This window comes from Coenobita brevimanus, chromosome 90 (genome assembly GCF_032717465.1).
Source record: "Coenobita brevimanus isolate Jiangsu-jjx chromosome 90, ASM3271746v2, whole genome shotgun sequence".
In the NCBI taxonomy this organism is placed as follows: Eukaryota; Metazoa; Arthropoda; class Malacostraca; order Decapoda; family Coenobitidae; genus Coenobita; species Coenobita brevimanus.
In genome coordinates this window covers 27,557,696-27,846,053 of record NC_137043.1, presented here as the reverse complement: position 1 = coordinate 27,846,053, position 288,358 = coordinate 27,557,696, and the positions used below count along the sequence as shown (strand labels likewise).

At 42.2% G+C, this 288,358-nt stretch overlaps 2 protein-coding genes and 1 pseudogene across 2 annotated transcripts in view; all 3 read left to right on the top strand.

Moving 5' to 3' along the window:
* Positions 1-73,786: 73,786 nt before the first annotated feature.
* Abp1 (Actin binding protein 1) lies at positions 73,787-209,765 on the top strand. The gene is made up of 12 exons (XM_080281657.1): positions 73,787-73,918; positions 91,117-91,172; positions 92,448-92,560; positions 105,757-105,969; positions 122,403-122,567; positions 137,226-137,429; positions 148,545-148,699; positions 158,059-158,186; positions 159,241-159,350; positions 164,707-164,928; positions 198,307-198,373; positions 209,413-209,765. The coding sequence occupies exons 1-12, from the start codon at positions 73,836-73,838 to the stop codon at positions 209,562-209,564; spliced, it is 1,668 nt and encodes a 555-aa protein (XP_080137783.1). The 5' UTR covers positions 73,787-73,835; the 3' UTR covers positions 209,565-209,765.
* LOC145411747 (5S ribosomal RNA) lies at positions 195,418-195,536 on the top strand (annotated as a pseudogene).
* A 75,454-nt stretch (positions 209,766-285,219) lies between the features above and the next one.
* Positions 285,220-288,358, top strand: part of P32 (complement C1q binding protein P32) — a 25,881-nt gene continuing 22,742 nt past the window's right edge. Inside the window, exon 1 of the mRNA XM_080281597.1 lies at positions 285,220-285,502. Coding sequence (XP_080137723.1) covers positions 285,307-285,502 — 196 coding nt within the window. The 5' untranslated portion in view covers positions 285,220-285,306. The remainder of the gene's footprint in view (positions 285,503-288,358) is intronic.

Here is a 288,358-nt window from a genome sequence, read left to right as displayed (position 1 = left end):
TCATGTGCTTCAACAGTGACGTGAAAAACTGGACGCCTTCCCCTTCTTCTTTCGCTGCCCACTTCCTTCGCTCTCCTTTTCTCTCACGCTTCCTTACTCCCACCTTTCTTTCCTTCCTTTTCCGTTTTTTGCCTCATGTTTGTTGTGTCCACCCGGGCCTACTGCTGTAACTCGGATTTGTATTACAGGAAGGACAACGGGGGAATAGCCAATGATTTTTTCTTGTCCCTCGTTCCTCCTGCAATAACACATCTCAGTTGCGACAGGGAAGTTCGTAGGTGTGTCTGTGAATTTGGACTCCTGGTTATCATTGTCTCAGGTAATGTTCTCTTCATCCTGTCTGATATCAACCCCTTAAACCCGAGGATGACTTTCTGTGGCCCGTCTTCTCGTCGGTTAAGGAGGCTGCGTAACACTTCTTCCTAAGCGATTTATATAGCTTACGAAACCTTACTATCCTCTTCTGTGTTATGTAAATCAGTCTAATGCGCCATGCTTTACAAAAATAACTTCTAAAGGATATTAACCAACCGTACCCCAAAATAAACCTGTTAGGAAGAGGTAGTACTGAGGAGACTTATTAATGGCGACAGCACGAATCTATATCTTACTGAAGCTACCACCAGATTTTTCTTCAGTATCAGGAAGGGCGTTTGAAAATTCAGGTTATGTCTAATTCCTCCAGTTCGAAGTCAATCCATCCATCCATCAACCCATCCATCATGCCATCCTTTACTGCCTCGTCAAGAAAGCAGATCCCGAAGCGAGGTTCCTTCCGCTAAATAAAATCGTTTGGAGACAGAAAAGTTACAATATTTCTTTCATCTCTTCATGACCTCTCTCTCTCTCTCTCTCTCTCTCTCTCTCTCTCTCCAAAGTATAACATTGTGTAGTGACGTTATATAAAAGCATAGAAAGAAATGTTTCGAAAATTGCAGGTAGCGCTTCTCTGGTGAAAGCACCTATTTTTAATGAAGCATTTATGTGATGAAGTATTAACTTTGTGGAAGCACTAACTTAAAGGAAGCATTTACCTGAAGGGAGAATTTTACTTCGTGTAGAATTTAACTGATGGAAGTATTTGTTAGGAAGTTTTGTTGGGCAGACACATTTATTAGAGGACGCACTGATCTGGAAGCGTTTGTGATGGAAGTGTTTAAGTCGTGGAACTTTTAGTGGTGAAAGTGGTTATACGGTGGACGTACGTAGGCTATGTGGGAGCACTGATAGGGAGGCATTTATGTTTACGAAGCATTTATGTGATGGAAACATTTACGTGGTGGAAGCATTTATGTGGTGGAAGTATATGTGGTGATTGTGGTTATGTGGTGGAAGTGTATGTGGTAGAAGTGTATGTGGCGGAAGTGATGATGTGGTGGAAGCATTTATGTGTTGGAGGCAATCACTGGCAAGAAAGGTAAAGTTCTCCCGTAAAGAGCAAGGTCTAATAAATATAAAGCACACTAGGGCAGTAAAACAGACAGGTGTGTGTTGCTGTGTGTGTTTGTGTTGCTGTGTGTTTGCCTTGCTGTGTGTTTGTCTTGCTATGTTTGTGTTACTGTGTTTGTGTTGCTGTGTGTCTGTGTTGCTGTGTTTGTCTTGCTGTGTGTGTTTGTGTTGGTGTGGGTTTGTGTGGCTGTGTGACAAGCCCCTAATTACGGCTAAAGGCCTGCCACTCCCTAAGGTATCGTTAGCTTTGGAGTGTGACTAAGTTAGGATACCGTAGTGACTTGAAATATACTGAACTGCTCGGCTGCACACACACACACACACACACACACACACACACACACACACACACACACACACCGTGCCTCTCCTCTTTACTTTTTTTTTCTCACTTACTACTCATGCATTAAGAGTTGCAATCTCTCTCCCTCTCTCTCTCTCTCTCTCTCTCTCTCAAGAAGGGCACGGAGAAGATTGTGTACAAGCTTTCCATGTCTCTTGTTCCACCTACATATCAAAATCTGGGTTACGAGAGGGAATTAGCGTAAGTTTGTGAATCCGGACTCAGAGCCAGTCAAAGCTCTGCCACAGCGACTAGAACACTACAGCGTAATTTAGCCTTGTGCACGGGGGTGGAAGAAAGCCTCTATATGTTTGCCAGTCATTTCTTGGACCATCTGTGATTATTAGATGCAATTAATCTGCACGCGAAATTACAGAGTGTAGTCAGCAACGATACAGAAAGGTTAGCCATGTTCCATCATCATCACAAGCTTCAGTAATAAATAAATAAATAAGAAGGTTTGACAGGTTCTAACATTTTCAAAAGCTTCAGAAATTTAAAGAAAAAAAAAAACTTTCATCTTCACAAGTTTCAAAAGTAAAAAAAAAAAAAAAGGGGGGAGAGACACGTTCTACTATCAAAAGCTTAAAAAAAAAAAAAAAAAAAAGGCAAACATTCTATAATCATCACAGGCTTTAAAGAAAAAGTCAGACATGCCCCATCATCACAAGCTTCAAAAACTATTATTGTCAAAAACTGCATACTTGATCATACACTCGCTCTCTCACTTTGATGATGTTCTTAGAGTGTGCTGAGTGTGACCCTACCACAACTTAGAGTAGCTGTGTGCTTAGAGTAGCTGTGTGCTCGCTTAGTTCATTCATTCATTTATTCATGTTCCCATTTATTTATTCATTCATTCACTCAATCAACTGTTCATTCATTCATCGCAGCAATTTACTCACTTACACACTCATTCATTCATTCATTCATTCACTCATTTATATTCATGGATTCATACCTGCCTCATTCCTCTTCCTTCCTTGCTCCGTCCGTCTCCATTGTTCGGGGAAAGACAGGCTAACTAAAGCAAACTGAGAGAGAGAGAGAGAGGGGGGGGGGGAGACACACAGACACAGACAAAGAAAGAGACACAAAGACTGAGACACTAAGACAGACTCAGATACAAAAACACAGGCACAGACAGAAAGACAGACACACACACACACACAAACACACACAAAGGCAGAAAGACAGACACAAAGACAGACAGACAGACACAAAGACAAACAGACACACAGACAGAGAGGAAAGGAAATAAAGGGGACAGACAGTGAAGTGGGGAAGGAATTTGAGAAAGTTAAGCAATTATGAAAAGGGGAAACAGAAGAAAGCACAGGTAGGGAGAGAGGGAAAGGGGAGGGAGAAAAAAGACAGGAAAGTAGGAGGACGAGGAAGAAGATGGAAAAGGAGGAGGAAAAGAAGGAAGAAGAGGAAGGGGGAAGAGTTGGAGGAAGAGAAGGAGGAACAGGAGTGAGAAGAATGGAAATGTGGGCTGAAGGCAAGTGACAAAATGAACAAAGAAAATAAATGAGGGAGAAGGAGGAGGAGGAGGAGAGGAAGAAGATGATGATGATGACGATGATGATGATGATGATGATGATGATGATGATGACGATGATGATGATGATGATGAGGAGGAGGAGGAGAAGGAGAAGGAGAAGGAAAATCTGAGAGAGGAAAGGGAGGTTATAGGAAACAAATCAGTATTACTAAAAGGAATAAAAAGACAAAAGAGAGGAGAGAGTGGGAATAACAACAATGAAAATATTTACAGGAACAGAATAATACAGCCTGGAAGGGATATTTACTCTCTCATGGCCGGAATAACTCTAGTATTCTATTCCAGCTAAAGCCAAACGATTATATTTATCTGTGAGTGAGCCTGGAAAACATAAAAGTTAAATATATATATTATATAAAACTGTACAGAAAAGAAAAACTGGAGAAGAAAAGGGGAAGGAAGGAAGGAAGGAAGGATGGAGGGAGGGAGGGAGGGAGGGAGGGAAGGAAGGAAGGAAGGAAGGAAGGAAGGAAGGAAGGAAGGATGGAGGGAGGGAAGGAAGAAAGGAAGGAAGGAAGGAAGGAAAGAGAAGGAAATTAAAAGCAGGGAAACAGGACGAGCAGGAAGGGAAGGAGAAACGGAAAACCAAAACAGAAAAAAACGAGAGAGAGAGAGAGAGAGAGAGAGAGAGAATGGAAAAATAAGGAACTAGCCTAATGAAATGAGACAAACAAGAAACAAGGAAGGGAGGAAGTAACGCAGGAAATACAGAACATTAGGGAGGAAGAAGCGAAAGAATGGTAAAGAGAGAAAACAGAAAATGAGAAAGGATAAAGGAAAGAAAATTAAAGACAATGGCGAGAAAATCAGAAAAGTGATTCAAGGATGTAACAAAAGAAAATCCTTAAGAGATGAAAAAAAACAAGACCTAGAAGACACAGTAGAAAATATAAGGTAAGGGAATGAAAATATGGAGGGGTAAGAACTAATAAAGAACTGAGCACAATGAAAAAAGGAAGGAAGGGAGAGTAAGACATAAAGGGAGGCAGACGGGCTGGGAGGGAGGGAGACGGGGAAAGAGGGAAGGTGGAAAGGGAGGGAAGGAGGTAGGGAGATTGGGTAAAACGGCGGTGAAAAATGAGGAGCTGGAGGGAAACTCAATCAATCATGGTCTTTGTGGGCCTGATATCCCGTGTCCAGCCTTTGTCCTCACTATCCTCACTATCCCCACTATTCTCACTATCACGGTGTGTGTGGTGGTGATATCCGGCACCCACTCTTTGTCCTCACTATCATCATTTTCATGGTCTGTATGGGTCTGATATTACCTGCCCAACTACTGTCCTCGGTATCCTCACAAATTCTTATCACTATGGTTTTTATTATATCCTGTGTCCAGCCTTGCTCCTCATTGTCGTGGTATTTATGAGCATAATCTTCCATGTACAGGCTTTGGCCTTACTAACCTCACTATCATGGTCTTTGTGGTGGCGATATCCCCTGGCCAGCCTTTGTCCTCACTACCACTGCATCTCTTCCACCCGAGTGTGATTATTTGCCCTGCCGGTCAAAGCACGCTTCCGTGCTGTACAGGGTGGAGTGTGTATTGGTGATATTATATTCTTTTCCAGTAAACATAAGTTACGATATCAGTATGAGTTAGTTTTCTATAAACAAATTTTTTCAAACGCTTTTATTCGTACATCAGGCACAGCAACGCATGACTTTACACACCTGATGAAGGCGACAGTGTACCTCTTTTTGACTTATGACCTGATACTATTACCGCACGTGCGTGCAAGGACAAGATGTGCGATCATAGTTTTTAGTGGGAAGGCCAATTTGGTCACTTGAACACTTCAAAACATTAACAGTGTGATGTCAAGATGGAGGGAATCGGATATTTAATATGACTAGTTTGCCATAGGTGGTCACCGATTCCTTATACCCACCTCTCACCTGACAGCTTCAGCACCTGCAAGATTTCAGGGCTTCCCTGTCATTTCTCTTCCCATATGGCTTCTCCTGCGCTGGGCTGGACGCTGTCCCGCGACTGAGAGTATCTCAGCTATGTGTGACGGCCCAGTAGCTGCGTCGCTTTTGCAGCAGGAACCCGATGTCTTTGCCCAGGAAGCCTTTAGTTTAGAGGTTTATCTGTTGTTACCTCATGAGCACGTCGTGCCCCATCACTCTGCCACTCGTGATTTGCTACATCCACCTTTCTTCTTTGAGTTCAGCTCTCTGACAAGAGCTCTTGGTTCAAAATCCTCTTGATCATTTCCACAATTCTTAGCCATTCTTCACTATTCGTGCTGACTGGAATGATCTCTTCCATTTGTACTTATTCTGTAGGAGAAGAAAATGTAAAATAGGCCAAGGACTGCCTGTATGGCAAGAACAACATCCACTGGGAAACAAAATCAAGCACGAGATTATTAAGGTCAAACATACAAACTAAACACCGGTAGTTAAGGAAGAGGTGCTACGGAGCCTCCTGCGCCACATGGAATACGGCTTTTCGACAGAGGAAAGGGAGTCTGTGGAAGCATACACACACAAGGGCCAAATCAGACAGCAAACTGGTCGATATCAAGTTTAGTATTCCATGTCCATGATGCAGGTAAGTACTATGCATGTTACCTTAAAAATTTTTCTCATATAATCCATGTAATTTATCTATCTGTATCTATCTATCTATTTGTATCCATCCGTATGTCTATCTTTGTCATTCTATTTAACTGTCTATCCATGTATCTACAGCCAATCGCCTTAATCCCGAAGGGGATGACCACAAACAAATCGCCTTCACGTCGCCCTGTCTTCCTCCGTCAGGCTGCCCACCCTCCAAATCATCGTGGCTTTCACAAAGGACTCTCAGAAACTAGACTCGCTTATTCCTTTCCTTTTTTAAGCTTAACTACTAGAATCCAAAGCCCAGCCATCATCTAGCAGCAACATTATCCCAGCCTCTAATTTTAACAGGAGAAATAAGAGCAATAGATGTTCCTGGCAAAGAATCACCCGGTCACCAGCAGGAAGTAATCAGACTTTGGTGGAAAAAAAAGTCTCTCTCTCTCTCCCTCTCTCTCTCTCTCTCTCTCTCTCTCTCTCTCTCTCTCTCTCTCTCTTCTGTTCTCCCCATGATTTATTGTTTTTCACCACCATCCCCCCATCACCATCATCCCTCCATCACCACCTTCCTTCCATCACCACCATCCCTCCATCACCACCATCCCTCCTTCACCACTATCCCACAATCATCACCACCATCCCTCATCCCAATCATCACCACCACCATCCCACAATCATTACAAATATCCCTCCTTCACCACCATTCCTCCTCCATCACCACCACCCCTCCATCGTCATCACCATCACCACCATCCCATCACCACTACCATCCCTTCATCTCTACCATCCCTCCATAACCACAATCCCTCCAATACCCCCACCACCACCATCCCTCCATCACCACCACCACCATCCCTCCATCACCACCACTACCATCATCCCTCCATCACCATCACCCCCATCCCTATCACTATTACCACCATCACTGTCCTCCCTTCACCGTCTCCATCACCATCATCATTACCACCATCACCATCACCACCATCCCTCCATCTCCACCATCATCACCATTCCTCCAGCACCATCACCAACATCACTATCCTTCCTTCACCGCTTCTATCACCATCACCATCACCATTCTTCCTTCACCGTTTCTATCACCATCATCACTATTCTTCCTTCACCGTTTCTATCATCATCACCACCACCACCACCACCACCACCATCCTCCTCCCCTCACTTCCCTCTCCGACCACTCAGAGTCCTCTCACCTTTCTCCCCTCACACCACAAGTTTCCTCTAATATTTCCACTTCCATTCTAATTTTCACTCCCTTTTTCCAAACACTTTTTACCTCTTTTTTTTTTTCGAATTACCTCTCTCTTTTTTCCAAACACTTTTTCCCCTCTTTTTCCGAAGTCTTTCACCTCTTTTTCCGAACACATTTTCAGCTCTTTTTCCGAACACTTTTTTTATCCTTTTTTTTCCCTCTCTCTCTCTCTCTTTTCCGAACACATCCCCTCCCTTTTCCTCGAACACTTTTTCACCTATTTCTGAATAATCCCGCCTCTTTTTCCTTTCCCGCTCATTTTACCGAACATTTTTTCATCTCTATCAGAACGCTTGCATCTCTTTTTTTTCGAATGTTTCCCCCACCCCTCTTCTCGAACGCATTATACAAAACACTCTTCCTCCTCTTTTTCCGAACACTTTCCCTTCCCTATTACCAATCTTTTTTTTTTTTCCTTTTTCCCCCATTTCTTTCCCTATATTGATCGTGGGGGATAAAACCGGGATGGTAATTTCCCTAGGGAGGTTTGTATTTTTTCATTCCCCGTTTTCTTTCTTTTTTTACAGGGGGTATTGCTGTAATGGTCAGTTCTGGGGGTTTGGGAATCAACAGGTAAATTGAGAGAGAGGGAGAGAGAGAGAGAGAGAGAAAGAGAGAGAGAGGAGGGGGGGGAAGGAAACATAGGAAAACATAAACAAACATAATTATGACTTATTTAAATAAAGAGATGGATAAGTGGAGTGATAAACATACATATACAGTACAGTGGCTGATACAAAGACAAATAATAAAGACACTATTTTTTTTTTTCTAATGATGCTTAGTAATAGATTTTGAAACCTACGTGATTTATGCCCGTACTCTTTCCAACTGAAGGTGCTAAAATCATGTTAAATCGCGCTAAAAAGAACAGGATGTAGAATGCATTACAAACTGCTAGGGAAGTGTTACTGCTTCCTAACCCGTGAGAAATTGGTCCTCGTTTCAATTAGTCAGGGTTTATCAAGCAGCCCTATTTGCTTTTGTAGTTCTAGAACTTTCTTTCGTGTAGAGCCAGGCGATTTTGTTCAGTCGAGCCAGTCATAGAAGCCTGAGAATGTTACTAGAACCAATACCTCTCTCATCGTCGGAACAACTCAAGTATTCTAAGCCAATTAAAGCCAAACGATTTTGTTCTGGTGAGAGTGAAGCATAGTTACCTGCCAGTGTTAATGCTGTCATCATTAAACCCACTCAGCATCAAGAAAACTCAAAATATTCAATTCCAGCCAACGCCACCCGATTCAGTCCCGTCGTGAGCGAGTCAAAGGAGCCCAAGTAACTATCGGAGTGTTGGTAGTGTAGCTGATTACCAAGTTCAGTGTAAGTTGGTGTTCGGTGTGTTTGTGTGGGTGGCAGTGAAGCTCGGGAGACGCAACTGTCGGTTCTGAGACAGCTTAACCTTTTGGACAGCTTAACCTTTTGAACAGCTTAACCTTTTGGACAGCTTTACCGTTTGGACAGCTTTATCTTTAGGACTGCGTCACCTTCTGGACAGCTTTGCCTTTTGGACAGCTTAACCTTTTGGACAGCTTTACCTTTTGGACAGCTTTACCTTTAGGACAGCGTCACCTGGACAGCTTAACCGTTTGGACAGCTTAACCTTTTGGACAGCTTTACCTTTAGGACAACTTAACCTTCCGGAGAGCTTTGCCTTTTGGACAGCTTAACCTTTTGGACAGCTTAACCTTTTGGACAGCTTAACTTTTTGGACAGCTTTACCGTTTGGACAGCTTAACCTTTTTGGACATCTTAACCTTTTTGGACAGCTTAACCTTTTTGGACAGCTTAACCGTTTCGACAGCTTAACTTTTTGGACAGCTTAACCTTTTGGACAGCTTTACCTTTAGGACAACTTAACCTTCCGGAGAGCTTTGCCTTTTGGACAGCTTAACCTTTTGGACAGCTTAACCTTTTGGACAGCTTAACCTTTTGGACAGCTTTACCGTTTGGACAGCTTAACCTTTTGGACAGCTTAACCGTTTCGACAGCTTAACTTTTTGGACAGCTTAACCTTTTGGACAGCTTTAACGTTTGGACTGCTTAACCTTTTGGACAGCTTTACCTTTTGGACAGCTTTTCCTTTTGGACAGCTTTACTTTCTGGACAGCTTTTTTGACAGCTTAACGGTTAGGACAGCTTAACTTTTTCGACAGCTTCACCTTTTGGACAGCTTAATCGCTTGGACAGCTTTACCTTTTGGCTGCGGTGACCTTCCCTGACCTGAATCAAATCGACCGCCATAGTTTAAGTAAAATACAAAAATTTTTATCCTCGGTCGAACGTTAATTAGGATGATTTTTTACTTTTGTTTTTCCCTTTCAGTTTCCCTCGAGAATAATATACTTCCATGACAATTTCGAAATTATACTGAGGGTAGCCAGTTCGAAGCCCAAGTGTTCAATATCGTGTTTTAGGAGAGAAAAACGACAAAAGACCTATTGGTTGTGTTGAGCACTGACGGTAATGTTTGTTACGTGCGCTATACATATTCACAGCACTACCAGAACCCAGCCATCCTCTCTCTCTCTCTCTCTCTCTCTCTCTGTGCGCGTGCATAGCTGTACCCCGCAATGCAGAGAAACACTAATACTCGTGCTTATGCAGATGACTCATATTTACATAAACGTCTGTCACCACACTCCCCCACTCTGCTAGCTGCCCACTTTACCATCAAACCACCACCATCTTCTGACCCACACTTTCAATCACACTCTTAAATACGTCACAAACATCATTACCACACGCAAAACCACAGACTATCAAACATACAGCCTCACCAAATTCGCCACAGCACATTTGCCACAATCAAACCACCACCACACCGACACCACATCCTAAAACAGACCTTCAAAGACTCACAGACTGACTCAAACTTTCCTACCACATTCACAACCACAGACCACCACATTCACAACCACAGACCACCACAATCACAACCACAGACCACCACATTCACCACCACAGACCACCACATTCACAACCACAGACTACCACATTCACAACTACAGACCACCACATTCACAACCAAAGACCGCCACATCCACAACCACAGATCACCACATTCACAACCACAGACCACCACATTCACAACCACAGACCACCACATCCACAACCACAGATCACCACAGCACATCCGCCATCATCATACCACCACCACACCACCGCCACCACCACACCACCACCTCCTTTACCACAGACCTTTATCACCCTTGCAAATGGACTCAGACAGCCTTACTACGTTCACGTCCACATTCACTGCTACGGGGGAAGGGGGAGTGGGAGGGTTTGAGCAAATGATGACAGAAGTAATTATCGAAAGGGAAGCGAATTCGATCCCCATTTAAGCAGGAAACACGTTTATGACTCAAATTTCGTTTAAGCACACTTTATTGGTCTACAGGACCCAGAGGCAGGTCACAAAAATATCCCCTTAACACCATTACGTCAGTCCTGAGTAAAGCGCGTCCACACCAAATCCTGCTGGTGCGGGTACTTCCAGGCGGGAGTTTTGTATCGCTGTTGTAGCTGTGGGCGAGAATTCATATTGGTTGTATTGATGAAAAACTCCCGCCCGCACCAGCAAGAATCTGGTGTGGACGTGACCTCAGACAGCACTAGCATGTGTGCGATATGGACGGTGAAGTAATTAAATAAAAAGTGAGTGGCATGAAGGAAAACTGTTAGGCCCTAGGGAACGGACCATCTAGTCTAGTGTATGACCAATGTATAGCCAGAATCGAACATAACATAAAAATTGCCAAAATCGCCACATCAAGACTACCACCGTACCATCATCAAAATTAAACGCCCTATCACCCTAACAGTTAAGAGCCACGCACCACAATATTTGCTGCCACATTTTTTTACTTCATACAATTATTACACCAATAGCTCTTCACACACATCCTCAGTCACTCTCACGATGAACTCTCAGGCACTCTCAAAATGGGCTCTCAAGCGCTCCCACAATGAACGCTGTCACTCTCACAACTGACTCCCAGGCACTCACAATGGACTCTTAATCACTCGGATCGGACTCTGTCACTCACGATGGAATCAATCACTCACACGGTGGACTCAGTCACTCTCATAATGAACCCATTCTCACAGTGGACTCAAGAGGATTCCCAATCATTCTCGTAATTGAATTTACCACAGAGGACATGCTACTTATGTTGGACTCTCAATCACTCTCAACAGACTCAATCACTCATGAACAGACTCTCAATCACTATACTCCGTCATCCTTACAATGGACTCTACATCACCCCCGCAAATGGAGTCACCCTCACAAACAGCCTCACCACACTCAGAGTCACGGTAATTCATGCCGTCACCGTCGCCAAATCATCACCATTCTCAGATCTCGTATATTTCCACAACGACCCCGCGTCACTTCACCGTAATGTTACATATTTCACATCACGCCTGTTACATATTTCAGATCACGCCAAGGAGCTCTTTAGACATTCGTGGCTACACAAGTGAATTCCTCTATTTATAATGTAAAATCTCAATCTGTTAACTATGATTATGTCTTTTTTATGACTATCACCTCCTGTCGATTTTACTTAATTTTGGTCAAGCTTTTCTCAGTTCTAGGGCTTAAGGATATCCCCCCATTAAACTCCTATACCAATAAAAACTGTCACCTGAAACTTAATAAATCTTCAGGAGTCAACAAGAATGAAAAGAAAGTCTTCTTCTGGCTGAAAGTTAAATGGACTGTGTGTGTGTGTGTGTGTGTGTGTGTGTGTGTGTGTGTGTGTGTGTGTGTGTGTGTGTGTGTGTGTGTGTGTGGGTGTGGGTGCGGGCGTGCTAAGAATTACATTTTATTACAACACAGACTCTTCCTCCTCATTACGGAAATTGCATCTTCTTACAACTGAATGCTCGCGGCTACCGTACTGTGTTAATTTATGCTCACAACGTTACAAACAAGCTGTGACATGGTAAAATATTCTAGCACGCAGGAGGACTGGTGGGCATCAGAGAAAGGGTTATCAAATCAAAAGCTCGTTCGTTGACCAGGTGACTGTGTCGTGCCAGTTTAAGCTTAAGACGGCATAACTGTCAGCCGGAACAACAGTCAGTCGGCGTAACAATCAGCCGGCAAAAGTCAGCCTACATTAACAGTCAGCCAGCTTTTTTTTTTTTTTTTTTTTTTTTATGCGAGGAAGAAGGAACCAAAGGCCATGAGCCCGCAGTAACAGTTCCCTCCAAGAGAAAAACAAAATACAATAGAGAGCCAAATTCAAGATCCGATCATTTTGAGATGCCTGGACACACTGCGTTTGAAAAACTGGAGATCATAGGCTGCAGGAAATACAGACAGAGGGAGACAGTTCCAGAGTTGACCTGTTGCATAAATGAAAGACTGGGAGTAACGGTTAACTCTTGCATTAGAGAGTTGGACAGAAAAGGGATGAGAATTTGCTGCCACACAGGTGCTACGCGCCCGTCGTAGAGGTGGAGGAATGCAAGCAGACAGTTCAGAGGAGCAGTGACCATTAAAGTAGCGATAGAAAAGAGATAAAGATGCAACAGTGCGGCGAAGAGACAGAGGTTGAAGGGAGTCAGTAAGTGGAGGAGAGTTAATGAGACGAAAAGCCTTTGACTCCACGCTATTGAGAAGAGCTGTGTGTGGGGAGCCTCCCCGCACATGAGAGTTGTACTCCACACATGGGCGGATAAAACCCCTGTATAGAGTCAACAATTGTGCAGGGGTAAAGAAAGAGTGGAGTCGGCTTAAAAGTTAGCCGACGTACCCGTGAAAATAAGTCTAGATGACGTGTAATATTCCTGCATCTTAATTAGAAAACAATCAGACCAGTCTCTTTAAAAACATTCCTATTCTATCTGATCAATTTAGATAATTTCAGATCTGTTCATAACTAATTAGGTCAATCAAAGAGTTTGCAAGCCATTTTAAGTTCATCCAGGCCCTCAACATCTATTCCTGATTACTCACAGGTTGATTCAGGTGAAGTCAGGGTCGTTCGGAGCTATTTCAGAGACATTCAGGGCCTAGTCCTTTTAGATCCAGTTAGGTTTATTCAGGTCCAGTCATGCTCTCAGGCTCATCAATGCCACTTCAGATCTAGTCATGACCTTTATTTCCGCCATTTCAGATTAATCCACGTCCAGTATTAAACCCATTCTAGCTGTTTAGGTCCATTTCACGTCAGTCAGGTATGCAGGGTCAACTCAGGGGCTATTCAATCTGTCAGATCCATTCAGGGCCTACACACACGCTCAATGTCCAGTCAAATCAGGTCACATCTAAGTTAATTCAGGTCTAGGTCCAGTCGGATTCATTTAGGGAACTTCTGGTTCCTTCAGGCAACTTCAGATCCATTCAGGTATCTTCAGATTCATTCAGTCCCATTCACAGCTACTCAGGTAAACTTAAATCCCTGGTGTCATTCTCCTTATTTCAGCAGCACTATTCAAATCCAAGTAGACAAGTTTAGGCCAATTTAAGTCAGCTTAGATCCTTCAGGTCTTTTCCTTTTCATATAATCATTCAGGTTCATCAGACTGATTCACGCTGATAGAGATTGATTAAGGTCATGACGATGATGTGTGTCTCAAATATCAGCCCTGTTGGTGCCATGGTTTTCCTGATAACTATGATAATTAAGATTGTTCTAGTCCTTTCAGCTCCCTTCAGATTCATCAGATCGATTCAATGTAATTCATAAAAAAAAAACCGTGCCTACAACCAGGCTTACCACTCCATGGTTTGGTCTGGATGGAATGGACGTGAAGAATGTGCGAGACGGAGAGGAATGGCGGTAGGTGGTGGGGTAGAGTGAAACAAAATACACCCTGTGAAAGTGAGTACTGTTCAAGGTGAGAACGAGCTTTCTCTTACAAGTTCAGTGTGGAAGGAGCAAAAAATGGATGAGATGGGTGGAGAAGAGTGGGCAGAACTGGCTGGGACGGTAGTGTGAATGAAGGACAATGGGCAAACAGGCTGAGATGGAGGTGTGGATGGAGAAGAATGGACAGCACAGGCTGGAAGAGTAGCATTGTTGAAGCAGAGTGTACAGTACAAAATGGGATGCTTTCAAGTCGATCCGACTCCAATATTAATCCGTCCCCAGTCACTTCGTCCCTACTAACCTGTAACCTAATTTAACAACCTAACATTCCAACTTAGCCTAACTCAAGCTAACCTAACCTAACTTAACCAGCTTTAACCTAGTGTAACCTAACTGAACAACTTGGAGACCGATGAGACAGAATTGGTAATAGTTGGATGCTGTATGTTTCGCGGTTTTAGTGAGGGTGTAAATCAAAGCCTGCTCTAGGAGCACGAAGCAACAAGGTGAAAAGCGCAAGCACGTGTCACTCCCATATACTGTATGTAGTTCAATATTTACAAACTTTCCTGTGCTTATGTTGTGTGTAGACTAAGACCGCGTGTTAATATTTTTGTCTTCACAAATACAGTTACGATAAACTTCACAACCAAACTGTACTGAATATGAAAGTGAAAACATACGAAAAACAAAATATCCTATACCGATAAACTATGAAGAGTTTTTTTTTTATTTAATCCTGCAAAATTGGGCAAACTCTTTAAAACCGACCCTGGAGTCTCACGAGGCGGTGAAAAAATAAGAATAATAATATTCCTCTCATGGTTGGAACAACTCAAATATTCAGTTCTACCTAAAGTCAGACGATTTTATTCAGCTGAGTGAGTCATAGGAGCCTGTGCCAATGCTGTTACCATTAACCCTCCCATGAATGGTGCAGCTCTAGTATTCCATTCAGAGCAAAACAATTTTCACCTGAGAGTCAGTCAAAGGAGCCCGAGATGTGTTAAGAAATATGGCGAGTGAAGAACGCTAAAATTGTTCCTAACTACCTGAAACGCAGACAGGAGCTCAAACTCAAGAATACAACTTTTTAAAGGCCATTTTATCGTGGCACTGGATATATGCCTTACAATAATCTAATTATAAGTACACTATGAACAATGGAGACATGCAATAGAGTCCTTGTCCACAACCGCTTGAATTGCCTTACCTATTTTCCCATGGCTAGTCTGTCTCGCTTCCTTTAAGTAACCATGTACAATCGGGATAAACAGTCACCCAATGTTTCACGTCTTCTCAGAGTCCCTGCTGGATAATATTTTTAAGATGGGAGCTCGGTATGTTTCTTGCGCCACAACAGACTGATAATTTTTATTGATACTCGTACAATGCGTCAGGAAAGGTAACCACCACGTTTTTGTCGTCCAAGCTGACGGACTGGATTCAATGCCATCTTCAGTGAAATCATGCTGCGCAGTTTTTGTCGGCCAAAGTGATACGAAGCCGGCCCAAGCATTTGTCATGGAAGCCAACACCGTCTTCGTATCTCACCCAAGCGTGACCGGGAGCAGTCTTCGTGCAGCTTGGGGAGTGAGAATGGCCAGCAAGGACACGTATTTGATAAATATCATGAAATTAGCACGATGTAAATAAAATTTGGGTGCACATGGCTAATATTAACGACATACAAAGATACAGCGCCAGTTCAGCAAAAATATGGGCTACGTGTAAATTGCATATTCAACAGATGATCTTCTTCGGCGAACCCCTCTGTTTACATTGCGATCGGCAAGTGTAGTTTTTCGGTTCTAAGTAGCCTGAACTGTTTTTGCGGACAGAAAGTCACAGAAATCAAGTGCCCCAAGATGCACTTCGAATCCACGCTCCAGCTTGGACGACAAAAACGCGGCTTAGGACAAGCCCGCAGTACGAAGGAGACGTAAAAGACTAGGAACCTCTTCTGATATCCATTTCAAACATTTTTGCATCCCCAAAACATCGAAAACTACCACACTCTACTGTATTGTGCAGCGCTTTTCAGAAATTTAGTCTAATTTCAGCTAATCTGACAAAGTGAAACGAAAGTTCTCATCTCCCAAAAAAGCTCTGCTTGTTACTGCAGTGTACACTGACAAAAATGTGGCTAAAAATGCATCATCTTACCTACCTGTTGCCTTGTTGAGTTGTTGATGAGTCTCTGTAAATAAATCAGGTGAGGAAAGGCTGAGCCTGGCCCAGCGTAAGGTGGCTGAAAGTCGGCACTGATTAAGTAACGTGAAACTCTCCCACATGGTTTTACCCAGCCACCTAGCTGTCTCTCGTCCCCGACGATGTTGTTTTGTGCATGTTCTCAGCTAGAGTTGCCAATTACTATTTTAAATCAAAGTTCCTTTAAAATTACAGCCTTAATTTGTCAACCCATATGATCAAAGAAGAAAATTATAGAAATAGCTGGGATGGTTCTAATTATTAATGTAAAGACATTTTACTATTTTATACAGTGCATGGGTACCTCTGCTTTGGAAGCTGATTCGCGAGTCCACTGCGTAGTTGCCTAGTCACCAATTTCTCAGATTTAATGCGTTCCAATAACATGAGGTCTAGACAGGGTGGCTACATCCTCAACCTCAAGTAGGACAATGCACTGAAGCGATTTGCCCGAACCCAATGTGAAAGATTATAACGTAGCTATACTCGCATAGTGCTTAAGCAGCATCCTGTGAGGGGTGGCCTAGGCAACAGGAACTCTGCTCGGCAAACGTATCCTTCCTCCAAGTTGACCCACAACATTCTATCCACTTTTCACAATTTTTGAGCTTATCTCCTTCAGTTTACTGTTAATCTTTCTCTTCTTTTCCCCACCTCCTCACTTCCATGCACCCTTCAGAGTATTCAGATCAATTTTATTTCAGATAACTCACTTCAGAAAGTGATTTTATTGTAAGTTATAAAATTTGTCTCTTATTTACGTTCAGTCGTTGAGCTGGAAATTTGATTTTATTCCTGAACTGATTAATTGAAGAACTGATTCCAGACCTGCCATTAATTTGCAGTGTCACAGAATCGGGGGTGTCAATCTAATATGATCTAGTCAAAAGCCCAAAAGGAGGGCAAACAGGCGTCCTTCCAATGGTTGCCATGGACTAAGGACAGGGAGATCAAAATTCGGACCGCTCCGCCACCCTAGTTATAGATTACCAACAGTAACCATAAAACCTCATTAATCATACGAAATTATTAGCAAACTACTGACACTACATTAATTTGCAAAGTACTGACAGTTCAATAATCTGCTAAGAAAGGCGCAATAGCATTTAATTTTATGAGGCCATTAACGAACCAACCAATCACAATTCAATGCCTTTTTCCGTGGTCTTAGAAAACGCTGGAGATTTGTACCATCAGTCAGTGCCACAACATGTGCACTAACAACACTGACAATATTTACAAGGGGTACGCTTTTTTCTAATGGACACAGGACTTCTCAGATAACTGCAAAGTCATCATACCACCTTCACTGACCACAGGGCAAACTAGGATGACTACTTCCATGACCTAAAAAAGGAAGACGAGGGAAAATTTTGTAACACCATATATATATATATATATATATATATATATATATATATATATATATATGGAGCCTCTGTGGTACAATGGTAGGGTGTGCGTTTCGTACACGGGTGAACCAGGGTTCGCGCCCCGCCAGGGTAATAAAACTTTGGGAGTGTTCACCCGGCCACGTACTGCATTGGCGGACAAAAGGGGTGCTGTGGTTGAACCAGTGTCGCTTACTATAAAGTATGCTTGCACCCAGTTGGCTTGCGCGGGCCGATTACACTTGGTTCACAGACTACACACACATCCAAAGCCACTCCAACACTACAATTACACCTACAAGCACTTCTCACCCTACTGTACATGCAATCTCTACTAGACAGCCTAAGCCACTTGGTAGAGATACATTGGCTGTATCGTCCCGACTTCGGTCGGGATAGGCCGGTCCTGCAGTGGATACTCAAACGGCTGATTATGATGATATATATATATATATATATGATATATATATGATATATATATATATATATATATATATATATATATACCATTTCCAAAGCAAGCTTCTTGCATGGCGCCTTATCCTGTAAGGTGCTGCCTCGACAAAAGATCTTACAGGTATTTTCTGTTCTTGCTTAGAAACGACCTCTCGTCGCAGGGTACACCACAACCTTACTTATCTCTCATACCTGGTCTTTCCACTTCGTTCAGTCATCCTCCCCCTCTCCCATCTACCTTACCCTCATAATTATATTCTTTTCGTGAATCTTTCACTTATATACAGGTGAGGGATCATCCTGATTCTAATTCACTCACTTTAAGAAGAGGCTTTTACTTGATATCCTAAGGATGATCTATTATTTTACAAATATTCTGTGACCGACTCACTTTAGGTAGATGTCTATTTGCGATTACTTCTGCCCTATCCAGATCATCTGTGACTCTACATTAGAAAACCAGTGGACTGTCCACTTGTACTGTAGGCTATATTTTTGGTGTGCTTGGGCCAATAAGACACAAGATCAGCAAAATCATAATATCTGGGGTGACAAGGTGACAACTGAGTATTTTGTATTAGAGACCGCAAAAGGAGGACAAATGACCGTTCGGACAGTGGTTGCGCTAGACGGAAGACAGTGAGCTAAGATGCCAGACTAAGATTCGTATATTCTTGCCCTCCCAGACGATTTTATTCGGATCCAGGGTGATATGGAACGGAAGGGGGTTAGATGTATTCTTCTTTAGCCTCTTTGCTATGAGTGATCCTTCTTCCTTCTCCTCCTGCTCCCAATATTACTACTATACCATTACTATTGCAGCTACTACTACTACTACAACTATTACTACTACTGCTGCTGCTGCTGCTGCTGTACTACCACTACTCCTCTTCTTCTTCCTCCTCGTCTTTTCTTCTTCTTCCTCCTCCTCGTCCCCTCCTCTCCTCCTTCTCCTCCTCCTCATCCTCATCCTCATCCTCATCCCCATCATCTTCCTCTCCGTCCCCTCCCTCTCCCCCTTCTCCTCTTCCTTTTCGTTTTAGTTAAGTGGGTCTAATTTCTGACGTGCTTTATGTACAGTTTGCATCAAAAGGCTTGTCGCCTCTCCTGTTCTCTCCATAGACCTTGAAAGAAAGTGTGGTGAACCCTCAGCAATTGACACTGGTGACACTGACCAACAAAAGCCATGAGTGCCAGTTGCTATGGTTTCGGCCACACTGATTCTCGACATCCATGGAGAGAAAAGCAAGAACGGTGACAGAACTTTTGATGGCAACTGTACATTAATGCACTTTATATGTACTATGTAGTGATTGTTTTGGTGATGGTAATATAGACTAGAAAACGCTGAAACTATGTGGCTGTTAGTTTTCTGTGTGCCAAGTTATAAGGGAGAAAAGTTTAGGAGGGATAACTAAAGTGTATATAAGCCACTATTTTTACTCCGATTCTGTATTGTTACCTCAGACATTATCAGTATAAACGCAGTTCCATAATTTCAATAATCAATAGAAGGGTTATTTTGACTGTCACTGACTGGCTTAACTTATTAGATTCATTTTCTGCAGTACCATCACCCTGTGTCTAGGACTCTAGGCCCTCTAGGGAGTAGTCCGACTCTGGTCCGTACCACTAAGGTCTCCTCGTAGTATTAGTTTCACCCAGTTAGGAACATTGTCCAGCATTGTCCATAAGGCTTGGTTGTTGGTACACGAGGATCAGAGGTTGGTTATATGCAGAAGAATATTCGGTCCTCCGTCGACTACCGTGTCAACAACACACCTAAGTATCTTTCTGCAAACAATCAGCTAGGTTTCTCTTAGCGTTCAGTACACTGTTTATTAGCCTGTGCATTTATGCACAACATTCTTATGCACAACTTTCTTTCCTGACACATGTCATTCAGTCGACGTCCATTGTTCGTGCCACACCAAAGTGACCCATTACGCCTTTAACAGGAGCGGTAGCAACTCGCACCTTCAAATCAACCATCACATGCAGCACAGTTCGTCTTCTGTCCATATACTCTGTCAATCGACACAACTAACATTACACAATACATGTACAAACACGAGCACCATCATTATGGAATACTGAGCATGTGTTGCAATGTAAAAATATTCAAAAATGGTTCTCATATCAAAGAAATGCCAGCAACTGCAAGATCAGGCCTTGATGCTCGTGAAGTTTATGAAGTGCCTACGGGACTACGCTCATTTTACTCTAACCTGGCCTAAAACTACTGTCTCTCTATCTTAAATGCAGATCGTAATGACAGATAAATACTCGAATATGGAGCTAGTCACGTAAAAGTGATATGGAAAGGAAGTTCAAAAACAACACTCTTTTCTGCCACTGACCTACGTGAAATAGCTGACAAGAAAAGAAAATCCGGTCATGTTAAGGTGATAGAACCGAAATGTTAAGTATAGAGCCTGGAGTCTCCAGTGCTCTGTAACTCGGCCATATCGCCACTGCACTCAGACGTTCAGCCTCTAGTTTCTGGATGTGTCTCTGGGTGACAGGAGTGAAGATTGCTTTCTTGGATGTTGATATGGGAAGAAAAATGTATACATATTTTTTACTTCAACACGTCAGGTGCTGGAGAGGGACGCCTTCTTACGGCAGCAGTGATCTAACAGGTGCCTTGTTATAAAAATGTCCCTCAATTAGTTCTGTGAATGGAGGGTGGTGGACAGGCAGGAGAAGGGCAACTGCGATCCATTGGGTTTACGTTGTAGAAGAGCTTTGTGCCACAACAACGACAACCATAAAATCGCCTGGAGATGGCAAGAGTGAAATAAAAGAATATGTTATCTAATGGAAGAGGTTATAATCGGCATGGTTTGCATCGCTAAAAGTAGCAGAAGTGTATGTAATCTCATCGTTGAATCTTCTCGTATTATATTCCACCTAACGTCAGTCCAGTTTATTCGGCTGTGGGTAAATCATAGGAACCTGAAAATCTACACGCTGACACCATTAACCCTTTCATAGTCGGCACAACTCTAGTATTCATTTCCAATCATTGTCAAACGATTTTATTCAGCTGAGAACGAGTCATAGCAGTCAGAGTATAATATGCAAAACCAACCGCCAAGGAAGAGGCGTTAACAAATCTCATAAGCTAACGGGAACACAGCCCCATACGATGCTACTCATAAGTCAAAGTTCACTTGCATCCACATAATGTAACTGTTTTCGTTTCTTTCTCTCTTTCTCTCTTTCATTCATTTTCTTGCTTGCATTTTAATTGTCTAGCTTTATAGGACATTATCATTTCTCACCTCACTTTGTTATATCTTTAATTCATGATTTAGCCTACTTTCCGGTATGATAAATAATTATGTTGTTATTGGCTAAGCTTTGTTGATTCCAATCCTTAACGCAAATACGGTGAAAATTCAAATAGAACAGCACACACACACACACACACACACACACACACACACACACACACACACACACACACACACACACACACACACACAGGTCCTCAGCTTATCACACACCATTCTGATAAACTCTTCCTACAACATAATTACCAGGCCACAGGAAATGATTAAACATTTTATCACTTTCTCTTTTAATTGCCCTTCCCTTCCTAATGTGTCAGCTTTCACTTCCGTCCTTGCTCCATCATCACACTAACCCTTTGCTTCCTCACTTCATTCCTAACTCAGCGCTGATTAGATTTTCTTCTTTTTTCACTCAGCCCTCTGTCTGTAGTGAATCTTTAGTCTCCTTGTTTGTATGAAGTATGGAATGAATGTATGTACGCCGTAATTTTACAAGGAGGTAGTGGCTGAGTCAGTAGAAAGGTTGTTTGCTAAGTCAATGGACACAGGTTCGAGTCGTGACAGGGAATAGTTTAAGGATTTGGTATTCGTTAAAAGCAGACTTTACTGACCTACCTTAAGACCTGCCAACATGTAGCAAAAACATCCCCGCTCATGCCAATACGCCAGTAGTAGATGAAACAGCCCTAGCATGCATTCGAAAGGGACGATGGGTGTTAGCGCCGAAGTGGTGGCATGTGAAGGTGTGTGGTATGTAGGAGGACTGCCCGGCCTAAGGGAACGGGCTGTTACGTATATACTGTGTAATAATTATTTTATATAGTCAGCTATGATGTAAGAGAACGGCTCAAATGGCCAGTTCGTCATCATCGTCATCATCATCATCATCGTCACACAAAAAGAAACACCTACCGGTAAACTCCTCTCTCGTGAAGCGATGGGCAGGATCCAGGAATGGAAAACGAAAAGCACAGAAGTAGGAAAACGGTGCAAGTGCGCCTAGTAAACACCATGGTTCGGATATCTGTTCACCCCTCATTCAAGCATTCGAAACTCTGCAATATTAATATTAATAATGGCAATACTACTACTACTACTACTACTGCTAATAATAGTAATAACAATAATAATAATAATAATAATAATATCCTGACTGTAATATCGCAACCAAACTTTATTATCATTGTTCCTCTTACGATGCCTGTGTGGTAGATCTGTTCAATGACTAATAAGTTAACTCTTGCATGGATCGAATTACTCTCAGCCGTTCTCTTCCAGCTGACGACAGACGATTTTAGTTTGCTGAGAGTGAATCATAGCAACCTGAGGGTTTATATTGTCACCATTAACCCCCTTATGGTCGGAATAACTCTAGCATCTCGTTCCAGCTAACGCCAGACGATTTTATTCAGCTGTGCCTGAGTTATAAGAGCCTGAGAGTAGTAAAGAAGTGCAACCTTTGTCATGTGCAGTTCTAAACATATATTCATTCACTCAGCTCTAGCCTTTGTCATTTGTTGTTCCTCAAGTTTCATTCCTTGCTCTCTCACGCATTCACTCATCATGCCTATTCGTCTTCTTTGTTAGCCCCCCTCCACGTCTTATCCTACCCTCGACCTCCCGTTTTACTGCTCATTTAACCACCCATATCCATTCTCTCTTCGTAACCATGCCTACCAAACAATAGAATTCCTTGATCCACATATATCAGGTACCTCACTGACTCTTATCCTTTCCAATCTACGCATCTCTCACATTATTTTAACATGACGAAGATCCATACCTCCATTTAACTCAACTGATGGCAGGTGTAGTCAGATTGGAGGATTGATTTGCCTAGTAACCAAGGAGGCTAATTCCTTCCTCTTACCTAAGGGCCCTGTTGCGTCATAGGAGGCTTCGTAGTACATCTTCATCAATGATTTATTTAACATATTACACCTTAACATTATATTGCATGTTATTTATGTCGCAATAAAATCGGGATAGTTGGCATCAGTGACATACAATCGGTGCAATGTGCTTATTAAATCGCTAAGGAGGAAGTGCTACGGAGTCTCCAAAGCAGCTCCGAATACAGCCCCAAGTATCATCTAACCTCACCCAATCACAGCTTAATATTCACGGTGTGGGAGTGACTGAGTGCCCTCAGGTGAAGACAGACGGACTCTACATCCTCAACAGTGCCATTTCCGCCACTCACACTCTTGACATTTCGTATTCATGCCACACCATTGTCTCTCACCCGCACAATAATTTGCTTAATAATATTCTCTCACAATGTCGTCTTTCAACTTCTATACCTCTTTCTTTCTTTCTTTCTTTTAAAGCAAGGCCTTCATAGCATCCAATTGTCTTCTTTGAGGTAGTTTTGTATCTTGAAGTACAAACCACAAAACAAACCATGCCCTGATAAAAAGTGTGGGACTTCCTAATAATGCAAAGAGGCACTGTAACTGAATTTGATATGTACAGTGATCGTAAGAGAAAAATGCTTCTTTCTGTAGGAAAAGAAAAGCATCTTACCACGAATGTTATACCAAAGTGTTGTGTAACGCTGAAGATTAGAGAAGAAAGAAAAGCAATAAAGAGGTAAAAATATAGCACAGAAATTAGCTGAGAATCATCATCATCATCATCATCATCATCATCATCATCTTCATCCCGCCATTTTTCTTCTTCTTACACAACTCTGGGTTGAGCCTGTGTCCAAGAAGCAAGAAAAAAAAAAAAAAGAGGGGGAGAATTTATGATACTGTAGAGGGGAAACTGATCAAAAGAGTTTTATTTTCTTTGTTGCATCCATATTTTCTACATTTTTTTTTTAACAATTTTTAACGTATTTCAATCGATTTTGAGAATTATTTTTTCACAAATGACTCCTTCCCCTACAAGGATGTGAAGTCAAATCTGTCCATTTTTCTATCTACCTATAGTCAGACGCCTCAATCCCGTAAGGGATGGCCACAAACAAATCGCCTTCTTGTCGCCCTGTCCCCCGCCATTTCACTGCCCATCCCCCAGCTCACACACACCCTCTCTCATATACTTCTCCTCTCCATCCGTCCATCTCATCCTCTGTCTCCTCCTCCCTCTGCCCCCCTTAACATCTCACTCACACAAGTTCTCCTCGTTCGTCTCTCGCTCTCCATCCTCTTCACATGGCCAAACCACTTCAGTGTATTTCTCCTAACGCTATTACAACCACATCCACACCACAACCCTCCTTCATTTTCTCATTTGTCAGTCTGTCTCCCATTGTAACTCCACATGCTCCTTTCAGGTATCTCATTTCCACTGCTCTCGCTCTTAACTTCTGTCCTCCCAATTAACAAGATCCAAACTTTGCTTCCATATGTTAGAGTTGGTATCACAATACTATCATGCAGAGACTTTTATACTTCCATGCTCACCTCCCTATTTCTTATCGCTGCTTCTAAAGAACCAGCAACCTTTCTTCCCTGTTGTTGCCTTTCAAGCATTTCATCCTCCAAACTTCTATCCTTACTCATCGCGCTACTCAAGTACTTAAATGCACTCACATTTTCCATTTCCTCATCATCCAACCACACTGTACATTCAGTGACTTCATATCTCTCGAAGACCACAACTTTACTCTTCCCTACCTCCGCCTTTAGATTCCTTTTCTTACACACTCTTTCAGTCTCATTCGCCAAGCCTTTTTGTCTTCACTTAATACAGTAACATATGCAAACAAAAGAACAGGAAGTTTCCAACCGCTGCCCTCACTCATCAGGGCCGCGTCAACATCCCCTGCCGTACCTTGTATCTCTTCTATAGCCCCATCCATATATAGATGAACAACCATGGAGACATGACACATCCCTGTTTCAATCCAACATAAAGATAGAAAAATTCAGTCATTTCTCCATCCACATGCACTACAGCCTTAGCACTCTCATACATACTCTTCACGGCATTCAACAGCTTCCCATTTACTCCATAATTATATTCTTAATATTTTCCACATTCCTTGTCTATCCACTCAGTCTTATGATTTCTGCAAATCCATGAGGGCCACATACAACTTTTCTAGAAAAGAATAAAAATCAACAAAATCGATCGAAATACATCGCTTGAAGTCAGATGCGGATTAAATTCCAAATCGATCGAAATACGGGAAAAACCTACCCGAATCGAACCTAACCTACCCTGACTAACCTATCATAACCAAATTAAACCTAAGCTTGTCCTAATTGGGGGGCTTCGCCCTCCCAGGCCTACTAGGTGTCATTTACCAACCCAAACTTAACCTAACCATGAAAGCTGTTCAAACCTTAAAAGGCAGCTTATCTTAGGGAGAATGTGTAGTTTAGACCTCTTCAGCCACCTCGGCACCGCTGGGGATGGGAGCTATCGCAGGGCGAAGGTCGCGTGTTACGATCGGAGAAATTACAAACGGGACTATATTGAAACCTCCATCACGAAGTTTTGCGAGGGATATGCCATAGAGAAGACCCCTCGCTCCCCTAAATTGGGGTTATAATGTCATAGAACACACTGAAATAACTGATGGACGTGGGTGCAACGAAGGAAAATTAAACTTCAACAGCTAAATGGGCCTCACACTCAATCACCCGGAGTTCAGTTCCCGAGAATCCTGACCACCTCACAGACATAATCATCTACACATATGCGCTTCATATTACCAATCAGACTGAGTCAGTCCCACAACAATCAAGTAAAAAATAAAGAGTTCAACCTTTGTCATAGATAAAATATACCTGATCGCCGTCAGAAAAAATACGAGTGGGATTTATAAAGTGTGTAATTTCGGAATACAATAAGACGTCAAAGTGTAGTACAGACATACATTAGAGTCACCATGCTGGAGGTGGACGACAGCGTGCCGTGTTAGTCCACCAATTCTCCGCCGAGACGGGGCGGGGTGGGGCGAGGTTGTATAGGGCAGCACACAGCTCACACCACGGGGCAGGCCAAACCACCCTCCAGAGCCGTCTCCATAGCAGATAGCGGGCATAGTGGGCGGGGTGATTAGCAAGGTGAAGCAAGTGGGCAGCCAGGGAAGCAGCTGAAGTAAAGTCTTCTGCGTTTATGTACGATCCTTGAGGCAAAATCTCACTATAGTTCCCACCACCATAGACAACAGGTACCATCCCGAATTCCAGCGCCCGCCACAGCTTCTCCGTTACATAGTCCTCACACAAGGTGTTTTCAAGGGCTAGGTAGAAGAGGTGAGAAGAGGCCAGCCAGGTGTAGCAGTGGATGTCCATGTGGTTTCGTCCGCATTTCTCCACCCCGCAGCGCCCTACGGTGGTGATGGGGAGGAACTGGGAGAGGCGGGACACTAATTCTTCGCGTCGGGACTCCGTGGGGCAGTTGCTGGCCATCCACGCTGCCATTTTTGGACGAGTAGCCAGCTGGATCTCCTCCTGCGTTAGTCCCATAAATGTCCCGTCCCACTTACCTTTCCATACTTCATTATCTGTATCATCACCTGACTGATTCTCTGTTTTACCCCATGTCTGGTTCTGTGTCTTGATCCTCGTTTGATTCACCTTCATTTTCCACATCTGATTCTCTGTTTTCCCCCACGTTTGATTCACTGTCTTGGCCTGTGTCTGATGCTCTGTTATGTCCAACGCCTGATTCTCTGTCTTGTTCCACGAATGTTTCTTTATCCCTCTCCACGTCTCATTTTTTCTCTCGTTTCCTGTTCTGTTATTTGTCTTGTCACGTATCGTTGTCCACACCCCATATTTCAACTGGACATCTGTTTCACTCTCATTCCACTTATCAATGAATGTTTTGTTCCCTGTTTCAGTCTCACTTCTCCTTCCACCGATTGTTTCTTTCCCTGTGTGAATCTCAGTCCACTTTTCGCCGAGGGTATCATTCCCTGTTTCAGTCACATTCCACCTTCCACCGAGAGTTTCTTTCATTGTTTCGGTCTCATTCCTCCTTTTACTGAGCGTTTCGTTCCCTGTTTCACTCTCACTCTGCCTTCTACCGAGTGTTTCGTTCCTCGCCCACACCCACGCATCCCGAGGGAGCGTATGTGTATAAAGTGGCTTCGAAAGTGGATGTCTCTTTGCTCTTTCCTCCCTCAGCCACTTATCCCTCTTCCTCCCATCCGACCCTCTCAGCATGTCATCATAGTGAATCAAAAGTCGTGTGTAGTGGTCATGTGTGTGTGTGGATGTGTTCAGTGTAAGTGTAGGCATGACCGGGCAGCTGGGACGGGTAGTGTGAGGGACCAGGAAGCCGTTGACGACGGGGATGTGGTTGCGACGGTGGTAGGACATGGTTAGGTTGAACTCTATGCCCGTTGCCGCCCACGCCTCAGCCCCAACCCTGCTGATGGGGGGCGCCTGTAAGAGTGAATAGACACTGAAAAACTTAGTTATTATAGTAATTGATAGTCACGTGGCATTATTATACATCTCATAATTATAATACAGGATACCGGTAATTCACAAGGCTGTTTCCACGCTTATGGGAAATAAAATAGGCCTACATACCGCATGTAGAAGCAGATATGATTCACCCAGTGTAAGTACCATGATCATGAAAATCAACGATATAGATTTAGGAAATACATTAAAAAATGAAATGTCTGGTTTGTTTGCCTGTGACGTGCATCAGAAAAATTCATAGGTATGAATAATCTGTCAATAGATATCACCCATTCCACTGGGTAGTCTGTTGATAGTTCTCCAACTATTTTAAATTCCTATTCCTACTTCTAAATCCTATTCACCCAGGATATTAATGAAAAGTAGAGTTAGGATGGTGCTAGTAATAAATATTGAAAGCTGTACCCCTCCCCCCTAAAAATAAATAATCAAATAAATAAAAAGGGGCAGAGAGTTACAGAGTTCTCAGGTTTGCCTTCTGTGCCTGCCCAGAGTCCAGTAAATCTATGCAAACTCTTTTGGCTGGGTGGAGTGTGAGAAGTGTGACTCTCAAACGTAAGAGGATCGAGATAGTGAAACGTGATGGTGTTGTGGGGAGCGAAGATGAGAGGCAGTGAAGTGGATGGCTGGGCAGGTGTGATATGCATAAGATCAAGTGTTAGCTCGCAGGAAAAAGGGAGTTGGTTTGTTGACGGGTAATGAATGTAGGCGGGGATGAGTGATTATGAACGTATTAATGGGTGTGCTAATAAAGTGGCGGCAGGATTGCAAAGAATAAGACGATGTGTGACTGCCTGTGTGGTTCATAACACTATATCCATTTCTGGTTTGGCCTGAAGTTGTCATCTCTCCACCTTGAATACTGAGTTGTAGCAATAGATCAACACAAGAATGTGATGCTAGTAACGAAAAGGTGCTATGGAAGGGATGTAGGAGTTGTAGCACTGTCTTTTTCTGTCACTCAGCTACATGAAATAATATGCAAAACGACACAAATCTGGTCCAGGTTAATGATAAGTGGACTAAAGGCACACTGAATGATGGCTCTGCTTTTCTACTTTCTTTTTCTTTGTGAATCCTGTGCTTCATTCCATCTCTTACTTTTTTTTTTTTTTTTTAATGTGAGGAAGAAGGAACCAAAGGCTAGAAGCCCGCAAGACTGTTCCCTCCAAGAAAAAGTAAAAACAAAATAACAGAGCCAAATTCAAGATCCTTTCATGTTGAGATGCTTGGACACAATGCGCTTAAAAGACTGGAGGTCATAGACAGCAGGACATACGGACGTTTCCAGAGTTGGGATATAGGACTGGGATGATGATGATGTGATCATTCACACCTTGCACGTTCCATACGTCTATGAATTTATAGGCGTATACACAAGGTTATATAGCTGATAAAAGCGCCAGTGGCATATACAAAGCAGATGTGGGTGTTGGTGCCAGTAGCGCTCCGTCAGGATGCCTTCAAGCGCCGTTATCTCGGGAGGTGTGGCCATGGCTGTAGCAGTAAAACCCACACCGGGGACGAGATTGTCGGTGTCTGCCACATCAGAGATACCCGCAACAAAGGCCAGGCCATAACATCCGTCGCTGTTGTGGGGTTACTTGGCGCTTGATGCGCTATCACATATTCAAAAGAGTACAAATGAGTACAAAATAAAAGCAAACAGCAAGTACTTACTGTTCCTTTCGAGGCTGTTTGTTATAGGGTAGAATACGAGTACTTAACGCCATCATTCTGACTTAAAGAAACGGAGAGAAAAGCAACTTTCTGTACATGAACCAAAAGAGAACACAAATCTGCCCAACAGCTTCACCGAGTAATCACGTTGGTTTAGCTCCTTGACACTGGTGACGTATTTTCTATCATACTCTTGTTATTTCCAAACAACTGATTCATCCTAGAAGATACATTTCGAACTGAAGGGGTTTAGCCTTTATTGTCCTGAATCCGATTATGTATTTTAATGTTTATTCTTACTATTTCCAGACGATATTATTCAGGTCAGGGAGACTTTCGAGCCTGAGAGGTTATATCTAGCATTCACTAACTCCCTCACTGTAAGCTGTCTCTCCAAAGCTGAATAAAGTCGTGTTGTCATTGGACTGAAGAGCCTAACCTTTCCATTAGAAGGGGTTCTGCCAAAGCTGAATCAAATCGCCTGGTGGTAGTTTGTTTAAAAAGAAAGCGGTATTAAAGGGTTTAACAGGCATCTCCCAGGTCGTGTTAGCGGCGCAGATCACGAACTTTAGTTAACCCTTTGAATTTCCTTGTGTTGTTTAATGATTATGTTGAGTGGAGTGTGGATGTGGACATTTGCGCAGACTTTCGTGCATTCTAGCGTGGTTTCCTACAACGCTCACATTCAACAGCATCCTCATCTTGCAAAATACACATACTCTTACTTTCTTTGTAAACTCGTGTGTTGAATATGTATAACCCCACGTTCTACTACAAATACAGTATATTCTGAAGCCCCATTATAGCATAAATATTCTCTCACGTCGCAAACTAAGTATGGTCGCACGTTCACGACATAATTTACATAAGAGTTCCACGATGCTCATAAACTGGGAGAGAGAACACTATTTTCGAAGAGAATGGAATGCCAGGTAATATTTATCATTCCCCCTGAAGAAAGAGCTATTGTTCGGCTACCTCAAATTGTCGGAGATTATTGTTATTTTACTAGCTGCTTTGTGTAACTTACCGGCAGTATAAGATAATACCATGGCTCCACATCCCCTCAGCAACCCTCTATCGTGACTATTGCCGTATTATAGTATTTTTCTCTTGTTGAAGCTCATCGGCAGGTTAAGACAGTATATCTGCCCTACATCCTTTTCATAGCGCTTCATCGTGACTAGCACCATATTCTAGTTTTTATCTTTTGTTATAGTTCACTTGCAGATTAAGATGCTCTTCGTCCCTTCCACAGCATTTCCACGTGAGTAGCACCGTGTTTAATATCATCTCTTTTAACAGCTCAGCATTCTAGACGGCGACGTGGCAATTTAAGCCATTTTAAGAGGACAGAGTATAGCTCAAGTATTATCAAATTCGCAAGCTCATATTTATCATATTTATGCCAAATTTCGGTTTGTCTGACCTCTGTCCATCTGCCATTTAACCCTTCCACCGTAATGACATATTTCTTAATTTAGTCCTTTCACCTTCAGACGATTTTATCCAGCTTCGGGGAGGCTTTTATAACTGTAGGGGTTAGGTACAACCTTCATCAAACCCCCTATCTCGAGTAATCTTTCCTGAGTTGACTAAAAATCATTGGGAGGCAGCGAGAACAAAACGGAAATAGACTTCATGTGGGTGAAAGAGTTACATGTTTTCACTTCGACCTTTACTTTGTGCTAGAAAGATGTGGAGCAATTAAAGCGTTTGATGGTTCACGTGTGCGGCATCGAGAAATGGGCGTCATCTCGTCTCCTCCTTTCCTCTCGCCACTTTCTCTTTTGGTGAATAGAAGCACTGTAAAAGAATAATCTGTCTCTTGCGCTCTATTATCTTGTGGTTGGAGAATGGTCTAGTTTGCTCTGCTAGGGGCGAGGATAATTTGTCTGCATTATGAAACTGATTATCGGTCATGCAACCTATATTGTAGGGGGAAAAAAAGCACGAAAGAGGCTATAGGAAGAAGATTATGCACGGTAGACACAGGTAAAGCCGCCTGTCCTCACAACACACGATATTTGGATGACCTTATATACGGATGACCCTGAGCGTTATGACAGGTGCAAAACCTAGTAAGGGTAGTTTTCAGGTTTATTTCAAAGGTCACACAAGCAGAGATAATAAAGTACAATATGTAGTAATCCTGACGGCCTTGAAACATGAAAGACCAGAGAAACTAGTGCAAAGCAGTGATATAATATTTCCTTTCAGGTTCTGCTTATGAAAGTAGTATAAAAAGTTAACATATTCGAAGAAGCAAAGTCTTCCATGACATTATAATAAACTGTCTGGCCGTGGAAGTAGAGAGTAACGGTTGTGTAATCGGTGGCACACCTAGCCTGTAACCGAGAGGTCCCCAGGTCGATTCCTGGATCAACCACTAGATCTGGGCAGGGTCACATTAACCCAGCCTGTTTGTACGAAGAGCTAAAAACAAGAACTGTGGACTCATAAGCCAGAGGTTAGCTATCATGGTCTGTGTAAGAGTTTGCTGTGTGTGTGTGTGTGTGTGTGTGTGTGTGTGTGTGTGTGTGTGTGTATGTTTCATTTTATTTTATTTATTTATGTATTTATTTATTTTTTTGTTACGCCGTGAAAGTAAAGCACATGAACCCGGTGTGTCCGTGGCAACTGCTGTCTCTTCCTCATTCTGATTATTTTTACATCTCTACGGAGTAGGAAAGGTAGAATATTACTGTAGGATAGAGGAAGAAGATGAAAAATTAATTTCCAGAAAACGCATTTTCTGACAACCAGGACCGTGAGGGAGCGCCTCGGAAAACGAAATTTTGCCGAGTGGTAAACTTCCACCAGAGCCACCTTTTAGGCATGGCAGGACCCCAGGGAGCCGCCTCCAACCGGGTCTCTTCTGCTGTGGAGTAGGGTTGCATAGTTCTAATGTACAGTACTTATTCTCTATACAGCGTTTGACGTGCAGAGGAAGTGAGGAAGAAGAAGGCTTAGATTAATGGCTATAGAGTACACGAGTAATTATCCCATATGGTTGCGTCTTCTCTAGCATTTACTCTAGCTAACTCAAGACGACTTTATCCATCTAATTGTGAGTACAGGAACCTGAGAGTGTTAATACCATCACCATGAACCTCTCATGGTTGGCCAACTCTAGTAATCTATTGCAGCTAATGCCAGATGATATTATTCAGCTGAGAGTGAGTCATAGGACATTGATAGTGTCACGGCACATAATCAGTTTTCTCAGAGTCCCACCTCTTCTCTTATTCTCCAATCTGCACATATAGTCTGTTTACATCCAGGTCCTTATTTGTACTGCTACATGAACAGGGAAAAGGTGGGAAAAAAATGTCTAAGGTGCACTTGATCAAGAAATTATCTTTAACCAGGTCACTAAAGTTTCACAATGAGCGTTGTTGTTCGTTTTTTTTTTTTTTTGTTCTAAATCAAAACTTACTTATTACGCTCTATATAGTTATTTTTTTAAGTTGTATTAATTAGACCCGCAGGCACGCACATTAATGAAAAGTTGCTGGAGGTCATTTTCAAGGGTTTCGTCGACTATTTCAGAATATAAAGAAGGAAATGTTTCTTTTTTTTTTTTTTTTTTTTTTTTTTTTTTCTGACGGTACAGCCCAGGACAGTCGTAGAGTAAGTGACTCATACATCAAGGGAGGATTCACGAACAGACTTACGATCGTTTACTTGTCATAATTGTGTGTGTGTGTGTGTGTGTGTGTGTGTGTGTGTGTGTGTGTGTGTGTGTGTGTGTATGTGTGTATGTGTGCGTGCGCGCGTGTACATGAGATACTTTTATTTTAACGATTTTCTTTTTTTTTTTTGCTGAGGGAGTAGGAAGAAATAAGACGTATGAAAGTACACTGTACTACTTTTTCCTGAAATAAAAATCACAGTTACCAGAGAGCACCGACTGTGAGCTTATTATACTGTTTTTACTCTAACTTGCCCCAGATTTTCGACCTTTTGCAGCTTATTTCACGTAGCTCAGTGTCACAAAAAAAAAAAAAAAAAAAAAAACTACGGCTTCACAGGCTTTCGACAACACTTCTTCGTGACTAGCATCATATTTTAATGTTAATCTATTGATTCAACTCAGCATTCTAGATGGAGATATGGCAGTTTTAGGTTAAGTTAAAGTAAAAAGAGTACAGTATATCTGGCCCCATGGTTCGTATTTTTCGTTGGCTCATAATACAGTATGTAGACTACGTGACGGCAGAAGAACACTGAACAAATTATAACACATCCTGTAGTTGTTCCAAGAATCTGTAACGAATACTTTTATTACAAGATGGTAGAAGCCTGTCACGATATCCTTTATAATTTAAGGAAACGTGGTGCTTGTCTTTTCCTACTGTTAACTATACCGGAAGAAGTTATTTTACGGCAAAGAGCTATAGGCCTACTTACTCTCTTCTATATAGTCCTCATTCTTGGACGAAATCTGTTTTTCTCCTTGCCCTTGTTTATCTAGTGGAAGGCCAACAATTGACCTCTTGCGAGTTTCTGGCTACAAGGAAGTTCAAAATAGCGACACTGTTACTTGTTTTTAGTATTAGCGTAAATCAAGCTGTAAACAAATGAATGTTGTGTGAAAGTAGCTTGACGTAATACCAAGTACTGAAATGTTATGGTTCGATTTCGACTTAAATGAGGAAAATAATTAGCAATTTCTCACTGTGAAAAGATGGACGGTCTTCAGTGCTGTACTTTCTTCAGTTACGGCTAAATAGAAGCATAACATTGTTCAACAAGCTGCCTACTTGGTATTACGTCCGAGCTGTTTTCACACGATATCTTTCTATTTCAAACGCGATTTGTGCTAATGCTACGAAAATCGTCTGAGTCGATATTTTGAGCTTCTTTATAGTCCAAAACTCGCAAGTGCTCTGTTGGGAACTCGGGTTCAACATCGACTAATGCAAATCATGCTCTAGGGGAATATCTGGACTTAACATAAACTGACCCTTAACCTTAACGACCCTTGTGCAATCACTATAAACACTGATCCTAAGCTTTCCTCGTTTTTCTTTTCATACACTTGGGATTTTGATTTTTTTTTAGGCGCTCCATCCAGATGTGGCCCATAAGGGTTTAGCTCCGAGAGGGGGTAGGAGTTGTATTTTTTTTTATTATTATTATTCCCACAGTGCCACTCGCGGAAGTGCGACTGGTCACTCTCACCTTAAATGTCCCCAGCGCTCCCAAGGCTGCAATAAAGAACTGGATGATAGATATAGATTAATCCAATAGATAGCTTGATATCTGTTTCTTCCATGAATTCCTTAACCCTTCCTTTCATCCTTCCCCTTCCCCCTCTCCTCTCTCATCGACTCACTTTCAGTACCCTCTTCCATTTCTTCCCTCCTTTCCCTCTACCTTCCCTCTTTCCTCTTCCTTCTCTCCTCTATTTTTTTTTTCTCTCCCTCCCTCATTCCTTCACCTCAGTTTTTCCCTGTTCTACCTCCCCCCTTCCTGTTTCGTTTCAGTGTCACCATCTGCTTTCTCTTAGCACCTCTTCCCTCACTTTTATCTCTTTCCTCATTTTTTCTCTTTTCCGTCTTCTTCTCGCCTATTTTCCCGCTCCTCGTTCCTCTTCACTCTTTTCTCCTTCCATAGTCACCCTCTTTCCCTCCCTCTCACCATGTTTTTTCCCCCCTTCCTCCTCCCCTCTCTCCTTCCCTCTCCTCTCTAATTCTCCCTTTTTCCCTTCCATAACTACCCTTCCTATAAACATCTCTACCCTATTTCCCTTCTCTCCTTCTCTCCCCCTCCTGTATACCTTTCTCCCCACCTCTATTCTCTTCTCTCCTCCCATTCTCTTTTTTTCCTTCCCCCTCCCTCTACCTCCTTTTCCTCTTACTTTCCTCTCCTTCCACCTCTCAATCCCCTACTTCCTTCCTTACTTTCCCATCCTTCCCCCTCCCCTCTGCCTCCTACTTCTCCCCCACTTTCTCACTCTTCTCCCCCTCACCCACCTCCAGCTCGAGCCATATCCAGTGCTGACGCTGTGTGCGGGGTGGGAGGGGCCTCAGCAGAAGGTCTAGACTGAAGAACAGCACCGCGTCAGCACTAGCAGCATCAGCACCACTCACACTAGGGCCCCACTTGTACACACAGCTGGTTGGAGTTAAATCATCATCATCATCATCATCATCATCATTATCACCAAGTTTATATAACCCTCTTTCCCAATTACATGCGTCGGAAGGACCAGAAACAGGAAGAGTAAAGTAGAAAAGTAGGAAAAGTATCAGCAGAGTGTCCAATAGAAATGACCTACACCCATCCACCCATCATCGTCATCTGCGTTATCGTCACTGTCACTGTTCCTAGCGCCATCCTTTTCGTCATTAATAAAGTTTTAATAATATGTCATCTAACGGAACTGGGCAAAACTGTAAAAGGGTTCAGTCTTATTCACACGCCTCTTTTTGCACATTTCTGCCAGGTAATTTTATCGGTTGTTAATTTCCTTCGTTTAATTCCTTGACGCTGGTCGACGTACTTTTCAGCTTATTCTCGTTGCTACTAGACGATTTCATACGGCTTAGGAAAGGCCTCTCGTACTGAAAGGGATTATTAATGCTAAGTCTAACCCCTCCAGTTTGAGAAGTTTATCCTGCGCTGAGGAAAATCGTCAGGAAATTTCCAGAAGAATTTTAAAAACATTTCTGGTGTCTGTAAGTTAATTTTTACATAAAGTTTCTTACGCGTTACTCGCCATACCATATTATCTTCTCGGTCTCTGTCAGGTCGCTGTTTAGTTTCAGATTTATCGTTTTCACCATTCTATCCGTTCTTTCCACATGTCCCTGTTGTTTAAGACCCGGGGAAGCTTCGTGACACCTTTCCCTTAGCGATTTATTTTGCCTATGACGCCTGAATATTCTTTTGTACGTTATTTATAATGTTTGTTATTGACTTAGTGTATGTCAATAAAATGCAGGAGGGATATGAGAGTTTATTGTCGCAAAATTAAACACTTTAGAGGCGGTGTTACGAAATCTTCAAAGTCAAGAAAAATACAGCGCCTAAGCACACACTTTTTTCCAGTGATCCGCCGACTTTCATACTACTCACTTTCACGTAGACCTATATCACAGTACGAATTTTATATGGTGTTAGAGTGGGACGCCTTCATGCACCATGTACCCGGGCTGCTCAACTATCCACTTATACAAACTTCTTTCAGCTACAATCTCCGAAAGGATGATGGTGGACTGCAGGAGAAAGGTACCTTAGGCCTGCAGTCCACTGGGTTTACGTTTTAAGTGAGCCTAGGATAGCAGCAGCTACTACTACTACTAATATTACTACTGCTGCTGCTGCCAAAATTGCTACTGCTGCTGCTGCTAATCTTATCTAGTCTGCGAAATCCACATACATCTTTCAACATATCACTGTAATTTTGTCTTTTGGTCTGACACACTCATGCCACTCCAGTATCTTGATCCATGATAACACTTGCACACTCTTATCGTCGCTGTCATTAATATATCACTGTCATCATCTTCATCATCACAGTGCCACCACGACCTGCATCAACATCATAAACATCATCACAGATCTGACACAATGTACAGTTACAGACATATGAGTAAGCCCTCCATATATTTTAGTGGACACATCCTCAGTTGGAATGACGGCCTTGCATATATTTGATTCCTAAAAGGTGACTGGTGGTTTTTCGATCATGCAATGTCATCAAGGAGTATATGCTGATCACCTGCCCTTAACTGCACTGGACTAGACTAGCCTGGGGACCCTACACCTCAAAGGGGTTAATAATGTGATTAGCTGCTACTGTTATCGTTATATTTTACTTCACATTTAAGGCATGTTTGTTTCATTCCTTCCTGACGCATCATATCAAAGAGAATCATCCGTGGGCAAAAAAGAAAGAAAAAACATACAAAGCCTCTCACACCTTAGGAATATTAGCCAACAGAGTGCAATTAAGATTTAGTGAATTACCTGGATAATCATTGACTTTAGCCGTACTTTTACCATGCTTTTAGTGAGCATTTTCTAGATAAGATTTTTATCATATGCACTGCGTGACTAGCTATCACTTTTATCACTACATTACCAGCAGCCTCGCTCACCAACCTTGTCCATCATTTTCCTTTCCTCTACCTCTTACCCTTCCCTACCCATGACCTCCCCCTGGTCCTCATTTTCCCCTTCCATTCACTTACCCTCCCTGCCAACTACTCGTCTCTTTTCTACCTATCAAGTATTTCATCTCTCCTCATATCTAGAGTTTTCCCTCCTACTCTCTTCCCCTCTCTTCCCCTTGCCGTATCACACACCGAACCCTACATACCCCATACTCAATTCCTACTTATACTACTGAAATTCTTGTCCTACACCTCCTCATCCCACCCCTTCTCTCTGTCCCAGAACCTCCTCTGTCCCTGTCCTTTGCCTTACCTATCCCTACCTCTCAGAGTCCCCCCCCCCTTCTCCACCGCCCCCTCCCTTATCTTATCTTACACGCCCTTAGCCCCCCCCTTCCCCTCCCCTGCCTTTCTTTTCACTCCTAGCTCTCCCCTACCCCAACATTATCAGAGAACTTTTCCTTCCTCATTCCCTCCTTTATCTCTCTCACTCTCCTCTCTTTCCCTCACTACCTACTTCTGATATTTTTTCCTCCTAACCCTTGCCCGTCCTTGCCACACTCACCCTCAATATCTCATCACCTCCTACCACTCCCTGTCTCTGAGTATTAACCCCCTCCCCCCTTACCCCTTTTCCCCTTTCCTCTACCCCCATTTCTAGTATTATTCATCTCCCTCTTCCCTCTCCCTCCTTCCTTCCTATCCTTCTCCCCTAACCTCTCTCTCCCCTACTCTCCTAACCCTCCCTTTCTCACTCACCGCCCCTCCCCTATACGCCTGTCTCTTCCCCTTTCCACCAGTTCCCTTCGCTCCCTGTCTTCCCTACCCCTGCCCTCCCTCTCTCGTACTCCCTTCCCTTCCCCACCTTTACCCTTCACCTCTATCCCCCATTCCTCTTCCCCACCCCTACCCTTTCCGTCTATCCCACATTCCCCTTCCCCACCCCTACCCTCTCCCTCTATCCCCCTTTCCCTACCCCGCCCCTACCCTCTACCTTTATCCCACACTCCCCTTCCCTACCCCTCCCCACTCCCTTTATCCCCTTAGCACTTGTCTCTCCCCTTCCTACCCTCCCTGCATCCCTCTCCCCCTCCCTCCATCCCCCTTCTCACCTCCAAACCGGGCATCCTTGGTCCTTGAAGTTGCCCCTCCCACTCACTATGCCCCGCCACGCCCCCCACTGGTGCCAGAAGGGGGTCCAGATCACGATGAGACGGGGGTCATCGCTCCCCCTCTGGAACTCGCCCTCACACACATCACTATGGGTTGTGGTGGGGGCTGGAAGGACAGAAGGAGGTAGGCTAGGTTTGGCTAGGTTAGTTTAGATTAGGTTAGATTCGGCTAAGTTGGAGCATGTATGGTTAGACTAGAGTTCATTAGATTAGGTTTGCTTAGGTTAGGCTAATTCTCTCTCTCTCTCTCTCTCTCTCTCTCTCTCTCTCTCTCTCTCTCTCAGATCATTATTACAGTATCACACTCATTCCACGTCAACTTGCCTAAGAATTGTCATCTCTCCATCTTGAACGCTGAGCTGCAACAAGTTATCAACACTAGAATATAATGCTAGTCGCGAAGAAGTGCTAAGGAAAGGAGGTAGAACCGCAGTATTGTCTTCTTCTGCCACTGAGCTACGGGAAATAAACTGCAATAAGACGAAAACACGGCCAAGTTAAGATGAACAGACTATAGGATTAATTGTAGTGTTAATATTTGTAGTCAACTTTGCGCCATTGCCACTCTCTTGTCTACGGAAATGGCTGATAAGATAATGATGTTATCTAAATGGTTTACTTTAATGGCGGTGTAATTGTTAATTGATATAAGCATGATGGTTAGATAGAGAGAGAGAGAGAGACATAGACAGATGGAAAGATAGATAGGTAGATAGATAGATGGATATAGGTAGATAGATAAATAGATAAACAGACGCAGACAGATACATACAGATAGATAGATATACATACATACATACACACGGTATATACATAAAACAGACATCATGCTTTAGTTGTAAGCTAGATTGCCGCTCCCAAGGCCCACTTGTCCACCCACGTGCTAACGGAAAACGCACGCACACACACACACACACACACACACACACACACACACACACACACACACACACACACCAAGCAACAATAATGATAACAGGCGTAAGACGGTGATGAGACAGAAAATGTGCCAAGTTAATCGTAGTACAGTTCACAGCAGCAGGATACGCGTCATTCTATACGAGGGAAACACAGAATGAAGCGGGAAAACTATTAACCATTATTTATTTACCCTCTCTAATATCACTGTCTTTTTTATTATTTATTTCTTGCTGCTACCAGACTATTCTCGTTCCATTTAGGAGAGCCCCATAGTAGTGAAGGTGTTAATGGAGGCTGTATCTAACCCCTTTCACCTCAAAAAATCAATTCTAAACAACATACACGTTTTTGGAAATAGCAAAGGCAAACTAGAAAAAAAACTGATACAAGAGGTTAACCACAAAAAAATGAATCAATAATGCAATTTGGCATTTTAGTTTTACGTGTTTTGCTGAAGCTGAGCCGACCTGCAGTAATATGTTGATGTAATAAGTAGTGAGGCTCTTTATTTTGCTGGTATTTTTTGTAGTAGTAGTAGTAATAGTAATAGTAGTAGTAGTAATAACTCATTCACTACGAGAACGTCCTTTATTTTATCCGTACCATCCCCAGACTAGAGTTACGCAGCTCCCCCTCATTCAATCCTGGGCCTGGATCCACAAACAAAATTATGGCCAAATTTCTTTCGTAACTGTAATTTGTTTTGACAGGAAAGACAAAGCGAGTGGTGAATCCTCCCTTGTCCCTTGTTCATTTTAAATAATATAATTTTATAGACAGAGAAACATATGCATAGGTAAATACATAGATAGATAGATATAGGTGTATAGATATGGATAGATAGACAGATATAGACAGATGGATACAGATAGATAGATAGATTGACAAACAGATATTGGCAGGGATATTAGTTGTGCGAGGAAAATTATCATGAGGTATTCTAATTTCACAGGAATGACAAGGAAAATAAAATGACAGAATCACCCATTACCTCTTGTTCCTTCTCTAAAAAGATTCCTAAGTTACGACGGGGAATTGATCATAAGTTTGCTTGTGTAACTGGGTTCTGTATAAGTGCCTGCCATGGGATGCCTGATGGAATTTACTAAAGGCCAGGGTCACACTCTGCTTGGCGTCTGTTTGTGCCAGTATTTACCCTCCCACTGCAAGTCCGTCTTGAGCTGAATAAAATCGTAACCATACCTCCCTGACATCACCAAAAATATGAAAAATCGTAACTAAATCACACTGATGTCACTAAAAATATGAAAAATCGTAACTAAATCACACTGACATCACTAAAAATACGAAGCTAGAAAACCCACATCGGCAAAGCCCTACAAAGATTTAAAAAGGCAAAATTTCACAGTCTTCATGAGGGTTTAGGTTCCACTTGTGAGGGTGACACCGAAACTGCTTGGACTTTATGAAACTTTTGCTTTATAATCTTTTTAGACCCTTATCATGGTGGGTTTTCTGCATCTGAATAAAATAATATGGCAGTAACAAGGCGTCATGGCACGGAAGGGTTAGTATGTGTAACTGGATATTGTGGTCAATAAATACTTACTTATTGTGTGTGTGTGTGTGTGTGTGTGTGTGTGTGTGTGTGTGTGTGTGTGTGTGTGTGTGTGTGTGTGTGTGTGTGTGTGTGTGTGTGTGTGTGTGTGTGTGTGTGTGTGTGTGTGTGTGTGTGTGTGTGTGTGTGTGCAAAAACAGGATACACGATGATAATAATAATGTCAGACATGACTGTGCGTGCATGTGTGTGTGTGTGTGTGTGTGTGTGTGTGTGTGTGTGTGTGAAGGTAGGTAATCAGCGTTAAACATGCACCAGAGATGGGGTACGCTACAGTCTGTATTCACAAACACTCTTCAGCTGAAGTTGTGTATAATATTGCCTGTTTTCAAGCTTATATTCACTCACACACCTACCAAACACTTCACAACCAAACTAGAGTGAACAGGAAACTGATAAATAAGACAATGCAAATTATTCCTGACTCTGATTAACTACCACGGAAATTTGTTTATCGTTATAAAAAAAAAGTCAAGATTCTTTGTATACACTCTTTCATCCTTCCCTCTCCCCCACTCCTCCCTTCTCCTCCCCCCACTCTCCTCCTCCCCCCCTCTTATCCACTCCTCCCCTCACCCCTACTTGCATACAAGCACTTGGCGTTGATTAAAAACGTGTATTTATTATGTTATGCGAGACTGAATTGTACCTTACCACTTCCTTACTGGTACGTGGGAAAATTTCAGGATGATGATGATGACTCATTTACTGGCACACTTACCCCAAACCATCGCCTTCTCAGCATCGTACAAAGTAAGTGGTAGCAGTGTTAGTAGTAGTGTTGATGATGAAGAGGATGATGAGGATGCATCCTGTCGTCTTCTTAACATCCAAAAAAATACTGATAACTGTGAATATAGCACTAAACAGTATCAATAGTTCTGTGTGATGATCACGCGGAAGGGCAAGGACTCGTCCACACGTGTGCTGGAACAAGTGCTGGCAGCATGTAAACTACACAGTAATGAACAAGCTGCAAACATGCCCGGGACATTATTTCCAGTCTTTCAAACGCAGTGTGTCTAGGCACCTAGAAATGAATGGATCTTGAATTTGGCTCCCTGTTGTCTTTTTTTTTTTTTTCCTTGGAGGGAGCAGCTTACAGGCCCCTGGCCTTTGGCTCCCTCTTCCTTGCATTTTTTTTTTTTTTTTTTTTTTGGAGGGAGCAGTTTACAGGCCCCTGGCCTTTGGCTCCTTCTTCCTTTCATTAAAAAAATAAAAAATCACGTTATCAACATCACGATAAAGGTTCAACTGCCTCTATGGACACTCTTATCGCATCACCTCTGCTGCCAGTAAATTCGAAGGCTGCACTGAAACATGTTTGCATACATCTGTCCAAATCCAAACATGTTGCCAGCTGTGTTGTAAGCACATTTTCGAGGACGTGTGGACGCTACCTAACGCTTTACATTGGGGTATGGAGCTTCACTTTAACCTGGCCCAGATTATCGTCCTTTTGTAGCTTTTATCACGCAATTCAGTGGCAGAAAAAGTAATGCTACGGCACTATGTCCTTCCTAAAGCACTTTTCATACAACTCAGCATTCAAGACGAAAAGACGGCAATTTTAAACCAGCTTAAAGTATTAAGAGCATAATCGGGTGTTGCTGCTGTGCTGTCACCTTTAATCGTAGTATCGTCCTCTCAGAATGGTAAAATAGTAGTAATAATAATAATAATAATAATAGCAGAAGCAACAACAATAGCAGTCTAGTATGACTGTGTTTAGTGTGGCGTGTGATCCAGAGTGTTTTATGGTCACATACAATCATACTATCGTTATCTTATCATCGTAAAAAGTAACAGTGGCTGCGGAAGCAGCGTTATGAGCAGTCTAGCCAGGTAAAATTTAAGTTAGTGAGGTTGGATGAGTGAGATGTAACCAAAAAAAGTGCTGTCCCACTTATTCTTATCATCATTTTGTCAACACTGTAAAAGGCAACAGTAACTGTGGCTATCAGGAACCGAATGTATATACTTTCTTGAGCTGAAGTTAGGTATAAAGTAGTTTGTCAATACTTTTATCATAACTTATGCTTCTCCCAAACACTTCACAACCAAATCATAATTAATAAAAACATGAAAAATACAGCAAGGGAAAATTATTGATGGTATAAAAACTAATATGGAGACTTGTTTATCGTCCAGTCTGGCAGGGATCCTTGAAGAATACGAGCCTATAGCAATCTGGGGTATGATTCTCGAACAATTTTGCGATTGCTTCCCTGTCATAATTTACATTTGTTTTTGCATGATGAACAAGGACAAGAAACTGTACCGTTTTCCATATCCACTGTTCTGCTTGCTGAGGAAAAAGTCTTAGTTACGAGAGAACGTTTAACTGCTGTTCCAAAGTGCTCTCCAACATCAGCAACAATATAAGTTCGCGTTGCTCTCATTAACCTGGTGTTTGATGACGCAGACAAATTTTGTCGCTTATCAGAACTCTCGATGTCTTGCTTATAAATGTAAATGTGGCAAGTTTGAGTTGAGCAATTATTAAACATTTGGAAAAGTTGCTTACTGGGAAGATACAACAGTTTTGGCCCGACATGGACCCTCTTCAGGTATGGAGAAAGATGGAACATAGGCTTGTGTATGTACAGACGTGCAGGAAGGAGGAGGTGGGTGAGAGAGAGAGATGGTGAGGATGAAGTGGCGTGAGCAACACAAACGTCGCCTCGTTAGAGTGATTAAACCTGTACTACTTTAGTCCTTGAAAATGTTACGCTGTCATGCCTCCCATGTAATCGTCAATATTTTCCCCTGTTTCCCATCTCGGTTTACCCTCATCGTGCATGTATGAATTAGTCTTGTAAATGGAAGACTATCCTTGTTAAATAAACATGAGGGATGGGGAACGTATGATACTGAGAGACGGTAATGTATTAAATCTTTTCACTCCGATGACGTATTTTTCATTTTCATAATTTTAATGACTTTCGTTCAGCTTTTGGGAAACTTTTTTTAATTCACGGGACTAGATAAATATTTCATTAACTCCTTCCTTACTCCGACGTTTAAAAAAAAAGGACGTCCTCTGTCCGGTGGGGTGATTGTTGGTGTGATTCTCCTTAGTTTTTGCTGATTTGTTCGGCTACTTTTAAACTATTATTATTATTATTATTATTATTATTATAATAATAATAATAATAATTATTATTATTATTATTATTATTATTATTATTATCATCATCATCATCGTCATCATCATTATTGTTATTGCTTTGTTGTTGTAATTACTTAGTTCCTGGCTTCCTTTTCCTTATCCTCGGTTTCCTTTCTAGTTTATCAATACTCATCATTTCCCGCCAATTTTTGAACGGAAGTTACTGTCTGCCGCTGATTGTCATTTACACGGAACTGATGCTGTGCGGAAATCTACCTGACGCCATGATACCGGGATTAATATTAGCTTTGTATTTATTTATTTATTGGTTTATTTATTATTAGGAAAGGTGAGGAAAGGATCAAAGGTGAGATGCTTGACAACAATTACGATCGATGCTCTGTCGTAACGTAAGATTTGTTTTTTGCGGGAGGAAAGAGAGAGAGAGAGAGGGGGGGGGGAATTTTGACCTTCTCTGTTTCTTTCCCTCTTTGCAAAGTATACTAACCTGCTATTTTTTTTTTTCTCTCGTAAGTAGAGCCTCTCCTCTGACCTTCCCCCTGTTCTATTCTGCTCTCTCTTCTACCATCTCCTGCCATCTCCTCTCCTCTCCTCTCCACTCTCTTTTCGTCTCCCCTCCTCTCCTGTCCTCTCCTCTCCCCTCCTTTCCTCTCCTCTCCTATCCTCTCCTTTTTCCCCTCCTTTCCTCTCCTCTCCTATCCTCTCCTTTTTCCCCTCCTGTCCTCTCTTGTATTCTCCTTTCCTTTCCTCTCCTCCTACACCTCTCCACTCCTCTTCCCTCCTCTCCTCCTACACGGTTATAAAGACACTTAAGAAGCTTTCAAAAGGTCACACTTGCGATCTCTCTCTCTCTCTCTCTCTCACACACACACACACACACACACACACACACACACACACACACACAAGGGTAGCGTGCACAAAGCCTAGGTTAGTTACATTAATTAATTCAGGTATGCTGCTGCCATAGAGATCTGAGTCATTCACTTGATGATGATGATGATGGTCGTGGTGGTGGTGGTGGTGCTGGTGGGGAGAGGGGTTGGCGATGATGATGATGATGATGATGATGATTTACTATGATGATTGTGTTAGTACTGACAATAATTATGTTAGCAATAATAATGATGATGATGATAAGTTATTTCTGATTGCGATGATGATGATGGAAGTAATGAGGATAATTACGTATGCACTGATAATGATGATGATGATGATTGTGGGGGTGTACAGAGGGTTTGAGGGGCCTTGTGTTGTCTGTTATGGTGCCGAGATGCATTCTGTTTGGCGCAATATTTACGACCCCTTTTTTATCAGCTTCTCTTAGCAACTTTTCCATAGCGATTTTATTTTCCATATTACATCTTATTTTTCTTCTGTATGCTGTTATGTTTTCTTTATACGGAACATGGATTGCATAAATAACACACGTATAATAATGTACCAGATGTAAAATAAACTTACCGTAAGAAAATAGTCTCTCTTAACATCTTTTCTCCTGCGCTTTATGTTAGATGTTAAACAGATGAAGATGTTCGCACTGACTGATAGAAGCGATGGAGCGGATGAAGATGTGTCGACAGCATGATACATAAACATCCTGTTCTTGATATTATTGTCTCAGGGTCGTACTATGAGTGGCTTTGATGATCTCACAACACCTCTTCCCTAGTGATTCATTTTGCACATTTCGTCTCAGTATCCTCTTTTATGTTACTCCTGTGAACTATGGTGACATTAAAACTTTACGAGTAGCATACAAGAGAGTGCTAATGTTTGATGTGCAAAATGAATCGCCAAGAAAAAGTGCTAGAAGCCTCCTAAACCTCCTAGAATATTGCCCTTAGTGTGTTATTGATGCTGTGGTGATCGATAGGTACGTGTTAGTAACCTGAACAAATATTTATTGTTACCGATATTTATTCTTACCTGTGACATTGACTTTGGTTGTAGTCAGGTGTGCAGTGAAGTGGGTAGAAGTGTGTGAGTTGTGGTGTGGAGTGGTGGTGTGTGGAGTGGTGGTGTGTGGAGTGGTGTGGTGTGATGTGTAATGTGGATTGGTGTGTGAAATAGTGTGGTAAGAGGCAGCGTTGGTTGACGTGGTGTGCTGTGATATGCGCGAAGTGTGGTGTGAAGTGTCGTGTGAAGTAGCGAGTGTAGCATTAAGTGACGTGGAGTAGCTAAGAGTAATGTGGTGTGAGGACTTGTAGTGTGGAGTGGTGTGGTTAAAAGTAGTGTGGTGTGAAGTGGTGTACTGTGGAGGATTGTGATGTGAAATGGTACGGCGTGAAGTGTGGTGGTGTAATTTGTGGTGTGAATTAGTGTGATGTGAAGAGGCGTAGTATGGAGAAGTTTGGTGTGATGTAGCGTGGTGTGAAGTAGTGTAGAGAGGAGTGGCCTGGGGGAGTGGGGAGGGAGGGGGAAGGGCTACATGACGGTAGAGGAGGAAGCACGTGATCCAAGATAAGAGGAAGAGGAAGAGGAGGGTGGAGGCACTTCTCTTCCTCCCTCCACCCTTATCTCCCTCTCTCTCCGCCACTCCACCTCTCACCCTCACCCTCTCACTCCATTCGCCCCCTCTTCTTCCCTCCTGTCTTTCTAATCCTCTCATCTCGTCTCCTTTCTTCCTTATTCCTCTTCTTCCATCTCTTCTCTCCTCTTCATCATTCCTCTTCTCCCATCTTACTCTTCTTAATCATTCCTCTCTTTGCATCTCATTCTTCTTCATTCCTGCAACACAAAAGGATCAGTATTAGCCTTTATCTACTCTGATGTCACTTCTGTTTACTTTCTACTACCGTATGTATAGACGATTTTACTCAGCTTAGGGAAACTTTTCGAACTGGAGGCTAGAAGTGGTCATTTTTAAACTCTCTCTTCGCTACTAAATGCTATTCCAAACGTGCCTGAAAATATAAGAAGGAAGCGTGATAAAAATCAGAAATAGGTCATTGTAGTGAAGTAATCAACCCAGCATCAGTAACGATACACTTAAAATCCCTAACACCTTTTCCTGAGCTTTTTACTTTGCGTATTACACCTTATTGTTCTCTTCTGTGTGACATAAATCCTTCAATTATTGATGTACACTGCATAAATAGCGTACAAAAGGATACTGACCACCCATATCCAAGAATAAATCGCTTAAGGAAGGGGTGTTAGAAAGCTTCCTTCAGTGGCGAGAATCCAGACCTAAGACAACGAACGAAGGCTGACGTTGCTGTAGCAAGGGTCGCTTTTGTTCCTTAGTCAGTGGCAGTGACTAGTATGGTAGCAGTTGTATCAGTTGAACTACTACTGATACTACTGCAACAACTACTATTACTACTATTACTACTGCTACTGCTACTACTACTACTACTACTACTACTGCTACTATTACTAACACTACTACTACTACTACTACTACTACAGCCCCTATTACTACTATTATTACTACTACTACAACTGATGATGATGATGATGGTGATGATGATGATCCTGCTTCTTCTACGGCTGCTGTCGCCACCACCGCCACCACCTCACCACCACCACCATTACTACTGCTACTACTGTTATTACTACTACTACTACTACTACTATTACTACTACTACTACTACTAATTTCTGTAATAATATCAGCAATAATTACTGTAGTGGAAAAAATCCATTTGAATGTAATATAAAAATGCACCTGAGCATTACAATACCAGTATTTAAAACGTAGCCTCTCTCTCTCTCTCTCTCTCTCTCTCTCTCTCTCTCTCTCTCTCTCTCTCAAACAAACGAGCCAGACAATGTGCTGATGACGTAATGAGTGTTTTTATCCTGATGGCTTCCTCTGTCTTGAGTTGTTTTTTTTTGTTTATTTGTTTTGCTACCTTGTTAACCGAGCTTAATTGCGGCTGCAGCTCTCTCTCTCTCTCTCTCTCTCTCAGCTAACGCCAGACGATTTAATTCAGCTAAAATGATGTATGGGAGCTTGAGAGTGCTGATTTTAACCCTCTTATTATTGAAACAACTTCATATTCTATTCCAGCTAAAGCCAAGCAATTTAATCCAGCTAAGAATGCATATTATAGGACAATGAGAGTCTTAATATTGGTACCATTAACCCTTACATGGTCGGAGCAAGTTTATTATTTTTTTCCCAGCTCAGAAGACGCAAGTTTTTATTTTATTTTATTTTATTAAGTATTCGAACCTGAGAGTGTTAATATTAGTGACCTTTTACTCTCTTCATTATTTCCTACTTACTGTATATAGCGTCGTGGAGCCTCCAACAATGGGTGGGTATACGCATTTTACTCTAACTTGGTCTAAATTTGCCGTCTCTCCATCCTCAATGCTGAGTTGCAAGAGTAAATGAACACCAGAATATGTTGCTAGTCATGAAGAGGTGGTGTGGAAAGAATATGCTGAGCCATACTACTGTCTTTTTGTGTCACTGATGTTTTGTGAAATATCGGTAAGCTGCAAAAGGAAAGTAAGAACAGTAAAATTCGTCCCTCTGCCATTTTTCCTGAGCTGAATTCAGTACGGTATCACCGGCAGCAGACACTGAACAAGATGCAATATCATGTCCTCTCCCGTTATTTGATGCGTTCGCACTCTTTCAAGCTTCCTTCGATGAAATGCACACACACACACACACACACACACACACACACACACACACACACACACACACACAATTTCCACATGCACGTGTCACTCTACACTCAGAAGCTGTCCACGTCTATACCCATGCGTGAAGTGCTGGGTAGGGGCACGTCACTTCTCCGTTGACAGAGCTACCCGATCCTACGGTTCGGGTGCCCTTCAGGAGTCGTGAAGTGAGTTACAGTTATAGCATATATAACTGAGCTCCTCATTAATGTCAGGCGTGTACAAGACTGACGTTACGATACATACATACATACACACATACATATGGCTATGCATGTAGGTGCTTGCACCCAGGTGAAAGTGACTGGAGGTTTGAATGATGAGTTTTCCACGAATGTTGGCGTGCATCAGGGATCAGTCATGAGCCCCTTATTGTCTGTCACGGTGCTTGAATCTCTCTCACATGATTTCAGAAATGGTCTCCCGTGGGAATTTTGTATGCTGATGACTTGCTGTTGACTGCTGAGAATGAAAGCGAGGCGGAGAGGCGTAGGAAAGACTCAGAAAGTGGAGAGATGGAACGAGGCACAAGAGTTTGAGAACAACTGCGGATGAAACAAAAGTTGTGATATCTACAGTAGGGCTGGTGGCGGTCTTGTCAACAATGAGGGAGTGTGGTCATATGCAGTTCGCCACAAGGGTATGGGAAGTAACTCCACCTTGTGCAATGTTTGCGATGAGTGAATGTATGAATTAGAAGTAGACTGCAAGATAATGCTAATTTCGTGTATGCAGTGTGTCGGGGAGAGCACGTCGAGATTGACAGCCGCGAAAGGATTGATATTACGAGTACAAGCGAGTCTCTTTAACGCGTGGAGGAGTTTTGTTATTTGCGGGTTATGTTATGTGCCGGAGGTGGGGATAGAGCTATCTCAATGGCTAGGGGTTGGAAGTTCAGGGAGCAGTTGCCTTTCCTGACACTGAGAGGGTTCTCCCTCCGTGCTAAGTGATCCTTGTATGTGGCATGTGATGGTAGTGTAATGTTGTATGGTAGTGAGACCTAGGCAGTAAAGGAAGAGGATATTAGTAGGATCAAACGGAGAAACGTCAGAGATTAGACAGATATGTAGTGCATCCATGAATGCGAGTCCTGCGGGAGTTAGGATTACGATTGAAGAGTTGAGGAGAAGGATGGGACTGGAGTGTACCGATGTTGTGATGAGGAAGGTAGATTGAGATGGTTTGGGCATGTGGAGAGGAGGGAGGATGGCAGTTGGGTGCGGAAGGTGAGAAGTGTGAACTTCGGGGATAGGACTGCGAGAGACAAATCGAGAAAGACCTGAGACGAGGTCATAGAGTGTGACTTCAGGGATAAGGTACTGAATAGGGAGGCTGCCAGAGATCGAGGAGCGTGGAGAGCTACCATCAAGTGACCGAGGCCGACGCATGCAAGCATGTTGGAGTCTTTATAAACGAATATATTACATACATACATACATACAGTACATACCGGTACATACATAAATATGTCCGTGTCATTTGCAAACAAAAATATCATTCCATTTTATAGTCGATCGATCAAGAAACCCTTACGTAATATTGTGCAAAATCTATTAGGCACCTAAGATCGAATTACTTAGTTACCAGTGTCACCACTCAGTGTCATTGTTTATCGCTGTCAAGGGAATCAGTGTTTATGTGTTCGAAACTGTCAAGGGAATCAGTGTTTATGTGTCCGAAACTGTCAAGGGAATCAGTGTTTATGTGTCCGAAACTGTCAAGGGAATCAGTGTTTATGTGTCCGTGACCGAGTGGAAGTGACGAGTCCATACTTTCTTGATGTTGTTCTCTCTGTTGCTGTTTTTTGTTTTTGTTGTTGTTGTTGTTGTTGTACTGAAGAAAACTTTGGTGTAATCTTTTGAATCCGAGGACATATGTTTTCAGTGTTGTTACTTTGCTCTGGTCTGTTTGGCCGAGCAAACCCACTGACCACAAGGAAGCAGCTGCCTGCCTGCGGTAGATAGCACCTCCCAGAATCAGAACAGGGTCCATTTACATGGTGCAAGGAAAAGGGTGTGGCATAGCCCCTAAGAGAATGAGCTGTCTATAAGAGATATGTATGAGCAGTAGTCTCAGCCTGGACTTTCACTACTTGGTAACTGTGGTTGAATTCCCTGCCTGGGAGTGTTGTGCAAGGCCGGCTACCGAGCTTTGGCTCCGTGTCACTCTCATGGTAGTACCTCACGAGACGATGGTCATTCACCGACTTACAACCTCTTTGGTGGACTAATGAGTGCCTCACCTTGCCTGAGAATGACCCGGCACAATGCAGTTCAGGGGAGTCCATCTTCCCTCAGCCGGATTACTGCTCCGGCCATATAGGCTGATATATTCAATGTAATCTTTTCATCTCCAAACCATTTCATTCATATCAGGATACATTTTTTTTTTAATCTATACATGATAAAATATAACCTTCATTAACTCTTTCAACGTTAGAGGCTCTTGCAAACCAAAATTAAATCATCCACAGTTAGTAAGAAAAAAAAATGATAAATCGTCTCCGAAGTAACCGTTTCACTACCAGCGTATTCTCCAAGGCTGGTAGAAACCGTCAGGAGATAACAATAAATAAGCAAAAAAAAAAAAAAAAAAAAGATAGACAGAAGAGGAAAAACTCATTACCCTGGTTGGACTAGTGGCTAGCACACACTTTCATAAACATATTTGGAGCGATGTAAATTCTGATTTACTTCAACTCACTCAGTATGATAACACCGTCCTTTAATTTATCCTTCCTACGTCAAGACTATTTTTTAAACTAAGGAAAGCCCTCTTGTACCTAAGAGGTTAATGAAGACCTCCTAACCAGTTCACTATGAGGGATCTCTTCTAAGCTGAATAAAATCATTCGGTAGTAACCTGAATATTACACATGGCATCGAAATGAAAGGATTAAGAGCTATTAATCAATGTACACAGTGATACTGTTGTCAACTTTTGTATCTAAAATAGCACCTAAAATCAACATTGCGTGGAAATATAGCCCTTCCCCCCAAAAAAAGAAGGGGGGGGGCACAACAAAACGGTGTTGACCCACTTCACAGCGGAACTCTGAGATACCGATAGGTTCGCTGTAAGCGCAAATAATGTCATATGTAGCCCTAAAACTGTTTCCATAATACAGTAATAGCATAGTTAAATCTAAAACTGTTTTCTGTTCAATTGCTAGGCAACACACTTCGTTAGATGCATCCTCCTCTTCCTCTTCCTCCTTTTGGAAACGAGCCGTGCCTAGTCCGCCCACAGCTCATTATGGAGTGGAAAGAACAAGAAAGGACAGTACTTCAAGCTGCATGGCTTTAGAGATTTCCTAACGCTTCTTCTTCGGCGGCTTATCTTGCACAGGACGCCATGACTCCTTCAGTCCGATGACGTACTTTTAGGAGCAGGGGTATGTCTAGGAGCGGCTCGGTCAGTTAGCCACACCTATGGATATTCACACGCAAAGTGGTTCACTGTAACGAAGCCCCACATGGTCCCGCATCTATCTAATACTTTCGCACTTGTTTATAATTTTCCTGCTGTCACCAAACAATTATATTCACCTTAAGACAGACCTGGATCTAGAGGGTTTCGATATAACCTCCGTTAACTCCTTCACTGGAAGAGGATTATCCAAAACCTGAATAAACGTTATGTGAGTACAGTGTGGGATGTAGTCATGGGCATAGAACCCTAAATCTCTCCCCCATCCTAAACTCTCGTGTGTGTGTGTGTGTGTGTGTGTGTGTGTGTGTGTGTGTGTGTGTGTGTGTGTGTGTGTGTGTGTGTGTGTATCCTACATTTACAATGATTTTAGAGTATAATTTCTGTGTTCCTATAAAATAATAGGACTAATATGGATGACAGTATTAGGGTGCTGCATATGCAAAATGAATCGCTATGGAAGAGGTGCCACGGAGTCTCCCATGCCAGCCAAATTCTAGCCCATTTGCGTATCGACAGTACGAAGGTTTTTAAGGCTGAGTCAGTTTTTAAGGCTGGTGATGATGATGATGATAAATAAATAAATAAATAAATCTTAATTGCCATACGTTCTCGTGGCCTCAGGGGTATGATGTCATGGTAAGTGTTAAATATCAGCCTACATCCGTCATCTCTCTCTCTCTCTCTCTCTCTCTCTCTCTCTCTCTCTCTCTCTGGGAATTCTTTTATAGAGAAAAAAACGCTTATCTCAATTCACTCCCTTCGAGACTGTCGTAATCTAGATCATTAAAAGATGGATGATCTACCTAAGTCCCTGGGCCATATTACCTAACTGTAATTAACCTTCACTCACCTCAGGATCGTCCCATCAAGGTCTAGTTATGTCCCATAGGACAGCAGTCAGCTCATTAAAGACATGACTTGTTGTCTGAACGGTCGCGAGTTCGATTTCAAGCATTGGCATCGAACAGATTTAGATGAATTATTTTAAAAGACCACTTGTCTTCCACTAGACCCTGCATCATGTAATGAGACCCGCCGACTTGTTACAACAATCACAAACATGTAATAAAAATTAACCAGATTTTTCTGCTTTTCAGCCATGAACGTGTTTATTTACAGTTTAGAACCCAGATATTTATCCAAACGACTTTAAATATTATTACACTCTCGTGGTTTACCGCACTCCTACGCAGCGTATTTTACTATTAGACTTGCTGAAGAAGAAACTTTTTGCTTCATAATTATGGCTGGAAACGTATGCGAGTAATTTTTTAACAATTATCTCTGGTGTAATGCGACTGGTCTTCCGTGAAGTACTTAACTGTTATATTATCATGCCCTTTGAAAATGCTATGTACTCTGATCAGATCCCCCCGTAGTCTGCGCTTTGATAAGTTATATACATCTAGCTCTTCCAAACGTTCCTCAAATAGTTTGTTACTTAATTTGAAAAACTGTCATCTTTGTCACCCGTGCCATACTCACTCAAGTTTGTCGATGTATATGTTGTAATATGATGACCAAAACTGAACGCAATACTCAAGGTATAGGCGTACTAAGGAATTAAATAGGGTTAGAATTATTTGCTTATTTTTATTCAAGTGATCTACCCATGAATCCAATAAATTTGTTACCTTTCTTTACTGCCTCACTGCATTAGCCACTTGTTATGCCTCCGTCCACCTATGGTGGGGAAGGCATTGAGTGATTAATCTGTCCGTCCGTGTTCGTGCGTGGATGGGTCAGTGCGTCCGTAACACTATGGAGGGCGCGACACCTCCTGAATCCCTCGACGGATTTCCACCAAACTTTTTTCAGCGATGCAGTATGAGGAGATGATGAACTAATTAAGTCAGCTAGGTCAAGGGGTCAAAGGTCAAGGTCATATGGGTTCGAGTTATTTTATCCTTGTGGGTGCGATATCTCCTGAACCCCTCGACAGGTTTCGACCAAACTTTTGTCAGTGAAACAGTAAGAAGAGATGAATTTGTTAAGTCAGCAATATCAAGGGGTCAAAGGCAGAGGTCATATTGGGTCGACTTAGTTTACCCTTGTGGGAGTGATAACTTTTGAAGACCTCGATGGATTTCGACCAAACTTTTGTCAGAGACACAGTATGAGGGAACAAAGAGATAATAAGGTCAGCATGGTCATGGAGGTTGTATGGCGGGTCCGTGTGCAAGGTTTTGCGGAGGCATAACGAGCGACGCTTTGCGTCGACAGCTCGGGGCCATGGTGGTGAACAGACAAGGACTGGGGCCATGGTTCTCGGTGCCTCAGTTTTATATAACATGGTTCTCTCTCTCTCTCTCTCTCTCTCTCTCTCATATCGAGTTATATATTATTGACAATGAAGATGATTTTTTTGTTTCTTTGTACTCCTATTATCTGTGGCTTTGTTTTTATCAAAATTTAATTTCATTTGCCACATTTGATCCCCAATGATCAGTTTATCAAACTCTCTCTGGATTGCCTTTCTCTGTACAGGAATGTCCGCTTTCTTACTATTATTTACATCATTAACAAATTAGGATATTTACAACACATACCTTCGTCAATATCATTAATATGAATCAGAGTAGGACCCCAAACTTAACCTTGTAACATCCCTCTCGTACTAATCATCTAGACTGATTTCTTCCCATTGAATACAACTCGTTAACGTTTTGAAAGCCAAGTATCGATCCACCTTAGAGCAACATAAGATTCCCTACTACAACTATAAATATTCCCTGATTCAGTCACAAGTATTTACTATCCTATGTACAAATATTCTCTATGCTGACAAATATCCAAGCACATCTGTGGTCCCTTAAAACGGGGCTAGTGTGACGTCATGGGTCCGTTAGCCAATCAGCGCAGCGGGTCACGGCAACTGTAAACCCCACACGATGACAGTGCTAACCCACATTGTTCATTGTTTGTGTTATGTTCATTACATTGTTCAGTTCTTATTCATTGTTTACACTATGTTTGTTACATTATTCAGTTCTTCACTCGTTCATTGTTTACAATATGCTTATTACATTATTCAGTTTTTGTTCACTGTTTATGCCATGCTTATTACGTTACTCATTTCATTACTTGTTTATCTCGATGTTAGATGTCTTACTCTATTCCTCAGATTAACAGGTTTTCCTAGTCTGAGCATAATTGTCTGGCGTTATTCGGAGTAAAATATAGTGTCAACCATTTATGACTAAGTAAATGATGACCATGATGATTGTGCTGATGGTGATGATGACACTGGTAATGATGATGATGATGATCAGGAGGAGGAGAAGGGGCGAGAGGGTGGCATTTGATTGGAAGGATTTTCTACTTTATTAACCACTAAAAATCTGAAAAAATTTCCTTTGTGTTATTCACTTCTTTTACTAATTTACACAGCTCAGATAATTTATTTTGAGAAAACACAGTGATCTTGAATTATGAAAAATTCATCAATAATTTATTTGCATAATTTTTCCTGCTAACAATTCAAGGATTTTTTTTTTCTTCGGGGCCTTGAAATGTGAGTAAATGGGATTGTGGCTCATTCAACTGGGCAAACTTATGTTAATGCGAGTATCTCATTCAATTTTTTTTCTCTTTCTGAACCCTACCTCACCTTACTTTGGAATGAGAAAGGAGGTGTGGTTGATGATGATGATGATGATGATCTGTATGTTAATTTTGTGTGTATGTGCGTTACAAAGATGTATATGGATAATAACATCAACTATTGTGATGGCCATAATGCAGTCGTCTCTCCAGTTGATGACAACTCGAGGAGGGGAGTGATATACAGGGTGGTCCATATATAAAGCTCTTCTTCCACTCGATTTCTCGTGTGTTGCTGGGACGGCCCAGTCAGCGCTATCAATATCTAACCTGCATCATTTATTCATTTCCTACGCCCACGTTCACACCTATGCCCACACCAGCATATTGACTCTTTTTATCTTTTCTCATACACAGTTACCATAGGCTACACCCAAACCAGGCTTTAATAATAACGTGAAATATACAGCAAAGCAAAATTATTCAGGATAACATTTGGCTGCCAGGGAAACTTGCTTTCTTCATTCATACAGTTACCAAGCACTTCACAACCAGACTAGAATATATGAGAATGTGAACAGTACAAAAAAAAAAAAAAAAAAGTATTTACGATAATACTTAACTGCCATGGAGACTGATTTTTTGTACGAATTCGCTAAGTTCTGACATGAATACGGGCCGAGGTGTAGAGAAGCATAACAGCTACACCACATTACGGCAGACCCATCATCCCCAAGCAAGCGATCTCCAGTGCGGGGCCAGCCCGTGCAGTTACCATGTCCTCTTGCGTTGTACAGAGAGGCAGGTGCAGGGAGGAACGTGGAGGTTTGGTCCCTGAATTGAAGCAGTTAACGAGGGCACCATAGTAGGCTGCATGTCACCCATTAATTTAGTTAAATGTTATCAACCAACTTTGTAAATGATTTCCTGGGTTACAGGAAACCATTAGGCTTGTCATTCAGTGCAAAGTCACCTTAGGAAGAAGTATCGGAAGGCAGCAATACATCAAGTGGGTGGATGATGGTCGCCATCACCCACCCACCACCCCAAGTACGGCAGGGTGTCGATAAAATTCTTTTGGTATGGCGGCCGTAATCTTGATTGCATAGGAAGCTTTGTAACATCTTTTCATTGACGATTTACTTTGCATATTCCACTTAAACATGTATGTTATTAATATCGCTTTAGTACTGATCCGGTTTGCGTCAGTTTCTGAGCATAAATACATACAGACAAAATTAAATATCAGACAATCGGAAACACCAGTTCATAAGAAGCTCATTCATAAATCTTACATTTTACTACGTCAGGACAGCTAAATACAGCGCACCAAACACTGCAATTGTTGTAGTTAAATTTTTCCACAATTGTACGATAGTATATGACTAGAGAATCTGCGTGGCTACAGCAATTATATGCTTGCATATACGTTTGTGTGATTGCTTTTTATATGACCGTCTTTGAGCGTAGACATGACGGTCCATTCCCTAACTCCCAGCAGTTCTCCCACGTGCCACACACCTCCACATATTACCACTTCGGCGCCAATACCCTCCATCCATATTTAATGCACTCTAGGGCTGTCTCATTCAGGACTGGTGTGATGATATTAGTGCTAGTGATTTAATAACATTGGTGGATCTTGTGGAAAATCATTTATGTCTTTCTTAACTAAATTCAAATAATCATTCTGTTCCTTGCCCTGGCGTGGAGTAGAACACACGTCCTTTCAGACAGCAGACCATATCTCTATTCACTTATCAGTGCAAAATAACGATAAGTTTAAAAAATAATGAGGGTGACATTACCAACTCAAAGTCATTCCTGTACCACCACTACGGACTCATGACAAACGTAAAATGTGCATAAATAAATAAGTGAATAAAAGATAGATGGATGGATAATTAGACAGATAGACGGACATACGTAGACAGACACAGACACAGACAGGCAGGCAGGCAGGCAGACAGAGATTGACAGCCAGCCAGAGATAGACAGACAGAAACAGACACACAGACAAGCAGACTGACAGCCAAATAGACAGACAGACAGACAGACAGATAAAGAATCCATGCGTATCCGGTGGGCCATAGGAACTGCCTGAGCTTCTCCGGAAATTGATTTAACATGAGCAAGGCACAGTTACGCCACTCTGTTGTTGGCCTGTGCACTGTATTATCAATGTTTAGTGTAAAGTTCCAATGGTGGATCTGTGTGTGTGTGTGTGTGTGTGTGTGTGTGTGTGGGTGTGTGTGTGTGTGTGGCTGTGCCCTAAAATTAATTGCACACGTCATTTTGCTTCGCTGGCGCCTTTTTTATTACTCCTCCTCCTCCTCCTCTTCCAACTACTACTACTACTACTATGCTACTACTATTACTACTACTGTTACTACTACCACTGCAGCTGTTACTGCTGCTGTATTATTATTATTATTATTATTTATTACTCGCTTTAAGGCCGCCGAAGGCGCCCTCCACTTGATGTCAAAAAGCCAGAAATGAGTCATAACTCCGGAACCGGTAGCCCGATTGGACTGGAAACTGTTTTATTCTTCAAGTTGGAGCATTTTCACGCATTTTAACGGTACCTTGCTCTAACAAAAATTGCGTTACGTTGCGCCGTTTTTGCTCTGTTACAGTAACAAATAAACCAACAAACATACAGAAATCGGATCATTATAGATTATTATTATTATTATTGTTATTATTATTATTATTATTATTATTATTATTATAGGTGTTGTTGCTGTTGTTTACTGCCATCATCATTGCTACCGTTGCTATTACTATTACTGCTACTATTACTACTACTACTGCTACTACTACTACTACTGCTACTACTACTGCTGCTGCTGCTACTACTACTACTACTCCTGACCTCTCTTTTCATGGACCAAGATAATTATACCCGTAGTTGGTAGTGCCTGACTGTGAAATCACTTAAGGCCGCCTACTCGTTGTCCCAGGAGATTCTCTCTTTAATACTCTGGCTCCTATGACTCACTCTCAGCTAAATACAGCCGTCTGGCATTGGTTAGAATAGAATACTAGTGTTGCCCCGACCATGAGAGGGTTAATGGTGACAGTATTAACGATGCCATTCTCATACAGTCACTCTCAGCTGAATAAAATTGTCTGTCGTTAGCGGGAATATAATACTAGCGTTATCCCGACCATGAGAGGTTCAGTGGTGACGATACTGTATTAACATTAGATTGCCATGACTCAGGTGGACACAATCACCCAGCGTTAGCGGGATTCGTTCTTTTATAAAAGCTCCAACATGCTAGCATGCATCAGCTTTTGTCACCTATGGCGTCTCCAAGGTCGGCGTCTGCTAGTATGTTGGAATCTTTATAAACGAACGAATCCCGCTAACGCCGGTTGATCATGTCCATCTGAGTCATAGCAATACAAACATCGTATAACGTAAACTGAAGCAAAATAATATTTCTCAAATGGATAGTAGTAGCAGTAGTAGTAGTAGGCTAGTATGTTCATCTGAAATGTGAACCCAATAAACTGCAAGCTTAAGTTGTCCTGCTGTCCACCATTCTCTTTTTGAGAGATAGAGGAGATGAGGGACGTTGGTATATGCAGGCAGCTCCACAGCCCAGTTATATTAGTGCCACCACCTGAAGGCGCCCCTCTCCAACACCTCAAAGGGATAAACTACATTTGCCTAATTCCCTTATCGGCATCTCACCCGCGTCAGTACATGCCGCAAACATCAAGATTAGGATTATTTGTGATTTTCTCTGCCCCACTAGATTCGTGTCTCAAGAACCTAGTGAGAAAGCATTTTTTTTTTTTTTTTATTAATGTGTTCTACTTGCACAAAGAGTAAGAGTGAGCTGATATACTTTACAGTTATATTGTTTAAGCGTATAGCGGAGTGGCATTGTGATGACGACACGGAAATGACGAAGCGGGAAAAGCATGAGAGAGAGAGAGAGAGAGAGAGAGAGAGAGAGAGAGAGAGAGAGAGAGAGAGAGAGAGAATAATTATGAGTAACATCCTTCAGTACAGTATATACGTTTGATGGAAATACGTTAACTAAAGCGACGATATTCTGCTTTTATTCATGTGACCGCCGGGCGATTTTTTCAGTTCATGGGAGACCTCGAAAAAGTAAATAAACAGTAGCTCAATTAATGGAATTTGTTTCTAATTCTATCACTGCCAAATGCTTCTCCTAATCTAAGTAAAACTGCTGATGGCAGCAAGAAAAATTATACGTTACCAGAATGAAAAGACTAAAGCAAAACTCAGCTCAGCTACGATACTGCTGCTTCTACCACTACTACTACAACTACTACTACTGGCACCACCACCATCTCCATCAGCAGTAATGATAATAATAATAATAATAATGAAATGCCGAGAACTCGGACTCCGAACTGTCGACGCAAAGCGTATCTTGGTATGCCTCCGCCAAGCCTTGCGCACGGACTCACCATACAACCCCCATGACAGGGTTCATTGTGGGTTGAAATGAGGCTGAAGATAAACAAAGGCGACCCCATGTGACCTTGACCTCTGCCCTCTTGACTTTGCTGACTTGACCAGTTCATCGTCCCTTCATACTGTATCACTGAAAAAAGTTTGGTCGAAATCCGTCGAGGGGTTCAGGAGATATCGTGCCCACAAGGATAAATTAAGTCGACCCCATATGACTTTGACCTTTGACCTCTTGGCCTAGCTGACCTAATCAGCTCATAAACTCCTCATACTGCATCACTGACAAAAGTTTGGTGGAAATCCGTCGATGGGTTCAAGAGATATCGCTCCCAAGGTCCATGTAGATCTTGATCTCTCCCACAATAGCGTTACGGACGCACGAACGCACGCACCCATGTACGCACGGACGGACAGACCAGTCGCTGAATGCCTCCTCCACCATAAGTGGAGGCATAATAGTAATACCACCACCACCACGTGATAAATAGTAGCCTGATATTTTTTTTTTCTTTCGTGCATGAGTCTCTGAACACAGAACTCCAGCCAATAAACCCAGATCCTCTTTATACCTTGGAAAAAATAATCACTTCAGTTTGGTGACAATTTCTTACATAATTCTTACTACCTTCAGACAGTTTTATTCTTAGGGAGACTTCGCTCATCTAGTCTGAAAAGTCACCCCTGAGCTGAAAAAATGTAATACAGTATATGCCTTTCAGTATCAAGAATAAGATAGATTATACGTCAGACTGAAGAGATTAAAACTGATTTTTTTTTTTTTTGGGGGGGGGGATTCACGAACACACTCACGATCATTCCCCTCCTATGAATTATCTCCACCAACTAGAGCTGGAGGAGGTTATATATGTTCACCCGTGTCTCTGTCTGTAGACAAGATAATTAAAAAAACTGTTATCGGATTTCATTGAAAAATGGTGGATACGTGGGCGCTGGGTTAAAGGAGAATTCAGTAGATTTTGAGGTGGATCCTCATGCGGATTCAGAAATAAGTCATAAATTTTATTGGAGTCGGCGGAGGTATGCCTGGCAAAGATCGTAGAATTAATTATCTCCGCCAACAACAGAGGATGGAGTTCGTTTATTAGTCATAACTTATATTGGCGTTGGCGGACGTATGCGCTCTCTGAGTGCTTTCTAGCTCATATTAGTTTTTGCATGAGGAAAAAGAGAGAAAATTTCTACACATTTCTTTCTTCGTCAATCTTGCAAAAGCAAAATAATTTTCCTCTCCTGAGCAAGACTGACAGGTGTAACAGTTTCAGACAGTACTTGGTGAGTTTTCCACATATCAGTCATTTCACAAGCAGTACTTTGAAAATCTCACTTACCAATCTTCAGTTAACACAAGACTAACGTCAGCCTATCACTGTGTCAGGGATAAGACGCTACACAATGGATCGTTTTCTCGTTGGATTAGCAGGCATCGTAACACCTCTTCCTATGCGATTTATTTTCCCTAACATACCTCAGTATCTGTTTGCATGCTACTACGTCAATATTAAAAGATAAAATTAACATACAAGCTAATATCAAGGTGTAATATACAGAATTAATGGCAAGGGATGTGTTATGAAGCCTCCTATGCTAACGAAAATACGAGCCGCATGCTATGAGTAGGTAGTAGAGCAAGATCCATTGTATGCTGTTTATATTGTTTTAATATCGGCATAGTTTAAGTCAACACCCTGCGAGAGGTGTAGTGTGTAGAATAAATTGCTAAGAATGATGTGTTACGATATCTCCAAAAACACTTATAGTACTTCCCTATGGCCCAGGTATTTGTCGTATTCTAATTGACTAGAGATTTCGCGTCTCCTCTTCCTAAGCAATTTATTTCGAACAATACACCTCTGTATCCCCTTGTATGTTAAGGATACAAACAATATCGATATTAAAACTTTAAAAGTAACATGCTGGGTACAAGAGTGTTCAGTTGTAATAAGCAGAGCAAATCGCTAAGAATGGTCTATCTATTTATCTATCTATTGCCAGACGCCTCAATCCCGTTTGGGGTGGCCACAAACAAATCGCCTCCACGTCGCCCTGTCCCCCACCATTTCACTGCCCTTCTCCCAACTCACACATCCCTCTCTCATATACCTCTCCACCCCATCCCTCCATCTCATCCTCGGCCTCCCCCTCCCTCTTCCCCCCTCCACCTCACTCACATACATTCTCTTCGTCAGTCTTTCACCCTCCATCCTCTCCACATGGCCAAACCACCTCAGTGTATTCCTCCTAACGCTTCCTATCACATCCACATCCACACCACAACGCTCCTTTATATTCTCATTTGTCAGCCTGTCTCTCCATGGCGTGTTACGAAATTTCCAAAGCCACTTAGAATACGACCCTATGAGCCAATAAGTGTCCAGAGAAGTGATATTTCAGCTCCACAGCCCACTGACTCTCCTCGATTCTCTCTGCTTCATAAATCTGACAGACAATGTGCTTTATACTCACGTAGTTCCAAGACGAAATTGTTGTTGTTGTTGTTGTTATTGTTGTCGTTGTAGTGGTGGTGGATTATTGTTGTTGTTGTTATTGTTCTTGTTCTTACTGGTTCTTACAACCCCAGCCTCATCTGAGTGTGAGGCCTGCGAAGCGTAGGATGAAGTTACGTTCCCCTGCACTTCACCAACATCCTTGCATAGGACAGGGAATGACCTGAGGGACGTTTGTGCAGCCGGATAGGAGAGCCGCCTGTCTATATCGGTGCCACCACGGGAAGGCGTACGTCATCATCACCTTTCCAAAGTTAACAGGTGCTCAAGCATTTCACCGCTCGTTGCATTATTTATCTTTTCAGGTGTTTTCACTGCTGGTGTTTCTCTCAGGTGAAAAAAAAAAAAAATCGTCTATCGTTCAGTAAAATTCACAGCTGTACCAATATCTCATACAGGATTGACCGAGATCATAATTAGAAGCCTGTGAATGCTGAGATTTCGCTCACCTCAACAAAATCTTCTGGAGTCAATCTGAATAATACACCCAAATGCATCAGCCTCAACGAATGAGTTACGATATTTCACGCACACAACATGGGACTGATAATAATGAAATTTAAATGCCTTCATGCGCAAGTTAGAAGTCTTTCGGGAGGGTATACTCAGCCAAAATACGAGAATGCAGACACTTTTTAGCAGACAGTGTTACAAGATTTTAAATATTTTCTATATTGCACGCCACTCTAGTTCATTCTCTTGAAAACTAGTGGAGATTTTGGTCTTTTCTTGCAGCTGATTTTCCGTAGCTCAGAGTCAGAGCAAGACAAAATTGCGGCCTTGCACTTATTCACAGCACTTCTTCATGGCTAGCATCGTATTCCAGTGTTTATCTCTTGTTACAGTTCAGCATTCCAGATGGAGAGATGGCAGTTAAACGCCTAGTTAAAGTGACCAAAGTATATAAGAGGTGTTAAAGGCAGACATACGTGGCAGAAAAGCAACTAACTTCATTGCCACAGGAAGCCAACGCTTGCCTGCATTTTTGGCGCGCTTTTTCCTTCTTAGCGTTACCTTCGACTGGTTTTCGTAAATCTCATAGCACTTTTCTCTTAGCGATTTGCTTTGTAAATGAGAGCTTAGAATTATCTTAAATACTGCTTAGCCCGTGCTAATACAAACATAGTTTTCATCATCATCATCTCTCTCTCTCTCTCTCTCTCTCTCTCTCTCTCTCTCTCTCACACACACACACACACACACACACACACACACACACACACACACACACACACATACACAAAATACTATCAATGCCTGCTCATGATTCAGATTTTGATTGATTTCCAGGAATGCCAAAAGTCATGGGGTGCACTCTCATTTTCTTGTCCTTCCTACAAAGAGTAAAAACAGATCACGATGTTTCCACCCATAACTAAGATTTATCAGAGAAGAAAGGCAGGAGACACAGGAAAATTTCTAGACGGTCCTCGTCTTTCCAGTAAAACAAATTATTTTTACGAAAGGCCATTAGTCGATAAGTTTGTATGCGTGATGAAATCCTCTAATTTTCGATCGATTCCCTGACGTAATTTACTTTTCTTTTCTTTTTATTTCAGAAGGAACTAAAGACAAAGGCTCTACACTCTCCCATTTTTATTCTTCCTACAGTAAGTTGATGTATCCCACAATAAATTTCCCCCTATAACTGATTTATTTTTAAGCAGGAATAAGAACTATGGGAAGACGCTATACTCATTTTTGTCCTTACTGCAAAGCATATTGTAGTTACGAGAAGCGTTTGACTTTGTTTAAGAATTCAGACCCTGGCACTGCTAACGAAGTAGCATTATTAATATTTATTTGCTTAGTTATTTATTTACATATGTTTATATTTATTTATTTATTTATTTATTCTGTTGAGATTTTAACTCACTGAGTCCGGTGACTTCCTCTGAGATTAATACTGCTATGTTAGGGCCGCATTTTCTGCTTAGGGGAGACTTTTCGCACTGGAAATGTTAGACGCAACCATCATTCAACCCTTCAATAGAGGAGGGCCTTCTGAAGATGCATAAAACTCGTCCGTTGGCAGCAAGAACAGCACTTAAAGAAAACTACTCTTCGGGCTGAAAGCATTAAGGATTTGGTTACTCCTTGTGGTGTAAGCATTGCCGTGCCTATTGTACTGAAGAGGAATAAGAGTAAAGCCGGGCATTACCGGTGGCAGAGGAGGCTTCGTAGTACAGTACCTCTCTCTCAGATAGTTATTTTGCGTAGTGTACTTTTTCATCTTCCATGCCACTGAGGTGAACTACGTTACTACTGCTGATAGATTTATAGGCTAAGTAATCTAGAGGAAAGTATCAGGGTGTCATAAGTATAGTATATTGCCAAGAAGGTGTTATGAAGCCAACATTACCACTTAGAATATGTCTCTAATATCTATCGACTAAATAAGGGTCATTATGGCAGACAATCAGTTTCTGCTGACTCTCAGTTTTCCCCTAGAACACCAGCCAAAACAGTCAGTATTGCATCCAAGACCCCAATTATACTGCTGCGTGAACAGGAACAAGGGGGCTGGAAAGGAAATAGTAGAAGGCAGGGGGGATGGAGGGTAAGGGAAAAGACGGAAGAATAGCATCGATATCGTTCATATACCTAGAGGCAAAGATTTCAGCAAACAGTTCGGCTTTATCAGAAGAAGAAACAACAAAGACACATCCATGTGGAAGAGAGGAAGGAAAGAAGTAAAATTGTTGGAGGGGGAAGAGATGGAACATTGGCATCGGAATTGTTCAGATGAGAAGTAGGTAAAAAGGTATGATCATTGAGTTCAGGTTTATCAGAAGAGGAAACAGCAACAGAATCATCAGAGTGGAAGAGAGCAGAGGGGAGAAAACAAAATTGTTAGACAGGGAAGAAATGGAAGGACAAAACTGGAATCGTTCAGCGTAGAGTCAGAATAAGTTTATCTGAAGAGGTAACAGCAACAGAGCAGTATGAGTGGAAAAGAGAAGGGAAGGAATCGAAAGTAAAATTGTTGAAGAAGTTTTAAATAAGATGACATAAGGAACGGGAAAATTTGATGCTGTACCTGAGAACTGCTTTTTAGCGTACGGTTGCAGACACAAATACTGATCCCCTTCACAACTATACATGACATCAATGACTATCCCATTTCATAACAAAGGGATTAATGAAGGCTGTAATTAACCTCTGAAGTTCAAAATATCTCTCCTTAGCTAAATAAAATAGTCTGGTAGTCGCAAGAATATGATTGAAAACCGGTTTGTTTTTACCTGAGGGAACTGGGCCACTCTCACAACTTGAATATTATGTTGTGGTTGCAAGAAATTTGATGAGCCTTGGTTATAAGGTAGGAATGAATCTCCTTGGTTCCTAGACAAATCAACCCTTGTGTCTGACTTTGGCCATCAACCAGGCTGAAAGAGGGTAGAGGTCAGACAGGTTAAAGCAAACGCGCTATAATTTCTTAGATTTAAAAATAAAAAGTCATCGGAGAAGTTAGCTAATGTGCTAACAGAAAGTTTTGTTTTTTGTCATTTCCACTTCAGTATCCACTCAAGTCTGGCTGTAAAAAATCTTGCAGCTGTGTGAGTAATAATAGAAGGTGTAAACAAGGAATGTCATACACAAATATACCCGATCTGCCCAGGATGCATTATTTTGCTTTACTTCTACTGTTAGATAGCCATTTTATTTAGATTTGGGGAAATACATCAAAGTCGAGGAATTTATTGGAGTTCATTTTAACCCCTTCACTAGAAGAAGAAGAAGAAAAGGAGGAGGAGGAGGAGGAGAAGGAAGAAAAAGAAGAAACGGAAGAAGAAGAAGAAGAAGAGGAGGAGGAGGAGGAGGAGGAAGAAGAACAAAACCAAAACCAGAACAAGAAGAACAAGATGAAGAAGAAAATGAAGATGAAGATGATGAATATGCAGTCCTTTGTAATCCACTACAAGACTTGGGCCTCTCCATTCCAGAGGGTTTCAGCTAGGAAACCGTCTCCCCCATGGCTCAGATAATGTTGTGAAGGTGTGTGTAGGGAAGAGAAGGCAGACATGTGAGTTAGTTGGTGTATTATGAGTGCCTGCTTGTGTGTGTGTGTGTGTGTGTGTGTGTGTGTGTGTGTGTGTGTGTGTGTGTGTGTGTGTGTGTGTGTGTGTGTGTGTGTGTGTGTGTGTGTGTGTGTAGGGAAGAGATGGCAGGAAAGAGATAGTTGGTGTGTTATGCGTTATTGCTTGTGTGTGTGTGTGTGTGTGTGTGTGTGTGTGTAGGGAAGAGATGGCAGGAAAGAAATAGTTGGTGTGTTATGCGTTATTGCTTGTGTGTGTGTGTGTGTGTGTGTGTGTGTGTGTGTGTGTGTGTGTGTGTGTGTGTGTGTAGGGAAGAGATGGCAGGCATGTGAGATAGTTTGTGTTATGCGTGCCTACTTGTGTGTGTGTGTGTGTGTGTGTGTGTGTGTAGGAATCTCTAGCTACTTCCGCCTAAATAAGATCCGTCAGTCGATCTAAATCATATGTACCTAATAACTTCCAGATAAACAGGGACATGAAGGTTTTCCCAAAGTTAATAAAATCGTCTGGCGTTAGAAATGATGAATAAAAGAAAAGTGATGGCAGAGATGAGGATAAACTCACAAGCAGGTTTGTAAATATGATTCTATTATGACCTTGACGCCAGACTCCTTGTGGGTTGAGTCAGACAACGCCCAGAGAGAGAGAGAGAGAGAGAGAGAGAGAGAGAGAGAGAGAGAGAGAGAGAGAGAGAGAGAGAAAGAAAGAAAGAACAGCGCAGCAGAAAAGAATGAATATATGAAAATATGGGAATAATATCCTAGAGGAAAAAGGGGAAAATAAATCTACTGGGAGAGAGAGAGAGAGAGAGAGTAGGTCTATTCTTTTCATTCAGTGACAGGAAAACTCACAACTGTGAAATGTCTGCAATAAGAAAACATAATATGACAGTGCTATACAGTATAGTGAATTTAAGGAAGCAGCCTACATAACACACTCTGTATTATAATTACTACAAATGAGCTGAAGAACATGAGTTTACATAGTTTATTGGGTAAATTAATCTTAAAATTAATCTTAAATGAAAAATAAATATGTAAATAGATGAGTAAATTTTCAGCTTACTTCACGTAACTCTTTGGCATAATAAAATGGAATTATGGCTCAACATACTTTCTACAGCACTTCGTTTTATTTTCCATTGTTAAACTCTTGCCACAGCTCAACATTAAAGATGGAGAGATGGCAATTATAGTCAAAGTTAATGTGAAAAGAGTACTGTAGTTTCTTTTTTTTTCTGATACCAAACGATACTCAGCTTAGGCGAACACTCATACAGTATGGAGGATATTTGGGCCTATAGGCCTACTTATTCCCTGCAGATCGAAATGTCTGCCCGAAGGTGAACAAGATTTTTTTTTTTTTTTTAATCGCATGAGTATATGTTGTTTGTAGTGGCCCCAGGCTCATCTAAAACGTGAACCCAGTTGGCTGCAGGTTTAAGTTACTCTCATCCAGCAGTCCACCATCCTCCTTTTCAGGGATAAGAAGCAGGAGTACAAAAAGCCCGTCATCGAACTGAAGCGGTTGATTTCTAGTGTACACGCAACTTGGATGAATAACTAACATTACAAAGAACTCGACGATCAAATGGTGTAAATCTTTGTCTGTGGCTACAGTGCCGGTGCATGTGTAGCACTGATAAGAGAGACACAATGGGTGATAAGCACTTGGTAGTAGGAGAGGTGCAGACATCTCTGGTATTATATTCTTCTTTATGCCAGACGATATTTTTCATTTGGAAGGAGGGTTGGGGGGACTGTAGAACCTTGAAAAACGAAACACTTTTTTTTTTTTTTTTTCCAGACTTCTTGTGCTTATCGGATGCACAAGCAAAAGTGACCCAGTGATTGAGGATCGGCCTTCACAACTGTGGTGTCCACGGACAACATTTGGCAGAAACGCTAGATAAAAAAGGGTCACTACATCCTAGACAAAAACGGGACACTATACCCTGTAATGGTTACTATGAGATAGATAGATAGATAGATAGAGAGAGAGAGAGAGAGAGAGAGAGCACTTTGTAACTACCAGGGCAAAGGGGCGGGGGCTCTAGTCCATGTGAGCCTTACCTGTGCACTTTTCCGGAGCACAAGCTCTGATGTGTGACGTGTGACGACGGAACCAACAAATCCAGCAAAGTCAGTGAACCCGCCAGCACGCCACCAGTACCATACTATCCCTCCATACATCAGGAGAAACAACTAAGTTTTCATATGACAGAACTGGGCTACTCTCGGTCTGAATGCTGAGTCGTGGTTGCATGATATTCGATGAGCTTTATCTATGAGGCATGAATGAGCCTCCTTGGCTACCAGTCAGATCCACCCTTTGATCTAACTACACTTGGCTACCAACTGAACTAAAAGGGGTAAGAGATCTTTGACAGGCGAAAGCAAATCGACTGCAGGATATTAAGGCCTACTGCTTCCTCAACTCTTGTAACATTATTCTTAACCTACTGTAGACTGTGCTTCAATCTCCCTGTGAAGCATCCTAAGAATGGTATTGCGTAAATTTTGTCTCTTAATAATTTCTTTTGGCTAGGCTACTTCCATCTCTGTGTCCATCAGTGTAGCAGCTTTCCTTATTGTATACAATTTTTGTAATTTTTCTTCCCCAAGAAAGTCTAGGTTAGGTTAGGTTAAGTTTATTTTGTTAGTATTAGGTTAGGCTAGTTTATTAGTATGTTGTTAAGTTAGGTTAGAGAGAGAGGGGGGAGAGTGTTCATCCTAGGAAAATCAGATTTAGCAAGCAGAGCAAAAATGGTATACAGAACGAAAATCTGCATCACGGTGTCCTTTTAACAAGAGACAAGGAACGACGAGTTGGAGGGAGGGCGGGGGAGGACGGAAGTCGGTGCCTCATTGCTGGTAACTTCGGTGGCTCTCTCGGTATGATACTGGTCTCATACCTGGAAGATGATGTGCTGTGAGCTCGAATCCCTTGAACTACCACCGAGTTTGAGGGCTGAACGCTCACAGGTTAACACATACAGTAACCAAATCTTCACCATACCACTGTCTGTTGTTACGATCATCTGTTTCGCCAACTGTGTCCTGTATCTGTCGTGCCTTCCTCTTAGCCTCCATATGACTTTACCCTTTTGTCCTTGGTTGTTGTTGTTGTTGTTGTTGATCAACCCCGGTCCGGCTGATCGAGCGGACCTGTCGACCTTAGGTAGGCAACCACCCCCATGGGATTGTCTCATGCATTCCCTATGCTGTTGATGTGTCTGCGTCTTAGTGTGGCATGTGCTGTGCAGTGTTCCATTATGTGTGTTATACTGTATGGGCCTGTTCTACAGTCTGGGCACGTGTCATCCGTGATTCCACTCAAGCCAAATCTAAGCTGCTGAGGAGGGCTTGGTGATATCTTACACCAAAGCTAGCTAGGTGAGCTCATTTGGTGGTCGTGACATGTAGTACATGATCTTCTTCTCTTTCTCCTCTTCCTCTTCCTCTTCCTCCTCCTCCTCCTCCTCCTCCTCCTCCTGAGGCTAAACTCCTTGTGAGGCCTGTTGCCAGTATTTTAAACAACGGTAATTGCAAGAGAATGCCGGGATTATAATGAAGTTTAGCTGAATGATACATGATGTGGTTAAGTCTCCCCTGATTGCCGCAACTCGCCTCATCTGCTCAAGCTAACACCAGCTTTTTTATTCAGCCGAGAGTGAGTCACAGGAACCTGAGAGTTAATACTGCAACCACAGTCGACTGTGATTGCTACCACTGACAATCTCATGATTGGAGTAAGTCTTATATTACAGCTAGCTCCAGACGATTTCATTCAGTCGAGAGTGACTCGAAGGATCCTGAAGATGTTATACTCTTCAAGTGTTTCCCGCCAGTGCAGATGGATTGAGTCAGTCGTTCAAAGCCGTTATGTGCTTGGTACCACCAGCTGATTAGCCAATATTCGGCATAGGAGAGGTCCACTGTAGTGAAGGAGCTAATGAAGACTGGAAATAACCCCTTCATTTCGAAATGTCCGTTCTCAGCTAAATAAAATAAGCAAAATTTGTCAACAAACTAAAAGAATTAATTACGTCAATCATCTCCAAGTAGGCTAAAATGCTTTCAAGTGTCTCGTGGCCCACTTTATACTGTCACATCTCCTCCATCTTGAATGTTGAGCTGTAACGACATTTGCCACCAGAATATGGTGCTACTTACAAAAAATTGCTATGGAAAAGAGATAGAGGTATGACAGTGTCATTTTTTGCCAATGAGCTGCAAGAAATCTATATTATAATGATCCGATTTCCGTATGTTTGTTGGTTTGCTTGTTACCATAACAGCAAAAACGGCGCAACGTAGCGCAATCTTTATTAGAGCAAGGTACCGAATGCTCTAACTTGAAGTCAAACAATATCCAGTCCAATCGGGCCACCGGTTCCCTAGTTCTGACTCATTTTTGGCCTTTTGACATCTAGTGGAGGCCGCCGAAGGCGGTCTGATAATTAGCTGTGAAAAGGCGAAAATCTCCGCTAAGTTGTAGTGAACTATAAGGGTACACTGATACTCCTGTAATGCTGATTCTTTCTTTTCTTTTTTTTTTTGTATATTTCCGACAAGGAGAGTAGTTTTCACCCCTGTCCGTGTATTTGTTAGTTTGTTTGTCTGTTAGCAGGATTACTAAAAAACTAAAAGAGAGATTTGGACCAAATTTGGTGGTTAGATAGCCCATGTCACAGGGAGCAATTGATGAACTTTTGGGACAGATCCGGATCGTGTTACAGACTCTGGATCCGGAAAACATTTTTTGTGAAACCCTAATCAATGATGAGAAAACCTAACCCATTATGAAGAGTGGTTTGGAAATTACGTTGCCCATGTCGGAGAGGTGCTCACCACTGAGTGCCCCTCTAGTTTGGTTCTGTGTAGATTTTTATAGGCTCTCCGTATAGTAATCTTCATAGAAACAAAATATACTATCTCTCAGACTACTACCATGTCTGAGGACACTCTTTCGGTAGAGGCCCATAAAAGTTATATCCTTTTTAGCTTAACTTGCCTAGATTTTTGTCTTTTCGCAACTTACTCCGTGTAGCAGAGTGGCAGAAAATGACAATGCTGTGGCTTTACATAACTTTCCATAGCACTTCTTTAAGTAGCATCCTGTTCAAATGTTGATCTATTACAACAATTCGGTATTTAAGATGGAGAGATGGTAGTCTTAGGCCAATTAAGTAAGAGTTTGACGCCGAACTGTTTGACCTGAACCTCATGCATTAAAGGGTAGGATGCTTGTGATAATGAAGCTGGAAAATGAGAAGGCTTACATTACACAACATGGGTAAGGCTCTGTTTAGCTTAACCCTGTGAAAAAGATGTAAGGGAATTCTTGGGGCAGGTTTAACGGGTGCTGCCGCAAATTTTGGGGTGTATTTGGCTGAAGTGTCAAGGAGAGGTCACAATGTTCCGTGCAAACTTTCATCTGGTTCCATCTCACATAGGCTAAATGCTTTCAGAAAGACTGTTTTCACGCTGCAAATGATGGTCGAAATCATAGTTATAGCCAACACTCGGCTATTCGGTGAACATGACCCATTGACCTTGTCTAGCCATGACTCTGACTTGATGCCTGCTTGCACCAGGACAGAGAGAGAGAGAGAGAGAGAGAGAGAGAGAGAGAGAGAGAGAGAGAGAGAGAGAGAGAGAGAGAATAGTTTGGGCAACCTCTCGAGAATATTTAACACAAAAATGTCACAGCCGAGGCATTGAAGGCAAGGCAGGTGTGGAGAAAGTCGAGCTTCCCTCTCACTTGCAGGCCAAGTTGTCGATAATCCTCTCTCTTTCTCTCTGTCTCTCTCTCTCTCTGGAAAAAGAGTTGACAGACCTATCCCCGAGGAAATCCTCCTACTTTCTGCACACCTTCACATGTCACCTCTTCAGCTGTAATACCCACCGTCCATACTAAATACATGATAGAGTTGTTTCATTCAGGACTGGTGTGTTGGTATTAGCTGGGGTGCTTTCATGACATGGTGGATCTTATGGGAGATCAGGGGTCTTTTAATGAAATTCAGTCATGTTATTCCTCGTCCCAGCTTAGGACAGAACGAGCATCCTTCATATAATACTTCATTTAACTACTTCAACACCTCGCCCACCTATGATCACCTCCCTAACGAGGCAAATAAGTTTGCTTGTCATTCCGGAACCACATTCATTTCATCTCGGATGACGTCAGTGGGGCTGGGTACAAGAGCAGAAGCTCCTCCAGGCAGTACTTTTGCCAGTCTGAGCTAGTGGTAGTGGTCTGGCTAACGTAATTATGTTCATGGTGGTCATCTGGCTCTTCATGAGAGACCCCCATATAGGGTCATGCCCAGTAGTGAAAGCAGAAAGACGGTGACACTATTGCACAGGAGCAAAATTAACGTTAGTTGGAAACGACATTGAATAACAACAGACAAATATATTTCTGCAGTTTTGCATGATTGTTTATGCATGAAATCTTTCAGAAACCTCTTTAATCATAGGTCTTGTATCCGCCGCAGAAAATAATCTTGCTCCGATATCTTTTCCCATTTTTTTTTTTTTTTATGCGACGTATAATTTAGGCCTTGTTTCGTTTTAAAGTACTCAAGTTTATTGGAAATGGAATAATTACGACTGACTTTGAACTGAAGAACGTGTCGTTGGTGGAAAACCGAGTACAGTATAATAATTAAATGCCAAATTCTGTGGCATCTCTTCATTGTTTACATCTGTGGCGCTTCTCAGTTGTCCTCGGGCGCCGGGTGTGAGTGGATGTGCACATAATCTTCTTCGATATTCCACTCGCCATGAGCTTAGATGTGGAAAAGCACCGTGAATTCATATTACAGGCGTTTAATGACGTTGTGAGCGATAAAAAGGCCACAGATTGGTGAGTTAGTGTCTTATGTAGCCGCCCCAAATATGGCCGGGGTTAGAGGAGGCCTTTTTGTTGTTTGTTTATTCTTCATGAAACTACGCAAAAATTACAGTGTGTTGTGATTTCGTGGCTGTTTATGCATGTTGCTGGCAAGATCGGTAGTGGCCGCAGTGCTGTAAATCTATTAGGCGTCCGTAAATGTGCATATGCTAATCAGGTGGGGTGAGGGTAGACGTCCTCAGAGAAAGTCAGGAAGAACGGGCTCGCCCCCCACCCTGGCTGGATTTATATCTTATGCCTGACCAGGAAATTGATGGCATACCATCATATTGGAGGCCACTGGGCTTTGCAAATGATCAGTACAGGTCTTATGTAGGGTATCAATGACAAGGAATCAGTCTCAAGGAGCACTGTGGAGAGTTAGGCATACTGTAGGCTTTAAAGTTAAGCTGAATGTCAAGCATGGATTTTCCTCCACTGGTAAAACAGAAGTACTGGTAAGGCAGTTGTCATTCACTGATGTCATCCAGTTTGTAGTAATATTATAAAGTTCTGTATATTACTGTTAGTGACACTGGTGTTAAACCAGTGTCACTTGATTAATACTTTACCACACAGGTGCAGGTCATCCAAACTTCCAATTCAGAAGGATCTTTCATGGGTTAATTAGGATAGTTTAGGGTAGAGGCTTTGGTCTGATAGGAATTGGGGACTTGCAGTGTTAGTAATAGTGGCAATCCTAGATGGTAAAAAATCATATGGGCTTTGGGGGGCAAAGCCCCCCTCCAGTTAGGTTGGCAGGATCGTTAGTGAGCAAGTTGCTTTTTGTGTCCAGGCAGCTTCCTGAAATACCCTGAAGTAGGTGAAATTTGTTCTGTATGTTTTGTTGTCTAAAAGCTGCAAGTGGTTATCTGTGTTGCATATTGTACTAAAGTTACTGTACCATCATTAATAATCAGAAATGTAAGAAGATAGGTGGAATTGCTGCGCTTGTGTGCTAAAGTTTTACTGCTTGGTTAATACATCAGATGGTATGTTATCAGTTGTCATAAACATTTAGGGTCAGTGAAATTCTGTTTGGGAGTTAGAAATCTTTCATCTTAAATTATATATAGCTATTGTTTGATGTAAACTCACTGTTCCACAGACGATGTTAGTTCTCAGGCTTAATGCATCACATTTTAAGGGATTACAGGTGGCTTTACATTGAGTGACAAGCCAAATGGTTTCCTGTAAGCCCAGAAACCATTTACAACGCTGGGTGGTAACCATATAACCAAATCATACATGCTCCCTACGTGTCAAGTGGGTTGGTGGAGGGTTAGTGCCCCTCCCTGTAAAACAAATAACTCAGAGTCAAATGGCCAACCCATTCGGGCAATACAGTAGATAGATAGTTAGACATTCTTCAGAGATATGTCTATCTTAATCTTAGCCTAGCTCTCCAGAAGGTGAGCAGGTCTTCTGGTAGAGACATAAATTCAACCCAAGAACATGCATTGTATTTTATTGTGGCTGATGTCAGACAGTTCTCTGGCTGAGTGCAAGAATGGCTAATGCCCACAAAATTCATTTATCAAGCAAAGCAAAAGAAGACATTAAATACCTTTACAAATCCAGATTATATTTGTATATTTATAGGAGAAATACAGCTGAAACCCTCCCCAGTGAGTATAGAGATTGGTTCCATTACCATTGAAGGTACCGGTACATCACTTGTGTTTCAGACCAGGCATTATTGGACATTGACCCTTCTTCCACTCCGCCAAAAAATTATAAGCAGCTCAGAAAGGACCCATCTAGTTGAAAAACTGCGATTTTTGTAACCGTGCATTCAAGTCTAGAATGTTCCATGTATTTATGTTGGCTAAAACCAGACAGTTGTTGATCGGCCCCAGTTTGTCTCACCAAGCAGACCCATCAACTGCAAGCAAGCAACCACCCCAGCAGGGCCATCCTATGCATGGAACCTGTTCCTTCGCAGTTGACAATGCCTTGTGACAACAAGGTGTGGGGAAAAGTGTGGGGGTTTGGTTTCCAGATGAATGCCACATTTGTGCTGTTCCTCCTGGTTAGCAGGGGCACCATAGGAGGCTCCACATCACCCTGTTTTCTGGCTATATATATATATATATATATATATATATATATATACAGTATATGTAAACAGAACAGAGGAAGGAATACAAATTAATAAGAAATATTATCTATACAGCAGATTACTGGTGTCCTCCATTCATTAGAAATCTGTGTATAACAGTTGGACTTGAACAGCTGTAGGTAGAAGTTTGGGGGGAAAAGCAACTCTGGGGAAGCGAGTTCCAAAGAGATACAGTTCGGAGAATAAAAGATTTCTAATAGGCGGAAGTTCTGCAATATGGCAGTGTGACTTTTCAGTCATGAGCGCTACCATACCAGATGCCCGTGTAGCACAGGGGAAGGCATGGAGAGTTGGCGCAGTGGATGCAACTTCGTCTGAGCATTTGCCATAAAAGTATCTGTAAAATAATGGGAGGGAGGCAACATTCCTTCTTACCTGTAGGGGAGGTAGTTTATTTGTAATAGATTATTAATAATTCTGACAGCTTTGTTCTGAATTTTGTCCAGTTGTTTTAGTGCAACCTCTCCACATCCATTCCACAAGGGTGAGCAATATTCCAGCCGAGAGCACACATGACTCTTATAAACCGCTATATATATATATATATATACCGTTAGCTAACTGCTCGTCAGTGAAGAAGCTATGAACTCTATACCGGTAATAATCTAAGTTTCTTAGAGGCAGTTTTAGCAAGAGATCTGATGTGAGAGACCCAACTAAAGGCATTGTTGAGTGAAACACTGAGAATTCCAATGCTGCACTGTTGGAGATAGGAATATTAGTAGCATTGAAGGTCAGATGTGAGAGGCCCAGCTAAGGGCATTGTTGAGTGAAATACTGAGAATTTCAGTACTGTACTGTTGGAGATAGGAATATTAGCAGCATTGAAGGTAATGTAGGAATCAGGCAGTATCTGTCTATTAGTAAATTGTATATATTTGTTTTTTCTAGCATTAAATGAGATACCAGTAAGGTTATTTTTGTCCCCATTCAGTGATCCTAGATAAGTCATGATTTATGGAGATGGCTGTATATACAATACTGAGTGATTGGGTGTTTAACCCACCCATTCTCGACGTTTTCTGGGCAGTGGTACGCCCCAGTCCCGACATTTTTGGACCTTTTTTTGGGGGGGCTCAAATATCTGCTTTTGGTGAGAAACATCGAAAATTCATAGAGAAATCGCTCACCTGAGGTTTAAAATACTCGATCCAGGTAGGAGTACCTCCTTACCTTACAGGGTTTTCTATCAGGCTGGCTGCAAAGAAAACGAGTTCTATGGGAGGATAACTATTCTACACCATTCATAAACGGTATTTATTTATTTATTTGGTACGAATTTATATGTAGTACGAGAGTACCTGTATATTGGTTTTCAAACGGTAATATAGGCATCATAAGCATTGTTTCACTCACTAACTCATCACCATTCCTGACCTTTTTTTGCCACATTACCTGATCATCATTTCTGACTGTTTCTTCCTCTAATGTTTGTCCTCCACATTGTCATCGATTGGGGAATCACTCTGGCCCTGAATTTCGTACCGTGGCATGACATGGCTTTACTGGCCAGGTCACTGATAACAGGTGAATTGCTGAGAAAAGGTCATGCAGGGGGGGAGGAGGTCATGCTGGGTAAGGCATTGTCCCTGCCTGGCATCTTGTAGAGAAAGGTGTCCCATGTATATGTGCCAATAATCACTCGCGAAAATTGAAAATTGTGCAAATTAGGGACCTTGCAATGTTGCCGCGTTAATTTACGTCTCCGGGATATGAGTGCACATCATGTGAGGATGTAAATTCACGTCTTCGGGACGGGGCGGGTTAAGAATGAATGAACTGTAAAGTGTTGTCATTTGCACATGAATGGATGGGATTATGGGTGATAGATAAGAGATCATTTGCTTAATATAAATTAGGAATGGGGTGAGAGCCAGTACTGATGCTTGTGGCATCCCAGCATTAATTGAGTGGAAATTAGAATATACATAATCTACTTTTATCATTCTGTCGCTGAGATATGAGGAAATCAGAGGAACAAAGGACGTTAGTCCATTGCAAGGGAGCTTGGATAGCAGGGAATGGTGCCACACTCTGTCAGAAGTTTTAGAAATATCAAGGGATACTGCATGAGTTTCTCCATGGTGGTCAGTTGATGGGTGGATGGTTTGAGTCAGGAGACTGGGTACTGTATAACAATGGTGGATCTTTCTTGGCAGAAATCATACTACAGTAGAAGTCCTATTTTTCGGCATCTATGGGACCAGGCAAGTGCCGAAATATCAAAATTGCCGAATTATCAAAAACCCTACCCACTCAGTACCTTGTATGTTTCGGTGAACATTATCATCACTACTCATATCATTACAAATGTGTTTGGAGAGAGTACTGTATACTGTTTGATACTGTACAATACTGTAATGAATACAGTACTATACATGAATATGAAAAATAAAGAAATTAGTGAACATACTGTATATAAATGTAATGATACAGTAGGCCTACAAGTTCACATGTACTTACCTAAACTTATAGTAGGTTCCATATTTACATATGTACAATAGAAGGGGTTGATTGGAGTCTGCTACTGCTGGAAGAAGTCCCCAGCAGTAGAGGGGATGAAAAAAATTGGAAAATCTGCCGAACGATCAGAGATTTTCGTAAATGGGACTATTTCTCAAAACTGCCGAAATGTCAGATTTGCCAGGGAATTGGATGCCGAAGAATTGGACTTTTACTGTATCTATCACTAATTCACTAATTAAGTTGTTGGATTCATGATGTTTAACTGCTGGTATATGCTTATTCATTACAATTTCAAATATATACTTTTACCAAGAGATTACGTGATATTGGTCTGAAATCAGTGGGGTCAGAGGAAATTCTCTTCTTCGGAATTGGGTGGATATTGGCTTCCTTCCAAGAATTAGGGAATGAAGAAGTAGGCTGCAGCACATATGCATAGTCTGAATAATTTAGCGAGAAGAGAAGCAGGTTCTAGGGAGCACTTTTTAAAAACAATCAGAGGAATTCCACCTGGCCATGGAGCTTTGTTGGTTGGTAAATTGTCTAGGATGGATTTTATGTATCTAGTCTCTATTTTAAGTGGAGCTGGTGGAGGATTAGTGCCCCTCCCTGTAAAACAATTAACTCTAAGCCGTTGGCCACCCCGTTTGGGATACATGGCGTCTGGCAATGAATGAACGAATGAAATATTGGAAGAGTCAAGTTCTAGTACTCAGACGTTCAGGTTGACTTCCTTTAATGTAGAATTTCTGGCAAATTTACTGGCAAGGATATTCACTATAGCATGCGGGTCATATGTAATGTTACCATCAGAAGATTTTAGTGGGGGAATGGGTGATGACTTGTTAAAGTTATTATTGAAAGAATTAAGAGTTGACCAGAATATTCCATTATCATTAGGATTGTTTAGTAATTTGGATGCTTGGTTGTGAAGAAAGTTCGATTTAGCGAGATTTATTATTGCTTTTGCATGGATACTAGCAATTTTGAATTGACTGACTGACTCAGATGTTTCTGTTTTAAGTAAGATTTTATGCTAATGACTTTTGGGCCATTGATGTGGCACAGTTGCTATGAAACCATTTTGGGGAGTCCAATCTTTTAGTGAACTATTGACTTGGTACCTGTATGATCAGTTCCATACCAGCTTGAATTAAGTCATTAATGTGAGAGTGGGTAGAACTGATGTCACCAGAGAAGAATGACTGCCAAGGAATGTCATCGAGATAATTTCTGAATCCATCTCAGTCTGCTCTGTCAAAGTGCCATCTGGTCACCCTGACAGGTTCAGAGTAGGGAAGTTTAGGGTAGCTGACTAATGAGGCTTTGATGAGATTGTGGTCAGAGAATTCAAGTGGTGGCAATACATCTGTCCTGTATTGATCTGGATTATTTGTCAGGAACAGATGCAAAAGATAGGTATAATGGTCAGGATTATCTGGTATTCTGGTTGGTTGGTTTACCAACTGTATGAGATTAAACAGTTCAGCAAACAGCTCGCATTCTAGACCAGTATCATCAGTTCTGGCAGAGTGCGATGACCATTCTACATTAGGCCTATGTATGTTAAAATCACCCAAAATGGTAATTTCAATGCTAAGGGCGATGTGAAGGTTAGTCAGCTGTGAGGCTATGCAGTCAAATATCCTACACTGGGTTCTGAAGAAGTACTGTATCATTAGGCTTGTCGCTTAGTGAAGAGCCTCCTGAACTGGAAAGGAGACAACCGGTAATAATATGTGACAGGAAGGAAAGGGAGAAATAGGAAAAGTGATAGGAAGACACAGATAGAGTGATAGCCTAAAGGTGGAAGAAAGAAGTAGGCAACAGTTAGTGTGGATGATGGTCACCACCACCTGCTAAGGCCAAACAGTTTTATGTAGCTTTGAGGAGACACCCCACGGATTGTAAAGTTTAAAGCATTAAAATGAATGCCAGTACTGTATTATAAAGGTAACCTTGTTCAGCACCCTCATCCACCTTGTGCAAGTGGTTGGCTGGTATTATCCTTATCTACACACAGTAGACAGTACCGGTAGATGCTTAAAGTGAGGTTAGATTAGGTCCGTTATTTAATGTTAAATTTCTGCAACTACCTACAGAAGAGTTTTCTTTATCATGTTTACTACTACCACCAAGCATTGATTCCCACATTGTACTCTGAGTCCACTGTAACTGCTTCATCTTGTCTTGTGCCCTTCTTCTGTGCCTGCTTGTTGTAGGCTTCTTCTTTTAGTGTGGATGATGGTCACCACCACCTGCTAAGGCCAAACAGTTTTATGTAGCTTTGAGGAGACACCCCACGGATTGTAAAGTTTAAAGCATTAAAATGAATGCCAGTACTGTATTATAAAGGTAACCTTGTTCAGCACCCTCATCCACCTTGTGCAAGTGGTTGGCTGGTATTATCCTTATCTACACACAGTAGACAGTACCGGTAGATGCTTAAAGTGAGGTTAGATTAGGTCCGTTATTTAATGTTAAATTTCTGCAACTACCCACAGAAGAGTTTTCTTTATCATGTTTACTACTACCACCAAGCATTGATTCCCACATTGTACTCTGACTCCACTGTAACTGCTTCATCTTGTCTTGTGCCCTTCTTCTGTGCCTGCTTGTTGTAGGCTTCTTCTTTCAGGGATTACATTTAATGCCTATTTTTTTTTTTTAATTAGTGTTCTCTGCTTATTTGGATAGGCTAATAGTTAGGTAGCAGCACATGCAGTCTGTGCTACTGTATGTTGCCTGGCATAATTTCCCTTTGTTTCCCTCCTTTTTCTGAAACATTCAGTTTTTTTTTTTACCTGCTTATACACTTTTTTTCTACCCCTTCCTTGCCTTGTATATTAGTAGGTAAGACTAAGGGTGGTATTTTCGTTTGGTTAGGAAGCTTACTGATACCTATTTCTTAGCAGTGTATTTTTGGATATTGCTAATTAATAGCCTTTTGTGTGTTAGCTACGGTATTCATGCAAGTAGGCTATGCAACACAGAATAAGAAAGTAAGATGTAATAAGCTAAATAAAACTCCCCTAGGAAAAGGTGTTTGGAAGCTTCCTTATCTGACGAGAATACGGTAAAAGAGGTGTAGGATGATACAGTATGGTACTAGTCTGTTACAGCATAGGCTGTGCCCTGTAATTCTCTCTCTCTCTCTCTCTCTCTATCTATCTATCTCCCTGACTGCAGTACATTTTGTAACTTAAGTCACATGAGGCCTTTTTTTTTTTTTCCCCCCCCAGCAAATCTAAAAAGGTGAAATTTCTCCATTAGTTTCATCAGTACATGATCACAATTTATTCATGTCTTCCAGCAAGATAAAAACAATTTAACATCACCATGCTGCAGATGCACAATTTATTCATGTCTTCCAGCAAGATAGAAACAAATTAACGTCACCATGAGCAGATTGAAGACGAACATTAAGCACACTATTATTGTTCTTCCACAGTAATGACAAGACTGAGGTTTTGGCTTTTCTTTTTTTGGTGGTAATTATTGTGAAAAGATGTACAGTATCTTTTGGGTCAAACACTGCTGTGGCCTTGGCAGAACTGGCATGTTCATATGGCCTGTCCTCATGGTCATGACAATTTCCCATGTAGGCCTAGCTACATATTTCACTATTAAATGTTTAGATGGAGAATGCACTGTATATTCCATATACTGGTACCCTCATTTTAATTCACCCCTCTGAATTACAGTAACTGGGCATGAAAATACTGTATAAATACCGTACCTGGTATGCAATTGGTGTATATATTTAGGACTTAATATATTGGGCTGTTGCACATGAATTTTAGGTACCGTACCATTATTAACTTTTAATTCAAGAAGCAAAGCACTCATCCATTGTGTGTAATGCATGTATGCTTTACTGTACCATACAGTAATTGGTTGGTACACAGATTTGGGTTACAAGTGTATTGATGTGAAAAAGGCATATATCTATTTTCCAGTATGGTAACATATTAACAAGGTAAGGCAGTGGATTTTGGTAAGGCCCTAATGAGAGAGGGTAATGTTTGGAAACTCCCTGTACTGTTGTTTGCAGATGATACTGTGTTTTTAAGTGAAGAGGTAGGGGAGCTGCAAGGCTTGGTGTATGAGTTTGGGAGAGTGTGTAAGAAATGGAATCTAAAGGTGGATGTAGGGAAGAGTAAAGTGATGGTCTTTGAGAGAGGTGAAGTTAGTGAATGTACAGTGAGGTTGGATGGTGAGAAAATGGAAAATGTGAGTACTGTACGTTTAAGTACTTGGGGAGTGTGATGCATAAGGATGGAAGTTTGGAGGGTGAAGTGCTTGAAAGGGTACAACAAAGAAGAAAGGTTGCTGGTTCCTTGAAAGAAGTGATAAGAAACAGGGAAGTGAGCATGAAAGTGAAAGAGTTACTACATGACAGTATTGTGATACCAACTCTAACGTATGGAAGTGAAGCTTGGACGTTGTTGGAAGGACATAAGTCAAAAGTGAGAGCAGTGGAAATGAGTTATTTAAGAGGAGCCTGTGGAGTCACATGGAGAGACAGGCCGACAGATGAGGATATAAAGGAGCATTGTGGTGTTGATGTGGATGTGATAGGAAGCGTTAGGAGGAACACACTGAGGTAGTTTGGCCGTGTGTAGAGGATGGAGGTTGAGAGAGTGTATGTGAGTGAGGTGAAGGGGGGAGAGGGAGAGGGAGGCCAAGGATGAGATGGAGGGATGGAGTGGAGAGGTATATGAGAGAGGGGGGTGTGAGTTGGGAGCAGGGGAGTGAAATGGCGGGGGACAGGGCAACGTGGAGGCGATTTGTTTGTGGCCACCCCGTACGGGATTAAGGCTTCTGGCAATAGACAGATAGATAGTAACTTATTTAACAGGGAAAACCATCAGTTGTGGGAGACAGGCCAAGCATGACCTTATAAAAAGTATGGTACTGTAATCACAGTACAGTATTGATGTTTCTTGAGGGCAGGTCCACTCAGGGAAGGATAGGGACTGGGGCAGTGGGGATGAGCATGATATGGGGGAATGTGGGGGGAATAGCTGATTGGTACTGGTATGTTTTTAGTGCCTGCACAAGAACTGATTGTTGAGAATTGAGTCGCCAGGTTGGATCTTAAAGAGTCACTACCTACTGGTTATGTGAAGGTGGGTTGGGGTGGTTTGCTGGGCAGCATGATATAGCTACTGTAGGCTATGTAGTGGCAACTTCTAGTAGCTATCGTGTTGTGTGTACAGTGCAATGCTTTGAATCCATGTTGTGAAGGAACAAAAGGGACATGGAAAGTGTCTTTAATGAGAATGAGGTAGCTACAGTATTCAGTTATTTTTTGGATGTTGTGCTAAGCAGTATTATGGTTCTGTATCGGGAAGTGAGTGTTAGGTGATATTTAGCTTAAAGTTTAGTGATGATTGTTCTGTATTTGCAAATGCTGGAGAAAGAAACACCGATGTGGGACTTAGTGTGTATTGACGTTTCGCCTCATGGCTTCCTCAGAATGCAATTATTCTGAGGAAGCCATGAGGCAAAACATCAATACACACTAAGTCCCACATCGATGTTTCTTTCTCCATTTTGTCAATGAACAGTTTCCAAGTATTGCACTGGGAATACTACAGTATGTGTATGAGTAGTTGCTGATGTTTTTGAAGGCCTGGAGTGGTCCTAAATGTTTCAGATGTATCGTTGGTTGCTGATGCCATCTGGCCCTGTGCTTGTAGAGTTCTTTGTTTTCTTAATAACATTGTGAAGTATCTTCTGGAGTGAATGGGATTGCATGGTGATCAAGTAGAAAGGACTGCCTTTATTTTTTATTTCATTTTACTGTATTATTATTATTTTTTACTTGATGTATATTGGTGGTAGGTGGTGGCGACCATCATCCACTCACTTGACGTAGTGCTGCCTACTTCTTCCTTAGCCTTTATCATGCTTTTTCTGTGCGTGCCCTCCTCTCTTCCTATTTCTCCCATCTTTCCTGTCACTTCTTATCGCTTTTCTTTCCTTTACAGGTGGCTTTACATTGAGTGACAAGCCAAATGGTTTCCTGTAAGCCAAGAAACCATTTACAGCGCTGGGTGGTAACCATATAACCAAACCATACGTGCTCCCTACGTGTCAACAAATGGGTTGGTGGAGGGTTAGTGCCCCTCCCCGTAAAACAAATAACTCAAAGTCAAATGGCCACCCCTTACGGGATTGTGGCATCTGGCAATAGTTAGATAGAGAGATATTGGTGTTAGCTGAGTGCCTTATGTTTGCTCAGTGGTTTACGAGTATGTTTGCTCATTCTTTGTAGGAGGGAATGTGTTGAGTGTTGGAGGTGATAGCAGTATGGGTCTTCAAAATGCATGTTTGTGATTTAGTGACATCGTTAATTACAGTAATCACTCGATTATCTGGACATTCCCTATCCGGATGTTAGGAATTTGCTCTATTAAATCTTTATCCGGGATTACTTGTCCTTATCTGAACATAATAGTTCCAACATCGGCGACTGGATGGCCTACAAAATCAAAAAATTGGTTGAGTGGCCGGCCAGGCTCTCCAGCCATGTGTGGGTAATAGATGGAGCCCACAAGCTGAGCAGAAATGGCTTTTTGGTTCCCTACCAAACGGTCAGAGTCGCCTAATTGCCTCCTATAACTTGGAAAGTTTAGCCAGCATAATAGTACCAGTAATACAGGCACATAACCTACAAGCTCAGCAGAATGGCTGTCTGGCTCCCTACCAAATGGTCACAGTCCCCTGGCAGCTCAGATCACTAGGAAAGTTCCTCCAGCATGAGAGTAATGCAGACCTGTAACACACAGTCAGAGCAAGATGTCTGCCCTGCTCCATACTGAATGGTCAAAGTCCTCTGGCAGCCCAGATCACTCGGTCACTATCGGCTGCATGTGAGTAATACAGACCGCAACTCACAACCTGAGCAGAATGACCATCCAGCTTCCCACCAAATGGTCAAAGTACCCCGGCAGCCCTGATCACTTGGACGCTAACAGCCGTGTGTGAATAATACAGAGCGCAACCCACAACCTGAGCAAATATGGCTGTCCAGCTCCCTACCGAATGGTCAGAGTCCCCCAGCCAGCCTCGCTTCTCACCCCCCCCCCCACCTGTCCCTCCTCCATCCTCATCCAAGCTCAGCACTTCCAGGTGTGTCTCCCTTCCTGACCCCCTGCCCTGCCTTCCCTGTCCCTGCTTAGTGTGCTGCCTTATGCCACAATTTACCTTCCTGCATCGCCACCAGTGAGTACAGTATTTTAATTTTTAGCAGTTTAATCAAATATATACTGTTGGTTGTATCAAAATTCAAAAAAACACCACGAGAAAGCTTGTGAGATTCTTCATCTGAACATATGCCTAGCTCTTGCACGGCAGGCAGTTTTGCACTAGTATGTTGGGAGGTTATTTGAAGCTACTTTGTACTCTTGAACAAGTTTATTCTCACTGCTTTTCTGTACTTCTACTCATCAGTATTGAGTGTTTGTATTAGCTTCATTTATGGTAGATGATGGTATACAATTTGTACTAATAAAACCATTTTCCTGGAACAAATTTGGCCCTGGAAATGCTTTTCCTTGAGCCTGCAGAATCAACCATATCTCAGTTCTCCAGTCTTCACTTACAGTACGGTACTTGAAACTTGAAAACTTACGGTTCCTGAGAAGGTTAATTTTTTGCAACCGTTGTCTTCATTGATTTTTTTGTGGATTTTCATTGTTCATACATTGTTTTCTTAGTGTCCACAGCAGCATTTTAATGGATATTCCGATGTGTGATGTGATACCTACATAGCTGAACAGATCGAAGAACACTGCCACAATTAGGAAGGGTATTTTACCTATAGTTAAGGTGTTTGTGGATTTTTATTATTTATGCATTATTTTTTTAGTGTCTAGCATTATACTGGATGTTGCCATGTGCCTTTTGACGTCTGAATAACTGAAAGACCAAAGAACACTGCCACAGTTAGAAGGGGTGCTGTACATATATGTAGGGTATTTATGGATTTTTGTTGTTTATGCATTGTTTTCTTAGTGTCTAGCATTACATTGGATATCCCTTTGTGTGTTTTGATGTCCAAATACAGCTGAAGGACAGAGAACACTGCCAAAATTAGGAGGGGTACTGTACTTAGCTATAGGTTGGGTATAGGTACAGTAGAGGATATTGCTCTGTATCCAGATGTCACCTGTATCCGAATATACCTTTGGCTTCATTAGCCTGTGTTGGATAATCGAGGGATTACTGTATTTTGTAGAGCCAAGATGTGTCTGTGGTGGCACAGCAGGAGGTGGGGGGGGGGAGTGATTTCTATCTATCTATTGCCAGACGCCTCAATCCTGTTTGGGGTGGCCACAAACAAATTGCCTCCAAGTCGCCCTGTCCCCCGCCATTTCACTGCCCTGCTCTCAGCTCACACCCCCCTCTCTCATATACTTCTCCACCCCATCCCTCCATCTCATCCTCGGCCTCCCCCTCACTCTTCCCCCCTCCACCTCACTCACATACACTCTCTTCATCAGTCTTTCACCCTCCATCCTCTCCACATGGCCAAACCACCTCAGTGTGTTCCTCATAACGCTTCCTATCACATCCACATCCACACCACAACGCTCCTTTATATCCTCATTTGTCAGCCTGTCTTTCCATGTGACTCCACAGGCTCCTCTTAAATAACTCATTTCCACTGCTCTCACTCTTGACTTGTGTCCTTCCAACAATGTCCAAGCTTCACTTCCGTACGTTAGAGTTGGTATCACAATACTCTCATGTAGTAGCTTTTCCACTTCCATGCTCACTTCCCTGTTTCTTATCACTGCTTTCAAAGAACCAGCAACCATTCTTCCCTGCTGTACCTTTTCAAGCACTTCACCCTCCAAACCTCCATCCTTACTCATCACACTACCCAAGTACTTAAACGTACTCACATTTTCCAATTCCTCACCATCCAACCTCACTGTACATTCACTAACTTCACCTCTCTCAAAGACCATCACTTTACTCTTCCCTACATTCACCTTTAGATTCCGTTTCTTACACACTGTCTCAAACTCATCCACCAAGCCTTGCAGCTCCCCTTCGTCTTCACTCAACAACACAGTATCATCTGCAAACAACAGTACAGGGAGTTTCCAAACACTATCCTCTCTCACCAGGGCCACTCCAACATCCACTACCCTACCTTGTACCTCTTTTATTACCCCATCCATGTACAGATTGAACAACCATGGAGACATGGCACATCCCTGTTTCAAACCAACTTTCAAAGAGAAAAATTCACTTAGTTCACCATCCACACGCACTGCAGCCTTCGCACCATCGTACATACTCTTCACAGCATTCAACAACTTCCCATCTACTCCATATGTTCTTAACACTTTCCACAATCCTTGTCTATCCACCCTGTCATATGCTTTCTCCAAATCCATGAAAGCCGCATACAACTTCTTTCCCTTCTCTAGAAACTTTTCCACTAAAGATCTAAGAATGAATATCTGATCTACACAACCTCTTCCCTTCCTAAAGCCTCCCTGTTCTTCTCCAACTAATTTCTCTGTTCTTTCTCTAACTCTGTCTGTAAGTATCCTACCATACACTTTTCCTATTATACTAAGAAGACAAATGCCCTTATGATTACCACACACTTCTTTTTCCCCCTTTTCCTTTGTACAAGGTAATAAGTATACAGTACCTGACTTCCAATCCTCCGGGACTCTACCTTCCTCCCAGGCCAATCTGCACATCTTCCACATCCATTCTACTACTGTCTCTCCCCCATGCTTCAGCATTTCACCACACACTCCATCAATTGCTGGGGCTTTCCCCGTTTTAACTTTCTTCATTGCTTCCACAACTTCTATCCTACTGATTTCTTCCTGTCTTCTCACCTCCCTCCTTCTCCCAGCCATTCCCCAGCCACTTATACTCGCATTACTTCCATCCTCTACGTTCAACAATTCCTTAAAGTGTTCTCTCCATCTGTTCACTTTTTCTCCCCTCTCCACTAGTAATCTACCATTTTTATCTTTCACTCCCCTGCTAACTTCACTTCCACCCTGTCTTACTCTTTTCACTTCTCTCCAGAACATTTTCTTACAGTCCCTCCACTTTACACTCAAATTCCTTCCAAATTCCTCATCCACTCCCTTCTTACTCTCTCTTACTAATCTTTTCACCTCTCTCTTTCTTTCCACATATAACTCTCTCTTCCGCCTCTCAACTTCTTCCACGCCCCTATTTCTCATCCATTCATTGTATGCTTTCTTCTTTTGTGCCACAGCCTGTTTCACCTCTTCAGTCCACCACGCTGTTCCTTGCACCCCCCTCCGTCTTCTCTTCCTTCCACACACCACATCACATGCTGCACATATTTCTTCTGTAAATATCTTATACACACCTTCCACGTCTCCCATCTGCTCCAATTCATATTTACCCAATCGTTCCTCCACTTCTCTCTTATACTGTGCCTTTTTCTCATCCTCTTGTAACCTTTCCACTCTCTTTGCAACTACTCCTTCCTCTCGTCTTCCCCTTCTTCTATTCCTCCATCTTACTTGCATTCTAATTCTGGCCACCACCAAGTAGTGATCAGAAAGTCCACTCCCCCAACCTCTATACACTCTTGCATCCTTTACACATCTTCGCATCCTTTCATCCACACACACATAATCAATCATTGCCTTCCTTTCATTCAGTTCACCACCCACCCTTCTCATCACTCGCCATGTATACCTGTGGATCATTTTATGCCTGAAGAGGGTATTGGCTATCACCAACCCCCTCCCAGCACAAATTTCCACTAACGCACTCCCATTCTCATCTATCTCAGCAGGCACACCCCACTCATCAACTGTTCCATCCACCTTCACATTCCCAACTTTACCATTCTTATCACCAATCAAAAACACTCTCTCATTCCTTCCAAACTTTTCCATGCACACTTCCACATTTGTCCAGAACTCTTCTCTCACTCTTCTAGCACGATCTTGCGTTGGCGCATACACACACACACAATCGCCCACGTTTGTATTCCAACTTTCAACTTTACCCACACAATCCTTGACCCAACTGATTCATACTGTCTTTTGCTCTTCTTCCATCTTTTACTCACAACTATACATACTCCTTCCTTTGCCCTCTCATTCTCACCTACTCCTGCACATATACCCCATCCATACTCCCATTCTCTCACACTTTCTCCTCTCCATTTTGTTTCAGTTATTCCACATACATCCACTTTCGCACCCTCAAGCACCTGAACAATCTCTCTCTCTTTCACCTCATCATTCGCTCCTCTTACATTCCATGTACTCATTACCAAGTCCTTTGTCCGGTCCTGGGTCGTCATCGTTTGGTCAGTCCTTGTCCGAGGCTTCTTGTTTGTTTTTTTAGTTAGTTGTTTTCCGGGGAGGGGCACTAACCCTCCGCCAACCCTTTTAGTCGCCTTTTACGACAAGCAGGGATACTGGGGGAGTATTCTTGAAAACCCCCCTACCCCCAGGTTGTGATTTTCATCCTTTTGCAGCTAATTTCATGTAGCTTAATTGCTGAAAAAGACAGTAGCTACTATGGGTCTACATTTTCATAACATTTCAAGAGTGAAATTGATTTTTTTTTTTTTTTTTTTTTTTTTTTTTTTTTTTAATGCAATATCAAACAGCCATTCCTCTAACTTGGTTGTGATTTTCATCCTTTTGCAGCATATTTCATGTAGCTTAATTGCAGAAAGAGACAGTAGCTAGTATGGGTCTACATTTTCGTAACATTTCAGGAGAGACATTGCATTCATCACATTCTAGGGCTAATGTGTTCTTACAACCCTGCATTCATGATGATGGAGTTATGGTAGTTGTAGGCCAAGTTAGTTTAAAAAGAGTGTAGTAGAACAGAAAACTAAATATTACTAAAGAATAAATTGCACACACAGTCAAAAAAAGTTTTGCATACGAGGGGTCTGATGATATCCTAAATACAGTACAGCTTGTGATATCCTTTGATCAGTCAGTTTTCATTTGATTGCATATGGATCTATACTGGTACCGCACTAAAATTCTGTCATTGTATGTTGTATGTATAAGTATTATAGCTGGCCATACCAGCACACCCAGGAGGCTGAAAGTTTGGATACAGGGGTGACTCAGCATGGTGAAGAACATAGGCATGGTGGCGTTGGCCTCTGACGTCGTTTTGTGGCCGCTGCTGTTATGGCCTCGAGGCTGCGATGGCCAGAACTGCCCTTAGAAGGCCAGGTTTCTGGTTAGCTATTGAGGCCATTTTCAAATTTATCTTTAGATCTTTCTATTTTAAATTTTTTTCTGATCCAGTAGCTTGAGCAAGTGTGTCCGTGTTAACGTGGTGGCAACAATTCCTGCCATTGGCCATTTTCGGTGAGAGCAGCATGGCAGAGATCGCAGGAGGGGGGGTGGGAGCCTCCAGCTGCTCCCACACAGTCGTTTTCCACCAAATTTTGCACACCCCTCCGGATGCGCAAAAAAAAGTTTTCATTAAATACTATTCATTTGAGGGGGGGTTTTAGCATACCATAAACCTGCAAAAACAGATGTGCATTAATGTTGAAAATTTGATATTTCAGGGCATTGTTTGGGTATGAGGGCCAGACGAATGTACTCAAGTTGGTGGGAACAGGAGGTGAGTGAATTACCGTACTGAAGCAACAGTATTTTACTGCATTAAAGGGTATGTTACTCAAGCTATACCTTATTGATATTTATATTGTGCTTTGTATTGTGTGTCATACTAATAGCACTTTCACATACCGTCATCATCATCATCATCATCTAATCCTGTGTTGCCCCATGAGGAGCGTAGGAGCCTGGGGCTAAGCAAGTTGGTCCTGACATTTAAGATGAAAGTCACCGACCTCACTCAGCCCTGAGTGGCATTACGTGAGCAGTAAATCCCAACCACCCCTTGGATATAAACCTACACAGGCTCAATCCAATTGGAGCACCTTAATTATCCACTAAACCACCAGGCACCATAATTTGGTTATATGGTTACCACCCAACATGATAAATGGCATCCTAGTGAACAGGAAACCATTTGACCTGTCACTTAGTGTAGAGTCACCCATAGGCAGAAGGAAGAGGAAAGAATGAAGGAAAGAAAGACAGAAGAGGAAGTGTAAAGTTACCTGTAGGCAGAAGGAAGAGGAATAAACTCGTCCATAGATTTGTTTTTATATGTTACATATTTTTTGATTATGTCCACAGTAAATTATTGGAACATTCTTAAATTTTCTATTGCATGCTATAAGGCAGATTTGCATTTCCCAGGTTTACAGTAGCCTTTTTTTTTTTTTAATGCAAGAAAGAAGGAACCAACGACCAGAGGCCTGCAAATTTCTCAGAAAAAAAAAAAGGAAAAAAAGAAAAAAAAAAGATAACAGAGCCAATTCAAGATCCAGTCATGTCGAGTGTATAGACAGGTTTTGTGATATTTCTTTCAGCCAATCCCCAACTTAAAAGGAGGACATCCTATCTGGAAGAGACTTTAATATTGCATATGATTTTCAGAGGATGGGCCGGATGATTATATGAAAAAAGGTTGTGATTTTCCAATCCATGTGTGCCTGAGGAGTTCCTGTGTAGAAGAAACTCTGATGTGGTGCAGTCAGTTTTCAGTTAAAATCTAGATTGTGTGCATGCAGAATGCTACTTTGAGTGAAATTATTTTTAAGTTACACATGCTTATGGTTCTTGATAGGAGTCAGGATAGCAGAAAAACCATTTTTCACTTCAAACCAGTCCAATAAAGAATCACAGAAATAAATGTACTGTATAATGACCCACAAGCAACTTGAAGTGAAAAATAGGTTTCTTTTCATTAGCAGCTCAGTAATGAAACAACTTTAGGTGAAAGTTACTTTAAACAATAACTATACAGTATATATATGATTTTCAGAGGATGGGCTGGAGGAGCTGGCTGAAGATCTCAACAGCAGTAAGATAATGTATGCAGTGGTCAAGGTGATTGACCCAAACACAACAAGACCCAAGATTGTCCTCATCAACTGGGTAATTAGTAATTCTTTGTAGTTGTTTTGTTTTGTTTGTTTGTTTGTTTGTTTGCTATTGCATAAGTCTCTTGTGGTCAAAAATCAGTGCTATATTATAGCTAACAGAGACTAGTTTCTTCAGCTTAGAATGAGTCACAAGAGCTTGAGAATGAAAAGGTATTTGCAGAGATGTTTTGACATCATCATAGGCTAATACAGTAAAAGGCTAATTCTTCAGCATCCAATTCCCCGGCAAATCTGACATTTCGACAGTTTTGAGAAATAGTCCCATTTACGAAAATCTCTGATCGTTCGGCAGATTTTCCGATTTTTTTTCGTCAGTCTTGAAATTCTCCATGAGGCTCGCCAGCTAGCTACCCGCCTTTACCCACCTTAGTGAGTGAGATAGTGGAAGTAATGGAACGAGTCTACCACTGCCATGAAGCTCAGAGGCTAGCTCTTTCTTCCATAGCACAAAGAGAGGACAATCATGTAGTGAGTCTAGCATGGGAAAGAGAATCTGTTTCGCCATTCTTCTGCCATTCTTCCGAGTTGTTGCCGTGCTGCTGCCGACATCTCTCGATTCTTCTGTGTGCTTTGTGAACTTCGCACCGAAAAATATCTGAGATTACTATCCGAGTTTTGCTGTAAGCACCGTAACATCAGACAGGAGCTTTGTAACACCTGAGTGGACCAGCCGTGTGTTGTGAACAGTATAAACATCTGCGTGCTTTGAAAATGGCCTCCACGAGTGGAAAGTTAACTGGTGTTAGCAAGAATATGTAAATAAGGAACCTACTATAAGTTTAGGTAAGTGCATGTGAACTTGTAGGCCTACTGCACCATTACATATGTAAATAAGGAACCAACTATAAGTTTAGGTAAGTGCATGTGAACTTGTAGGCCTACCGTACCATTACATTTATATACAGTATGTTCACTAATTTCTTTATTTTTCATATTCATGTATAGTACTGTATTCATTACAGTATTGTACAGTATCAAACAGTATACAGTACTCTCTCCAAACACATTTGTAATGATATGAGTAGTGATGATAGTGTTCACCGAAACATATAATGTACTGAGTGGGTAGGGTTTTTGATAATTCGGCAATTTTGATTTTTCGGCACTTGCCTGGTCCCATAGATGCCGAAAAATCGGACTTCTACTGTATGATGAAGTATTAACTGAAAAATTTGGATAACTGGCAGCTCAGACTGACAAACAGTACAATGTGGCCCATAAGCGTCTTCAGCCTGTAGGCATCTTTGGTTTTTCATTCATGCTGCTACCAGCTATCTGTCTATCTGTATATAGCCAGACATCCAAATCCCATAAGGGGTGGCTACAAACAAATCACCTCCATGTCACCCTGGCCCCTGCCATTTCAATGCCCTACATCCAATTTTCCCACCCCCTTCCCCTGTATACTTTGAAAATTGGTGTGTCGCAGCTTCTTCCAGTCAGTTCTGTTCAAAATCCGGTTGTTTATTTTAAATTCAGAGTTAAATTACAAAGAACATATTAATCGTTTCTCCCTCCCCTTCTGTCTTTCTTTACTTCATTCTTTCTATGTCCGTCTGCCCATGGGTGACTTTACACTTCCTCTTTGGTCCTTCTTTCCTTCAGTCTTTCCTGTTCCTTTTACCTGTGTGTGACTCTACACTGAGTGGCAAGCCAAATGGTTTCCTGTACACCAGGAAACCATTTACTACACTGGGTGGTAGCCATATAACCAAATTATGGCGCATGATGGTTTAGTGGGTAATTGTGGCACTCCAATCGGATTGAGCTGGTGAAGGTTTATATCCAAGGGATGGTTGGGGTTTATTGCTCACGTAATGCCACCCGGGTGAGTGAGGCTTGTCACTCTCATCTTTGTCAGGACTACTGTAATTTGCCTAGCCCCGGGTTCCTACGCTCCTCATTGGGCAACGTAGGATTGGATGATGTATTTATGTATGTATGTATGTACAGTACAATAATAACAATAATAATAATAATATGTGGTAGATGGGGGCGCTCACCATCCACTCACTTGATGTAGTGCTGTTCTTGGGTGTCTGCCCTTTCCTCTTCTCCTTCCATCTTTTTCTGTCTTTCTTTCCTTCATTCTTTCCGCGTCCTTCTGCCTATGGGTAACTATACACTCCCTCTTCTGTCTTTCTTTCCTTCATTCTTTCCTCTTCCTTCTGCCTGTGGGTGTCTACACTGAGTGACAAGCCAAATGGTTTCCTGGACACCAGGAAGCCATGTACTATGCTGGGTGGCAACCATTTGACTTGTCACATAGTGTAGTCACCCATAGGCAGAAAGAAGAGGAAAGGATGAAGGAAAGAAAGACAGAAGAGGAAGGATGGAAGAGAGGAAAGGGCGGACACCTAAAGCAGCACTAGACCCACCCACGTGCTGTCACGCCTGATTGGTTATGCAACTGGTTATGCAACTGCACGTGATAGCTGAAATGTGTGATAGCTGAAATGAAGAATCAGTGGGAATAATTCTGATTGGTTATTGGGTGGCAGATCTACCTACATTTTTTGCCTATTATACCTCTCTTTGCATATATTTTCTTACCAAACATTGCTCCAACATGAAAATACATAAAATCCACAACACTATAAACAATAAATAGACAACATAAAAGGCCATCACAGTTACATTTATGGGGATGAATGGAGGCTTGGGTGGTTTGAAGTGTTCTGAGGCTTGCAAGTGGGTTAATGGCCACCAGACGCCTCAGTGGCCTGCCCCTTGCATAGCAGAACATCCTGCCTCTGCCGGTCCAGATCATCCAAGAAGGCATCATAGTACTGGACATCAGTCAACTTGCAAATATCTTGTTTTTGAGTATGTATAAGGGTCTTCTCTTCTTTACCTCCCTTGAAAGTCCCACTGCCTTACGCTGAGCGATGGTTGGGGGTTTCTTGGGGGGTTTGTAGGCCATTGTTCTCACAAAAAAAGTTTTTGGTACACAGCACACCACTTTCACAGCTATCCATGCTGGGATGTGTACTTGACTGAATTGGCAGGAAAGTGGACCAATCTCAGAGCAAGGGTGGCCGATGACATAGCACCAATCAGCTGCAGTGTGCCGCACGGCCTTGGCGATTCAAATCCACCGACACACCCAGGTTTTGTGTGCGTGATAACGTGTTCAGGTGCATGATAGCATGAGGATGGCAGCTTTTGGGTTGTGCTTGATAGCAGTAAACAGCAATAGCAGAACACGTGATGGCAGAGGGGTGGGTGTACATAGAGTAAGTGGATGGTGAGCGCCACCACCTGCCACAAATTATTATTATTATTATTATTATTATTATTATTACATCTCCAGTTCATCCCTCCATCTCATCCTCTGTCTCCTTCTCCCTCTTCCTGCCCTCCACTTACATACACTCTCTCTCTCTCTCTCTCTCTCCACCTAAGTGTATTTCTCCTAACACTTTCTGTCATACCCACATCCACACCACAATGCTTCTGCTCTTCCTCACTTGTCTGTCTGCATCTCCATTTAGCTCCATATGCACCTCTCAAATACTGTAACTGATTTCCACTGCTCTCACTCTTGATTTGCGTCCCAGCAAGGTACAGGTTTCTCTTCCATTCCTTAGAGTGGGTATCAACGACTTTTTTCATCCATGCTCATGTCCCTACTTCTTAGCACGTCTTTCAGTGAACGGGCAACCTTTCTTCCCTGTTGTACCCTTTCAAGTACTTCATCCTCTAAATTTCCTTCCTTACTCATCACACTACCCAAGTACTTAAAGCACTCACATTTTCCATTTCCTCACTCTCCAGCCTCGCTGTGTATTCATTGACTTCATTTACTCCTCCCTACATTCTTCTTTAGATTCCTTTTCTTACATACTTTCCAAAACTCACTCACCAAGTCTTGCAGTTCCCCTTCATCTTAACAATACAGTATCATCTGCAAACAACAGAACAGGAAGGTTCTAAATGCTGCCCTCTCTCATTAGGGCCGCACCAACTTCCACTGCCCACCCTTCTGCAGTATCTCTTTTATGACTCCATCCATGTACAAATTGAACAGACATTGAAACATGTCATACCTTGTATCTCTTTTATAACCCAACCATATACAATTTGAACAGACATGGAAACATGACACATCCCTGTTTCAGTCCTACATTCATATAGAAAAAGTAACACAGTTCACCATCCACATGCACTGCAGCCCTAGTGCCCTCATACATACTCTTCACACCACTCAGCAGCTTCCCATTTACTCCATATAGTTTTAATGTTTTTCCACATTCTTTGTCTGTCCACTCTGTCATATGCTGTCTGCAAATCCATGAAGGTTGCATACAGCTTCTTTTCCTTCTTTAGAAACTTTTCCACTAAACACCTTAAGATGAATATCTGATCTGCACAACCTCTTCCCTTCCTGAAACCTCCCTGTTCTTCTCCAACTAATTCCTCTGTTATTTCCCTAACTCTGTCAGTAAGTATCCTGCTATATAGTTTTCCTGTTACACAAAGAAGACAGATGCCCCTATGAATACCACACATTATTTTTCCCCTTTTCCTCTGTACTGGGGAATAATTATTCCTGACTTCCAATCCTCCAGAAGAACACTGTCTGCCTCCCAGGCCAATCTTCACATCTTCCATATCAGTTCTTCTACTATCTCTCCCTGTGCTAAAGCATTTGACGACACACTCCATCAATTTCCTGGGGGCTTTCCCCATTTTGACTTTCTTCTTGCATCTATTGGTGCCATCTTACTGATCTCTTCCTCCTTTCTCATCTCCCTCCTTTTCCCAGTTATTCCCCAGCCACTTACACTCACATTACTTTTATTATCTATGTTTAACCCCTACACCGCGGGCATGTATACCAATGTTTTGCCTGTGCCGCGGGGTTATTCGGGCTCTGACAGACTCTCAAAAAATATTTGCCAAAAATCAGTTATTAGTCCTAGAATATTAAAATTACATATGCTTATGGCACATACCTTCAGCTTTCTCATGGAATGTTTGTTGAGCCTTCGTCAGTTACCTTAGGATTTGTGGAGACCTCTGAAGTTGGGTAACGAAGTCTCCACTTTACACTTCCCGACAACCCGTAATATGATTACCACAGCCAGATATTAACACTATAAACACTACTCTATGATTTTCAAGTAGTTTGGGATCCATACTCCAAAAAAAACCCCACTGTGAAAGCAATGAAAATTACGAGCGCGTCTGACCGTCGCACTTGCGCTAGTTCGCTCTTGGTACTCTGTCATTTATTATTCATAAAACCCCTCACACTTTATATTTCTATTACTATATAACACTTATATATATCTACAGTCTTTATCCATAAGTTTCCTTCAGTAGTATTAGTTTATTGTCACTGTAGGGATTCAATGTCTTTCAGTAAAAGACGTAGCATTCACTTTCTTGTCCTGTATACTAGCATTGAGAGTGAATGTCTCACCTTCACTTTCATAACTCATAGTATTCAGACATGCTAGAGTGAAACTTTCACTTTCATTACTCCTAGGGTATATACTCGTATTCTTATAATACTACTCATTTACATTTCTATTTACGTTCTCTATTTTATTTACGTTATTTACATTTCTATTTTATTTACACTGTGTTATGCACTGTCACTTGAAGTAACTTATAAAACTATTTTCCACTGTTCACGTATATTTACATTCATTACTTTCACTTGCTGTTTACACATTATTTACACATTATTTACAATTCCACTTGCACTGTTTTACTCAATAGAAAGATTGTAGTCACTCTTTTATCAATTGTCAGCCCTTTACCTCTTTCCACACGAGGTTTAGTAGGGGGTAAAGGTCACAGGGCCCTTTGCATGGGGGTGAAAAGTCCCTGAAGCTAGCAAGAGCAAACTGACGTACCTCCACGTTAGAAGATGAGAGTGAACTGATAAGGGTGGGCCGGGGTGGTGGCCCACCTAGGGAAATTCATTACTACCAACGTTAGCTCCTTGAAACAGCTATATATAGCAGTGAAATGATTGGCAGGAAATCTAGACAATACATTATAAATTAGGTAGTTCCAGGTGAATGTAAATATTACTTAGGCTTCTCCCTTCCCTCCTTATATGTATATTTATTACGAAAATAGATTATACGGCATATTTCAAGGGGAAATAAACAGCGAAAATTAGCGAACGAGTGCACGTGAGGTGTTGTCAGGTGATAATTAGCCAATTCTAGGTGTATGGCACTCTCACTTACCTTATTTCTTTCTTGTATATATTATTTGGTATAAGAATAGGGCATAGGGCTTATTTCAATTGATGAAATCAGTGAAAAATTCCAGGGAAGATTTACTTAGCGTAGCACGGCCGGGCAGACGAGAGGATAGGGTAATGGAGGGGGGGTAGGGAAGGGAGTCAAGAACAGGGAGAAATGGCTAAATTGTCAACAATGGATGAGAGTACAGATGAGATTAGGAGTGCTGACTAGTGTTGGACATTGGCAGTACCGATAGATGATACAAGCCCCCACTTGGAAGCCCGGGTGAATTCAAAATAACACAGAATCACAAAAGCAACGCCCCGCGGTATGATCCCTTGCTCCCAAGCGTCACGAAAGTGACGCCCCGCGGTTAAGGGGTTAACTAGTTATTCCTTAAAGTGTTCTCTCCATTTGCTCACATTTTCTTCCTTTCTGTACCAATAATCTGCCATTTTTATCTTTCACTCCCTTACTGCCTTCTTTATCACTCTGTCTTACTCTCTTAACCTCTTTCCAGAGCATTTTCTTACATCCTTTTACTTTACACTCAAATTCCTTCCAAACTCCTCATCCACTCTTTTCTCTCTCTTACTACTTTTATAACCTCCTCTTCAGTACAGTACATATAACTTTCTATTCTGTCTCTCAGCTTCCTCCATGCCTCTGCTTCCCATCCATTCATTATATGCTTTCTCCTTTTGCACCACAGCTTCTTTCACTTCATTCCACCATGTTGTTCCTTGCACCCCCTTTCGTCTTCTCTTCATCCCACATACCAGCTCACATGCTGCACAGACTTCTTCTGTTAATACCTTGCACACACCTTCCACCTCCCACATTTGCTCCAAATCTTATTTACCCAATCACTCCTCCACTTCTCTCTTATATTCTCCCCCCCCCCCTTTTTTTTTTCTGCAACCTTTCTACCCTCATTGAATGGACTACTTCCTCCTGCCCGTCTGTACTTATTGCCCACCACATTTGTACCTTGACACTCACCACCACCAAGTGGTGGTCAGAGTCCATGTCTCTAACCTCGGTATGCTCTCACATCCAGCACATATCTTCGTCCATCCACACACACAATCAGCCACTGCTTTCCATTCAATCAGCTCGCCACCCACCCATCTCATCACTCACCATGTATACCTGTGGGTCATATTGTGCCTAAGGAGGATATTGGCAATAACTGATTCCCTCCCTGCACAAATGCCCACTAGAGCATTGCTGTTCTCATCTATTTATGCAGGCAAACCCTTCTCACCAACTTCTCCATCAACCCTCACATTCCCTACTCTTCCATTCATATGTCCAATCAAAAACACTCTCTCACTCCTCCTTTTCCATGCATACTTCCACATTTGCTCAGAACTCTTCTTTCACTCTGGTAGAACAGTCTTCTGTTAGCACATACTGTATACACACAATCACCTGTGCCTGCCTGCCTACTTTCCATCTTACCCACACAATCCTTGAATCAACTGATCCATACTGTCTTATATTCTCCTTCCATCTGTTGCACACAGTAATACTTATACCCTCCTTAGTCCTGCCATTCTCACCTGCTTTTGCACATATAGCTAATCCATATTCCCACATATTCCTCTCCATTTGGTCTCTGTCAATCCCCACATCAGCTGCCAGCTGATTTTATTAAACTTAAAGAACTTTTAACCCTCCAACTAAAAAATTCTCTCCCATATTTGATAAAACTGTCTGTAGGTAACAAGATTACCATATAATAAAAAATCTGTAATCAGATTTAAAGGATTTAACATTTTATGGCCTGATAGAAGTGAACCCCCTTCCCCTCCAGAGTGAACCAGCATGCTCTAGCCCCTCTTGTAATAGCTTCCAATTTGTTTCTGTTGTCAGTGAAAATAAGAATAGGAATTGGGTCAATTTTGCATTCTTTAGCATAAAATGATATATGAAAGACGAGAGGAAAGAGTAGTTGCAAAGAGAGTGGAAAGGTTACAAGAGGATGAGAAAAAGGCAGAGTATAAGAGAGAAGTGGAGGAACGATTGGGCAAATATGAATTGGATCAGATGGGAGACGTGGAAGGTGTGTGTAGGATATTTACAGAAGAAATACGTGCAGCATGTGATGTGGTGTGTGGAAGGAAGAGAAGACGGAGGGGGGTGCAAGGAACAGCGTGGTGGACTGAAGAGGTGAAACAGGCTGTGGCACAAAAGAAGAAATCATACAATGAATGGATGAAAAATAGGGGCGTGGAAGAAGTTGAGAGGCGGAAGAGAGAGTTATATGTAGAAAGAAAGAGAGAGGTGAAAAGATTAATAAGAGAGAGTAAGAAGAGAGTGGATGAGGAATTTGGAAGGAATTTAAGTGTAAAGTGGAGGGACTGTAAGAAAATGTTCTGGAAAGAGGTGAAAAGAGTAAGACAGGGTGGAAGTGAAGTTAGCAGGGGAGTGAAAGATAAAAATGGTAGATTACTAGTGGAGAAGGGAGAAAAAGTGAGTAGATGGAGAGAACACTTTAAGGAATTGTTGAACGTAGAGGATGGAAGTAATGCGAGTATAAGTGGCTGGGGAATGGCTGGGAGAAGGAGGGAGGTGAGAAGACAGGAAGAAATCAGTAGGATAGAAGTTGTGGAAGCAGTGAAGAAAGTTAAAACGGGGAAAGCCCCAGCAATTGATGGAGTGTGTGGTGAAATGCTGAAGCATGGGGAAGAGATAGTAGTAGAATGGATGTGGAAGATGTGCAGATTGGCTTGGGAGGAAGGTAGAGTCCCGGAGGATTGGAAGTCAGGTATAATTATTCCCTTGTACAAAGGAAAAGGGGAAAAAGAAGTGTGTGGTAATCATAGGGGCATTTGTCTTCTTAGTATAATAGGAAAAGTGTATGGTAGGATACTTATTGACAGAGTTAGAGAAAGAACAGAGAAATTAGTTGGAGAAGAACAGGGAGGCTTTAGGAAGGGAAGAGGTTGTGTAGATCAGATATTCATTCTTAGATCTTTAGTGGAAAAGTTTCTAGAGAAGGGAAAGAAGTTGTATGCGGCTTTCATGGATTTGGAGAAAGCATATGACAGGGTGGATAGACAAGGATTGTGGAAAGTGTTAAGAATATATGGAGTAGATGGGAAGTTGTTGAATGCTGTGAAGAGTATGTACAATGGTGCGAAGGCTGCAGTGCGTGTGGATGGTGAACTAAGTGAATTTTTCTCTTTGAAAGTTGGGTTGAAACAGGGATGTGTCATGTCTCCATGGTTGTTCAATCTGTATATGGATGGGGTAATAAAAGAGGTACAAGGTAGGGTAGTGGATGTTGGAGTGGCCCTGGTGAGAGAGGATAGTGTTTGGAAACTCCTTGTACTGTTGTTTGCAGATGATACTGTGTTGTTGAGTGAAGACGAAGGGGAGCTGCAAGGCTTGGTGGATGAGTTTGGGAGAGTGTGTAAGAAACGGAATCTAAAGGTGAATGTAGGGAAGAGTAAAGTGATGGTCTTTGAGAGAGGTGAAGTTAGTGAATGTACAGTGAGGTTGGATGGTGAGGAATTGGAAAATGTGAGTACGTTTAAGTACTTGGGTAGTGTGATGAGTAAGGATGGAGGTTTGGAGGGCGAAGTGCTTCAAAGGGTACAAGAGGGAAGAAAGGTTGCTGGTTCTTTGAAACCAGTGATAAGAAACAGGGAAGTGAGCATGGAAGTGAAAAAGTTACTACATGACAGTATTGTGATACCAACTCTTAACGTACGGAAGTGAAGCTTGGACATTGTTGGAAGGACACAAGTCAAGAGTGAGAGCAGTTGAAATGAGTTATTTAAGAGGAGCCTGTGGAGTCACATGGAGAGACAGGCTGACAAATGAGGATATAAAGGAGCATTGTGGTGTTGATGTGGATGTGATAGGAAGCGTTATGAGGAACACACTGAGGTGGTTTGGCCATGTGGAGAGGATGGAGGGTGAAAGACTGACGGAGAGAGTGTATGTGAGTGAGGTGGAGGGGGGAAGAGGGGGGGGGAGGCTGAAGATGAGATGGAGGGATGGAGTGGAGAGGTATATGAGAGAGGGGGGTGTGAGTTGGGAGCAGGGCAATGAAATGGCGGGGGACAGGGCGACTTGGAGGCGATTTGTTTGTGGCCACCCCAAACGGGATTGAGGCGTCTGGCAATAGATAGATAGATCGAGATATATGAAGATTTACTGTTTAGTGGTACAGCACTCCTCCCACTCATGCACATTCCCTCCTTGCAGATATTGTCCTTAAAGAAGTTGTTACAATAAAGTAACTCAAGTAAATTTCCTGTAAAGTCCTTAATTCAAATGCCTTGCTGCAGAGCAAAGGAACATTACAGAATGATAGCTCATGTACTTTGAGGTGATAGGGCAGGAGCATCTGTGTAGTATATGTTACCTTTACATGTTGTTGGGCAGTGTAGGTGTGGCATCAGTGTCCCAGTTGTAGTGCATGATCCCAATGATAGTTGCTTGCTACAGGATCACTCAGAAGACCAGGTACCTTCTCTTTGTTGCAGTCATTAATAGTTTTGAGCCCTAGTCACGTGCCAGATCCCATGGCAAGTCAAACCTGCCAGGTGCCAGCTATTTTTAACCCTATGGGTCACCCCAGTGCCGGCCATTTTTCGACCTTTTTTTTTTTTTTTTCTTTTTTTTTTTTTTTTTTTTTTTTATGGTAGATTTTGATGTGGAAACAACGAATTTCGCCATTAAAATTCTCACTGAGGCTCGGAAATCAGTTTTATTGAGTCCTGCTTACTCGGGTACAACTATAGCCACTCTCTCACGCTCACCACGTACGTGAGAGAAAGCCGTTTTCTATGTAAGGTATACGCAGGTATTGATGCTGGGAAGGTATAGCAATGTTCAGTACATTTTTCTGATTACTTATTACATCAGCATCTATCACAATTTGCGTGTCTTTCTCACTGTGAATGCATTATCTTACACTTACTTGAAGATATGTGCAACCTGACTTCATTATGTACAGTCCTGGCACTTACAAGAAGGTATTTACAACTTGACTTCAGTATATAGTCCTTACACTTACAAGAAAATATTTACAACTTACACTTACATGAAAATATTTACAAAATGCCTGCACTATGTACAGCACTGGGTGAGGCACACAGGCAGAGTGAGGCAGAGCGAGCATGAGGGGGGGAGTGAGTGAGTGTATGGCCTTGACAGCCTGGGGGATGGTAGAGGAACAGTTACCTTACATGCCTGCCAATTTTTACCCGTGAATCTTGAAAAATGTGGTCACAGAGAAGTTTTTTATTTTAAACCGTTTTAAAACGGCACTGGCACTATTATGTGAGACAGGCCACCCCTTACGAGATTATGGCGTCTTGCAGTAGATAGATAGATAGATAGATAGTTTTAAAACGGCACTGGCACGCGGCGGGTTAAATCATCCCATGTGCCAAATAAACTCAGTTCGACCACTGATCATCTGCATACAATGAATCAGCTGATTGAGAAAACTACAGAATATAATAAACCACTGTGCTTAGGTTTTGTTGATTACGAAAAGGCTTTCGACTCAGTGGAGCATATAGCAATTACAAATTCATTGCGAGAACAAGGAGTGAATGAGAACATTGTAAAACTGCTCGAAAACGTATATAAAGAGGGAACTGCTACAGTTAAATTACATAAGGACTCAGAGAAAATTAAGATGGAGAAGGGCGTGCGTCAGGGAGATACAGTTTCACCAAAGTTATTTACAGCATGCCTAGAAAGTATTTTCAGAAAGCTAGACTGGGAAAACAAAGGAGTAAACATAGATGGAGAAAAGCTAAACCATTTAAGATTTGCAGATGACGTTGTCCTAATCTCAGAAAAAGCAGAGACGTTGCAAGAAATGTTAAATGACCTGAACAGAGAAAGTCTCAAAGTAGGGCTAAAGATGAACCGGAGTAAAACTAAAGTAATATTTAATCCTCAAACACCAAAGAGCGTCATAAGAATAAGTGGAGAAATTCTTGAAGAAGTTGAGGAGTACGATTACCTGGGACAAATACTAAAATTAACGAAAGATAATGATAGCGAAATAAAGAGATGCATTACAGTTGGATGGAAAGCTTTCGGTAAACATAGAGACATTATGAAAAGTAGCTTGCCAGTTTGTATGAAACGAAATGTATATAACGAATGTATAATTCCAGCTATGACGTATGGCTGTGAGACTTGGAAACTGACAAAATCGATGGAAAATAAATTAATTCGTTCTCAGAGAGCAGTGGAAAGGTCAGTGTTGGGAATATCTTTAAGAGACAGGAAAAGATCAACTTGGGTGAAAGAGCAGACTAAAGTCAAAGATATTATGGAAGTTATAAAAGAACAGAAATGGAGGTGGGCAGGCCATGTAGCAAGAGCAAGGGATAATCGATGGAGCAAGAGGTTGACTGACTGGACACCAAGAGATGGTAAGCGTAGCAGAAAAAGGCCAGACAGGAGATAGAGAGATGAGATAGAGAAATTTGCAGGGAAAACGTGGCAAAGATTGGCTCAGCCAAGGAATTCGTGGAGAAGGTTGGGGTAGGCCTTTGTTCAGCAGTGGACTTATAATGGCTGATGATGATGATGATGATGATGTTACCATTTACATTGGTTGGTAACCTTATTATCAGTAGATGGATGCCCAGTGATCTTAGTGAGTTTAGGGGCCTTGACTGGATAATGGTTGTGTCCAAACAGTGGCTGGGGTACTTTGCTCACTGAAGAGTGACTGATCACCTTTGCCGTAAATGTTTGAGCTTTGTGCCCAGTGATGGGTCTTTGTGTTCCTCCTGATGGGGCAGTACAGGACTGGATGATCAATGGGTGGATAGACTTAATATTAACAACCCAAGATTCCTCTGCCTTAGATCTCTGACATCAGTCAGTGACCATGAATGTATACTCAAACCTATCACCAATATCTCTATTTACGATTTCAGTATTTTTTAGAATAATACTACACAGTAAGCTTTTTTGTATTTTTCATCAGCAAGGTGAGGGTGCCCCAACTGTACGCAAGGGAACATGTGCACGCCACTTACATGACATTCACAAGCTGCTGCGAGGCGTACATGTAACGGTAAATGCGCGAACAGAGGAAGAAGTAGAGCCTGAAGTAGTGATGGAAGCAGTCCTGAAGGCATCAGCCACAACTTATAATTTTAATGAACGTTCAGAAGTGAATGACAAAACAACGCCGGTGGTGAGTGCAGGAGGAGAGAGAATTTTTACCCTTTTGTATAAAGTTGTGTTTAGTATTGGCAGGATGTTCATCTAGTTTTTTACTAGAGCTTGACCATTGTACAGTATTTTATATTTTATATTTTTTGTACAGTATTCTTTACCAAGATAATTTACATAAGTTGTTATGGTAGAGGAGGTCACTACAATTAATCATGCAGTTGAATTTGTAATTCAGAATTGTGTAAGTTAATTGACCATATCCTGAAACTAATGAACTTGGGTATGTTTAGAGTGCTGTATATGGTACAATTTTCTTCACTCATCTCTATTTCTTCTTTGTTAGTCATTGCACAATGCACAATGGAGTGAATTTTATTGCTGATTATGTGTTGTGCTTTTTTTTATTTTTTTTTTTATTTTTTTTTTTTTATAAGTGTTCCCAGGCTTCTTCATTTTGTGAATTAGATTGAATGTTTACTTTCAGAAAGGCTTAGTAGACACATTCAAGAAAGGGGAAGCAGCAGGGGCAGTGGTAAAAAGTGTGATATGTGTGTATGTGTGTGTACATTAATTGCAAGAAGCCTTGACTTAACAAGTTTTCTATGAAGACAGTGTGTATAATAATTATGTGGAATAATCTTTTCATTATAGTAATGCTGCTTAACTTTTAATAGCTCATATGCTGATGGAAATCAGCCCATTTAATTTGATAACAGAGCCAAAGTGAAGGATATTTCAAGAGCAGAACTAATAATGTAGGTGCCTCATTACCAGATTGTCAGTCTAATCCTTCTAGTCTGCATGAGGTTGCATTGTAGAAACTGTACTTCTTAATTACTGCATTCATTACTACAGTCATCAGGAACTTCGGTAAGACAACTCATGAAGAAGAGAATTCATCCATCCATCATCCAATCCTACACTGCCCCATGCGGTGTGTAGGAGCCCAGGGCTAGGCAGTTGGTCCCGACATTTAAGATGAGAGTGACCAGCCTCACTCATCCCTGAGTGGTATCACATGAGCAATCAACCCCAGCCATCCCTTGGATATAAACCTTCACCGGCTCAATCCGATTGGAGCGCAATAATTACCCATTAAAACCACCAGGCGCCAAAATCTGGTTATATGGTTACCACCCAGCGTAGTAAATGCTTTCCTGGTGTACAGGAAACCATTTGGTTTGTCAGTGCAGAGTCACCCACAGGCTAAAGGAAGAGGAAAGAATGAAGGAAAGAAAGACAGAAGAGGGAGTGTAAAGTCACCCGTAGGAATGAAGGAAAGAAAGACAGAAGAGAAAGGAAGGAATGAAGGATGGAGAGGAAAGGGCAGACACCTGAGAGCAGCACTACATCGAGTGAGTGGATGGTGAGCGCCCCCACCTACCACAATGAAGAAGAGAAACATTAAAAAAAAATATTTATCTATCTATCTATTGCCAGACGCCCCAATCCCGTTTGGGGTGGCCACAAACAAATCGCCTCCAAGTCGCCCTGTCCCCCGCCATTTCACTACCCTGCTCCCAACTCACACCCCCCTCTCTCATATACCTCTCCACCCCATCCCTCCATCTCATCCTCGGTCTCCCCCTCCCTCTTCCACCCTCCACCTCACTCACATACACTCTCTTCGTCAGTCTTTCACCCTCCATCCTCTCCACATGGCCAAACCACCTCAGTGTGTTCCTCACAACGCTTCCTATCACATCCACATCAACACCACTACGCTTCTTTATATCCTCATTCGTCAGCCTGTCTCTCCACGTGACTCCACAAGCTCCTCTTAAATAACTCATTTCCACTGCTCTCACTCTTGACTTGTGTCCTTCCAACAACGTCTAAGCTTCACTTCCGTACGTTAGAGTTGGTATCACAATACTGTCATGTAGTAACTTTTTTACTTCCATGCTCACTTCCCTGTTTCTTATCACTGCTTTCAAGGAACCAGCAACCTTTCTTCCCTGCTGTACCCTTTCAAGCACTTCACCCTCCAAACCTCCATCCTTACTCATCACACTACCCAAATACTTAAACGTACTCACATTTTCCAATTCCTCACCATCCAACCTCGCTATACATTCACTGACTTCACCTCTCTCAAAGACCATCACTTTACTCTTCCCTACATTCACCTTTAGGTTCCGTTTCTTACACACTCTCTCAAACTCATCCACCAAGCCTTGTAGCTCCCCTTCATCTTCACTCAACAACACAGTATCATCTGCAAACAACAGTACAGGGAGTTTCCAAACACTATCCTCTCTCACCAGGGCCACTCCAACATCCACTACCCTACCTTGTACCTCTTTTATTACCCCATCCATGTACAGATTGAACAACCATGGAGACATGACACATCCCTGTTTCAAACCAACTTTCAAAGAGAAAAATTCACTTAGTTCACCAACCACACGCACTGCAGCCTTAGCACCATCATACATACTCTTCACAGCATTCAACAACTTCCCATCTACTCCATATATTCTTAACACTTTCCACAATCCTTGTCTATCCACCCTGTCATATGCTTTCTCCAAATCCATGAAAGCCGCATACAACTTCTTTCCCTTCTCTAGAAACTTTTCCACTAAAGATCTAAGAATGAATATCTGATCTACACAACCTCTTCCCTTCCTAAAGCCTCCCTGTTCTTCTCCAACTAATTTCTCTGTTCTTTCTCTAACTCTGTCTATAAGTATCCTACCATACACTTTTCCTATTATACTAAGAAGACAAATGCCCCTATGATTACCACACACTTCTTTTTCCCCTTTTCCTTTGTACAAGGGAATAATTATACCTGACTTCCAATCCTCCGGGACTCTACCTTCCTCCCAGGCCAATCTGCACATCTTCCACATCCATTCTACTACTATCTCTCCCCCATGCTTCAGCATCTCACCACACACTCCATCAATTCCTGGGGCTTTCCCCGATTTAACTTTCTTCATTGCTTCCACAATCTCTATCCTACTGATTTCTACCTGTCTTCTCACCTCCCTCCTTCTCCCAGCCATTCCCCAGCCACTTATACTCGCATTACTTCCATCCTCTACGTTCAACAATTCCTTAAAGTGTTCTCTCCATCTGCTCACTTTTTCTCCCTTCTCCACTAGTAATCTACCATGTTTATCTTTCACTCCCCTGCTAACTTCACTTCCACCCTGTCTTACTCTTTTCACTTCTCTCCAGAACATTTTCTTACAGTCCCTCCACTTTACACTCAAATTCCTTCCAAATTCCTCATCCACTCTCTTCTTACTCTCTCTTACTAATCTTTTCACCTCTCTCTTCCTTTCCTATTTATCAGAACTAGAATTTATGAACATTCCAAACTACACCATAAATTAATTGATTAAAAACACACAGGCAGATGTCTGGAAAACCTGATTGTGGTGGAGCTGTATGCCTGTCACATATCACAGTACTGTATTGTATTAACTGTCCATGGATTAAAAAAGAAGTATTCAGTGAGTTTATTATCTCCATCACCACTTCTGCCTGTAAAGAGATGGGAAGAAAAAGTAATAGAATGTCTTCTGAGTGCAGGGGAAGCTGAAAGCAAAACACAGCACAGAAGTATGGCATTGGAATACGTATTTAGGTGCTGTTTGTGACAGTGATATTACTATAAAGATAAAAGTCAAAATGAAGAGTTAATAGCAAAAAATATGTGGAATGAAGAATTTTCCTAGTTTTGTGTTTAGGTAAGAATGTTGGTGTTATAAAAAGAAAAATATTATATTGCAAAAGCTCATATGCTAAATTGTATGATTTTGTAGAGTATATTATTGCAAAAAGCGGTGTGGTGCATACACCATACTTTTGTAATGCATTCTTTCATTCATGGGTGGATAAACTAGTATGCAGTTTATTTCCTTGATTTTCAATGCAGTGGGGTGTTGGCTCTTGGTGAGGCTGGGATTATCAGGAAAATGGGGTTTAGGGTGCATACCATATGTATAAGCATAGTTGAAGGATTACATCCTTTATCCCTGGAGTTTTCTTGATAATCATGGTCCTAAGCTGCATGATCATCATGATTCCCTGATGGAAGACTTACAACCTTGTTATTAAAACTGAGTTTGCAGAAAGGTAGGCAGGTCATTCATTTTTTAATAAGTTTTTAAAAGCATAGGATAGGAAGTGTTTAAAAATGCATCCCACTTAATGCAATTAGCAGCCAGTTAGGGAGGTCAAGCTTCTTTCACTGTTCCATTGTTTGATTCCGTTATGTTAAAAACATGGTTTGCCTTTCCCTTCATGATTCTTGGTTTTAAAGTATGGCTGGTAATCCGTTTAACTAACAAGACAGTTACTGTCTCAGTTGTAGCATAAACCCAAAGGTGCTCTTTACTCTTCACACTGTACATATCTGCGGTGTGCCCTCAGATATTCATAGTGATAGTCTGGTACTCATAAGTACTGTAGTCATTGATGTTAGAGATAGTTTTGTCTTTATGTGATGACCCTTTTGCGTCTGTAGACACTAAGGGAGTTTATGTAGGCTAAATCTGGAGTATTTTATTCAGCTGAGAAACTTTGCAGCAGCCCAAAGCCCATCAGAAATCCTTCATCCCCCTGACTACTAAAATATTCCTTCAGCTAAATATAATTGTCATGCAGTAGCGTGAGTTATTGGTGTTAATGCCCCAGACTCATCTGAGTGTGAACGCAGTGTGTACTGTAGGCTTAGGTTGCCTTTCTTTTGCAGTTCACCAGCTTCCTTTCGAGAGATAGTGAGAGAGTTCGGGGACATTTGTGTAACTGGGCAGCAAACCAACCCAATTTTATTAGTGCCACCACATGAAGGCATCTTTCTCCACCACCAGTAGCCCAAGTTGCTGTTGTTATGCAACCCCAATCTGTCTAATTGAGCAGTCCCATTCATAAAAGGCAGTTGGGTCAAGTAAGAAGTGAAGGATTTCCCATTAGCCACTACTTCAAAATGAATTTTCAAGCCTGTGACCTGCTATAAATTGTGGTAGCATCATCCAAACTTAGAGTTCAAGTTAATCCTTTCACATAGATGACTTGTTTTTGTAGCTTATTCTTGCTGCTACCAAATGGTTACTGTATGTTAAAACTTAGGAAGAACCTTTATTGATGAAAGGGTATGTGAAGGCTATATCTAATCCTTCAGTTTAAAAAGTTTATCCATCCATCCATCATCCAATCCTACATTGCCCCATGAGGAGCATAAGTGCCTGGGGCTAGGCAAGTTGGTCCTGACATTTAAGATGAGAGTGACCAACCTCACTCATCCTTGAGTGGCATTATGTGAGCAATAACCCCAACCACCCCATGGATATAAACCTTCACTAGCTCAATCTGACTGGAGTGCTGCAATTACCCATTAAACCACCAGGTGCCATAATTTGGTTATATGGTTACCACCTAGTGTAGTAAATGGTTTCCTGATGAACAGGAAACCATTTGGCTTGTCACTCAATGCAGAGTCACCCATAGGCAAAAGGAACAGGAAAGAATGAAGGAAAGAAAGACAAAAAAGAGAGTGTAAAGTCACCTGTAGGCAGAAGGACGAGGAAAGCATGAAGTAAAGGAAGACAGAAGATTATCCTGAACTGAAAAAATCTTTTGCAGGTAGTAAGAGTAAAATAGAAAAATATATTATCAGATTTGGTGGTAAGTGGTGGCAACCATCATCCACTGACTTGATGTAGTGCTGCCTACTTCTTCCTTCATATTTTTAATTATTTTTTGTCTGCACCCCTCTTCCTATTTCTCCCATCTTTTGTATCACTTTTCATTACTCAGGTGGCTTTACATTGAGGTGGTTGGTAGGGGCGCTCGCCATCCACTCACTCGATGTAGTGCTGCTTTGGGTGTCTTCCCATTCCTCTCTTCTTTCCTTCCACTTCTGTCTTTCTTTCCCTCATTCTTTTCCCTTCCTTCTGCCCAAGGGTGACTTTACTCTCCACTCCTTCTTCTGTCTTTCCTTCACTCTTTCCTCTTCCTTCTGGTTATGGGTGACCCCACAATGAGTAACAAGCCAAATTGTTTTCTGTATACCAAGAAACCATTTACTATGCTGGGTGGCAACCATATAACCATATTATGGTGCCTGGTGGTTTAGTGGGTAATTATGGTGCTCCAATCAGATTGAGCCTGTGTAGGCTTATCTCCTAGGGATGGTTGGGGTTTATTGCTCATGTAATGCCACTCGGGGATGTGTGAGGCTGGTCACTCTCATCTTAAATGTCGGGACCAACTTGCCTAGCCACGGGCTGCTACGCTTCTCGTGGTGAAACATGGGATTGGATGATGGATGGATGGATGGACACACCTGATGGTTTCCTGTAAGCCAGGAAACCATTTACAGCACTGGGTGGTAACCATGTAAGCAACACATTTGTTCCTTACATGTCAGCAAATGGGTTGGGAGAGGGTTAGTACCCCTCCATGTAAAACAACTAACTCAAAGACAAACAGTCACCCCATATGGGATAATGGTGTCTGGCTTTAGACAGATAGATATAATCATTAAAGAAGTTAGCAATGAATGAGATCCTGAGCAGAGACATTGGATCTCTGAGGACATGAATAAGAAGAGAGAAGATAGAAGGGACAGGTCTGTATGCAGCGCAAAGTGCTTTGTGATGGAGTTCCCACATATATACGAAGCTGGAAGCCATCACATAAATTTCCAGTTTCAGCTCACATTCCTTTTTGTTGCTTTTTATGTTGTGCAGGGAATATGTTGGTAATACTGTTTGCTTTTTCCTCTGAAAATATTGTAAATGGTTGCTGATGAAACAGTTCATACGCTAGTGGAGTCTCACATTAGTGACAGTTTTTTCTTCCAGTGCAGCACCATTAAGTACAGTAAACCACCAGAAATGTTTGCAGCACACAGATTCATTTGCATGGTAATGATCATCCAATTCCAATTTACCCCACATAAATATGAGCACAGGTGCATGGTATTAACTTTCACCTATTTAGTAAAGGCAGTGACTTGTTAATCAGCATCTGGAACCTTCCATTTTTTACTTGAGAAATCCATCGCTGAGCATGCTCAAAGATCAAAAGATTATCCTCCATTCTTTGACATCATCACAAGAGCATCAGTCATGTGATTCCACTGTAATATAATACATTGCATGCTGTGAAAAGTATGCAAGTGGTGCATTTGAAAAATGAATAAGACTTTTCACAACATGACCTCAAAAATGGACTATGGGAGATGTTGTATGCTGATGACTTGGTTTTGATTGCAGGAAATGAGAGGGAGGTGGAGGAAAGATTTAGGAAATGGAGAGATGGAATGAGACACAAGGGTTTGAGAGTAAATGTGGGTAAAACAAAAGTGATGATATCTAGGGCTGGTGCAGTTCTGTCAAAGCTGAGGGAGTTTGGCCATGTGCAGTTTGCCACAAGTGTGTGGGAAGTAACTCTGTCTTGGGAAGTGTTTTGTGATAAGTGTGTGCATAAAAGATGTAGTGGTATTAGAGGTAGGCTGTGAAATAATGCTGATTTTGCATGTGTGATGTGTCAGTCAGAGCATGTAGAGATTGTCAGGCATGAAAGGATTGATCTTATGGGAGAGTCTCTGGAGTGTGTAGAGGAGTCTTGTTATTTGGGAGACATGTTATGTGATGGAGGTGGGGCTGGAGCTAGCTTTGTGGCTAGGGCAAGGAGTGATAAGAGGAAGTTCAGGGAGCTGTTGCCTCACTTAACATTGAGAGGGCTCTCCCTCAGTGCTAAAGGATCTTTGTATGTAGCATGTGTTAGGAGTGTAATGCTGTATGGTAATGGGATCTAGGCAGGGAAGAGGATATTCTTAGGTTCAGACGTACAGAAATGGCAATGATTAGATGGATGTGTAGTGTGTTTTTTAATATGAGGCCTTACAGGCTGGGATTGCAATTGAAGAGCTGACAGGAAGGATGGGACTTGAATGTATAGGTACTGTGATGAGGAGGGGTAGATTGAGGTTGTTTGGGCATGTTGAGAGGATGGAGGATGACAGCTGAGTGCTGAGGTTGAGAAGTGTGAATGTTGAGGGTAGGGTTGCGAGAGGCAGACCAAAGGGGAAGAGGTTATAATGTGACCTCAGGGATAAGAGACTGAATAAGGGGGTTGCCAGAGATTAAGCAGCATTGGTAGCCGCCATTAGGTGACCAAGGCCGATGCATGCAAACATGTTGGGGCCTTTATAAATGTACGAACAATACGTTAGCCTCCTGTTATATATAATGTGCACAGTAAATATTAATGAGCATGGAATAATTTTTATTTGTAATTTTAAGCTACAGTCAAGTCACCTAAGGTGCGGCTAATTAGTAAAGGAACAATCCCACGCCATAGGAAACCGTGCCATACAAATAACTAAATGTATGGGAAAAATGGAATTTGGTTCTGGACGTTCGCCCAAAGCCCCCCTTCTCCCCCCCTTTTTTCCCTGTTTTCCCCCACTTTACACAAGTGCACAATCAAGTGATCAGTCAGTGCATGTATTACTGTACTTGCAAATTAAACACTAAACAATAAATAATAAAGGGCTTTAAGGGCATAAAATACTGAATGTACCTAACTCCGATGACGATAGTGCTAAAGTGGAAGCAGTAGGGTTGGGGGTTCTGAGGCAAGAGGCGCGTTTCAAACCTTGCCGCGCCCTTACGCCACAAGTGTTTTATGCGCGTGTGTGTGTGTGTGTGTGTGTGTGTGTGTGTTTTTTTTACACCTTGCCGTGTCATAGAAAACCCTGCCATAGAATTCCACGCCATAGGCAACTTGACTGTATTTGTCAATCGCTCTTTCAGTGCTGCAGGATTTCCTTCGTAAGCTTTTATTTTAGTAATGTTAATTCTTCAGTCAGTTGGTTACTTTGATTTCCATGATCACCAGTCCAAGCAGTAATGTTTCAGATAAATTTTATTTTTGTTTATTTATTGTTATTATTTTTTACATGAGGTGGTGCTGAAATTACATTAATACCATTTCTCTTTCATGTACGGTATGTGTTATGCAAAATTCTGGATTAGAGGAAGACAGATTTACCAGTAGTTATATTCAGCTATTCAGTCAATATCGAGTTGGGCTGCTGCTTTGTGGGACAGTATCTTTTGTGTTATATTCTAAGTTTTCACCAAGTTTAGCATTCAGTATTGTTTGATTGCACTTGCTATTAGTGCTGCTACTGAAATCAGCTTTTGATGGATTGTCCACAATGCTGCAAAATTAGAATGTGACCTCTGACTTCAGTGACATCTTACATACCAGATCATAACTGCATGTGAGATGTTTGCCGGGTTATGTTTAGCTGTTATAGCAGACATAGAGGGGCTAATTGCATTCTTAATGTTTCTTTTGCTAAATGTCAATAACACTAAATATGTCCGCAATGCTAGTTAATGTGGGTTAACAGTTGGACGTTTTAGATTGGTTTGGAACACTGCATCACATTCTGTATAGGTTTGTTAAATGCTTTCCTTGGAATCCATGTTATTTAACAACTAATACTGGTATAAATCTCTCTCTCTCTCTCTTTTTTACAATTAATGATGGAAACTACAATGAAATACATTATCTGTCTGTGTTTTATGCAGATCTGTAGTTTTTTTCTATCCAGAAATATGAATTACCTGTGTTTTAATAAGTGTTCTTTTAATATTTTCATGTACTGTTTAACAAGCCTCTAAAATGTGATGCTTCCTTACTTGTTCTGGTGATGTATGTGACTGCTAACTTTTACTAATTTACATTTTTTCTCAATAGCTTCAGAGCCTGTTTACACAACTCCCCACATCCTTCACTACCTGTCATTATCAGTCACCTCGGACCTATATATATCATCGTCCTGAAAGCACTTATCTTTATCTCACTTCCACATCACTAGTTATGTACTCATGTATCCTTTACCTCTCGTTTTGTCAAAGATACTCAGGTTTATCACAACCATTCTTCTTCTTGATTTACCTTTTTCATCATTTTCTTCACTGGCTTCATTTAAGGTGGTGATCAAGAGGTTTTCCAACTGTCTGCATCTATGTGAGTTCAGTCCCAGGCAGGGACAGTAAACATTGTGATAGTATGAATTTCATTAAAACAGATAGTATGAGTTTCATAAAAACAGACTTTCATCAATCTTCCTCAGTTACCACCAGTATGTTATAAAAACATCCCTGCTGATACCATGATACCAGTCCTGCATAAGAAAACCCAAACAGGTATTCATTGTGGAGGATGGATGTAAGTTGTGACATGTGAAGATTGATGGCATTTAGGAGGGCTGGCAGACTTTAGGGAATGAGCTCTCAGGTCAGTGCCCAGAGTTGGACACATAAGATATCTTTATACTTTCCATCACACTTAACAGAAGTCGATTATTTGTTGCCTCAGTGAGTTACCCCATGTATAGCTTGAATTAAGATGAAAACAAGGGTTAGCGTCTCATTGTCATTCATTGCAAATGTTTTGTAAAAAATTTTAATGTTTTCATACATGTATTCATGATCACAGTAAATTATACTAGATACCAGCAGGTTGTCAAAGTAGCTTTAACCTTTCACTGTAAGAGGATCTCTGAATAAAATTGTATGGTGCTTGCCAGAATACACAAATATAATGCAGAGAACTATACGAAAAGCACATGGACGTAAGGGTACTTTATTTGGTTTACAAACAATAAGCCAGAATTCTGATATTTGTTAGCTGCTGTTTTGAGTTGTCACTCTGTTTGCACTGTCCTAGTCTTCATACCACAGTTCTCTACTTCATTTCTCACTGCTCATTCTTGTCATTTCTTTTAAATTTTCACACTTCCAAAAAACCTTCCTTGGCGTCTCGATCCCCCTTCCCCACACATGCCTGCCTCATAGCCTGGTGTCTTGTGTTGGTAGCGGGTGGCTGATCTTGGTGTTAGTGCTGACCCTGACTACCCTGCTGCCTTCAGTACTAACCCCGTTAAACCTAAACCCAACCCCAAGACAAACTTGGTAAGTTGTACACTCGTTTATTTTTCAATTCATCCTCTCTTAATTTTTATCTAAAATAAGATTGTGACTCATTAACACTTTTAAGACTGCCCATTTCACTTTAGTATTAGATGGCTGGCCACTAGTCAGGGTATTATGCCAAATGTGTAGAATTGTTCACTGTATTTCAGTTATCTGTTTATTTATATATTAGCTGGTAAACCATACAATAAGCTGTGGCAGCTTATCTGTCTGCTTGTTCATTCCTTGGTTGGAGTTATAAAGATATGGAAGAAGCATGTGGTAGCTGTGCAGAAAACCCTGTTACTTGCACAGCATCACTACCACCTAGTGATAGGTTCCAAGAAACCGGCCATTTTGTAACACTTCAAGCTAGTAGTTTTTTTTTTTTTTTAATAGGCATTTCCCAGGTGATTTTAAAAAGCATAAGATATACTGCTTTTCAAACTGGAAGGGTTGCCTATCTTCATTAACCAGTACCGTGCTGGACAAAAAAAAAAAAAGTGATACCCCTCTATGCTGGCTGATTTTGCATTTTTTTTTTTTCTTTTTTTTTCTGGCTAAATGGGCTTAATACATCAATATAAGATCCCTGGCACTAATAAAAGTAATCACTAAAGCCAGATGGTTGAATCGAGTCAGGCTGATGCCACTCTACCTCTGAAACCTTCGTGTTTAGTGAGAGAGCAGAGCATTTGTGAGCTTGTGAACCGATTTTGGATTTTTTTTTTGGGGGGGGAGGGTAAATGGGGTTAATACATCAATATAAGATCCCTGGCACTCATAAAAGTAATCACCGAAGCCAGAAAGTAGGTTGAATCGAGTCAGGTTGGTGCCACTCAACTTCTGAAATCTTCAAGGTTACAGACAGTGCAGAGCTGCTGTGTGCCTGTGAAGACTCACTCACCTCCCATGCTCCTAAGTCAGTGTTGTAAGCATAGCAGAGAAATGTCTGAAGTTTGCAAGATATGATATTACCTTCCAACTTACTTCAGTTGCTTGCAATGACTTCTCAGTGCTGCAGGACATAGATCTATGTCGTTTCGTTTCATTTCGTTTTTAAAGGCTCCAACATGCTTGCATGCATCGGCCTTGGTCACCTAATGGCGGCTTTCCGTGCTGCACAATCCATTGCAGCCTCCCTGTTCGGTCCCTTAACCCTGAGGTCACACTTAATGACCTTGTCCCATGTCTTTCTTGGTCTGTCCCACATAACCTCACTCCCCAATACTAACACTTCTCACCTTCCTCACCCAGTTATCATCCCCCATCCTCTCCTCATGTCCAAAACATCTCAGTCTACCTCTCCTCATCACAACACCAATACACTCCAGTCCCATCCTACCTCTCGACTCTTCCATCATAAACCTAGCCCCCCCGAACCTGCACACAGTGATGCACTACACATCCACCTAATCATTGTCATTTCTGTACGTCTGAGCTGCCAAATATCCTCCTCCTTTACTGCCCAGGTCTCACTACCATACAGCATTAACTCCTAACACTTGCTGCATACAAAGACCCCTTAGCACGTAGGGAGAGCCCTCTCAGTGTCAGAAGAGGCAAGAGCTTCCTGAATTTCTTCCAACCACTTCTCACCCTAGCCACAGAGCTAGCTCCAGCTTCACTTCCAGCACACAACATGTCTCCCAAATAACAAAACTCTTCCACACACTCAGGAGATTCACCAGCAAGTTCAATCCTTTCACGCCTGACAATCTCCACCTGCTCTCCCTGACACGCCTTACACATAAAATCAGCATTATCTCGTAGTCTACCTCTGATACCACTACATCTCTTGTGCACCCATTTATCACAAACACTGCACAAGATAGAATTACTTCCCACGCCCTTGTGGCAAACTGCACATGGCCACTCTCCCTCGTCTTTGACAGTACTGCCATCAACCCGAGATATCATCACTTTTGTTTTATTTGCATTTACCCTTAAGCCCTTGTGCCCCATACCATCTCTCCACTTCCTAAACCTTTCCTCTGCCTCCCTTTCGTTCTTTGCAATCAACACCAAATCATCAGCATACATCTCCCATGGGAGTCCATTTCTAAAGTCACATGAGAGGGCTTCAAGTACCATGATAAACAACATGGGACTCAAAACTGACCCCAGATGCACACCAACATTCACGGAAAACTCATCACTCAATTCTCCATTCACTCTTACCTGGGTGCGAGCACCCACATACATAGCCATAACCACCCTAACCAGCCACTTCTCCAAGCCAAGCTTTCTCATTCCCCACTTCACCACCTCCCGAGGGACTCTGTCAAAGGCCTTTTCCAAATCAACAAAAACAAAATACAGATCCCTTCTCCTACCAATATATTTTTCCTGAAGCTGTCGAACAATGAATATGGCATCAGTGGTCCCCCTACCTGGTATAAACCCAAAATTTCATCAATATTCACTCTCTGTCTAATCATACCTTCTAAAACTCTCTCCATTACCTTCATTAGCTGATCTAAAAGCTTTATACTTCTATAATTTCCTCTTTCCAGGGCATCACCCTTCCCTTTATACACATATACAGTTACACTCTTCAGCCAGTCATCTGGGCAACACACTCATATACAGTATAATCATATTTATCAGGTCAGTGACTAACATCACCCCTATAGCTCCTGAGGCCTTCAACATTTCGGCAGTCAACCCAGACACACATGCTGCCTTCCCCACCTTCATCCTGCCTATTGCATCACTCACAGTAGCAGCATCAATCAAAGGCCAAGGGCCAAACACTGGATCTGCTGGCTCCAAACCTTCCCTGTCCCAGTCAGACTCCTCATTCGACAACCTGCTATAATGCATCTTTAATATCCTCACTGTTCACCACTACCCTTCCTTCATCATTCTTCACACACTGCTCATCAATAATATCCCAATTATCCCTCTTCATCTGATTCGCCACCTTCAATATCATATTTTTCCTTTCACCATGATTTAGGTTATCAAGTAAAAGGCTCTGTGACTCAGACCTCGCCCTATATACCTCTCTTCTAGCCCCACGCTTGGCAGCCAAGTATTCCTCCTTGCTACCACCCTTCTTCCATTCCCGGAAAAGCCTTCTTTTCTCCTTAACTGCAGCTTCTACACCCTCATCCCACCGCCAAGTTACTTTATGTCTTGGTGGTCCTCTTGTCGAACCGCATGTTACATCAGTAACTCTCAAGAGATTGTTCTTGAGGGCTCTGTACTGTTCATTAATGTCTCTGTCTACAGCTCCCTGTTCAGCCATCACTCTCTTCATCTTGCTATAGAAGGCATCCCTTACTACTTGGTTTTTCAGCTTCCATATTTTCCTCCTAGGTACATAAGTCCTCTTTTTCATCACTCGTTCTTTAAGCATCATATCACAAATCAATAGTTTGTGCTGCTGCACACACTCCTCACTTCCTATAACTTTAACATCCCTCACTAACCTCCTATCAGCCCTCCTAACCAGAAAATAATCTATCTGTCACGGGCATTTTTGAAGGGGACGTAGATCTACGTCGCTAGCATGGTACTGGTTAACCCTTTTACGACTATGGGCTTTCCTGTGCTAGATAAAACTGTTTGTAGGAGCAGGTGTTGGCTACAAAAGTATTAGTATGTCATTGTGTTGGAGTGGTTGATGGATAGGTGAATATGAATAATACTTCACTGACCTCACCTGTGTGCTCCCTCTCTCTCTTATCTCTTTCTGACAGGATGAGCCCTTGAGTCTAATAATGTATTTTGTGTTTTAGCATCCCAGACAGTTAACTTCACCATAGGATAGACGTTTTGTACCAGAGAAGTTGATAGAGTCTTCATTAACCCCTTAACTGAAAGTTGTCTCTTCTATGCCAAATGAAATAATTTCATGGTAGCTGTAATTAAATGTTAAAACACATCATTGTATTGAAGAGGTTAAAACCTTCATAGATTCCTAATACCTGAATATCTTGGTAGAGAAAAGTTATTGCCATACCACTGAACACATGAAGATACTATATTGTTAGTAAAAAGAGAAAAAAGAAAAGAAAATCCAAAATTCATCATACTAACCATGTTACTGCATTGCCATATGTATTTTTAAGCAGTCATTTTAGGGTTGATGATCACTGACACTGTAAGATTATTACAGTGCTTTTCTCTCTGCTTCTTCTTTGAAACTTATGAACTATAACTAGATTCAAGTCTTGGATGGGAGTTGATTGCTTGTTTAATGTGTGTCTTCTTTACAAGTATTGAATACTGTTACACCTCCTATACATTAGGCATTTACTAGTACCTTTATAGAGAACTGCATGAGTGATCTTGGTGTATCTTGCATTTTCTGAAATCTTATAGACACTGTATCAATATCAGTTTGTTATGACTTCCATTGGTTTGACTGGTGACTGGTTGCTTTATTAGCATGTTTGAACTGCAATTCTCTTTCTGTTACTTTTCACTGTAGCATTGGTTTTCTTTTGTGGCAATTAGGCTTTGCATTATAAAGGAATGTTTCAGTTGCTTTCAGCTCTTACTCGATCATAATTGTATTGTACAGAAAAAAATCTTATTTCATTAATATTCCTGAGTATTCATTAATGTATTTGAAATTAATACATGTGTATGTACAAACATGTTGTAGTGTATGTGTGTGTAATCCTCACAGAATTGTAATTTAGAGATTCTTTAACTGCTTTGAAGTTTTCGACAGAAGACTGAAGTAATGGTGTGCACCATACGTTTTTTTTTTTTTTCTCTCTCTCTCTCTCTCTCTCTCCTGTTAATACAGATTGCCACTGAGTTTCATAGTGCAGTAGTATTAGCCTTCACCTGTATGTATCATTTGTAGTTGTAGTTGTGTATGCAAGGTTTGACATTTTTAATTTTGAGACTTTTTTACTCTAAGTTTTGAACACCATAGTCGTCTGCAGTCTTTGTGGTAGGAAAATGTGGAGAAGAGTAAAATCATTTTATAACCATCAAGTTAAGTACATCATGTATAAAACTTGGAAGTAACACTGAATGTAGTCCTTCATTCACTTCACCCAGCTATGACAACTTGTAAAAAGAAATGCCTGAACAGTACAATGGAAACAGTGCAGCTCCTTTTATTTAATTTTCATTCATATATAATGTTCCTAATAATAGATATATAAGCATCCAGTCCTTCAGCATTTATGCCTAGCCACCACAGAGCCAGATGCAGTTAGAATTGTATCCTCACCACCAGTGTTAGCAGCATTTAGCAGTGGAATAATTCTTTCAAGTCAGCTTTTTCAGTATTGTGATGTTACCTGTGAATGATTTTATTGAATTTAGGAATTAGTTGTATTCAAGAGGTTACTGAAGGCTGTATCAAACCCCTCCATTGTTATAGGTCTCTCCTAAGCTGAGTATAATAGTCTTCAGCTAGTGGCAGTAGAATAGAAAAAAAATGTTGTTGTAGTGAAGGGTTGGGTTACCTCATTGCCGTGGCATGAGACAGTACATTACATAACCGACAGTCTCATAATTTCAGGGCACTAACTACAAGCGAACCAACCCACTTGCAGAAATTGATGCAAAATCACGCAACAAATTCTGGGAAGAACAGGAGGAGGAAGAAAAAAGGAGGAAGATAGAGGAGCAACGGTTAAAGGAGGAAGAGTTGAAGAGATTAGAAATGGAGAGAAAACAGAGAGAGGTGAGTCTAAGAAGAGTGTATTACTAAAGAACAAAAGCAGTACTAAGTGTGGTGAACTTGACCTCACGTTAACACTCTCAAGTTCCTGTGAATCACTCTCAGCCACATAAAGACATTTGCCATTATCTGGAAAACCCTTCCACATGCGTGGGATCCCTGTACTGTACATGGATTTCCAAGTGCATGGTGGCTGTGCAGTATACAGGGTGTAATGCGATGTATGACAAAAACTTACACCAATGATCTATCATGTAATTTTGAGTATAAATTGTTCTATAAACATATGCTCTCTGCGACTCCAGTTCAATACCCAGCAATTCAGCTGTTTAAGTGTAAAAGCTTCGTGGCTTGCATGTGTCATTGGGTGGGAGCTTCGCAGTGCGACAGGAAACGAGTATTATTAACTTGTACTGTACTGTACATGAAAATCCCATATACTATCAGTACAAAAGAGTTTTAAGAAGAAACTTTACGTAGTCTGTTGATTCTTTAACATCGTCATGCATTCCTGCAATTCTTTTGCACAAATTGACTGTAAATTAAGGATTAAATTCAAATTTTATGGCTTGCAAGGGAGTAGGGAGGGAGGGAAGAGAGGTTGGTATCGTTGCCAGTTACGTAATGTTTGGTTTGTAGGGCTATTACTGCTAGCATTAGCATAACACCCACAGCTCATTTAGTGAAGAAACGTTATTGTAAAGGGAGATTAGCCTTGCTTTAAGTAAGGCAGGGTAAAAGTGAAGTTAGCAGGGGAGTGAAAGATAAAAACGGTATATTACTAGTGGAGAAGGGAGAAAAAGTGAGCAGATGGAGAGAACACTTTAAGGAATTGTTGAACATAGAGGATGGAAGTAATGTGAGTATAAGTGGCTGGGGAATGGCTGGGAGAAGGAGGGAGGTGAGAAGACAGGAAGAAATCAGTAGGATAGAAGTTGTGGAAGCAATGAAGAAAGCTAAATTGGGGAAAGCCCCAGGAATTGATGGAGTGTGTGGTGAAATGCTGAAGTATGGGGGAGAGATAGTAGTAGAATGTATGTGGAAAATGTGCAGATTGGCCTGGGAGGAAGGTAGAGTCCCGGAGGATTGGAAGTCAGGTATAATTATTCCCTTGTACAAAAAACAGAGACAGGCCAGAGAAAGGGATGGCGGATGGAGTTATCCCCGTACCCTGAAGATTGGGTCTATGAATGTGCGTGGATGTAGTACGATTGAGGCTAAAAGGGAGGAGATTGGGAGAATGTTTGTGAGAAGAAAGTTGGATGTGTTAGCTTTGAGTGAAACGAAGATGAAAGGGAAAGGGGAATCTATGTTTGGAAGTGTGAATGGAGGATTGTCAGGTATTGATAGAGGAAGGGCAAAAGAAGGTGTGGCCTTCTTAGTGAGTCCGGAAGTACAGCAATGTGTGATTGAATGGAAGGAGGTGTCATCGAGACTAATGTGGGTGAAAGCGAAATTTGAACGTGAGTTGTGGGTGTTTGTGAGTGCATATGGGCCTGGTAGTGAAAGGGATGAACAAGAGAGGGAGTCTTTCTGGAATGATGTTGATGAGTGTCTGCAGAGTTTTGGAGCGAATGTGAATGTGGTAATGATGGGAGATCTGAATGCTAGAGTGGGAAATGTAGCAGTTGAAGGCATAGTTGGTATGCATGGTGTGCCTGGAAGAAATGAAAATGGGGAACAAATGATAGCGATGTGTGTTGAGCGAGAGATGGTGATTGGGAATACGCTGTTTGAGAAGAAAGATATTTATAAGTATACATGGGTGAGACAGGAGGGTGGAAGGGTTGTTGATAGAGCTTTGATGGACTATGTGGTTGTGTCTAGGAATGTAATAGGAAGATTGTTGGATGTGAGAGTTCTGAGAGGGGAGGGTGGAGGTATGTCTGACCACTACCTGGTGGAGGGAAAGTTAAGAGTAGGTAAGAGATGGGTGAGAGCTAGGAGGGTTAGGTGTGGCAGGGAGGTTTTGAAAGTGAGTGAGTTGGATAAAAGAGAGAAAAAGATAGAGTATCAGGAGAAATTGAAAGATGAGTGGAACGCAGTGAAAGATCGGGAAAATGGCAGCGTGGAGGAGGAATGGCAGTTGTTTAAGAGTGCTGTGGTGGGGCATGCAGAAGAGGTGTGTGGTGTGAGACGTGTGGGTGGTGGTGTAAGAAAAGGAAGTGATTGGTGGTGCGAGGAAGTAAGTATGGTTGTGGCTGAGAAGAGACGTTCATATGAAGTGTGGCTGCAGAGGAAGGATGAGATGTCATATGAAAGGTATAAGGAAAAGAGGAATAGAGCGAGAAGGGCTGTGCGTGATGCTAAAGTGGCAGCAGATGAGAGGTGGGGTAGGCGGCTGACAGAGAATTTTCAACAGAATAAGAAAATGTTTTGGAAGGAGGTGAAAAGGGTGCGAAAGGGAGAGTCTGGGAAGGAAGAACGAGTAAAATCAGAGGATGGAAGGATGTTAATTGAGATGGATGCAGTAAGGAAGAGATGGGCAGAGTATTTTGAAAGATTGTTGAATGTAGAGGAGGAAAGGGTGGCTGAGATTGTGGCAGATGGAAGGGTGCAAGGAATAAATGTGTTGGGAGAGTTAAATGATTCTTTGATCACGAAGGAGGAAGTGGAGAAGGCGGTAAAGGAGATGAAAACAGGGAAAGCTGCAGGTATGGATGGGTGTGCTGTGGAATGCCTGAAGGGTGGTGGAGTGACTATTGTTGACTGGTTAGTAAGATTGTTGAATGTGTGCTTTGAGAAAGGTATGGTGCCAGTTGACTGGGCAAGTGCTTGTGTGGTCCCGTTGTATAAAGGCAAGGGTGATAAGTATGAATGTACTAGCTTTAGGGGTATAAGTCTGTTGAGTGTTGTAGGTAAGGTGTATGGTAGAGTGTTAATTATGAGAGTTAGAGAGGGTACAGAGGGAGTGATTGGTGATGAGCAGTGTGGCTTTAGGAGAGGGAGGGGATGCGTTGATCAGGTGTTTGCTGTGAGACAAGTGTGTGAAAAGAATTTAGCGAAAGGCAAGGATGTGTTTTGGGCATTTATGGATTTAGAGAAACCGTATGATAGAATTGATAGGTAGGCATTGTGGACTGTTTTAAGATTGTATGGACTTGATGGTAGGTTACTAAAAGGGGTGAAAAGTTTTTATGTAAATAGTAGAGCGTGTGTAAGAGTGGGAAATGCTGTGAGTGATTGGTTTCCCGTGAGAGTGGGGCTGCGACAGGGATGTGTGATGTCGCCTTGGTTGTTTAATATTTACATGGATGGTGTTGTAAGGGAGGTGAATGCAAGAGTTTTAGGTGGAGGTCTGAGTCTGGTGAATGCTGATGGTGGAGAGTGGAATCTGAAGCAGCTGCTGTTTGCAGATGATACTGCACTGGTGACTTATTCAGAGGAGAGATTGAGACAGTTGGTAGAGGAGTTTGGAAGTGTGTGTGAAAGGAAAAAATTAAAAGTAAATGAGAATAAGAGTAAAATGATGAAGTGTACGAGGTTGATAGATGGTAGGGGGATGAATATAGTTTTGAATGGTGAGTTGCTTGAGGAGGTAGATTGTTTTAAATATCTAGGGTCACATGTTGCTGTGGATGGAAGAATAGATGCAGAAGTGAAGTTTAGAATAAATGAAGTAGGAAAGGTGCTGGGAGGAATGAAAAAAGTGTTTAAATGTCGTTCGCTTAGAATGGATGTAAAGAGAAGGCTGTATGAGGGTGTTGTGGTACCGACTGCATTATATGGGGCTGAAACATGGAATATGGGTGTAGCAGAGAGGAAAAGTTTGAATGTAATGGAGATGAGGTGTCTGAGGAGTATGTGTGGAGTGACGCGTATGGATCGGGTGCGAAATGATGAAGTGCGAAGGAGAACTGGAGTTGTTCAGGAGATGGCTGGTAGAGTTGAGCAAAGAGTGTTGCGATAGTTTGGGCATATGGAGAGAATGGATAATGAGCGATTGGTGAAAAGGATAACTAGATCTGATGTGAGAGGTGTAAGGCTGAGAGGAAGACCACGAATAGGATGGATGGACAGTGTGAAGAGAGCGTTGGATGCGAGAGGGATGTCTGTTGAGCAAGGAAGAGTGGCTGTGCATGACAGAAATAAATGGAGAGAAATTGTGAATGAATAAGTGATGACGCAGCCCTGAGGGGATATTCTCCCGCATTTGGTCTGATCAGCTAGTCAGGTCAGGTGCGGGTAAGGGGATGGGTCTGATGTGGCAGGGGTAAACCAGTTCTGCTGTCGGGCCCTACTGCGGATGTCACTGATTGCATGGCGCAGTTGACCCTTGTGCGGTGTGGTGCGGTGAGGATCTGTCCGTTCTCCCCTTTGGGGCTAAGATGTGAATGAATGTGTTTGAATGGATGAGTAAATGGGGAGTGTGTCGTCCTGTCTCGACTACCTCCCTTTCCTTGGGGGAAGCAGCCTAGGTATATAGATAGATAGATAGACAAAGAAAAAGGGGAAAAAGAAGTGTGTGGTAATCACAGGGGCATCTGTCTTCTTAGTACGGTATAATAGGAAAAGTGTATGGTAGGATACTTATTGACAGAGTTAGAGAAAGAACAGAGGAATTAGTTGGAGAAGAACAGGGAGGCTTTAGGAAGGGAAGAGGTTGTGTAGATCAGATATTCATTCTTAGATCTTTAGTGGAAAAGTTTCTAGAGAAGGGAAAGAAATTGTATGCGGCTTTCATGGATTTGGAAAAAGCATATGACAGGGTGGATAGACAAGGATTGTGGAAAGTATTAAGAATATATGGAGTAGATGGGAAGTTGTTGAATGCTGTGAAGAGTATGTATCATGGTGCTAAGGCTGCAGTGCGTGTGGATGGTGAACTGAGTGAATTTTTCTCTTTGAAGGTTGGGTTGAAACAGGGATGTGTTATGTCTCCATGGTTGTTCAATCTGTACATGGATGGGGTAATAAGAGGTACAAGGTAGGATAGTGGATGTTGGAGTGGCCCTGGTGAGAGAGGGTAGTCTTTGGAAACTCCCTGTATTGTTGTTTGCAGATGATACTGTGTTGTTGAGTGAAGACGAAGGAGAGCTGCAAGGCTTGGTGGATGAGTTTGGGAGAGTGTGTAAGAAACGGAATCTAAAGGTGAATGTAGGGAAGAGTAAAGTGATGGGCTTTGAGAGAGGTGAAGTCAGTGAATGTACAGCAAGATTGGATGGTGAGGAATTGGAAAATGGGAGTACGTTAAAGTACTTGGGTAGTGTGATGAGTAAGGATGGAGGTTTGGAGGGTGAAGTGGTTGAAAGGGTACAGCAGGGAAGAAAGGTTGCTGGTTCCTTGAAAGCAGTGATAAGAAGCAGGGAAGTGAGCATGGAAGTGAAAAAGTTACTACATGACAGTATTGTGATACCAACTTTAACGTATGGAAGTGAAGCTTGGACATTGTTGGAAGGACACAAGTCAAGAGTGAGAGCAGTGGAAATGAGTTATTTAACAGGAGCCTGTGGAGTCACATGGAGAGACAGGCTGACAAATGAGGATATAAAGGAGCGTTGTGGTGTGGATGTGGATGTGATAGGAAGCGTTAGGAGGAATACACTGAGGTGGTTTGGCCATGTGGAGAGGATGGAGGGTGAAAGACTGACAAAGTGAGTGTATGTGAGTGAGGTGGAGGGGGGAAGAGGGAGGGGGAGGCCGAGGATGTATGGAGGGATGGGGTGGAGAGGTACAGTATATGAGAGAGGGGGGTGTGAGTTGGGAGCAGGGCAGTGAAATGGCGGGGGACAGAGCGACGTTGAGGCGATTTGTTTGTGCCCACCCAGAACGGGATTGAGGCATCTGGCAATAGATAGATAGATAGATAGAATTTTTCTGCTGCAAGTAAACGTGGCGCCATTGGATATCTCCACCTGTATTCCTCTCAGCAGCACCGGCATTACGATCGCAGAATCCATAAAAACAGACGATATCTGCATATTCTTCATTTCTATACATACGTGGCATGCTGTTTCATGAACAAGTGAAGCTGAACCCAGTGAACAACTGAACACGGAGATCAGTATTTGAAGTGTATGCCTCCCCTACAAATGTTCCTGTTCAAATCACAGGACGCAGGGTTGCCAAGTCCTTATCATCAATCTCGCTAGTTTAGTCTTGAAAACTTGCTAGAATGTCGCTAGATAGTAAACACTGCAAAACATCGCTAAAAATTACGATAAAATATCTAGAATATCCCCTAAAAATGGCAAAAATATCCAGACTGTAGTTAGATATCATGTTGCCAGATGTTAAATAGTGCCACTAGGTAGAAGCAAAAAAATAGGTCTAGCTACATAGTCGTTACGTTGGCAATCCTGTGTCACTGTTCTAACGTCAACATCATATGAAAGAAATGGTATCACGTTTACATGCAGCAGAAAAATTGTAATGAATAATAATATTACACCTGACTTAAAGAGATGCTAGTCACTCAGTACAGTAATGTTGTTTAATTGAATTAGCTGTGAGTATTATGAAAATGCTGGTAGCAATATCCTACAAACCAAATATTACGTAACTGGCAGCAACACACCAGCCTCTCCTTCCTCCCTTCCTACTCCCTTGCAAGCCATAAAATTTGAATTTCATCCTTATTTTACAGTCGATTTGTGCAAAAGAATTGCAGGAATGCATGACGATGTTAAAGAATCAATAGACTACGTAAAGTTTCTTCTTAGAACTCTTTTGTACTGATAGGATATGGGATTTTCATGTACAGTACAGTACAAGTTAATAATACTCGTCTCCCGTCGCCCTGCGAAGTTCCCACCCAATGGCACATGCAAGCCACGAAGCTTTTACACTTAAACAGCCGAACTGCTGGGCACTGAACTGTGGTCGCAGAGAGCATATGTTTATATAACAAAATATATATACTCAAAATTACATGATAGATCATTGGTGTAAGTTTTTGTCATACGTCGCGTTACACCCTGTATAAGCTCTTGTGAGGAACATCATATGCATGGAAATTAGTATGCTGAGTGCATGGTCATGTACTGGGAGGTGTAGTTTTTAACCCACCTAACAGCCTAGTTGAAGATTTTGCAGACTGAAATCTTCTAGTGACTGGGACTGTGGCACTTCCCTCAGCCTGCTTTGGTGATGTACACAGCTAACTATTGGGAAATGGTGCTTCACTCTGCCTTGTCAGAATATACTGAGACTGTTTCAGCCACTCAAGCAGGACTTCTAGTCAGACATAGCAAACTGGTCACAGCCAATTTTAGATTAACAGGCTCAAGCCACACTTCTATCTGTCTGTTGCCAGTTGCCTTAATCCCTTATACGGGGTGGCCACAAACAAATCATCTCCACTTCACCTTCTCCCCTGCCATTTTGCTCCCCTGCTCCCAATTCACACCGCCCTCTCTCATATGCATCTCCACTCCATCCCTCCATCTCATCCTTGACCTTCCCCTCCCTCTCTCCCCCTCCACCTCGTTCATATACACTCTTCTCATCAGTCTCTCACATTCCATCCTCTGCACACGGACATACCATCTCAGTGTGTTTCTCCTAATGCTTCGTATCATATCCACATCACAACACTTCTTCACATCCTCATTTGTCAATCTGTCTCTCCATGTGACTCCACAGGCTTCTCTCAAATAACTCATTTCCACTGCTCTCACTCTTGACTTGTGTCCCTCCAACAATGTCCAAGCTTCACTTCCATACGTTAGAGTTGGTATCACAATACTGTCATGTAATAACTTTTTCTCTTCCATGCTCACTTCCCTGTTTCTTATCACTGCCTTCAAGGAACCAGCAACGTTTCTTCCTAGTTGTACCCTTTCAAGCACTTCACTCTCCAAACTTCCATTCTTACTCATCACACTTCCCAAGTACATAAACATACTCACATTTTCCATCTCATCATCATCCAGCATCACAGTGCATTCACTGACTTCACCTCTCTCGAAGACCATAACTTTACCCTACATTCACCTTTAGATTCCGTTTCTTACACACACTTCCAAACTCATCCACCAAGCCTTGCGGCTCCCCTTCGTCTTCACTTAAGAACACAGTATCATCTGCAAACAACAGTACAGGGAGTTTCCAAACACTGCCTTCTCTCATTAGGGACACTCCAACATCCACTGCCCTACCTTGTACAAGTATCTCTTTTATAACCCCATCCATATACAGATTGAACAACCATGAAGACATTACACATCCCTTTTTCAACCCAGCATTCAAATAGAAAAACTCACTCCGTTCACTGTCCACACGCACTGCAGCCTTAGCACCCTCATACATACTCTTCACAGCATTCAGCAACATCCTATCTACTCCATATATTCTTAATACTTTCCACAATCCTTGTCTATCCACCCTGTCATATGCTTTCTCCAAATCCAAGAAGGCCACATACAACTTCTTTCCATTCTCTAGAAACTCTTCTGCTAAAGATCTAAGAATGAATATCTGCTCTACACAACTACTTCCCTTCCTAAAGCCTCCCTGTTCTTCTCCAACTAATTCCTCTAATATTTCCCTAACTCTGTCAGTAAGTATCCTACCATATACTTTTCCTATTACACTAAGAAGACAAATGCCCCTATGAGTACCACACACTTCTTTTTCCCCTTTCCCTTTGTACAAGGGAATAATTATACCTGACTTCCAGTCTTCCGGGACTCTACCCTCCTCCCAGGCCAATCTGCACATCTTCCACATCCAATCTACTACTGTCTCTCCCCCATGCTTCAGCATTTCACCACACACTCCATCAATTCCTGTGGCCTTCCCCATTTTGACTTTCTTCAGTGCTTCCACAACTTCCATCCTACTGATTTCTTCACCTCCCTCCTTCTCCCAGCCATTCCACAGCCACTTATGCTCGCATTACTTTCATTCTCTATGTTCAGCAATTCATTAAAATGTTCTCTCCATCTGATCACTTTTTCTCCCTTCTCAACTAGTAATCTACCATTTTTATCTTTCACATCCCTACTAACTTCATAGCCACCCTGCCTGACTCACTTTAACTCTTTCCAGAACATTTTCTTACATTCATTCCACCTGATACTCAAATTCCTTCCAAATTCCTCATCCACTCTCTTCGTACTCTCTCTTACTAATCTTTTCACCTCTCTCTTCCTTTCTGTATATAACTCTCTCTTCCATCTCTCAACTTCTTCCATGCCCCTATTTCTCATCCATTCATTATAAGCTTTTTTCTTTTGTGCCACAGCATGTCTCACCTCTTCATTCCACCATGCTGTTCCTTGCACCCCCTTTCATCTTCTCTTCACCCCACACACCACCTCACATGCTGCACATATTTCTTCTGTAAATATCTTGCACACACCTTCCTTGTCCCCCATCTGCTCCAGTTCATATTTACCCAATCGTTCCTCCACATCTCTCTTATATTCTCCCATTTTCTTATACTCTTGTAACCTTTCCTTGCATTTACTCCTTCCTCCCATTCTTCCTTTCTTCTATTTCTCCATTTTAATTGGACCTTGATTCAAACCACCACCAAGTGGTGGTCAGAAAGTCCACTCCCCCAACCTTTATATGCTCTTGAAACCATTACACATCTTCGCACCCTTTCATCCACACACACATAGTCAATCATTGCCTTCCTTTCATTCAGTTCACCATCCACCCTTCTCATCACTCGCCATGTATACCTGTGGATCATTTTGTGCCTGAAGAGGGTATTGGGTGTCATCATCCCCCTCCCAGCACAAATGTCCACTAAGGCACTGCCATTCTCATCTATCTCAGCAGGCACACCCCACTCACCAAGTACTCCATCCACCTTCACATTCCCTACTTTACCATTCAGATCACCAATCAAAAACACTCTCATTCCTTTCAAACTTTTCCATGCACACTTCCACATTTGTATCCAGAACTCTTCTCTCACTCTGCTTGCATGATCTTGCGTTGGCACGTACACACACAGAGGAATTAGTTGGAGAAGAACAGGGAGGCTTTAGGAAGGGAAGAGGTTGTGTAGATCAGATATTCATTCTTAGATCTTTAGTGGAAAAGTTTCTAGAGAAGGGAAAGAAGTTGTATGCAGCTTTCATGGATTTGGAGAGTGCATATGACAGGGTGGATAGACAAGGATTGTGGAAAGTATTAAGAATATATGGAGTAGATGGGAAGTTGTTGAATGCTGTGAAGAGTATGTATGATGGTGCTAAGGCTGCGGTGCATGTGGATGGTGAACTAAGTGAATTATTCTCTTTGAAGGTTGGGTTGAAACAGGGATGTGTCATGTCTCCATGGTTGTTCAGTCTATACTGTACATGGATGGGGTAATAAAAGAGGTACAAGGTAGGATAGTGGATGTTGGAGTGGCCCTAGTGAGAGAGGATAGTGTTTGGAAACTCCCTGTACTGTTGTTTGCAGATGATACTGTGTTGTTGAGTGAAGACGAAGGGGAGCTGCAAGGCTTGGTGTATGAGTTTGGGAGAGTGTGTAAGAAACAGAATCTAAAGGTGAATGTAGGGAAGAGTAAAGTGATGGTCTTTGAGAGAGGTGAGTCAGTGAATGTTCAGCGAGGTTGGATGGTGAGGAATTGGAAAATGTGAGTACGTTTAAGTACTTGAGTAGTGTGATGAGTAAGGATGGAAGTTTGGAGGGTGAAGTGCTTGAAAGGGTACAGCAGGGAAGAAAGGTTGCTGGTTCTTTGAAAGCAGTGATAAGAAGCAGGGAAGTGAGCATGGAAGTGAAAAAGTTACTACATGACAGTATTGTGATACCAACTCTTAACGTATGGAAGTGAAGCTTGGACATTGTTGGAAGGACACAAGTCAGGAGTGAGAGCAGTGGAAATGAGTTATTTAAGAGGAGCCTGTGGAGTCACATGGAGAGACAGGCTGACGAATGAGGATATAAAGGAGCGTTGTGGTGTGGATGTGGATGTGATAGGAAGCGTTATGAGGAACACACTGAGGTGGTTTGGCCATGTGGAGAGGATGGAGGGTGAAAGACTGATGAAGAGAGTGTATGTGAGTGAGGTGGAGGGGGGAAGAGGGAGGGGGTGGCTGAGGATGAGATGGAGGGATGGGGTGGAGAGGGATATGAGAGAGGGGGGTGTGAGTTGGGAGCAGGGCAGTGAAATGGCGGGGGACAGAGCGACGTGGAGGCGATTTGTTTGTGGCCACCCCAAATGGGATTGAGGTGTCTGGCAATAGAAAGATAGATAGTATACACACACACAATCGCCCACATTTGTAGTCCAACTTTCAGTCTTACCCACACAATCCTTGAGCCAATTGATCCATGCTCTCTTATATACTCCTTCCATCTGTTATTCACAACAATACACACTCCTTCTTTTGCCATCTCATTTTCACCTACTCCTGCACTTATACCCCATCCGTACTCCCATTCGCTCACACTTTCACCTCTCCATTTAGTTTCAGTTACCACATACATCCACTTTCGCACCCTCAAGCACCTGAACAATCTCTCTCTCTTTCACCTCATCGTTTGCACCCCTCACATTCGACATCGCCATCCATATCGTGTCCTTTGTTTGGTCCTTAGTCGTCATCTTTTGGTCAGTCGTGGTCCGATGCTTCTTGTTTGTATTTTTAGTTAGCTGTTTTCCAAGGAGGGGCACTAACCGTCCACCAACCCACGCCACACTTACTGCCTTAATTTACATTTTTAGGACAACTGTGATTAGACCTAAAATTGTGAGTCTCTTGTAGGGATAGGTAAATTTTTTAATGTATTGGATTAAAAAGTGGACCATTATCAGTTCATCACTGTTATGTGTTATAGTGAGGATTGATTCCAGGATAATGGATAATGTGAGGTTGTCTGCACAGCAAAATTCCACATTTCTATATACATTTTGCTGTGCAGAATTTGACATTAATATACAGGTTACCTGCTTTCAGACTGCCTGAAATTTGAATACCCTGATAGGGTTATGAGAGGCAGACCAAAGCAGATCTGAAATGAGGTCATAGAGTGTTGCCTCAGGGATAAGGTTCTGAATAGGTAGGCTGTCAGAGATCGAGCAGCATAGAGAACCACCATTAGGTGACTAAGGCTAACATAAGCAAGCCTGTTGGAGCCTTTTTAAACAGTACTATATGACGATCATTATAAATACAGTAAACACTCAATTATCCGGATGCTCCGTATCCAATCATGCTCTATATATGGACGTTAGGTCTTGGCTTCATTAGGTCCATATCTATATTTATTTGTCTGTACTCAGGCATAAAAGTTCCAGGATTGACGGCTGGCCGGCCTACAAAATCATAAAATTCTGTTGGGTGCCTCACCGGCCTCTCCGTCGACGCACAGGTAATAGACCATAACCCACAAGCAGAGCAAACAAGGTTGTCTGGCTCCCTACCAAGTGGTCAGAGTCCCCCGGCCCCCCCGATCACTTTGCTAACGGGCTGCACTGCCTCAAACCCACTAAAACCCGTTATTTTTGGACATCCAAAACAGTCACATTGTCTCTCTGGGTTGATGGATAGCCTGCCTGTTTTGTGGTGTCATTTTGTGAAGGCCTGGTTTATCTCAAAGATCTTCAGAAATTGGTGCCACAGACACTTTGTCAAGGAGGTTATCCATTATCAAAGAGAGAAACTTGGTATCCCTTTTGACCAGGTTAAGGCTCTCCTGATCCTCGACATTGCCCCTGTGCGTCCGTCAGAGAAGGATGTAGTTGCTGATAATGGCCGTATTAGGTGCATGTTTCTGCCACCTAATATGACTGTTCTCATTCAATCAGTGGACCAAGGTGTTATCGTGGCAGCCAGGAGACTGTAAGTCGAAGGTTCCTCAACGAGATGATGGTGGTGCTCTAGGACGAGGAAGGGGTTGACATGCGTGGGGAGCAGACTTGGAGAATCTGCGGCGTTACAACATTAAGTCTGCGGTGTTCAACTGAGCCAGGGCTTGGAAAGAAGTCTCCATCAAAACCTTGGAAAGTGGTTGGTCTTATCTCCTTCAGGGATGCAAGGTTATGCACAACTTTGAAGGATTTGACATGGACGATTTCCACCTTCGGCTACAAAACGCAGGGGAGGATGAGGATGTCAATGACATGTGGCATTAGTTGGGCGACGATGGCGGCAATCCAGGTCATCAGACGTTGTCTGATGAGGAGATCACCCCTGCTGTCTCTGTGGGACCGACGGAGGAAAGCAACAAGGACGAGGACCCTGACTCTGGCCACCCCTTCACCCCATCACTCCCTCGTCTTGGTGTGCCACAGGCCGGGATCGAACAGGTGCTTGAATATGCTGAGCACCCTCTTTGCATCAGGGAGTTGGTGCCACTCAAGCTGGCAATGGATGTGCGGACAGTCAGGGACGCTGTCATCCTCTGACAGAATTGCTGCCCCTATTGTCAGACGAAGATCGACTCCTTCTTCAAGCCTGCCACCCCCTCGAGTGCCAGCCCTTTCTCACCATCGCCACCACCACCACCTTCTCAACCCCAGTCTTCACTCGTGGACCCACAACCCAGCACATTGACAGCCAGTGAGTCACCGTTAGACATGAGCTTGCGCCTGTCTTCAGAGAGTCTTGAGGTGGGTAGGGCTCCATTACCTCATTGCACGTCCCTGCTCATCAACCAGCTTCAGCAGATGGAGGAGGATGAGGAGGAGGAGTTCTTTGATCTTTGTCAAGTTATAGTGTTAGCCACTAGACCACATGGAGTACCTGTACACCTGCTGCAGCCTTGCAGGTTACAATGCCTGTCTGCCGTTCACTGCGTGTTAAGTACTGTGGATTTTTTATAATTTTTATTGTTTATACATTGTTTTTCTAGTGTTTAGGACTATATTGCATATTCCAATGTGTGTTTTGATGTCTAAAAACAGCTGAAAGACCGCAGAACATTGCCAGTATTAGGAGGGTTGCTGGGCATGTAGGTATGGTAGGGTTTTTGTGTTTTTTTGTTGTTTATGCATTGTTTTCATAGTGCCTTGGATTATATTGCGTATTCCAGTGTGTGTTTTGATGTCTAGTCTAAAAACAGCCGAAGTTAGGAGGGGTACTGTGCATGTAGGTTGGGCTAGGGTACAGAGTTGGGTATTGGTAGGGTATGGGTACAGTTGAGGATATTGCTCCATATCTGAACTTTGCCTCTGTCAAGATATGCCTTTGACTCTGTTATGTCAGGTAGTTGAGGGATTGCTGTATTTTCAAAACTTTTTTTTTTTTTCCTTATCATACAGTATTGTTTGGAGAAAGTCAGCTGGTACCAGAGGAGATTGCACAAAAAAAGTACAAATTATGTGAAATAGGCATAATGTTCATACAGTGTAAAAAAAATTGCATGTAAAGGAGTAAGGTCAAGTTGGAGACAGCTGTTAATTAACCCACTGTGGTTCAACTCTAAGAGGTGATGGGAGGTTTTCTTTTGTGTAGAGTATTTTTCTACAGCTTAATTGATATGCACTACAGTATCGTAGCCTCGAATCCTTCTGTGACCTGGCCTCACCCGAGTCAAAAAGGAATGCAGTAATATGGATATTGGCTGTTTCCTCTCATCAGATTTGGCTATGTGTTCAGTTTCATATTCCGCAGACATCTGCCATCCTTCTACACCTGCTGTTTCAGTCTGGTATCATTCATGCTGTTGACTATTGTTTGATTTTTGTCACAGGCTTGTATGCTTGTTTGTTTAAAACAGTTAAACCTAATTTATCATACCTTCCTCTTCTAGATTACAGAGACCAAGCAGAGAGATAATTTAACACGGGAGAGAAATGCACGCATTTTAGCGGAGCGACGAGCAGAGGAGGAAGCAGCCCAGCGATTGGCAGTCAAGCGAGATGAAAAGAAGTGGGAAGAAGAGATAGCCAGTCACCACAGGGAGGAGGAAGAAAGGGCTAGGCGCGCTGAGGTTATGAGGTTGGAGCGTAAGAAGGTGAGGCAGGCATTCAAGGATCTTAAGGACGTATTAGTTTTCTCTTCTGTCATCATAGTCATCGTCATCACCATCATTGTTGTCATCGTCATTATCACTTTGCTTCCTCTTGGGAACCCCCTAACAGGATGTCCATAACAAAACCATCTCCAGGCTACTTTATCCTCACATAGTTAACTCATCCTCCCAGATGTTTCTTTTTTCCTTCTTTCTTCTTTCACCAGTACAGGGGGGCGCGGTAGCAGTGGTAGCGCGCTGGACTTGTAATCGGGGGATTGCAAGTTCGAGCCTCACCTGGGCTGCCGTGCCAGGAGGGGTAGCTCCCTCCTGTAACCTTAGCGGGGCTATATAGTCCAATATAGGGCTTAGCTCGGGGGAACTCCATTTCTCCCATTTTTTCTTTCACCAGTACAGTACAATTTTCATACAACACGAGATAGGTTATGCAGAACCTCGTGCAAAATCAATTTTGTGCTAAAACATGTAAAATAGGGAGTTAGGTTCTAGGAGTCCCATATTTTTTGTTAAAAATGTATTGAAAGATAGGTTATTATAAGTATGTCTGCCGTAAGACACCCAAGACAGTGTGTTTATATACGATATCGCCGACTGGACACATCAGTGCATTCAAACCTAACCTAACCAACTAGTTTTGCCCCCTAATACTCCCCATAAAAATTTTAACCACCAAGGATTGCCACTAAGCCTCTTGAAAGTCCTCATTACCAATCAAGCAAAAACTTCTGACCTAACCAACACATCAATAATGGCCACCCAGCATCACGCATATTTCACCAGGAATCACTTTTGGCACACTCATTAAAAAAAAAAAAAAAAAAAAAAAAAAGTGAAACTGATTTTGAAAGTCATTAGTTATCAACAGTAAAGGAAAAACCTATACTGAACTTGTCGGCATGGAGTGATTGTGTACTTCTCACTTCACAGATACACATGAATGCAGTAATGTGAATAATAGACAAGTCAGCCAAGCAGCATAATTTGTGTGACAGTATAATTCACAAGAACTGGGCTCACATAATTATCTTACCTAACTATTTGCGTCAACAAGTAGTGTCTTTGTGTACCGTAAGAGCCAAATTTTCTCGACCAAAACCGTCAGTTCATAACAAAGGTCAGGCACAAAGCTTTTTTTTTTTTTTTTTTTTTTCTCCACACATTGCACTAAAGGCAAAAACATGAATTTTACTGCTCCTTCATCATTTACTTTTTTTTCCAACAAAGAAACTATCCACACTGTAATCACATCTGACTCATTTTATCTGTCTGATCGTTTGCATTTAACTGATCGTTTGCATTTAAACTTCTACACCACACGCCACTCCGTCCAACAATTTTACATTTTCCTTTGGAATAACTGCTTTTCTTGTGTTCATAGCACTTTCAGAGTGCTTAGGCATAACTAAAGTTAGTTTGGAACCATGTGCTCAGAGTTCTGAGAGGAAATAAGGAGCAAGGAAATAAGCAAATTAATGCTTCTTATCATAGCGACCATCCACTGGACCACACAAGGGCAGTGGCAGGTGGTATAGGACATGGGTCATGTGAGTCGGGTCGGGTCAAGGAAGTCAGTCAGCGACTGACAAAAGCATAACACAGGAGTTGTAAACAAATGCAGTCATCTGGAAATCCAGTACCTAAATGCACCCACTTCCCATACAGTTTTTCTCTCGCAGTTGAGTGAAATGACCATGCTGTTAAGTAATTATGGGAGAAATTAAATGCCTGTGTTATTGTAAGATCGTTGTTTCTTTTTGTCTTAAATCGCAACTCTACTGTATACTGCTCCACTCATAACATTACCTTCAAACGTATAATCCTTCTGTCTGATGGTGTATTTTGTGTATATTTCTCTCAATCTCCAGGCAGTTTATACCATTTGAAATAAATGTTCAAATTTGACATGTTAGTTAGTATTTAAACCCTTCAGTATCAGAGGCCTTTCCCTAAGTTTAGTAGAATCATCTGAAAGTAGCTAGAACAAAATGGAAAATTTGTCACTGGCTTAAAGAGGTTTAAGCAGTGAATGCAAAGGTATGGACAAGCCCCCAGTTTTTGCAGATAATTTTTGAAGCACTTGATATTAAATAATTTGTTTTGCTTCTCTGTGTCATTGGTGACTACAGTGTAGTTGTCGTTGCTCTGTCCCAGTCTGTCTGACTTAGCAGACCCATTGACTGCAAGTAAGCAGGCGCACATTTAATTGGGTCAGTACCATAGGTTCCCCACATCATTGATGTTTTGTCTTTCTTTTAGTGTGGCATGTACATATTATGTTTGTTATGTTGTGTGAGCATATTCTACAAGCTGGGCACGTGACGTCTGTGATTCCACCCAACCCAAATCTATCTATCTATTGCCAGACACCATAATCCTGTAAGCGTGGCCATTTGACTTTGAGTAACCCAAATCTAAGGTGGTAATTAAGGAGGGCTGGGTGATTTCCAATTCTAAGGCTAGCTAGGTGAATTCAGTCTCTATTTAAGGACACCTCTGATGGGTAGCTATATCGGAAGGGGGGGTCTTGTAGTATGGTATTATGACTAAGGTGTATTGCCCTGCACCTGAATATGTAGGTGTCTTCATTCCAGGTGTTGGAATGTTTGGAGGTGGGATATTGTTTTGCAGGGATTGATAATGTTTTTGTGGTGATTGTTTTATGTTCCTGTTAGTTGTTGTGTGTGTCTGTCGTGTAATGAGAGGGGTGTTGTGTACTGATGCACATTACTGCATAGAATTGTTTGCCTTTGATGTCAAGGTAGTCTCTGACAGGGAGTGCCTTAGTTTCTGAGTGTGAGTGAGCTGTATGTTGGATTTTGGTACAGCCATTCAATGCATGGGACTTTGTTCTGAATGATTTGTAAGGTGTTGTAGTGGGTTTTAGATAGGCTGGGAGCCCATACTGGGGAGACATAGAACATTATTGATCTAATGTACTGTTTGTAGAGTAAGGAGTGCATTTCTTTTTGTTGCCCAGAGTCTGGTCCTGTAGTTGCCTCAAGTGCACCGAGACTTGGGATGCACTGTCTCTTGGGTGCCTGCAAACCAGTGTTAAAATTTGAAGCTGATAATTTTTGATGCATTTATGTGAAGCTGCAGAATGTGGTGAATGTTTTTGGCGTATCAGATAGAGCCAGGATTCTGGGGGCTTGAATGGTGAGTGAATGGAAGCATGCCCTATTGGATTGGGCAAATTTGGGCTGTCTGGACATTACTACTCCTCACCCTGCCGTAGGGTGGGAAAAGAGGTCTGAATGATGATGATGATGATCTGTCTATCTGTCTATATACCTAGGGTACTTCCCCCAAGGAAAGGGAGGTAGCCGAGACGGGACGACACACTCCCCATTTACTCATCCATTCAGACACATTCATTCACATCTTAGCCCCAAAGGGGAGAAGGGACAGATCCTCACCACACCACACTGCACGAGGATCAACTGCACAGTGCAATCAGTGACATCCACAGCAGGGCCCGACAGCAGAGCTGGTTTACCCCTGCCACATCATAATAGACCCATCCCCTTACCCACACCTGACCTGATTAGCTGATCAGACCAAATGCGGGAGAATATCCCCCCAGGTCTGAGTCATCATTTATTCATTCACAATTTCTCTCCATTTATTTCTGTCACGCACAGCCACTCTTCCTTGCTCAACAGACATCCCTCTCGCATCCAACACTCTCTTCACACTGTCCATCCATCCTGTTCGTGGTCTTCCTATCAGCCTTACACCTCTCACATCAGATCTAGTTATCTTTTTCACCAATCGCTGATTATCCATTCTCTCCATATGCCCAAACCATCGCAACATCCTCTGCTCAACTCAATCCACCATCTCCCAGACAACTCCAGTTTTCCTTCGCACTTCATCATTTCTCACTCAATCCATACGTGTCACTCCACACATACTCCTCAGACACCTCATCTCCATTACATTCAAACTTTTCCTCTCTGCTACACCAATATTCCATGTTTCAGCCCCATATAATGCTGTCGGTACCACAACACCCTCATACAACCTTCTCTGTACATCTATTCTAAGCTAACGACATCTAAACACTTTTTTCATTCCTCCCAGCACCTTTCCTACTTCATTCATTGTAAACTTCACTTCTGCAGCTATTCTTCCGTCTGCAGCAACATGTGACCCTAAATACTTAAAACACTCTACCTCTTCAAGCAACTCTCCATTCAAAACTATATTCATCCCCCTACCATCTACCAACCTCATACACTTCATCACTTTACTCTTATTCTCATTTACTTTCAATTTCCTCCTTTCACACACCCTTCCAAACTCCTCTACCAACTGTCTCAATCTTTCCTCTGAATCAGCCTCCAGTGCAGTATCATCTGTGAACAGCAGCTGCTTCAGATTCCACTCTCTGCCATCCACATTCACCAGACTCAGACCTCCACCAAGCACTCTTGCATTCACCACCCTTACAAAACCATCTATATAAATATTAAACAACCAAGGCGACATCACACATTCCTGAAGCAGCCCCACTCTCACGGGAAGCCAATCACTCGCAGTACTTCCCACTCTTACACACGCTGTGCTATTGACATAAAAGCTTTTCACCCCTTTTAGTAACCTACCATAAAGTCCATACAATCTTAAAACAGTCCACAAAACCTCCCTATCGGTTCTATCATACGCTTTCTCTAAATCCATGAATGCCCAAAACACATCCTTGCCTTTCGCTAAATACTTTTCACACATTTGTCTCACAGCAAACACCTGATCCATGCATCCCATCCCTCTCCTAAAGCCACATTGCTCATCACCAATCATGATGATGATACCCCCTCAAATTGTTACGCCTGATGAATGAAGCATATATATGCAAAATTTCAGCAACTTACATCAACATTTACTAGTTGCCCAGTGAGGGAAAAGTTTTCGATGTCTTGCTCAAGTGCCTGTATTTTTATTTTAGTCCGTCAGGTGAACCCCCCATTTTTAGCCAACCGGTACCAAAAAGATGGCAAAGGCTCATTGGTTTCATTTGAAAGGTATATTATTCAGGAACTCATTTTGCCCTGGTAGCAGTCTGGATTTCACAGCTTTCATATTTTTATCGCCTATTGAACAGACCACCTATTGGCGAATAAATCCCGCCAAATGCGGTAAAGCCTGTATGCGGTACATTCATATCAGAGCTGCATGTCATGATTCTACATGGTATGTCAAGTGCCTTTTACTTTGTTCATGTAATGCCATTATAGCACCAAGTTTGGTCAAATCAAAAGATTATGTACTGTTTGAGCCGCCAGATAAATTTTGAAAACCGACTTATCGTCGTATCTTAGCAACCGTATGTGATAATAACATAAATAAACTATTTCTCCATACATTTTAAGATACAAGGAATCAAATGCAGCCACTATTGTCGGTGTGATTCAGCTGAAAAACATCACTGCAAAACAAACGGTTGTACAATGGCAAAAATTTCTTTCTGCTACACCAAACAAGACCAGTTTCATTCACTTTCTCATACAAGAATGGAAACAAGCAAAGTACACCGAACGACTCGGAAACAAAAGTTTGTATGTCACATGCGGGGAAAACTGCTACAAAATCATGCATGATGAAGGCTGTGTTCTTGTACCAGAACTATGTTCATCTCAAGAGGAGGCAGACACCCGCCTTTATCTTGCACTCTGCACATGCAGCAAGTGCAGGATTTGATTCAGTTGTACTTGTAGCTGATGATACAGATGTGTTTTTGTTGGCACTTGCATTCTGTGACGACATAGATACACACCTGTATCTTAAGTGTGGAACTTTGGCAAGGGTATCTTACATAGATGTACAGAAAGTGTACACTACACTAGGACCATTGGTAATACTGCAAAGCTTTACTTGGGATGCATGCATACACTGGATGTGACAGCGTGAGCTCCCTTGCAGGCCGAGGAAAGATAGCTTCTCTCAAGCTGCTAAAGCAGGACGCAGAGCTCCAGTCCACATTCGCAGATCTTGGAACTGTGTGATGTCTCAGACTCACTTCGTAACAACCTGGAGGCATTTACATGTCAAATGTATGCAACCAAAACGAGCGTTCGAAAAGTAAATGAACTGCGGTATCATCTTTTCAGCAGTAAGAAAGGCTGTGTTGAACCGCACCAGCTTCCACCATGTGCAGACGCCCTTCATAAACATGCATGTAGGGCCAACTACCAGGCCGGTGTTTGGCCACGAAGTCTGGAAGCTTACCCAGAAGTACCATCACCTAGAGGTCGAGGTTGGAAAGTTGAAGCAAAAGATGGGAAAGAGGAATTGAAAATTGACTGGCTGGATGGCGCTCCTTCACCCGATTCTGTATTGGAACTCCTGGCCTGCAACTGTTCAAGGTCATGTCGCCTCCCACAGTGTACATGCATGGTTAATAACATGAAGTGCTCTGAACTATGTAAGTTGAGAAACTGTGACAACCAGCCACAGGATGATGAAGACGATGACCCACAAGTGATGGACGATGATGCTGAAATGGAAGAACTTGACTTTGAATTACTCTGAAAGTATTGCAAATGACAAGAATTACTGAGAACATTATGTAGTCTGTTTGTACATTTTAATACTGTGTCTAGTGCAATGAAACAATATTCAATTAAAGATGGTGTTTAGTTGTAGTTCATTCATTTAACCTCCTAAATTGTAACAATCAAGATACCAACTCAGCTTATCATGAGATCTGACTAGAATAGTCAGTTTTTGCAATCTTATTTTGGTATATATGTGTCACCATGGTCACCTATACTATACAGTCATAATTATATGCTGAATAATAATTGCTACATGTGATCCCTCTGTCTGAATATGGATGTATTGAATATGAAAACAGTAATTTTAAATATCAATAACTTATCTGATTGCAAAGATATAGCAATGCGTAGATTATTGGCAGTATAAAATGTTGGCTCAAAAAGTACAACATCTTTTGATTTGACCAAACTTTTTACTACAGTAGCATTAAATGGCCATAATTAAAACTTAAAAAAGTAAAAGGCACTTGACATACCATGTAGAATCATGACATGCAGTTCTGATATGAATGTACCGCATACAGGCTTTACCGCATTTGGCGGGATTTATTCGCCAATAGGTGGTCTGTTCAATAGGCGATAAAAATATGAAAGCTGTGAAATCCAGACTGCTACCAGGGCAAAATGAGTTCCTGAATAATATACCTTTCAAATGAAACCAATGAGCCTTTGCCATCTTTTTGGTACCGACAACCCCCTGTACCTGATGGACTATTTGGGCTTTTCATATTTACAGGGCTCTTCTGGTTGGATGATTCGATGAAACTTCTTGATAATCTTATTCCATACGTGGGTTATGACCAGCAGAGAGTAAATTTACTATTATTTTCAGTAATTAAATGTTGGACAACCTTTTGGCAATTTTGACTTTGGTTTAACAGGCAATCTTTCGGTCATTTGGCAGCACTGCTCCATTGGGTGCCATCAGTGTCACATAGTAACAGCTGTTTTTAAAACACTGTCAAACTTCTGTCCAGCTTTATAATATTGCTCATTGCTTACCTGTGCTGTTCTGCTTGCATGTCAAATTAGTCAATAATATTCTGTATCTCGAGAGAAAGAATGGCAGAAGCAGCTCCTTCAGGCATAGTAACACGTAGTGCCACCCAAATTTGGATGATTGGTCCAGCATCAGAAAGTTACTAGAAATGAAACTTCGACTTACTATCAGGTGCTCTCTGTCTTGAGCTTGAAAAAATGTTTTACCGATGGCAGAAACTGAAGAACATTAATCGCGGAACTCAGATCCAGATAGCCAATGAAACTTCTTTGCGTGAAGATTTGGAAAAACTGTTTGATGTAGCATTTGCAAATGCAATGAAAATGTTAATTTTTGTTGAAGACAGGGCTTTCTTAGAAGACCAGCATGGGCCACACATAGGCTATGTGGGTAGTGGGGACACCGCAATAACTGCAAAAGAGGACGGGAAAGTAAAAAGACTGAAGCAAGAAGAATATCTCAGAGTAAAGAAGAGGTAAGAAGGAGAGAGAATTTCACCTCAGAGGCACATGAACTGACTTCAGAAGGCAATTTGCCCACACTAGCAGATAATGACTTTGAGGCTAATTTTGAACCATCTTGCTCATTAAGAAGTACCAAACAGCAACCTGTGTCTATTGTTACAACAGAATTAAGTGCTGCATTTGATAGAGCCAATGTCAGCAACTGTAATGCAACTTTTCTCCTAGTTGAGACTGCAAGAAGCCTTGGACATGATATCTCTAGTTTAGCTGTCAAGCCTAAGTCAATCAGAACAGATGGCCCAAGCTGGAAAAACCAGTTTTGATGCATCCGTACCTCTAGTGGGACACTAGGATGGTAAAATGTTGCCGGATATCACAGGTAGAGACAGGTTGCCAGTCGTAGTATAAGGGTTTCAAGTGGAGCAGCTTCTTGGCATCCTAAAACTTCTAAAAAGTATGGGTAAAACAACTATCAGTGCTGATGTTAAAATGTTGAGAGAGTGGGATATAGAAGATCAGGTTAAGGCCATGTGCTTTGACGCCACACCCTCAAATTCTGGCAGAGTAAATGGGGCTTGTGGTGCGAATGAGAACAGCCTTGGCAAAAACCTGTTGTACCTGGTATGTTGACACCATATACAAGAAAGTGTGATTGGAGATGTATTCAAATGCTGTTTTGGTCCATCAAATAGCTCATATATTAGCTTGTTCATGCACTTTCATCAATTTTGGCCACAAATTGACAAGAGTCAGTTTCAGACAGCAAACGATGATCCAGTCTGCGTTGAAGTCCTGAAGAAATGTACTGGCTTGAAGCATGATGCTATAGTTTTCACAAAGCAAGCACTTCAGTCCAGTCAGCAGGCTCGTGATGACTACTGTGAATTGTTAGAATTAATGGTACTTTTTCTGGGTGATACTCCAGCAGGTGGTATAAGATTCTTGGCCCCTATAGCAATGCGTAGTGCTAGATGGATGGCCAAGTTGTTGTACTGCATTAAAATCCAGATGTTCAAACAGCAGTTCTAGTTAAAGACAAGTGAAGAAACTGCATTGAGGGAAATAAACCTCTTTGGATGCCTGCCATACATAAAGTCTTGAACATCGTACCCAATCCTAGCATCTGACCTGGCCAATGATCTTGCCATTCTGAAGCTGGTGAAAAACTATGAGGCTATCAACAAAGGTTTTTCATTTGCTGCAGTTAGGCATTCCTCAGACACCTATGGTACCTGAGTGAGGAGCTGATTGCCCTTGCATTTTTCAATGATGCTGTAGACAGCAACACTAAAAGAAAGATAATCAGCACTTTGAAGAATGAACCACCCAAACAAATCCAGATGGAGCCAAGCAGAATTTCTGAGAAGGAACTTCATGACTTTGTCACAAGCAGTACCATGTCATTCTTTGGCACACTTGGGTTGAATGCAGACTTCCTCACACAAGCAGATCCAGACAGTTGGCAGTCATTTGAAGATTTTCAACAAACGAAGAAATTCATCTACATTCTGGTGGTGGTGAATGACCAGGCAGACTGAGCTGCAAAACTGATGCAGGACTTCGGTACCTCCATCACAACATGTGAAGAAAAGAAGCAGTACCTGCTGCAGGTTGTTTCAAGTCACAGAGTCAAGTACTCAGCAGCTAGAAAGTCGTTGCTTATCGGGGATAATATTCCACAGTAGTGTTTTCAGGGCAGTTATGCTAACTGTTTTGATTGTTGAAAATATGCTGTGATACAGCTGCAATAAATGATTGGCAGAATTGTATTGACTTGGTTTGAGAAACATTTGAGTAATGAAGCGCGAGGATAACCTGCCATCAGATAAAAACCTTCTAACGTCAGACCTCTTGAGCAGCCTTTAAATATGCTTCAAAAATTCTTTAAAAAATCACTTCGAGTTACTGTCATTAAAGACAACAAAATGGGAGGGTACTGTAGAAGAAATTCAGAAATTCATTTTTGAAGGGCACGTCTAGTGTCATATATCACTCCAAGGATCTTGGTTGAGGGGGGGGGGGATGTGGCACACATACTTTGTTAAAGGTGATGCAAAGGGAGTGACTGTGTTCATGCTTATTGCTGGTGATTAGTGTGGTGGTGGGTTTGGCTGGGAAAATTGTCAGATTGATGTCCTTGACCCAGGTCTGCAGTGTGATGTGTGGTTGTTGTGGGGATGTCGTCTGCATATGAGGCAATGTTTATGGGTGGTAAGGGTGTGGGAAGATCATGCATGTATAGATTGGAGGGTGTTGGGAAGAGAACAGAGCCCTGTGGAACTCTGTTAGGGAAATTTTATTTTTGTGCTGACTTGCCTTGGAATGTAACGCATTCCTTTCTACCAAACAGATAGTTCCCAAGTCAGCATTCGGTGGTGTTCTTCATGTTTGTGTTTTATATTTTGGTGATTAGTTTGCATCAAAGGCTTTACTCTGTAGTGTGGAATGCAAACTGATCACATCTAATAGTTACTAATGTACCCTAGTTGTTGAGTGAAGTTTCTAATGTTATTGTTGCTGTTGTTGAATAACATCAGTCTGTCTGGTGAGCAGACTCATCAACTGCAGATAAGCAGTCACCCCCACAAGGTTGTCCTATTTAGTGAACCAATGTTCTGTTGCAGTGAACAAAACATTACCACAGTGAGGTGCGGGGAAGAGTGAGGAGGTTTGGTTTCGAAATGGCTGCTGCCTTTGTGTCTCACCACCTAGTCAACAGGGGCACCATAGTAGGCTCTATATCACTCCATTATTTGGTTATTTGAGTACCAGTACCACCTAGCATTGTAAATGATTTACTGAGTTAAGGAAACCATTAGGCTTGTCTCTCGGTATATGGGCAAGTGAAACAGAAATTAAAGTAACAAAAGTTGACTGGAAGGATGAGAAAATAGGGAGAGAGAGGAGGACATACAAGAAAATGAATGATAGGGTGAAGGAAGAAGAAGGTAGCACTTCGAGTGAAAGATGGTTGCCCCAACCTACCACTATGTAGTTAAGTAGAGAGGTGTTCCTGTACAGTAGTACCTCACCTCTTGTCTTCTCATTGTCTGTAATAACTACTTCACTTTCATAGGAGGCAGAGGCACTGATAGGAAAACGAACACATGCCACGCGTGACAAGTTTGAAACTGGAAGTCAGCAGAAGCAGGAGCCATTGATACCATCGGGAGACAGGAACAGGCCACCACCTCGACGTTTGAAAGAGTTTCGACCTGTCAATGACCAGAGGTAGTTTGATCTTTTTTATTATTGGTATTTTCCAAAATACATTATAATTCCTTTGCTAATCCCTGAAGATAAACAAGATACCGGTACTTGACTGTTGAGAAAAGCTCCACAACAGCTATCTGTGTCATTGATCATTCTCATCATCTGTTGTTCACTCATCATCTACTAGATCTTGGGTATTCATCCACAGCCTTATAGTGAGGGTCAGTTATTGTAATTTGACAGGCATGATTATTCATGAAGATACATACTGGAATAATGCTAACATTTCAGTATCAGTTAGGAAGCACTAACAAGACAGGGACATCTAGCAGCTTGCAAAACTGAGTGTATTTTTGCAGAAAATATTGATGTAGATAGTACAATATTTCTGGCAAATTGATATTGGCTTAAGGCTTTGCAAATACTGTTTCATTGGCTGTGGAATTTTTTTAGTAGATAGTGTTTTGATTATAGTGGAAACAGTGGTAGGACTAACTGAAAGGAGAAGAGTAAAATTCTTCATTGTATATACTGTTTACAGGTGGTACTGTGGGTTGCTGTTTGTATATTACTTATTTTAAATTTACAGTATACCGTCACAATTGCCATGGTTAAAAAGAAAATATGTACTGCATGCTTTCACATGTTATTCATCATCATCATCATCATCATCATCCAGACCTCCTCTCCCACCCTGGGGCAGGGTGAGGAGTAACAGTGTCCAGACATCCCAAATTTGTCCAATCCAATGGGCCATGATTCCATTTGCTCATCATTCAAGACCCCTGGAATCCTGGCTCTATTGGATTCTCCAGAAACATTCACCACATTCTGTAGCTTCACATAAATGTATCTAATTGAGTCAATCAGATAATAATATTACAAGTAATAATAGTAATAATAATAATGATTGTGTTGGGGACACTAGTGGGAGGTGGGGGCACTCACCATCCACTCACCCCGTGTAGTGCGGCTCTCGGATGACTGCCTTTTCTTCTCTTCCATTCTTCTTTCCTTCCTTCCTCTTCTGTCTTTCTTTCCTTCATTCTTTTCTCATCCTTCTGTTTACGGGCGACTCTACACTGAGTGACAAGTCAAATGGTTTCTTGAACACTAGGAAACCATTTACTACACTGGGTGGTAGCCATATAACCAAATTATGGTGCCTGGTGGTTTAGTGGGTAATTAAGGCGCTCTGATCAGATTGAGCCTGGGCAGGTTTATATCCAAGGGGTAGTTGGGGTTTATTGCTCGCATAATGGCACTCAGGGATGAGTGAGGCAGGTCACTTTCATCTTAAATTTCAGGACCAACTAGTCTAGCCCCAGGCTCCTACACTCCCCATGGGGCAATGTAGGATTAGATGATGAATGAGTGAATGAAATAATGATGGCAATGAAAATAATAATAATGATGATGATGATGATGATGGTGACACTAATACTAATAATCCATCCATCCATCCATCCATCCACCCACCCACCCACCCACCCACCCACCCACCCACTCACCCACCAACCCACCCATCCATCCATCTATCTATCTATCTATCCATCCATCCATCCATCCATCCATCCATCCATCATCCAATCCTGCATTGCCCCATGGGAAGCATAGGAGCCCAGGGTTAGGCAAGTTGGCCCCGACATTTAAGATGAGAGTGACCAGCCTCACTCATTTCTGAGTGGCATTACATGAGCAATAAACCCCAACCACCCCTTGGACATAGACCTACCTAGGCTCAATCCAACTGGAGTGACTTAATTACCCCCTCTAAACCACCAGGCACCATAATATGGTTATATGGTTACCACCCAGCATAGTAAATGGTTTCCTGGTGTACAGCAAACCATTTGGCTTGCCACTCAGTGTAGAGTCACCCATAGGCAGAAGGAAGAGGAAAGAATGAAGGGAAGACAGACATAAGAGGGAGTGTAAAGGCACCCGTAGGCAGAAGAGGAAAGATGATAATAATAATAATCTGGTCTGTTTCTCAAAAGCTTCAGTCCTTTTTAAGAAATTCACTCGCACTTGACATTTTTCTTTTTTTTTAATGCATGGAAGAAAAAACCAAAGGCCAGGGGCCAGCAAACTTTTATAATTATGAGAATTGGGACTCATTCATATACAATAAAGACTTCACCACATGTACAGCTCCGGACAGATGAAACGGCTACACCCCATCCACCAGCGACTTGGTTTGGGTCTCAGTGGTTCTGGTAACAGTTGCAGGTGGAGGGAGGGGGGATGTGGGAGGGTGAGGAGGGAAGAAATGTGGGCGGAGTTATATAGGGGGTAGTGTGGGAGGGTGAAGAAGCAGCACAGTCTGGCTGGTGGGAGGGGGAGACGAATGGTTGGGTAGCGGAGACGAGAGTCTGCTAGAGGGTAAGACAGGTGAGTGTGATTAGATGAAAAGAAATTACAAAAAATGAATTATTATAATATCTGCTGCATATATTGCAATTTATCTACTATATAAAAACACTGTCTATTATTCACCACCGTATTTGGGTATCCTACTCATTATTATTATCCTTTGGATATTAGGCAATAAATAAAGATATTGGACGGTCTTTCGGACCCGAACCAATTTTTTCATAACTTTTTTCTTCAGCTATTTCTGTATTCCTATTATCCCTCGTGCATGAAGTCCCCCTTTTTATCACTTTCTCCTACGCCCTACATTTTTTTTTTAGGCATAAGGCAGTTTAACTTTCTCTTTAAATAACCATATTTGTCAACAAATATTCCTTTCATTATTCTATTTAATTACCTGTTTTCTTTCAATATGCATTTGTCTAATAATGGGTGTTACACCTTAATTGGCGCCGCTATTTGACGTTTTGAATAAATTTGGTCTAAATTTACGCATATATTGCAGTCTCTCTCAAGTAGGCTGGCAACCTCACACATCCTCCCCCCTGCTTTCTCCTTCTCTCGCTACCCGTTCCCTCCTTTCCTTTTGTAGTACTGTTTATCTATTCTTTCTCATATTTTTAACCTCATTCCTTCTTACAAACTTTTAGTGCTTTACAAATACCCTTCAATCACAGCAAGATTTACTCTATCAGGACAGATTATCATTACTATATCATACTTATCACGTAATATAGACGATAAGGATATCTCTCTACCCATTTATCAATTTATATCAGGTATATCATCTACCGAAATGTTCCGAGACACAATAACGGCGACATGCAGATCTATAAAAATTATTGTCAATAAACGGGGCCTCGAATTATTACTGTCCATTAGAATTTACTTCAGGTAGAGAAAATTTTCCTTTCATCTCGTTCCCTTGCGACAATTATCACATTCGTCATCCCTGTTATTCCCTTAAGCGCTACGACATGGCATCATCCATATACTGTATATATATATATATATATGATCAGGTATTTAATTTTTTTCAGGTAGCACGGAGGCAGTTTGAGCTTTGTTGTATAATAAATGATAATTTGGTTGTATATATTGTTTTTATTATCTTTGCCTATCATTGCCATGATGAGAACATAATTCTGAAGTTGAGCATAAAGCACTGTTTTCAATAGCCTATGGAGAGATTCATGAGAATCACGATGACTACCAGTACTGTCCTTGTGGTCCTTAATGTGTTATACATGGCGTTCTGCACAGTAATGCTGGACGTAAGGAGGTAATGCATGAAACCTATAGTCCTTCTGTTTTATGAAGGCGAAATGCTGTGGCTGTGATAATCACGTCAAGAATGCGTATCTGCCAACACTTTCATTCTAAATAACTAATATCGTAACCTTCGCCATAAACTTCCAGTTATTCTTTTCCCGATGGCAGTTTTTTCCAGTTTCATGTAGTAGGACTGTAGGTGATAAGGGAGAAATTCCTATGGCACTAAAAGTTTGTAAGAAGGAATGAGGTTAAAAATATGAGAAAGAATAGATAAACAGTACTACAAAAGGAAAGGAGGGAACGGGTAGCGAGAGAAGGAGAAAGCAGGGGGGAGGATGTGTGAGGTTGCCAGCCTACTTGAGAGAGACTGCAATATATGCGTAAATTTAGACCAAATTTATTCAAAACGTCAAATAGCGGCGCCAATTAAGGTGTAACACCCATTATTAGACAAATGCATATTGAAAGAAAACAGGTAATTAAATAGAATAATGAAAGGAATATTTGTTGACAAATATGGTTATTTAAAGAGAAAGTTAAACTGCCCTATGCCTAAAAAAAAATATAGGGCGTAGGAGAAAGTGATAAAAAGGGGGACTTCAAGCACGAGGGATAATCGGAATACGGAAATAGCTGAAGAAAAAAGTTATGAAAAAATTGGTTCGGGTCCGAAAGACCGTCCAATATCTTTATTTATTGCCTAATATTCAAAGGATAATAATAATAAGTAGGATACCCAAATACGGTGGTGAATAATAGACAGTGTTTTTATTTAGTAGATAAATTGCAATATATGCAGCAGATATTATAATAATTCATTTTTTGTAATTTCTTTTCATCTAATCACACTCACCTGTCTTACCCTCTAGCAGACTCTCGTCTCCGCTACCCAACCATTCGTCTCCCCCTCCCACCAGCCAGACTGTGCTGCTTCTTTACCCTCCCACACTACCCCCTATATAACTCCGCCCACATTTCTCCCCTCCTCACCCTCCCACATCCCCCCTCCCTCCACCTGCAACTGTTACCAGAACCACTGAGACCCAAACCAAGTCGCTGGTGGATGGGGTGTAGCCGTTTCATCTGTCCGGAGCTGTACATCCAATCCTACATTGCCCCGTGAGGAGCATAGGAGCCCGGGGCTAGGCAAGTTGGTCCTGACATTTAAGATGAGAGTGAGGTATTCTTTATAATTTGGTTTTGAATTGAAATATACATCCAGGTTTTGGACAGAGCTAGCTGGGTGAAGTTGTGACTCACCATTCTTCAGAGCCAGGGCATTATCAGCATCACAACCCCTCCTTCTTCTGCAGATAATGATGTTTTACCATCATTCAGCATAAGTCTTCACTTTGCCATCCAGATCTTAATATCAGTCATCAGGGATTCCAGTTTATTCACGGTATTGTTGATATACAGTCTGTCATCTTCAAAAAAAGATGAATGTTATCAACATGAAGATGATAAGACACATCATGTGCGTCAAGTAGACAATAAACTACTCAGAATTACTATGAACGGAGCTTGACCAAAAACAGATCCTTGAGGAACTCCAGACAGAAATTTCATGAATCAATTCCCAATCAGTTTCTCTCCTGTCTTTCACACGAGAGAGAGAGAGATGCAACACTTCGTTCTCTTTGGCCGCTGCCGCAATAATATCCCAAGGAATTTTTTTGACATTGTGGTAGGTGGGGGTTCTCACCATCCACTCACTCGATGTAGTGCTGCTTTGGGTGTCAGCCATTTCCTCTCTTCCTTCCTTCCTCTCCTATCTTTCTGTCCTTCATTCTTTCCTCTTCCTTCTGCCTGTAGGTGACTTTACACTCCCTCTTCTGTCTTTTTTTTCCTTCATTCTTTCCTCTTCCTTCTGCCTGTGGGTGACTATACACTGAGTGACAAGCCAGATGGTTTCCTGTACACCAGGAAACTGTTTGCTAGGTGGGTGGTAACCATATAACCAAATTATGGCACCTGGTGGTTTAGTGAGTAATTAAGGTGCTCCAATCAGATTGAGCCTGTGTAGGTTTATATCCAAAGGATGGTTGGGGTTTATTGCCCACATAATGCCACTCAGGGTTAAATGAGGCTAGTCACTCTCATCTTAAATGTCAGGACCAACTTGCCTAGCCCCGGGCTCCTTTGCTTCTCATGGGGCAACATAGGATTGGATGATGGATGGATGAAATATCTGCCACTTCCTGAACATAGTCACAGTTTTTCCTATTGCCTATCCTGTGATATCCTTCAGGGTTGTGGAGTTGTTTGATGGAAGGAAAAAATAACTAATTTGCTTTTACGGAAATTTCCATGGTTTCATATTTAGTCACTATGACTATAATAGACTATAATATGGCATATAAATGGCCCAAAATTGGTAGCCTATGTACCTAATTAAAGGTATGCTCTTTCATCTGGTCATACTAATAGTAGACTGTGATTAAAAAAAAATAATAATTTTATGACACTGGACAGAGTCTTGGTATTAGTTATCGAACTAAGTGAGGTGTTGAATTTATATTATACACATCCATGATAAGATGAGTGTTTATGCTTGTTGGGTATTTGCATGGGTATTAGGAATGTGAACTGTGTAAGATTGGGCATGAATGAGTGAGGCAGATGCAAGGAAGGAGTTGCTTTGTTGATGAATGAGGTGTGGCAGAGTGGAATGAGAGATTACAAGTGCATCAGCTCGAGGTGTATGTATGTCAAGTTCAAGTTTAAGAAGGTGAAAGTGGCAGTGATTGTAGTGTATGCACTGTGTGAGGACAGGAGTGAGAGAAAGAGAAAGACAGGTTTTGGGATGAGCTGAATGAAGCAGTGGGAGAAATGCCCAGGAGCTATAAAGCAATGGGCGATAGGAATGGAAGAGTAAGCACTGGTCCTGAGGATAACATAATGGGTTGTAATGGAATACCAAGAGAAAATGATAATGGGAAGTGTCTGAAGGATATGTGTCAGGAAAGGAAGTTGTGCATTTGTAATTTGTATTTCAGACACAAAGATGCATTTAAATATGCATGGTATAGAGGGAATGAGGATCGTGTTGAGAGGAGCCCAATTGATTATGTGCTCATAGAGAGGTCGGTGCTGGGAGTGGTTGCTGTTACGAGGGCCATGAGAGAGCAATGTGGATGTCTGTCAGATAATTTGATTGTGATATGCAAGCTGAAGCTGAGAGGAGTGAGGTGGACCAAGAGAGAGAGAAGCAGTCAGGGAGAAAGACTGACAGTCAAGAAGCTGAGGATCAAAGAAATGGCAGATGAATACAGGACCAAAGTAGGGGAGGAATTAGAATCAGTGAATTGGAAAGAAATGGATCTGGACAGCCTGTGGAATGCATATGGGGATTGCCTAGTTAAAAATGCAAATGCGGTGTGTGGTTTGGCAAGAGTAACAACAAAGAAGAAAGGTATGGCGTGGTGGGATGATGAGGTTAAGAGAGCAGTGGAGGAAAAGAGGAAGAAATGGTTAGAGTGGTTACAGGACAGGGGTTCAGTTGAAATAAGACCTGAATATTGAGAGCAAGAAGCACATAAAGAGACTAGTGAAGAGCAAAAAAGGAGGTAAATGATTATCTAGGAAGAATAATGAATGCAAACTACAGTACTCTGAAAATAGGATGTTATTCTGGAAAGAGGTGCATAAATATAGAAGTGAAAGCGGAAAGAAATGTGATGAATGAAGGATGTAAGTGGTAGATTATTAACCTGTGGGGATGAAATCAGGACCAGATGGAAAGAATATTTTGAAAGCCTGATGAATGGAAATACTGTAGAGAGAGCAGAGCGACTGTAAACATGATTGGTTTTGGGGATATGCAGAGAAGGAATGCAGTGCCAGGAGACGTGACACTCTCACAGGTGAAGAGCGCTGTGAAACAGCTGAAAAATGGGAAAGCAGCTGGGGTTGATGAGGTGTATGCAGAGATGATTAAGTGTAGTGGGAAGAGCAGAATGAAGTGCTTGTTGGAGATATGTAACAAGACATGGATGAGTGAAACTGTGCCAGCAGAGTGGAAAAGAGCTGTGATTGTACCTCTGTACAAAAATAAAGATGAGCGAAGTGAGTGCTAGAATTATCGTGGCATAAGTTTATTGATGTGGTAGGGAAGTTATATGGAAGAATTATTATAGAGAAATTAAGAGAGATATCAGAAGTCCTAATGAGTGATGAACAGGGTGGCTTTAGGAGTGGCAGAGCATGTTTGGATCAAATATTTGCAGGGAGACAGATGGTGGAGGAGGCTCGTGTGGATCTGGAAAAAGCATACGACAAAGTGGACAAAGAAGGATTGTTGAGGGTTTTGCGATTGTACAGTGTAGATGGTAAGGTGCTAGGTGCTGTCAAGAGTTTTCATGATGGTAGTGAAGCATGTGTAAGGGTTAATGGGCATCTCAGTGAATGGTTACACAATCGGTGCGGGTGTGTGACAAGGTTGTGTGATGTCCCCGTGGTTGTTCAATATATATATATATATATGTCTGTATTTGTATATATATGGATGGGGTGATGAGAGAAGTAAAAACACGAGGAATGGAGAGGGGGGATGGCGTTGGTAATGAATGGTGATAGATGGAATATCTCAGATTTGTTGTGTGCTGATGATGCAGTACTACTTGCAAATACCGGACAAGAACTTGGTAGACTAGTTTAGAGTTTTGCTGATGTCTGTGAGCATCGTGCCTTGAGAGTAAATGTAGAAAAGAGTAAAGTGATGGTTATTGAGAGAGAAGGTGACTCCCAGTGTGATGTTACAGTGAATGGAGAGAGACTGGAATTGGTGAGACAGTTCAAATACCTGGGTACAGTGATAGAAAAGAGAGGAAAATGTGCAAAAGAATGTGGAAGGTAGAGTGACACAGGGAAGGAAAGTAGCTGGTGCAATGAAGGCCTTGATAAACAACAGAGGCTTGAGAGTTGCAGCTGCACGAGGCTTACATGAAGGAGTGTTAGTGCCAACTTTAACATATGGATGTGAGACTGTGGTGTGGCATGAAAATGAAAAGTCAGGAGTGAGAGCAGTGGAGATGGGACTGCTGAGGAATTTATGTGGAACACAGAGAGTGGATAGGATGCTAAATAATGTGATTTGTGAAAGATATGGAGTGAGGAAGTCTGTGGACACCAGAATCGAAGAGAGTGTACTGAGATGGTATGGTCATGTTGAGAGAATGGATAACAACAGAGTGGTGAAAAAGGCATATCTGAGTGAAGTTGAAGGAGGGAGGAGGCAAGGTAGGCCAAGGAGAAGTTGCAGAGATATGGTGGATGAGTGGGTGAGGAAGAGAGGTTTGGAAGTTGGTGAGGCTAGGGAACTGACAAGAGATTGAGCTGACTAGATGAATATTGTGAGAAGTGGATGATCAGGGATTTGGGACTCCTTTTTAACTTGACAGCATCCGGATTGACTCTATTAGATACGTTTATGTGAAGCTATAGAAGGTGGTGTATGTTTTTGGCGTATCCGATAGAGCCAGGATTCCGGGGGCTTGAATGATGAGTGAATGGAAGCGTGGCCTATTGGATTGTGCAAATTTGAGCTGTGTGGACATTGCAACTCCTCACCCTGCCCTGGAGTGGGAAAGGAGGTCTAGATGATGATGATGATGATGATTAGGAATGTATCCTGCATTAATCATGAGGGTATGCAGTATAGAAGGTCATTTGTAAGCATTAGATAAAATAAAAACTATGCTCTTATTTTTCTTGTTTTCCTCCAGAGAGGAGAGCCGGGAAGTGAATGCTGGAGGAGTGCCAGGGAGAGGTGTGACAGCTCGCTGGCCCCCAGCTGCTTCTGAACCTGCCCACAACCACAACCAGCATCACACCCCACCTTCAAGTTTTAGAGGTCACTTACCATCAGTACTCTTTTTAGTTGGTTTACTTTGACCTAATGGAGCTTGACTATACCTACAACTTATATGCAAAGTACATACATAAAATGACATGCATCCTCTTAAGGACTCGTCATATTGGGGTTGGCCATGGCACAGTTGAGATTTTCTATGGACCAGAAGTTAAACCAAGTGCCAAAATGATTTAACTACCTGCTGATGGTTGCCAGAGGCTGTTGGGAAAAAAGAAATCAAAGATGTGTAATGAGATTTGTAACAATGAGAGTCTTAGTTTGGACTCAAACTATTTACTAACAGCTGATTGTTCCCTGCCTAAGAATGGTGATTGTGTAGCTCTAAGCTTGTAGCTGCACTTCACTCTCAAGGTATTAATCCCAGAATCAGTGATAGCTATCCGTTGTGATTGCTTGAAGTTCAGCTAATGTTATTAGGTAAGAACTAGTCTCCTTGGTTACTGGTAAGATTGGCCCTCCAGTATGACCACACTTGGCCATAATCTGAGCTGAAAGGGATAAGGAATCTTCACTTTTATCCCACAACTCTTATTCTGCCACCCACATTGAAAAAGGCGTCAGTTTTTGTCACACGTGTATAAGCAGTTTACTTCTTAACCAGCCGGCTAGCTGCCTTGATAACATTTTTTAACGGGAATTCAGTAGACACTAGGTCAGGATCGGGTAAGTTAGAGATGATTCCATATAGCTGGACCCACATGCATTTAATCCTGAAGTAACCTTTCCGATACTAGGCAGTAAGGATGAGACTGACGAAGACTGCAGTAGTAGGTTGTAGCAAACGAGGTTGAGAAGCATGTCAGTAGTCATTATTTGGTTGTAGGTCTGGCATCAGGATTGCCGGAAATAATTCCCTTGAAAGTTTGAATTACAGGAAACTGTTTGACTTGTCATTCAATGCAGAATCACCTGAAAGTAGCATTACATAAAGTGAATATTGGGCAGCCCACCTATCACATTACAAACTCTTTATTAAATCTGAAAGTTTTCAGTTGAATAAATTTAACTCATTAATCAGTTCTATCCTTCTCAGCTGCAAGCAGTCCCCGCACACCAGTACAGGACATCATCCATGGCCCATCTTCCCCTCCAGCACCACCAGGCAAGCAGCAGCAGCCTGTCAGCATCACCCCAACTCATGAGGTTGGTTTCTCACTGTTATTTCCAACTTGCAGTGGTTGGTTAAGTTTGGTTTGTGAATTTTGTTCCTCATGATTGATAGCACTGTTTTATTTTGCCGTAAGATTAACTCTCTTTTTTCACCAGTGTGATTATGCTGTTATTACGTACAGTAATCCCTCGATTATCCAACGTAATAGACCCAAAGGCATGTCCGAGTAATGACTCTGTCATCATCACTCACCCTAGGAAGAGGTATGCAAGGAATAGCAAGGCCTGAAGCAGGTAGGAAACAACCACAAAAGCCATCATGTGCGCTGCCATAGCAATTGTCTGAGAGGAGTTGTTCACTAAACTGTCACTATGTGTGAGCTGAGAACAACCGAGGGGGGAGGTCTCTAGCAGACGCTGGATGAACTACCCAGCCAGATAGGATGGTGCCACCAGGCTATTCCCACCAGGCCAAGCATGAAAATGTTCACACGTCTATAATTTCCACCTGGATGCATGTATGTTGTCCAGTTAAAAATGGAATAATGTACCAATAATGGTTTTGAACAGCCAGAGCACAGCGTCCAGGTAATGGATGTTCAGATAATTGAGGGCTTACTTACAAATTCTTTATAGGTTGTGTGAACAGTCTGGTTAATGTATTTTTCATCTTTTACAAATCTCACCAAACCTTCCTATATCTTTACTAATTCACTATAATACTCCACTGTAATTTTCTTTGTTATTGAAATCAGTCGTTATTCATACATAAACCTTGCTCGTTGTATAAATAGTATATGTGTATGTATGACCATTTCATAGGGCATTGTTTTGTGCTTCCCTATATTTTCCTTTGCATTTCCTTTTTCTAGATCCTACCTATGCCCTATAAATACTGTAATAGGAAATTAGATTAGAGTTGAGGTGAAACCAGTGTAATAAGGCTATATCCTAATGAGATATTGTGATCTATTATGTTATTGCACTAGTACCTTACGATGCATATCAGTTGTGCCATGTAGTTGTAGTATACTATAAATCCCTAAACACAATGTAAATATACAGTAATGACCGCATGAGTTGTGCATTCCTGAAATTTTATTAGTGTGCAGTATAGCTTACCTCTTCCATACAACTAATCCTGCTGCTTATTCTGTTAATCTTTCCTCTCTGTTGGGCTCCTCTGATCACAATCTTGTCACTTTAACCTGTCTTATCACTCCAGTAGGGCCTGTGGACCCTCCAAAGAAACGTCGATTGTGGCATTTTGAAGCTGCTGATGGGGAGGCCCTCAGGCAGTACTTCTTTGATTTTCCCCAGAATGATTATTGCTTCCATGGCCAGGAGCCATTTGGGTGTGCCATGCACATTACAGAGGTTATTCTCTGGGGCATGAAAGCATACAATCCTTTCTCATATCCTTTGACTAATGCAAAAAATGCTTGGTTTAATCACGCTTGTTCTGATGCTGTCCGCAACAAGGAAAAGGCTTACAAAAGGTGCTGGAGCCAACGCACACTTGAATCTCATCTCTTTTATGTTTCTACCCAGAATCGTGCTAAGTCTATTCTTCACTCTGCTAAAAATAATTTCATTGGTACTAAATGCGCTGAACTCTCCAACTCGAATTCTTCCCACTCCTTCTGGCACCTTGCCAAAAATCTTTCTAACAACTTTACCTCATCATCCTTCCCTCCTCTTTTCCATTCTAATGGTTCTGTATCTATTTCTTCTACTGAAAAAGCAGAACTCTTTGCTCAGACTTTCTCCTCCAGTTCCACCTTAGACGATTCCAGTGCTGTTCCTCCATCTCTTCCCCCATCTGTCTTCCTCATGACTGTCATGAAGATTTCTTTAATTGATGTATTTTCTGCCATCATTGGCCTCAATACTAACAAGGCATATGGGCCTGATTGGGTCCCTTCTGTTGTTCTCAAGAACTGTGCTTTTGTGCATATACCCTGTGTAGATAAACTCTTTTGCCTTTGTCTATCAACTTGTACCTTTCTTCTTGCTGGAAGTTTGCTCTATTCATCCTGTCTCAAAGAAGGGTGACCATTCCCAACCTTCTAACTATTGCCCAATTGCTTTAACATCCTGTATTTCAAAAGTTTTTGAGTAATTTCTTAACAGAAAAATTTAAAAACATCTTTCCTATCATAACCATCTTTCTGATCGCCGGTATGGGTTCCACCAGGGATGCTTCACTGACGATCTTCTCACCAACTTTTCAGACTCCTGGTCATCCTCCTTTCAGGACTTTGGTGAAAGTTTCGCCATTGCACTTGACAACTCAAAGGCTTTCGATTGAGTCTGGCATAAATCTTTATTTTCAAAACTGCCCTCTCACGGTTTCTATCCTTCTATCAGTGCCTTCATCTCTAGCTTCCGGTCTCTTCGTTCTGTAGCTGCTGTTTTAGACTTCCACCATTCGTCTCCTTGGGCTATCAGTAGTGGTGTTCCTCAAGGTTCTGACCTATCACCAACTCGCTTCCATTTATTCATCAGTGTCCTAAGCTGTACATCTAACCCTATCCCCTCATATGCTGATGATTCCACCCTCCACCTTTCCATTCATTTCCTGCAGCGTATATCTCAGCAGCTACTTCAACAAACAGGGGATGAGGCAATGGCACACCTAATGTCTGACTTGGCTCATATGTCTGATAGGGGTAAAAGTAATCTTGTTGTTTTAAATGCATCAGAAACTCCGTTCTTACATCTATCAACCCAACAACATCTTTCACAGGAGTACCCTCTAATTTTTGATAATATCCAGCTTAATCGTGCATCATCTTTAAATATACTTGGGGTTTCATTCTCTCGGGATTTATCTTGGAAAGAACGTATTACCTCTCTTGTAAAATCTGCTTCCAAGAGATCAGAGTGCTAAGTCAACTCCGTGCCTTCTTTACTCTTGCATAGTTGTTGACTTTATACATGGGTTTTATTTGCCCCTGTGTATAGTACAACTTTCGTGTGTGGAGGCTTCCCACATACAGCTCCTCTCAACAAGGTGGAGTGAGAAGCTTTTTGTCTCATTAATTCTCCTTCTCTTACTGGCTTCCTCCAACCTCTGTCCCTTTGCTGCACTTTTGCATCTTTATCTCTTTTCTATTGCTGCTTCAATGGTCACTGCTCCTCTGAACAGTCTGCTTGCATCCCCCCATCATTACAACGAGCGCGTAACACCTGTCTAGCAACAAACTCTCATCCCTTTTCTGTCCAACTCTCTAATGCAAGAGTTAACTGTTACTCCCAGTCCTTCACATATGCAGCAGGTCAACTCTGTAACTGTCTTCCTCTGTCTGTATTTCCTACTGCCAATGATCTCCGGTCTTTCAAACGTAATGTGTCCAGGCATTTCCAAATGTACAGATCTTGAATTTGATTCTCTGTTATCTTGTTTTTGTTTTTTCTTGGAGGGAACAATTAGTGGGCTCCTGGCCTTTGGTCCCTTCTTCCTTGCATATTAAAAAAAGGAAAGAAAAAAAATGTTTAGGTCTTAATAAAATCTACTGTATCTTTTGTGTTACCCTTATTGCATGATGTGATATTGTTGTTCAGTTTTTATTTTCTGTTTACATTTTCAATTTTAACATTTTCTGTAGTAAATCTAGCCAGCTGAGCGGCACATAGGAGTTTTTTTTTTTTTTTTCCCCCATATTCTGAATATATGGCTCTGCTGGTATATACAGTACATTTTGTTATAAATACTGTCATCAGGATGGAGGCAGCACGGGGCATGTGAGAAATCTACTTCGTGAGGGCTTACCTGCCCGTCAAGACTCAGATGATGAAGATAAAACAGATAAAGATGAGTGGCAGGATGACCCCCCTAACAGCACCAGTGCCAAGCCTTCCACAAGCCAGAGCTCGCTCAGCAGTGATACATTTCTTTCTCAGTCATTGTCTCATCATCAAACAATTCATGCAGATAATCAGCCCCACATCAGTCAAACATATTTAGCTCATAGCCAGGCTCACATGACTCAGAATCAGTTGGTCCCACCTCAGAAACAGCCATCTCCCTCTTTCAGCCAACCTAATCCCACCTTCAACCAGTCAGTGCCTTTTAGCCAGCTATCTCCCACACACAGTCAGTCAGCTCCCAGTTATACCCACTCTGCTTCCACTTATCACCAGTCATCTCAGTCATACAGTGAGCATGCTATAACATCTAACCAGCCAGTTTCTACCTACATCAACCAGATGGACCCCCCAACAAAGCAACCTCTCAACTCATCGCCCTTTATGCAAGAAAATCCAGTTCCCCACAAAGTTCCTGCTACTTATACTGTACGTTTTGTTTTTGTTTTATTTTTTCATTGTGAGTTTTTTACTTTAATATTTTTAATATTGCTTGAATTTGTTTATGCTCTTAAATATACTTAACTTTGGCTGCCTAGACTAATGCATCTTGAAAGTGGTAACAAAATACTGTTACCATCACTGGAATTTATTTAGGTACCTGGGTAGTGTGATAAGTAAGGATGGAGGTTTGGAGGGTGAAGTGCTTGAAAGGATACAGCAGGGAAGAAAGGTTGCTGGTTCCTTGAAAGCAGTGATAAGAAGCAGGGAAGTGAGTATGGGAGTGAAAAAGCTACTACATGACAGTATTGTGATACCAACTCTAACGTATGGAAGTGAAGCTTGGACGTTGCTGGAAGGACACAAGTCAAGAGTGAGAGCAGTGGAAATGAGTTATTTAAGAGGAGCCTGTGGAGTCACATGGAGAGACAGGCTGACAAATGAGGATATAAAGGAGCGTTGTGGTGTGGATGTGGATGTGATAGGAAGCGTTAGGAGGAATACACTGAGGTGGTTTGGCCATGTAGAGAGGATGGAGGGTGAAAGACTGACGAAGAGAGTGTATGAGAGTGAGGTGGAGGGGGGAAGAGGGAGGGGGAGGGGGAGGCTGAGGATGAGATGGAGGGATGGAGTGGAGAGGTATATGAGAGAGGGGGGTGTGAGTTGGGAGCGGAGCAGTGAAATGGCAGGGGACAGGGCGACATGGAGGCGATTTGTTTGTGGCCACCCCGAACGGGATTGAGGCGTCTGGCAATAGATAGATAGATAGATAGATTTTTTTTTTTTTTTTAAATTTTCTTCTAGCCACCTCAATTGTTTTATTCCTTATATGAAAGAAATATCATAATGAAAGGGGAAATTGAAGAGTGTCAAAAAGTGTCTTTGCTGAACAAGATTAGTCTCTGGATTTTCTAAGTGATATGAAATAGAATTTGTAGTATTGAAGTGGTTATTATTTGATAGCTTCCCCAACTACTTTAATTTATAGTTTCATGTTTACAGGGATCCTACCCAACCCATTTTGATTTTCAAGATGAAGATTCAGTAAAGGTGGTAATAATATTTTTTCATTCGGTAGAATGGAGGATCACACTTATATGAACAGTCCACTGAAGAAAAGCTCAGCATTAGCGGGGGAAGGCAGTCAACTCATAATGGAACACACCACAGCAAGACCACCATTAACAGTGATAACAGCAGCCTGCCAACCGTCCACGACAGTAATGCCACAGCAGCCACCACTGTTCACTCAGATAATGCCAATTCCACTCCAGCTATTGGCATGTTGTATGAAGTGGATGTAAGTCCTCTATATGTTTAGAAACCATTGACCACACTAGCATGTGTAGGTCCTTTCAGTCATACATACATACGTACATCATCCAATCCTGTGTCACCCCACGAGGAGTGCAGGAGCCCAGGGCTAGGCAAGTCGGTCCCAACATTTAAGATGAGAGTGACCAGTATCACTCATCCCTGAGTGCATTACATGAGCAAAAAAATCCAGCCACCCCTTTGGATATAAACCTACACAGGCTCAATCCAAATGGAGTTCCCTAAATACCCACTAAACCACCAGGGGTCATAAGTTGGATATATGATTGCCACCCAGCATAGTAATTGGTTTCCTGGTGTACAGGAAACCATTTGGTTTGTCACTCAGTGTCGAGTCACCCGTAGACAGAAGGAAGAGGAAAGAATAAAGGAAAGAAAGACAGAAGAGGAAGGAAGGAAGAGAGGGAAGGGCATTCACCTGATAGCAGCACATCGAGTGAGTGAATGGTGAGCGTACCCACCTACCACCCAGATAATGTCAGATCCACTCCATTTATTGACATGGTGTGTGAGGCAGATGGTTTAAAGACCATTGACCATGCTGTTATGTGTCAATCCTTTCACCTAATGACAGCTTTCCATGGGATGTGATCTTGAGTCATTTTCCTACTGATTTGCCTAGCCCAGAAGTCTAGTATGCCTGGATGAGTTTTAATGTTGTATCCTTGTTAGCCTTAGAAACACTCAAGCACCTCTTTCTTACCAATTTCTTTCTGCATATAGCACATTAATAATCTCTTGTATGTTGTTTATGCAGTCTTTGAAGAAATTGCTCAAGAATGGGAAGGAGGTGGAAGAAAACACGGGTGAAATAGAAGTGAGCTTGATTCCCAACTAGTTTTCCCTGTGACTTCTTCCTCAGTGCCAAAGAAGTTTATGGACTTACTGAACTCAAATGCAGAAAATTTAGATCCTGCACAGCTGACTGTCAGTCAGTGCTGCCATGTTATTGACTACATCCGTCCCAGGTGTTTGTCAGGTGCATGTTGGCCCCTCCTGGGAGTTCTATGTCCTTTCCACATAGCTACCACCTGAGCTGCATCCCCAATTACATGTCCCTGGTCATGTGGTAGTTATGTGGAGAGGACACCATCCACTCACTCGATGTAGTGCTGCTCTCGGGTGTCTACCCTTTCCTCTTCTCCATCCTTCTTTCCTTCCATCCTGTTCTGTCTTTCATTCCTTCATTTTTTCCTCATCCTTCTGCCTACGGGTGACTTTACACTCCCTCATCTGTCTTTCTTTCCTTCATTCTTTCCTCTTCCTTCTGCCTGTGGGTGACTCAACACTGAGTGACAAGCCAAATGGTTTCCTGTACACCAGGAAGCCATTTACTATGCTGGGTGGTAACCATATAACCAAATTTTGGCGCCTGGTGGGTAATTATTGCGTTCCAATAGGATTGAGCTGGTGAAGGTTTACATCTAAGGGATGGTTGGGGTTTATTGCTCACGTAATGCCACAGAGAGATGAGTGAGGCTGGTTACTCTCATCTTAAATGTCAGGACCAACTGCCTAGCCCCGGGCTCCTAAACTCCTCATGGGGCGACATAGGATTAGATGATAGATAAATATATATATATATATATATATATATATATATATATATATATATATATATATATATATATATATATATATATATATATACAGTATATATATATATATCGGAACCTCTGTGGTGCAGTGGTAGAGTGTGCGTTTGGTACACTGGTGAACCAGAGTTCGCGCCCCGCCATGGTAATAAACTTTGGGAGTGTTCACCCAGCCACGTACTGCATTGGCGGACTCAAGGGGTACTGTGGTTGAACCAGTGTCACTTACTATAAAGTATGCTTGCACCCAGTCGGCTTGCGCAGGCCAATTACACTTGGTTCACAGACTACACACACATCCAAAGCCACTACAACACTATATTTACACTTACAAGCACTTCTCACCCTACACACAATCTCTTCTAGACAGCCTAAGCCACTTGGTAGAGATACATTGGCTCTATCGTCCCGACTTCGGTCAGGATAGGCCTGTCCTGCAGTGGATACTCAAACGGCTGATGATGATGATATATATATATCGCTTTCGTTTTCGTAAGCTCCAACATGCTTCCATTTATCTCCCTTCGTCACCTAATGGCAGCTCTCCATGCCGCTAGATCTCTGGCAGCTTCCCTGTTTGTCCCTTAACCCTGAGGCCACACTGATTGACCTTTTCCCAAGTTTTTTCTACCTCTCACCACCCAACCCCTAATGTTAACACTAATCACTTTCTACACCCAGTTATCATTCCCCATCTTCTCCACATGCCCAAACCATCTCAATCTACCTCTCCTGATCACAACACCAATACACTCCGGTTTCATCCTATGTCTCAACTCTTCCATTGTAAACCCAGCCCCCCCCAGGCCTTGTACTCAAGGACGCACTGCACATCCACCTAATCATTGCCATTTCTGTATGTTTGAGCCTGCGAATATCCTCTTCTGTCACTGCCCAGGTCTCACTACCATACATCATTAACGCTTCTAACACATGCCGCAGCATACAAGGATCCCATAGCATGGTGGGAGAGCCCTCTTGATGTCAGGAGAGGCAACAGCTCCCTGAATTTCTTCCAACCACACCTCACTCTAGCCACAGAGCTAGCTCCTGCCCCCACCTCCAGCACATAACATGTCTGCCAAAGAATAATACTCTTCCACACACTGAAGAGACTCACCAGCAAGTCGAATCCTTTCACACCTGGCAATATCTACATGCTCTCCTCTATATACCACACACATGAAATCAGCATTATCTCGCACTCTACCTCTAATACCACTATATCTTTTATGCACCCACTTATCACAAACACTGCACAAGATGGAGTTACTTCCCTCGTCCTTGTGACAAATCTCACATGGCCACTCTCCCTCTTCTTTGACAGTACTGCCTCTAGCCGTAGATACTATCACTTTGTTTTATCTGCATTTACTCTTAACCCCTTCTTTACCGAAAATGTGTTTTGATGTACCCCCGTACGTGGCCAGTAAACACCCGTGAGACACCAGAACTGCTACCGTTGTACGCTGGTACACCTTCTAATGAATGGCAGCTTATGGGCCTCAGGGGAGCCCGGTAAGGCTGTTTCTGAGGACCTCGGGTTAGCAACAGCTCTGTATTTTGACAACAAAGACTGTGACGAAGTTCTGACGAATTCTGACATCATAAGATACGTCATGACTGAGTTGCGGTGGCACCAATGGCTTGCTCACTCATCTGTGATGTAACCTCTTTTAGACCAATCATTATTTTATTTATAATTTCTACTGCAGATATTGTATTATATTTTCTTGTGACATACGGCAAAGTTTACACCCCTTGGCCTACCTGAGAGAGTCAGTTACCACGCACTTGACCACGAGAGAGGGTGTACAGGATAATTTTCTCTCATGGCGTCTCTGGCAGATTCCGATAGTGACGAGTTTATTCCTCATGAGGATACTTATTTAGATGTATCAGATGATGATGCAGCAGTGTCTGAAGTGTCAGTAGATGACTGTGATCCTGAAAATGATAGCGAAGTTGATGTGAGTGAGGAGGAGGAGGAAATTAGTAGCGAGCTTAGTGACGCTGCACTCTCGGCAACAAGTGGGTCAAGGTCGCCATCACCATCACATGTGTCCACACACTTCATGCTCAGCTTACAAGGTAAATAAATAAGCCATCAATCTGTGCAGGACATTTTTTTCAAGCCAGTTTGTACAGTACTTACCTGGGTAACAGTACTTTAGCATAAGATATGTAAACTTATATACCGTAATGATTTATTTTATAATATTTTTTTATTACCAACATCATGCTGGGTTTATGTGATCATCAGTATACAAACAAATAAAAAAAGAGTGAATGGTTTCGACGAGGCAAAAAATATACACTACCCCTCACACTACGGGAGGGGGAACTATCAGGTCAGTATGGGGGGTAAACGTAATGTTTACACTGGGGGGAGGGGTCGGTAAAGAAGGGGTTAAGCCCTTATGCCCCATACCATCTCTCATCATCATCATCCAGTCCTATATTGCCCCATGAGGAGCATAGGAGCCCAGGGCTAGGCAACTTGGTCCTGACATTTAAGATGAGAGTGACCAGCCGCACTGATCCCTGAGTGGCTTTACGTGGGCAATAAACCCCAACTCTTTCCTCTGCCTCCCTTTTATTCTCTGCAACCAACACCAAATCATCAGCATACACTATCTCCCACGGGAGTCCATTTCTGAAGTCACGTGAGAGGGCTTCAAGTACCATGACAAACAACAAGGGGCTCAAGACTGACCCTTGATGCCCACCATCATTCACGGAAAACTCATCACTCAAATCTCCATTCACCCTTGCCCGGCTGTGAGCACCCACATACATGGCCTTAATGACCCTAACCAGCAACTCATCGATCCCAAGCTTTCTCATTGCTCACCTCTTCACCTCTCTAGGGATTCTTTCAAAGTCCTTCTCCAAATCAACAAAAAATACATCTCCCTTTTGATTCCCATATGTTTTTCCTGGAGCTGTCAAACAATGAATGTGGCATCAGTGGTCCCTTTGCCTGACATAAACCCAAACTGCATCTTATCAATACTCACTTTCTCTAATCATACCTTCTAGAGCTCTCTCCATTACCTTCATTATATGGTCTAAAAGCTTTATGCCTCTATAATTTCCTCTTTCTAGGGCATGACTCTTCTCCTTGTGCACATTTACAATTACACTCTTCAGCCAATCATCTGGGACAACAGACTCATATATAATCGTATTTATCAGGTCAGTGACAAACCTCACTTCTATATCTCTTGCGGCTTTCAACATTTTAGCACTCAACCCAGACACACATGCTACCATCCCCACCTGCATCTTGCCTATTGTCCCACTTACAGTAGCAGTGTCAGTCAAATGCCAAGTCTCAAACACTGGATTTGCTGGATCCAAACCTTCCCTGTCCCAGTCAAACTCCTCATTCAACAACCGGCTGTATTGCTCCCTCCATACATCTTTAATATCCCCACTGTTCACCACAACCCTTCCTTCATCATTCTTCACACGCTGCTCACCTGTGATATCCCTATTCTCCCACTTCATCTGTTTTGCCACCCTAAAAATCATATTCTTCCCTTTCACACGATTTAGGTTATCAGGTAAACCTCTGATTTAGACTTCGTCCTGTAAACCTCTTTTCTAGCCATACACTTGACAGCCAAGTATATCCATCCATCCATCCATCATCCAATCCTACATTGCCCCATGAGGAGCGTAGGAGCCCGGGGCTAGGCAGTTGGTCTCAACATTTAAGATGAGAGTTACCAGCTTCACTCATCCCTGAGTGGCATTACATGAGCAATCAACCCTGGATATAAACCTTCACTGGCTCAATCCGACTGGAGTGCAATAATTACCCACTAAACCACCAAGTGCCAAAATTTGGCTATATGGTTACCACCCATCATAGTAAATGGTTTCCTGGTGTACAGGAAACCATTTGGCTTGTCACTCAGTGTAGAGTCACCTACAGGCAGAAGGAAAAGGAAAGAATGAAGGAAAGAAAGACAGAAGAGGGAGTGTAAAGTCACCCGTAGGCAGAAGGACAAGGAAAGACTGAAGGAAAGAAAGACAAGAGGATGGAAGGAAAGAAGGATGGAAGAGAGGAAAGGGCAGACACGCGAGAGCAGCACTACATCAAGTGGGTATATATAAATATATATATATAGATATATATATATAACATGAGGTGCTCCGAGCCAGAGAGGCGACTGTGCATTTTGCTTATTCTCGGTAATTAGTTTTTAAACTTTGACATGGCTAATTATGCAATGGTAAAACTAGACTTTTGTGCATTTTATTGTTTAGCATGAAAGTGCTAACCAAGACGATTAAAATGGTGGCAAACATGACATGTTTAGAGTATATTACAGTTTGGTAATTAGATGTCAAAGCAGATAAGCAAAATGCACAGTCGCCCCTCTGGCTCGGAACACATCATATATATATATATATATATATATATATATAAAATATCTGTCTGTCTATCTATCTATCTATCTCTCTATTGGCAGACGCCTCAGTCCCATTCGGGGTGGCCACAAACAAATCGCCTCCATGTCGCCCTGTCCCCCACCATTTCACTGCCTTGCTCCCAACTCACACACCCCTCTCTCATATACCTCTCCACCCCATCCCTCCATCTCATCCTCGGCCTTCCCCTCCCTCTTTCCCCCTCCACCTCACTCTCGTACACTCTCTTCTTCAGTCTTTCACCCTCTATCCTCTCCACATGGCCAGACCACCTCAGTGTATTCCTCCTAACGCTTCCTGTCATATCCACATCCACACAACAACGCTCCTTTATATCCTCATTTGTCAGCCTGTCTCTCCATGTGACTCCACAGACTTCTCTTAAATAACTCATTTCCACTGCTCTCACTCTTGACCTGTGTCCTTCAAGCAATGTCCAAGCTTCACTTCCATATGTTAGAGTTGGTATCACAATACTGTCATGTAGTAACTTTTCACTTCCATGCTCACTTCCCTGCTTCTTATTACTGCTTTCAAGGAACCTGCAACCTTTCTTCCCTCTTGTACCCTTTCAACCACTTCACCCTCCAAACCTCCATCCTTACTCATCACACTACCCAAGTACTTAAACATACTCACATTTTCCAATTCTTCACCATCCAACCTCGCTGTACATTCACTGACTTCACCTCTCTCAAAGACCATCACTTTACTCTTCCCTACATTCACTTTTAGATTCCGTTTCTTACACACTCTCCCAAACTCATCCACCAAGCCTTGCAGCTATCCTTCGTCTTCACTCAACAACACAGTATCATCTGCAAACAACAGTACAGGGAGTTTCCAAACACTACCCTCTCTCACCAGGGCCACTCCAACATCCACTACCCTACCTTGTACCTCTTTTATTACCCCATCCATGTACAGATTGAACAACCATGGAGACATGACACATCCTTGTTTCAACCCAACCTTCAAAGAGAAAAATTCACTCAGTTCACCATCCACATGCACTGCAGCCTTAGCACCATCATACATACTCTTCACAGCATTCAACAACTTCCCATCTACTCCATATATTCTTAATACTTTCCACAATCCTTGTCTATCCACCCTGTCATATGCTTTCTCCAAATCCATGAAAGCCACATACAACTTCTTTCCCTTCTCTAGAAACTTTTCCACTAAAGATCTAAGAATGAATATCTGATCTACACAACCTCTTCCCTTCTTAAAGCCTCCCTGTTCTTCAACTAATTCCTCTGTTCTTTCTCTAACTCTGTCAATAAGTATCCTACCATACACTTTTCCTATTATACTAAGAAGACAAATGCCCCTATGAGTACCACACACTTCTTTTTTCCCTTGTCCTTTGTACAAGGGAATAATTATACCTGACTTCCAATCCTCCGGGACTCTACCTTCCTCCCAGGCCAATCTGCACATTTTCCACATCCATTCTACTACTATCTCTCCCCCATGTTTCAGCATTTCACCACACATTCCATCAATTCCTGGGGCTTTCCCCAATTTAACTTTCTTCATTGCTTCCACAACTTCTATCCTACTGATTTCTTCCTGTCTTTTCACCTCCCTCCCTCTCCCAGCCATTCCCCGGCCACTTATACTCGCATTACTTCCATCCTCTATGTTCAACAATTCCTTAAAGTGTTCTCTCCATCGCTCACTTTTTTTCTCTTCTCCACTAGTAATATACCGTTTTTATCTTTCACTCCTCTGCTAACTTCACTTCCACCCTGTCTTACTCTTTTCACCTCTTTCCAAAACATTTTCTTACAGTCCCTCCACTTTACACTCAAGTCCCTTCCCAATTCCTCATCCGATCTCATCTTACTCTTACTAATCTTTTCACCTCTTTCTTTCTTTCTACATATAACTCTCTCTTCCGCCTCTCAACTTCTTCCACGCCCCTGTTTCTCATCCATTCATTGCATGCTTTCTTCTTTTGTGCCACAGCCTGTCTCACCTCTTCATTCCACCACGCTGTTTCTTGCACACCCCTCCGTCTTCTCTTCATCCCACACACCACATCACATGCTGCACATATTTCTTCTGTGAATATCCCCCTGGGGGTAGGGGGGTTTCAAGAATACTCCCCCAGTATCCCTGCTTGTCATACGAGGTGACTAAAAGGGTTGGTGGTGGGTTAGTGCCCCACCCCGTAAAAAGAACTAACTAAAAAAGCGAATAAAGCGCCTCGGACCTGGACGGACCATACGTTGACGACTAAGGAACGGACAAAGGACATTCTTAGGGTGGGAACGTGGAATGTGAGAGGAGTGAATGATGAAGTGAAAGAGAGAGAGATTGTTCAGGTGCTTGAGGATGCAAAAGTGGATATATGTGGATTGACTGAAACTAAATGGGGAGGTGAAAGGGTGAGAGAATGGGAATATTGTTTAGGTATACAGTATGTGCGGGAGTCAATGAGAATGAGAGGGCAAGAGAGGGAGTATGTCTGATGATAAGCAAGAAGTGGAAGGAGAATATAAGAGAGTATGGAACAGTGGGTGCAAGGATTGTATGAGTGAGGATGAAAGTAGGTATACAAGCGTGGGCGATTGTATGTGTGTATGCCCCGACAGAGGATCGAGTGGCAAGAGTGAAAGATGAGTTTTGGGCGAGAGTAGAAGCGTGTATGGACAAGTTTGAGAGGAGCGAGAGAGTGCTGTTGATTGGAGACATGAATGGCAAAGTTGGGAATGTACGAGTGGATGGAGTGGTTGGTCAGTGGGGTGTGCCAGCTGACGTAGATGGGAATGGAAATGCTTTGGTGGACATCTGTGCTTGTAAGGGGTTGGCAATAGCCAACACCTACTTTCGACATAAGATGATCCACCAGCATACATGGAGAGTAATGAGGAGGATGAATGGTGAACTTGTTGAACGAAAGGCAATGATAGACTACGTGTGTGTGGATGAGCCAATGAGAAGACAAGTGTTGGATGCAAGAGTGTGGAGAGGATGGGGGAATGGAGTCTCGGACCATCACTTAGTGATGGCCAAGGTACAGCTGCAAAGAAAATGGTTGAGGAGACGAAGGGGAAGACAGGAGGAAGCAGCTCCTGCGAGAAGAGTGGAGAAATTGCAAGATAGTGAGAAAATGATAGAGTATAAGAGCATAGTGGAAGAAAGATTGGGAAGGTATGAGCTAGAGCAGATGGAAGGGGTGGAAGACGTATGTAAGATATTCACGGAAGAGATAGGTGCAGCGTGTGAGACGGTTTGTGGAGTGAGGAGGAGATGCAAGGGTGTGCAAGGGACAGCATGGTGGAATGATGAGGTGAAACGAGCTGTGGAACAAAAGAAGATGGCATATAGTGAATGGTTAGCGAGTAGAGGTAGGGGAGAAGATGAGAGAGAGAAGAGAGAGGTATATGTGAGCAGGAGAAGGGAGGTTAAGAGACTGGTGAAGGAGAGTAAGAAGAAAGTGGATGAAGAGTTTGGGAGGAATCTGAGTGCGAAATGGAGGGAGAGTAAGAAATTGTTTTGGAAGGAGGTAAAGAAAGTAAGGCAGTGTGAAAGGGGAAATAGTAGGAGAGTGAAAGATAGGAATAATAGATTGTTGGTGGAGAAGAGAGAGAAATTGAGGCGATGGAAGGAGCACTTTGAGGATTTGTTGAATGTAGAGAGTGAGAGCAGTGCGAGTATAGGTGGTTGGGGAATGGCTGGGAGAAGAAGAGATGAGTGGAGGCAGGAAGAGATCAGTAGGGCGGAAGTAGTGGAAGCGATGAAGAAGATTAAGTTGGGAAAGGCCCCAGGAATTGATGGAGTGTGTGGTGAAATGCTTAGGTATGGGGGTGAGATTGTTTTGGAGTGGATATGGAAGTTGTGTAGATTGGCTTGGGAAGAGGGAAGGGTTGCAGAGGACTGGAAATCAGGTATAATTGTTCCTTTATGCAAAGGAAAAGGGGAGAGAGAAGTATGTGGTAACCATAGGGGTATTTGCCTTCTTAGTGTGACTGGTAAAATATATGGTAGAATACTCATTGATAGGGTTAGGCATATGACAGAGGAGCTAGTTGGAGAAGAACAAGGTGGATTTAGGAAGGGAAAAGGGTGTGTAGATCAGATATTTGTTCTAAGATGTTTAGTGGAGAAGTATCTAGAGAAGGGAAGGAAAGTGTATGTTGCCTTCATGGACTTGGAGAAAGCTTATGACAGAATAGATAGGCAAGGTATGTGGAAGGTATTAAGAATATATGAAGTGGAGGGGAAATTGTTGAGTGCTGTGAAGAGTATGTACGAGGGAGGTAGGGCTACGGTGCGAGTGGATGGTGAGCTGAGTGAGTTCTTTGATCTCAGTGTGGGACTGAAACAGGGTTGTGTGATGTCTCCATGGCTGTTTAATATATACATGGATGTTGTTGTAAAGGAGGTTCAGGGTAGGGCAGTGGATGTGAGGGTGGCTCTAATGAATGAGGGTGAGATTTGGAAGCTTCCGGTGTTGCTGTTTGCTGATGATACAGTAATGTTTTGAGTGAAGATGAGTGGGAGTTGCAAGGTTTGGTGAATGAATTTGGTACAGTGTGTAGGAGGAGGAATCTGAAAGTTAATGTAAACAAAATTAAAGTTATGGTGTTTGAGAGGAATGAAGTCACAGTGTGCAGTGAGGTTGGATGGTGAGGATATGGAGAATGTGGGTGTATTCAAGTACTTGGGTAGTGTGATGAGTAAGTATGGAACTTTGGGGGATGAAGTGCATGAAAGGGTACAGCAGGGAAGGAAGGTTGTTGGTACACTGAAAGCAGTGATGAGAAATTGGGAGGTGAGTATGGAAGTTAAGAAGTCACTGCATGATAGTATTGTGATCCCTACCCTGACGTATGGAAGCGAGGCATGGACCTTGCAAGAGGGGAACAAGTCAAGAGTGAGAGCAGTGGAAATGAGTTACATGAGAGGAGCATGTGGAGTGACGTGGTGGGACAGGTTGACGAATGAAGAAGTGAAGTAACGCTGTGGGGTGGATGTGGATGTGGTTGAGAAGATTAGGAGAAATACACTGAGGTAAAGGACATTTGAAGAGAATGGAGAATGAAAGACTGACTAAGAGGGTGTATGTAGGTGAGGTGGAGGGAGGGAGAGGGAGAGGTAGACTGAGGATGAGGTGGAGGGATGGAGTTGAGAGGTATATGAGGGAGGGGGGGGTGAGTTGGGGGAAGGGTAGTCAAATGGTGGGTGACAGAGCGACTGGGAGGCGTTTTGTCTGCGGCCACCCTTTGTGGGATTAGGGCGTCGGGCTATAGATAGATAGAATATCCCACACACCTTCCACATCCCCCATCTGCTCCAATTCATATTTACCCAATCATTCCTCCACGTCTCTCTTATACTCTGCCTTTTTCTCATCCTCTTGTAACCTTTCCACTCTCCTTACAAATACTCCTTCTTCCCATCCTTCCCTTCTTCTATTTCTCCGTCTTAATTGGATCTTGATTCTGGCCGCCACCAAGTAGTGGTCAGAAAGTCCACTTCCCCAACCTCTATAAGCTCTTGCATCCATTACACATTTTTCCATCCTTTCATCCACACGCACATAATCAATCATTGCCTTCCTTTCATTCAGTTCACCACCCACCCTTCTCATCACTCGCTATGTATACCTGTGGATCATTTTGTGCCTGAAGAGGGTATTGGCTGTCACCAATCCCCTCCCATCACAAATGTCCACTAACGCATTGCCATTCTCATCTATCTCAGCAGGCACACCCCACTCACCAACTATTCCATCCACCTTCACATTCTCTGCTTTACCATTCATATCACCGATCAAAAACACTCTCTCATTCCTTCCAAACTTTTCCATGCACACTTTCACATTTATATATATATATATATATATATATATATATATATATATATATATACTGTATACAGACACTTCCCCACTTACGAACGGTTGACTTAGAATTTTTTACACTTACAAATTTGTACTTTCAGTAAAACATTCAATAAATTACATGGAATTGCATGAGATATTCAACACTTTATTATAAAATAGGCTTTGTGTTAATGATTTTGCCCAACTGTAGGCTAACGTAAGTGTTCTAAGTGCGTTTAAAAGTCTTGGTAGGCATGGCTAGGCTACGATGTTTGGTTGGTTAGGTGTATTGAATGCATTTTCGACTTACGAAAAAATTGACTTACAAGCAGTTTCTTGGAATGTAACCTATTCATAAGTGGGGTGGATATATAAGGTGCGGCCAATTGGTTCTGGGCCAAGCCCACGCCATAGAAAACCGTGCCATGCAAATAACTAAACCTATAGGAAAAATGGAATTTGGTTCTGGACAGTCGCCCACCCTTTTCGCCCCACTTTTCCCCATTTTCCCCTACTTTATGCAGGTACACAATGAAGCAATCAGTCAGTTCATGTATTACACACAAATTAAACACTAAACAATAAATAATAAAAGGCTTTAAGGGCATAAAATACTGAATATACCTAACTCCGACGATGATCATGCTAAAGTGGAAGGGGTAGGGTTGGGGGTTCCGAGGCAAGGGATGTGTTTCAAACCTTGCCGCGCCCCCGTGCCATAGTTATTTTATGCATGTGGTTCCTTTTTCATGGTTCTGGCACCATGCCGTATCATAGTAAACTGTGGCATAGAAGTCCGCGCCACAGGCGACTTGACTGTACATATACAGTTACCTCTCAACTAACATGAGTTTAAAAAAAATGTGTTTTCGTTTTAACATGAGCAAATATTTAAGGAGATACAGTAATCACTCTAATATCCGGACGCCCAATAGCCGAACATCCCCACTACCCGGACATAATCGTCCTGGGATTAAAAAAAAAAAATAAAAATAAAAAAAAAAAAAAAAAAAATTCCCGTCCGTAATTTGAACTTACCGCACGTGGCGCGGGAGAGCATTGTTTTGGCGCATCATTCCTCCGACGTCCGATAGAGCGCCGCTGCATCCTCCCCACTTTCCGCCTGTCTCTCGCCGTGAGTGCACGCTTGTCGTAATGGCTGCCCACGTGATTACTTTTGTGGTGGTGCCCTACCTGCTGCAGGGCCTCCTGCTGCTCTCGGGCCTCCTCTTAGTGTGTGTGATGATGTGATGATGGCCCCGCCACCTGAGAAAAGGAAGAGAGTGGTGGTGACTCTGGAGAAGAAACGGGAGATATTGGAGAAAGTAGATGCGGGGTGGTCTTCTTCCCGAATTCTCCGTGAGTTTAACCTGGCCCGGTCTACTTTGTTTGATATCAAGAGGTCCCGAGACAAACTCATGCAGTACACGGCTGACTTCTCGTCGAGAAGCAAACGCAACGTGGAAAGGAAGGTTATGTTTACCCCCAAGTTTGCAGAAATCGACCGATCCACATTGATTTGGTATCAACAACAATGTGCTGCTGGTGTGATGGTACGTGGAACGGAGCTGAAGGCTGCTGCTGAGAAGTTCGCCAGGCTTCACGACGCCCTAGACTTCAAGGCATCCGAGGGTTGGCTCTTCGCGTTCAAGTTGCGGCATGGCCTTACCAACCGTAAAGCACATGGCGAAGCATTGGACGCTAACGAGGATGGAGTTGACGAGTTTCAGCACAAGGTGAAGGGCTTGATCGACAGGGAGGGCCTAACTCTCGGTCAAGTCTACAGCGCTGACGAAACTGGCCTATTCTGTCGCTCGCTGCCAACGAACACTCTAGCCGAGGAGACGGAGAAGCGTGTACCTGGCCACAAGCTTTCCAAGGAACGGATATCTGCTTTGTGTTGTGCCAGTGCTAATGGCATGCACCAGCTTAAGCCCATTGTTGTTGGCCACGCAAATCAGCCTCGGTGCCTTCGTGGGGTGATGGCTGTCCTTCCTGTCGTCTGGTACCGTTCTTTGAAGGCATGGTTCACAGCTGTGATCTTCAAAGACTGGTTTCACCGTCACTTTGTCAAGGAGGTCATCCATTACCAGACGAAGACACTGGGAATCCCGCACGACCAGGTAAAGGCCCTCCTTCTTCTCGACAATGCACCTGCCCACCCGTGCGACAAGGACTTGGTTGCTGAAAATGGCTGTATTAGGTGCATGTTTCTGCCACCTAATACGACTGCTCTCATCCAACCAATGGACCAAGGAGTGATCGTGGCAACAAAGCGCCTATACCGTCGGAAGTTCGTGGACTAGGTGATGGTTGTTCTCGAGGACGAGGACGAGCGCAGGGAGGGACGGGACGCACGAGGCAAGCGGACTTTGGAAAACCTTCGCCGCTACATCAAGTCTGCGCTGTACAACTGGGCTAGTGCATGGAAGGAAGTCCCTGTGAAGACTCTGGAAAATGGTTGGTCTCGTCTGCTTCTCGGAACGGATGTGGAGTACGATTTTCTAGGCTTTGACGTGGATGACTTCCATGCATGGCTACGTACGCACAGCGACGATGTAGATGTGGACGATGTTCGTGAGTGGTTGGATGACGACGAGGCGATCCTGGGTATCAGACGTTGTCTGATATCGAGCCATCCCCAAGCTGAGCGCACTCCGGGAACATCTAGAGTTCGTCCTAGACTACCTGGAACACCCGGACTGCGACAGGGAGATGGGGCCCTTGGGACTCGTGGAGGAAGTGCGTGCTTTCAGGCAGCGCATCATCAATCGTCAGAATCGTCGGTCATTGGGTCAATCAACCATTGACAGTTTTTTCACGCCCGTGACCCCCGCTGTTCCCAGTCCTGGCTCCACTCCATTGCCTCCCCAAGACAGGCCCTCATGCTCCGAGCCACAGCCCAGCACATCAGCCACGGTGGAGTCACCACTCGACATGAGTTTGCGGCTGTCTTCAGAGTCGTCTGCAGTGGGTACGCCATCACCACGACCCAGCGATGCTCCCCTAGGTCGCCTGCCAGTGATACTCTCGGACTCTGACAGTGAATAAACAGCAAGAACTTCTCCACTAGACCACACGGGAATTTAGAGTGTTGTGCAGTGAAAAAAACAGTGTGTTGTGTTAAGGATTTAAAGTTGTGAGAGAAAAGACTCAATAGAAACAAAATTTAACGTAAATAGACTTGTTTGTTTTGGCTTTGGAAAATTATATGAATGGGAAAAGTTAAAGTGCAACACTTAGTAAGTTACAATGGAGCATTATTTAGACAAAAGTGCACACTGTGAAGAGAACGGACTTCTGTGTGTTATTGACTAAGTTCAGTGCAAGACTTCAAGAACACTGTACTGCAAGTGCTTCAGGAAATCGTTCTTACTGTCAGAGTCCGAGAGGAGGCGGTTATTCATCGAGGTGACCAGGGACTTGCTGTAAGTAGGCAGAATGTTTCATACTGTACTTTTTTCCATACTATACTTACCTCATTTCACTCTTTAATGTCCTTTATTGGTGTGAATAGGATGTTAGTAGCTATGCATGTGCAGTAGGAATGTGTTTTTCTGAGTTAGGCTAGGTTAGGGTCCATAAGTACCAGAATGTTTATTAATGTATGAACATACTTGTAAACCCTCATTTTATGTTTCTTTCGCATTTATTTCAGTCATTTATGTGCCTTATTGGTGTGATTTGGGTCTTAAATAGGTGCTATGCAGGTCCAGAGGGAGTTGTATAGGTGTTTCTCTGAGTTAGGGTCCATAAGTACAAGTCCATAAGCTGGGGCCCAGTATCCGGACAAAACCAATATCCGGACCTACCTATGGCTCTATTACGTCGGATATTGGATTGATTACTGTATGTTTAACTAACATGGGTTTCTCAATTTAACGCGACTTTACACATAAGTGATGGTTTCAAATTAGCCACAGGCACCTTGGACAGTCCCGAGCTGATAGACCATGTGTGGCAATTTGTGCATAAATACAATTTTTTATTTGTCTGTTGCTTTGGAGGGTGAAGTGCTTGAAAGGGTACAGCAGGGAAGAAATGTTGCTGGTTCTTTGAAAGCAGTGATAAGAAACAGGGAAGTGAGCATGGAAGTGAAAAAGTTACTGCACGACATTATTGTGATACCAACTCTAACGTACGGAAGTGAAGCTTGGACGTTGTTGGAAAGACACAGGTCAAGAGTGAGAGCAGTGGAAATGAGTTATTTAAGAGGAGCCTGTGGAGTCACATGGAGAGACAGGCTGACGAATGAGGATATAAGGGAGCATTGTGGTGTTGATGTGGATGTGATAGGATGCGTTATTAGGAACACACTGAGGTGGTTTGGCCATGTGGAGAGGATGGAGGGTGAAAGACTGACGAAGAGAGTGTATGTGAGTGAGGTGGAGGGGGGAAGAAGGAGGGGGAGGCCGAGGATGAGATGGAGGGATGGGGTGGAGAGGTATATGAGAGAGGGGGGTGTGAGTTGGGAGCAGGGCAGTGAAATGGCGGGGGACAGGGCGACTTGGAGGCGATTTGTTTGTGGCCACCCCAAACGGGATTGAGGCGTCTGGCAATAGATAGATAGATAGATTAAACTGGTTTTATTCAACTATAATATTCGAAAATGAAGTTTGGCCCCATTCTGAGCAATTTGGCTCATTTTCGGACAAAATTTGGCCGGGAAAGTGATGGTAGATCTAAATGGTTATATCTTGATGCTGCAGAACAGAAAGAAGAAAACCACTCAGACCAAGATAGAGCAGTTCTTTATGAAGAAGACAGAAGGCTTAAGGGAGTTATCTTCATCACCAGTTGCACGGGAGGCAGAGGAAGAGGAAGAGAAAGGACAGCAGAGCGAGGAGGGACAACAAATTTAGAGTGGGGAGTGGCGGGAGGTGGGGTAGAGGGGTAAGAAGGGACAGCAGCAGACGACGAGTGATGCATAGATGAAGTGAGGCTGTGTTGTTATTGTTTGTGACCTACTTACTGTAATGAAAATGTTGCTTTTACTGTAATGTTTTTATGACCTACTAACGCATTAATAATGTTGAGGAACTTTCACAATGCCATGAGTGAAGCAGATTTGAAAGGGAATCCACGTAAAAAACGAAAACAGTATGTATTTGAGGAGAAGTAAACAATACTTTGGCCCAACTAGGGCTCAAATGTTGTTTATTTCTCCTCAGATATACTGTTTTTGTTCTTTACGTGGATTTTCCTTCAAATTAATGTTGTTGCTTTTAAGTTTAGAGTAGCATAACTCCCCAAATGGGTAGACTTTCCTAGAGTCCAGGAACGTAACCCCCAATATTACCATTGTTTCTTATGGGAAAATTATGTTTAAAAAACGCGTTTTTAACTAACGGAACCTCTCCAGGAACCTAACCCTTGCGTTATTTGAGAGGTTACTGTGTATATATACATAAATATATATATATATATATATATATATATGTGTGTGTGTGTATATGTATGTATATATTAGCAGGAATCCCTCATTTATCTGGACGTAATAGAGCCAAAGGCATGTCCGAGTAGTGGCAACATTCGGATAATGAACATTGTTCCCCTACTATACCCAGACCCTATCAGTACCCAACCTCCAATCTTATATCTAACCTATTTGTTCAGTACCTGTTCATAATTTGGCGGTGTTTTCTGGTCATTCAGGCGCATTTTGACATCTAAACACATAGGAATATCCAAAGTAATGCTAATCACCAAGGAAACTATGCAGAGAAACCTCTGAAAACCAAAAACACCCTGCCTATACACTGCTGTATGTACAGTACCCCTAATTATTTTGGCAGTGTTTTCCAGTCATTCTGCCATATTTTGACATCAAAACATGCATAGGGTTATCCAAAATAATTTTCAAGAAAATCATACAAAAAAAACATTGAAAACCAAAAAACACCCTACCTATACACTACTGTGTGAACAGTACCCCTCCAATTTTTGGCACTGTTTTCAGGTCATTATGCCATATTTTGACCACAAAAAATGCATGGGAGTATCCTACATAAATTTTTACACCAAGGAAACTATGAAAGAATCCTAAAGTTTCCTGCCACAACACTGTGGGTTGGGGTACTTACCACCAAGTTTACTGCAGACAGGCTTCTTAACCCACACATCTCCAGCAGGTATAGAGTTGTTCCATGTTGTTTAGTAGCAAACATTCGTGCCTAGCAAATGTCCAAGAACTCCTCCTTCTGAATCTGTTGGAGCTAGATGATGATTGGTGACGTGTGTTTCGGTGATGGTGGCCTACCCACCTCAGGAGACTCCAAAGACAGCCGCAAACTTACGTCCAACAGAGCCTCAACAGCTGTCATCGTGCTCAGTTGCAGGTCCAATGGTGAAGATGGGAAACGAGGTGGTGGTGGTGGTGGTGGTGATGGTGAAAATGGGCTGCCACTCGTGGGGGTTGCAGGCTTAAAGAAGTTGATCCTGGTCTGACGCTAGGACCGATGATTCTGCTGGAGGATAACAGCGTCCCAGACTTGCCAGCAGCTCCATCGCCAGGCTGAGCGACACCAACTCTCTGTCACAGTGCGGGTGCTCAACATACTCCAGCACCCCTTCCAAGTAACCATGGAGGACTCTGGGACAGGGGAGTGGAGGAGTTGCTGAGGGCTGCGAGTCAGAATCCTCATCTTTGTCCTTGTAGGTCTTGCTGTCCTCTTCCCTGCCCACAGAGGCAGCAGCAGCGATCTCCTCATCAGACATGATCTGATAACCAAGATCGCCGCCATCGTAGTCCAGCCAATCCCTCATGTCGTCGATGTCCACCTGCTCTCCTGCTGCTCAAAGACGGCTGTGGAAATCATCCACGTCAAACCCCTCAAAGTCATGCTCAGCTTCGATTCCTTGGAGGAGACGAGACTAACCGCTTTCAAGAGTTTTAACGGAGATTTCCTTCCATGTGTTCGCCCAGTTGAAGGAGACTTCAGGTCATAACACTGAAGATTCTGCAAGGTCTGCTTCCCACGTGTGTCTTCGTCCTCCAGCACCACCACCATCCTTCTCAGACGGATGTGTGGGGGCATTGTCCAGGAGCAGGAGTGCCTTCACCTGGTTGCAAGCGATAACAAGGACCTTCGTTTGATAACGGATAATCTCCTTGACGAAGTGTCTGTGGAACCAATCTTTGACGATCTTAGGGGTAAACCAGGCCTTCACAGAATGGTACCACACAACAGGCAGGCTATACATCAACTCATGGAGACAACATGGTTGTTTTGCACGCCCAGCAACATCGGGTTTAAGGCGGTGCATCCTGTTAGCATTAGCACAGCACAAAACAGAGACATGTTGTTTGGACAACTAACCAGGCACAGTCTTCTTTCCTCAGCCAGGGTGTTGTGCACCTTGTGCAGGCGTGCAAACTTCTCAGCATCAGCCTTCACCTCGGTCCCACACACTAGCACACTGGCATCACATTGCTGGTGAAACCACATCAGTGTCGGCCAGTCGATAATGACATGTCGGGCCTGGGTCGTTACCTTCCTGTCGTCCCTATGTGTGCTTTCACCAAGTCCTGTCCATACTGCATAAGCTTGTCACATGACTTCTTGATGTCAAACAGTGTTGACTGGGCTAGACCATATTCACGAAGTATGCATCCTGTGGTCCAGCCTGCATCAACTTTATCCAGTATCTCATGTTTCTTTTCCAGAGTCAGAACCTTCCTCTTCTACTTCTCAGGTAATGGTGGGGCCATCACCAAGAGAATACAGGAGAGGAAGGCCACAACCAGGAGAAGGTAGGAGACCACCACAAGATCAACCGCATTCACAGTCATTCTTACAAGTGAGGCACTCAGTCGAAACGAAGGTGGGAACTGAGGTGCGGGCTTGTTGGCTGGCAAGCAGTACAGCGCTGCTATATCGCACCCCATGGTTGCATTCGAGCACAGATGAACCAAACTGCGCCAAACTGACATCTGCATATAAGGTTCACTTCCATTTGCCCAGGCAAGGGTAAGCACTTGACAGTAACAGCAGATGACCAGTACATCACTGCCTCAGGCAGTGTATGACTAATGCGGCCGGCCAGGTGACTTTGATCATTCAGTAGGGAAGCAGAGAGGCACATGTGGTGGGGGGTTTCGCACGAATCCCTGAGGCCGGGGGACTCCCGCCATTTGGTGTAGAGGCGGACAGGCACTTTTACCGTACGTTTACCCATGGCTTTTGGTCTGTGTTACACTCAGGGTGGCCGTTGGAAAAACACAAATTCCGTTGACCAGCTGACTTTGGACATTCCGTAGAGAGGCAGACGGACGCTGTACCCGAACATGTACTCGTGGCTTGTGGTCTGTGTTAGATGCATGGTGGCAGTTGGAAAAGACAAATCCCGGTGGCCGTGTGACTTTGGACATTCAGTGGGGATGCGTACAGACGTTTTGACACTGCCTGTGGGTTACGGTCGGTATTACTCGGGTGCTGGAGGTTCATAAGGAGTGGTCAGACCAGCGTGCAACTTTGCCCATTCAGTACAGGGGCAGATGGACATTTTAGCTCAGGTTGTGGGTTACAGCCTATATCTCGCGCACGACTAGAGCCCAGTGTCCACGATACCGAATGTTTGAACATGTCAGCTGGCTAGCCGAAGTTCGCAGGGACTTTTACACGTGGATAATAGCAAGTAAATTTGGATAATTGTGGTAGGTGGTGGCGACCATCATCCTCTCACTTGATGTATTGCTGCCTACTTCTTCCTTAGGCTTTATCATTCTTTTTCTGTGCCTGCCCTCCTCTCTTCCTATTTCTCCCATCTTTCCTGTCACTTCTTATTTCTTTTCTTTCCTTTACAGGTGGCTTTAGTTGACTGACAAGCCAAATGGTTTCCTTTAAGCCAAGAAACCATTTACAACACTGGGTGGTAACCATATAATCAAACCATGTGTTCTCCCTACATGTCAACAAGTGGGTTGGTGGAGGGTTAGTGCCCCTCCCCGTAAAAGAAATAACTCAAAGTCAAATGGCCACCTCTTGCGGGATTGTGGCATCTGGCAATAGATAGGTAGATAGAAATTTGGATAATGGTTTAATCAAGCCAAGGTCCAGTATCTGGATAATGAACACATCCGGGTACTGCACGTCCAGATAAATAAAGCATTATTGTATATATATATATATATATATATATAGTAATCCCTCTAATATCCGAACGCCCAATATTCGAACATCCCCACTAACCGGACATAATCGTCCTGGGATCCAATATTCCCAAAATGGGCCAAAAACCGCAAAAAATTCAAAAAAAATCTGATTTTTTCCCACCCATAATTTGAAATTCCCGCCTGGCACCAAACAGCTGTTACACCATGGTCCCTTCACCCCTTCCTTCCTCCCCCCTCCCCCCTCCGGGTTGCCATTTGTTTTTTTTCATTACCAAGTGTGGGCCAATTTGGTAATGAAAAATTCATTTGGTAATGAATCAGAATAATGCATTACCAAATGGATTTTTCACATGTATGAGGATACACAGGATGGATATGGTGGATTGTTTGCTCTCTCTGATTAATCTGCTACCCTACATAGTGTGAAAATAATCAACATGGTGTTAATTATAAGGAGAGTGATTACATGTATTTCCACTTGTATATATAAAGAAGAATAAATGCTAGCTTTACGAATTTGGTAATGAAAAGTTAAATTTGGTAATGAAAGTCGAGGAGATTGGTAATGTGGCCGTTGCGATCTGGCAGCTCTGTTACCCCACCATCATCAACAGTCACAGTCTAACTCCGATCGAGAGCAGATACTCATAGCAGTGCAAGCCACAGGTGCTTGTATTTTGTGAATAAACAGTGATTAAACTGCAATACCTCGCCACTAGAACACACAGGAATTTACAGTGTTGTGCAGTGTTAAGAAATTAGAATTTAGAGTGCAGAGGATTAACTGTGGACTGCAAACTGGCAGTTCAAACCAGTCCAGGAGCAAGGGACTTGTAAGTACCCAGAATGTTTAATATTGTATAAACTCACCTCTAAAACCTCATTTTATGGTTCTTTTGCATTTATTTCAGTCTTTTATGTCCCTTATTGGTGTGATTTGGGTCTTAAATAGGTGCAATGCATGTCCAGAGGGAGTTGTATGGGTGTTTTTCTGAGTTAGGGTCCATAAGTACAAGTCCAGAAGCTGGGGCCCAATATCCGGACAGGACCACTATCCGGACCTGCCTATGGCTCTATTACGTCAGATATTGGAGGGATTACTTTTATATATATATATATATAATATGTATATAATACACATATACAGTATATATATATATATATATATATATATATATATATATACAGTTTACAGTATATATATATATATATATATATATATATATATACTGTGCTGGGAGGGGGTTGGTAATAGCCAATACCCTCTTCAGGCATAAAATGATCCACAGGTATACATGGCGAGTGATGAGAAGGGTGGGTGGTGAACTGAATGAAAGGAAGGCAATGATTGATTATGTGTGTGTGGATGAAAGGATGCGAAGATGTATATTGGATGCAAGAGTTTATAGAGGTTGGGGGAGTGGCCTTTCTGACCACTACTGGGTGGTGGCCAGAATTAGGATGCAAGTAAGATGGAGGAATAGAAGAAGGGAAAGACGAGAGGAAGGAGTAGTTGCAAGGAGAGTGGAAAGGTTACAAGAGGATGAGAAAAAGGCAGAGTATAAGAGAGAAGTGGAGGAACGATTGGGCAAATATGAATTGGAGCAGATGGGAGACGTGGAAGGTGTGTGTAAGATACTTACAGAAGAAATATGTGCAGCATGTGATGTGGTGTGTGGAAGGAAGAGAAGACGGAGGGGGGTGCAAGGAACAGCGTGGTGGACTGAAGAGGTGAAACAGGCTGTGGCACAAAAGAAGAAAGCATACAATGAATGGATGAGAAATAGGGGCGTGGAAGAAGTTGAGAGGCAGAAGAGAGAGTTATATGTGGAAAGGAAGAGAGAGGTGAAAAGATTAGTAAGAGAGAGTAAGAAGAGAGTGGATGAGGAATTTGGAAGGAATTTGAGTGTAAAGTGGAGGGACTGTAAGAAAATGTTCTGGAGAGAAGTGAAAATAGTAAGACAGGGTGGAAGTGAAGTTAGCAGGGGAGTGAAAGATAAACATGGTAGATTACTAGTGGAGAAGGGAGAAAAAGTGAGCAGATGGAGAGAACACTTTAAGGAATTGTTGAACGTAGAGGATGGAAGTAATGCGAGTATAAGTGGCTGGGGAATGGCTGGGAGAAGGAGGGAGGTGAGAAGACAGGTAGAAATCAGTAGGATAGAGGTTGTGGAAGCAATGAAGAAAGTTAAATCGGGGAAAGCCCCAGGAATTGATGGAGTGTGTGGTGAGATGCTGAAGCATGGGGGAGAGATAGTAGTAGAATGGATGTGGAAGATGTGCAGATTGGCCTGGGAGGAAGGTAGAGTCCCGGAGGATTGGAAGTCAGGTATAATTATTCCCTTGTACAAAGGAAAAGGGAAAAAGAAGTGTGTGGTAATCATAGGGGCATTTGTCTTCTTAGTATAATAGGAAAAGTGTATGGTAGGATACTTATAGACAGAGTTAGAGAAAGAACAGAGAAATTAGTTGGAGAAGAACAGGGAGGCTTTAGGAAGGGAAGAGGTTGTGTAGATCAGATATTCATTCTTAGATCTTTAGTGGAAAAGTTTCTAGAGAAGGGAAAGAAGTTGTATGCGGCTTTCATGGATTTGGAGAAAGTATATGACAGGGTGGATAGACAAGGATTGTGGAAAGTGTTAAGAATATATGGAGTAGATGGGAAGTTGTTGAATGCTGTGAAGAGTATGTATGATGGTGCTAAGGCTGCAGTGTGTGTGGATGGTGAACTAAGTGAATTTTTCTCTTTGAAAGTTGGTTTGAAACAGGGATGTGTCATGTCTCCATGGTTGTTCAATCTGTACATGGATGGGGTAATAAAAGAGGTACAAGGTAGGGTAGTGGATGTTGGAGTGGCCCTGGTGAGAGAGGATAGTGTTTGGAAACTCCCTGTACTGTTGTTTGCAGATGATACTGTGTTGTTGAGTGAAGATGAAGGGGAGCTGCAAGGCTTGGTGGATGAGTTTGAGAGAGTGTGTAAGAAACGGAACCTAAAGGTGAATGTAGGGAAGAGTAAAGTGATGGTCTTTGAGAGAGGTGAAGTCAGTGAATGTATAGCGAGGTTGGATGGTGAGGAATTGGAAAATGTGAGTACGTTTAAGTATTTGGGTAGTGTGATGAGTAAGGATGGAGGTTTGGAGGGTGAAGTGCTTGAAAGGGTACAGCAGGGAAGAAAGGTTGCTGGTTCCTTGAAAGCAGTGATAAGAAACAGGGAAGTGAGCATGGAAGTAAAAAAGTTACTACATGACAGTATTGTGATACCAACTCTAACGTACGGAAGTGAAGCTTGGACGTTGTTGGAAGGACACAAGTCAAGAGTGAGAGCAGTGGAAATGAGTTATTTAAGAGGAGCTTGTGGAGTCACGTGGAGAGACAGGCTGACGAATGAGGATATAAAGGAGCGTTGTGGTGTTGATGTGGATGTGATAGGAAGCGTTGTGAGGAACACACTGAGGTGGTTTGGCCATGTGGAGAGGATGGAGGGTGAAAGACTGACGAAGAGAGTGTATGTGAGTGAGGTGGAGGGTGGAAGAGGGAGAGGGGAGACCGAGGATGAGATGGATGGATGGGGTGGAGCGGTATATGAGAGAGGGGGTGTGAGTTGGGAGCAGGGTAGTGAAATGGCGGGGGACAGGGCGACTTGGAGGCGATTTGTTTGTGGCCACCCCAAACGGGATTGAGGCGTCTGGCAATAGATAGATAGATAGATATATATATATATATACAGTTTACAGTATATATATATATATATATACAGTTTACAGTATATATATATATATATATATATATATATATATATATATATATATATATATATATACACAGTTTACAGTATACTGTATATATATATATATATATATATATATATATGTATACAGTTTACAGTATATATATATATATATATATATATATATATATATATATATATATACACACACACACACACACACACACACACACAGTAAGACCTCACTATAACGGACTAATAGTGGCCCAAGCCACTCTGAAAAATGCGAAATTCCTATAAAAGCGACATCCGGACTTCCCCTTGCTAACTCGGACTTTTTCCCATATATCAGACATTAGTCTGGATAGCATGAATGGTTTTTAAACTGTTTTGACTGTCATTACGGTACTGCACTGTGTTATAACTTCACAACAATAATCAAATAGTATAATATATATAAAATAATACTGTACTGTACACTGACAAACATGTCTTTTATTTGCCTTATTGTGGTGAACATAGCTGAAGCGGTCAGGCAGTCCGGACTGCTTCAGGCTTTATCAGACTTTTTCTAATATATAGGAATTTAGTCCGGTAGCTCCTCGATTCCGATAAAAGCGAATTCCGGTCTATTGAAATCCGTTATATCAAGGTTTTACTGTATATCTCTCAACTCATCTCATCAGCCGTTTGAGTGTCCACTGCAGGACCGGCCTATCCCTACCGAAGTGGAGACGATACAGCCAATGTATCTCTACCAAGTGGCTTAGGTTGTCTAGTAGAGCTTGTATGTAGGATGAGAAGTGCTTGTAAGTGTAATTGTTGTGTTGGAGTGGCTTTGGATGTGTGTGTAGTCTGTGAAGCAAGCATATTCGGACCGCACAAGCCAACTGGGTGCAAGCATACTTAAGTACGAGTATGCGACACTGGTTCAACTACAGCACCCCTTGTGTCCGCAAATGCAGTATGTGGCCAGAAGAACACTCCCAAAGTTTATTACCCTGGCGGGGCGCGAACCCTCGTTCTTCAGTGTACAAAAACGCACACTTTGCCACTGTACCACAGAGGCTCCTTTACTATATATATATATATGAGGCGTCTAGAGCCAAAGGGGCATCCCCACCAATATACTGGTTTTGAGTTAGGTAGGGGAGACAACAGGCTTAACCCTCTTCTCAGTGACAGCACTGGTTGCCATACAAGATTCGGCCTTCTGGACATTGGTAGAGGGGCTCAAAGTCTCGTGGTTTTGTCCATGCTGCCGGGCGAACAAATCAGAGCAGGCAGGCATCTAAGCCACACAGCCCAAACCAATTAGCATTCTCACTCTCTGCCACTCCCCCAGAGCAGCCAATCAGCAAGCGTGTGGCCTGCCCGGTGTGCTGGTGAGACTTCCCTCCCGTATTAACTGAGGTGTCTAATTATTACGTATTGGATTTTTACCCCATTTATCGTAGATTATTGGTGTCAAGATGAGCTGTTGTTATTGGGGTTGAAGGGGGGGTGACAAGATGAGTTCATCACATAGTTACAGTGAGGAGGTGGTGCCTATAACCTCTCGTAAGTGTCAGAAGTGTGTGGAGAAGTGGAAAAAGGTAGAAAGGAAGAGGAAAAGAGAGTGGTGAGGGGAGACAGCGGGAGGGGGCGTGGCACCGAGGAGGCAGAGTTGGATGTCGTTCTCCTAGATGACGACCCCACCATTTAACCCCCCACTACCCCTTCTCAATTTACTTAAGCACTACACTACTTTTTTTTTTTAGTGTTATTATTTCAATCTATTATGGTAGAGGAAAAATAATAACTGCATTGATTTCAGATTTAGTTGTCAAAAACGTGAAATTACAGTAATAATCATTCGTTTATTAATATTCAGTGAACTGGAATCTTCAGTTAATAAATTTTTGTACATTAATACATTCGTTGATGTTTTTTCTGCCATGTTTTTAAATCCCTACAATATGTTATTATGCCCATTTATAAATTGGGGGTTTGGTTTACTGCCTATTTTGTGGTTACGGTTATTACTGTTTTGTTTTTTTGGCTGTACATGTAGAGTATAGGCGCTGATGATCATTTAGATGTATAAAAGGTCTGTTTATTGCCTTCTGGTTATGACGTTGCCATAAACACAACTTTAAAGCGTCATAACTCAAAAGTATATTTTGGCGCCGATGCCCCTTTGATTCTAGACGCCTCATATATATATATATATATATCTATCTATCTATTGCCAGATGCCTCAATCCCATTTGGGGTGGCCACAAACAAATCGCCTCCAGGTCGCCCTGTCCCCAGCCATTTCACTGCCCTGCTTCCAACTCACACCTCCCTCTCTCATATACCTTTCCACCCCATCCCTCCATCTCATCCTCGGCCTCCCCCTCCCTCTTCCCCCCTCCACCTCACTCACATACACTCTCTTCGTCAGTCTTTCACCCTCCATCCTCTCCACATGGCCAAACCACCTTAGTGTGTTCCTCATAACACTTCCTATCACATCCACATCCACACCACAATGCTCCTTTATATCCTCATTCATCAGCCTGTCTCTCCATGTGACTCCACAGGCTCCTCTTAAATAACTCATTTCCACTGCATTCACTCTTGACTTGTGTCCTTCCAACAAAGTCCAAGCTTCACTTCCATACGTTAGAGTTGGTATCACAATACTGTCATGTAGTAACTTTTTCACTTCCATGCTCACTTCCCTGTTTCTTATCACTGCTTTCAAAGAACCAGCAACCTTTCTTCCCTGCTGTACCCTTTCAAGCACTTCACCCTCCAAACCTCCATCCTTACTCATCACACTACCCAAGTACTTAAACATACTCACATTTTCCAATTCCTCACCATCCAACCTCGCTGTACATTCACTAACTTCACCTCTCTCAAAGACCATCACTTTACTCTTCCCTACATTCACCTTTAGATTCCGTTTCTTACACACTCTCTCAAACTCATCCACCAAGCCCTGCAGCTCCCCTTCGTCTTCACTGAACAACACAGTATCATCTGCAAACAACAGTACAGGGAGTTTCCAAACACTATCCTCTCTCACCAGGGTCACTCCAACATCCACTACCCTACCTTGTACCTCTTTTATTACCTCATCCATGTACATATTGAACAACCATAGAGACATGACACATCCCTGTTTCAAACCAACTTTCAAAGAGAAAAATTCACTTAGTTCACCATCCACACGCACTGCAGCCTTCGCACCATCGTACATACGCTTCACAGCATTCAACAACTTCCCATCTACTCCATATATTCTTAACACATTCCACAATCCTTGTCTATCCACCCTGTCATATGCTTTCTCCAAATCCATGAAAGCCACATACAACTTCTTTCCCTTCTCTAGAAACTTTTCCACTAACGATCTAAGAATGAATATCTGATCTACACAACCTCTTCCCTTCTTAAAGCCTCCCTGTTCTTCTCCAACTAATTTCTCTGTTCTTTCTCTAACTCTGTCTATAAGTATCCTACCATACACTTTTCCTATTATACTAAGAAGACAAATGCCCCTATGATTACCACACACTTCTTTTTCCCCTTTTCCTTTGTACAAGGGAATAATTATACCTGACTTCCAATCCTCCGGGACTCTACCTTCCTCCCAGGCCAATCTGCACATCTTCCACATCCATTCTACTACTATCTCTCCCCCATGCTTCAGCATTTCACCACACACTCCATCAATTCCTGGGGCTTTCCCTGATTTAATTTTCTTCATTGCTTCCACAACTTCTATCCTACTGATTTCTTCCTGTCTTCTCACCTCCCTCCTTCTCCCAGCCATTCCCCAGCCACTTATACTCGCATTACTTCCATCCTCTACGTTCAACAATTCCTTAAAGTGTTCTCTCCATCTGCTCACTTTTTCTCCCTTCTCCACTAGTAATCTACCATTTTTATCTTCCACTCCCCTGCTAACTTCACTTCCACCCTGTCTTACTCTTTTCACTTCTCTCCAGAACATTTTCTTACAGTCCCTCCACTTTACACTCAAATTCCTTCCAAATTCCTCATCCACTCTCTTCTTACTCTCTCTTATTAATCTTTTCACCTCTCTCTTTCTTTCCACATATAACTCTCTCTTCCGCCTTTCAACTTCTTCCACGCCCCTATTTCTCATCCAATCATTGTATGCTTTCTTCTTTTGTGCCACAGCCTGTTTCACCTCTTCAGTCCCCCACGCTGTTCCTTGCACCCCCCTCCGTCTTCTCTTCCTTCCACACACCACATCACATGCTGCACATATTTCTTCTGTAAATATCTTACACACACCTTCCACGTCTCCCATCTGCTCCAATTCATATTTGCCCAATTGTTCCTCCACTTCTCTCTTATACTCTGCCTTTTTCTCATCCTCTTGTAACCTTTCCACTCTCCTTGCAACTACTCCTTCCTCTCGTCTTTCCCTTCTTCTATTCCTCCATCTTACTTGCATTCTAATTCTGGCCACCACCAAGTAGTGGTCAGAAAGTCCACTCCCCCAACCTCTATACACTCTTGCATCCTTTACACATTTTCGCATCCTTTCATCCACACACACATAATCAATCATTGCCTTCTTTTCATTCATTTCACCACCCATCCTTCTCATCACTCGCCATGTATACCTGTGGATCATTTTATCCCTGAAAAGGGTATTGGCTATCACCAACCCCCTCCCAGCACAAATGTCCGCTAACGCACTCCCATTCTCATCTGTCTCAGCAGGCACACCCCACTCACCAACTATTCCATCCACCTTCACATTCCCAACTTTACCATTCATATCACCAATCAAAAACACTCTCTCATTCCTTCCAAACTTTTCCATGCACACTTCCACATTTGTCCAGAACTCTTCTCTCACTCTTCTAGCACGATCTTGCGTTGGTGCATACACACACACAATCGCCCACATTTGTATTCCAACTTTCAACTTTACCCACACAATCCTTGACCCAACTGATCCATACTGTCTTATGCTCCTCTTCCATCTTTTACTCACAACTATACATACTCCTTCCTTTGCCCTCTCATTCTCACCTACTCCTGCACATATACCCCATCCATACTTCCATTCTCTCACACTTTTTCCTCTCCATTTTGTTTCAGTTATTCCACATACATCCACTTTCGCACCCTCAAGCACCTGGACAATCTCTCTCTCTTTCACCTCATCATTCGCTCCTCTTACATTCCATGTACTCATTACCAAGTCCTTTGTCCGGTCCTGGGTCGTCATCCTTTGGTCAGTCCTTGTCCGAGGCTTCTTGTTTGTTTATTAGTTAGTTGTTTTCCGGGGAGGGGCACTAACCCTCCGCCAACCCTTTTAGTCGCCTTTTACAACAAGCAGGGATACTGGGGGAGTATTCTTGAAAACCCTCCTACCCCCAGGGGTATATGCTTTCTTCTTTTGTGCCAGAGCCTATCTCACCTCTTCATTTCACCATGCTGTTCCTTGCTCCCCCTTTCGTCTTCTCTTCACTCCACACACCACCTCACATGCTGCACATATTTCCTCTGTGAATATCTTGCTCACACCTTCCACGTCCTCCATCTGCTCCAATTCATATTTACCCAATCGTTCCTCCACTTCTCTCTTATATTCTGCCTTTTTCTCATCATCTTGTAACCTTTCCACTCCCCTTACATCTACTCTTTCCTCCCATCCTTCCCTTCTTCTATTTCTCCATTTTACCTGGACCTTATATATATATATATATATATATATATATATATATATATAGTTGAGTACACCGCTTCCCGTCCGATCAGCGAAGTTAAGCAATGTTGGGTCTGGTTGGTACTTGGATGGGTGACCGCCTGGGAACACCAGATGCTGTTGGCATCCCTACGTGTCAAGTGGGGTTGGTGGAGGATTAGTGCCCCTCCCTGTAAAACAATTAACTCAAAGCCCTTGGCCACCCTGTTTGGGATACATGGCGTCTGGCAATGAATGAATGAATGAATGAATCTGACCACCACCAAGTGGTGGTCAGAAAATCTACTCCTCCATCCTCTGTATACTCTTGTATCCATTACACATCTTCACATCCTTTCATCCACACACATATAATCAATCATTGCCTTCCTTTCATTCAGTTCACCACCCACCCTTCTCATCACTCGCTATGTATACCTGTGGATCATTTTGTGCCTGAAGAGGGTATATATATATATATCCATCCATCCATCCATCCATCATCCACTCCTACATTGCCCCATGAGGAGTGTAGGAGTCCAGGGCTAAGCATTTGGTCCCGACATTTAAGATGAGAGTGACCAGCCTTACTCATCCCTGAGTGGCATTATATGAGCAGTCAACCCCAACCATCCCTTGGATATAAACCTTCACCGGCTCAATCCGATTGGAGCGCAATAATTGCTCACTAAACCACCAGGCGCCAAAATCTGGTTATATGGTTACCACCCAGCATAGTAAATGGTTTCCTGGTGTACAGGAAACCATTTGGCTTGTCACTCAGTGTAGAATCACCCACAGGCAGAAGGAAGAGGAAAGAATGGAGGAAAGAAAGACAGAAGAGGAAGTGTAAAGTTACCCGTAGGCAGAAGGACAAGGAAAGAATGAAGTGAAGGAAGACAGAAGAGGATGGAAGGAAAGAAGGATGGAGGAGAGGAAAGGGTAGACACCCGACAGCAGCACTACATCGAGTGAGTGGATGGTGAGCGCCCCCACCTACCACAAATATATGTGGATGGTGAGCGCCCCCACCTACCACAAATATATATATATATATATATATTATATATGTATATGTATCTATATATATATATATATTTATGTATATATATATATATCTATATATATATATATATATATATATATATATATATATATATATATATATATATATATATATATATATATATATATATATATATATATATTATATATGTATATGTATCTATATGCATGCACAGTATTTGGACATCTGAGGCTGTCTTGTGGATAAAGTGATCTTATGGATGTTCATCTCTGAATATTGAGTGCTGGTGTGTATAAGTTCAGTAAGTCCATGAGCTACTTTAGCACCCCTGGAGAAGCCATAGGCAAAACTAATTGGGAATAAAGCTCATCTCTGTTTCACCCATGCTTTCTTCCACCGCCTTCTCTTACATGTCAAAATGTCTCTGCATACACAGGAATGTTTTGGTTTAGTATGCAAAATACACTGCAAAGAAAGAAGTGCTAGAAACCCTCCAAAGCCCAGGAGAATATATACCTAAGTGTTAGATGATCAGGCCTAGGATGTGGAAATGGGATTCCAAAGCTAAAATGCTGTATGAATGAGTGTGTGGCTCATTTCACTGGGCACTTTGTTGATGGTTCTCTCTTTTTCATGTGTCACTTTTCTTGCGTCAGAATCCTCTGTCACAACATAGGGTGGGAAAAGTATTTAGGATGTTGTTGATGATAAATTCCTTTTATTCTTTCTCACATGCTGTCTCCACTATTTTTAGCCCATTTCACTGGGCATGCTGTTGATGGTTCTCCTGCTTTCAGTTTTATCTTTGTTTCTGGATCATACCCCACACCATCCCTAGGATGGGAGAAATAGTCAGGATGATGATAATGAATACCCTACATTCCTCTTCACATGGTTTCTCCACTGTCTGTTAAATAGTTGCCTGATCAACACATCCCCTACAGCTGCCTTGCTTATCACTTACCAGACACTCTGATGTATGCATTAATATCTCAGTAATTGTTCTTTCATATACTCTCCTACAACACTCAGCAGATTTGTCCCATTATAATTTTTGCAGTGAGTCCTTGAGTGTGAGACCTGGGGGGTTCTAAGTTTATGATGGAAGAGTTGAGAGATAGGATGGGACTGGAATGTATTGGTGTTGCAATGAGGTTGATTGAGATGGTTTGGGCATGTAGAAAGGATGGGGGATGATAACTGTGTACAGAGAGTGAAAAGTGTTAATGCTGGGGGCAGGGTTGCAAGAAGTAGACCAAAAAAGACCTGGGACAAGGTCATTCAGTGTGACCTCAGGGATAAGAGACTGAATAGGGAAGTTGCCAGAGATCGAGCAGCATGGAGATCTGCCATTAGGTGACCAAGTCTGACACATACAAGCATGTTGGAGCCTTTAAAAATGAAAGAAAACAAATGAAACCCACCTTGATTGTTTGAGGAGGATATATATTCACCCATGTTTGTCTGTTTGTACTCAAGATCTCAAAAATTTTGTTATTAAATTTCAGTGAAATTTGGTGGGTAGGTGTGCAATGGGTCAAGGAAGATTTTATTAGATTCTGAGGTGACTTTAGATCCAGATGCAAGAAATGTAAATTTTATTGCCATTGCCAGAGGTATGCACATTATAGAATTATGTAATAGGGCAGACTAAGACCATACAATCATATGACTATGTCAGACCATAAAAGTATAGGAAAGAGGAGTTAAAACAGTAAATCTTAAGTTTTCCTGATGGTGGAGATTTTCACCCTTTTTAGTTTTCCTTTTGTTTTCCTTGGGAAGAACAGCTTTTCCCCTACAGAGAGGAAAAAAAAGTCTCAATGTCTTATGTAAAAACTCTGACCACATTAACTAACATTACATTGAATCCTTCTGTTTCTCTTCCAGGGGGTGGAATACCAGATCTTGCCAGAGCATGGACTATGTGCTCGTGCACTCTATGATTACCAGGCAGGTAGGTATTGCGACACTATCGAGAGTTCATAGTGCTAGAATAGTATTTATTTTTTTTCCTCCTTTGGTCTGTTGATACTCGGTTGAAAGCCAAAATAGACTGATGCATGCAAAGTTACCAGCCACCCCGTAATATGTTGTACCAGATGTGGGGGGAGGGGATGAATTTCAGTACCACAGGTAAGGTATTACTGACATTTCTCGATAATCCTGTTAGCACCTGTTATAATAATGAATCATCATCATAACTATATTGCAATGATGTATTTTTGTTTATTCTTGCCACTACCAAATTATTTTAGTTGCCTTAGCTGAACTCCCCGGTAGGAAAGTCTATGAAGGCTGTATCTCATCCCTGTAGTGTAGAAAGCTTTATCTTGTAAAAAAAAAAATAGAATAGTTAATGTAAAAGGGAGTTTCAGTGACTAGATGTTAACCAATTCATGATGCATGAGCCCAAAGTACAGTGATTTAGTGCACACACACACACACACACACACACACACACACACACACACACACACACACACACCATGGCAGTTGTTTGAAGTAGTAGTAGTATTTTTTTTTTTTTTTTTTTGTTTTTTTTTTTTAAATGCGAGGAAGAAGGAACCAAAGGCCATGAGCCTGCAGTAACAGTTCCCACCAAGAGAAAAACAAAATACAATAGAGAGCCAAATTCAAGATCCGATCATTTTGAGATGCCTGGACACACTGCGTTTGAAAGACTGGAGATCATAGGCAGCAGGGAATACAGACAGAGGGAGACAGTTCCAGAGCTGACCTGGTGCATAAATGAAAGATTGGGAGTAACGGTTAACTCTTGCATTAGAGAGTTGGACAGAAAAGGGATGAGAGTTTGCTACCAGACGGGTGCTACGCGCCTGTCGTAGAGGTGGAGGAATGCAAGCAGACAGTTCAGAGGAACAATGACCATTAACCCCTAAAACGCGGCTGTGTACAGTCGATTCCCCCCGAGTGGCGGGGTTGTATCGCGGTCTGAGTACCTGTAGGAAAATATTCACAAAAAATCAGAGATTAACCGTAGAACATTATACTTGGTATGGCAGATAGTACTTACATTCAGCTTTCTCCAGAGACAGGTGTTGAGCCTTCGTGGACTACCCAAGGACTTGTGGAGACTTGCAAAGTTGGGTAACCAAATCTTCACTTTCACACCTCCAGCAACCCGGTTTCCCCTCTACCACAGCCTCATTCTGTCACAGTAAACTTTATACTACAACGTAAAGGTAGTTAGGAATCCGTATTTGTACAATAAGCACTGAAAATAAGGCTAAAATCAACGGAGCATACAGCCGACATGCACTGTGGCGGCGGTCTTCCCGTCACTCAACAAACAATTCCATTTTCACAGCTAAAAACATGTATACTACATTATTTTCAATCAAATTACTTCCCAAAAGATCACCACGGCGCGCTTTTTATTCTGCCTTACGTCCGCCACTTTATTCTCGTTCCTGTCGGCCGCTTGCACTGACTGGGAAGAGCTAGAACTCGCCATAATCTCACTTTGAAAGCCTGCAGTAAACTGACGCTAAACAGAGGCAAACCGTGAGAAAAAAAGCTAGTGTTACAACTGGGGAAACAAGCGTTTCCTAGTAGCATAAACTGCTTGTGAGAGGGGATCGCAGATTTACAGTTCTGAGCAGTCAGAGCGCTGCCATGTATCACAGCCAGGCTGGCCGGGCCGTGGTGGGGGGGGGACGGGGGGAAAACGCGATATTTGGCAACAACTGAGGTCAGTAGTACAAAGGTAAAGTATGCTAGTTGTAGCTAGAGGGTGGTGGTACTGATAGACAATACCAGCTGGAGCCTGCTTGCCCGCGGTTATTCAAAATTTACTAAAATTGCAAACGCGATGACCCGCCGTCCTGTCCTTTTGGCCGAGCGTCGCAAACGCGACGATCCGCGTTTTAGGGGTTAAAGTAGCGATAGAAAAGAGATAAAGATGCAACAGTGCGGCGAAGAGACAGAGGTTGAAGGGAGTCAGTAAGAGAAAGAGAGTTAATGAGACTAAAAGCCTTTGACTCCACCCTATTGAGAAGAGCTGTATGTGGGGAGCCTCCCCACACATGAGAGTTGTACTCCACACAGGGGCGGATAAAACCCCTGTATAGAGTCAACAATTGTGCAGGGATAAAGAAAGAGCGGAGTCGGCTTAGCACACCCAATCTCTTGGAAGCAGATTTTACAAGAGATGTAATATGATCTTTCCAAGATAAGTCCCGAGTAAATGAAACCCCAAGCATGTTCAAGGATGATGCATGATTAAGCTGAATATTATTAAACATTAGTGGGTATACCTGTGGAAGATTTTGTCGGGTTGATAGGTGTAAGAACTGAGTCTTAGATGCATTAAAAACAACCATATTATTTTTACCCCAGTCAGAGATACGAGCCAAGTCAGACATTAGGTGTGCCATAGCCTCATCCCTTGTTTGTTGAAGTAACTGTTGAGATGGGCATTGCGGGAACCGAATGGAAAGGTGAAGGGTGGAGTCATCAGTGTATGAGTGGATAGGGTTAGATGTACAGCTTAGAAGATCATTGATGAATAAAAGGAAGAGAGTTGGTGATAGGACAGAGCCCTGAGGAACACCACTGTTGATAGATCTAGGAGAAGAACGATGGCCGTCTACAACAGCGGCTATAGAACGACCAGAAAGGAAGCTAGCGATGAAGGCACAGATAGAAGGATAGAAACCGTAGGAGGGCAGTTTGGAAATGAAAGATTTATGCCAGATTCGATCGAAAGCCTTTGAGATGTCAAGTGCAATGGCAAAGCTTTCGCCAAAGTCCCGAAAGGAGGATGACCAGGAGTCTGAAAGGTAGGTGAGAAGATCGCCAGTGGAGCGTCCCTGACGGAACCCGTACTGACGATCGGAAAGAAGGTTGTGATAGGAAAGATGCCTTAAAATTTTTCTATTGAGAATTGACTCGAAAACTTTTGAAATACAGGACGTTAAAGCAAGTGGACGATAGTCGGAGGGTTGGGAGTGGTCACCCTTCTTTGGGACTGGCTGAATGAGAGCAAACATCCAGCAAGAAGGAAAGGTACAAGTTGACAGCCAAAGGCGAAAGAGTTTGCCTAGGCAGGGTGTAAGCACAGAAGCACAGTTCTTGAGAACAACAGGAGGGATCCCATCAGGCCCATATGCCTTGTTAGTACTGAGGCCAGTGATGGCAGAAAATACATCAACTGAAGAAATTTTAATGTCAGCCATGAGGAAGTCAGAGGGGGGAAGTGCTGGAGGAACAGCACCGGAATCGGCTAAGGTGGAATTGAAGGAGAAAGTCTTTGTGAAGAGATCTGCTTTATCCGTAGAAGAAATAGCTACAGAACCATCAGAGTAGAAAAGAGGAGGGAAGGATGATGAGGTAAAGTTGTTAGAAAGATTTTTGGCAAGGTGCCAGAAGGAGCGGGAAGAATTCGAGTTGGAGAGTTGAGAGCATTTAGTATGGATGAAATTATTTTTAGTAGCGCGAAGAACAGACTTAGCACGATTCCAGGCAGAAACGTAAAGATGATGTGATTCAGGGGTGGGTTGGCTCCGGTACCTTTTGTAGGCCCTTTCCATGTTGCGGACAGCATTAGAACAAGCGTGATTAAACCAAGGCTTTCTTGCGTTAGTCAGAGGATATGAGAAAGGAATGTATGCTTCCATGCCCAAGAGAATAACCTCCGTAATGCGCAAGGCACACTCAGATGGCTCCCGGCCATGGAAGCAATAATCATTCCAGGGAAAATCAAAGAAGTACTGCCTGAGGGCCTCCCAGTCTACGGCTCCAAAATGCCACAGACGACGTTTCCCTGGAGGGTCCACAGGCCGTACCAGAGTGATAGGACAGGTTAAGGTAATAAGGTTGTGATTGGAGGAGCCCAACGGAGAGAAAAGATTAACAGAGTAAGCAGAAGGATTAGTTGTGAGAAAGAGGTCAAGTATGTTGGAGCTCTCTCCAAGGCGGTCAGGGATACGGGTAGGGTGCTGTACAAGCTGCTCCAGGTCATTAAGGATAGAAAAGATGTAGGCTTGTTCACCAGGTGGATCTGTGAAAGGAGAGGAGAGCCAAAGGTGGTGGTGAACAATGAGATCTCCTAGAATGGAGATTTCAGAGATGGGAGAAATGGATAGAATGTGTTCCATTGTAGAAGTAAGATAGTCAAAGAATTTTTGATAGTCAGTAGAATTAGGGATAAGTAAACAGCACAGATATATTTAGTCAGATATATTAAGCCGAAGCCAGAGTGTAGAGAATTCAGAAGAATCGAGTTAAGGAGCACGAGAGCAAGATAAGTCGTTGCGTATATATACACAACAGCCACCTTTGGCTTTGAAATGAGTATAGAGAAAGTAGGAGGATACAGAAAAGGGTTTGCTGAAAGTTGCCTCAGACAGCTGAGTCTCTGTTAGAAAAAGAAGGTGAGGTTTAGAGGAGAGGTGGTGCTCAACAGAGCAAAAGTTAGAGGAAAGGCCGCGAATGTTGCAGAAATGAAGAAGAAGAGAGTCAGACAGTGGTTCCAGGCACCTCGAGTCATCACCGGGAGAGGGGCGGATGGTGGTGGCATTTATGGTCCCCCCCCCCCCTCCCTGGGGACTCCGAGGCTTCGTGGAGAGACGCCATTTGTTAAATTTGAATAGGAAGTGTAATGTGTGCTGTGCATGTAGTTGGGTGTAGATAGTTAGAGAAATTTGTACTGGAGAGCATGCTGGCCTACTCTTTGTGTAACTAAGACACTGAAAAAGTTCAGCAAAGGGGGATGGACAGGAACTAGTCCTGAGGGCTGATGAAACAGGAGCTCCAGCACTCCCTGTCATCAGCTTTCCATCCAGCTGGTTGTATGTCCTTTCATATGCTTGCAGTTAAGGAGAAAACATGGCTTCTCTGGGAATGGAAAAGAGTTGGTAACAAAGAGGTATACATGGAAAAAAATCTGAGTCTCAGACTTTTCCTGGATAACCTAAGTAGCATTGAAAGGAAGAATATGATATTTAAGGTGGTTAATCAGATGGAGAGGGAAAACGGATATCATAGGGTAGCAGTGTGTGAAGAATGATGAAGGAAAAGTTCTGGTGAACAAAAAGGATATTAAAAGACGCTTGAAGAGAGCATTACAACCGGTTGCTAAATGAGGGATTTGACTGGATCAGGGAGGGTTTGTAGTCAGCGGATCCAGTGTTTGGCCCTTGGCCTTTGATTGACGTTGCTACTGTGAGAGGGAAATAGGCAGGATGTAGTTGGGGAAGGTGGCAGGTGTGTACGTGAGTGCTCGCACCCAGGTGAGAATGAATGGAGAATTGAGTGATGAGTTTTCCATGAATGTTGGTGTGCATCAAGGGTCAGTCTTGAGTCCCTTATTGTTTTTCATGGTGCTTGAAGCCCTCTCACTTGACTTCAGAAATGGACTCACTTGGGAGATGTTATATGCTGAGAATTTAGTATTGATTGCAGAGAATGAAAGGAAGGCAGAGGAAAGATTTAGGAATGGGAAAGTGGAGATATGGTATGGGGCACAAGGGCTTGAGAGTAAATGCATATGAAACAAAAGTGATGGTATGTAGGGCAGGTGGAAGTACTGTCAGAGAAGAGGGAGAGTGGCTATGTGCAGTTTGCCACAGGGGCATGGGAAGTAATTCCATCTTGTTCAGTGTTTGTGATAAGTGGATGCATAAGAGATGTAGTGGTATTAGAAGTAGACTGCAAGATAATGCTGATTTTCTTGTGTGCAGTATGTCGGGGAGAGCATGTGGAGCCTGTCAGGCATGAAAGGACTGATCTTGCTGGTGGGTCTGTTGAGTGTGTGGTGGAGTTTTGTTACTTGGGAGATATGTTATGTGCTGGAGGCAGGGCTGGAGCTAGCTCCTAGAGTGAGGAGTGGTTGGAAGAAGTGCAGGGAGCAGTTGCCTCCCCTGACATTTAGAGGGCTCTTCCTCAGTGCTAAGGGATCTTTGTAAGCAGCATGTGTTAAGAGTATAATGCTGTATGGTAGTGAGACCTGGGCTGTAAAGGAAGAGGACTCTCATAGGCTCAGACATGCAAAAATGACGTTGATTAGGTGGTTGTGAAGTTTGTCCATGAATGCGAGCCTTGGGGGGGCTAGGCTTACAATGAAAGTTGAGAAGGATGGGACTGGAGTGTATTGGTATTGTGATGAGGAGGGTAGATTGAGATGGTTTGGGCATGTGGAGAGGATTGGGAATGACAGTTGGGTGCAGAAAGTTAGAAGTGTGAATGTTGGAGGTAGGGTTGTGAGAGGCACACCGAAAAAGACCTGGGACGAGGTCATAGAGTGTGACCTCAGGGATAAGGGACTGCACAGGGAGGCTGCCAGAGATTGAGCAGCATGGAAAGCCACCATTAGGTGACCAAGGCCGATGCATGTAAGCATGTTGGAGCCCTTATAAACAAAATGAAGTGATGCAAGTATTTGCATCCTGTTTGTTTTCCAAATGACATCGCACTCTCCCTTCAGAGGTTATCTGGTCCTGCCTAAAATGAACTAATACAAAGGTACATGTGAGAGAAGACTCGTAAAATAAATGAATATCCATGCAGCACTACTTGTGGTAGGTGGGGACGGCTGTCATTCACTCACTCAATGTAGAGTGATGCCATATGAGGTCTACACTGAGTGACAAGCCAAATGGTTTCCTGTACCCAGGAAACCATTTACTACGCTGGGTGGTAACCATATAACCGGGGTTTCTGGCAGAGTTAAGTGTCCCCCAGATTCCCCTATCCAAATCGTGTCAGAGAGCCTCGGAGGGCCCAGTACCCGCCCAGGGCCCCAACCAAATGGGCAGACTCGCGTGGCCATGTGGAGTGTGAGAGGTGTGAATGAGGAGAACAAGAGAGTGGAAGTGGTGCATGTGTTCAGGAGTGCAAGATATGCTGTGATGGCATTGTGTGAAACAAAGATGAAAGGGTGCGAAGCGGAGAAGTGGGAGGGTGTGAAATGTGCAAGATCGGGAATGAATGGGAGAGGAAGATGTAAGGAAGGAGGTGTGGCAGAGTGGAATGAGAGACTACAAATGTGTCAGCTTGAGGTGTATGTATGTCAAGTTCAAGTTTGAGAAGGTGAAAGTGGCAGTGATTGTAGCATATGCACCATGTGAGGACAGGAGTGAGAGAGAGAAAGACAGGTTTTGGGATGAGCTGGGTGAAGTAGTGGGAGAAATGCCCAGGAGCTATAAAGTGATCGTGATGCGGGATATGAACGGAAGAGTAGGCACTGGTCCTGAGGATGACATAATGGGTTGTTATGGAGTACCAGAAGAAAATGATAATGGGAATCGACTAAAGGATATGTGTCAGGAGAGGAGGTTGTGCATATGTAATTCTTGTTTCAAACACAAAGATGCACATAAATATACATGGTATAGAGGAAACAGTGAGCGTGTGGAAAGAAGCCTGATTGATTACATGCTCGTAGAGAGGTCGATGATTGGAATGGTCGCTGATACGAGGGCTGTGAGAGGACGATGTGGAGGCCTGTCAGATCATATGATCGTGGTATGCAAGATCAAGCTGAGAGGAGTGATGTGGATCAAGAGAGAAAGGAGCAGTCAGGGAGAAAGACTGAAAGTTGAGAAGCTGAGGATCAAAGAAATGGAAGATGATTACAGGACCAAAGAAGAGGACGAGTTAGAATCAGTGAACTGGAATGAAATGGATCTGGACAGCCAGTGGAATGCATATATGACAGCCTGTGGAACTCTTAGTTAGGAATGCTAAAGTGGTGTGTGGTGTGGCAAGAGTATGAACAAAAAAGAAGGGTATGGCATGGTGGGATGAGGAAGTTGAGAGAGCAGTGGAGGAAAAGAGGAAGAATTGGCTGAAGTGGTTACAGGATAGGGGTTCAGTTGAAATAAGAACTGAGTATACTGCGAGTAAGAAGCACTTAAAGAGACTAGTGGAGAGGAAAAAGGAGGAGGTAAATGATGATCTGAGAAGAAAAATGAATGTGAACTACTATGAAAATAGGAAGTTATTCTGGAAAGAGGTGCTGAAATGTAGAAGCGAAAGTGGAAAGAAATGTGATGGTGTGAAGGATGCAGGTGGAAGGTTACTAACCCATGGAGATGAAGTAAGGACCAGATGGAACGAATATTTTGAAAGCCTGATGAACAGGAATAGAGAGAGCAGAGCGGCTGTAAACATGATTGGTTTTGGGGGAGTGCAGAGAAGGAATGCAGTGACAGGAGACGTGACACTCGCATAGGTGAAGAGCGTTGTGAAACGGCTGAAAAATGGGAAAGCAGCTGGGGTTGATGAGGTGTATGCAGAGATGCTATGTAGTGGAGAGAGTGGAATGAAGTGCTTGTTAGAGATATGTAAGAAGGCAAGGATGAGTGAAACTGTGCCAGCAGATTAGAAAAAGGCTGTGATTGTACCCCTGTACAAAAATAAAGGTGAGCAAAAGTGCAAGAATTATCGTGGCATAAGTTTATTGAGTGCGGTAGGGAAGTTATATGGAAGAAGTATTATAGAGAAAGTAAGAGGGATATCAGAAGTCCTAGTGAGTGATGAACAGGGTGGCTTTAGGAGTGGCAGAGGATATGTGGATCAAGTATTTGCAGTGAGACAGGTAGCAGAGAAGGCTTGTGAGAAGGACTATAAGGTGTTTATGGCATTCATGGATCTGGAAAAAGCATACAACAAAGTAAACAGAGGGGGATTGTGGAAAGTTTTGCACATGTATAGTGTAGATGGTAAGCTGTTAGGTGCTGTCAGGAGTTTTTATGATGGTAGCGAAGCATGTGTAAGAGTTAATGGGCATCTGAGTGAGTGGTTCACGATCGGTATGGGCGTGTGATGTCCCTTTGGTTGTTCAATATATATATGGATGGGGTGATGAGAGAAGTAAAACACGAGTAATGGAGAGAGGGATGGTGCTGGTAATGAATGGTGATAGATGGAATATCTCAAATTTGTTGTATGCTAATGATGCAGTGCTGCTTGCAAGTACCGGACAAGAACTTGGTGGGCTAGTGCAGAGTTTTGCTGATGTCTGTGAGCGTCATGCCTTGAGAGTAAGCGTAGAGAAGAGTAAAGTGATGGTTATTGAGAGAGAAGCTGACTTCCAGCGTGATGTCACATTGAATGGAGAGAGACTGGAATTGGGGAGAGAGTTCAAATACTTGGGTACAGTGATAGGAAAGAGAGGAAAATGTGCAAGAGAAGTTGAAAGTAGAGTGACACAAGGAAGAAAAGTAGCTGGTGCAATGAAGGCCTTGATAAGAAACAGAGGCTTGAGTGTTGCAGCAGCATGAGGCTTACATGAGGGAGTGTTAGTGCCAACTCTAACGTATGGGTGTGAGACTGGTGTGGCATGAAAATGAAAAGTCAAGAGTAAGAGCAGTGGAGATGGGATTGCTGAGGAATGTATGTGGAGTACAGAAGGTGGATAGGATACGAAATAATGTGATTCGTGAAAGGTGTGGAGTGAGGAAGTCGGTGGACACCAGAATCGAAGAGAGTGTCCTGAGATGGTATGCTCATGTGGAAAGAATGGATAACAATAGAGTGATAAAAAAGGTATACCTGAGTGAATTTGAAGGAGGGAGGAGGCGAGGTAGGCCAAGGAGAAGGTGGAGAGATATGGTGGACGAGTGGGTGAGGAAGAGAGGTTTGGAAGTTGGTGAGGCTAGGGAACTGACAAGAGATTGAGCTGGTTGGATGAATTTTGAGAGGAGAAGTGCATGATCAGGGATATTGGCACTCCTTGTGAGCATGGCAGCGTCCAGATTGACTCAATCGGATACGCTGTGTGAAGCTGCAGAATGTGGTGAATGTTTTTGGAGTATCCGGTGCAGCCAGGATTCCAGAGGCTTGAATGATGAGTGAATGGAAGTGTGGCCTGTTTAGATTGGGCAGGTTTGTGCTGTCTGGACATTGCTACTCCTCATCCTGCCCTTGTGTGGGAAAGGAGGTCCGGATGATGATGATGATGATGATGATGATGACTTCTATATTTTATACTACATACTTCATTGACCCCTTGGTTATAGTGCACTTGGTTATCACAATTTTCTGTATCATTGTGAGATGAAAATCCACACACCTGCTGTTACAGCACATTTTTTGGCTCAAACACATAGTCATCATAAATCTTGGTCCATTAAGATGCACAAAAAGGTGGTGCAGGTCACTAACTATCCACCCCTAGTCTTGGAACTCCTTACCTTAAGCCCACCTTGTCTCTTCAAGGTAGGTGTACTTAGTGACAAATTTGATATTCTCCCTTATTGTGCCCTTTTCATCACTTTGTTAACCTAACCCTACCTAGATGTGATTTTGGTACTTACCATAACAGTACATTTGTATGTGTGTAGTAGGTCTAAATTAATTTAAAAGGAAATAATGGGGTTTGTACTTAAAGTGCCTGGAACCATTTAGGAAAAATCCCATAAGTTCTACGTATTCTTTATCGTACAAATCCATTATCACACTCCACATTCAGTACCAGTTATGCACAATAACTAAGGGATGTTTGTGCATAATTGTCCTTTGAAATTTCCTCTTTTTCCTCCATATACCAGTTTTCAGTGAAATTCACAGAATATTGACAGACTTTTCAGAATACTGTTTTAAAACTTCCTCTTCTCTCAGTTATCAGTGCCTGTGCCATCACTTGATCTTAACACTTATCTGCCAATATTGAATATATACCTTTCTTAGTTGCTGTTTTGCACTGTTCATCATCATACTCTACTCTTAATTGTGTTTTTTATATCACTCGCGACTTATTTACAGTAAGTCCTTATTATATGATGACTTTGCCCCATCAGGATGATGGCTCTGCATAAGTTTTATCCCCAGAAGGTGAGTGGATGCTTTTCAGTCATGTAAGGCCACCAAGGAATGTACAGTAGGCTGGTCATCAGCCCATAAATGTACTTATACAGGGTTATGCAGCCTAAGTATTGAGCTCATCATTTTGAAGAGATTAGCTGTTACTGTATGTACCTGCCATACTGTAGAATCCCTTTTAATTTACCATTTTCCATTCTTTGACAGCGGATGACACGGAGATAACATTTGATCCTTCTGAGATCATAACCAACATTGATCAGATAGATGAAGGTTGGTGGCAGGGAGTGGGGCCAGATGGGATGTATGGACTCTTTCCAGCGAATTATGTGGAACTCATCAACCAGGCAACCTCTTGAGGCTTTGCTGAGATTGGGGTAGAGGTAGTGATTTGTTGTTGAAAAGTAACTATCTGTCCAGGTGAGAGATCAGTATGGCTATGTAGAATATATTAGGGATTGTATGGAAATGAGGTAAGATTATTATGGCTATTTAAACTGTATTTGAGATTGGAAAGAGGTGAAGTGTCTTGCATTTGTTAGGATAAGTTATCAGCACATCAGAATTAGCGGTGTTAAAATGAAGCATCTTGAAAGTGTAAGTCTTTGATGTGATAGCTATTGAGGAATTAACACCTTTACTGTAATGTTGTGTCAGTTTAGTTTTTTCTTTCTTCCTCCAGGCAGTTGTATTCCAGTTGAGTGATTTTTTAAAAGTGAAATTACTAAAGATTATGTCAGACTCTCTCAGCTCAGAAAGTCTCTCCTAATCTGGATAAAATCTTTCTGGAGGTAGCAAGAATAAAGCAAAAAAGTATGTTGTCCTACTACTGTAAAGGGTTTAAGGATTCAGTTATAAAAATATAAATTACTGTACTGAGCAGAGGAAGAAGGACCGTATGCAAAGAACGATATCGAGAAGTTCTTGTAAGTTTTGTTTGCTTATCATTGGGGAATCTGTAATGTTCTAACAGGATGTGTACATCTTTCAGGATATTTTTATGTTGCAAAATTTTTATTAAGAAAGGATTCTGGCATGTCAGGTTGTATTCTTATTGATATTGAAGGTTTTGTAGTACTCTTTCCTTAGTGACTAATGTTTGTACACCTTGAAAATCTATTTGCTATTTATGTATTCTTAGTGTCAGCATAGTTTGCATAAGTAACATAAAGGAGGATAACAGTGTAATACACAAAATATATTGCTGAAGAAAAAGCATCATGAAGCCTCCAGTACCACATGGAATATAGCCTGTGATATAGAGTTTGTATCCGGCAGTGTCAGGCGTACATCTGAAAATGTATACTCAAACTGAAGAATTGAAAGTGGATATGTCTGCTGATACAGTGTTAGTAATTGATGTGTTGTATTAGGTAGTAGTATGGTCAGCTTGGACTTGTGAGAGAATGGCAGAGTAGTTTTTTTTTTTTTTCCCCCAGCCAATATGTAGGCAATTGCAATGTTTCTCAAGTATAGTCCTATCTCTTTCACTACATTGATGTATTTTCATTGCATTTTTGCTGTTCTTCAGATGATTGTATTCAGGTTTAGGGAGACATTTGGAATAGGAAATGTTAGATTCAGTAACTCCCTGTAATAAGACACTCTTTTTATTTCCCTTTTTGCTATTGCCTCTAAATAAATTCCATAAAAAATGCCAATTAAAGTTCCACTGCTACCTATAAAGCAAATATCCAGTATCTTTCAAGTTAAGTAATGTACCAATTGTATGATAAAGGTGCAATACTTCAGAAAACACTTTAGGCTTGAGAGAATTCCTTTACATATATAGCCATCATTATCTTCCACTGATGTATGTCTCTCATGTCCTGAATAAATCTGTATCTTTGTAGCTGAGGAAAGTGAAGAATACCTTAGTGTAGTGAAGTAATTAAGAGAAAATTTATTTACCATGTGCAGGGTCATTTGGATTTATTTCATAGTATAGTTAGGGAGAGGAAATGGTAATGTGGCCAAAATCCTTTGCAAATGGAGTTCATAACAGTATAGCAGAGAAGTTTTATATGGTAGAAATATTTACTCAGTGAACTTTTGATGATTGAGGAAGTCATTTTGCCGAGCATTCCTTTGAGTGTTTTTTCTGTTTTACATCTTTAATTCAGATAGCTATGCATGTATTGTAACCTTGGTGGATAAATGAGTGTATCTGTGTTGGATATTGAGGTTGATCAGAATACAGGATATGTAAAAGTAACAAGAAAATCAAAACTTATTCAGTTATAGTGCAAAATCCCTGACTGCAGTATGTTAGAGCATAATTTGTAGTCTCTGTAAGTTGTCCTTTTCTACATTCTTTTTTCTAATTGAGTACAAGCATACCTTGATATCTGACACATCGATTACCAACAACTCACTACACCAAACATAAGAAATTGGGGAACATTCCCACAATCTGAACGGCCATCATTTTGCTAGTCCGAACACTCTGTCACTCCCTTAGGTTTGAAACACACTCATCCGAACGCGGATGTGGTGGTTCGCTCAGTTCTTCTCATCCTCCCTCCCTCCCTTCGCTTCTCCCCCCATCCCCAGTGTGAGGGGGAGAGAAGAAAACAAAGGGGGATAGAGAGGCTAGGGAGGAAAGAAATTAAAGAAAATTTGAGAAGAGGGAGGGAGAGAAGACAAAGCGTGAGAAGCAGAGGAAGTGAAAAAAGACTGTGGAAATGAAGAAAGGAACATGGGGAAGGGTGAGAGGGAGAAAGTGATGGAAAGAGAAGAAAACAGAGGGCGAGAGAGAGAATAGGGAGGAAGGAAAGGAAAAAAAAGAGAATATGAGAAGAAGGAGGGAGGGAGGAGGAATGAGAAGCAGAAGGAGGGAAAGAAGAGAAAGGGAGGGAAAGAGGAAGAACGTGAAGGGAGAGAAGAAAACGGTGGAAGAAATAAAGAGAAGGGAGAGAGAAAACTGGGCGGGAAGGAGGGAAAGAAAGAAAACATGAGAAGAAGAGGGAGGGAAGGAGAGAAGATAAAGTGTGAGAAGCAGAGGGAGGGAAGGAGAGAAGATAAAGTGTGAGAAGCAGAGGGAGGGAAGATAAAGGACTGGGGAGTGAGAGAGAGAGGGAAAATGAGGGGGGGAGAAGAAAACAGAGGGAGAAAGAGAGAGAGATGAGGGAGGAAGGATAGGAAAAAGAGGGTGAAAAGAAGGGGAAGGAAGGGAAGATAAGAAATTATGAGAAGCAGAGGGAGGGAAGAAAATGACATTGGGGGAGGGGAAGAGGGTGTGAGAAACTTGAGACAGGAAGACTAAATAGCAAGGGAAGATTGGAGGAGGGAAAGAGGGGGAAGAAAAAGGGGGAGAGTGTGAAGGATGTATGAGAGGGAGGAAAGGAAGAAACAGAGAAAATGAGATGGAGAAGGATGAAAAAGATGTAGAAAGAGGAAAGGAAGAGAGAGTGAAAATTCAGACAGGAGGAGGATTTTGTGTATTTACCTATTTATATTTACCTAGTTGTGATATACAGGAAATGAGCTGTGCTCGTGGAGTCCCATCTCCGTTTCTCAGTAAGTCAGATTTTGCTTTGAACTTGCTTTAAGTTTTTAGACTGGATGATCTCTGTCCAGGCTGTTCCACAGGTTTATGCATCTATATGGAAAACTGTTTTTCTTGATGTCCTTCAAGCAACTTGGTTTTTCAGTTTCATTCTGTGTCCTTGTGTTACTCTCCTGTCCCACACAAACAGATCTTCTTTGTCAATTTTTTCTACTCCCATCATGGCTCTGAACACTGCAGTCGTGTGTGTGTGTGTGTGTGTGTGTGTGTGTGTGTGTGTGTGTGTGTGTGTGTGTGTGTGTGTTTGTATGTGTGTGTGTGTGTGTGTGTGTGTGTGTGTGTGTAAGAGAGAGAGAGAGAGAGAGGTGGTTTGTGTCTCTCAGGTCTCCATGGCACCATCTCCCTCATTTATCTTCTCTCCTTTGTTTCTCCTTTTATTTTCTGAGTCAGTGCTGCCAGGTGTGTCTCCCTCCCCATCCCCCTGCCCTCCCCCACCCCTGCCAGCATGGCCTGAGCTCTACATTCTTGCTGTTGCCCTGAACTCTTTTCACCACCGCACCTCCCACCACCTTACTTTCCTGCATTACCATCCTGCATATATGATGTTTGATATTCCATTTTTTAGCAGTAGTATTGTTTAAGAGGATAATAACATTACCTGTGGTGTTTCGGTGTCAGTCTCTGTTGAGTGAGTAAGGTATATGAAAGTTTGAGTTTGGGCCTGGAATGTATCTTTGGCTTTTCTTCAGTATCTTATTGGATAAATTGCTTCAGTATCAAACATACTTGCTGACTGAACACTTCTACTAGTACACAACACCTCCAGATATCAGGGTATGCCTGTACAGAACAGATTATAGAAAAAAATCTATTGTTACACTGCTGTTATGAAAGCTGATTTTAACTAGTATTTGTATTTTTTAGAATTGAGAATCAAAGTACGAGAATTAAATTATTTTTATAATAATAATAGTGTAATTATTATTATTATTATTATTATTATTATAATCATCATCATTATTATCATTGGGTGACTATACACTGAGTGACAAGCCAAATGGTTTCCTGTATGCCAGAAAACCATTTACTACACTGGGTGGTAACCATATACAATAACCAAATTATGGCACCTGGTGGTTTAATGGATAATTGAGGCACTCCAGAGGGATTGAGCATGTGCAGGTTTATATCCAAAGGGTGGTTGGGGTTTATTGCTCATTTAATGCCACTCAGGGATGAGTGGGGATGGTCAGTCTCATCTTAAATGTCAGGACTAACTTGCTTAGCCCCGGGCTTCTACACTCCTCATGGGGTGGCTTAGGATATGGATGATGGATGGATGGATTATTATTATTGCTAATATTATTACTGTACAAACACTTTGACAGATATGAGAAGGAGTTGGAAGAAAACATGGGTGAAACAGAGTTGAGATATTACTATTTCATCCAAGTTTTCTTCCACCTCCCTCCCATCATTATCATTCATTCATTCATTCATTCATCATCCAATTTACGTCGTCCCATGAGGAGCGTAGGAACCCGGGGCTAGGCAAGTTGGTCCTGACAATTAAGATGAGAGTGACCAGCCTCACGCATCCCTGAGTGGTATTACATGAGCAATAAACCCCAACCATCCCTTGGATATGAACCTTTACCAGCTCAATCCGAATGGAGTACCATAATTAACCACTAAAACCACCAGGTGCCAAAATTTGGTTATGTGGTTACCATCCAGCGTTATAAATGATTTCTTGGTGTACAGGAAACCATTTGGCTTGCCACTCAGTGTAGAGTCACCCACAGGCAGAAGGAATAGGAAAGGAAAGAAGGAAAAAAAGACAGAAAAGGAAGTGTAAAGTCACCTTTAGGGAGAAGGAAGAGGAAATAATGAAGGAAGGACAGACAGAAGAGGAAGAAAAGAAGAGAGGAAAGGGTGGACACCCAAAGCAGCACTACATATAGTGAGTGGATGGTGAGCACCCATATTATTATTATTTTTATTACTATTATAATATTATTATTATTATTTTTAGTATTACTGTATTATTTTTTTTATTTTTATTTTTATTATTATTATTATTATTATTTTGATGATGATTATTATTATTTTTATTTTTATTATTGGTGTAACACATCCTGGGCTTAGAGTGAGGGCTGTGTGAATTTTGTTTTGCCTTCTTCCTGGGCTTAGAGTGAGGGTGGTGCGAATTTTTTTCTGCCTTCTTCATTATGATGACAATGAGCAGTACTGTATTTGTGCCACTCTAAAGTTCTCTGCTGGTCCCTTTATAAGTGGAAGCATAACTCAAAATTTTGCATTTATTCAAGATTACTCAATGTCATAAGTGATGCATTAACCCCTTCAGCCTGAGGATGTCATTTTATAAGTTTTGAAGCTAGCAATCATTTTTATTAATTGTATGGTGAATCTCTAGCAGGTAAGGGATTATTGAAGCCTTTATATAACTATCTATCTATTGCCAGATGCCTTAATCCCATAAGGGGTGGCTCCAAACAAATCGCCTCCATGTCGCCCTGTCCTCCACCATTTCATTGCCCTGCTCCCAGCTCACACCCCCCTCTCTCATATACCTCTCCACTACATCCCTCCATCTCATCCTTGGCCTCCCCCTCCCTCTCCTCCTTTCCATCTCACTCACATACACTCTCCTTGTCAGCCTCTCACTCTCCATCCTCTCCACATGACCAAACCACCTCAGTGTGTTTCTCCAATGCTTCCTGTTACATCACATCCACACCACAATGCTCAGTCACTTCCTCATTTGTCAGTCTGTCTTTCCATGTGACTCCACATGCTCCTGTCAAATAACTCATTTCCACTGCTCTCACTCTTGACATCTGTCCCCCAACAAGGTCCAAGCTTCACTTCCATATGTTAGAGTTGGTATCACAATACTGTCATGTAGTAGGTTTCTCACTTCCATGCTCACTTCCCCGTTTCTTATCACTGCTTTCAAGGAACCAGCAACCTTTCTTCCCTCTTGTACCCTTTGAAGCACTTCACCCTCTAAACTTCCATCCTTACTCATCACACTACCCAAGTACTTAACAGCACTCACATTTTCCATTTTCCCCTCATCCAAACTCACTGTACATTCACTGACTGCACTTCTCTCGAAGACCATAACTTTACTCTTCGCCACATTAACCTTTAGATTCTGTTTCATAAACAGTCTCCCAAACTCTTCCACCAAGCCTTGCAGCTCCCTTTTGTCTTCTCTCAACAACACAGTATCATCTGCAAACAACAGTACAGGTAGTTTCCAAACACTGCCCTCTTTCACTAGGGCTGCCTCAGCATCCACTGCCCTACCTTGTATCTCTTTTATAACCCCATCCATATACAGATTGAACAACCATGGAGACATGACACATCTTTGTTTCAGTCCAACCATCTAACAGAAAAATTCACTCAGTTCACTATCCACACGCATTGCAGCCTTCTTACATAATCTTCATGGCCTTCAGCTACTTCCCAATTACTCCATATATTCTTAATACTATCCACAGTCCTTATCTATCCACCCTGTCATATGCTTTCTCCAAATCCATGAAGGTAAAAAATTGATCAATCTAACTCTAGCTGAATGCAGTTTAATTTCGGGAGAATTAAACTAAGAAATTTATTCCTGGAGTGAAGGGGTTAAGTTATTGTATGTGTGTGCTTCCTTAGGGAGTGTTTTGGTCTCCAGTTTTCCCTCTATTGGCAAGGAATTCGATGATCTCTCAGGTGTAGAGAGAGTGCTTTCTTCAATTACCTTTAGTACAGTACCATGTTAACACCTGCAGTGGACATTTTAATTTATTTTCACTATCTCCAGATGATTTTTATGAGCTCCTGTGAAAGGTTTCTTACTGTAGGGGTTAGATGTATCCTTCATTAACCCCTTCACCACTAGTAGGCTCCCCCAAACTAAATCACAAGCTGACTCATTGGCATGCTTTGCCACTTTTTCCTCTAGGTCCGTCTCTTCTGTGATCGTTGGCAATCCTCGTGGAACCAACAGGTTCACAACAAACTTCATGCTGTTAAACTCTCTTTTTCATCCCTGGCATACGTCAGCCCACCCCAATCGTCGATGAGAGAGACTGTCCTTGCTCATCTTCACGTGGGTCATACCTGCCTAACTTATGTTCATTTGTTGAGCTGTGGCCCTCAGCCCATCTGCTCACACTGTAATTGTCCTATGACTATCCATCATCTTTTTCTTGATTGCCCATCTACATTCCAACAATGTCGTGCAGCTTTCCTCTTCCAGTCTTCACTATGTCTGCCCCCACAACTTACTGATTTCCTTTCTGACTCTCCTACTGTTTCTATATCCGGTATTATCACTTTTCTTATTGCACTTCATGTCATACATTTAATATAATTATTTACTCTGCTTCCTTCTGCCTTAATGCCATATAGCCATATTATGGCTTGGTGCTAGTTCTTCATTATTCTTTCCTTCCTTTCGAAGCTAAGTCCTGTACAGTCATCTGGAGGTAGCAGGAATAAACTCCACATCACCAGATTGAAGAAGTTAAGGAATCACTAAGCCCTTTTACTAGTATCATCACACATCAGTATTTTAATTAGGCAAATGTCCAGCAGTAATATTTGGGACTGGGACATCCTTAGCAGCCACAGAGGCAGTGGTTATTTATTCTGCATTTATTTGGTAAACATCAGGGCTTACAGTGGAACTTAATTTAGGCATCAGAATTACTTGGTATCTGTTAATGGGTAATATTTCCAGAAGTTATGTTTGATTTTTCTGCAGTTTAAACTTTATGACTGATAGTTTTCAATTCTGTGGCCTTTTGTAACCAAATTCAAGCATAAGATTTGGTGAGAAAAATATGATTGTAGAGACACCACGACTTAGTGACCATGGCAAGAGCTGGCAGAGTGTGAGGTCGAATAAAGGTAGTTTTCATTCTTTCTTTGTCGGAGGATCATTACAACTTTGCTGTTTTCTTATCATGAGAGGAGCATCATGCCTTCAGATTTAACCTTTTCAGTCCAACATGTACTTTATTCTTCCTATCTCCAAACACTTTCATTCAGCTGAAGAAAGAACCACAATATTTGTGAAGTGGTGAAGACTACATCTAACCTGTCCTATGAGAAAATTCTTTCCAGGTTGGAGTATAACAGTGTGGAGATGACAAAAATAAAAGAATAAACACATGATGGTAATGATGGAACTGGTAATGAAAAATGTCAAAAGCTGTTCAGATACTTTTGTTGATATATTGGTTGGTTTATGAAATTATAGGGCATAAGGACATGCGGTATCTGATTCATCTCATTTCCTCCTTTATCTGTTATCAGAATTTTTTTTTTTTTTTTATAACATTGCATTTAACACATGAATACTGTAGTCTGTTAGATATTATATATTTATAGATATATGTATAGCTCATGAGTAATTCAAAATTTTGTTTTTGTTTGTAATATCGTTTATAAAGGCTCCAACATGCTTGCCTGCGTCAGCCTTGGGCACCTAATGGCGGATTTCCACACTGCTCAGTCTCAGGCAGCCTCCTTATTCAGTCCCTTATCTCTGAGTCACATTCTATGACCTCGTCCCAAGTCTTTTTCAGTCTGCCCCTACCCTTGATATATATATATATATATATATATATATATATATATATATATATATATATATATATATATATATACATATATATATATATATATATATATATATATATATATATATATATTTTTTTTTCATTCATTCATCAACCAATCCTACGTTGCCCCATGAGGCGCGTAGGAGCCTGGGGCTAGGCAAGCTAGTCCTGACATTTAAGATGAGAATGACCAGCCTTACTCATCCCTGAGTGGCATTATGTGAGCAGTAAACCCCAACCATCCCTTGGATATAAACCTTCACTGGCTCAATCCAATTGGAGTGCTGTAATTACCCGCTAAACCACCAGGCACCAATATTTGGTTATATGGTTACCACCCAGCACAGTAAATGGTTCCCTGGTGTACAGGAAACCATTAGGTTTGTCACTCAGTGTAGAGTTACCCACAGGCAAAAGGAAGAGGAAAGAATGAAGGAAAGAAAGACAGAAGAGGGAATGTAAAGTCACCCATAGGCCCCCGGTATCTATCAGTTGGACTGGTGATTGAGCAAATAGGGCTGCTGTTGTGCTGCTTAGTTATGGCAGGCAGCTGGAGAAGGAGGAGGAGGAGAAAAGGAGAAAGAAGGAGGGGGGAGGAGGTAAGGCATAGACTGTGGGAGGAAATGGTGCATCAGTATATATATATATATATATATATATATATATATATATACTGTACAGTAAATCATTGTTTTTCGCTGCTTGGATGTTCCACAAAAACCTCGCGAACCGTGAAATGTCGAAGTGTGAAATTAAGAATCGGTGGGAAAAATAGAGGACCGTTCCAGTAGGACACGTACCTACCCTATCAGAAAATACTATAACACCAAACAGGCCCCACCCAGAATTAAATGAAGAGTGTTTGCTAGTGCTAAAACAGCATAACACAATAAACATGTGCCTGAAAAGACATTAAAACTTTTATAAAGAGCTGCAACACCAAAAATCCTTACCAGAAATAAAGCGAAGACTGGCTTGAGTGGCAAGTGAATGTGTGTTGAGAGTGGATGGGCTAGTTCCCGATGTCACTAACCAAGGAAAAGCTACCATTTTTCACCAGATTATTTAATTTTCAACATCAAAGTAGGTCAACTAAACCCCAGTCATTTTATGTGCCCTCTTTGTCACTAAAAGGAAGGGTGAAATTATAACAACATTACTCACTGCTACAAGGAAAAGAGGCAGTAATATAGTCAAATAGAATCAAAAATTGGTGGGCTGAGTCTGCCATCTCTGTATTGGGACGGTTATTATTCTTTCCTTCCTTAAATATCAGTAAGCTTTATTTTACATCCATTTCAGGTATTTATCCCTCAAAACAAAAATAAATAGTGTTTCAAGAAATATGTAATGATTCTTTGTTAAGAAATAGTAGCACGACATGGCTGAAGATCGTATGTTATAATCACAAACAATAACAAACTCACGTGTGTCTACTGCCCAGCTGGACCTGCTGTGTATTCACGACACAGCTGAAGATCGTACGTTACGATCATAAACAATAACAAAATTACGTGTGTCTACTGCCCTGCTGGACTTGCTGTATAAAGATCATGGAAAACTGTTGCATAGAAAAATGGACGGTGCCTAGACTGAGCATTGGTACGCATCATCTGCTGAGTGTTGGCTGCTGGCTGGGAGCATCAAATTGTGGGGAAATTCGCGAATTGTAAGACAACTCGGAAACTTTTTTCTTGCGCAAAAAACAAGGCATCAAAATAAAATGCGTCCAAATACGAGGATTTACTGTATATTCTGTGTATATATATAGAGAGAGAGAGAGAGTTGTGAAAAAGGTATACCTGAGCGAATTTGAAGGATGGAGGAGGCGAGGTAGGCCAAGGAGAAGGTGGAGAGATATGGTGGATAAGTGTTTGAGGAAGAGAGGCTTGGAAGTCGGTGAGGCCAGTGGACTGACAAGAGATCGAGCTGGCTGGATGAATGTTGTGAGGAGAAATGCATGATTAGGGATTTTGGCACACCTTGTGAGCATGGCAGCGTCCGGATTGACTCAATCGGATACGTTTGTGTGAAGCTGCAGAATGTGGTGAATGTTTTTGGCGTATCCGGTAGAGACAGGATTCCGGGGGCTTGAATGATGAGTGAATGGAAGTGTGGCCTATTTGGATTGGGCAAGTTTGTACTGTCTGGACATTGCTACTCCTCACCCTGCCCTTGGGTGGGAAAGGAGGTCCGGATAGTGATGATGATGATTATATATATATATATATATATATATATATATATTTATATATATATATATATACAGTATATATATAAGGTTGCCTGTTAGAATTTGATGTCCGTATTTTTATGCTTTGATTTTTATATCAAGTTTCCTTTCAGTTCAGTGAACATGGCTGACATTAAATTCTGTTGGCATATGTTTTGGTTTCAGTTAAAGTAGTTACAAAATTAAGATTTGTAAAACAGTATGACTAGTCAGTTTCAGATTTTTTTTTATTCCAGTATATAATAGTGTCCAGTAAGTTTTAGAAACTTTGTGTCCTTATAATTAAAAGTTGTCAGTAATTATATTGTTTTTAATGTTTGTGGGTGTTTAAGTCCTTACATGTGAGACTTGCCATTCATTTCTGTTCATCTAAGCAAAGGTTTAGGTGATGGAAGGAGGAAATGTGAGGAAAATATTGGATGATGGGTGGATGAAATATGTAAAAAGGATTATGTGATGGATAGAATGTGAGAAACAGGTTAAATGATGGATGGATGTAAAGAATTGATTGATGGATGAATAGATGTAAAGGATTGTTGTTGGATGGATGGATGGAATGTGAGGAAAAGATATTGTGGATGAGTGGAATCTTAGGAAAGGGTTGAATGATGGATGGATGGAAGATGAGGCTAAGATTGGAGGATTGGAAATAAATAATGGAATGTGAGCAAAGGGAACCTAAATTTTTGGCCTGGGTAAAAGTTGAAAGAAAGTTTGTATATTACTTATCCTTATTAGAGAAAAAGCTGTGTCTGTATTAGTGTTATCAATTACCAGATGTGAAAGCTAAATACAGTAATAATAACTGCTGTAGTTCTTTTGGTAATAGGGAAATATGTTTGATGAGGAAAGAAACAAAGGGTTTGGACTGCATGGGGAGTACTGTACAGTAATTGTATATCACAAGACTAAAGCGTGGGACTTGGGAAAGAGGTGGTTAAGCAAAACACACTGTCAGGGGTCAAGATATTTTTTTGGTATGCAAAGAGCAATAAGCTTTGTTTTTAGAGATAAATAACTCATTTGAGAGAGGGATGGTGTTGGTAATGAATGGTGATGGATGGAATACAAATTTGTTATATGCTGATGATGCAATGCTACTTGCAAATACCAGGCATGAACTTGGTAGACTTGTGCATAGTTTTGCTGATGTCTGTGAGTGTCGTGCCTTGAGAGCAGATGTAGGAAAGAATAAAATGATGGTAATCAAGAGGGAAGGTGACTCCCAGTGTGATGTTACAATGAATGGAGAGTGACCAGAAATGGTGAGAGAGTTCAAATACCTGGGTACAGTGATAGAAAAGAGAAGAAATGCTCAAAAGAAGTGAAAAGTAGAGTGGCATAAGGAAGGAATGTAGCTGGTGCTATGAAGACCTTGATAAGAAACAGAGACTTGGGTGTTGCAGCTGTGCAAGGCTTACATGAAGGAGTGTTAGTCCAACCTTAAACATGGATTTGAGACTATGGTGTGACATGAAAATGAAAAGTCAAGATTGACAGCAGTGGAGATGGGACTGCTGAGGAATGTATGTGGAGTACAGAGAGTGGATGTGATGACACCAGAATCGAAGCGAGTGCACTGAGATGGTATGGTCATGTGGAGAGGATGAATAAAAATAGAGTGGTGAAAAAGGTATATCTGAGCGAATTGGAAGGAGGGAGGAGGCAAGATAGGCCAAGAAGAAGGTGGAGGGATATGGTGGATGAGTGTGTGAGGAAGAAAGGTATGGAAGTTGTTGAGGCAAGGAGACTGAGAAGAGATCGAGTTGGCTGGATGAATGTTGTGAGAAGAAGTGCACGATCAGGGATCTGGCACCCCATTTTAACGTGACAGCATTCGTATTGACTCTATCGGATATGTTTATATGAAGCTACAGAATGTGGTGATAGTTTTTTGGCGTATCAGATAGAGCCAGGATTCCGGGGCTTGAATGATGTGTGCATGGAAGTGTGGCCCATTGGATTAGGCAGACTTGGGCTGTCTGGACATTGCTACTCCTCACCCTGCCCTAGGGTGGGAAAGGAGGTCTGGGTGACGATGATGATGGTGATGAGTAGGTATGCTTGATATTCAGAAGGAAATGCATTTTCACTAGTCGGTAATATTGGTGTTCACATTGTTTTCAATGTGATAATAGAAGAATGTGAGTTTGCTGTATTTAGTTACTTCCCATATTCAGGTATCGTAACCCTTTCAGTCCAGTTATGTATTTTCAGTTGCTCTTTTTTTTTTTTTTTTTTTAAGGGGGAGTTTGGTAGCTGTGAAGGGGTTGATGGAAACTGTTTTAAATCAATTCACTGCAAGTAGTTAAAAGTTAACAGTCATCTGAAGCTAGCAGAGCAGAAAACACACACACACACACACACACACACACACAGTAGGATTCAAGAGGTCAATATGTGGCAGAGCATGGGAAGTTGTGTAAGTAGGTGGAGAGTAGAGAAATGTTAGATCAGAGAAACTTGTTGGCATGGAGAAGATTTTGTGTGGATCTCACAAATTTATTGAGCCACTACCAGTCCCCTTGAGTGATTGATATTCTGGAGTTCATTATATTTCTTAATTTAGATTTAGTGTTTCCTTCTTTGTGTATCCTTAACCCTTTGAGTCCAGTGGTATAGTTTCTTAGTGTATTTCTGCTTACTGTATTTTATTCAACTCATGGAAGGCTTGTCTTAATGAAGGCTATATCTAACCACTAGTTTGAAAAGTGTCTCCTGGTCTGAATAAAAATTGTCTGGGAGTGGTAAGAATAAATTAGTGTCATTGGATTAAAGGGATTTTTTTTTTTTTTTTATAGTGTTTTGTTCATCACATGTTTTTATAGCAGTCTAACTTCTTGCAATGAAGCTTTTTTTCTCTTTGAAGATATACCATTTTTTTCTCTTAATACATACAGTATATATAAATATATTAGTTTCATCCTGTTTTTAGCCACATTTTATTATATGTTCCTGTTTTTATGTGTTTGTTACCTTTAGTTACATTTGTATTCACGCCATTCACATCACTTTGTTCATCATCATCATCTAATCCTGTGTTGCCCCATGAGGAGCGTGGGAGCCCGGGGCTAGGCAAGTTGGTCCTGACATTTAAGATGAGAGTGACCAACTTCACTCATCCCTGAGTGGCATTATGTGAGCAATAAACACCAACCATCCCTTGGATATAAACCTGCACTGGTTCAATCCGATTGGAGTGCCTTAATTATCCACTAAACCACCAGGAGCCACAATTTTGCTATATGGTTAACACCCAGCATAGTACATGATTTCTTGGTGTATAGGAAGCCATTTGGCATGTAACTCAGTGTAGAGTCACCCGTAGATAGAAGGAAGAGGAAAGAATGAAGGAAAGAAGGAAGAGAGGATAGGGCAGTCACCCAAGAGCAGCATTACATCAAGTGAGTGGATGGTGAGTGCCCTTACCTACCACTAATTACTTTGTTGATATTTTATATTAACTCTTTCAGTCCAGTGACATATTTAATATCTGCAAACTCCAGGCAGGTATATTCAGCTTAGGGTACCGTAGATATTCAGCAGGAGTTAGATATATCCTTTATCAATTCTTTCTCTACTAGTGGGTGTTCCCAAGCCACATAAACTCATTTTGTAGCAACAAGACTAGAATAAAACTAAAGTCTCAGGATTAAGGGGTTGAATTTCTTAACTTTGTGCCACTTACAGTACAGTATGCTTTATGTGTGGTACCTTAGAAGTAGTATGTATGGGAGATGTGTTTAAGAGTAATTGGCATTTTATAAGTTTTTCTCAGTGGAGTGTCCAGTAACCCATTTTGCTCTTTTTGCAGATGGAACCACACTTACAGTTAATCTGTTGGTCTAGTGGTTTAATACTCTGGTTGGAGTGACTGCCTTGCATAAGTTCAGTCTCCAAGAGGTGACTGGATGTATTTCAGTCATGTAATGCCATCAGGGGAAGTAGGCAGGTTATCTACCCTAAAATGTACTTGACTGCCATAGCCTAGCCTTGAACCCCTACACCTCAAAGGTGGTAATTTGAGATTGGTTCTTACCATTTCACCTCATTCATTATAAGCAGCTAGTTCTGCCTGTACTGTACTATTGTCTCACAGATGAATGTTTGGATTATTAGTAAAAACTATTTGATTTTAAAAGGAATCTGTAAATCAGAAAGTCAGTAATGTTTTTTCCAGTCATTTTAGAAGATATTAGAAGTGAATCCTGGACCCTAATAGACCGTCTGTTTTTACTCTTACGGTCTTTTGTATGACATTTAGGTATACATTCTTCTTCCTTTTATTGATTTTTTTGGGACTATATCATGGCTTAAAAAAAAAAAATTCAAAGGGATTAATCCCCTGAGCTAGACTTAGTTAGATCATATAGCCCTGTTAGGGCAACAGATGACAAGAGAGCACTACCTCTCCCAGCAAGGCAGCTACCTTGGAGGGACGTGAACTCTTGACCTCGTGGTCTTTAGTCAAGTACTCTACCACTGATCCACCCTGTCCCCCTAAATCATAGACTATCCATATAGTGTGTTATCTTTGTTTTATTGTGTTGCTTGTTATGTGTCTTCTTTTGAATTACGGTAGTGCCATATGGTCTTTGGTTCCTGGCACTAGGAATCATTCACTTCATTTCATTTTCCAGCTTGAAGAGTTGGCAGCTCAGTGACACATTTACAGCTTCCCACTAACCCCTTCAGTCTGGTGACATATTGTTTTCATATTTTATTCATTCTGTAGATGATTTTGTTCAACTTAAGGCAAACCACTAGTTGTGACAGGGTTAGTAAAGGATGTAATTAACTTCTTCACTTTCAGAAGTCTGTCCAGAGCTGAGTAAAATAATCTGGTGTTCACAGCAACAACAATAGTTCCATTTTGTCCAATATAAGCAAGATTGTAGGTGTTTAGGTTACTCAGTCACAACATTTGAGGCATCGGTTACCTGCCTGACATGCCCTGGTGGCAGCAATAATAGAAAATTAAATACATCATTACATTATAAGTTAACTAGTTTGCTGCTGTGAGTGCACTTGGGTATTATATTTAGGCCAATTCAGCTGGAGAAAGTCTTAGCATTCCAAAGATTAAGCAAGAGAGTTGCTGAACAACAGCATTTTGAGATAGCCTAGGTAGAATAACTTAATGCATCTGTAGAAATTGAAATGGTTACCAAAGCAATCCTGATGATCATTTGTTTTTTGACACACACACACACACACACACGCACACGCACATGCACACGCACACACACACACACACTATAAAGATGCAGCAATGCAAGGTGAAATAATGAACAAATGTTTCCAATCGGTTTTCACTAATGAAAAAGTTTGTGGAAGGGGAGGGAGTGATTAGAAATGTACCGGGGATAAAAGATATAAAAGTGCAAGTACAAGAAGTGTATAAATTACTGGAAACTCAAGATGTAAGGAAAGCCCCAGGACCTGATGGAATTTCTAATTGGGTACTGAAGGAATGCAGAGAACAACTGGCGGATAAAATTCACAATTTAATCGTGTGTTCTCTGGAAGTGGGGAAAGTCCCACAAGAATGGAAGAGGGCAAATGTGGTACCAATTTATAAGGGAGGAAACAGGGAAGAACTCCTGAATTGTAGACCAGTGTCTCTAACCAGCATGGTCGCAAAATTGTGAGAGAATCCTGAAAGAGAGATGGATAAAATATCTAGAAGTGATGAATATTTTGGCTGAATGTCAGTTTGGATTCAGAAGTGGAAGATCATGTGTTTCCAACTTGTTGAGTTTTTATTCAAGAGCAATTGACGTGTTACAGGAGAGAGATGGTTGGGTGGATTGTGTGTCCTTAGAGAAGGCCTTCGACAAGGTACCTCATAAGAGACTATTGTGGAAACTAGAATATATAGGAGGACTGAAGGGGAAACTCCTGGAATGGATGAGAGACTTTTTGAGAGACAGACAAATGAGGACAGTATAAAGGATAAGATGTCTGGATGGAGGGAAGTAACAAGTGGAGTCCCTCAAGGCTCGGTGTTGGCACCAGTAATGTTCCTGATTTACTTAAATGATATGGTAGGTGGAGTGAACAGTTATGCAAGTCTGCTGATGATGTAAAGATCTTGAGGAAGATAGAGGTTGAGGAGGATTGAAAAATCCTGCAGGAGGATCTGGACAGGATACATGATTGGAGCTGGAGGTAGGAAATGAAATTTAATGTAAAGAAATGTAAAATATTGGAAATGGGTATAAGTACCAGGAGGCCATCAATGAATTATTTGTTGGGTAATGAATTAATCACAAAAATGAGAGAAGAGAGAGATTTGGGAGTGCTGGTCCAAGATAGTTTGTCACCTGAAAAACACATTAACAAGATAGTTAGAGACGTATAAACTCTTGACTAATATAAGAGTAGCATTTCATTATACGGATGAGGAGATGATGAAAAAATTGGTAGTGGCCATGATCCGCCCCAGGTTAGAATACGTAGCGGTAGTGTAGTCCCCTCACAAAAAGAAAGATATAAGCAAGATTGAGAGAATACAAAGAACAGCAACCAAGATGGTCCCCAGTCTGGCAGATTTGTCATACAGAGAGAGGTTGGAAAAGTTGGATTTGCCTTCCTTAGAGGAAAGAAGAAAGAGGGGAGACATGATTGCAGTGTTTAGGACCATGATAGGAGTAGATAAAATTGACCGAGAAGATCTGTTTGTATGGGATAAGAGAGCAACAAGAGGACACGGAATGAAATTGAAAAAGTCAAGCTGCTTGAAGGATATCAAGAAATATAGCTTTCCTTTCAGAAGCATAGACTTATGGAATAGCCTGAACAAAGAGATTGTCCAGTCTAAAAACTTAAATGAATTTAAAGCTAAATTTGACTTACTGAGAAACAGTGACGGGAACCCACGAGCATAGCACATTTCATATCACAATTAGGCATATTAGGTAAATACATAAATATTTGGAACAACTTGGACGAAAAGGTGGTGCAGGAGAAAAACATTCATGTGTGGAAAAGTAGACTAGATAAATGTGGACGTGGAGACAGGACAACACGAGCATTGCTCAATTCCTGTATACCTGTACTACAAATAGGTAAATACAGTTGGTAAATACAAATAGGTAAATACACACACACACACATAGTATATATATATATATATATATATATATATGTATAAATATATATATATATAAATATATATATATATATTTATATATATATATATATATATATATATATATATATATATATATAGTACATCCCCCTAGTACGCGCCTATATGGGCGGCAGAGGACGTCGCGTACTGTGAATACATAAACTTATGGGAAAAATTACATATGGGCAGCACCTCCCTTCATGGTCAACCCTTGAGATGCCTTTCAGACCTAAGTATTGTACTATACAGGGAAACTATCTAAGACATATTACCTATGATAAAGAAAACCAAGAAGATTATGGCTTTAGTAGGTAAGTCAACAAGGATATGGCTTAACTAAACCAACAAGAATATGGCTGCTCACCTTTACCCATTATCGTTTCTTGGGGGGGCAATGTTGCATACTCAGGGTAACCCCAGATTTGGGCCACTCATCGTTGCCCGTTTCGCTTATGAGGAGTTCAGTTCGCGTAGTAATCAAAAAAACAACAAAAAAAAAAAAAAAAAAAAAAAAGGTCCTCATGTACAAAGGGGATCGCGTATTCGGAACTCGCTTACTGTGGGGATGTACTACATATATATTTATATATATATATATATTTGCCACTGTTTATCACAAGTCTGATGTATTGTGAAAGGGAGTAATTATGTGTATATAAAGTAACTACCAGTCTGGTACTAAGAAAACAAGAGTAAGGTCTAGCCAAATAGTACAGTATTGTTGTTGTTATGATTAATCTGTTAGTAAGAAGTACCACAGTTGGAAAAGGGTTTTCTAACACAGCTACATCATATAGAAATCACTTCCCTGTGATACTTGCAAATACAGTATTGTCACGCTTATTGTGGAGCCCTTGAATCCAAGTGACATCTTCATTCAAGTATTTTTGCTGGTACCAGACAATTTTATACAAATTATAAAAGTCCTCCTGTACTGAAGGTTTATCAGGATTCTGTCTAACCTCTTCAGTTTGAAAAGTCTCCAAATAAAGATGACAGGAGATAACATCTTCAGTTACATGGGCATAACCCATCAGTCTGGTGATGTACAGTATTTTTCAATATATTTATGTTGTCTTTTGACATTTTGAACTGGATGTGTTATATGTAGCCTTCATTAACCCTTTCCACACAAGAATGCTCTCAAGTTAAGTGAATTTGTCTGGAGTGCATAAGAATAATGCAACAAATACTTCACTGGACTGAAGAGGATGAAGCCTTGTTACTACTGTAGTTGCAAAGTCTTGTGGTGATGCAAACTATTTTTGCATAACATTTTAACCCAACAAAATGTTATGCTATTGTACATAGATTAGTAATCCCTTGAATTCGGGTGATGTGCTTTTTCATTTTCCTTGCTGATGAGACAATTGCTGTACATTATATTCAACTTAAGAAAGTGTGGTCATATTGCAGTGGTATATTAAGGGTATATATGACCCCCTCCAATTTGAAAAGCCTGTCCTTAGATGATTACAGTCACCAGGAAATGGCAAGAATAAAATGAAAAAGACATCCTCAGCCTCAAGAGGATTAAAAATGCAAGGAGAATAAATGTTGCTGTATCAAGCATAGTTACCATTGTTAAGGAAGAGATTAAGTAGAGATATTTTAAAAACTAAATTATCCTTCTTAGTGAAAATTGAGTAGGAATAGTACCTGTTCAGGTATTTGGATAACATGGTATAAGTACTTAATTTTTGTATAGACAGGTTTTTATATAGCTTTGATCAAGTATATATGGTTGTATTATCTCATAGGTGTGAAGTAGGGTTGGATGACGATGATGATACTGGTTATTATTGTTCTGTCTCCTAAATGGGAATTGGGGTTGGGATAATGAAAATACTGATTATTGTTATTCATACCTAGGATTCGCATATCATGGCCCATACTCCCATCAATTAATGAGGCTCCTTGGTCCCTCTTCCCTACCAGTTTATTTCTGCATATGACACATTAATACTCCCACGTATGCTATTTAATGCCTCAAAACAGGCAATGCCCTTATCATTTTCTTCTTGGCACCCTCAGACTATTTTATTCAACTTAGGAAAATCTTTAGTACTGAAGTGTTTAATGAATCCTCTATCTAACCTCTCCAGTGTGAAAAGTATACTATTCTAAAATGAGTATAATCATCTGAAATCTCTAGTACTGAAGGGTTAATGAAGGCTTTATCTAACTTCTCCAGTGCAACAAGTCAACCCTAAAGTAAAATTGTCAGAAGGTAGCACAAGTAAACTGCAAAAGCACTTCACAGTTTGAAGGGAGTTAAGCAGTCTTGGCAGGTATTAAAGAAAGATAAAAAGCCTGCACAACTGGCAAGGTGTAGCATGCATAATAAATAACTAAGGAAGAGGTGCTGGAAAAGCTTTTAACCCATTGAACCTGGGGATGCCTTTTTCTGTAGTACTCTTGCCATCTCCTAATGACTTTATTCAGCGTAGGATAGACTCTTCAAGCTGAAGGACATACATCATCATCATCATGATCATCCAGACCTTTCCCACCCCAAGGTGACGTGAGGTAGGGTTGAGAGAGAGAAAAGGAAAGAAAGAAAGAGAGAGATACAAACCAAATTTTGACCACTTGAATGATCCACACTCCCATTCACTTACCATTCAGGCTCCACCTGATCATGGAGGAGGTTACGTATAGCCTAGGTAAACTCTTTCAGTGTGTGAGAACTTATCCAAACTGAATTAAATAATTTGGTAGCGGGAAGAATAACCTAAAATGAATGTCGCCTGTACTCAAGTGGTTAAGTTCATGGGAATATGGACCCAGTTGTATATCACCAAACTTGGTAACAGCTTAGGTTGAGCAGTGGTGGAATGTACAGTGTTGTTAAAATTAATGAACATATACATTCATAAATATGACAGTGTGTGTTTGTGCCTGTATAGTTGTAGTAAATCATGCATTTAAACATACATGCAGGGGTCATATTTATAAAGATTCTAATCAGAGTGCAGATAAACAAATCTTCATAACCAGTAACTACAGTATTACAGGTCATTTTATTTTCATTATTATTTTTTTTTTTTTTCACTTGAATACACACTAAATTGATTGTGAAGAGCTTGGTAGCTTCATGAATGGAGACAAAATTTTTAAAAAGCATTTTTTTTTAACATACTTAAGCTTAGGAGAATTTATGAATACAGCCCCAGATGTTTGTATGGTGCTTATGTGTACAGTCATCCACAAAAGTAGTGTCATTAAATTGGTTTCACCTCCATCCCGGAACCCCCATCCCTCCCTCACCTTTGGACCATACTATACATGTAATCAACTTGTTTCCACCTGAGGGAAGTGGGCCACTTAATCTGAATACAAAGTTATGATTGCATAAATTCAGTGAGCCTTAATTATGAGGTAGGAATGAGTCTTCATGATTACCTGTCAAATTGACACTTCATTCTTACTGCACTTGGCTATCAACTGGCTGAAAGAGTTAGGGGTACGTGTACTTGTTGGGTTAGAAAAAATTACCATAGCCCATACCCCTGTTTACACTGTTGCCAGAGAAATGTTGCTGTCTTAACTGTTATGACCCAACTGTCTGTGTTGATAGGATTTGCAGCTGACAAAGATCAATGACATGGCTTGTGTGGATAACTGACCCGTGTATGAATAAAGATGCCTGATTTTCTGAGCATCTTTTACATGAAGAATTTTGTTTCTTAAAGTATATTCCTTAATGGGATTGCATTACCAAATGTTTTATTATACTGTATCATGATTTTTTGCTGCATATTCAACTGTAAGCTAAGAAATTTACATACAACACTGTGTTGAAGATAAGTTACCATTGCAGGGATACATCATAAAGGCTATTAATATCCCTCATTTTCATAAAATGTGTGCATTGATTACTTGAATACTAATCTTCTCTGCAAATTAGTATTTGCTGATTTAGTGATTACAGTATATTATTATCGTGTAAGAATTGTAAATGAGCTGCTGTTATTAACTGAGTATGACCTTTAGCCAGTTTTCCCAAGTGACTTTATACCTCAATATCTTTACAATATTATGTGATGGCTAACTTAACAGCACATTGCAAAGGCTTAAGTGTTAAGACAGAGCACAAGTTTTATATACTTCTGTTGAAGATTTTATTGTTCAGAGCACTTCACATGAGGCTTGAAGATAGTCATTGGAAGAGCTCAAGGCGTATCATTAAATTTTCAGGTGGTTTTATGGATCTTCCAAACTGTTGCATGTTTAAAACTGGGGAGTGAGTTTTAGAGTGGCAGTGATGGTGTGTGGGTCAGTGTTTTGTAAAATCCATGATTGTTATTTTTGAACAATAAAATTTCCCCATCATTAATGAAATTCTGAACCTTCATGTAACCTTTTTTGTTTTTAACACAGTATATATACAGTATTGTACTGGATTTTTAAAGCATAGTTAGGTTGAAAGATGATGATGACAAACTGGTAGTATCTGGACAGCATTATAACTTTCAGTCCAATTTTTGTTTTTTTTTTTTTTTTTTTTTTTTTTTTTTTTGGTGATGGAAAGGGATTCCTTTGTACAGAGGCTTTGATGTAACTGAGCATTGTATTTGCCTAGTTATACAAAGATCCACAGTTTCCATTCCCCCTGAAAGGAGGATAGTTGACGTTAGAAAGGCACCATCACCCTACATTCCACTGGACTCATCCGAGGTGACAACAGTAATGGCAGCATTTTTCCTACCACCAGTCAATTTTATTAAACTTAGAAAAGATGTCTGTTGTTGAAGATGTTGAAGAAGGCTTTACCTGACTCTTCCAACTTGAAAAATCTGCCAAGCTAAATAAAAGTGGCAGTAGCAATAATAGAATATAAAAGACATCTTTGGAGTGAAGTGATTAATTACAGAACTAGTATGATCTCCAGCTTTGTGGCCAGGAACTGTGCATATTAACTCTAGATATTTAGTCAAAGTGAACCCTGTATGCTATATATGAAATTTTGAAAATGTATATTGTACAGAATACTGTAGCTATTAGGCATTTGTGTTTGAAGATGTTAATATTGTATTACATGTTAAATTTTCAGACTCATGCTCTGTGGAGTGGTAACTAGGAATAAGAGGGAGGGAAGGGGTCACTCCTCAGCCTGATGCTGTAGTGGTTAGAATGCCCCAGTCTGTTTTAGCATTCCATAGTTTCGATCCACAGGAGATGAGTGGGTGGTTTCCAATCATGTACTGCCATTAAAGAGAGTAACCTGGTTATCTAACCTTAAATGTACTGGAGATATGATTGTGGAGGGAAGAATGCCTAGAGACTGAGAGGAAGACACGGGATGAAGTCCTGCATATAGACCCCTGGGACTGGGTATTTGGTAGGGAAATAGTTTGACTGTAACACATAGAGAGCTGCCATCAAGTGAAAAAACTTGCTCATTTTAATGTGGTCAACTGTCTTTAATCATAATCATAAAGTAATATAAATTATAATACTCTAGTCTACCCTCAGGTCCCTACACTTGAATGGGTAAAATGGAAATTGTTACCTTTTTCTACTAAGTCATTCCAGACAGTTCTCTGGCATTAAGAGTTATAAATTGTTGTAGTAGGAGGAAGGCTAAAAGGATTTGAAGTGCAAATGGAATAATTCATACTGTCGGCACACACACACACACACACACACACACACACACACACACACACACACACACACACACACACACACACACACATCGAGCCAAGAGACGAGCTTTATAGACAGGGAAGATACAACTTTGGGAAAGCTAATTTCACAGGACTGAGAAACTTTTTTGAAAATGCGGATTGGAGAAAATTCAGAGAAACAAGAGAGATACAAAGGAAGTGGGATATCTTTCTAAACCTCTACAATTTGGGAGTGGAAAAATTTGTACCAAGAGTAAGAGGGAAAGAAAACAGGAAAAAAGAGTGGTTTAATAGAAGGTGTATGATAGAAAAAAAGAAAGAGATAAGGCATGGAACAACTGGAGAAAGAGGGGCAACACCAGAACAAAGGAAGAATATAAAAGAACTAGAAATGATTACACAAGAATACATAGAGAAGAAAAAAGGAATTTTGAAAAAGGTATAATAGACAAATGCAAGGATGAACCCAAACTGTTTTATAGATTTGTTAATGGCAAATTGAAACAAAGAGAAGGAATCACTAAATTGAAAGTAGAAGGAGAGGTCTATAAAGATGCAGCAATGCAAGCTGAAATAATGAACAAATGTTTCCAATCAGTTTTCACTAATGAAAAAGAGTTTGTGGAAGGGGAGGGAGTGACTAGAAATGTACTGGGGATAAAAGATATGAAAGTGGAGGTACAGGAAGTGTACAAATTATTGGAAACTCAAGATGTAAGGAAAGCCCCAGGACCTGATGGAATTTCTAGTTGGGTACTGAAGGAATGCAGAGAACTGGCAGATAAAATTCACAGTTTAATCATGTGTTCTCTGGAAGAGGGGAAAGTGCCACAAGAATGGAAGAGGGCAAATGTGGTACCAATTTATAAGGGAGGAAACAGGAAAGAACCCCTGAATTATAGACCAGTGTCTCTAACCAGCATGGTCGCAAAATTGTGCGAGAGAATCTTGAAAGACAGATGGATAAAATATCTAGAAGAGATGAATATTTTGGCCGAATGTCAGTTTGGATTCAGAAGTGGAAGGTCATGTGTTCCTAACTTGAGCTTTTACTCATGAGCGATTGACGTGGTACAGGAGAGAGATGGTTGGGTGGATTGTGTGTGCTTAAGGCCTTTGACAAGGTCCCTCATAAGAGACTAATGTGGAAACTAGAATATATAGGAGGACTGAAGGGGAAACTCCTGGAATGGATGAGAGACTTTTTGAGAGACAGACAAATGTGGACAGTAATAAAGGATAGGATGTCTGGATGGAGGGAAGTAACAAGTGGAGTCCCCCAAGGCTTGGTGTTGGCGCCAGTAATGTTCCTGATTTACATAAATGATATGGTAGATAGAGTGAACAGTTATACAAGTCTGTTTGCTGATGATGTAAAGATCTTGAGGAAGGTAGAGGTTGAGGAGGATTGTAAAATGCTGCAGGAGGATCTGGATAGGATACATGATTGGAGCCGGAAGTGGGAAATGAAATTTAATGTAAAGAAATGTAAAATATTGGAAATGGGTAAAAGTACCAGGAGGCCATCAATGAATTATTTGTTGGGTAATGAATAAATCACTAAAATGAGAGAAGAGAAAGACTTAGGAGTGCTGGTTGAAGATAGTTTGTCACCTGAAAAGCACATTAATAAGATAGTTAGAGAGACTTATAAACTCCTGACTAACATAAGAGTAGCATTTCATTATATGGATGAGGAGATGATGAAAAAATTGATAGTGGCCATGATCCGCCCCAGGTTAGAATATGCAGCGGTAGTGTGGTCCCCACACAAAAAGAAAGATATAAACAAGATTGAGAGAATACAAAGAACAGCAACCAAAATGGTCCCCAGTCTGTCAGATCTGTCATACAGAGAGAGGCTGGAAAAGCTGGATTTGCCTTCCTTAGAGGAAAGGAGAAAGAGGGGAGACATGATTACAGTGTTCAGGACCATGGTGGGAGTAGATAAAATTGACCGAGAAGATCTGTTTTTATGGGATAAGAGAGCAACAAGAGGACATGGAATGAAATTGAAAAAGTCAAGCAGCTTGAAGGATATCAAGAAATATAGCTTTCCTTACAGAAGTATAGATTTATGGAATAGCCTGAACAAAGAGATCTTCATCCAACCTAAAAACTTAAACGAGTTTAAAGCAAAATTTGAATTACTGAGAAACAGCGATGGAAACCCACGAGCATTGCATATTTCGTGTGTATATTGGGTAAATACATAAGTATTTGGAACGACTTTAGACGAGAAGGTGGTGCAGGAGAAAACATTCATGTGTGTAAAAGTAACTAGATAAATGTGGATATGGAGACAGGACAACACGAGCATCGCTCAATTCCTGTATACTACAAATAGGTAAATACACACACACACACACACACACACACACACACACAAAACTTTATGATGGTAGCATTTATAGTCACAATGTTTACAGTAGTGTCACAGCCAGTTTTTGTATGGGGATCATTCCTTGTTCCTGTTAGTTTTCCTGTTAATGCAGCGATTGCAGTACATTTGCATTTAGCACAGTCATCATCTCCCACCTCTATAGACCACAGAAAATTTGTATTTGGATATATCATTAGGTGCCGTGGCTACTTCATACCACTGCCTGTTCACATGCCCAAGCAGCATATTTTAAACAGAGAAAAAGAGAATGAGATGCATCCAACATGTGAAGTCCACATGAACTTTAGTGCTTCATTTCACACATTTCTATTAATTCTTAGCATAATATATAATCTTATATTTCCAAAAATATATAATGTACATGGAACTGTCGCGAGAGTATATTATTAGTATATTTACTATGGTTGAACATATTCTTTGCTTGGTAAGATGTTTATAGGTACTTAATACTCTCTATCTTTCTCTCTTAGGCAAATAATCAAGTTCTTAATGAGGGACTGATTTAAATACCATTTATGAGGGCTATATCAGTAGTGATTACATCTGTCTTCTCTTTTTCCATCTGTTTTTCAGTGACACTCTAAAGATAAGCCTTCTTCTTTGCTATCCTTATCTCATTCTAGTACGGTACTGTAGTTCAGTTACTCTTCTAGGAGCTGCCTGGCATGGGCCAACCGGCCTAGTGCAGTTATCCTCCCTTCTTATGTTCTTAATAGTCTGATGGTTGTTTAAAAGAAGATTTTTCAGATTACCCTAACCCACTGTAGCTACAATTTCACTATACTGAGATCATGCACCCAGTAGTTCTACCATTAACAGACAGTGTACATGCAGAGTGGTTTCAGCAGGCACTTGATATCTGGCAATGTCTGTGCAACTGTTACACAGAGTGATTTCAGAGCATCGTTTCAGGAATTCACCTTTCAATGTATTCAGACTTAGAATTAGGTACATTCGTAATTCTGGGTTGTTGTCATTAGAACAGCATCCTGGACCCAAGCTGGACCTTTCCTTCTATACTGTTGGACAGTGGCGCAGCCAGGGGTGGGAGCACGGGTGCCCGTCCCCCCGAAATTTCTACGTGTGTTCGAGAATAGACTACGATAAATGTTGAATAATTCTTGTTTAATCAAGGGTGTAATACTCGGTATGTCACATATTTGGAGAACTGAAAAAATATGCAATTCTGAGAAAAAAGTCTTGTATACACATATACTTTTTCAGACTTACTTTGGTTAGAGATATATATTCGAATTTACGCACGGGGAGCCGTTGGCGCCCGGACGGGTGAGGAGAACGCTCCACCTTGGCTCCTCCTAGAGGAGGCAGGAAAGGAAACAAGAAACGTGTGCCGCTCTGCGAAATTTTCAGTTTTTTTATATACCTTATGACATATTATCTTCAAAACGGGGAAACTCCGCTACTAATAGCTTTGTGTAATTAACCTGTGGGCATGTAGGCCTACAAATAAGCTATCGTGGCAATGTTTACCGGCCATCAGCTGAGTGTCTCGCTCATCACCCGCCTGTGCTGTCATCAGTCATCTCTCATCAGATCGTGTTGCACCAGTGACCAGTCCATACAACTTGCTAATTACGCTACTTGCACGCTATACTGTGACTAGAAGTGAAAAGACGTATTCCGTGGGTTTCCCTGGATCACTTTATTATGAAACGGCACTCGGCAGCAGCCGAAGCTATCAAGTATATTGGACTTCATGAGTTCAAGTTCTAAAAGGTCAGTTTATGTTTAGCAAATGCATTACAGTGTAGAGGATATTATTACTGCCAGTAATAATAACAAATGATAATGTCATGCTATGAGCTCTATATAAGTGTAGATGCACGCAGAAACGAAGCCAATGATTGCTTATGATTTTCCTTGTGATATATTTCAGGCTTCAGCTACCTGTGCCCTGTGTGGCAACCAACACTGAAGTAAGCTAATCATCAGTGAAATAAGTGAAGTATTTAACAGACGATGGGTTTTCATACACATTAGCGTCGAGTGTGGTGAGTTGGGACAGTGGGCACTGCAATGCCAAATGCCCGGAAATTTCCATTTTATGGTGCCCATTCAATAGCCCTGCTCCAACTTTACAAATGTTGTTAATACTAGTTTTCCATAGAACCACGAATAATGCATGAAAAATGTGCAAATATGACAGGGTTGCGTTTTGACCTTTGTAAAAACTCATTTTTGAAGATACATATATTTTGCCAATTTTCCTCTCCCAGTCAGTTTTAGAGCTAAAGGTCTACTTTTGGGTGGGTGAAATCTTCAATTGTTATAGTTTTTGCGTGATATATCCAGCAGATGCATTTTTACAACGGAGCAGTGCTGAAGGATTAATAGACAATTGTCCCGACTCGCCCACCATTTTTTTTTTTTTTTTTTTTTTTTACTCAGAGTGAGTTGAGAGAACAATTTTATTAGTGATTTTCGCAAGGGAAAACCTACTTTTCATGCATTATATACTACTATATTTTATAGTTTGTTGTATTTATGGTGGTTTTGGGTGGCAACAAGTAGATATTTCTCATTTTCAGGTTGCATGCATGCCCTAAAGAAAGGAAATATTGTGATGTGGATTATGGCAAAAAAGCATATATTGGCACAGTGTTAAAAGTAGGGAAAAAGAGTTGTACAATGAAATTTTTGGAAAGGAGAGAAACTGAGAAATGCAACTGGCCAGTTTGTGATATACTTGATATACTGTATACTTATGATTTTCGTCAGTTTATCATTGGTGGACCTGTCTTATTAGCAGGAACTGTACCTTTTACGATGCAAGAGGTGGACAAAGCCTTTCATGATTATGAAAAGCATATTTCTCAAGTGAATTTTTTCAGCATAAATAGCTACAGGCAACTTAGTGGAACTCTTAACTACGGAATATGTATAGTGCACTGCGTCCTCAAGTGCGAGGCGTGGGGGGGGGGGCTAGGTTTTTGCCCCCCCCCCAATTATATTTCTGGCTGCGCCCATGCTTTTGTTGAATGTAGCACCTTCCAGTTCATTATTATAGTAGTGTTGATTTTCTGGAAAGTGGATACACCTACCGCAGGTAGGTTCCTGACATGAATTTGGATAGTAAACTTTTGCACCATAGTGGTTCACAATACCAGCTCTTGAAGTGTGCTGGAGTTAGAACAGCGTTTACCTCCAGATTAATTATACAGAACTCTGCAACGTTCCTAGGGGCAACTTTGTCTACGGGCACATGGTCACGAAAAGCACACACATCATGTAGGCAATGATGGGAATTATAGTGAAAAGAGAAGCTCTATCAATGTACTAGACTGTGCTTCTGCCAACAGTCTTTTCAGATATTTGGTGTTTAAAACACGAAACTATTATTCAGTTGCCATCCACCAAACTCTGGGATTTGAGGATAAACCATAAATCTCCCAAGACAGAAAAGGATCTGTGGTGGTCTTTCTCTGTGATCCCTAAAGTGCACTGCCCTCACACTCCAGACTTAAGCATGCCAGCGCCTTGTAGATGAGGTGGGTGAATTCAGTAACTGGCCATTCTTAAAGAACTTTCAAGTGCATAGCAGAATTCAAGTTCTTGACATTTCCAGGTACTCCTCAGCTGACTCCAGATTGGGGTGTCCGCAGGATATTTTCTAAGGGGAGGGACAAAAAAAAAAAAGAAATTATACATATATTTGCGGTTATATCAAAACACGCACACTCCAAATAGGCATAGGCATATTCTTACATGGGTTACATGACTTACATCAAATGCATAATGACAGAATGCATGAATCGACTCAAATCACTCAATCATCCTTGAACAAGAACTGAAACCGTCGAATTCCAAGGGGGGGCAACTGCCCCCCTTGCCCCCCCCCCCTCCGGACGCCTATGCTTAGACTAAAAATTCCTGAACATGGATCTTTCCCAAGTACTCCAGGCCTCACAACTAGTATAAGGCTGTATATGAGTTTCTTGAAGTGTCCATCTGGGCAAAGGATGAAAGACATCCAGCTCCCGAAGGATATTTCACACCTAATCATAGGCTAAAGTTAGTCTCTAGCACGACTGCAGGGAACGTCAACAAAGCAAGAATTCATTTCTGGAGGTCTGCAAACACAGATAATATCATTAACACTGCCAACATAGTGTTAGCTCAATGTACAGTTGGCCAATTTTCCAGCTTTAACACTTGGCTTTGCCAATGCCCTCCTCGTGCGAGGTCTGATCTCTTGGAGTTTCGAAGCATGGATCGTCGAATCATTCACATCCGAGAGAAGTGGTCCCCTTGAGGAGAAGGGATATTTCCCCATTTAGTCGCCTCTTAAGGCGACTAAATGGGGCCTTTTGAGTTTCTCTCCGAACTGTTTTCTTCTGCGCTTCTGTCATCCGTCTCCTTGATATTTCCGTGTTTCTTCCGTTTTTTTAATTTCCCTCAGTTCCTACAGTACCACATAACCATATTATGGTTTGGTGCTGGTTCTTCATTATTCTTTCTTTCCTGAGAGAAGTTAGGTGCAGGGGTATGGGCGGAGAAGACGGATGGTATGGTATGAGGCTTGAGAGGAGTCTGGGTACAGAGGGATACATACGTTATTGATATAACATATGATATATGATGAAAATGTAAATTATTTAGACAATACTGGATAGTAAGGAAAAAAAATTACAATACTTTTATTGATATAACGTATGATATATGATGAAGGAGCGTTTGTGGTACAGTGGGAGTGTACGTTTCGCACGCTGGTGAGCGCGGGTTCGCCTCCCGCCAGAGCTGTAAAAACTTTGGGAAGTGTTTACCAAGCCACTTGCTACTTTGGCGGACACAAGGGGTGCTGTGGTTGTACCAGTGTCGCATACTAGTATGCTTGCACCCAAGCGGCTTAAGGCGAGCCGATTACATTCGGGTCACAGACGACACACATGCAAAGTCACTACAACACTACAATAACAGTCACAAGCACTTCTTACGCTACATACAATCTCTGCCAGACAGCCTAAGTCACTGGGTAGAGATACATTGGCTGTATCGTCCCTGCTTCGGTAGGGATAGCCCGGTCCTGCAGTGGACCTCAACGGCTGATGATGATGATGATGTGATGAAAATGTATATTATTTAAACTGTATACGATAATAACGAATCACTGCAAGCTTGTGTTATTCGTGCAAGCCATTTTTCACCCGGTAATGAATAAAGGAGAAATTTCGCAACAAAACTAAACCTTCGCACCAGTCGAGCAGGGCATTACTCCCAAGATGGATGGAAAGCTGATGACAGGAAGAGCTGGAGCTCCCGTCTCATCAGCCCTCGGGACTAGTTCCTGATCATCCCCATTTACTGAACTTTTTCAGTGTTTCAGTAGCACAGAGAGTAGGCCATCATGCTCTCCAATACAAGTTTCTCTAACTGTTAACACCAATCTACATGCACAGTACACAATACGCTTCCTTTTCAAAATTAAAAAAAGTAAAATGGCGAACATTAACCATGCCTCCGAGTTCCCAGGGGGGGAGGACCATAAATGCCCCCACCATCCACTGGCGGACTTGGGGGAGGGGGGGCATTGGGGCCATGGCGTCCCTTTGTAGTTGTTTGCTGCGCCTCTTGTTCCCTTCAACTCCTAGGTCCATAGGCAAGAAAAAGCGTTGGGCACCTCACCCTCACCCAGACATATAGATGACTAGATGACGCACACAAAAAGTTTCTTCTGATACATGTGTTTGTGTGTGTATGGAAATGGGGACGTTAGTGAACGTTTTCCTGTTGAAAACGTTCATTGTATGTCAAGTCTAACCTTCCAAAAGTTACTCATAAGAATTAGATACATACGTAATAAGTAGTGAAAATTTAAATAAGCTGGCTACTAGCGGAAGCCTCATTATTGCTTGCCCCCCCTCCCCCAGAATAGCTGTCTATGGCGCCCCTTTCTTGCTTGGCCCCCCTCCCCAGAATACCCGTCTAGATCCGCCTATGCCACCATCCGCCCCTCTCCCGGTGACGACTCAATGAGCTGCCTGGAACCACTGTCTGACTCACTTCTTCATTTCTGCAACATGCGCGGTCTTTCCTCTAACATTCCCTCTGTTGAACACCACCTCTCCTCCTCTAAACCTCACCTTCTCTTCTTAACCGAGACTCAGCTGTCTGAGGCAACTGACAGCAAACCCCTTTCTGTATCCTCCTACTTTCTCTATACTCATTTCAAAGCCAAAGGCGACTGTTGTGTATATGTATGCAGGGACTTATCTTGCTCTCGTGTTCCTGAACTTGATTCTTCTTAATTCTCTACTCTCTGGCTTCGGCTCTGCTGTCATTCTCTAACTAAATATATCTGCGCTGTTTACTTATCCCCTAATTCTACTGACTATCAAAAATTCTTCGACTATCTTCTACGATGGAACACATTCTACCCATTTCTCCTTTCTCTGAAATTGTCATTCTAGGAGATTTCAATGTTCACAACCACCTTTGGCTCTCCTCTCCTTTCACTGATCCACCTGGTGAACAAGCCTACATCTTTTCTATCCTTAATAACCTAGAGCAGCTTGTACAGCACCCTACCCATATCCCTGACCGCCTTGGAGTGAGCTCCAACATACTTAACCTCTTCTTTATAACTAATCCTTCTGCTTACATTGTTAATCTTTTCTCTCCGTTAGGCTCCTCCGATCACAACCTTATTGCCTTAACCTGTCCTATCCCTCCAGTACGGCCTGTGGACCCTCCAAAGAAACGTCGACTGTGGCACTTTGGAGCTGCAGATTGGGAGGCCATAAGGCAGTATTTCTTTGATTTTCCCTGGAATGATTATTGCCTCCATGGCCAGGAGCCATCTGAGTGTGCCTTGCGCATTATGGAGGTTATTCTCTTGGGCATGGAAGCATACATTACTTTCTCATATCCTTTGACTAATGCAAAAATGCCTTGGTTTAATCATGCTAGTTTTAATGTTGTCCACAACAAGGAGAAGGCCTATAAAAGGTACCAGAGCCAATCCACCCGTGAGTCACATCTTGTTTATGTTTCTGACCAAAATCGTGCTAAGTCTGTTCTTCGCTCTGCTAAAAATAATTTCATCCATACTAAATGGTCTCAACTTTCCAACTTGAATTCTTCCTGCTCCTTCTGGCATGTTATGCTAGGCGTTTTTAGACCAACTTCTCGTCTTAGAAACACCAGCGATAGAGCTGGGGTCCTCTTTCGAGACCGGAGCTAGAACACCAACAAGAAGAGCAGGACATAAAAACTCTGGACAACAACCTTACACATGTATTTTCTAAATTATAACCTTCATACAATATGGATGGGATTTGTACACGATACACTATTTGCTATCAACTGTGCTAGACAGACTAGAGGGTTCTGGCTGGTTTGTGTGGGGTTGGTATCATGCATGATACTGTCCAGTCACAATGACACTGAACGGGCACTGCATAACAAGTGATGGTAGATCTCACACAGTTCTTTACTTGGGCTCTAGTATCAATCTGAATACAAGTGTCTCGCCATATATTATACAGTAGTAGGAGCACTAGTAAGACGCATTACACACATAGACATAGAGGCACACTACGTTGTCACTAGAGCATTAGTTCGACACTGTATATATCATGAGCACTATAGTCACAATATGTCTGGGCAGTCACTGTTACACTATACAGGCTGGAGGACTCCAGCCAGGCTGCAGGAGCCTGGTAGTCCCCAGGTGTTGGAGAGATCCCATCTGGTGTCCCTTCTCTCAAGGGTCACGGGATGACCCTCAAAAGTGACATCGTCTGCTGGGGGCTGCGGTCAAGCATGGTGGGAGGCCCTCTACTTGTGGGGCCTGCAGGGTAGTCTGGTCCTCTGGGTTCAGGCCAAACAGCACGAGTAGGCGCGCTTGTCTGTGCCCACCCTGGGGAGGAGGTCACCGTCATCTAGGCTGGGAGAGGTCACGCCCCTGGGTTGCAGGGACACTGCGGGGAGTCCAGCATCTGCAGTCTCCCTTCCATCAGGCAGCCGTCAGGGTCGGACTGCAGCGTCGCCTCTGGCAGGAGTACGTCAGCTGGTCATCTCCCACAGGTGCCGGCTGGATGGCACACACTCCCAGGGACACCACAGGACCTCGCCACACTTCTTCCAGACAAGAAGGCTCCTCCTGGGGGCTGCCTCTGTGGAGAGGAGTGGAGGAACATCCCACTCGGCTACAGGAGGGGTGAGCTGAGCAAGGGTCGTCCCCTGGTGTGGCTGGAGGCCATCGCCGGGGTCCCATAGGCAACAGGGGGAGGGCAGCTAGAGGCCGTCCCTTCCCTATCGGTGCAGCTGGAGGCCATCACCGGGGCCCGACTTCCTAGCAGGACCGTGGGCGAGGTGCGGGCGGAGGCTGTCACTGGTATCCTGCAGGGAGAGTGACTTGTGGTCAAGGTGTGGGCGGAGACCGTCACCTGCCTGCTGGTGCGGCTGGAGGCCATCACCGGTGTCCTACTCCCGGAGGCAGATGCAGAAGGAGGACGGGGCATACCTTACTCTGCCCGAGTGCGGCTGGAGGCTGTCACCGGTTTCTGCAGGAGAGGGGGGGGGGTCGGCAGCATCTGAGCAGCTAGAGGCCATCTCTCTTGTTGTGCGGCTAGAGGCCATCACGTTTTGTGTGCAGCTAGATGGCCGTCACATTTTGTGTGTGGCTAGAGGTCGTCACGTTTTGTGTGCGGCTAAAGGCCGTCACTAGTTTTGAGCGGCTAGAGGCCACCTCCTTTTGTGTGCGGCTAGAGGCCATCACAGGGGTGCTGCTCAGGACTGACTCTTCAGCCCCACCCCGAACCTGGTGAGGGCGGTCCGGCTGGAGGGTAATCCCTTCACACTGAACAGTCCCTGTTGGGTCTGTTGCGGGGAATAAGGGCGCAAGGTAGTAGGGGACATATGCCCATACTGCCTGGATGGTGTGCGGGCCCTCAATGCCCCTCCATGGTCTCCTCCTGGGGTGAGGGTTGCGACATCTTGGCAGTGTTCTGTTGCTGCAGCGGGTATTTCATGTCACCTTGCCAAAAACCTTTCTAACAACTTTATCTCATCATCCTTCCCTCCTCTTTTCTACTCTGATGTCTCTGTAGCTATTTCTTCTACTGATAAAGGAGATCTCTTCACTCAGACTTTCTCCTCCATTTCCACCTTAGACGATTCCGGTGCTGTTCCTCCATCCCTTCCTCCCTCTGACTTCCTCATGGCTGACATCAAAATTTCTTCAGCTGATGTATTTGCTGCCATCACTGGCCTCAATACTAACAAGGCATATGGGCCTGATGGAATCTCCCCTGCTGTCCTCAAGAACTGTGCTTCTGTGCTTTCACCCTGCCTAGGTACAATAAACTCTTTTGCCTTTGTCTTTCAGCTTCTACCTTTCCTTCAGCCAGTCCCAAAGAAGGGTGACCATTCCTAACCCTCTATCATCCAATTGCTTTAACATCCTGTGTCTCAAAAGTTTTCCAGTCTGTTCTTAACAGAAAAATTTTAAAGCATCTTTCCTATCATAACCTTCTTTCTGATCGTCAGTATGGGTTCTGTCAGGATGCTCCACTGGCAATCTTCTCACCCACCTTTCAGACTCCTGGTCATCCTCCTTTCGGGACTTTGGCGAAAGCTTTGCCATTGCACTTGACATCTCAAAGGCTTTCGATCGAGTCTGGCATAAATTTTTAATTTCCAAACTGCCCTCTTACGGTTTCTGTCCTTGTATCTGTGCCTTCATCTATATCTTCCTGTCTGGTCATTCTAAAGCCGCTGTTGTAGACGGCCATCGTTCTTCTCCTAGATCTGTCAACAGTGGTGTTCCTCAGGGCTCTGTCCTATCGCCAACTCTCTTCCTTTTATTCATCAATGATCATCTAAGCTGTACATTTAACCCTATCCTCTCGTACGCTGATAATTCCACCCTTCACCTTTCCATTCGGTTTCCGCAACGTCCATCTCAGCAGTTCAACAAACAAGGGATGATGCTATGGCACACCTAATGTATGACTTGGCTTGCATTTTTGACTGGGGTTAAAATAATCTTGTTGTTTTTAATGCATCAAAGACTCAGTTTTTAAACCTATTAACCTGACAAAATCTTCCACAGGAGTACCCATTAATGTTTAATAATATCGAGCTCAATCCTGCATCATCCTTGAACATGCTTGGGGTTTCATTCACTTGGGATTTATCTTGGAAAGATCATATTGCATCTCTTGTAAAATCTGTTTCCAAGAGATGTGGTGTGCTAAGCCGACTCCGTACCTTCTTTACCCCAGCACAGTTGTAGACTTTATACACGGGTTTTATTCTCCCCTGTGTAGAGTACAACTCTCATGTGTGGGGAGGCTTCTCACATACAACTCTACTCAATAGAGTGGAGTCAAAGGCTTTTCGTTTCATTAACTTTCCTCCTCTTACTGGCTCCCTTCAACCTCTGTCTCTTCGCCGAACTGTTGCCTCTTTATCTCTTTTCTATCGCTGCTCCAATGGTCACTGCTCCTCTGAACTGTCTGCCGGCATTCCTTCCTCTACAACGGGTGCGTAGCACCCATCTAAGAACAAACTCTCATCCCTTTCCTGTCCAACTCTCTAATGCAAGAGTTAACCGTTACTCCCAGTCCTTCATTTATGCAACAGATCAACTCTGGAACTGTCTCCCTCTGTCTGTACTTCCTACTTCCTATGATCTCCAGTCTTTCTAACGCTGTGTGTCCAGTCATCTCGATATGAACGGATCTTGAGTATGGCTTTCTTTTGTATTTTTTTTTTTTTTCTTGGAAGGAACTGTTTTGCGGGCTCCTAGCCTTTGGTTCCTTCTTCCTCGCAGTAAAAAATCTTGCTGTGGCGAGACGCTGTCATCCCCCAGGGTGCATTCGTTCACTGCACGGGACGGTCCTGCAAAGCCAGTTGTTTGCCTGCAGTTGATGGATCTGCTCGGGACCGGGGTTACTCGACAACAATATTCATGCTCGAAGGCTGTATGCAACCAAATACATCTCCGAAATAGTGCTTAACAGTAACCATTTTGTTGACCACTGCCCTGCCTGTATGCATGATGTATACCCAGAATTTGTCTTGGCCGGTGCTGAATAAACACACTGTGTAGAATAAGCTGTTAAACGTTCTACTCTATTTGTGACTTGCTCCAGAAAGAGGGAGGTTATTATGTCGTGGCTTGCTCCAAAATGAGGGAGGTTATTGTGTCGTAAAGTTAGTGAACTCCGAAGAATAATCTGTCAGAATTAAAATATTCACATGGTAACAATACCGACTAGGGAATGCTGCAGACAAGCAATACAATGCATCCCCATGAAAGCAGTTTACCGATGTGGGGTGGAATAATCCGGTATTTTGCAACAGCCATCGCCTTTTGTGTTCCAGAAGCGTGCACTGACACATTTTAGAGCAAGCGAACTTTGTGATCTACCCCTTATTAGGAATATATAAGCTGTAGCCAGAACTGGATGAAACAGATCTGTGGGTTAGTTCGGAGACACTGACCAATGGCAAGTAAAATTAGCTAGGGTTTGGTAAAGAAAATAGAGAAACATTTGATCATACATAATGTAAATTAAAAATGTATGCTCGTGTTTTTAATTAGATATAAAAACATGCTAGCGGTGGTAGCCAAGTGAGATGCCTCCATCAAGTATAAATGGCTTGGAAAGTTAATTTTATACGGTGAATAGCTGTGAACAATTCAAAGTGGTTGCGTGTGAGGTAAATGTTTTTGTCAACAGCGCTGGCAGTGCTCTCACACAATGAATATTTTATAGGATAATCATGCAGAACAGTCTACGTATACAGCTTAGAACCTAGAATTCTGGATTCGTTTCACGGGTCGACCATGTGACGTACTCCAGCTTGCTCACATTCAGGACTGAAACTGGAACCTGTAATGCTAATTCGACTTCAAGATCCGTAGTATGTAGTTGTGCTTTCTCCACCCCACCTGGAAACACTGCCCATGACTATAATTAATTAATTTTGACTTGCGGAGATTTTTGTCCTTTTGCAGTCTAGTTCCCGTAGCTCAGTGACCGAATAAGACATTACGACAGCTCTGCCTCCTTCCCATAGCACTTTTTCGCCATTTTCTAGTGTTTCGGTAATCTCTTGTTACCTCACCATTCAAGATAAGGATAATGAAATATTACTCCTTGTTAAGATGGGCAGATAAATGTAAAACAAATAAATAAAATAAAAGACTATACCTCACACACAAACACCCACATTTTGAGAAAGTGAAAAACCTATTTTGGTTAAGTTTCGCATAAAGTTAACGTTCTGATTGAAGACCGAAACGCCAAACATAATATTTTAAAACATTTTTGGTACCATAGATTTCTCTGAACATAATAAAATCGTTTGTCTAGAACCGAAAAATCGCAGCCGATGGATTACGACGCTGTCCTTAGCCCCTTCACTACGATGACGTCTTTTTGCAGAATATACTTTTTTTTTTTTCTACCAGATACTTTATTCACCTAGCAAAAGCACCGTTGTACTAAAGAGGTGAATGAAGGATATGCCTTACCCCTCCAGTCTAGCAGTCGCTTCAAACCTGAATAAAATCGTTTGTAAGCACCTAAAAGAAGAATGCTACTTGACTGAAGGAGTTAAATATAATTCTAGTGTCGTATTACAAGTGGCGTTTGCACATTTCGCAACACATTTTCCTGAACGATTTATTTATTACTAGTAAGAGTACCCGGCCAAAAAGGTGAACACTCTAATCCTATTCGTTTTTGTTCAGTCTTTCTTTCTACTCTAGAGAGACCTTGTACCTCTTATGCTTTTGATGAAGGATTATAAGAGGTCCAGGAACTTTCCATTTCAGCTTTTGCAGACTAACGCACAGTATTTGTGCACACTTCTTTACTACTGTACTACGGTGACCTCAAATGACCACGGAGGTCAACCTCACATAGCCTATGTCCGAACTGGAGGTCATGTGAGTCTCCATGCCTAAAATTGGGCTGCTGAGTCCAGTCGTTCGAGCATGTATTACCGGTGACCTCAAATGACCTGCGACCAGTGACCTCAAATGACCGCGGAAGCCAACCTCACATAGCCTATGTCCGAACTGGAGGTCAATGAGTCTCCATGTCAAAAATTGGGCTGCAGGGGTACCCGGCGTTGCCTGGGTCAAAACGGCGAACACTCAACCGGTGACCTCAAATGACCTAGATCTGAATTTTGACCTCCTTAAACCATCCTTGGGATACTCTGATTCAGAATATATATGGGTCTGGGGGTCTCTGGCCCTTGGTTTGGGCGTGATTAAAGGACAAACAAACAAACAAACAAACAACGCGGCTTTTATATACCGGTACCTGAATATAGATTACTTGGTTGTAGGTGGTGGCGACCACTATCCACTCGATGTAGCGCTGCCTACTTCTTCCTTCACCTTGTTCATTCTTTTTCTGTGTATACCCTCCTCGCTTCCTATTTCTCCCATCTTTCCTGTTACCTTTTATTACTCTCCTTTCCTTTTCAGATGACTTTACATTGAATGACAAGCCTAATCGTTTTCTGTATGATAGGAAACCATTTACAGCACTAGGCAGTAACCACATAACCAACCCATACGTGTTCCCTACGTGTCAACAAGTGGGTTGGTGGAGGGTTAGTGACCTCCCCACCTTAAAATAACTAACTCGAAAACAAACGGCCATCCCTTATGGGATTATGGCGTCTGGCTATACATAGAGATAGGGTATTCTGCACTGTGCACCTCAATATTTTCTTTTATGTTAAAGCGATATACAGTACTGTAAATATCACACAAGAGAATGCTGGAGTGGAATACGCAGAATAAATCGCTTAGGAAGAGGACCTACAAAGCTTTTAGTTCGACTTGTAATATGGCTAATGGTCTGCAAGACGGATCCAGCATTTGTTAATAGGGGATCCAATACTTTTTCCCTTTTATTTATATATGTTTATTAGGGGACACAGTGGCTCAGAGGTAGAGCGTCGAGCTCGTGATCGGGGGATCGTGAGTTCGAGCCTCGCCCAGGGCTGCCATGCCGGGAGTGGTAGCGCGCTCCTGTAACCTAGCGGGGCTGTATGGCCATAGTTGCCTAGCTCGAGGATTAAATCCTTTATTTTTATTTTTCCCCATTGGCGACAACCATATATTAAGATTTACGGTGATATTAAAAACAAATTTGCAGTATACAGTAACAGCTAATGGTAGTTATTTACGAAACAGGCGCGCCGATTGTAATAAACTTATCTCAGGCAACTTTGGTACAGATGCAACACAGATAGTTAACTGCAGAGTTGTGACTGTAGGATGTGACTGGGAAAAGGCAAAATTTACTTTTTTTTTGGGGGGGGGGGGCATTTAAGGAAGCGACCAGTTCGCCCACGTCATGGTACTTAAACAGCGATTTAACCAGACCTAACGTAACCTAATCTAACTTGGCCAAAGCTAATTGGAGGCTTTGTCCCCCAGACCCCTATACTTTTAACCTATCCTAACCAAACTTAACCTAACTAATCCATCTGAACTAAACCTAACTCCTTCCGAAATTTGGAGTGCTACGAAATATTACATGGAAGATCGAAAACCCATCAGGGCAAAATGCAACTCAGTAAGAGCCTGAATGAACAGAAATAATAATAATAAAAAAAAACGAAAGCAGAAAGAAGTTAATATGCTGGAGGATAAAGAGCAGCTGCAGCCAGAAGCAACTCGTGGAATACCACCTCTTGCAGTTTGCCGTGTCCATAATGAGCAAATGGCGGCATATTAAAGGAAGCAGTTGATGTAAACCATTGCAAAAAACACACAGTTCCACCAAAGTAATCGTACATCCTAGGCACACAATGAGGAAATCGCGCCAAAAATAAAGCGTGTGTTCGTAGCATTTGACATCCAGCGATGGATATGACGATGTCGGCGGAATATTTACGAATTGAACTGAACTGAACTGAAATACTTATTGTTATAAAATACAGAGTGCTAATACAACAAAAGAAGGTGGTGGGTCTTGCCACACACCTTCAACCAATACAGTTATATAGTTAGAAATTGGACATCCGTGGGTGTGGCCCCACCATGGTTTTTGGATCGAAATCCTAAATAACAGCCTTCAGAGTCAAGTTTTAAAAAATCCCCAGTAGGTCTGGTAATCCAGGAAAGTTGCCAGTTACTCTGTGAAAGACATCTACAGAAAATATTGAAAGGCCGCGGCCTTTTGGTAAAAAATTACGTAGCTTACTTTACTAACATTGGCTAAAAAGCCATTATTGGTAAAGTTATGCGATGAAAACTTCAGACATTTTGAAAGTTATTCTGTGTACTTCTCCATAAAAAAAAAAAAAAAAAAAAAGTGAAAAATGGGAATCTGTACTTCCAGGATTTTCTCCCATCCCGCGGTCCACCACTGATTACTTTTTTTCTCCACGTGAAGGATACTGGGCCAACCCACTCTTGAACACTAAGTCGTTGTTGCATGAAATTCGATGAGTCTGAGCTATGAGGTAGGAGTGAGTCTCCCTGTTTACTGCTACCCATCTCTCCATCTTGAATGATGAGTTGTAACAACAGAATAACACAGGACATGATGCCAGTTACGAAAAAAATTATTCGGAAATGATATAGAGCTATGGCGTTGTCTTTTCGGCCACTAGGCTACGTAAAATGGGCTGCAAAGGACGAAAATCCTGAAAGAAGTATAGTAAGCTCACACTTCCACCTTGACTACGCCTGACCATCAACTGACCTGGAAGGGACTATAAGTTAGAATGAAAGAAAAGCATTTGGGAGCCGAATGCTAATTGCCCGCCAGAATATGCTGTTGGCCAAGTCCAAGATTTTGGCCATATCTTGATACCCTGAAGGTTTCATGTTGATAGCTCAAGCCGTTCATGAAATATAATGGGAACACACACACACACACACACACACACACACACACACTGGAAGAGTTAAAAAATGACACAGAGACAATTAGACAAGCAAGCAGTCTTATGGACCAGAGCAGTGATATTGAGGAGAAGATAACACAGGTGAATGAAGCTGTGCAAAGCTACAAAAATGATGTAGAAACCACGTATGCTGAAATGGTGAAAGTAAAGAAAGACTTAGAAACAAGGGTGGAGGAAAAAAGCATTAAAAAGGAAGTGAAAAGAATAATCCAAAACAATCCAAAGTTAGTCAGAGATTCAGTAGAAATAAATAAATCAATAGTAATCACTGGTACAGAAGAGGAAGAAGTTAAAAACAAGATCACTAGAGACATAAAGGAGATGGCAAATGTAATGAGCTTACTGAAAGAAGTATCAGAGGAAATCTGTAGTAAAGACATAGAGGAACACAAAAGGTTAGGGAAATACAAGAAAAGCAAGACAAGACCTCTAAAGGTGACTTTCCAGAGTGTAAACACTGTGGAAGAGATACTAAAAAATGCAAAGAATCTTATGGAAAAAGAGGAGTTCAAAAATGTATGGATAAAAAGATGCCTAACACAAGAGGAACTGGAATTACTGAAAGAGAAAAGGGAGGAAGCAAAAACAAAAAATGAGGGAAGATCAGAAGAGGAGAAGAAGAATTTTTTTTTACAAAGTAATTGGATTGCAGGTACGAAAGTGGTACACAAACAGGATGGAAGAAAAAGGAGGAAGGTAGTAGAACCATGTCATGACAAGTATATAAACAAGATGATAAAGTTGATGTACTCAAATGTGGATGGAATGGTATCTAAATTACTAGAGATGAATGATTATTTCAGAGAAAATGAACCACAAATAATATGCCTAACTGAGACAAAATTAACACCAAGGATATCCAATGACATACTAAACTTAGAAGAATACAATATATGGAGAAGAGACAGAAATTAAAAAAAAAAAAAGGAGGAATTATAATATTAACTAAGAAAAATCTAAAAGTCAAGGAAATAAACCTAGATATACCATCACAAGTAGAACTGATTGCAGTAGAGATCGACACATCTGAAGGTAAAGTAATTGTAGCCAATTTGTACATGCCACCCAGATCAAACACATGGGGAAGGGACGAATATGAGGACCTGGCAGAGTACAATTCAGAGTATAAGATCATTGCTACATAAAATGGAAGAGAAATCGGAAAGAATTATACTAACTGGGGACTTCAATACAAATATAAATTGGAATACTCTAGATATAAATAGCCAAGAAAGCTGTTGGGACCAAAAGCTCCTGGATCTCGTACAAGAGTTTTTCTTAACGCAACATGTGAGGGAAACCACCAGAAAAAGAGGACTTGATGTACCTTCAGTGCTAGATCTAATATTTACTAGGCAAGAAAATGACATTGACAGTTTAATATATCACCCTCCACTCGGCAAAAGCGATCATGCAGTACTAAATTATAACTTCAGGATAGCATATGACATAGTAAACAGCAATGACAGTTACAAAAAGAGCCTAAACTATAAAAAGGGAAATTATCAAGACCTAAAGAAGTATTTCTTAGAAGTTGATTGGGAAAATGAGCTTAGAGGACAAGATTTAAATGCTGTATATAGAAAATTTGTGAATTTTATGAAATAGGAGTCCAGAAGTACATCCCACAGCACAAAGAAGCAGATAAGAAAATACAGAAATGGTTCAATACAGAATGTAAAAAATCAAAAGAAAGAAGAGATTTGTTGTGGAATAGATACAGAAGACACAATAGTGAAGGGCGTATAATAATTACAAACAGGCAAGAAACGACTATACAAGAATAAGGAGGGAAGCCCAAAAACGGTTTGAGGAGGATGTAATAAATAAAAGTAGTGATCAACCAAAGCTGTTTTACAGCTATATCAGAAGCAAAACCAAAGTAAAAGATATAATACAATCCATTACGGACGAGGGAATCACTTATACACAAGAGAAAGATATTTGTGAAGCACTAAATAAGAATTTCCAATTAGTTTTTACAGAAGAAAAAAATTTTGAGAGGGACTGTGTGGAACACGCATGTCCACACATACTACCAGATATACAAATAGCAGAAAAAGTAATACAGGAGGAGTTAAGTAGATTAGACAGAGGAAAAGCAAGTGGTCCTGATGAAATTTCATGTTGGGTATTACGAGAATGTGCAAAGGAGTTAAGTAAACCATTATTTTTAATTTTCAAGAAATCCTTGAGTCAAGGGAAACTACCTGATATTTGGAAAAAAGCAAATATAGTCCCCTTATTCAAGAAAGGAAATAGACAAAATCCTCTCAACTACCGACCAGTATCACTGACCAGTGTTGTAAGCAAGGTATTAGAAAAACTTATAAGAAAAGCTTGGGTAAATCATCTAGAAGAACACAGTATGATAACAGAAAGACAGTTTGGTTTCAGAAAAGGAAAATCATGTGTTACTAATCTGTTGAGCTACTATGACAGAGTAACAAACACAATACAGGAAAGGGAAGGATGGGTGGACAGTATCTATTTAGATTTCAAGAAAGCTTTTGACACTGTACCACACCAAAGACTTTTATGGAAACTGTACCATCAAGGAGGAATTCGAGGCAAACTGTTTTGTTGGATGCAAGACGTTCTCATAAAAAGAGAAATGAGGACAGTACTAAGAGGAAACTACTCATCATGGAAAGAAGTGACTAGTGGAGTACCACAGGGTTCGGTGCTGGCACCAATCATGTTTTTAGTGTACATAAATGATAATAAACAGTAACACTGGAAATGAGAGCTATCTGAATATGTTTGCAGATGATGCAAAAATACAAAGGAGAATTACTAGCACAGACTCTTGTAGAGAGCTACAAGAAGAATTAAATAAACTTCATGAATGGAGTAGTACATGGCAAATGGAATTCAATGTGGACAAGTGTCATGTAATCAAGTTTGGTAAAAGTGGAAAAAGACCTGATTGGGATTATAAGTTAGGAAATAAAACCCTATACACATCAGAAAGAGAGAAAGACCTAGGTGTGATTATCAATAACAGACTATCTCCGGCTGACCACATCAGCGAGAAGGTACGGAACATGTATACACTGCTTGCAAATATGAGAATAGCATTCACATACATAAATGAAGACATGCTAAGAAGGATAATAACATCATTCATTAGACCAACCCTGGAATATGCATCAGTAGTCTGGAGTCCTCATCTCAAAAAGCATATAGACAAGATTGAAAAAGTTCAAAGGGCTGCTACAAGATGGATACCAAGCTTAAGGGACCTAAGCTACGAAGAAAGACTAAACAAACTGAATCTACCAACACTACAGGAGAGAAGGAAAAGAGGTGACATGATAATGCTATATAAGTGCATATCAGGAAAGGAGAAAATAGACATAAATGATTACCCGGTACTTAACATATGGAGAAGCATCAGCAAGAGGACACTGCAAAAAACTGCATAAGAAGAGAGGTGATAAAGACGTAAGGAAATTCAGTTTCCCAAACAGAGTAATTGATCAGTGGAATGCACTACCTAATGAAATAGTGTGTGCCAAAACAATTCACAAATTTAAGGATATGTACGATAAATATGGTTTAAGACACGGGACAGTACGAGCTTGACTCATTCCTGTAAAGATACAATTAGGTAAGAACAATTAGGTAAGAACACACACACACACACACAGAGGCGGCCAAAAACATTATCACTCCACCTTGTAATGGGAGACGACAACAAATGCGATGTTGGTATTAACTGTTCATCTAACTTCAGTACTCTTGTGGATTAACAGTCCTGGATATTCAGAAAACCAAATACTGCTACCACCTAGTTCCTGCAGCTCTCTTCTATTTATCCATCTGTCTACAGTATAGCCAGACACTTCAGTGCCTTAAGGGGTGGCCACAAACCAATCACCTTCCTGTCGCCCTGTCCCCTACCATTTCGCGCCCCCTCCCCCCTAACTTACACCTCCCTCTCCCATATACCTCTCAACTCCACTCATCCTCGGTCTCCGCCTCACTCACCTACACCCTCCTAGTTAGTCTCTGATCACCCTCCGTCCTCTCCACATGCTATATATATTGGTGGTAACTTAAATATTGCTGTAGAGCTGTCCCCCCCATAAGAGTGTTTATGAGGGCAGTATGAACACTCAAGGTCTTGTGAATCACCCATAGCTGAATAAAGTCGCCAAACACAAGCTGGAATAACGCTACAGTTATCCCGATTATGAGATATTCAACTTTGTCATTTAGGAAACTACTGCCAATGAGACGGTTACGTTCTTATGTAGTTTATTTACACCACAGTCAGTCACTGGTATAATAGTTGGTGTGGAAACGAAAATTAACCTCTTCAATTTACAGTAACTTTTTAAAAAATTTATTCTTGCTGCTTTTAGACGATTTCATTTTTATTTTATTCAGATAAATCTGAAGAAGTGTTGTGGAAGGATATGAACTTTTAGACGATTTTTACCGATTCTGGGAGAACCTGCAGGTACCGAAAGGGTTAATGTATATTTCCTTTCTCCAGACGATTTTGTTCAGTTTACAAGAGGGGGGCTATTCGAAATGGAGTGGTTAGATGTAGCCTCCTTACTAGAGATCCTCCCCAAGTTCAGCAAAACCGTCCGAGAGCAGCAAGAATAAAGAAGGTATACGTTCACTTCATACATAATTATACGGTACACATAAACTCCTTCAGCCTGAGGACCTTGCTTGTATTCTATTTTTGCTGTTTTCAGACGATTTTGATCAGTCTGACAGTGACGTGTAGTAGTGAAGGTATTAGAAACAATCTCTAATAACTACTTTTGCTATGAGAAGTCTCCCATAAACCGTATAAAACCGTCTGGTAGCATTTAATAAACGCTAAAACCAGTGTCTTCCTCGCGGTGAAGTTGTTTCATCAGTAACCACAATTCCACTCAAGACAGATTCAGTATTCGTTAATGGTGGGGTGCAAAGCTTTCTTTTCCATTGACGGTGATCATGCATCAAAAACTTAGGGCAAAACTATATATATATATATATATATATATATATATATATATATATATATATATATATATATGGGTATATATATATATATATATATATATAGTTATATATATATATATATATATATATATATATATATATATATATATATATATATATATATATATAGTTTTTCTAATATTAGCTAAATGGTCGAAAAACCAGACCTCTAGTCATTTTGTGGAGATCGAATGTATACGAGGCTACCACTTCGACTGTAGAGTTTTAACCACTAGATATAAAGAAGATGGAGGAGGGGGGGGGGTCGGACTCCTTGGGCCTTCCACCCTTCCCTCTTCCTCCTCGGATCTGCTACTTTATGCCAGCAGCTAGCAATTATAATTCTGCTTGCAATATACCGGTACAGTATTATAATCAATCCCTTAAGTTAAATGATACTGGCTGTCTCCAGACGATTTTATTCAGTTTAGATGGGATATTATGAACTGGAGATATTTGATATAACCTTCATTAAGCCTTTCAGTACGAGAGACATTATTTTCCTAAGCTGAGTATAACCGTCTGAAAGTAACAAGAATATTATTTGCTTTTTAAATGTCCCTGATTTGATGGGTTTAACGATCACACCAGTTCTCAACATCATCATTATTATAATCGTCATCAACATCATCACATACCACTGAGGCATCATTACTTAACCAACTCGACATGGTGACATGTATTTTCATTTTATTCAGACTCCCGCCAGACAATTTTTTTAAGCCTTGGAAGGCCCTCAAGGAGTGAAGGGATTAATGAAACCTACATACAGTATAACATTCAGTTCAAAAAATCTCTTCCAGGCTGAATAAAATCGCCTGAAAATTACAAAAATAAAACAAAACAGAGGTCACAAGCAACAGGATGTACATGCAAGGCTTTTGAATATGGCTTGAGATAAATTATGAAAATGCTGTATATTCGAAGAGATCATATTCTTAAAATTGAGCAAAAAAGACTATTTTCTCCATATCACTTTACGGCGGGAAGTCATTTCTTAGGTTGCCGGGTGTCGGCCGCGAAGAAGTCACTCCAGCGCTTTTGTTGTTGTTGTTGTTTCTTTCTCCTGTACCTATGAGTTTATATCATTTACTATAATCATATGAACTCTGAAGAAAATGGGCATGTGACTGCATGTTATACGGTAAGGGTTCCCTAACTTGCTAACTCATCTATGGTAGTCTTCATCACTACAGCATTCAGACAGTCTTTATAAGTTTGCAACACTTAACTGATGAAACGTTAATATCGTTGGCATTCTTTGTGCGTGTAATGCTTACCACCAGATATTGTTCACTGCAAGAAAAAAATAAATCCCAGGTCTGTGAATTAAGGTCGGTGTATTCCTGTCCATCCCACTGACCTTGTGGATGATTTGGATCGGTCAGGGTCTCACAGTCAGAAAGGTCAACTGCCCATGAGGCTGCCCTACATGTTCCAGTCAGTGTGAAGGATCCTCGCCATGCAACTAGTGCCTTCTGGAAATCAAATCCACTTAAAGCCGTCAGAACACTTTGACTGGTACAACCTTTAGGTGGAGTATGGGGCCCTGTGTCCACTTGTTCTTGGATCTTAACTTCGATGAGAAGCGTAGAGAAGCTGCGACACTCTGCATAATACAAGTCGACAGTATTACCTCCTTCCCTGTTACTGTGGAAAATCAATGCACCAATTCCTCCCCCTGTGATCAGTGGGCACTCCCTATTATCCTTGTTATCTTTGTTGTTGATCAGATGGTAAGACTTGTTGAGTGGTGTTGCTGTCGTGATTGTAGGTTGTTGTGTTGTTGTTGTTGATACAAAAATTGCAGTTGTTGTTTCCAAGTCTGTTGTCACATCAGCATTAGTTGTAGTTGTTGTAGCTTCAATTGTAGATGATGGTATAGATTTTGTACCATCGGTCATGGTTGTTGCAATTTCGGTTGTTGTTGGTGGTAATGTTGTCACAGCAGTAGTAGTTGTTACTGGTGTAACAGTAGCAATAGCTGTAGTTGTTCCTTCAGTAGCTGTATCTGTCAAAGGTACGGAAGTGAATTGTTTCAAGTTAGAACTGAATGGTATCTAGTTAGACAGAAGGGAATGGTATCTAATTAGACAGGAGTGAATGGTATCTAGTTAGACAGAAGGGAATGGCATCTTCTTAGATAGGAAAGAATGGTACAGTATCTAGTTAGACAGAAGTGAATGGTACCTAGTTAGACAGAATTGAATGGTATCTAGTTTGACCGAGGTGAATAGTATTTAGTTAGATAAGTGGAAAGCAGCCTCCAGAAAAGTTGATTGTCAATTGCAGGGATTTTTTTTTTTTCATATAGTCTACGGTACTTTACATTATATCTTAACCATTTTTGGAAATTCTGGACAAATTAATCCAGTGTTTAAAATAAATGCTGAAGAGGGTAACAGCAGTGAGGAGGTATGAAAGTACTGTTCTAACAGGAAGAACCAAGATACTACTTTGGCAGCCATATTTAAATGTTTGAACTCTAGGAAAGACCTGGTCAGCTAGTTTATCACCTGCGTGAAACTGTAAGTGGAAGTTATGGTTTTAGTCAAAGCCTTTAGGAGTACCCGGTACCATTAAAAGGTTACATCCAGAAATTATAACAACCTAGAAATTTTCACATGCAAGGTGCTTCATTAGCGAAATCCCATATGGTCCCGCATCTACCTAGTAATTCTGTCCTTGTTTAGAGTTTCTAGCTGATGAGGGCTGTTTACTTCGTGCAGTTAATTTTCAGTGATTTAGAAATTCCTGTAGGTCATCAGTAGCAACTCTGAGGACCCTCTTTTTAATTCCAAATGAGAGGTTGATGAACTCGTATGTCCATAGAATTGGCAAGGCTGGTTAGCCCGACAGGATAATCCCCAGCTCACTTCATGCATCGCTAACAGGGAAATCAGAACCAATAACAACACGCGGCAGTGACATCGCTCTTCCCTATGCTGAGAAAATATTTTGCAGGGTAACAATTATATTTTTGTAACAATTATAACAATTATATTTTGGGAGAGTATGACAGAATTGATAGGGAGCCTTTGTGGACTGTTTTAAGATTGTATGGACTTGATGGTAGGTTACTAAAGGGAGTGAACAGTTTTTATGTACCGGTAAATAGTAGGGCTTGTGTAAGATTGCGAAATACTGAGAGTGATTGGTTTCCCGTGAGAGTGGGGTTGCGGCAGGGATGTGTGATGTCGCCTTGGTTGTTTAATATTTATATGGATGGTGTTGTAAGGGAGGTCAATGCAAGAGTGCTAGGTAGAGGTCTGAGTCTGGTGAATGTGGATGATAGAGAGTGGAATCTGAAGCAGCTGCTGTTTGCAGACGGTACTGCACTGGTGGCTGATTCAGAGGAGAGATTGAGGCAGTTGATAGAGGAGTTTGGAAGGGTGTGTGAAAGGAGGAAAGTGAAAGTAAATGAGAATAAGAGTAAAGTAATGAAGTGTACGAGGTTGGTAGATGGTAGGAGGATGAATATAGTTTTGAATGGTGAGTTGCTTGAGGAGGTAGAGTGTTTTAAGTATTTAGGGTCACATGTTGCTGTGGATGGAAGAATAGATGCAGAAGTGAAGTTTAGAATGAAGTAGGAAAGATGCCGGGAGGAATGAAAAAAGTGTTTAGATGTCGTTCGCTTAGAATGGATGTAAAGAGAAGGTTGTACGAGGGTGTTGTGGTAACGAAACATGGAATATGGGTGTAGCAGAGAGGAAAAGTTTGAATGTCATGGAGATGAGGTGCCTGAGGAGTATGTGTGGAGTGACACGTATGGGTCGAGTGAGAAATGATGAAGTGCGAAGGAGAACTGGAGTTGTTCGGGAGATGGCAGATCAAATTGAGCAGAGGGTGTTGCGATGGTTTGGGCATATTGAGAGAATGGATAATGAGCGATTGGTGAAAAAGATAACTAGATCTGATGTGAGAAGTGTAAGGCTGAGAGGAAGACCACGAATAGGACTGATGGACAGTGTGAAGAGAGCGTTGGATGCGAGACAGGTGTCTGTTGAGCAAGGAAGAGTGGCTGTGCGTGATAGAAATGAATGGAGAGAAATTGTGAATGAAGAAATGATGACGTAGCCCTGAGGGGATATTCTCCCGCATTTGTCTGATCAGCTGATCAGGTCATGTGCGGGTAAGGGGATGGTTCTATTATGATGTGGCAGGGGTAAACCAGCTCTGCTATCGGGCCCTGCTGCGGACGTCACTGATTGCACCGTGCCGTTGACCCTCGCACGGTGTGGTGCGGTGAGGATCCGCCCCTCCTCCCCTTTGAGGCTAAGATGCGAATGAATGTGTTTGAGTGGATGAGTAAATTGGGAGTGTGTCGTCTTGTCTTGGCTACCTCCCTTTCCTTGGGGCAAGCAGCCTAGATATATAGATAGATAGGTAGTGATGACGCAGATACGATGAATAACAAGAATGGATTATATATGAATGTTTCCGACACAGAGCTTTGGAATTTCGTGACAATCATTTTGCAGAGGCATGACATGCCGTTAATGATACAAATCAGCATGATGTTTGATATTATATTCCCTTCATATAATGTAAGATAGTTATGTCGAGTTAATATGAACTACTTTTGCCGGTGGCCAAATTCATGCTACTGACCAAATAAAAAAAAAAATATCGATTATCCTGGATATAATAAATATTGGATACAGCAAATTCCCTGTACTTCATCCCTAATTTAGCCAGAAGCCCAAATTAGATACAAAACTCCTAATCGTCTGAAATATTGAAACCATGCACAAAACAGAGCAAAAAAAAAAAAAAAAATTAAAATAACTAAAGATGAGCCAGTCTGTAATGTAAGCTAGCAAAAAATAAGGGGGTTCACTTGCTTTTTCTTTCTTTTCTAACAACTTATGACAATACTTACCACTGTCACTTCGCACATAAAGAGATACAGGATCCGCGTCGTCCTCAGGGTTACTTCGCACATCTTCGTACAGAGCACAGGTGGACTCGTCGAGTTTCGTGGTGTAGGAAAAGGCCTTACAGCCCTTCACAGAGCACAAAGCCGAACACTGCAGCCGCGACAGTGCCTGGTGAATAAAGCTGAGATTTGTGGTGTAGGTACTTTAATCTGCAGTGTCTGTTGATAAAGATTTGAAATTTGTAGTTTAATCTGTAGTGTCTTGTGATAAAGATATGAGATTTGGGGTTTAATCTGTTGTGCACTATATATATATATATATATATATATATATATATATATATATATATATATATATATATATATATACAGTAATGCACGTGGCTGAAGAACAAGGAAATGCAGTACATGCTATAGCCCTAAAACTGCTAAGTTGACAACACCGTACAGACGTTCATGTGACTTACCAGCTGACGAAAACTGAACGAGATCTGTCTTCTCGGTGTGACTGAAGTACCCTAGGTGCAGCAAGAATAAGATTTAAAAATGCGTAATCGGAATGAAGGAATTATACTGATCTTACTCTAGCATGATCTAAAATAGCCATCTCTCTTTCTTGAATGATAATTGTAGCAAGAGTTTAACGCTAGAATATGGTGCTAGTCACTAAACTGTGTTATGTAACGTACAGTATGTAAGCCGTTTTATTGTCTTCTTTCTGTTTCTGAGCTGTGAGAAATTAGCTGCAAAAGGATGAAAATCTGGGCCAAGTTTGGGAAAAAAAAAAAAAAAATCTCGACAAAACTTGCCTTCTTAGTAAGATGCATGATGGCATTGGTGGGTAAAAGGTCGGTACGTTTGACATAAGCCGCCTTATTGAAGCCTGTGTTAGTTGGATCACCGTAGACTCCCGCCTCGTCTGCCCTCCTCATGTTCACTATCACCGCCACCAACACAGTAACCACAGTCGACACCAATGACAGTGGCTGGAGAGAGAGAGAGAGAGAGAGAGAGAGAGAGACTATGCCAAATTAAATGGGACACACACTCGTTTACTCATCATCCAAGCCCATGGAAACCTGGCTCCAGATCACAGACATAACCATCCACACAAACACACTTCCCATAGCCTACCTGTCAGTTCGACGTCTACCACATTGCAGGGCAGAAACAATTGCTAAGAATAAAGAATAGGAAATCTATGTATTTACATCATATTCAGTTACTTCACAGCAGCTACCAGCCTAAGCTACAATTCAGTTTATATGTTCTCTGCTTTTAAATCAAACTAACTTTAATAATATTCCTTTGTGCACTGAAGCTGAATTAACATTATGAGAAAATTTGTGGGGTTTCCTTTACAAAAGTCAGAGCAAAATTGGGAATTACTGGACACTGTAAATATTGGTTAACATTATTAACTACCTTCATTGTGGTAAACTGTCTTCCCTGTTCTTAGAAAATTTGTGGGGTTTCCTTTACAAAAGTCAGAGCAAAATTGGGAATTACTGGACACTGTAAATATTGGTTAACATTATTAACTACCTTCATTGTGGTAAACTGTCTTCCCTGTTCTTAGATTTTGAAAATTATGGTGAAACGCAAGGCTGGTGCTCCACACCTTCCCACCCCTGTTGCTGGCGTGAAACTGAATTGGTTTTATACAGATACTACAACATTTTACAACTGGCACTAGGTAGCTCCTCCCTCGAAAGCCCCAAGCTCCACCCACATACAGCACAACCCAATAGTATTCTGGAAAAGTAGCCAAGACCACACCTTACTTATGGTTGGATAAGGGTTGCTAGATACTCCGACCTTAACTTGAAGTGAACCAATAGGCATGTCTCGCAGTACAAACTAATTTTTATAACGTAATAGAAATAGACACTGTAAAAAGAAAAAAAAAAAAAAAAAAAAAAGCTTCACCATTGTTACAGTCTGTTTTTTTATATCGAAAATCCTTCCAAAGTAATATGTAAATCAGAGGTTTATAAGTCCTTGCATGACTGACTCTAATATCACTATTGACATTTACTTAGCCCATTTACGCTTTCACGCCAAGTGAGATCTTGTCTGTTTTAGTATGGACGGGCTAGACGTTTTTGTTCCATTAAGGAGTGACTAAGTGCTGTCCACGAAGGGTTTGTAGTGCCTTGTCCTAAATTGGTGTTAGTATCCGCGCTGTTCTATTAATTCTACTGTGTGTGACGAAGAAAGGCCTGATAAAATGTAATGAGTGGATGGTGGCTTGCATCGTTGCTTTTTAGGCTGTAAATTATCAGCCACTTGCAGTTACCATTATGTTACTGGAGAAAAAAAAAACGATACCACGCACCAATGGACCGCAGCATGGGTAAGAGTACAGCAAGGTTATGTGACCCACCCAACACTGAATTTTCAGAGTGGTCGAGAAAATGACGTAGTCGGAGCACTGTGCAAACGTGAAATCTCGCCTCAAACTTGAAAACACAGCTATGGAAACCCACAACAAGGATTTAAGAGTGTATGGATATATAACTTCGAGCAAGATCACTGTTTTTACACGGTTTGACTGGTTTCAGAATGGCCATGAATCCTTGATAGATGAGGCTAGGCGTGGCCGACCATGAACAGCAATAAGTGAGGACAACATATTGCTCAACTCAGTGGCAAAGACCCTCACAAATAGGAGTGCCATGCGAAGTAGGACCAAGCCCTGTTTTGGGGGAACCCATTGCTGTATAATGCGCAGTTATTCGAATTTCAAAGTGGGGGGGAGGAACAATGAGGAATCAAGTGTCTGTGACCCCCAGGCCCCCGTAAGTGCACCATTGATCAAGGCTGTCATAAGTGCAGACCGACATTTGACCATACTGTATGTGATAATGCAGCAGAGAGGACACTTGTTTAGTTCAGTTCAAGCCACAATGACAGATGATATGCGAATGAGACCCATCAGCGCCAGGTTCTATGCATCCTCACAGATGACCAAAATGATCGTCGTATGGTATTTTCCCCGCAGACTGACTGTCATAGATGACCAAAAGGCTCGTCATATGGTATTTTCCGCGCAGCTTGACTGTCACAGATGACCAGTTGAAATTTTGAAATTTTTTATATGGGGAAACCTCGAGCTAGACCTTTATAGATCAAGTAGCCCTGCTAGGCGAAGGGAGAGCGCTACCTCTCCCAGCAGGGCAGTTAACCGCAACTTGGTTAACCGGACGGGACGCGAATTCTCGATCCTTTGGTCCCGAGCCAGAAGCTCTTCCACTGAGTCACCCTGCCCTCCCATAGATGACCAAAAGGACTGTCATATAGCATTTTTCCCGCAGCTTGAATGTGATAGATGACCAAAAGGATCGTCATATGTCAATTTTTCCCTCAACCTGACTGATGGATCCAACGTCTTTATCCATATTCTAATGGGATGAAACCTAGGTTTATGGAAAGGACCCATAAACCCAGAAAGAGCCCCCAGTAGAAGGCTACAGTGTCAGACACAAAAAAGCTAGTCAGCCAAACCAGCAAATGAAGGTCATACTGCTGGCATTTCTAGACATGGTGGTATTCAAATGTCTATTACTGTTAACGCAGCTTTCTGCCAGGAGGTTCTGAAACTTCTGCGTGAGGCAGAGAAAAAGAAAGCAACAATTGAAGTAGAATGACGGGTGGCTGCTTCATCACGACAGTGTAGCAAACCATACAGTTCTTGATGCCCAGCAGGTTTTAGCAGAGAGAGAGAGAGAGAGAGAGAGAGAGAATTTCCGAGTCGTCATCATCCTTGTGGTCCTCACCTTCATCAGGCTGAATATCAAGGCATATAGCAATACGGCCTGACTCAGCTGGTGACGCCACATGTGGTCCACTGCATGTTCCGCAGGGATCAATACAGCCATCATTGTCAGGTGTGTGGTTGTGAGTGAAATGGGAAACTACCATTTTTTAGTGTAACTTGGCCTAAAAGTGCCATCTCTCCACTTTGACTGTTGAGGTGTAACAAATAGAGTATATTGTCACCTTTAAATAATGCCAGTCACGAGGAAGTGTTACGGAAAGGATGTGGAGCAGCAGTATTGTCTTATTCTACCACCGAGCTACGTGAAATAAATTGTAAAATGGCAAAAACCTAGGCTAATTGAAGGTAAGAGAATTATAGTTCCTTCTGTGTTTAGGCTGTGGTATGATGACTGCGCTTCCTGTCTTGTCTGACAGTGGCACTCCTCTTTCCCTCTCGACTCAGTAAGGAGAGAGTAAATATGTGGCTAAAACAGAGAGTAGAGCAGATAAGAATGTCACTGACTCCAGCACATGAAATCACCAGGGTGGAATAAGTCAGGAAGGTGTTACGGTGCAGGTGCGTTAGGATAGGCTGCATATGAATGGCACAGGTAAAAGGGGATATGAGCGGTAAGGATAGTTGGAGAGGTGAGTGACGTGCTGGCAGGAGTGGATGACAGGAAGTATGGGGTAACTAGGACATGGGGTGTTGGAGCAAGAAAGAAATAAGTGTTAGGGACTTAGGGGCAGGTGTGTGGGTACACTACTGAAGGCATATACGGTAAGGCCAAATCTATTGCGTTAATGGTTGGAACGAAGAAAAGGCCACAGTCTATATACATCCCGAAACCCATGCTACAGTGTTTCAGTATTTAGGTGGGTTAACTGGTCCGTGCGCATCTGAGGTGGCAGTACGGTAGTGCTTCATATGTCGGTGCATTTGTGTGTGTGTGTTCTTACCTAATTGTTCTTACCTAATTGTATCTTTACAGGAATGAGTCAAGCTCGTACTGTCCCGTGTCTTAAACCATATTTATCGTACATATCCTTAAATTTGTGAATTGTTTTGGGACACACTATTTCATTCGGTAGTGCATTCCATTGATCAGTTGCTCTGTTTGGGAAACTGAATTTCCTTACGTCTTTATCACCTCTCTTCTTATGCAGTTTTTTGCAGTGTCCTCTTGCTGATGCTTCTCCATATGTTAAGTAATCATTTATGTCTATTTTCTCCTTTCCTGATATGCACTTATATAGCATTATCATGTCACCTCTTTTCCTTCTCTCCTGTAGTGTTGGTAGATTCAGTTTATTTAGTCTTTCTTCGTAGCTTAGGTCCCTTAAGCTTGGTATCCATCTTGTAGCGGCCCTTTGAACTTTTTCAATCTTGTCTATATGCTTTTTGAGATGAGGACTCCAGACTATTGATGCATATTCCAGGGTTGGTCTAATGAATGATGTTATTATCCTTCTTAGCATGTCTTCATTGATGTATGTGAATGCTATTCTCATATTTGCAAGCAGTGTATACATGTTCCGTACCTTCTCGCTGATGTGGTCAGCCGGAGATAGTCTGTTATTGAAAATCACACCTAGGTCTTTCTCTCTTTCTGATGTGTATAGGGTTTTATTTCCTAACTTATAATCCCAAGCAGGTCTCTTTCCACTTTTACCAAACTTGATTACATGACACTTGTCCACATTGAATTCCATTTGCCATGCACAACTCCATTCATGAAGTTTATTTAATTCTTCTTGTAGCTCCCTACAAGAGTCTGTGCTAGTAATTCCCCTTTGTATTTTTGCATCATCTGCAAACATATTCAGATAGCTCTCATTTCCAATGTTACTGTTTATATCATTTATGTACACTAAAAACATGATTGGTGCCAGCACCGAACCCTGTGGTACTCCACTAGTCACTTCTTTCCATGATGAGTAGTTTCCTCTTAGTACTGTCCTCATTTCTCTTTTTATGAGAAAGTCTTGCATCCAACAAAACAGTTTGCCTCGAATTCCTCCTTGATGGTACAGCTTCCATAAAAGTCTTTGGTGTGGTACTGTGTCAAAAGCTTTCTTGAAATCTAAATAGATACTGTCCACCCATCCTTCCCTTTCCTGTATTGTGTTTGTTACTCTGTCATAGTAGCTCAACAGATTAGTAACACATGATTTTCCTTTTCTGAAACCAAACTGTCTTTCTGTTATCATACTGTGTTCTAGATGATTTACCCAAGCTTTTCTTATAAGTTTTTCTAATACCTTGCTTACAACATTGGTCAATGATACTGGTCGGTAGTTGAGAGGATTTTGTCTATTTCCTTTCTTGAATAAGGGGACTATATTTGCTTTTTTCCAAATATTAGGTAGTTTCCCTTGACTCAAGGATTTCTTGAAAATTAAAAATAATGGTTTACTTAACTCCTTTGCACATTCTTGTAACACCCAACATGAAATTTCATCAGGACCACTTGCTTTTCCTCTGTCTAATCTACTTAACTCCTCCTGTATTACTTTTTCTGCTATTTGTATATCTGGTAGTATGTGTATAGACATGCGTGTTCCACATAGTCCCTCTCAAAATTTTTTTCTTCTGTAAAAACTAATTGGAAATTCTTATTTAGTGCTTCACAAATATCTTTCTCTTGTGTATAAGTGATTCCCTCGTCCGTAATGGATTGTATTATATCTTTTACTTTGGTTTTGCTTCTGATATAGCTGTAAAACAACTTTGGTTGATCACTACTTTTATTTATTATATCCTCCTCAAACTGTTTTTGGGCTTCCCTCCTTATTCTTGTATAGTCGTTCCTTGCCTGTTTGTAATTATTATACGCCCTTTCAGTATTGTGTCTTCTGTATCTATTCCACAACAAATCTCTTCTTTCTTTTGATTTTTTACATTCTGTATTGAACCATTTCTGTATTTTCTAATCTGCTTCTTTGTGCTGTGGGATGTACTTCTGGACTCCTATTTCATAAAATTCACAAAATTTTTTATATACAGCATTTAAATCTTGTCCTCTAAGCTCATTTTCCCAATCAACTTCTAAGAAATACTTCTTTAGGTCTTGATAATTTCCCTTTTTATAGTTTAGGCTCTTTTTGTAACTGTCATTGCTGTTTACTATGTCATATGCTATCCTGAAGTTATAATTTAGTACTGCATGATCGCTTTTGCCGAGTGGAGGGTGATATATTAAACTGTCAATGTCATTTTCTTGCCTAGTAAATATTAGATCTAGCACTGAACGTACATCAAGTCCTCTTTTTCTAGTGGTTTCCCTCACATGTTGCGTTAAGAAAAACTCTTGTACGAGATCCAGGAGCTTTTGGTCCCAACAGCTTTCTTGGCTATTTATATCTAGAGTATTCCAATTTATATTTGTATTGAAGTCCCCAGTTAGTATAATTCTTTCCGATTTCTCTTCCATTTTATGTAGCAAGGATCTTATACTCTGAATTGTACTCTCTGCCAGGTCCTCATATTCGTCTCTTTCCCATGTGTTTGATCTGGGTGGCATGTACAAATTGGCTACAATTACTTTACCTTCAGATGTGTCGATCTCTACTGCAATCAGTTCTACTTGTGATGGTATATCTAGGTTTATTTCCTTGACTTTTAGATTTTTCTTAGTTAATATTATAATTCCTCCTCCTTTTTTTAAATTTCTGTCTCTTCTCCATATATTGTATTCCTCTAAGTTTAGTATGTCATTGGATATCCTTGGTGTTAATTTTGTCTCAGTTAGGCATATAATTTGTGGTTCATTTTCTCTGACATAATCATTCATCTCTAGTAATTTAGATACCATTCCATCCACATTTGAGTACATCAACTTTATCATCTTGTTTATATACTTGTCATGACATGGTTCTACTAACTTCCTCCTTTTTCTTCCATCCTGTTTGTGTACCACTTTCGTACCTGCAATCCTATTACTTTGTAAAAAAAATTTCTTCTTCTCCTCTTCTGATCTTCCCTCATTTTTTGTTTTTACTTCCTCCCTTTTCTCTTTCAGTAATTCCAGTTCCTCTTGTGTTAGGCATCTTTTTATCCATACATTTTTGAACTCCTCTTTTTCCATAAGATTCTTTGCATTTTTTAGTATCTCTTCCACAGTGTTTACACTCTGGAAAGTCACCTTTAGAGGTCTTTAAAATGCCCGCCGAGACCGCCACAGGACCTCCCACCTCACCACCCCCCACACCACCGCCGAGCCGCCATCCCACCACCACCCCAGGAGGACACACAGGTGAGGCTAGTGACCTCGGGCAAGAGGGTCATCGGGACATCCCGGCCCTGAGCCCCTATTCCTCGCAAGTGCCCCAACCCCAGGCGTTCAGACAACCTGAACTACTGTGCGGGCGGGGTAGTGACCGCCAGACCAGGGGTGGGACTGAAAAGAGGTCAGTCCCAAGTAACACCGTCTTGACGGTCTTGCTACACCCTCTAGGGCAGGAAGAGGCCCAAGGCTACGGCCTTAAAAGAGAAATAGTCACAGGCTACGGCCTGACAAAGTGTGTAAAGGGGAAGGTGACCCCAGGCTCCGGCCTTAACACGCTGAGGAGAGAGAGTTGCCTGTGTGCATCCCTCTCCAGTTGTACTTTGGCTACGGCCAGAATACGGTCCAGGGTAGAGAGACCCTGCTACCGTACGTGTAGCGCTACCCAATTATGGAAGCGGCGACTCGGGGCCGGCCTCTCGCCGGAGCAGACGGGTGATCCCGTTTCTCCGTTAGTCGATTCCCGTACGGGCAGACACTCAGCTACGACTGGGGCACGTACCAGGGTGGAGAATTCCCTGACGGTAGGATCTGTCCATATTGGAGAGAGTGCAGCCCTCGTGCCCCTCACTCCGGCTTGTTCCCTACTGCGGGAGGAACACCACGCTGACGACCGCTTGCCTCGGCGAAAGGGCGACCCCGATCACCCTACTGGTGTCCCTCGCTCGCCGGACAAGTTCACGGCACCAGCCAAAGTCCATACTAGGGGAAGTGGAGCCCCACCTCAGCCCAGTGAACACACTCAGGGAACCACGAAGAGCGTGAGTCTCCCTCAAGCCTCTTTCCCTCCGGGGAGCCCTTCGTCGCCATCCAGGCTTCTTGGCCAAGCGGAGGCATTAGAGTGGTGGCAAGGCCCGATTGCGGAGTTACCACCCACACCCGGACGCTCCTTAGCACTGTTGGAGCCCTACAGGAGTCGCTGCCGCAGCCCAGCCCTGACAGCGCCTCTCCCCCTGAGCACCTGCAGACCCCGGACAGCCAGGCCTTCCACCACGGTCCCCAACAGCGGCGACCTAGGCTCTCTTATGCCCCGGCAGAAGAAGAAGCAGGCCCGAATCCTCCGCCTGTTTGGCCCTAGTCCCGAGGGCCCCTGATCAGGTCGAGGCCCCCAGACTACGAGGCCTCCCCGCACCCCACCGGTGCGGCCCTAGGAAGGAGCCGCCCCTCAGGTCGAGGCCCTAAACAAGGGAGCCTCCCTGACAGTAAGTACTAGTGACCCAACTACCCAAGAAACACGGGTAGAACAGTGATAGTGACAGTGACCCCTAATACAGTGACAGTGATCCAATGCACAGTGGCAGTGACAAATAAAAGTTATGTTAAACAGTGATATCAGAGGAAGTCATGCTTGAACATTAAACAGTTCAGTTCCCCCTCTCAGAAAGGAAGCGGGGAGTTTTCTGTGGAGTCGAAGGTAGGTGTGTGAGTGAGCCGAAAGGCTAGTGAAGTGCTTCCCTGCGACTAGGTGACGATGTCGGATGTCGCCACACGCACCCTACCTTTATTATAGTATCATATCCCCCACAGACTCCCGATCACAGTGAATATAAGTGAGACTCCCCCGTTTATTGTTATCCACCAGTAACACGACCAGTGTTCTCGATTGACCATCGCAGTGAAGTGATATCTCTCCTCAATAGCAGTAACCCATATCCCTGACTGCCCTGTGCCCTGTGCAAATGTAGATTGGATCCAATTATAAGTGTATTATTGTATCTCTGTGTTATTGTGTATCAAATATTGTGTATGTAGCACTGTAAGGGATAGAATTTAAGCAATAGATGTGATTCGGTGTACTGTCTCTTTTTATGCCCTGTTCCTTTGTTAGTGCATTACATCCGGTCTAGCCAAAGGACCCCGTCCCAGTGCTCGTGTTTTTACGACGAGAAGTCGCCTTAAAAACACAGCATTACACTGGTGGCAAGCGGTGGTCCTAGATCCGAGTAACGCACGGAGGAACGCGAAAGGGAACTTACAATGGCAGCTAAACCGCACATCCAATTGCCGAGGTTCAACCCGGACCAGTGTGACATAAACATATATTTGGACATGGTGAAACCCCTCCTAGACATAGAGTTTGACTCTGACAGAGAAAAGATCGCTGTCACTCTACCTAACTTGGGTAAAATAATCACTAGTGTCGCACCAAAAGTCGTCCCAGAACTGTCATGGGACCAATTCTCACAAATAGTGAGACAGGCTTTCACGCCATCCATAGGCCAAGTTGTCGCTCTTTCTCAACTCGACGCCCTCACCTACGACGGGAACCTGGATGACACATTCACCCGGGCTAGGCGCCTCATCAGCGCCGCCTATCCCGAGGCACCACCCAATGCCCGGGATATCCATACATTCAACGCACTGTTGAGAATCCTCCCCAGCGTAGTCAGGGAGCATTTCTCAATCTACGACCCCTCAGGGGACATGGAAAATGACCTACAACTCGTCCGACGTCTGCTCGCCGCCCGCCCCACACCACAGCCACTCCACGCGGTGACACGTTTTCCTACAAGGCAACAACCCCCTTCCAAACCTAAACTGCTGCCACATCAGCCAGCTACTGAGCCGCCCACAGTCCCTAGAGCTTACCCCCAAAAGAAGCGCTGAAACCCAAGGGAACAAGGAAACCTCATCACCATTAACCCCTGGGAATTCACGGTTTGCAGCCGCACCTGCCCTCTATACGACATTAGGGAACAGCTCAAAGCTAGCAGGCGCAGAGGTTTTCCACAAGGGCGCAAGAAAGTATCCTCCTTAGACGACGATGCCCAGGAAGATGACACACCAACGCACACCCTCTTGGGAACAGACAACGACGACCAAGAGGACACCACTCCACAGCAAATGGATTTTTAGGCCCGCCCCCGCACCTCCCCACGGTGGCGGGGGCCAACTCACACAACTACAGACCCCCTGTTTACGACAAAATCTGGCTAAACGGGGTCAAGGCACGTTTACTAGTGGATACGGGAGCAGCCAGATCGTGCCTCTACTCCCATTTCTACTCCCGCCACATGGGTGCATTCGGCCCCCTCTTCCCCACCTCAGCCAACCTTGTCGACGCAGGGGACGGCCCCCTGCCTATCCGTGGGGAAACTCGGGCCCTCCAAACCCACACCCATCAGCAAATATCCACTAGCCACCCATTTATCATATTCGACTCAACATGCAGTCAATACGATGGATATTTAGGGCTGGACCTCTTACAGAAATTACATGCCACCATTGACTGCCACCAACGCCTCCTCCACTTCCATCCAGCCCACCACAACCAACCAGCAGTGAGGACTAAGGAAGAGAAAAAAAAAAACAACAACGAAGGCTCGCCAAAAACTCACACCCCCACACACTACCATCAGACACTCACCTGTCCCATACCACAGACACACCTACACCCTACCCAGCCCCTCACACCACTAGACTCCCATCCCCACCACCAACCACTCATCATCTACATCCCTCCCCATCTTTTCCAGCCACTGTCGCCTCCTCTATCACCATTCCACCACATCATGAAGCTTGGGTAAAACTTAACAAACCTTCCCATACCTCCGTCCTCTTCTCACCATCCATCCCCACCGGACCACTCTCCTGTCTAGTAAGCCCTACCTTCCTTCCCCCACGTGCCCAAGAAATCCATGTCGCCAACCTCGCTACCACACCACTAACCTTACCAAGAGGACTCTTCATCGGCGACACTGAAGAAGCCGAACCATGCCAAACACCGCCCCCAGACCCGCCCACCCTACCCACCCTACCATCACACCTATCCCCAGCCCAAACCAACAGCCTCCGACAACTCCTCCTGGATTTCCAAGATTTATTCTCCTCAGGCCCGACCGACCTTGGCCATACCACCTATCTCAGCCATGAGATACACACAACAGGACCTCCAATTCGCCAACCATCACGACGGAAAAATCCTAAGCAACGAGAGGAAGAAGACCAGCAGGTCCAGGACATGCTAGATGCCAGTGTGATCTCCAACTCTACTAGCCCATGGTCCTCTTCGGTGGTACTCATTAGAAAAAAGGACGGGACAATGCGCTTTTGCGTTGATTACCGCCGAGTAAATGATGTCACAGTCAAAGACGCCACTCCCCTGCCACGTATCGAGGACTCCCTAGATTCCTTACATGGCTCAACATGGTTCTCCACCTTGGATCTACAGTCGGGGTACTGGCAAGTCCCTGTGCATCCCGACGACAAACACAAAACCGCCTTCTCCACATCCAACGGCAAACATTACGAGTTCAATGTCCTCCCTTTCGGACTCTGCAACGCTCCTGCCACATTCTCCCGTTTAATGGAGTCAGTCCTTAGCGGTCTAACCTGGGAGACTTGCTTAGCATATCTCGATGACGTCCTTGTTTTCAGTCGTATATGGGCCGACCACCTTCACCGCCTCAAGCAAGTGTTCCACCGCATACGCCAAGCAGGACTTAAACTGAAACCTACGAAATGTGTGTTAACAGAGAGATCAGTTTCCTTCTTAGGACATCTAATTAATGCAGAGGGCATCTCACCAGACCCAGAGAAACTTCGAGCCATCGCAGACATCCCACTCCCCCGCGACGTGCATGAAGTCAGAGCATTTCTGGGGTTGACATCATATTACAGGCGATTCGTCAAAGGATTCGCTGACATCGCAAAACCCCTCCACAAACTAACAAAAAAGGGCGAACCCTTTCTATGGACGGACACAAGACAAACAGCCTTCACCACCCTCAAAGCAAAACTAACCACCTCGCCAGTAGTCGCGTTCCCAGACTACAATCTTCCCTTCCGCCTCTACACCGATGTGTCCCTCATCGCCATAGGAGCTGTCCTTGCCCAGGTACAAAATGGCAAGGAACACATCATCGCCTGTGCCAGTCGCACCCTTAACACGGCAGAGCGGAACTACGCGGCCACAAAACGTGAGTGCCTAGGGATCATCTGGTTCCTCGAGTACTTCAAATCCTACATCTCGGGCACCCACGTAGTAGTCATCACCGATCATCAATCCTTACAATGGCTACGACAGTCTAATACCAATAACGCCCAACTAATACGCTGGCGGGAAACCCTCGAAGAATACGACTTCGAAATTGCATACCGTCCAGGCAAGCTGCACACCAACGCTGATGCCCTATCCCGCCTCCCAATCAACACCATCAAAGAAGAACCCGACCTGGTTAAAATGTGGTTTGACAAACAACGCCCCACTTGGATTCCACAGACCACATTTAACAAACTCCACCCGCATGGCGAACATCTTTTTGACCCAAACGGACACATTGTCCTCAGCCCAGCCACGGCCCACGACACCATGCTCCACCTCCATGCCCACAACGGCATCCACCTAGGAACTAAAAAGCTGCTGCAAATATTCAACGATATGTACTGGACTCCCAACCAATCTACCATCGCAAAGAAGATCATACAATCATGCCGAGCATGCGCACTTGGCAAAGATATCACCCGAACACCAGGCCCTACAGGAAAAGTCACAGCACAAAAACCGTGGCAACTTCTCTCCCTAGACGTCGTCGGCCCCCTCACACCAAAGTCCAGCTATAAGTACATAATTACCTTCGTGGATGTGTACTCTAAATTCATCATCGCCTTCCCAGCCAAGGACCACACAGCACCGTCAATCGCCAACGCCCTCACCCGACATGTTTTCCCTTATTTTGGGATTCCCCAGGCCATCCATTCGGACAATGCTCCTGAATTTACGGGGAAAATATGGGAAGAACTGGCCAACATCTTTGGATACAGCATCTCCCACTCATCTCCCTACTGGCCCCAAGGCAACAGCGTTTGCGAAAGAAGCCACCGCTCCCTGATGAACCAAGTCCGTATGCGCATTACGCAAACAGGAAACGAAGACTGGCCTGCACATGTTAAGATCGTGCAATGGGGGTTAAACACGTGCCCAAGGGAAGATGGAATAACCCCGCACCAGAGAGTGTTCGGGGAACCACCCCTACTCCTACCCCTCCGCCACCACCTACAACCGCCCACTCCACCCTCCAGCACCGACCCTCTCCACCACCTCAAACGCCGCCTCCACCACCTACACTCAAAGCAGGACCTAGCACCTGACACAACCCACTCCAACCCATACATACCTGGCCAATCTGTCGTGGTTGCAAATCTCCCTACCCCACCTAAGACCGCCCCAGGTTTCAACGGACCTTACAAAATTGTGCGGGTGCCTAATGCTTATCAAGTCATCGTGGATCAACAAGGGCAACACCGCACATACAGAAACCGCCACGTGCGTCCCTTCAACCCACCCGACACCGCCCACCCCCGCACTAAGCCTACCTCCACCCAGGCCCGCACACCTGGCCGCCCTGACCTTCCTCAACTTCACCCCCCAAACTCCTACTACTACTCCTTCTCCCCCCCCTCCTCACACTCTCCACCTACCAGCTTTCCACCAAGCACACCATCACCGCAACCACCTCCCACCACCCCTACTTCGCAACCAGACACTCCCCCACTAAACACCCATCCACCCACCACCCCCCAATCCACCTCACCCAGGCCAACCTCGCCACCACAACCGCCCACCTCCCCCGAGAATCACCCCAACCCCACACCCACCACTGACCTCCCACATGACCACTCCCATTATACACGTCACACTGCACCACCACCCATCCACCCACCTCACCACCGTACACCCTCACCGCCTCCACGCAATCAACCAGCTTCACCACCCACACCCACCATAACCACGACCACCACCAGATCGGGACGACTCTCACGCCCACCCACGAGATACACCCCGACACCCCCACCCAACACCCACTTATCCCAGAATCCACCATCACCACCCTCCCCCAATACCTCCCCCATAACCCTACCCCTCCACCAAGCACGTTGGAACTTTCCTAACTCCCAATTCCCCAAAGTACAACGCTCCTCCCACCACATTAGCCCAAATAAAAGCACCACCCTCCCATCACTCTCCAGCATTCAAATCTCATCTCCCCACCAGGCACCATTCCCCGAGATGAAGATAACCAGGGTCCGATGGCAACCTCACAACCACCCGCCAACCAGAATCTGAGGCACCCACCACCTGCTACGCCTCCTACGCCGGACCAGCCAGCCGTCCTCCCTCCACTTCACGCTCTGCCCCCACCAGGAGCCCAATCAATTCACCACACACTGGGTCAACTTCACCCAACACCTGACCCCGGCCTACCAGACAGCCACCTCCACTACCTACCACCTCCAGTCATGGGGCCGTGACTTCAACGACGCGGAGGGTGGTAAAATGCCCGCCGAGACCGCCACAGGGCCTCCCACCTCACCACCCCCCACACCACCGCCGAGCCGCCAACCCACCACCACCCCAGGAGGACACACAGGTGAGACTAGTGACCTCGGGCAAGAGGGTCATCGGGACATCCCGGCCCTGAGCCCCTATTCCTCGCAAGTGCCCCAACCCCAGGCGTTCAGACAACCTGAACTACTGTGCGGGCGGGGTAGTGACCGCCAGACCAGGGGTGGGACTGAAAAGAGGTCAGTCCCAAGGAACACCGTCTTGACGGTCTTGCTACACCCTCTAGGGCAGGAAGAGGCCCAAGGGCAGGAAGAGGCCCAAGGCTACGGCCTTAAAAGAGAAATAGTCACAGGCTACGGCCTGACAAAGTGTGTAAAGGGGAAGGTGACCCCAGGCTCCGGCCTTAACACGCTGAGGAGAGAGAGTTGCCTGTGTGCATCCCTCTCCAGTTGTACTTTGGCTACGGCCAGAATACGGTCCAGGGTAGAGACCCTGCTACCGTACGTGTAGCGCTACCCAATTACGGAAGCGGCGACTCGGGGCCGGCCTCTCGCCGGAGCAGACGGGTGATCCCGTTTCTCCGTTAGTCGATTCCCGTACGGGCAGACACTCAGCTACGACTGGGGCACGTACCAGGGTGGAGAATTCCCTGACGGTAGGATCTGTCCGTATTGGAGAGAGTGCGGCCCTCGTGCCCCTCACTCCAGCTTGTTCCCTACTGCGGGAGGAACACCACGCTGACGGCCGCTTGCCTCGGCAAAAGGGTGACCCCGATCACCCTACTGGTGTCCCTCGCACGCCGGACAAGTTCACGGCACCAGCCAAAGTCCATACTAGGGGAAGTGGAGCCCCACCTCAGCCCAATGAACACACTCAGGGAACCACGAAGAGCGTGAGTCTCCCTCAAGCCTCTTTCCCTCCGGGGAGCCCTTTGTCGCCATCCAGGCTTCTTGGCCAAGCGGAGGCATTAGAGTGGTGGCAAGGCCCGATTGCGGAGTTACCGCCCACACCCGGACGCTCCTTAGCACTGTTGGAGCCCTACAGGAGTCGCTGCCGCAGCCCAGCCCTGACGGTGCCTCTCCCCCTGAGCACCTGCAGACCCCGGACGCCCATGCCTTACACCACGGTCCCCGACAGCGGCGACCTAGGCTCTCTCACGCCCCGGCAGAAGAAGAAGCAGGCCCGAATCCTCCGCCTGTTTGGCCCTAGTCCCGAGGGCCCCCGATCAGGTCGAGGCCCCCAGACTACGAGGCCTCCCCGCACCCCACCGGCGCGGCCCTAGGAAGGAGCCGCCCCTCAGGTCGAGGCCCTAAACAAGGGAGCCTCCCTGACAGTAAGTACTAGTGACCCAACTACCCAAGAAACACGGGTAGAACAGTGATAGTGACAGTGACCCCTAATACAGTGACAGTGATCCAATGCACAGTGGCAGTGACAAATAAAAGTTATGTTAAACAGTGATATCAGAGTAAGTCGTGCTTGAACATTAAACAGTTCAGTTCCCCCTCTCAGAAAGGAAGCGGGGAGTTTTCTGTGGAGTCGAAGGTAGGTGTGTGAGCGAGCCGAAAGGCTAGTGAAGTGCTTCCCTGCGACTAGGTGACGGTGTCGGATGTCGCCACACGCACCCTACCTTTATTATAGTATCATATCCCCCACAGACTCCCGATCACAGTGAATATAAGTGAGACTCCCCCGTTTATTATTATGCACCAGTAACACGACCAGTGTTCTCGATTGACCATCGCAGTGAAGTGATATCTCTCCTCAATAACAGTAACCAATATCCCTGACTGCCCTGTGCCCTGTGCAAAAGTAGATTGGATCCAATTATAAGTGTATTATTGTATCTCTGTGTTATTGTGTATCAAATATTGTGTATGTAGCACTGTAAGGGATAGAATTTAAGCAATAGATGTGATTCGGTGTACTGTCTCTTTTTATGCCCTGTTCCTTTGTTAGTGCATTACATCCGGTCTAGCCAAAGGACCCCGTCCCAGTGCTCGTGTTTTTACGACGAGAAGTCGCCTTAAAAACACAGCATTACAGTCTTGTCTTGCTTTTCTCGTATTTCCCTAACCTTTTGTGTTCCTGTATGTCTTTACTACAGATTTCCTCTGATACTTCTTTCAGTAAGCTCATTACATTTGCCATCTCCTTTTTGTCTCTAGTGATCTTGTTTTTAATTTCTTCCTCTTCTATACCAGTGATTACTATTGATTTATTTATTTCTACTGAATCTCTGACTAACTTTGGATTGTTTTGGATTATTCTTTTCACTTCCTTTTTAATGCTTTTTTCCTCCACCCTTGTTTCTAAGTCTTTCTTTACTTTCACCATTTCAGCATACGTGGTTTCTACATCATTTTTGTAGCTTTGCACAGCTTCATTCACCTGTGTTATCTTCTCCTCAATATCACTGCTCTGGTCCATAAGACTGCTTGCTTGTCTAATTGTCTCTATGTCATTTTTTAACTCTTCCATAATACTCTCGTGATTGACTACTGTACTTCCCATTTCACTCACTTTCTTCCCAAGCGTACTCAATTCCACTGTTAGTTCACTGATGGTTGTGTCTTTCTTATTGGCCTCCCACCTAGTTTTTCTATCTCTTCCTTTTGCAAGTGCATTTGCTTCTTTATTTCATCCATTTCATTTTTGAAAGCCATTTCTAGTTTGTGTACACGTTCAACCAGTCTATTGTGAGTCTCCACTTCAACCAGTTCTTGGTAGAAATCATCATTTTGCTTTTTACTTTTATCCCTTTTCTTTTCCAAATTTGTTTTACTGAAGTATATATCCATTTTGTAATACTAAATGAACAGAGTATGTCTTTACAGAGTATGCACACTTTCCCCGTGTTGCTGTAGTATAAACAAACCCAGCTGACTCAACGCATCGTGGTTCTATGTTCTGTTTGAACCAGTCTTATTTAAACTTATTATTTTTTTTCCTTTTAATAATGAAAAATCATTTAGTCTAACCTGGTACAGAGCTTGACTCATTCAAAGATACTTATTTAGGTAATGCCTCTGGCCGTGTTGGTCTGGTATGGAGCGCCGGTACCGGACGTCTACCTCCGACGATGCCCTCTGTGTGTGTGTGTGTGTGTGTTCTTACCTAATTGTTCTTACCTAATTTTATCTTTACAGGAATGAGTCAAGCTCGTACTGTCCCGTGTCTTAAACCATATTAATCGTACATATCCTTGAATTTATGAATTGTTTTGGCATACTATTTCATTCGGTAGTGCATTCCACTGATCAATTGCCCTATTTGGGAAACTAAATTTCCTTACGTCTTTATCGCCTCTCTTTTTATGCAGTTTTTTGCAGTGTCCTCTTGCTGATGCATCCCCATAGGTTCTGTAATCATTTATGTTTACTTTCTCCTTCCCTGATATGCATTTTTATAGCGTAATCATGTCTCCTCTTTTCCTTCTCTCCTGTAGTGTAGGTAGATTCAGTTTTTCTAGTCTTTCTTCGTAGCTTAGATCCCTTAAGCTTGGTACCCATTTTGTAACAGCCCTTTGAACTTTTTCAATCTTATCTATGTGTTTTTTTAGATGAGGACTCCAGACTACTGACGCATACTTCAGGGTTGGTCTGATGAATGATGTTATCTTTCTTACCATGTCTTCATTTATGTATGTGAATGCTATTTTCATATTTGCAAGCAGTGTATACAGTACATGTTCCGTACCTTCTCGCTGATGTGGTCAGCCGGAGATAGTCTGTTAATGATAATCTCGCCTAGGTCCTTCTCTTTTTCCGATGTGTGTAGGGTTTTGCTTTCTAACTTATGATCCCAATCAGGTCTTTTTCCACTTTTATCAAACATGATTACATGACACTTGTCCACATTGAATTCCATTTGCCATGTAGTACTCCATTCATGAAGTTTATTTAATTCTTCTTGTAGCTCTTTACATGAGTCTGTGTTAGTACTTCTCCTTTGTATTTTTGCATCATCAGCAAACATATTTAGATAGCGTTTACTTCCTGTGTTACTGTCTATATCATTTATATACACTAAAAACATAATTGGTGCCAGCACTGAGCCCTGTGGAACTCCGCTAGTCACTTCTCTCCATGTTGAGTAATTTCCCCTTAGTACTGTTCTCATTTCCCTTTTTTTGAGAAAATCTTGCATCCAACAATACAGTTTGTCTTGGATTCCTCCTTGATGGTACAGTTTCCATAAAAGTCTTTGGTGCGGTACTCTGTCAAATGCTTTCTTGAAATCTAAATTGATACTGTCCACCCATCCTTCTCTGTTCTGTAAAGTTTCTGTTACTCTGTTATAGTAGCTCAACAGATTGGTAACACATGTTTTTCCCTTTCTGAAACCATACTGTCTTTCTGTTATCATATTGTGTTCTTCTAGATGATTTACCCAAGCTTTTCTTATCAGCTTTTCTAATACCTTGCTTACAACACTGGTTAGTGATACTGGTCGGTAGTTGAGTGGATTTTGTCTATTCCCTTTCTTGAGTATGGGAACAATGTTTGCTTTCTTCCAAATATCATGTAGTTTACCTTGTCCCAAGGATTCCTTGAAAATTAAAAATAATGGTTTACTTAACTCCTTTGTACATTCATGTAGCACCCAACATGAAATTTCATCAGGACCATTTGCTTTTCCTTAGTCTAATTTACTTAGCTCTTCCTGTATTACTTTTTCTGATGTTTGTATATCTGATAGTATGTGTGGGCATGCATGTTCCATATCATCCCTCTCAAAATTATTTTGTTCTGTAAAAACTGACTGGAAATTCTTATTTAGTGCTTCACAAATATCCTTCTCTTGTGTGTAGGTGATCCCCTCACCCGTAATGGATTGTATTTTATCTTTTACTTTGGGTTTGCTTCGGATGTAGCTGTAAAATAGCTTCGGTTGATCACTGCTTATATTTACGATGCCCTCCTCAAACTGTTTTTGGGCTTCCCTCCTTATTCTTGTATAAGCGTTTCTTACCTGTTTATAGTTGTTATATGCCCTTTCACTATTGTGTCTTCTGTATCTGTTCCACAACAAATCTCTTTTTTCTTTTGATTATTTACATTCTGTATTGAACCATTTGTGTGTGTGTGTGTGTGTGTGTGTGTGTGTGTGTGTGTTTGTGTGCTGGAATCCTGCCCAGTCCAGGATGGCATGGCTGCCGTGTGAGAGAGGATCCAGCCTACGTGACTTTCACTTAGTGAAGAAAAATGAGTGAAAAATCTACTTTGTCTCAGCGTCCCTGGGTCACACATAACCCTACCTGAGCACGTCAGGTGTGCATAGCTCCGAGGCGAGGGTGTTTTGGGTCACATGCGGTACACTAATGTGAGAGGTACAGCCCATGTTTGTTGGTCTTGCACTGCTAGTGTATGTTTGAGTGCGCTCGTCTTTTCTTCACCTCGGGCATTGTACGGTGTTCTTTTCTCACCTCAGGCGCTCCATGTGGCAGGGAACATGTGCTTGCGTGAGCCAAACAGTATTAAGATAAGCCCCACTGACTAAAAACAATAGTTTTTTTCATTTTGAGAGTTTCTAGCTCAGACAGTGTGAGGATGTTTTTGCGAGAGGTACTACCGCATTTAGTTGTAATGTGTCAAAGTTCAATAGTTCACAGAATATTTTTGATAATGCAGTTTACTTACCATAAACTTGACTTAGTCTAGATTACCTTATTTTTATTTTGTAATACAGTACTTATAAGCGCTGGAGAGAGATGCTTTCACATAGCGGCGCCAATATAACTGGGCAGCTCCATTGCCTAGTTATACAAACTTCCCTAAACTCTGTCCCTCCCTTTCCCCGTGGAGGGAAGATTGTGGACTGCATGAACAGAGTAACATCAGGCCACAGGCGTAAGGGCAGGCATTTCGCTGAAAGAACGGAAGGAGTTTGCCCTGAAAGTACATGAAGTTGACCTGATCTCCACTCAATTACTGCTAAATATGCACAGTACACGAATGTATGCGCATTTATGATAACAATTTATTTGTAAGCAATTTATGCTCTCATGTTCTTTCGTTCAGCTTTGTACAGTACATGGGCGAACAGGAGTGTTGCCCATGCTGCCCGGGCAACAGCTGTGCTTTATCATACTGAAGATCAGAACACAGTTCTTTGAATACACAAATTTCATCTTTCGCTGGTTATTATGTCTATTTCTCCCAAACCAGTATCATGCAGACCATCTTTGGTTGACGAACTTTATTTAGTTGACTGAAAGATAATACCAAACCTTCACTGCTCTGAAAAGTGATATCTGCCGGCAACACCTCAGAAATATTTCTGGATCCGCCCATATTGAATTCACATTAAAACCGATAGTAATATGTAACAGAACGAACCGAAAAAAATTAGTTTACGCTCAAACACTGAGGGCAGTACTTCCTGAATAATGGGAGAATTCAAATAACTTTAACCATAACTCCTTTTAAAGGTACACCATCAGAAGAATCTGACTTGAAAGAAAAAAAATTGCCTTGAATGAGACAAAAATTCTTATTCCTAGGGGGTCGACCCCTAGCCTCGTACGCCTGTGCCTTAAACAGTTCACCAGGTTCAGGTTCAGATGATTTGCGGCCACATCACCAATACCAAGAAAATGGGGGAATGGGTGAACATCTGGACCAGGGCCTCTACAAAATCCTACAGTAGCCACCAGGGCAAAGAGAGAGTAATAAGGTGAATTACGAAGCCTCACCTCCCGGTCTGTGCATGCCCTGAACCTGTGACTTGAAACCCTAGACACTGTGGATATTTAAAGTTACTGTGGCAGTATATTCTCTCGCAGGCCAGGTGTTATGTCTGCTGTCTGATATTAGGACGGTGAGACAACAGGGAAACAGCCCGGGGGACAATATCCTGCATGATCCTCTGCACCTTCTGCTGCTCCTGCTACCACAGAGACGACTTCCTTCAGTTGCGAGAAATCCTAGAGTTAAAGAATTAAATTAAAGCCCTTTCTTCTATACCCCTTGCTCAGCTGGGGGTGCTAAGTCCTATAAGAGTTCTGATCTTCCCTGTGTCCTCTCATCTTGGGTCAGTGTATGGAAACCACCACTACCTCTACCCAAACCTCACTTAATATTCTATTTATTTATTTATTTATCTCGTTTTGAAGTTTATTTATTAGCTGAATATAATGGATATATGATGATGAGGGATAGAAAATTTTGTTTATCAATGAATGAGTGCGGTGGTGGTGAACAATAATGGCCAATTGTCCGTTTCCTCTTCAGAAGAATGTTTGTCTACCTTTTAGAAGGATGGAGGCTTCTTTTTAGTGGCTGAAATTGAGGGTATGACTGAAAAGTGATCTTCTTTTTTTTTTCTTTTCAAAGAGCGAAGGTTGAAAAACTATTTCTCCCATGGCAAAGTAGAAGTGTAACTTTCATGGAAGATGGATGACTTAATGTTATGTCTGGAGGAGCAGCTGCTGCATCAAGGTCCTCTTTTAGATCACTCTCTGGAACCCACCTAAGGCTACCTCGAGATTTGAATGCTTTGAACACTCCATGCATGCATGGTGTTGAGATTTCGTCATTCATATTGTCTTTCACAAGAGACTCTAGTTGCTCACGCCATGCATATGCGTTGTAGCCTACTTATGGGATGGCTGCCAAAGGTGGCAGCCCCTTGAGATGAGTTTCAAAACATTCAATAGAAGACCAAGATCACAGGTTAAGGTCTAAGCTTGAGCCATGCGTCTGTCTGTGAATAAAATAACATGTTTAATTTGGAACAGATTTGGTGGAAGGGCTGTATGCCAGTCAATGGGTTGACCTTTTTTTAGAACACGGCACAAACTTGGTGAAAACAAGGTGAAAAGGCTTATTAGTACGGCAAGATTAATGGAGGGATTCTATTGAGAAAAAGTAATCAAAGGTCAAGGCCACAGGTTAAGGTCAAAGTCTGATCTATGGTTGCTGTAGTGTAAAAGTAGTTACTTTGCGTTTATCAGCGTCTGTTGAGCTTGCCTGGCTGTAAGGGTTCGAATTTGTCCGCTAAATGGAGGAAATGGGGAGGACAGGCAGGTGTTTTTTTGACAGCCGACATTCTTGTTATTACTATTGATTTTTAAGTGTTTAATATTAGTCGTGGTGTAAGAAAAAAAGCTGAATGAAACAAATGAAAATTATTTGTCGATCTGTGCTGGAGAATGGCAAACTGCTCACGTCAAATAAAATCCCATTTTCCTTTTGTTAAGACACTTGCATCAGATTTTTTAAAATTCTATATATCACATATTTAGAAAATCAAAATTATGAATCGTAGTCTTTGCATTATCTCCGGGATCCCTTCCCTTGTCATCGCCTCGCCGGCGTCGTCTGCAGGTTTGGGTTACTTAAACTCACGTGTTTGTGTTTGTAACATCTTATTAACTTTCGTTTGTCGTACACCAAGATGCTGAGTCGTGCGTTGAGTCGCCTGCAGCCTCGTCTTCTGGCTGAGTTGAGCACAAGAGCCATTCAGACGCCATCAAGGGACTTCGCGCGATCTCTTGCTGTGCTATCATCCGCTAACCGAGGAGGTGGTACTCGTCCTCACGTCTCTTCCGTCTGCTCCTGTGGTTGTGGCATCCATGGCATTCACACAAGGGGTAAACAGCTGTTTGTTGATGTTTAGCAATTTTTTGTCAGAGGTGCAATTGCATGCAAGACTTATCTCGTTTTTATTTTTTCCCCGTCAAGGAGAGCCTTGTACCTGTGTCGTATGCACAAAGTTCCCTAGTAAGGTTCGCGCATGAAGTAGGAGAAAAAATAAACAACTACTAGTGGTGGCCTCCAAACTTGATTTCAGAAACATTGCTTTAATAAAAATAGCATAAACATGGGTGAAATAATTGGCATAGCATTATGGCTGACACAAGTGGTGGCATGTACGCAGGCACTAATTAAGCACCTTTTGCCAACCAACATAACTCCCAGTCTTACAAAAGAGAAGTTATTGAACTATTTTTGATGCACATATCAGTCATTTTGACTGCCTGATTAGCCTCAATGGGTCGATCGCAAGTGGGAACTTAATATAGCAGGAGCCAGCGTAGTGCTGGGAAGGGCGTTGCACTTGAGTTCTAGGATGAAGAGAATTTTCTGCACAGGGGAACTTTATGCATCCTGAGCTGCTCATACACCTGGTACTTGCCTCGCCAATCCCAGGATCTCTTCATTCCTTGCTCCCTCTATAGCTATACTTGTCAGGTGGCATTGTATGGTGTAAATACAATAATGAACAGGGCTTATAGTCCCAATCTTTTCTGCAGGAAGTGCTTTTAGGGTAGCGCCATTAAAGTTACTTATTCCCTGCCATAGTTTTCCTGAACCACATCACTCATTTTGCTTCCTACAGTGATACAGTACTTAATACCAATGACGTTAGGTAGCAGCTAGGCCCGTACATTAAGGGGGCAAGTCTCCGTAACTCACATTTAAATAAAACCTCACCTTTGAACTAATTCAGAAACTTGTTAAAGATGTTCTGAAGAGATTTACAAATATTATTAACAGAGGACACAACTGTAATTCAGAGATTCTGAAGTGACATACATGTACTGGTAATGTACAGTATATCGCAGCATTGGGAAACACTTTTCTTCTGTACAATACTTTTGTTGCATGTGAATAACAAAAGAGTTGTAGTATTATTTAACATTCTATTTTACACGTGCTTACCCTGCCTTGCTAGTGGTAGGTGGTGGTGACCATCATCCACTCACTTGATGTAGTGCTGCCTACCTCTTCCTAAGCCTTTATCATTCTTTTTCTGTGCCAGCTCTCCTCTTTTCCTATTTCTCCCATCTTTCCCGTCACTTCTTATTGCTTTTCTTTCCTTTACAGGTGGCTTTACATTGAGTGACAAGCCAAATGGTTTCCTGTAAGCCAAGAGACCATTTACAATGCTGGGTGGTAACCATAAAACCAAACCATATGTACACCCATCGCAAACATCAACACCGCTGTGCACACTTTCAATACAATCATACAAAACGCAGACAAAAGACACATTCCTAGAGGCAACAGAAAGACACACAACCCCAACTTCACACCAGAAATTCAAGGCCTCATCAGACAGTGGGACACACTGCAACACTACCCAACACCCCATACACAAGACACCATACAGCAAATACAAGAACTCAACACTCAGATAAACAAAAAGAATATCAGAACAGCAAACACTAAACCGGAAAAAATACCTCCAAACACTTGACCACAAAACAAACATCAGCAAACTCTACAAAACACTAAAGTGTCATAATGTCCAGCAATAACACCACACGATCACACACTGCCATCACAACAACAGACACCATACCCTCAAACAAACAACAAGCAAACACTTTCATCAATCACTTTTCACAAGTCAGCCATCTAAACCCCCATCCCAAAGACCGACGTATCATCTGACGTAAGAGACAGTTCCCCACAGACCCAGACTACACACCTTTCACTTACAACCAGACGAAGCACATCATTAACAACCTCAAGCATTCATCTGCCTGTGGACCAGACAACATAAGCAACATTCACCTTAAACACCTAGGACCACAAGGCATACAAGCATTCACCAACATATCAAACTACAGCTACTCACACAACATAATACCCAACATCTGGAAGCATGGCAATATCATCACTATCCCTAAACCCAACAAAGACCCCACGTTACCCTCCTCACATCGCCCCATCACACTCCTCTGCACTTCCTCTAAAGTCACTGAATGACTGGTACTACAACTAGTCACACCTCACATTCCCCTAGCCCAGTCACAACATGGCTTTAGGCCACTACACTCCACAAACACCCTTCTTACAGACCTTACACAGAGAGTTTTCGATGGCATGAATTCAGCTAGGCCACCACACAGAACACTTCTAGTCACACTAGCCATTAGCAAAGCTTTTGATGCCATCCCCCGCCACAACCTCACAAACGAAGTATTCAACACAAACATGCACAATAACACAAAAAGATGGCTGGCAAACTACTTAGCAGGCAGATGTGCACACGTAACATTTGCCGGTCAGTCTTCTAACATCAGAAACTTCACAAACGGTGTTCCCCAAGGATCTGTTTTGTCCCCTACACTCTTTAACCTATACATGGATGACGTACCCACACCCCACACACCACAGATACACATAGCTTTCTATGCAGATGATATAACACTTACATGCACACACCAAAACGCAAACACAGCTTCACACATCATTCAACCTTACCTCAACACACTACACGAATGATTCACCACAAACAGGCTCAAAATAGCCCCAGCCAAATCTACAGTGACTCTTCTCACAAACTGGACAGCAGAACACAGTCACATCCCACACCTCACCATAAACAACACTCCCCTACCACACACACACACACATACACACAAAATCCTTGGTGTAACATACAATACATCAGTATCATTTAAACAACACATCACAAACATTAAAAGTAAAATATC

What these genes read in the sequence shown, in the direction of transcription:
- Abp1 (XM_080281657.1), top strand. Translation starts at nt 73,836, where the DNA reads ATGAGCTTAGATGTGGAAAAGCACCGTGAATTCATATTACAGGCGTTT. An exon ending in GATAAAAAGGCCACAGATTG is followed by an intron (nt 73,919 to 91,116) that starts GTGAGTTAGTGT and finishes TTGATATTTCAG; the next exon opens with GGCATTGTTTGGGTATGAGG. An exon ending in AGATTGTCCTCATCAACTGG is followed by an intron (nt 92,561 to 105,756) that starts GTAATTAGTAAT and finishes ATTTTTCATCAG; the next exon opens with CAAGGTGAGGGTGCCCCAAC.